The 241,157-nt window shown below is 62.9% G+C and overlaps 16 protein-coding genes across 36 annotated transcripts; 8 read left to right on the forward strand and 8 right to left on the reverse strand.

Moving 5' to 3' along the window:
- Nucleotides 1–581: 581 nt before the first annotated feature.
- LOC125325359 (dromaiocalcin-1-like) lies at nucleotides 582–3,058 on the forward strand. Its single transcript, XM_048302310.1, has 5 exons — nucleotides 582–696; nucleotides 1,592–1,686; nucleotides 1,771–1,947; nucleotides 2,517–2,622; nucleotides 2,910–3,058. Exons 1-5 carry the CDS (start codon nucleotides 630–632, stop codon nucleotides 2,975–2,977), a joined length of 513 nt encoding a protein of 170 aa, XP_048158267.1. The 5' UTR covers nucleotides 582–629; the 3' UTR covers nucleotides 2,978–3,058.
- Nucleotides 3,059–5,027: 1,969 nt separating this feature from the next.
- Nucleotides 5,028–7,329, forward strand: ODF3B (outer dense fiber of sperm tails 3B). The gene is made up of 7 exons (XM_048301902.1): nucleotides 5,028–5,371; nucleotides 5,444–5,541; nucleotides 5,582–5,648; nucleotides 6,043–6,144; nucleotides 6,524–6,639; nucleotides 6,990–7,127; nucleotides 7,204–7,329. The coding sequence occupies exons 1-7, from the start codon at nucleotides 5,071–5,073 to the stop codon at nucleotides 7,276–7,278; spliced, it is 897 nt and encodes a 298-aa protein (XP_048157859.1). The 5' UTR covers nucleotides 5,028–5,070; the 3' UTR covers nucleotides 7,279–7,329.
- A 604-nt stretch (nucleotides 7,330–7,933) lies between these two features.
- Nucleotides 7,934–12,059, forward strand: LOC125325092 (thymidine phosphorylase). Of its 2 annotated transcripts, XM_048301809.1 has the most exons (9): nucleotides 7,934–8,190; nucleotides 8,600–8,802; nucleotides 8,878–8,976; nucleotides 9,489–9,618; nucleotides 9,698–9,816; nucleotides 10,059–10,221; nucleotides 10,729–10,959; nucleotides 11,600–11,740; nucleotides 11,822–12,059. In XM_048301809.1, the coding sequence occupies exons 1-9, from the start codon at nucleotides 8,064–8,066 to the stop codon at nucleotides 11,995–11,997; spliced, it is 1,389 nt and encodes a 462-aa protein (XP_048157766.1). In that variant the 5' UTR covers nucleotides 7,934–8,063; the 3' UTR covers nucleotides 11,998–12,059. The 2 variants fall into 2 exon arrangements, with proteins under 2 accessions (XP_048157766.1, XP_048157765.1); XM_048301808.1 differs by having other exon boundaries at nucleotides 8,600–8,976.
- A 139-nt stretch (nucleotides 12,060–12,198) lies between these two features.
- LOC125324866 (protein SCO2 homolog, mitochondrial) lies at nucleotides 12,199–13,674 on the forward strand. The gene is given in 3 exon segments (XM_048301325.1): nucleotides 12,199–12,262; nucleotides 12,893–13,038; nucleotides 13,040–13,674. Coding segments are annotated over 2 exon segments (744 nt in total). The 5' UTR covers nucleotides 12,199–12,262; nucleotides 12,893–12,900; the 3' UTR covers nucleotides 13,646–13,674.
- An 838-nt stretch (nucleotides 13,675–14,512) lies between these two features.
- On the reverse strand, nucleotides 14,513–24,668 carry NCAPH2 (non-SMC condensin II complex subunit H2). 2 transcript variants are annotated; one of them, XM_048302107.1, is made up of 21 exons: nucleotides 24,585–24,668; nucleotides 23,386–23,654; nucleotides 23,199–23,300; nucleotides 22,574–22,629; nucleotides 22,062–22,137; nucleotides 21,899–21,970; nucleotides 20,765–20,874; nucleotides 19,727–19,869; nucleotides 19,569–19,652; nucleotides 18,993–19,087; nucleotides 18,362–18,433; nucleotides 18,198–18,264; nucleotides 17,255–17,362; nucleotides 16,989–17,039; nucleotides 16,334–16,404; nucleotides 16,162–16,225; nucleotides 15,946–16,014; nucleotides 15,780–15,823; nucleotides 15,285–15,386; nucleotides 14,757–14,906; nucleotides 14,513–14,680 (listed from the first exon to the last, which is right to left on the reverse strand). In XM_048302107.1, the coding sequence occupies exons 2-21, from the start codon at nucleotides 23,491–23,493 to the stop codon at nucleotides 14,531–14,533; spliced, it is 1,794 nt and encodes a 597-aa protein (XP_048158064.1). In that variant the 5' UTR covers nucleotides 23,494–23,654; nucleotides 24,585–24,668; the 3' UTR covers nucleotides 14,513–14,530. The 2 variants fall into 2 exon arrangements, with proteins under 2 accessions (XP_048158064.1, XP_048158063.1); XM_048302106.1 differs by having other exon boundaries at nucleotides 19,569–19,655.
- An 18-nt stretch (nucleotides 24,669–24,686) lies between these two features.
- On the forward strand, nucleotides 24,687–35,637 carry LMF2 (lipase maturation factor 2). Its single transcript, XM_048301903.1, has 14 exons — nucleotides 24,687–24,817; nucleotides 25,622–25,875; nucleotides 26,714–26,742; nucleotides 27,246–27,442; nucleotides 28,614–28,792; nucleotides 29,920–30,058; nucleotides 31,113–31,247; nucleotides 31,334–31,439; nucleotides 31,660–31,756; nucleotides 31,839–32,021; nucleotides 33,217–33,385; nucleotides 34,241–34,352; nucleotides 34,433–34,544; nucleotides 35,152–35,637. Exons 1-14 carry the CDS (start codon nucleotides 24,715–24,717, stop codon nucleotides 35,635–35,637), a joined length of 2,301 nt encoding a protein of 766 aa, XP_048157860.1. The 5' UTR covers nucleotides 24,687–24,714.
- A 652-nt stretch (nucleotides 35,638–36,289) lies between these two features.
- On the reverse strand, nucleotides 36,290–38,972 carry MIOX (myo-inositol oxygenase). Its single transcript, XM_048302139.1, has 10 exons — nucleotides 38,955–38,972; nucleotides 38,190–38,252; nucleotides 37,865–37,945; nucleotides 37,491–37,653; nucleotides 37,340–37,407; nucleotides 37,141–37,250; nucleotides 36,993–37,060; nucleotides 36,721–36,770; nucleotides 36,515–36,627; nucleotides 36,290–36,418 (listed from the first exon to the last, which is right to left on the reverse strand). The coding sequence occupies exons 1-10, from the start codon at nucleotides 38,970–38,972 to the stop codon at nucleotides 36,310–36,312; spliced, it is 843 nt and encodes a 280-aa protein (XP_048158096.1). The 3' UTR covers nucleotides 36,290–36,309.
- A 915-nt stretch (nucleotides 38,973–39,887) lies between these two features.
- ADM2 (adrenomedullin 2) lies at nucleotides 39,888–43,773 on the reverse strand. Its single transcript, XM_048302541.1, has 2 exons — nucleotides 43,399–43,773; nucleotides 39,888–41,956 (listed from the first exon to the last, which is right to left on the reverse strand). Exons 1-2 carry the CDS (start codon nucleotides 43,488–43,490, stop codon nucleotides 41,578–41,580), a joined length of 471 nt encoding a protein of 156 aa, XP_048158498.1. The 5' UTR covers nucleotides 43,491–43,773; the 3' UTR covers nucleotides 39,888–41,577.
- A 5,778-nt stretch (nucleotides 43,774–49,551) lies between these two features.
- On the forward strand, nucleotides 49,552–113,923 carry SBF1 (SET binding factor 1). 6 transcript variants are annotated; one of them, XM_048300798.1, is made up of 43 exons: nucleotides 49,552–49,675; nucleotides 75,980–76,065; nucleotides 81,199–81,336; nucleotides 81,724–81,852; nucleotides 83,818–83,928; nucleotides 86,390–86,413; nucleotides 87,464–87,569; nucleotides 87,938–88,070; nucleotides 89,519–89,627; nucleotides 91,006–91,119; nucleotides 92,051–92,128; nucleotides 92,621–92,734; nucleotides 93,734–93,862; nucleotides 94,050–94,148; nucleotides 94,799–95,003; nucleotides 95,423–95,535; nucleotides 96,264–96,413; nucleotides 96,514–96,582; nucleotides 97,025–97,183; nucleotides 97,487–97,746; nucleotides 98,460–98,632; nucleotides 98,848–98,921; nucleotides 99,009–99,204; nucleotides 100,112–100,239; nucleotides 100,575–100,750; nucleotides 101,960–102,099; nucleotides 102,407–102,614; nucleotides 103,894–104,090; nucleotides 104,447–104,584; nucleotides 105,596–105,691; nucleotides 106,542–106,619; nucleotides 107,103–107,287; nucleotides 107,801–107,977; nucleotides 109,098–109,199; nucleotides 109,273–109,458; nucleotides 109,920–110,046; nucleotides 110,124–110,254; nucleotides 110,790–111,023; nucleotides 111,131–111,241; nucleotides 111,522–111,733; nucleotides 111,863–111,950; nucleotides 112,053–112,184; nucleotides 112,290–113,923. In XM_048300798.1, the coding sequence occupies exons 1-43, from the start codon at nucleotides 49,621–49,623 to the stop codon at nucleotides 112,386–112,388; spliced, it is 5,769 nt and encodes a 1,922-aa protein (XP_048156755.1). In that variant the 5' UTR covers nucleotides 49,552–49,620; the 3' UTR covers nucleotides 112,389–113,923. The 6 variants fall into 6 exon arrangements, with proteins under 6 accessions (XP_048156755.1, XP_048156757.1, XP_048156756.1 ...); XM_048300800.1 differs by lacking the exon at nucleotides 106,542–106,619; XM_048300799.1 differs by lacking the exon at nucleotides 86,390–86,413.
- Nucleotides 113,924–119,460: 5,537 nt separating this feature from the next.
- On the reverse strand, nucleotides 119,461–127,021 carry LOC125324411 (proprotein convertase subtilisin/kexin type 5-like). Of its 8 annotated transcripts, none has more exons than XM_048300208.1 (5): nucleotides 122,642–127,021; nucleotides 122,445–122,454; nucleotides 122,008–122,379; nucleotides 121,767–121,919; nucleotides 119,461–121,517 (listed from the first exon to the last, which is right to left on the reverse strand). In XM_048300208.1, the coding sequence occupies exons 1-5, from the start codon at nucleotides 122,763–122,765 to the stop codon at nucleotides 121,235–121,237; spliced, it is 942 nt and encodes a 313-aa protein (XP_048156165.1). In that variant the 5' UTR covers nucleotides 122,766–127,021; the 3' UTR covers nucleotides 119,461–121,234. The 8 variants fall into 8 exon arrangements, with proteins under 8 accessions (XP_048156165.1, XP_048156167.1, XP_048156164.1 ...); XM_048300210.1 differs by having other exon boundaries at nucleotides 119,461–121,441; nucleotides 121,700–121,919; XM_048300207.1 differs by having other exon boundaries at nucleotides 119,461–121,919.
- Nucleotides 127,022–127,499: 478 nt separating this feature from the next.
- PPP6R2 (protein phosphatase 6 regulatory subunit 2) lies at nucleotides 127,500–184,190 on the reverse strand. 2 transcript variants are annotated; one of them, XM_048300202.1, is made up of 24 exons: nucleotides 184,122–184,190; nucleotides 163,736–163,868; nucleotides 156,958–157,262; nucleotides 153,960–154,146; nucleotides 153,172–153,309; nucleotides 152,078–152,143; nucleotides 151,089–151,201; nucleotides 148,237–148,350; nucleotides 147,220–147,346; nucleotides 146,362–146,514; nucleotides 145,403–145,615; nucleotides 144,521–144,585; nucleotides 141,459–141,574; nucleotides 140,563–140,648; nucleotides 140,191–140,271; nucleotides 139,760–139,857; nucleotides 137,718–137,775; nucleotides 136,723–136,850; nucleotides 135,723–135,883; nucleotides 133,903–134,056; nucleotides 133,410–133,498; nucleotides 132,791–132,980; nucleotides 128,749–128,904; nucleotides 127,500–128,056 (listed from the first exon to the last, which is right to left on the reverse strand). In XM_048300202.1, exons 3-24 carry the CDS (start codon nucleotides 157,236–157,238, stop codon nucleotides 128,005–128,007), a joined length of 2,826 nt encoding a protein of 941 aa, XP_048156159.1. In that variant the 5' UTR covers nucleotides 157,239–157,262; nucleotides 163,736–163,868; nucleotides 184,122–184,190; the 3' UTR covers nucleotides 127,500–128,004. The 2 variants fall into 2 exon arrangements, with proteins under 2 accessions (XP_048156159.1, XP_048156160.1); XM_048300203.1 differs by lacking the exon at nucleotides 184,122–184,190 and having other exon boundaries at nucleotides 156,958–157,203.
- A 6,522-nt stretch (nucleotides 184,191–190,712) lies between these two features.
- Nucleotides 190,713–210,779, forward strand: DENND6B (DENN domain containing 6B). 3 transcript variants are annotated; one of them, XR_007203223.1, is made up of 21 exons: nucleotides 190,713–190,850; nucleotides 195,463–195,501; nucleotides 195,581–195,623; nucleotides 196,355–196,467; nucleotides 197,366–197,446; nucleotides 198,475–198,580; nucleotides 199,002–199,081; nucleotides 199,255–199,317; nucleotides 199,921–199,976; nucleotides 200,867–200,989; nucleotides 202,121–202,216; nucleotides 202,296–202,390; nucleotides 203,055–203,120; nucleotides 203,702–203,766; nucleotides 206,740–206,829; nucleotides 207,127–207,180; nucleotides 207,507–207,616; nucleotides 208,317–208,419; nucleotides 209,000–209,074; nucleotides 209,419–209,908; nucleotides 209,994–210,779. XR_007203223.1 is itself a non-coding variant. In XM_048301962.1 (20 exons), exons 1-20 carry the CDS (start codon nucleotides 190,713–190,715, stop codon nucleotides 209,539–209,541), a joined length of 1,719 nt encoding a protein of 572 aa, XP_048157919.1. In that variant the 3' UTR covers nucleotides 209,542–210,779. The 3 variants fall into 3 exon arrangements, 2 of the variants coding, with proteins under 2 accessions (XP_048157919.1, XP_048157920.1); XM_048301962.1 differs by having other exon boundaries at nucleotides 209,419–210,779; XM_048301963.1 differs by lacking the exon at nucleotides 190,713–190,850 and adding an exon at nucleotides 194,273–194,440 and having other exon boundaries at nucleotides 209,419–210,779.
- A 537-nt stretch (nucleotides 210,780–211,316) lies between these two features.
- On the reverse strand, nucleotides 211,317–215,685 carry LOC125325179 (translation initiation factor IF-2-like). Of its 4 annotated transcripts, none has more exons than XM_048301965.1 (12): nucleotides 215,542–215,685; nucleotides 214,894–215,112; nucleotides 214,737–214,800; nucleotides 214,268–214,408; nucleotides 213,942–214,040; nucleotides 213,732–213,787; nucleotides 213,519–213,644; nucleotides 213,378–213,420; nucleotides 213,176–213,256; nucleotides 212,950–213,106; nucleotides 212,252–212,322; nucleotides 211,317–211,996 (listed from the first exon to the last, which is right to left on the reverse strand). In XM_048301965.1, the coding sequence occupies exons 1-12, from the start codon at nucleotides 215,584–215,586 to the stop codon at nucleotides 211,368–211,370; spliced, it is 1,731 nt and encodes a 576-aa protein (XP_048157922.1). In that variant the 5' UTR covers nucleotides 215,587–215,685; the 3' UTR covers nucleotides 211,317–211,367. The 4 variants fall into 4 exon arrangements, with proteins under 4 accessions (XP_048157922.1, XP_048157924.1, XP_048157923.1 ...); XM_048301967.1 differs by having other exon boundaries at nucleotides 211,744–211,996; nucleotides 214,705–214,800; XM_048301966.1 differs by having other exon boundaries at nucleotides 211,744–212,322; nucleotides 214,894–214,937.
- Nucleotides 215,686–216,556: 871 nt separating this feature from the next.
- On the reverse strand, nucleotides 216,557–221,889 carry GCC1 (GRIP and coiled-coil domain containing 1). Its single transcript, XM_048302270.1, has 3 exons — nucleotides 221,847–221,889; nucleotides 220,427–221,448; nucleotides 216,557–219,859 (listed from the first exon to the last, which is right to left on the reverse strand). Exons 2-3 carry the CDS (start codon nucleotides 221,435–221,437, stop codon nucleotides 218,573–218,575), a joined length of 2,298 nt encoding a protein of 765 aa, XP_048158227.1. The 5' UTR covers nucleotides 221,438–221,448; nucleotides 221,847–221,889; the 3' UTR covers nucleotides 216,557–218,572.
- A 2,103-nt stretch (nucleotides 221,890–223,992) lies between these two features.
- LOC125325156 (acrosin-like) lies at nucleotides 223,993–226,744 on the forward strand. Its single transcript, XM_048301904.1, has 5 exons — nucleotides 223,993–224,187; nucleotides 224,316–224,528; nucleotides 224,724–224,983; nucleotides 225,414–225,559; nucleotides 226,004–226,744. Exons 1-5 carry the CDS (start codon nucleotides 224,117–224,119, stop codon nucleotides 226,742–226,744), a joined length of 1,431 nt encoding a protein of 476 aa, XP_048157861.1. The 5' UTR covers nucleotides 223,993–224,116.
- A 950-nt stretch (nucleotides 226,745–227,694) lies between these two features.
- On the reverse strand, nucleotides 227,695–234,200 carry PAX4 (paired box 4). Its single transcript, XM_048301905.1, has 10 exons — nucleotides 234,039–234,200; nucleotides 231,861–232,184; nucleotides 231,573–231,788; nucleotides 230,667–230,748; nucleotides 230,376–230,552; nucleotides 229,956–230,038; nucleotides 228,523–228,647; nucleotides 228,276–228,334; nucleotides 227,952–228,125; nucleotides 227,695–227,789 (listed from the first exon to the last, which is right to left on the reverse strand). Exons 1-10 carry the CDS (start codon nucleotides 234,198–234,200, stop codon nucleotides 227,695–227,697), a joined length of 1,497 nt encoding a protein of 498 aa, XP_048157862.1.
- Nucleotides 234,201–241,157: the final 6,957 nt, after the last annotated feature.

Consider the following 241,157-nt stretch of genomic DNA (forward strand, 5'->3'; position numbering starts at 1 on the left):
GGAGGGGGGGGGGTCTCACACGGAGCAGTGGCCGTGACCCCCCCGTCGCCGGTGGGTGACCCCCATCCCCCCGTGGGGTGACCCCAGAACCCGCCGGGACCCCCGGGTGCTGTCAGGGTGACCCCGGGGACCCCAACCCCGCTCCCCCCGGGGGTCCCTGCCCTGGCACCCCCGGAGCGGGGGCAGCACCGGGGGGCTCGGGGGGGCCGGGATGGGTGTCCCGGGCGGTGCCCAGGACGGTGCCAGCGTCACTGTCCCTTTGATGTGGCGCCCGCGGCTCCACGAGTGGGTGCCCCCGGCCCCCCCCGCACCCCTCGGCGCCTATAAAGGTGTCGGGGTGTCCCTGTCCCGCTCAGCCGCTGCGGGAGCTGCCGAGGTGCCGGGGTGCTGGGGGGTGCTGGGGGGGTGCTGGGGGGCTGAAGGTGCTGCTGTGGGGGGCGCGGGGGGAGGCAATGGGGTCCTGGGGGGGCTGGAGGAGGTGGTGGGGGGTGCTGGGTGAGCGGCGCTGGGGACGTCCTGGGGTGGGGGGCTCTCGGGGGGTGCTGGAGGAGGCGGTGGGTGCTGGGTGGGGGGTGCCGGGGCAGGGGTGGGTGCCCCCTGCAGCCCCCCCCCTTGCAGGAAGGGTGAAGATGGGTCCCGCCGCCTTCCTGGGGCTCTGCCTGCTGGGGTGCCTCGTGCTGCCCCCCTCCCTGCCGGGTGAGACCCCCCCCCGCACCCTGAGACCCCCAAACTGCGCCCCAACCTCCCCCAATACACCCTGATCCCCTAAACTGCACCCTGAGACCCCCCCCCGAGCGCTGAGACCCCCAAAATGCACCCCAACCTCCCCCTCTGCATCCTGAGAACCCCAAACTGCACCCTGAGAACCTCATCGAACGCTGAGACCCCCAGACTGCACCCTGAGACCCCCAAATTTCTCCCTGAGACCCCCAAACCGCACCCCAACCTCCCCCTCTGCATCCTGAGAACCCCAAACTGCGCCCTGAGACCCCCAAACTGCACCCCAACCTCCCCCAATACACCCTGATCCCCTAAACTGCACCCTGAGACACCCCCCGAACGCTGAAACCCCCAAAATGCACCCCAACCTCCCCCTCTGCATCCTGAGAACCCCAAACCGCATCCTGAGAACCCCAAACTGCACCCTGAGAACCTCATCGAACGCTGAGACCCCCAAACTGCACCCTGAGACCCCCAAATTGCTCCCTGAGACCCCCAAACCGCACCCCAACCTCCCCCAATACACCCTGATCCCCTAAACTGCACCCCGAGGCCCCCAAATTGCTCCCTGAGACCCCCAAAATGCACCCCAACCTCCCTCGCTGCACTCTGATCCCTCAAACTGCCTCCTGAGACCCCCCTGTACCCTGAGACCCCCCCCCCAACTGCACGCTGAGACCCCCAAATTTCACACAGACCCCCCGCCCACACCCTCCTGATCCCCCAAACCGCCCCCAGCCCCCCCTCTGCCTCCCACCCCCATCCCTTTCCCCCACCCTCAGCCCCCCAAACAGGCCCCCCACCCCAGAGCCGCCCCCGCGGGGCCCCAGCCGGGTTTGGGGGGCTCGCAGTGACACCCCCACCCCCCCAGGGGCCCAGGCCACCAGGTGTCCCCGGGGGTGGCTGTCCTTCGGGGGACACTGCTACGGCTACTTCGGGCAGGAGCTGAGCTGGAGGAAGGCTGAGGTGGGTGCTGCTGGGGGGCGGGGGGTGTGAGGGGGGTGCTGGGGGTCCCCCAGGACCCCCGTCCGGACGTGGCCGTGTCCCCAGGCGTGGTGCCAGGCCACCGGCGGGGGCCACCTGGCATCGCTGCACAGCCCCGAGGAGCACCGGGCGCTCGCCGCCTTCATCGCCCGGCGGCCGCGGCGGGGAGAGGACGACGAGGAGCGGGACAAGGACCGGGACCGGGACCGGGAGGACGGCGTCTGGATCGGGCTGCGCCGGCGGGTGCGTGGCCTGGCGGGGCCCGGACCTGGGTGCCACACCTTGATGTGCCATCCTGGTGGCCCTGCCCGTCCCCTGTGTGACCCCTGCCCGTCCCCTGTGTGACCCCTGCCTGCGCTGCTACACGTGCCCTTGTCCCCCTGTCCCCCCGTGTCCTCCTGTCCCCCTGTCCCCCTGTCCCCCCGTGTCCTCCTGTCCCCCCGTGTCCTCCTGTGTGACCCCTGTCCCTCCTGTCCCCCCCGTGTCCCCCTGTCCCCCCGTGTCCCCCTGTCCCCCCCGTCCCTCCTGTTCCCCCCCGTCCCTCCTGTTCCCCCCCGTGTCCTCCTGTCCCCCCGTGTCCTCCTGTCCTCCCTGTCCCCTTTTCACCTGTCCCATCCACCCCACGTGTCCCATGTGTCCCCCCATCCCCCCGGCCCACCTGTCCCGTGCGTGCCATGTGTCCCCCACGTCCCCTGTGTGCCCCCTGTCCCGCCTGCCTCACCTGTCCCAGGTGTCCCCCCGTCCCTCCTGTCCTCCCCACGTGTCCCCCCGTGTCCCCCTGTCCCCGTGTGAGCCGTCTGTCCCCGTCACAGCGCCAGGCCTGGCTCTGGGCTGACGGGTCCCCGTGGCGCTACTGGGCCTGGGACGGGGACGATGGCCCCAAGGGCCAGCCCTGCATCGCCCTGGAGGACTCGGCAGGTGAGGGGGGTCCAGGGAGGGTCGGGGGGCGGGGGGGGGGGTCCCTGGGATGGGGACAATGGTCCCATGGGACAGCCCTGCACACAGCTGGTGAGGGGCACCCGAGGGTTGGGGGGCTCAGGGAGGGTCAGGGGGGCACAGGGGGGCTCAAGTGGTGTCCGGAGGGCTCAGGGGGTGTCCGGGGGGCTCAGGGGGTGTCTGGGGGTGTCCAGGGGGCCCAGGGGGTGTCCGGGGGGCTCAGGGCTCTCAGGTGTGCCCGGTGCCAGCCCTGGCTCGTGTCCCCGCAGGGTTCATGGCCTGGGAGGGCGAGGCCTGTGGCGAGCGCAAACCCTTCGTCTGCAAATACCCGGCCTAAGGGGGCGAGGGGCGGCCCCCCGCGGCCCCCCAAATCTGCAGGCTGCCCCCCCCTCTGTGCAGCCCCCCGACCCTGCGCCTGACCCCCACCCCATGTCCTGCCCCACAAACCCCAAATCCCCATCCCGGATCCCAAACCCTGCTCCCAGTCCTGCCCTGCTGTGCCCCAAACTCCACCTCCTGCCCCCCCAAATCCCACCTTCTGTCCCCCAAATCCCACCCCCCTGCCCCACTTCCTTCCCCCCAAACCTGTCCTCAACCCACCCCCCTACTATATGGGCCCCACAACCCCATGTCCCGCCCCCCAAATCCCGTCTCCTGACCCCCAAACCCCACATTTTCTGTCCCCCAACCTGCGTCCTGACCCCCCAAACCGCAGCCCCCTGACCACCCCCCAAACCCCAGCCCCCCAATCCCACCTCCAGCCCCACAACCTCTGGATCCCTTCCCCACACCTGACCCCTGCCCCCCCCGACAGCGGAACCCCCCAATAAAGCGGCCGAAGCACCGGGACCCCCCCGTGTCCCTTCTCTGCGTCTGTGCCCCACGGGTGACACCGACAGCGGACGGGTACCCCCCGTCCCACGTGGCCCCGGAGCCCCTGGGGGCACAACCGGAGGTGTCCCCAAGGGCAGGGGGTGTCCCCAAGGGCAGGGCGTGTCCCCAAGGCAGCCCCTGGGGGTCTCAGCCAGTTTCTGTGTTCCCGTGTCCCCCGTGTCCCCCCCGTGTCCCCCCGTGTCCCTCCGCCCTCTTGTGTCCCCACACCCCCCGTTCCCATGTTCCCACATCCCCACGACCCCCTCTATGTCCCCCATGTCCCCATATCCAAGTCACCCCCGTCACCCCCATCACCCTCTCCCTGTGTTCCCATTTCCCCTCATGTGTCCCCATGTCCCCGTGTCCCCCACATGTCACTCATATCCCCCACGCCTCCCTGTTCCCCTGTCCCCCACTGTCCCTGTGTCCCCATATCCCCCTCTGTGTCCCTGTGTCCCCATGTCCCCTCCTGTCGCCCCTGTCCCCGTATCCCCCTCTGTGTCCCTGTGTCGCCCCATGTCCCCTCCAGTCCTTCCATCCCTGTGTTCCTGTGTCTCCATGTCCCTCCTGTCCCCCCCTGCTGTCCCCGTGTCCCCCCCAGCAGGGACGGGGCAGGAGTGGCCGGAGCTGGCCCGAGGATGGGGGTGGGGATGAGGGGGTGCAGCCCCCCGGGACTGCCCCGGGGCCAGGGACTCCTGGGGGGGCTGGGGGGTGCTGGGGGGGTCATGTATAGGGTGCTGGGAGGGATCCATGGGGTCCTGGGAGGTTCCTGGGGGGGAGGTCATGTATGGGGTTTGGGGGGTTCGCATGTGGGGTACGAGGGGTTTATCCATGGGGTGCTGGGATGTATCCATGGGGTGAATCCATGGGGTGCCGGGATGTATCCATAGGGTCCTGGGGGGGTCATGTATGGGGATTAGGGGGTTCATATGCGGGGCATGGGGGGGTGCATCCATGGGGTGCCAGGATGTATCCATGGGGTGCATTTTGGGGATGTATCCATGGGGTGCCGAGGCTGTATCCATGGGGTGCATTTTTGGGATGCATCCATGGGGTCCTGGGGGGTGTCGCATATGGGGTTCCGGGGGGTTCATATATCGGCTATGGAGGGTGAATGCATGGGAGGCTGGCATGTATCCGTGGGGTGCATTTTCAGGATGTATCCGTGGGGTGCCGGGATGTACCCATGGGGTGTATTTTCGGGATGTACCCATGGGGTGCTTTTTCGGGACGTATCCATTGGGATGTACTCACGGGGTGCATTTTCAGGATGTACCCATGGGGTGTATTTTTGGGATGTATCCATGAGGCGCTGGGATGTACCCATGGGGTGCATTTTCGGGACATAGCCATTGGGATGTACCCATGGGGTGCATTTTCAGGATGTATCCATGGGGTGTATTTTCGGGACGTATCCCTTGGGGTGTATCCATGGGGTGCCGGGCCGTATCCATGGGGCTCCCGGTGCTCGTTCCGCGGCGCTGCCGCCGTTGTCACCCCGGGGTGCTGAGCGCGGGGGGTGACACCGCCCTGGAACCCCGCGGCCTTTGTGACACCATGGCCACCACGCTGCCGCTGCCGGCGCCGGCGGCCCCGCAGTGTCACTTGTCACCACCGCCGCCACCACCGCCGCCACCGCCACCGCCGGCGCCGCTGCTGCCGCCCCGTCCAGCCCGGGCAGCCGCGCTGCGGGCACTCACGTCTCCCCCCGAGGGCCCTGGGGAGGGCGCGCCACCAGCAGAGCCCCCCATGTCCAGCGAGGGCTGGGTGGGCCCCTGGAGACCCCACCGGCCCCGGACGGCGGTCTCAGCCAGGTTCCGCACCCCCGGGCCCAAGTACGAGCTGCCCGGCAGCATCGGTGAGTGCGGGGCCGAGGGAGAGCGGGGCCGGGGGGGGCCGCGTCCCACCGAGCCCCCCTGTCCGTCCGCAGGCTGCGACCCGCATGACTCCGCCAGCCCCCCGCGCCCCCGCCTACACCTTCGGGCACCGGGCGGGGGGCTCCCAGCAGCCGCGCTCCCCCGGGCCCCAGTACCTGGTGCCCGCCGGCTTCACCGCCCGCGGCGAGCAGCGAGGGCCCGCCTTCAGCATGGGCGGCCGCCCCGCCGCCCGGCCGGCCAGCAGCACACCTGGGCCAGGTGAGGGAGGGAGGGAGGGAATGAGTGAGGGAGTGAGGGAGGGAGTGAGGGAATGAATAAGTGAGGGAGGGAGTGAGGGAGGGAGGGAATGAGTGAGGGAGTGAGGGAGTGAGTGAGGGAATGAGTAAGTGAGGGAGGGAGTGAGGGAGGGAGGGAATGAGGGAGTGAGGGAGTGAGGGAGTGAGTGAGGAAGTGAGGGAGTGAGGGAGGGAATGAGTAAGTGAGGGAGGGAGGGAATGAGGGAGTGAGGGAATGAGTGAGGGAGTGAGGGAGTGACTGAGGGAATGAGTGAGGGAGTGAGGGAATGAGTAAGTGAGGGAGGGAGTGAGGGAGGGCCGGCAGCCCCGGGCCGGGACCCCCGCGCAGCGCCCGCCGCTGACCCCCGCCCCCGCAGCGTACTATCGCCCGGAGCGGGCGGACAGGGTGACCCTGCCCTCGGCTCCCGCCTGCTCCATGAGCTTCCGCGGCCGCCCGGACACACCCCAGGAGACGCCAGGTGGGACAGGGGGTGGCCATGGGACCCCGTCATCTCCCTGGGGTTGGGCTGGGACCCCCACTATCCCTATCCCTATCCCTATCCCTATCCCTATCCCTAACCCTACCTGGGCTGGGAACCCCTCGTTCCTTCTGTGTCGGACCGGGCTGGGGACCCCCATGATCCCACCTGGACTGGGACCCCCTAAACTCCTCCTGGGCTGGGCTGGAATCCCCATCTCACCCCTGGGCTGGGCCGGGCCCCCATCTCCTCCTTGGGCTGGGCCCCCCAACATCCCCTGGCTGGGCTGAGCCCCCCCAGCACCCCGGGGCTGAGCCTTCCCTCCCCACCCCTGGGAGGGGGAACCCCCCGTGTCCCCCTGAGCCGTGTCCCCCCCCAGGCCCTGCCAGCTACCAGCTGCCGCCCGTGATGGGCTCCGGCCTGGTGAACAAGAGATCGGCCCCCCAGTACAGCCTGACGGGGCGCGGCCCCAGCATCTTCGACTACAAGATTAGGGTGGGGGGCCGGGGGGGCTGGGGGGCACCGGGATGGGGGGCTGGAGGGACAGGGGGATGGGGAGCTGGGGCATCAGGGTCCCAAGGGGCTGGGATACCAGGGGTCGGGGGGGTTGGGGTACCAGGGGTCGGGGGGTTGGGTACCAAGGGTGTGGGGGGCCAGGGTCTGAGGGCTGGGGTGCCAAGGGTGTGGGGTGCTGGGTGTCCGGGGGTTTGGGGTGCCAAGGGTGTGGGGTGCTGGGTGTCCGGGGGTTTGGGGTGCCAAGGGTGTGGGGTGCTGGGGGTCCGAGGTACCGAGGGTGTGGGGTACCGGGGTCCAGGGGGCCGCATCACCCCCCAGTCTCCCCGCAGACCCCAGGACCCCTGAACTACAACACCGTGGACACCGACGTGTACATGGCCCGGGCCCCCCGCTGCACCATGGCAGGGCGGCCCCGGCCCCGGCAGGCCTCCATCACCCCCGGGCCCGGCGACTACAGCCCGCAGCAGGTGAGCGGGGACGGGCACGGCCGGGGGACAGGGACGCAGAGCCCCCCAGCTTCACACGGCCTCTGTCCCCCCGCAGGGCCAGAGACAAGGACAGAGCTTCGGCGTGCGCCACTCGGAAATGGTGATCCCCGTGATGGACCCGCGCCTGTAGGGGAGCGGGGACGCGGGTGACACTGCTCGCCTGTGACAAACACGAGCTGCAGCAACACTCGCTCGCTCTGCTGGTGTCCCGCTGCGTCGCACGGGAAAGGGGCGGAGGAGCGGGGGGCGCCGGCCCCCTCTAAAGCCGCCCTTCCCCCATCCCGAGGAAGGCCCTGGCGAGGCCACGGAGTGGGGGATCCCATGGTGGGGTGGGACGTGCCAGGGGTGAGGGATGTGCTGCCGACCCTCTCCCTGCTCCAGTCCCATCCCCATCCCCATCCCCATCTCATCCCATCCCACCCAGGACCCGGGGCATGGCGGGCTCTGGGGACACCGAACAGGGAGGGGACACGCGTCAGCACCGCGCCTTGGGGACATCCCGCGTTCTGTGGGATCTGCGGGATGGGAGGGGGGATCCCTGGCAGGGCAGAGCCCCCGGGCATCACCTGTGAGCGTCCACGGCGAATGAGGGACCCGGGGGCCACCCCTCGTGTCACCCCCTCGTGTCACCCTCCCCCCCGCCGCGGCGTCTCCCGTGCCCAGTTCGTTGCCCCGGGATCAGAGTCCACGGCCGGAGCCGCCTCGCCGCCCGCGGGCAGCGGGCACGGGGCACGCACGGGCAGGTCCCGGCAGCGCCGGGGAAGGCGCGGCCGTGCGGGCTCGGGGTGGCGGCTCCGAGCAACCGGGGCGCGGCCGTGCGGGCTGGGGTGCCATCGGTGCCACTTCGGGGTGTCCCTGCTGCCACACCGCGGTGCCGGCTGTCCCGAACCGGGGTGCCAGCCGTCCGGGACCGGGATGGACCCCCCGACCCCCCTCCCCAGCCTGATCCGCAAGAAGCGGGACGGGGAGCGCCTGGAGGACGCCGAGATCCGGAGCTTCGTGCGCGGCGTCACCGAGGGCACCGCGCAGCAGGGACAGATCGGTGCGGGGGGGAGGGACGGGGCACAGCCCGGGGGCCGTGGAGCGGGGACGCGGCCGGGGAGGCGGCAATGGGACACGGACGGGGCGGGGAGCGCGGGCAGAGCCGGGGGGACATGGCCGGGGCAGTGACACGGGCACAGGGGGACACCGGGACAGGGGGGTGCCAGCAGTGCGGGGACTGCAAGGGAAACCCCGGGAGGTGACGGGCGGTCCTGGGCAGGGGACACGGCTGGGGCCCACCCTGAGAGGACAAGAGAGGGACCCCAGGGCGTGGCAGAGGGCCACGGCCAGGGGGGTCCTGGGGAGGGCACTGAGGTGACCCCGGAGTGTCCCCGGGTGCCACGGGGCAGGTCAGGGCTCCACAGGAGGGCACCAGGGAGGTGACATGTGGCCGGACGCTGTCACCTCAGGTGCCATGCTGATGGCCATCCGGCTGCGGGGCATGGACGCGGGTGAGACACTGGCCCTGACCCAGGCCATGGCCAGCTCGGGCCGGACGCTGGCCTGGCCGCCCGCCTGGCACGGGCTGGTGGTGGACAAGCACTCGACCGGTGGCGTTGGGGACAAGGTCAGCCTGGCCCTGGCCCCCGCGCTGGCCGCCTGTGGCTGCAAGGTGAGGGGGAGCCGGGGTGGCGCGGGGACAGGGGGGTGTCCCCGAGTTCCCTGTGCCCACCTGTGCCCCCCCCAGGTACCCATGATCAGCGGGCGCGGGCTGGGCCACACCGGGGGTACCCTGGACAAGCTGGAGTCCATTCCCGGCTTCCGCGTCTCCCAGAGCCCCGAGGAGGTGACGGAGGGGGGGTGAGGGGTGAGGGGTGAGGGGTGAGGGACGGGAACACCCTGCAGGCACCCGGCTTGGGGGCACCGGGGCTCCAGAGGGGTGTGGGGTGCCAGTGGGGCGCCCATGGGGTGGCAATGGGGGTACCGGCGAGGTGGCAGTGGGATGTGGGGTGCCCATGGGGTGCTGATGGTGTCTGAAGGGGAGGGGTGGGTGCTGATGGGACGTCCGTGGGTTTTGGGTGCCGATGGGGTACTGACGGGGTGCAGGTGCCAATGGAGTGCCAATGGGATGGCGTCGGGGTGCCAATGGGATGTGGGTACCACTGGGGTGTCAATAGGGTGGCAGTGGGACGTGGGTGCCCATGGGGTGTCAGTGGACTGGCAGTGGGGTGTGGGTGCCAACGGGGTGTCAGTGGGCTGGCAGTGGGGTGTCAGTGGGGTGTGGATACCAACGGGGTGCCTCTGGGCTGGCAATGGGGTGCCAATGGCGCGTCCCCGGGATGCCGCCGGGGCCCGCAGATGCGGCACATCCTGGCGCGGGTGGGCTGCTGCATCGTGGGGCAGAGCGCGGAGCTGGCGCCCGCCGACCGGGTGCTCTACGGGCTGCGCGACGTCACGGCCACCGTGGACAGCCCGGCCCTCATCACCGGTACGGGCGGGCGGGGACGGGGCAGGCGCAGGGCGCGGGGAGGGGGCGCAGGCGGTGACCCCCGCCCCGCCCGGCCCAGCCTCCATCCTCAGCAAGAAGGCGGCGGAGCGGCTCTCGGCGCTGGTGCTCGATGTGAAGTTCGGGGGGGCCGCGCTGTACCCCACCCAGGAGAGCGCGCGGGAGCTGGCGCGGAGCCTGGTGAGACCCCCCGGGATCCCCCGGGACCCTCGCCCGACCTGCCCGACCTGCCCGACCTGCCCCTGCTCGCTGTCCCCTCACTGTCCCTGCCCCTGACCTCTCTCCTGACCGCTCTCCCTGTCCCTGCTTGTCCCGTATCCCTGCCCCGTCCCCATCCCTGCCCGCTGTCCCTGTCCCTGCCCGCTCTCCTGCCCACTCCCCCTGCTCGCTGTCCCCGCCACCCCACGCGTGTCCCCGCGCAGGTGGAGGTGGGCACACAGCTGGGCATCCGCACGGCGGCCCTGCTGACCCGCATGGAGCAGCCGCTGGGCCGCGCCGTGGGCAACGCGCTGGAGGTGCTGGAGGCGCTGGAGTGCCTGGGGGGGCGCGGCCCCCCCGACCTGCGACACCTGGTCACGGCCCTGGGTCAGCGGGGGACACGGGGGGACACGGGGGACAGGGAATGGGGACACCCCGACCTGCGACACCTGGTCACGGCCCTGGGTCAGCGGGGGACACGGGGGGACACGGGGGGACAGGGAATGGGGACACCCCGACCTGCGACACCTGGTCACGGCCCTGGGTCAGCGGGGGACACGGGGGGACACGGGGGACAGGGAATGGGGACACCCCGACCTGTGGCACCTGGTCACGGCCCTGGGACACGGGGGGGACACGGGTCCACAGATAGGGGTCTTGTGTCCGGTCCTGACACCCAACCCCGGGTCCCCCTGCACCCCCTAACCCCGGGGTCCCCCTCACAGTCTCTGTCCCCTCCTAAGCCCCTCCTGGGGTCCCTGTCCCCCTTCCCCCTCCCCCCCTCCCTGTCCCGCAGGGCCGAGCGGGGGGTGCGGGGGTGCCCAGGGGGGCTGCGGGGCGGTGTTTGGGGGGTCCCTGGGTGGGTCCCAGCCCGTGCCCGGATTTGGGGTGCAGGCGGGGTGCTGCTGTGGCAGTGCGGGATGGCCGCGGGGGCCGAGCAGGGCCGTGAGCGCCTGGCCCGGGCTCTGGACGATGGGTCGGCCCTGAGCACGTTCGAGGCCATGCTGGGGGCGCAGGGGGTGCCCCCCGACACCGCCCGGGGTCTCTGCGCCGGGACCCCCGCCCAGCGCCGCCAGCTCCTGGGAGAGGCCAAGGTCTGCGAGGAGCTGCCCGCGCTGCAGGAAGGTGAGGGGGACCCCCACCCCAAATCCTCCACCCCAAATCCCCCATCCTCCCTCCACCCCCTCCGGGGGGCTGAGGGTTCCCCCCATTCCCAGTGGCCCCATCCGCCCCGTCCTGCCCCTTCCCACCCCCCGCCCCTCCCCGGGATGCTCAGGACCCCCCTGGGGGTCTTCACCCCCACACCTCTGCCCCCCATCCTCGGGGGTCCCCAAACCCCCCTGCCCCACACCCTGTGCCTCGGGGGTGCCTGGTTCCCAATCCCCTGTTCTGGGGCTCCTCACCTGTGCCCCCTGCCCCACATCCCGGAGCTGTCCCCGCCATGTCCCTCTATGTCCCTGACCCCCGTGTCCCTGTCCCCCTGACCCCTTTTCCCCCAGGCTGGGGGTCTCCCATGTCCCTGACCCCCCATGTCCCTGACCCCGTGTCCCTGTCCCCCTTTCCCCCTTTCCCCCAGGCTGGGGGTCTCCCATGTTCCTTACCCCAGTGTCCCTGTCCCTCTGTCCCCCTGTCCCCCCAGCCTGGGGGTCTCCCATGTCCCTGACCCCCATGTCCCTGTCCCTCTGTCCCCCTGTCCCCCCAGCCTGGGGGTCTCCCATGTCCCTGACCCCCGTGTCCCTGTCCCTCTGTCCCGCTGTCCCCCCAGGCTGGGTGCAGCAGGTGCGGGCGCTGCCCCTGGCGCGGGTCCTGCACGGCCTGGGCGCGGGCCGGGCGCGGGCCGGGGACGCCGTGAACCCCCGCGTGGGCGCCGAGCTGCTGGTGGGCACCGGGCAGCACCTGCGGGCAGGTAAGGGGGGGCTCAGGGACCCCCGAAGCCCCCGATCGCCCCGCTGTCCCTCACGGTCGCCCCCGTGTCCCGCTCCCTCAGGCGAGCCCTGGCTGCGGGTGCACCACGAGGGGACCCTCGGCGCCGAGGGGCTGCGGGAGCTGCAGGACGCGCTGTGCCTCGGCCCGGAGCCCCCCCGAGACCCGCCGCCGCTGGTGGCCGAGACCATCCTGCCCTCGGAACCGGGCCGTGCCGGGACTCCCAATAAACCGCGATGATCCCGATATTGCGGCCATGTCGCGACTCCCTCCCGCGGGCTCCCCTCACGAGCGGTCGCGGGGCCGTGGCGCCACCTAGCGGTGGAAGCGGGGAACGCGCGGGGCTATGGCCACGCCCCCAATTGACCACGCCCCCAATTGACCACGCCCCTCCAGGCTCGGCCCCGCCCCTTCCCGCCCCCCTACCGGCATTTCCGGTTCCGGCGGCAGCGGCGCGGCCGCTCCGGGCGGGACGGGGCGCGGGGTCACAGGGCGAGGGTCAAAGGTCAGCGGGGATGGACACTGGGGGGGATGGGGAGGGGTCCGAGGGCCGCAGGAGGGGGGAGATGAGGGCTTGGGGGGGGGCATTTGGGGGAGCGGGGCGGGGCGGTGAGAGGGCGGCAGGAGGGGGCAGTGGGGGCCCAGGGATGGCAGGTACAGGGTGGGGGTCAGCGGGCACGCGGGGGTCAGGGCTGGGGGTCCGCAGCGCAGCAGGAGGGGGGGCAGGGGGCATTTGGGGGGAAGGTCTAGGGGTCCAGAGCAGCAGGGCACAGGGTGGGGGTCAGGGGGCATTTAGGGGGCTCAGGGGACATTTGGGGAGCACAGTGGGGCTCCAGGGGCATCAGGAGGGAGCAGGGAGGGCTCAGGGGACATTTGGGGAGCACAGTGGGGGCTCCAGGGGCATCAGGAGGGAGCAGGGAGGGCTCAAGGGACATTTGGGGAGCACAGTGGGAGCATCAGGAGGGAGCAGGGAGGGCTCAGGGGACATTTGGGGAGCACAGTGGGGGCACCAGGAGGGGTGGCATGAGGGTTCAGAGCGCACTTGGGGGACAGGACCGGGCTCAAAGCCCCCCCCGGGCAGGGTGGCAGGGGCCGCCGCCGCCGCCCCCCTGACCGCAGTGCGCGCTCTCCCCAGCCCCGGCGATGCTGCTGCGCTCCCTGCGCCCCGTCCAGCCCCTGCTCCCGGCGCTGTGCCCGCCCTGCCGCCGCCTCTCCGTGCCCCCCGGCGCGGCCCGGCTCCCGCTGCGGCAGCGGCTGGCGGTGGCGGGGGGCGGCGGCGGCGGCGGCGGCGGGGGGCTGGCTGTACCTGCGGCACCAGAAGGAGCAGCAGCGGCGCTCCCGCCGCCTCCGAGAGCTCCGTGCGCTGGCGCTGGGCCAGGGCGACTTCGAGCTGCGCGACACGGCGGGCGCGGCGCGGAGCAAGGCGGATTTCCTGGGCCGCTGGGTGCTGCTGTACTTCGGCTTCACGCACTGCCCGGACGTGTGTCCCGAGGAGCTGGAGAAGCTCAGCCGCGCCGTGCGGCTGCTGGAGCAGGACCCGGCGCTGCCGCCCGTGCAGCCGCTCTTCGTCACCGTGGACCCCGAGCGCGACGACGCGGCGGCGCTGGCGCGGTACCTGCGCGACTTCCACCCGCGCCTCGTGGGGCTCACCGGCACCCCCGAGCAGGTGCGGGCGGCGGCCGGAGCCTTCCGCGTCTACGTGAGCGCCGGGCCCCGCGACGCCGACGGGGATTACGTGGTGGATCACTCGGTGCTCACGTTCCTGGTGGATCCCGACGGGCTCTGCCGGGACTGCTACGGCCGCTCCCGCACGGCCGAGGAGCTGGCGCGCAGCGTCAGGGGACACATGGACACCTACGAGCCGCTGCCGCCCGCGGGAGACGAATAAACGCGGCGGGGACGGCCCGACGGAACGCGGCCCGGCGTGGTGTGGGGTGCGGGCCGGGGGGACGGGGATAGAGCCGGGAGTGGGGCCGGGGAACCGGGATAGAGCTGGGAGTGGGGCTGGGGGAACGGGGATAGAGCCGGGAGTGGGACTGGGGAACGGGGATAGAGCCGGGAGTGGGGCCGGGGAACCGGGATAGAGCCGGGAGTGGGGCTGGGGGAACAGGGATAGAGCCGGGAGTGGGGCTGGGGGAAATGGGAGAGAGCCGAGGGAACCGGGATGGGAGGGGTGGCATCGAGGGGAGGGGATGTCTGACAGTCCCCAGTGCCCCCCGGGTTTGTCCAGTGGGGAGGGACAGAACTCTGGTGGGGGCTACAGCCTCCAGGGGTGTCACACGGTGGGAAGGGGACACCTGACAGCCCCCAGTGCCCCCCGCGTGTGTCCAGTGGGGAGGGACAGAGCTCTGGTGGGGGCTACAGCCTCCAGGGGTGTCACACGGTGGGGAGGGGACACCTGAGTGACCCCAGTGCCCCCCAGGAATGGTCAGGAGGAGAGGTTTTTGGGTGGGCGGGTGGAGGGACCCCCATGGACCCCCGGGTATGTCCCATGAGGGGGAGAACGTGGGTGGAGGGACCCCCACCAGACCCCAGCAGTGTCACATGGCAGGGAGGGACCCCTGCAGCCCCCCAGAAGTGTCCCATGGGGCGGGGGGCTCTGTGTAGGTGACTGGAGTGACCCCCCCCACCAACCCCAACCCCGCAGCCCCCCCAGGCCCCTCCCCGTGGGTTGGGGTCCCTGTGCAGGTGACCAAAGTGACCCCCAACCCCTCCCCACTGCCCCCATCCCATCCCCTTCGGAAGAGGCTTTCCCTTAGCGAAGCGGGGGGCTTTATTTGGGGCGGGGGTCCCTCTGGGAGGGCAGCTGGAAGCTCTGGAACCTCTCGTGGGCCGGGCGGGCCGAGAGCGGCCGCAGTCGCACCGTGTCCAGCGCCGCCTCCAGCCCCGCGTCCTGCGCCAGCTCCACCACGCCGTCGTTGGCCTGCGGAGGGGACAGCGGGGTGGCCACGCGTCCTGGCACGCCCAGAGACCCCCCCGGGGACCCCCCGAAGCCTTACCAGCTGCAGCGAGGCCAGCAGGTAGCGGCACACCTCGAACGGGGGCTGCCCGGCCACCAGGCTGGCCAGGGAGTGCCACCGGCCCGGCCCCGCGCAGCCCTCGGTCAGCGCCAGCCCGTAGGCACGGACATCGAACGGGGCACGGGTCTCCTGGGGGACAGGAGGGGTCAGGGAGTGCCACCGGTCAGTGCCAGCCCGTAGGCACGGACATGGAACGGGGTCTCCTGCAGGTATGGGGAGACTTGGGGGGACAGGGGCTGTGGGGTGGGCAGGGGCTCAGGGGTGGGCACAGGGTGCTCAGGGTGGGCAGGGGGCCCGCTCAGGTGTGAGCAGAGAGGCGCAGAGGGGGCTCAGGGGTGACCAGGGCTCTGCCAGCCCCCTGCCCACCCCAGGCGGTCTCTGCCCACCCTAGTCCCTTCCCACCCCAGCCCCTTCTCCGTGTCCCCCAGCCCATCCCTGGGGATCCCAGCCCATCCCTGGGGGTCCCAGCCCATCCCGGGGGTCCCAGCCCATCCCGGGGGTCCGTGCCTGCTCCCGCAGCAGCGGCTCCATGCGCTCCTCCCAGAGCCGGACGTGCCGGGACAGCTCCGTCTCCTGCATGAACTTCCGGGAGCTGGCCACGAACAGCTCCTGAGGACACGGGGACAGGGATGGGAACACCCCGGCACTCCTGGGACACCTCCAACCCTCTGGGGACACCCCGGTGCTCCTGGGGACACCCCCAACCCTCTGGGGACACCCCCAACCCTCTGGGGATACCCTGTCACTCCTGGGACAGCCCCAACCCTCTGCGGACACCCCGGCGCTCCTGGGGACACCTTGACCTTCGTTGGGACACCCCAACCCTCCCGAGGGCATCCCCAACCTTTGGGGGCAGCCTGATCCTCTGGGAAGACCCCCAACCTCTTTGGGGGGACCCCTAGCCCTCTGGGGTGACCCCAACCCTCCTGTGGGCACCCCCAACCCTCCTGGGGACCCCGTGACCCTCTGGGGTCACCGCCCCGTCCCCACACCAGCACCTACCACGTGTCCGCGCACCAGCTCCTCGTATGAGGGTTCAGGGGGGTCTGTGGGGAAAGGGGGTCACCAGAGGGGGGGGCAGCACCCAGCCACACCCGTGGCGGGGACAGGGGACCCCCAGGGACAGACAGGGTGGGGAATTTTGGGGGGAAAAGGGTGGGCAGCTCACCCAGGGATCCTTCCCCCAGCTCCTCCGACGCCTCGGGCTCCGCGTCCTCGTGCTCCACAAAATCATCGTCTGCCGGGACAGGGACACCCCTCAGTGCCCCCCTCAGTGCCCCCAGGACCACCCCCAACCCTCTGGGACCCCGCCCTTCCCCAGCCCTCCGGGAGGGGTGACCAGGCCCCCCAGGCAGGAGGGATTTGGGATTCGGGGTTCCAGCACCTGCCCCTTCCTCGCAGTCGGCCCCGCGCTCCTGCTGCTCCAGCTCTGGCTCCCACGGCGGCTCCTGGGGGGGGGAGGAACAGCCCTGAGCCCCCCCCCGAGGACCCCCAGAGCGTGGGAAGGGGGGTGCTGGACCCCCCCTGCCCCCCAGCGTAGCCCCCACCCCACTCACCCCCCGGCTCTGGAGCTTCCTGTGCGCCGCCAGCCGCTCCTTGAAGTGCCGCCAGTAGAGCAGCTCCAGGTCTGTGGGGATCGGGAACGGCCATTTGGGGCGGCCCCTCTGCGCCCCCCAAAGCACAAACCCCCCCCCAGGCCCCTCCCAGGCCTTTGGGGTGCCCTTCCCCTTTATCCTCTTCCCACGGCAGGAGCTGGTGTCCACCCCCCCCCCAGTTTTGGGGTGTCCGTTCCATCCTTCTCCCATTCCAGGAGCAGGGCCCTTGTGTGCCCTCCCCCCACTTTTGGGGTGCCCTTCCCCTCTATCCCCTCCCCTCTGCAGGAGCCAGTCCCTTGTGTCCCCCTCATAGAGTTTTGGGGTGTCCTTCCCCTCCATCCTATCCCTGCTGCAGGACAGGGTCAGTTTTGGGGTGTCCTTCCCCTCCATCCTGTCCCTGCCGCAGGACAGGGTCAGTTTTGGGGTGTCCTTCCCCTCCATCCTATCCCTGCTGCAGGACAGGGTCAGTTTTGGGGTGCCCTTCCCCTCCATCCTGTCCCTGCTGTAGTACAGGGTCAGTTTTGGGGTGTCCTTCCCCTCCGTGCCCTCCCCAGTGCAGGATCCAGTCCCTGGTGTCCCCCAGGACTGGGAATGTCCCTGCCCGTGTCCCCCTCACCTGCAAACGTGGGGCCCTTCCTCCTTTTCCGGCCCTCTGTGACGGTGTTATCTGGGGGTGGGGGAGCAGACCAGGGGTCATTGGATGGGAATTCCATGGATTTATCCAAGTTGGAAAAGCCCCCTGAGCCCACCGAGACCCCCCCAGCACTGCCAAGGCCACCCCTGCCCGCGTCCCCAAGTGCCACAGCCACGGGGCTGTTAAATCCCTCTAAAATCGGAGATTTTGAAATCCTTTTGGATCCCGATCCCGCGGGAATCACTCACAGGCTGTGGAGAACCAGCCCATGAAATCCTGGAGCTTCCTCGGGCCCTTCCTCTTCCTCTTGCCTCCAGCCACGTACTCCAGGCCCTGCGGCACCAGGAAGGGCGTCCCTGCAGGTGACACAGGTGACACTGGGTGTGCGGCCACCCCGAGGGGCTGGGATGGGCAGGGGGCCCTGCTGGGTGTTGTGGGGCTGGGAGTGACCCGAGGTGGGGCTGGGAGTGACCCAAGGTGGGGCTGGGAGTGACCCAAGGTGGGGCTGGGAGTGACCTGAGGTGGGGCTGGGAGTGACCCCGAGGTGGGGACGGGAGTGACCTGAGGTGGGGACGGGAGTGACCCAAGGAGGGGCTGGGAGTGACCCAAAGTAGGGCTGGGAGTGACCCAAAGTAGGGCTGGGAGTGACCCGAGGTGGGGACAGGAGTGACCCGAGGTGGGGACGGGAGTGACCCGAGGGGAGGCTGGGAGTGACCCGAGGTGGGGACAGGAGTGACCCGAGGTGGGGACGCGAGTGACCCGAGGGGAGGCTGGGAGTGACCCGAGGTGGGGACAGGAGTGACCCCTGTGGGGCCAGGACTGACTCTCCCATGGGACTGGGAATGACCATCTGTGGGGCTGGGAATGACCATCTGTGGGGCTGGGAATGTTGTGGGATATGGGGCTGGGAATGACCCTCCATGGACTGGGAATGACCATCTGTGGGGCTGGGGACCCTGAGGGACACGTGGCCAGGAATGACCCTCCGTGGGCCGGGAATGACCCTCCGTGGGCTGGGAATGACCCCTGTGGGAGCAGGAATGACCAGCTGTGGGGCTGGGGACCCTGAGGGACACATGGCCAGGAATGACCCTCCGTGGGCTGGGAATGACCCTCTGTGGGCTGGGAATGACCCCTGTGGGCCGTGCTGCCCCTGCACCCCCAGAACGCCCCAACTTGCCCCGAAAATACCTTTCCTAAAGGGCTTCTCCTCGGAGTCTGCGAAGGGGTCGAGGCTCTGCCACGGATCCGGCTCCTCCTGGCACAGGGGGGACGATGGGCAGGGGCACCGGGGTACCCCAGGGGGTCCCATCCCACCCGGATTTGGGATCTGCCCGGCTCCGGGCCCCCCTTACCTTGCTGTGGGCTTTGGGGTCCTGGCTGGGGGGTCTCTCCCGCAGGACGTACCCCCGGGACCGGGGCGTGGCCTGGGGGACACGGAGAGGGACAGTGAGGGACGGGGGGGATCCAGGGAAGGGCTGGGGGGCTCCAGGGAAGGAGTGGGGAGCTATGGGGCTCCAGGGAAGGAACAAGAGGCTCCAGGGATCCAGGGAAGGAGTGAGAAGCTCCAGGGAAGGAGTGGGGAGCTGTGGGGCTCCAGGGAAGGAACGAGGGGCTCCAGGGCTCCAGGGAAGGAGTGGAGAGTTGTGGGGGTCCAGGGAAGGAATGAGGGGCTCCAGGGAAGGAGTGAGGAACTCCAGGGAAGGACTGGGGAGCTGTGGGGCTCCAGGGAAGGAACGAGGGGCTCTGAGGAAAGGGGCAAAGGGATCCAGGGAAGGAACATGAGTTTAGGGGCTCCAGGACTCCAAGGAGGGAGTGAGGGGTTCCTGGGAAGGGGTGAGGGACAACAAGGCTCTCTCTGGGAAGGAACACGAGGCTCCAGGGATCTGGGAAAGGAACACGAGGCTCTGGGGCTCCAGGGAAGGAGCTCCAGGGATCCAAGGAAGGAGCACAGGCAGCCCCCCACAAGGCCCTGCCCCCACAGACCCTCTGAGCCTCAATGTGTTCGTTAGGGACCAGAGTCACTTCCATGTCATCCCCCAGGGCCTCGGCAGTGTCGTCATCGTCAGGTCCTGCAGCACCTGGAGGACAGGTGGGAATGGGCAGAGGCTGGAGAAGCTTCCAGGACCTCCCATTCCTACACTGGAGCTTCTCCTGCCGGGGCCAAGGGGCAGCAGAGGGCAGGAGCAGGGAATCGTGGAGTTGGCTGGGTTGTAGAAATCCCTCAGAGCCCGAATCCAACCGTTCCCAGCACTGCCAGGGCCACCACTGCCCATGTCCCCAAATGCCACACCCACACGGACGTGAAACCCCTCCAGGGATGGGAGCAGCCCTTTCCAGGAGGGAATTCCCCAGCACCCACCCTGCCCCTCCCCCGGCCCAGCCTGAGGCCGTTCCCTCTCTCCTGTCCCTGTTCCCTGGCAGCAGAGCCCGATTTCCCCCTCGGCTGCCCCCTCCTGTCAGGGACTTGTGGAGGGATGAATTCACCCCTCAGCCTCCTCTCCAGCATCCTGGAGGGACACAGGGACACCTGGATGTCCCTGAGCAGGTGCCAGCCCTCACCTGCCTCCTCGGGGACGCTCAGTGCCGGCAGCGGGGCCGTGCCGCAGCCAGCGCTCGGAGGCTCCGTGGGGCCGGATCCTGGAGCTGCTGCCAGGGGACGGTGACAGTGAGCTGCTGGCAGTGACGGTGACAGTGACACCCCAGAGCCCCCCCGGTACCTGTGGCTGCAGCCAGGGGCTGCTCCAGCTGCAGGTCGGCGGGGCAGAACTTGGCTGTCTCCAGCAGGAAGGCGCCGGAGGCGTGGGAGGTGCAGGTGTTCATCTGGAAATCCCAGCGGCTCCCCAGGACCTCCCCGCTCCCGCTGCGGGAAATCCCGTCAGGGATCCCTCCACACACAGCCCTGGGGGGTCCCCAACATCCCCCGGGCCAGCCCAGGGTCACCCCAGCCCTCGCAGCAGCACGGGACTGGCCGGATGTCCCTGCACATCCCGGGGTGTTCCTGCTCCTCGCCAGAGCCCCGAAGGAATTGTGCTTTTAGCCTGAGGGAGCCTGGCTGGAGCAGGGGAGGGGACAGGGACAGTCCCAGCCAGGGATCCCAACTGGAGCAGGGGAGGGGACAGGGACAGTCCCATCCAAGGATCCCAACTGGAGCAGGGGAGGGGACACGGACAGTCCCAGGAGGGATTGGAGCAGGGAAAGGGACAGGGACAGTCCCAGCCAGGGATCCCAACTGGAGCAGGGAAAGGGACAGGGACAGTCCCATCCAAGGATCCCAACTGGAGCAGGGAAAGGGACAGGGACAGTCCCATCCAAGGATCCCAACTGGAGCAGGGAAAGGAACAGGGACAATCCCATCCAAGGATCCCAACTGGAGCAGGGGAAGGGACAGGGGACAGTCCCAGTCAGGGACTGGAGCAGGGAAAGGGACAGGGACAATCCCACCCAGGGATCCCAACTGGAGCAGGGGAGGGGACAGGGACAGTCCCAACCAAGGATCCCAACTGGAGCAGGGAAAGGAACAGGGACAATCCCATCCAAGGATCCCAACTGGAAAGGGACAGGGACAATCCTATCCAGGGATCCCAGCTGGAGCAGGGAAAGGGACAGGGGACAATCCCAGCCAGGGATCCCAGCTGGAGCAGGGAAAGGGACAGGGGACAATCCCAGCCAGGAATTGGAGCAGGGGAGGGGACAGGGACAATCCCAGCCAGGGATTGGAGCAGGGGAGGGGACAAGGACACTGCCAGGAGTGGCACCTCAAGAGGGGATCTTTCTTCTTCTCCGCCTCGTCCAGGGGCACCACGGCCATCGGGGTCAGGCGAACGATGTTCACAGCCCGGCAGGGCATGGGAAGTGCAGAGAGAGCCTGGAAAGGGGGCATTGTCCCCAAAGCCACCATCCCTGCTGGATGGCCCCGGGGCTCACCCGGGAAAATGCTGCCGTGGGGGGGGAAAGGAGGGGGAAAGGAAGGGAAAAGGAGGGGAAAAGGAGGGGGAAAGGAGGGGGAAAAGGAGGGGAAAAGGAGGGGGAAAGGAGGGGGAAAGAGGGATAAGAGGAGGAAGAAAAGGAGGAAAAAAAAGAGGAAGAAAGGGAAGGAAAAAAAAGGAGGAAAAGGAGAGGGGAAAGGAGGGATAAAAAGAAGGATAAGAGGAAGAAAAGGAGGAAGAAAAAGAAAGAAAAAAAGGAGGAAAAGGAGGAATAAAAAAAGGATAAAAAGAGGGATAAGAGGAAGAAGAGGAGGAAGAAGGAGGAGGAAAAAAAGAGGAAAAGGAGGGGGGAAAGGAGGGATAAAAAGAAGGATAAAAAGAGGGATAAGAGGAAGAAAAGGAAGAAGAAAAAGAGAAAGAAGGAGAAGGAAAAAAAGGAGGAAAAGGAGGGATAAAAAGAGGGATAAGAGGAAGAAAATGAGGAAGAAAAAGGAAGAAAAAGAGAAAGGAGGAGAAGAAAAAAGAGAGGGAAAAGGAGAAGAAAGGTGAAAAAGAGAAGGGATGAACAGAGGAATAAAAGGAGGGAAAAAAGGAGGAAAATGAGTGGTAAACAAAAGAAAAAGAAAGAGTAAAAGGACAAAAAGGAGGGATAAAAGGGAAGATAAAAGGAAAAAAGGAAGGATAAAAAGAGGAAGAAAAGGAGAGATGAAAGGAGAAAAAGGAAGGATAAAAAGAGGAAGAAAAGGAAAGGTAAAAGGAGAAAAAGGAAGGATAAAAAGAGGAACGAAAGGAGAGATAAAGAAGAAAAAGGAAGGATAAAAAGAGGAAGAAAAGGAGAGATGAAAGGAGAAAAAGGAAGGATAAAAAGAAGAGCAAAAGGGAAGATAAAATGAGAAAAAAGAAGGATAAAAGGAGAAAAAGGAAGGATAGAAAGAGGGGTAAAAGGCACCTGGTTCCTCTTACCGCACGCTGCCGGTTCCTCCTCATGCTCCCGCTGGCCTGGCTGGTTTCCAGGATGTCATCCAGGGACAGGAACTGCCAGGAAAACCCCACCAGTGTCACCGCAGCTCCGAGGGACACCGAGGGAGCCCCTGGAGCAGGACACGGAGCACAGGCCCACCCTCACCTCCTTGGCCCTGCCCGAGAGGGCGGCGCGGGCATCCCGGCTGTCGAGGCACAGGGAGGCGGGAAGCTTCTCCTTCCTAGGGAAAGAGGGGCTCAGGATCCGTGGGAGGGCTGGGAAAGGCTCCCTGCAGCCCCGCTGAGGCCCCTCCAGGTGGGAAAATCCCATGGCAGGATGGGGTTTGCCCTCCTGTTCGTGTCGGTGTGGGAGTCCGAAGGAGCCGGCAGCACGTTCCAAAGGGATTTTCCTTTTGGAAAAGGCTCCCTCGGGCTCCTCTGGACCCCTAAACCACCATGAACCAGGAGAAAAATCGTCCCAGATTTCGTTTGTGCATCCTTTGATGTCCTTCCTAAGCCTGGGATGCACCTGCCAGGGCAGGAACGGGAGTGGGAATGGCCTGGCATCAGGGCAGCTTCTGCAGGGCAAACCTCCCTCTGGGAAGGGAAAATCCCCCTGGGAAGGGAAAATCCCCCTGGGAAGGGAAAATCCCCCTGGGAAGGGAAAATCCCACTCACTTTTTCTTGAAGATGCTGTCCAGCGCCTGGTGGACCAGCAGGTACAGGTGTTCCACCTGGAAAACAGCGCCTGGAGCTGGGAAAGGGGGGAGCAGCTCCTGGGAAAGCCCCTCCACCTGAGGGACTCCCCCCCCCCCCCCCCCCGCCCCCCCGGGGCAGCTGGAGTTCAATCCACAGGGTCTTGTTGTGCTCTTCTCCTTTTTTCAGCCATTCTGAGGCCAGATTTGGGGAAATCCCTGGAATTTGGAGCAGCCTGGGGCAGTGGGAGGTGTCCCTGCCCACGGTGGCACTGGATGGGCTTTGAGGTCCCTTCCCACCCAACCATTCCAGGATTTTGTGGTCAAAAACATTCAACATCCCAGGATTTTGTGGCGAAGCAGGATTTTATAACCCACCCTCTGGAGGAAATCTGGAGAGCAGCCAAACTCCTGCTCCTCCCCAGGGCTGCCAACGCCTACAAAGGGACCAAATTTCGGGGCGATGAACTGAAATCCTTTCGTTCCCATCAAGGACTCAAAGCCAAAGCGGGATTCCAGGGCGACCCCATGGACTTGTGGCAGCTCAGGGATCACGGAATGGGCCCGGCACAGGATCGGGATGAGGCAGGGGTCACCTGCATCCTCACCTTCTTGCTGTAGATGCAGGCGGAGCCCTGGATCAGCATCGCTGCCTCCAGGAAATTCATGGTGGTTTTCCCGTTGTCGAAGGAAATGCTGATCTGATCCAGCTGGGAAAGGCAGGGAGGGAGCGGCTGAGTGCCGGCCGGATTCGGGGTGGCACAGGGCAGGGCTGAGGCGGGGGGACGCCGTTACCTCCCCCAGGTACTCGGCGAGCTGGGCGGCCACGTCCACCTCCCAGTTCTTGGTGAGGTCCCGGATGGGCTGCAGCAGGTGCAGGAAGCGGGAATCCGCCTCGTCCATGCTGGAATTCCGGCTGGAGAGACCCCCCCGCGCCCCAAAGGCAGCCTCAAACCCCGCAGCTCCGGAGAAAGGATCCCACAGGGAATGCTCTGCGTGCGGCTCACCGGGAGCGCGGGGCAGGGCACATCCCGGCAGGAATCTCTGCGGGAATCCCGGCGAGGCTGCATTGAAACGGGAGGACACTCCAGGCAACGGGGAATTGCTGGGGTTGGAAAATCCCCACCCCGACACCCAGATCCCAACGCTGGTCCCGATTCTGGCCCCGATCGTGACCCCAGCCCCAGTTCCCGTCCCAGCCCCGATCCCAGTGCTGCCCCCGGCTCTGACTCCGGCCCTGATCGCGATCCTGACCTCGATGCGAATCCGACCCTGGTTCTGACCCCGACCCCAATTCCCAGCCCTAACTCTATCCCGGTCCCGATCCCAGCCTCAGTCCCGGCCCCGATCCCGAACCCATTCCGGAGCCCGATCCCAACGCCGAGATCCCGGTCCCGACCCTTACTCTTATCCCGATCCCACCCCTATCCCGACCCCTCACCTGACCCCGACCCCAATTCCCATCCCTAGCTCTACCCCGCTCCCAACCCCAATCCCGACCCTGATCCCGATTCCAAGCCCAAATTCAATTCCGATCTTAATGCCGACCCCAATCCCCATCCCAATCCCTACCCCAACCGCGATCTCAACCTCAGTCCCGGTCCCGCTCCCGATCCCGGTCCCGCTCCCGATCCCGGTCCCGCTCCCGATACCGGTCCCGATCCCGGTCCCGATCCCGGTCCCGAGCCCGAGCCCTATCCCGAGCCCTATCCCGATCCCGGTCTCGGTCCTGATCCCGATCCCGCTCCCGCTCCCCGCTCCCGATCCCGATCCCGATCCCTGTCCCGATCCCTGTCCCGACCCCGATCCCGGTCCCGGTCCCTGTCCCGACCCCGATGCCGGTCCCGATCCCGGTCCTTGTCCCGATCCCGGTCCTTGTCCCGATCCCGATCCCGGTCCCAGTCCCGATCCCGGTCCTTGTCCCGATCCCGATCCCGGTCCCGGTCCCGACCCCGATCCCGACCCCAATCCCGACCCCGCTCCCCGCCCCTCACCGGCCCCTCCTCATCCCGCGATCGCCGCCGCCATTTTCGTCCTTCCCGCGCTCCGTGACGCACCCCGCGCGCCGCTGACGTCACTGCGCCGCTGACGTCACCGCCGCGCGCCGCCGGGCCCGGGGCCGCCATGGCCGCCATGGGGGAGCCGGCGCGGCCGCGGACGCTGTTCCTGGCCGGGCTGGCCGCGGTCTACATCGCCGCCTTCGGCTCCCTCTACGTGCAGATCCCCGGTACCGCCCCGGGGGCAGCCGCGGAGGGGCCGGGGGATCCGGGACAGGGCCGGGAGTGGGGCCGGGGGAACGGGGATAGAGGCGGGAGTGGGGCTGGGGAACCGGGATAGAGGCGGGAGTGGGGCTGGGGAACTGGGCTAGGGCCGGAGGACATGGGATAGAGCCGAGGGAACGGGGATAGAGCCGGGAGTGGAGCTGGGGGAACCGGGCTAGGGCTGGAGTAAATGGGAGAGAGCTGGGGGAGCCGGGATAGAGCTGGGGGAGCCGGGATAGAGGCGGGAGTGGGGTCGGGGGAAGTGGGAGGGAGCCAGGAGTGGGACTGGGGAACCGGGACAGAGGCGGGAGTGGGGCTGGGGAATGGGATAGAGCCAGGGGAACCGGGATAGAGGCGGGAGTGGGACCGGGAAACCGGGACAGATCCGGGGACGTGGCCAGTGGAATCGAGATTGGGATCGGTGTCGGGAAAAGGACCGACGGAGCCGGGAAAGGGACAGTCGCCATCCCCGTCCCGCTGCCCGTATCCCCGTTATCACCTCCCGCTGCCCCCACGTCCCCCCGGCTCCCCCTGAGCCGCTCCCCATCCCTTTCCCCGTGGCTCTGGCTCTTCCCACCGCTTCCCAGTCCCAGCTGGGAAAACTGGGATGAAGGGAGGGACAAAACCGGCATCATCTCCTCTCCTCGGGCGGCGCCTCGGGTTTGTCCCTGCAGCAGCCGCGGCAGTGGCTGCTGCAGGGACAAACCCGAGGCGCCGCCCGAGAATATCCCGGTTTTCCCAGGAATCCTTCATTCCCATTCCCATTCCAGGCCTGTACGGGAGAGAGGGCATCCTGCCGGCCCGCAGGGTGCTGCGGCTCAGCGGGAAGGGGCTGTGGGAGCAGCTGCGAGATTTGCCCACCTTGCTGTGGCTCGGTCCCCGCCTGGGGCTGGACACGGAGCAGGGCATGGAGCTGCTGTGCGTGCTGGGAGTGCTGGCCGCCTTCGGAGCGCTGCTCTGCGATTCCCTGCGGGATTGCCTGGTCTTTGCCCTGCTCAGGGTGTTGTACTTGTCGTTGTACCAGGTATGGGGGCAGCAGGGGTTTCGGGGTGAGGGTGGGAGGTGTTGGTGTTGCGCCACGAGCTCGCTGGGTTTCCCTCGTGCTCGGATTTCGGTGCTGGGAGGCACGGCTGTGGGGTCGGGGAATGGTTGGGGTGGGATGGGAGCTGAAATCCCATTCCAGTCCCCGTGGGCAGGGACACCTCCCGCTGTCCCAGGGTGCTCCAAGCCCCAATGTCCAGCCTGGCCTGGAGCTGCGGAGGGACTGGGGCCAAGGCATGGAGGGCCAGGAGCCAGGGAATGGCTTCCCAGTGCCAGAGGGCAGGGCTGGATGGGAGATTGGGAATTGGGAATTGCTGGCTGGGAGGGTGGGCAGGGGCTGGCCCAGGGTGCCCAGAGCAGCTGTGGCTGCCCCTGGATCCCTGGCAGTGGCCAAGGCCAGGCTGGACATTGGGGCTGGAGCAGCCTGGCACAGTGGGAGGTGTCCCTGCCATGGCAGGGCTGGCACTGGAGGGGCTCTGAGCTCCCTTCCCACCCAGCCATTCCAGGATTCCCTGAATCCTCCCTGGTGCTGGGGCTGGAGCTTCAGTGGGTCCGAGCTGAGTGTGGGGTGAGGAGGAGGAGGAGGATTTCTCTTCCCTCTGAAATGAGGGAATTGGAGAGGAATAAATGATCGGTGCGGGGCCACCCCTCCCGGGGCTGGGGCTGTCACCTCCCACTGCCCCTTGGGTTTGGCCAGAGCCGTGTGCCAGGGGGCGACCCAGGGCTCTGTGCCCACCTCTCTCCCTGTGGGGAAGGGTCTGGAGGTGTCAGACCACCCCCCATCCCCCTGGCTGAGCCCCCACCCCGTTCCCTCTCTGCAGGTGGGACAGGTCTTCCTCTACTTCCAGTGGTGAGTCCGACCCCCGCCATGGGGAACCTTCCAGGGCAGGGGGTTCAGCGGGATGGGGGGCTCTGGGGACCGGGATGGGGGGCACAGGGGGCTCTGAGGACCGGGATGGGGGGCTGTGGCTTCCAGACACGGGGATCTGGGGGTCTCTGGGGTCTGGGAGAAAGGGCACAGCAGGACAGGGGCTCCCCAGGATCGGGGTTGGGGGGCACAGGGGGGCTCTGGGGACTGGGACTGGGGTTGTGGGGGCTCTGGGGACAAGGGTGGGAGGCACAGGGGGCTCTGGGGACTGGGACCCGCGGTTGTGGGGTCTCTGGGGACAAGGGTGGGAGGCACAGGGGGCTCTGGGGCACATGGGGGTGGGGGTCTCTGGGGACGGCAGGACAGCAGGGGCTCAGCAGGACGGGGTCCCCAGCCCCACGTGCGGGGCGTGGCCGTGTCCCCAACCCCCTGTGGGGTGCAAGGCGGGGGGGTCTCAGCTCTGTGCCCCCCATACCCTCCCCCAGGGACAGCCTGCTGCTGGAGGCCGGGTTCCTGGCCGTGCTGGTGGCCCCCCTGCGCCTGCTGAGGTGGGGGTCCCCGGCCTGGAGACCCCACGACGCCGTCACCTTCTGGGGCGTGCGCTGGCTCCTCTTCCGCCTCATGTTCGCCTCGGGCGTGGTGAAGCTCACGAGCCGCTGCCCCACCTGGTGGGGGCTCACAGGTGAGGGGGGGCTTCGGGGGGCTCAGGTCTTGGGGGGTTCCCCCAGTTTGAGGGGCTATGATGCCCACGAGCCGCTGCCCCACATGGTGGGGGTGCAATTTGGGGGCACTCAGGTCTTGGGGGGCTCAGGTGTTCACCTGGAATTGCAGTGATTTATTGGGAAGTAGATTGGTCTTCACACCCCCGTGAAGACCCCCGTGTTCTCCCCCCCCCCCCCCCATTCTGAGGCACCACTTAATTGGGAAATCCCTCCTGTTTTGCCAGGAAGGTTTCCCTGTTCTGTTTGGGCTGTACTCCACGGTGGGAAAAACTGGTGTTAACCCAGAATTAGGGTGAATTTTTGGGAAACAGATTAGGGAAAGCCCCCCCTGAAGCCCCCTGTGTCCTGTGGCCCCGAGTTACCATCTAATTTGGAAGGGGAAGCTTTTCCCTGTTTAGTGTTGGTTCTATTCCATAGTGGGGGGGGAGAAAATCCAAATAAGCCTGGAATTCCAGTGAATTTTTGGGAAATAGATTAGGGAAAGCCCCCTGTGTCCTGTGCCCCCGAGGTACCATCTAATCTGGAAAGGGAAGCTTTTCCCTGTTTAGTGTTGGTTCTATTCCATAGTGGGGGGGGAGAAAATCCAAATAAGCCTGGAATTCTAGTGAATTTTTGGGAAATAGATTAGGGAAAGCCCCCTGTGTCCTGTGGCCCCGAGTTACCATCTAATTTGGAAAGGGAAGCTTTTCCCTGTTTAGTGCTGGTTCTATTCCATGGTGGGGGAAATCCAAATAAGCCTGGAATTCCAGTGAATTTTTGGGAAGTAGATTATGGAAATACCACCTGGAGCCCCTCAGGGCCCCCCTGAAGCCCCTTGTGTCCCCCAGCCCCGAGATACCATTTAATTTAGAAACAGCAGCTTTTCCCTGTTTAGTGTTGGTTCTATTCCATGGTGGGGGGTGGGAAAATCCAAATAAGCCTGGAATTCCCGTGAATTTTCGGGAAATAAATTAGGGAGAGCCCCCTGTGTCCCCCAGCCCCAAGATACCATCTAATTTCGAAACAGCAGCTTTTCCCTGTTTAGTATTGCTTTTATTCCCTGGGGCCGGGGGGGAAATCCAAATAAACCTGGAATTCCCGTGAATTTTCGGGAATCCTGGCAACCCCTCCCCGCCCTCGCCGTGCCCGCAGCGCTGACCTACCACTACGAGAGCCAGTGCATCCCCACGCCGGGCGCGTGGCTCGCCCACCAGCTGCCCGTGTGGTTGCAGAAGCTCAGCGTGGTGGCCACCTACGTCATCGAGGTGGCCGTGCCCCCGCTCTTCTTCGCGCCCCTGCGCCGCCTGCGCCTCTTCGCCTTCTACTGCCAGGTGGGGAGGGGGCTCCTGGGGCCGGGGTGGGCACGCAGGGGGGCTGCACAGGGGCCAGGGGTGGGCTGCTCGCTCCGTGGGTGCTGCAGGTGGGGTGGGCACAGTGCTGGAGGTGTTGGGGTGATGCCATGAAGATTTTTTCCCAGTCAGGGAACCAAGCAACTGATGCCTTTTCCTGGTCTTAAAATCAAGAGGGCATACACGGTTAGAAGGGGAAAAGGGATTTTTAGCTTGGGATTTATTTTAAGGATCCTTAGGTGTACACGTCCAGGTCATATGCATCGAGATGTACCCCACCGAGTCTATCTCTGTGTCTGTCCCTGCCCCAACATTGGGTATAACATTATCGGTTTTACTAATTAGCAGATCTATCAAAGATTCCCCAATGAGAGGCTCGAGTGAGCCCCCCTCCCCAAGGAACCTTCCCCTGGATGGTTCTATCTTAGTTTACAGAATGTGTTCTGGAGAGGACCTTGGGCTCTGGGCCACACTGATCCCTGGCTACGAAGCTTCTAAAATGTTCAGTCTCTCAGCTTGACAAACAAGTCCAAGAATGGAGGCAAAAAGCACTGGGAATACAGAAGTTGTAAAAAGGTGTAACAGGGGTATAAAAGAAAAGGCAAAAAATCTTCATGGCATCAAGGGTGCCCCGTGTCCGGTGTGCTCTGCCCCCCAGCCCTGTGAAGCCCCCTTTGTGGCCCCGGTTGTGCCAGGGGGGTTTCACAGGGCTGGGCTGGGCTCCTCGCTCCGTGGGCACTGCTGGTGGCGTGCCCAGTGTCCTCTGCCCCCCCGTCCAGTGACCCTCCCAGTCCTGCGACCCCCATGGTGGCCCCTGGCACGGCCGGGGGAGCCCAGGGGGCTTCTTGGGGGCTGTGGGCACCGGGAGCTGGGGTGGTCGCAGTGCTGCTGGTGGTGTGCCCAGTGTCCCCTGCCCCACTGTCCAGTGACCCCCTCCCAGCCCTGTGAGACCCCCACCGTGCCAGGGGGATCCTGTGGGAGTCTCCCAGGACTGGGGTTGGCTCTCGCTGTGGGCACTGCGAGATGAGGTGACCACACTGCTGGTGGTGCTGGTTGGGGTGTGCCCAGTGTCCTCTGTGACCCCCCAACCCCACCCTGTCCCCGCCCAGGTCCTGCTGCAGGTCCTCATCATCCTCACGGGCAACTACAACTTCTTCAACGCGCTGACCATCGTGCTGGCCTTCTCCCTGCTGGACGAGGAGCACGTGGGGCGCTGGCTGGGCCAGCCCCGCAAGAGGCACGGCAGTGGTGAGAGCCCGGGAGCCCCGTTTGGGGTGGGGGACACCTTCCCAGAGCGGGCAGGGCACACAAGACGTCGTGGCCACGCTCTGGGAGCTGCTGCTGGCGGGGTCCCTCACCCACCCCGGGGCAGGGGCTGTGCCCATGGGGACCCCAGGGCTGTGGGGCACAGCTGTGGGATCAGGGAATGGTTGGGGTGGGATGGGAGCTGAAATTCCATTCCAGTCCCCGTGGGCAGGGACACCTCCCATTGTCCCAGGGTGCTCCAAGCCCCAATGTCCAGCCTGGCCTGGAGCTGCAGAGGGACTGGGGCCAAGGTATGGAGGGCCAGGAGCCAGGGAATGGCTTCCCAGTGCCAGAGGGCAGGGCTGGATGGGAGACTGGGAATTGGGAATTGCTGGCTGGGAGGGTGGGCAGGGGCTGGCCCAGGGTGCCCAGAGCAGCTGTGGCTGCCCCTGGATCCCTGGCAGTGGCCAAGGCCAGGCTGGACATTGGGGCTGGAGCAGCCTGGCACAGTGGGAGGTGTCCCTGCCATGGCAGGGCTGGCACTGGAGGGGCTCTGAGCTCCCTTCCCACCCAGCCCATTCCAGGATTCCCTGAATCCTCCCTGGTGTTGGGGCTGGAGCTCCAGTGGGTCCGAGCCGGGTGTGGGGTGAGGAGGAGGAGGAGGATTTCTCTTCCTTCCCAAATGAGGGAATTAAGGAACAATAAATGACCTGTGTGAGGCCGTCCCTCCTGGGCTGGGGCTGTCACCTCCTGGGGGGATGCTGTCACCCCACAAGGGGCTCCCACCCCTTGGAATTCTGCATCCCAGCGTGGCTCTGCTGCTCCTGGGCCTTTCCCTCCTCGTTCCTTTTCCATGCAATGCTGGGAGCACTGGGACCCCTGGTTTGGGGGGGAGGGGAGGGGTCCTTTCCAGGCTGGGCAGGGGACAAGGGGACACAGTCGGAGCTGCTGCCACGTGGCCCCTCACCCACCCTGGGGCAGGCTGCTGTGCCCGTGGGTGACCCCAGGGCTGCGAGGGGGGGTCCCGGGCGGGCTCTGAGCCCCCTCCCTGCCCCAGCGTGGCCCCCCAGCCTGGGCTCGGTGCTGGCCACGCTCCTGGAGCTCAGCACCTACGGCCTCCTGCTCTACTGGACCGTCCACTACTTCGGCCTGGAGGTCAACTGGGATAAGAAACTGCTGGACTCCAAAGTGGGTACGTCCGGGGGGCTGCGAGGACCCCGCGTGCCCCCTCGCTGCGGAGCCGGAGGGGCCGGCCCTGACCCCGGGGCTGTCCCGCAGCCTTCACCTACCACGAGTTCACGACGTGGCTGCGCACGGTGACGCTGCCGCTGGTGGGGGTGGCCTTCCTGTCCCTGTCCTGGGAGATCCTCGTGGCCATGTACCGGTGCGTGGGGGCCCCTGGGGTGTCCTGGGCCGTGGGGACACCGGGGTGACACGCTGGGAAAGGGGCGGCCCTGCTCCGGGATTTGGGAGCGGTCAGGGGTGGGGGGGGGGGGGGGGGTGTGTGTTTAACCCCTCACCCACAGCTGGAGCCCCCCAAATTGGGGGGGGGGGGGGGCTGAGCCTCTCGGCCCCCTTACCACCCCGTTTGTGCCCGCCCCCAGCTGTGCCTGCGTCCGTGGATGCTTCTGGAAGCTCTGGGCCACCCTGCAGTGGGCCATCATGGCCACGGCCACCGTCAGCCTGTTCGCCGTCAGCCTGGTGAGGGCCGGGGGCCACGGGGGGCTCCTGGGGACCCCAAACCCCCCCCCAGGCCGTGACAGAGCCCCCCCTGCCACCCCAGGTGCCCTTCACCTACATCGACCACGAGTCCAACGGGAAGCTGTGGCCCGGGATCCACCAGATGTTCGGGGCCGTGGAGCGCTTCCAGGTGGTCAATTCCTACGGGCTCTTCCGCAGGATGACCGGGGTTGGCGGGCGGCCGGAGGTCATCCTGGAGGGCAGCTACGATGGGCACAGCTGGACGGTGAGTCAGGGGTGGGCACAGCTGGACGGTGAGTCAGGGGTGGGCACAGCTGGGCACTGAGTCAGGGGTGGGCACAGCTGGACGGTGAGTCAGGGGTGGGCACAGCTGGACACTAAAGGACGGGGCAGACCTCCCAGACCAGTCCCACCCCGTGCCATGTCACACCTGGAGTTTCCCAGGATTTGTCCCCCCCATACAGCCCCCAGGGACAGCACCGGGGCGTGTCGGGATCTCCATCCCAATCCCATGGAGAGCACCGGGGCGTGTCGGGATCTCCATCCCAATCCCATGGACAGCACCGGGGCGTGTCGGGATCTCCATCCCAATCCCATGGAGAGCACCGGGGCGTGTCGGGGTCTCCATCCCAATCCCCTGGACAGCACCGGGGCGTGTCGGGATCTCCATCCCAATCCCAGGGACAGCACCGGGGCGTGTCGGGATCTCCATCCCAATCCCATGGACAGCACCGGGGCGTGTCGGGATCTCCATCCCAATCCCATGGAGAGCACCGGGGCGTGTCGGGATCTCCATCCCAATCCCCTGGACAGCACCGGGGCGTGTCGGGATCTCCATCCCAATCCCATGGAGAGCACCGGGGCGTGTCGGGATCTCCATCCCAATCCCATGGACAGCACCGGGGCGTGTCGGGGTCTCCTTCCCCAATCCCATGGACAGCACCGGGGCGTGTCGGGGTCTCCTTCCCCAATCCCATGGACAGCACCGGGGCGTGTCGGGATCTCCATCCCAATCCCATGGAGAGCACCGGGGCGTGTCGGGGTCTCCTTCCCCAATCCCATGGAGAGCACCGGGGCGTGTCGGGATCTCCATCCCAATCCCATGGACAGCACTGGGGCGTGTCGGGGTCTCCATCCCAATCCCCTGGACAGCACTGGGGCGTGTCGGGATCTCCATCCCAATCCCATGGACAGCACCGGGGCGTGTCGGGGTCTCCGTCCCCAATCCCATGGACAGCACCGGGGCGTGTCGGGGTCTCCATCCCAATCCCATGGACAGCACCGGGGCGTGTCGGGGTCTCCTTCCCCAATCCCATGGACAGCACCGGGGCGTGTCGGGGTCTCCATCCCAATCCCATGGACAGCACCGGGGCGTGTCGGGGTCTCCATCCCAATCCCATGGACAGCACTGGGGCGTGTCGGGATCTCCATCCCCATCCCGGCCGTTCCCGATCCCACAGGAGATCGAGTTCATGTACAAGCCCGGGAACGTGAGCGCGGCCCCGGCCGTGGTGGCCCCGCACCAGCCCCGCCTGGACTGGCAGCTCTGGTTCGCCGCCCTGGGGCCCCACCAGAGCAGCCCCTGGTTCAGCGCCCTGGTGCTGCGCCTGCTGCAGGGCCAGCCCGACGGTCAGCCATGGGCACAGGGCACGGCCCGGGGGGCTCGGGGGGCTCTGAGGGCCAGCCTGGGGACACGGGGGGCTCTGGGGACCCAGGGTGTGGCAAGGTCTCCCCAGCCTTCACAGGTTTGGGGTGTCCCTGTTTGGGTCCAGGGTGTCCCCCACAACATTCTGGGGTGTCTGTGTTCGTGTTGGGGTGTTCCCGCAGCCCTGGGCATGTCCCTGTTGGGGTTTGGGGTGTCCCTGGGTGTGTTGGGGTGTCTCTGTTGGGGTTTGGGGTGTCCCTGGGTGTGTTTGGTGTGTCCCTGTTGGGGTTTGAGGTGTCTCTGATGGGGTTTGGGGTGTCCCTGGGTATGTTGGGGTGTCTCTGTTGGGGTTTGGGGTGTCCCTGGGTGTGTTGGGGTGTCTCTGTTGGGGTTTGGGGTGTCCCTGGGTATGTTGGGGTGTCTCTGCTGGCCTCTGGGCTGTCCCTGGGTGGTTGTCCCTGGGTGTGGTTGGTGTGTCCCTGTTGGGGTTTGGGGTGTCCCTGGGTGTGGTTGGGGTGTCCCTGGGTGTGTTGGGCTGTCCCTGCTGGGCTCTGGGCTGTCCCTGGGTGTGGTTGGGGTGTCCCTGGGTGTGTTGAGCTGTCCCTGCTGGCCTCTGGGCTGTCCCTGGGTGTGTCGGGCTGTCCCTGGGTGTGGTTGGGCTGTCCCTGGGTGTGGTTGGGGTGTCCCTGTTGGGGTTTGGGGTGTCCCTGGGTGTGGTTGGGGTGTCCCTGGGTGTGTCGAGCTGTCCCTGCTGGCCTCTGGGCTGTCCCTGGGTGTGTCGGGCTGTCCCTGCTGGCCTCTGGGCTGTCCCTGCTGGCCTCTCACGCCGTGTCCCGCAGTGATCCGGCTGGTGCAGACGGACGAGTCGCGGTACCCGTTCCACGGCCGCCCCCCGGCCTTCCTGCGGGCCCAGCTCTACAAGTACTGGTTCACAGCCCCCAGCGAGGGCAGGTGAGCGGGGAGGGGTCCCCCTGCCCCCCACAGCCCCTCTCTGGCGGGGTTTGGGGCCGCCTGACCCCCTGTCCCCGCAGCAGCCCGGGCCCGGCGCCGTGGTGGCGGCGGCAGCGCGTGCAGGAGTTCTTCCCCCGCGTGTCCCTGGGAGACCCCACGCTGGAGTCCCTGCTCAGCCAGCACGGCCTCAAGGTGGGCCCTGAGACCCCTCCCTGGGCCCTGAGCCCCTTCCTCTGACACCCCTGAGCCCCCTTCCCTCGCCCCAGCTCCCCCCCTGACCCCCTTCCATTGCTCTTGACTCTCTCTTCTTCACCTTGATCCCCTTCGCTCACCCCCACCCCCCTGAGCCCCCTTCCCTCTCCCCCAAGCACCCTCCCTCTCCCTCCCTGACCCCCTTTCCTGGCCCCAAACTCCCCTTTCCTTCACCATTGACCCCTTTCCCTCACCCTGACCCCATTTTTTGGCCCCTGTCCCCCCCTTCACCTGCTCCTGACCCCCCTTCCCTCCCTCATCCTGGACCCCGACCCCCTTCCCTTGCCCTTGACCCCCTGACCCCCCTCTCCCTGGCCCCAACTCCCCCTCCCTGACCCTCTTTCTTGGCCCCCTGACCCTCTTCCCTCCCCATGATCCCTTTTCAGCCCCCTGATCCCCCCTTCCCTCATCCCTGACCCTCTTCCCTCTCCTTCCCTGGTCCCCAACCCCCTTCTTCCCAAACCCTGATCCCCTTTTCCAGCCCCCGACCCTTTTCCTTTGCCCCCAGTCCCCTTTACACCCCTCGCTGACCCCGCTGTCCCCCCAGGACAAGCCCCCGCTGCGGCGCCGAGGCGACGCCGTCCTGCCGCGCCTGCTGGGCTCGCTGCGCCGCCTGTGCCAGCCCTTCTCGGGCCCGGCCGTGCTCTGGTCCCTCTACCTGGTGGCCGCCACCGCGGGGCTGCTGCGGGCGCTGGCCCGGGGCTCCCGGGGGGGGCCGCCCCCCGCCCGCCACAAAGGGCCCCGCGAGCGGGGCGAGCGCAACGGGGTGCGGGGCTCGGACGGGGCACGGGGCGAGCGCAACGGGGTGCGGGGCTCGGAGGGGGCACGGGGCGAGCGCAACGGGGTGCGGGGCTCGGAGGGGACACGGGGCGAGCGCAACGGGACGCGGGGCTCGGACGGGGCACGGGGCTCGGAGGGGACGCGGGGCTCGGACGGGGCACGGGGCTCGGAGGGGACGCGGGGCTCGGACGGGGCACGGGGCACGGACGGGGCACGGCCCGAGGGCCGGCACGGCAACAAGAGGAAGAAGTAGCCCCCGCGGCCCCCCCAAAAACGGGGGTCGTGGGGGGGCAGCGCTCGGTGGACCCCGCCCCGGGGAGGGCGCCCCGTGTGCCAGTGCCTTCGGCACGGCGTGGCCATGCGGGAGCGGGGAGACACGGCCCGGGGCTCGGGGACCCCTCCCCAGTGCCCAGGGACCCCTCAGGGCCCCCCCAGTGTTTGCGGGGGCTCAGCACAGGTCAGGGGCTCAGAGCGGCTGGGGGCTCTGTGCCCGCGGGCTGGAGCAGTTTGGGCAGTGCCAGCCCTCCGGTTACCCTGCCCAGCCCCTCAGGTCACTTCGGGGTGTCCCCCCCCGGCACTTTGGGGTGCTCCCGCCGCGCCCCCTTCCCCTCCCCCCCGCGGGCTCTGCCCGTCCTGCGCTTCCTCCCCCCGCCCCTGCCCCGAGCCCAGAGGTTTCCTATAATTTTCTAATTAAAGCCTTTGACATTCCAGCCCTGCAGCTCTCCTGGGATTCGGGGGGGGGGGGGGGGGGGGTCCTGGGCTCTGTCCTGCCCAGGGGGGCAGCGCGGGGTGGGGTGACCCCCGTGGGGGGGGCGCTGGCACCGAGCGGGGGTGCGGCAGAAGCAGATTTATTGCGGAGCCCCGGGGGTGCTGGCGGGGGTGGGGGCCCGGCAGGGTTTCGGGGGGTCTCGCGGGGCGGGGGGGGTCACCAGCAGAGCTGCCCCGGGCAGTATTTGTCGATGAGGCCCTGGTAGTAAGCGCGGAGCTGCTGCATGTCGGGCAGCTCCTCCTGCTTGGTGTACAGGTCGAACTTGCTGCGGGGGCAAACGGGGGGTCAGGGCCGGGAGCTGATGCCCCCCCAAACCCGCGGGGGGACCCGGCCGAGCCCCCGGCCCCCCCCGGGCACGCACTTGAGCTCCCGGACCCAGGGCAGCATGCGCCGGTCCTCCTCGGAGCACAGGTGGCCGTAGTCGCCGTGGGCGTGCCAGGGGTAGAAGGAGTGGAAGCGAACCATGTAGAAAGCCTGGGGTGGGGGGCAGAAATAGGTTTAGGGTGCCCCCTCCCCCGCAGCCCCAAACCTCCCGGGGGTCCCTGAGCCCCCCCAGTCCGAGCTCACCTCCTTGGGCAGGGCGAAGTTGTTGAACTTCATCACTTGGTACATGTACTCTGAAAAGAGGGGGGGCGTGGGGCGGGGCCGGACCCCACCGGGGGGGACCCCGAGAGGTGCAGACCCCTCCCCGGAGAGCTACAGCTCCCCCAAAAGTCACAGGGCCCCCCCGGGAGCTGCGGCCCCCCCAGAAGAGCAGCCCCTGCCCCACGCCAAGGGCTGCAGTCCCCCAGCAAAGGGGGCACTGGGGACCCCCCCCCCCCCCAGCCCCCCAAACTCACCATCGTGGCCCCAGGACATGAGGACGTTCTCCAGGCCGCAGCCGGGCTGGTACATCCCGTACTCGGTGCTGGGGGTGGGATGAGGGCTGAGGGGCTGGACCCCCCCCCCCGCAGCCCCCGCCCCAACCCCCCCGGGGGTCCGGCTCACCTGTACCGGGGGTCTTTGGTGTCGGGGTTGTCGTGGAAGGTGGAGTCCCCATAGACCACCGACTTCTGCACCTTGCAGCCCACCGGGAAGGTGTCCCCGACCACGGCCCACTGCGGGCACAGGGGGGTCACAGCAGCCCCCGAGGGTCCCCCGGCCTCGGGGGGGGGGGCCCGGACCCCCTCCCCACCATGCCGCTCACCTGGGGCTCCCCGAACAGCACCAGCACCTTGCCCAGATCGTGCAGGAGCCCCACGAGGTGGAACCAGTCTGGGGGCGAGCGGGGCCGTGTCACCCGCGGGGCTGGGGACCCCGGCGGGGACAGGGCGGGCAGGCGCGGGGTCCGGCCCTACCTTTGTCGGGGTGCGCCCGGCGGATCCCCTCGGCCGTCTGGAAGGCGTGGAAGGAGTTGGGGAAATCCACGTCGGGGTCCGACTCGTCCACGAGCTGATCCAGCAGCTCCAGCGCCTCCATGGCGCTCATCCTCCGCAGCGAGCACGAGCCGTACTGCGCGCTCTGGGGACACCGCGACGCGTGGGGACACCGCGACCGCCACCCGCGACCCTCCCTGGGGCTGGGGGCGGCGGATGGCGCCCTTCGGTGCCCCCCAAACCCGGCTGGGATGGGGCGGCGGGGCTGGGTTTGGGGTGCGGGGTGGGAGGGCTGGGACACCCCCCCGGTGTGGGGACACGGGGGGGACACCGGGGGGACACGGGGGAGTTCCCACCTTCCTGCGGACGAACTCCACGGTCTGGTGGGTGTGCATGAGCAGGTAGGTGTTGTACACGCGGTCGATCAGCATCCCCTCCTGCAGGGCAGCACCGGGGGCTGGGGGGGTCCGGGGGGATCCCCAGTGACCCTCGCCCAGCCTGGGGTGGCAGAGCCCCCCCCGGGGCTCCTCCGGCTGCTCCCGGCAGCGGGGCGGGACCCCCGGGAGGGGCAGCCGGACCCCAGGGACCCCCAGCACCGTGCAGCCGAACCCCCCGAACCCCACCCCATTTTGGGGCCCCCCGCCCACCCCGGGGTCCCCGGGACCCGCCCCCCCCACTCACGGTGTAGTTGCGGAACTCGGTCTTGGCCTTGCCGGGTTTGGGCTCCTCGGAGGAGTCGGGGCCCTGCGGGGGGATGGGGGCTCAGGGAGACCCCGGGTGGGCACCGCGGGACGGGGATGGCTCAGGGGTCCCATCCCGCCCCCAGCCCGGGCACCGCGGGACAGGGGCTTGGGGACAGAGGGACACTGGCAGCAAGGGGAGACCTGGCCGCGTGGGGTCCCCCCACCGCAGGGGCTCACAGTGTCACACTTTGTCACACGGTGTCACACTTTGTCACACTTTGTCACACTTTGTCACACGGTGCCACACGTTATCTATCACCCGGTGTCACACGGTGTCACAGATCGTCACACGGTGTCACAGATCACCACACCCCGTCCCCCCCGGGGCACAGAGGGACCTGCGGGTGCTGCCCCCGATCCCTGGCGGGGTCCAGCCCAGGTTGTCCCTGGGTGGGGGCAGCAGCTCCGGGGGTCCCTTTTGGGGACCGTGTAGGGTCCCTGCTCAGGCCCTGCAGCCCCCCGGGCTGGCCCTGACCCCCTCAACCCTGCCCAGGGTAGGGAGCAGCTCCCCATGGCCTCGGGACCTCCCTCCTGCCGCGGGGGCCTCCTGGGGCTGGCACCCTTCGGGGTGGGGTCCCCCATGGGGTGACACCCCCCAGCAGGGAGGACATCTCCGGGGGTCTCCTCTGCCCCCCAGGTTTGGGGTGGCCCGGGTGTGTCCGCCCCCCCAGTGAGTGCCCCGAGCCCCCCTGCCCACACTCACCGCCTGGAGGCTGCTCATGGTGGGTCTGGGGGCTGTGGGGTGGCCGCGGCACTCCCGCTTTTATGGCGGGGGGCGGCGCGGGGGGCCCCGCCCGGCCCCGCGGGGACAATCGGTGACCATTTAACCCGCCCCGGTTAATGGTTGACCCCGCGCCCGCCTGGGGGGCTGCGGCTCCCGGAGGGGGCTGGGGGACCCCTGGCCCGGCCCCGAGCTGGGGACCCCCGGCCTGGGCACCCCCGGCCGCGCTGTCCCCCGTGTCCCCCCGCGGGGCCACGGGAAGTGGAGCCGGCCCTGGGGACAAGGGGCACGGGGGGCACCGGGCTGGCCTGGCACTGCCCCGGGACCCCAGGCGGGGGTGGGGGGATGGACATCGGCTTGGCCGGAGCGTCGAGAGCGGAACCCGGCGGGGACATCGGGACGGGCACGGGTGTGACAGGGCACGGACACGTGTGAGTATGGCCGGGCCGGGGCACGGACACGGCTGGACGTGGGCACGTGTGGGCACAGGCACGGCTGGGCACGGGCAGGACAGGGCACGGACACAGCTGGGCACGGGCACGTCCTCTCCGGGAATGTGGGCAGGGGTGACACACACGCGTGCGTGTGTCCCCACTGTCCCCACGTCTGTCCCCGCATCCCTGCGGGCACAGCCCCCGCCCATCACCTCCCGGCCCCGGGGGAGCCGGTGCCCGTCCCCGGACACGGCCGCCCCTCGCCCCATCCCCCTGCCCCATCCCCCTGCCCCATCCCCACGGGGTCACCGTGCCCCATCCGTGCCCCATCCCTGCCCCATCCCCACGGAGTCACCGTGCCCCATCCCTGCCCCATCCCATTTTTCCCATCCCATTTTCCCCTCCCCACGCGACCAGCACGCCCCATCCGTGCCCCATCCCGGTTTCCCATCCCCACGGGATCACCACGCTCCATCCCGGCTCCTCTTCACGCTTTGTTTATTCCACACAAACCAGGATTCCCGGCGGGAAGCAGCGACGCTCCGCGACGTGGGGCAGGACTGGTCGGGCACCCACCAGGCTCAGCGGGGGCACCCAGAGGAGGGGACAAAGGCCTGGGGACCCCCCGCGCCCCTCGGCAGCTCCACGGGGGGCTGGGAAGTCCTGGGACACCCGCGGGATGGACGCAGCTCCGGGTGGCACCCGTGGGATCCTATCCCGGAACCTCCCGGGACACCCAGGGGACACCGTGAGACATTCCTGGGACATCCCGTCCCGGAACCTCCCGAGACCCCCAGGTGCTCTGGGGAATGGGGGCTGGGGTGCTCCTGGGGGGATCGGGGTGCTCCAGGGGATGGGGTGCTCCTGAGGATGAGGCGTTCTCAGGAATGGGAGCGTTCCTGATGATGGCGATGTTCCTGGGAATGGGGGTTTCTGTGGGAATGGAGTGCTCTGGGAATGGGAATGGTCTGGGAATGGGGGATGCTCCTGGGAGGACAGGGGTGATCAGCAGGGAACGGGAGGATGCTGCTCTTGGGGGGCTGCTCAAGCTGCTCCCAGGAGGGGGGTGGGACAGTGACCGGGTCACACATCCCCGTCCCACCGGGCCAGGGGGTGACAGGGATACTCGGGGTCCCCTCGTGTCCCCGGGCCGCCACCCCGTGTGGGCGCCCACTGAGCCTGTGGGGACACGGCGTGTCACCAGCGGAGCAGGGGGTGTCCCCGAGGGTGCAGCAGGCGACAGGGCTGGGCAGGTCTGGGATAGGGCAGGAGTGGGGCACAGGACCCCAGCTTTCCACTGCCCCCCACATTTGGGGACATCTCACTGTCGCCGGCTCCCGCAGGGCTGTGGGTGACACAGGCTGGGGACACGGGACAAGGTGCCCGGGGAGGGGACAACGTCCACGCTGAGGAGGGCAGGACCCCCCACAGCAGCCGGGAAGGTGCCGACCCCAACTGGGACCCCCAAGTGGGGAAGGTGCTGGGGGCCGCCCCATCCCCCACCCCGGAGCGGGGACCCCGTGCCCTGTCCTTGCACCCTGGCACCCCCCCCAGCCCCAGTGTCACCCTGGCGAGGACAAGGGGTGCTGGGGGTGCCCTGGGGGGGCTCCGGGGGTGCCACAGCAGGCACTGGAATGCTGAGTTAGCAGGAGCGTGGCCGGGGGGTCTTGCACAAGGTGCCGGTGCTGCTGCGGTCAGCGGGATTCCCGGTGGCCCTTGGACCCGCCCCGGACAGACTGGCCGCTGCCAGACACCACGGGTCCCCCCGGGTCACCACGGGCCACCACCAGCCACCAGGGGCCACTCTGAGCCACCAAGAGTCACTATGGGCCGCCACCGGTCACCGTGAGTCACTCTGGGCCACTGCTGCCAGTCACTACGGGCCACCGCTGCCCACCAGGGATCACTTTGGGTCATCATGGGCCACCACCAGTGCCCACGGTGCCCCTGTCAGCTCCTGGCCAGCCCGGGCCGCCGCTGGCCACCGTCTCCCAGCCCCGGGTCCTCTGCGCTCCATCAGGAGGTTCTGGTGGCAGGAGCCCCCCGGGGACACCCCCAGCCCGCGGCGTGGCCACGGCCGGGGCCGGGCAGTGCGGAGGAGCCCGGCCGCGAGTGGCCGTGGAAATGCTTCAGCGGGGTCCCGCGGGGCGGGGCGGGGGCGCGCCCCCCCCTCAGCCGTAGCTGTGGGGGCTGTTGGGGTTCATGGGGGACGAGTCGCGGCGCCCCGACTGTCCCCGCAGCTGCCACAGGCGGTGGCTCAGGTTCAGCACCTGGCAGGTGCCCAGCACGCAGCCCACCCGCACCAGGTGTCCCCCGGCGTGGCGGCGGCCCCGGGCGGGGCGGGGGTCCCGCCGTCGGTCGTGCCGCAGGACGAGGTGCCGGACGTGCCACGGGGGAGGCCGGGGGGCGAGCAGGCCGCGCCGGGGGGCGACCCAGGGGCCGTGCCGGGGCACCAGGACTCGGTGTCGCAGGGTCCCGATGGGCCGCGGGGCCGGGGGGTCTCCGGGGAGGGAAGGGATCCGCTCCGGGGGGCTCCGCGCCGGGGGGTCCCTGCAGGACAGAAGGGACGGGGTCAGGGGGGCACAGCTGCGGCACCCGGGCAGGGGGGTGGCACTGCCACAGCAGCGGGGGGGCCACGGGGGCACCGCATGAGCCCCGAGCCAGCGCCGTGCCCGGGGCTTCCGCAGGAGCGGGAGGAGGAGGAGGAGGAAGAGGAGGAGGAAGCAGCCAGGGCAGGCTTCCTGCAGCCCCGCACGTACTCCGAGAACACGGGCACGCGTGTCCCGCACACGCGACACCACCGGGCACCCGCCGAGCCCCAAAACTGCCCCTGGTCCCGCCCCGCGCCACCCCCGGCTCCCCCCGCTCCGCCCGCCCCGTTCCCACGGCCTCTGCCCCGGCACCCACGCGTCCCGGCTGTGGCACCCACGCCCCTGCCCCGGGCACCCGCGGGGGGGTCCGGCCTCAGGGCACCCCCACAGTGCCACAGAGCTCTCCCGCCCCAGTCCCCTGTGCCTCAGTGCCCCCTGCCCTGGGGACACCCTTTCCTCAGGGGACCCCTGCTGAGTTCCAAGGAACTTGAAGTTTTGCTCCAATTCTTAATCCCGTCCTTCTCTTTTTCCTTTTTTTTTTTTTTTTTTAATATTTCCTCCCCATTTTAACCCTCGTCCTGTGCCCCAGAGAACCCCAGCCCAGCCCAGCCCACCCCTCAGCCGTGGCAGGAGCTGCCCGGCCCCCGTGGGTGTCGGGGTGCCCCAGCCCCCCCATCCATGGCCGTGCCAGGGCCGCCCCTCCCGCCCCCCCGGATCCCCCGGGAGCCAGACGGGGATCCCCGGGTGCCGGGGCCGGCCCAGACGCGCTCTCCGAGCAGGGACACGCACACGCACGTGCGGTGTGTGCACACTCGCACAGCCGGGGGGGTCTGTCCCTTCAGCACCCCATGACGCCCCCCGGGCACCCGCACCGGCCCCGGGCACCCCCGAGCTCTTGCACTCACAGAATCCTCATCCCGGCGGGGCCCAACCCTCGGCCCTTCCCGCACCCCTCGCACCCCCGGGCGCCCCGTGACCCCGGTGCCCCCAGCCCCTATCGCGGGGGGCCGGGGCCCCGCACCCCCCGCTCGCCACCGCGTCCCCCGGGTCCCCGCGGGGACACGCAGCGAGGGCGGGGGGGGGACCCGGTAGGAGACAGTGCCCGGGGACCCCCAGGTCCCCATTCCGGGCAGCTGAGGGGGCGTGGGGGGCACGGGGAGGCCGCGGGGCCGCGTCCCGGGCAGGGGGTGCAGAGCCGCGCCGGGCGGGGGTGCGGGCAAAGGGGGTGCGGGCAAAGGGGGGTGCGGGCGAGGGGGGCGTCCCGGGCAGGGGATGCGGGCAGGGGGTCGAGCAGGGGTCCGGGCAAGGATCAGGGCGGGGGTCCGGGCAGGGAGTGCGGTCAGGGGTCCGGGCAGGGATCGAGGCAGGAATCAGGGCAGGGGTGCGGGCAAGGTCCCTCACCTGCGGGGCGGCAGGGCCCGGCCGTGGGGCAGCTCCAGCAGGCACAGCGCGAAGCTGACGCAACCCAGCGCCAGCGGGGCCGGGGCTCGCATGGCCGGACGGGACGGGACGGGACGGGACGGGACGGGACGGGACGGGACGGGACGGGACGATCGGCGGCGGCTGCGGGAGAGAGCGGGCGGGTGGCTCGGGGGGGCTCGGCGGGGGGGTCGCGCTGGGGTCCGGCTCCAGATCCCAGCCCCCTTCTCGTCCTGCCCCCGCTCCGCTCCCTCCCTTGTGCCGCAGCGCGGGGGCGGCGCGGGGTCCCGGCGGTACCTGGCCGGGATCGGGGCGCGGTGGGGTCGGGGTCGGGTCTGTCCCCGCTCGCTGCTGCCGCTCTCCGCCCCGGCCAAGGTTAAATATCGCCGGGGCCGGCGGGCGGGAGGAGCTCAACGGGACGGGAGGAGCCACGGGCGGGAGCAGCCCCGCACCGCCCTCGGTTCCGCACCGGCCCCGGCCCCCGGCCGCGCACCGGCCCCGCACCTTCGCCGGCACCGCACCGGTCCCGCAACCCCCAAGTCCCGCAGCGCCCCGGCCCCGCGCTGCCCCTCCCAGACCCCTCGCTGGCCCCGGCCCCCTCGGCCCCGCACGGCTTCGCACCTTCCCCGGCCCCTCCTCAGTTCCGCACCCCCCGGCCCCGCGCCGGTCCCGGTTCCGCAGCGGCCCCGGCCCCGCACCTTCCCTGGCACCGCACCGGTCCCGCACCGCCCCGGCTCCACGCTGGCCCCGAAGCTCCTCCCGGTACCGCACGTCCCCCGGTCCCCTCGGCCCCGCTCCGGCCCCGCTCCGGCCCCGCTCCGGCCCCGCTCCGACCCCGCTGACCCCGGGCCCTTCCCGGCGCGGGGCTGGGGCTGGGGGAGCGGCCCTGGGGCTGGGCTGGGCTCGGGGACCCGTTCGGGGGGCACTGGAAGGAGGCCGCGCTGGGGCTGTTGGGGGGTCTGGGCGGCCCCCGCAGCCCCCGGTGGCGGCGGCACCGGGCCCGTGGTGCCCGTGCCACGTCGCGCTGTGCCCTGCCAAGCCCGGCCCGTGTGCCTCCCGCCTGGCACCGCCGCGCAGGGGGGCCCCCCCGGGCACCCCGACATCCCCTCTGCCCTGGCGGGGAGCCTGGGGGGGACAGAGCTGCCCACCCAGTACAGCCCAGTGCCCCCAGTTTGGGCCGCCCCATCTGCGCCCCCGGCCCCCTCGGGGCACCCCCCCCGCTTCTGGCAGGGCTGGTTCCATGTTTGTAAGCATCACATGGGGCCTCGTGAAACAATTAAGGAATGTAAATCCGCAGGGATCAGACCCGTCCCGCTCCTGCCGGGCAGCAGCTCCCCCAAACTGGGGCTGGTGGGGTGCCCGGGGGGCGGGCGCTGGGGGCTCCTGGGGGGCTGCTCCTGAGCTGGGCAGCCAGAGCTCGGCAGGGGAGGGGTCCCCACAGCCTCCATCTCCGGGACCCCCAACTCCTGCTCCGGGACGGGGTCTGGGCGCTCCCGGTGCGGTTGGGACGGGGACCCCCAGCACCCCCGGGTGTCCAAGCCGGACCCGGACCCCAGGGTCGGGGGTACCCTCTCCCCCCGACGCGGCTTCCCCAGGCCGAGGGGCCGGGGGCCTCCGCGTGCCCGGAATCGCTGGGATTCTTCCGTATTATCGGGACACAAAGGCTCCACACACCCGCGCCGTGCGGGGGGATTTGGGGCAGCACCTGATCCCGGGGCGGTGGGGACCGGGCAGGGGCAGCGGGACAGGGCCTGAGCGGGGCTGTGGGCACGGCCGGCCCCAGCGCCGCGATCCCCGGCTCCGCACGGCTCCCGGGGGATTTCTGCGGCGTCCCGGGCTCTTCCGCTGGGCTGCTGCTGGATTGTCCCAGCGAGAGAGAAAAACCCGGCTCAAAACAACGCCGAGAGCCGCGGGTGGGGGTACGCGGGACACCCGCTGCTCTGGACCCCCCGACCCCTGCCCTGAGCCCACCGCCACCACCGCGGTCTCCCCGTGTGTGACATCCCGTGGGATCTGGGGCACGGACCTCAGAGCGTGACATCTGCCACCCAGCACGGCCCCGGCACAGCGCCAGCACCCCAGCAGCGACCCCAGGGCCATTCCGGGGGTCCTGGCTGGGGCTCCCCTCCCAGGACCCTGTGCGGGTCCCCGGGTGGGGCAGCGCCCGCCGCTGTCACCCCCAGGGACAAAGCCATGTCACCGGCATCAGTGTCACCAGAATAATCCTGGGCACGAGGAGGGGGCTCTGGGGATAGGGCAGGGGTCCAGCTGAGCCTGCCGGTCCCTCAGCAGAGGCAGAACGCCTTTCCCTTGCCCTCCTCCTCCTCCTCCTGCTCGGGGATCCCCATTCCCGGGGCACAGGGAAGGATCCCGGGTGCCGCTCCCCTGCCCGGCCGTGCTGGATCCGGCCGCCGGCTCACGGCCGCCGCGGCACCGGGTGACCTGCTGCAGCCACCCCGGGAGCTGCTGTCGCCCAGCTGTGCCGCCGCCGGACCCACACCGGGAGCTGCCGTCCCCGGGTCACCTCATCCGTCGCCGGGGCCCGGCAGCACTTTCCCTCTCCGCTGGCTCCCAGCCCTGGGAACCCAGGAGAAGTTTTAATTAGCTTAATTGCCTGCTGGCTGAGGCCCCGGGGCAGGGCGGGGGCTGGGAGCAGCACCCGCAGCCCCGCTCCGGTCACCCGCTTCCCAAAAAGCGCCGGGACCCTCCCCGGGCCGTGCCAGGGCTGCCCCCCCGTCCCAGCAGCAGCACCCGCTGTGTCCCGGCAGGGCCGCGGGGCACAACCCGGACCCCCGAACCGAGGGGCCGCTACCCCATCCCTGAACCCACCGGGACCCTCTGGCCGCGACCCCGGCACCCCTAAAGTGCCCGCACACAGCCCCGGAGCCGTGTCCCGCCGGGGAGCGGGGACAGAGCTGCCCCGGGACATTGGGCTCCGTGTCAGGGCCGCGGGAACGGCCGGGAACTGCCGGGAGAGGGAAGAAACCAATTCCTGCAGCCTCTGCAGACACGTGAGTGCCCCCAGGGTCCGCAGTGTCACCAGCATCCCCGGTGTCCCCAGTGTCACCAACATCCTCAGCATCACCAGTGTTCCCAGTGTCCCCAGCATCCTCAGGAATGCCAGCATCCCCAGTGTCCCCAGTGTCCCCAGTGTCCCCAGTGTCCCCAGTACCAGGATCCCGGGCACACGGCACGACCGAGCTCTGCACGTGCCCTGTGTCCCCGTGCCCGTGGCCCCGTTCCTGTCCCCAGCCCCGTGCCCCGTGCCTCGGGGCTCCCTGTGCCCGCTGCTGCCACTGCGGGTCCCGCACAGCCCCCGCTCCGTGTCACCCGCTGCCACCACGGCCCGTGGGTGGGCAGGACCACGGCACTGGCAGCCGGCACCGATCCCCGCGGTGCCAGCGCCGACCCCTGCCAGCTCCAGTTCCCGCCGGTGTCCCCGGGCACAGGCCAGGTCACAGCCCCGGGAGCTTCCAGGGTAGATCAGCCCGGTTTCCCTGTTCCCACCCTCCGGCACCGCTCCGGTGCCACGTCCCGGCTGTCACCCTTCGCCGGGTACCCGTCCCTTGGGCTGTCCCCGGCCGGTGGTCCGACCAGCGCACCCCTGGCCCCGTGTCGCTGTCCCATGGGACCTCAGCGGCTCTGTCCTGATCCGTGTGTCCGCACAGACGCCACTCTGCCGCCCGCAAACCGGGATCCAGGTGTGGCTCCTGTGCATGGGGACATGGGGACATGGGGACGGCCACCCCGGTGCCAGACCCCCACCCAGCCCCACGGAGCGGGCCCCGGCTGACGGCCGAGCCGTGCTGGAACCGGCACACGGCACATGGCACTGGGTCACCCGCGGCTCGATGCCACCGGTCACCACTGCCCCAGCACCGTGTGACCTCCCGGTGTCCCCAGGAGCCCCCCCGTGCTGTGGGACCCCCCCTCCCCCTTTCCCAGGTGGGGTCTGCCCTCGAGTGGGGACCAGCCCGGTGTGAGGGACTGGGGGTCTCTGTGGGGACCCCGCAGCGGTGCCCGGGGTGTGGCAGCGGGGCCGGTGCCGGTGGCAAGGAGCCAGCCGTGTCCCGACGCCGCACATGTCCCGACACGCGGCGGCCTGAGGGACCGGGCAGGAGGTGCAAGGGCCGGGCAGGGTTGCATCACCCCCGGCCGGGGCGTGGGGTGCGGGGGGACCCCGCTCTGGGGGGCTGCTGGGGCCGGCTGCACATCCCGGGGACCCGTCCGAGCCGGGGAGGGGATGAGCCCCAAGGCCGGGGCATGGGGATGCCCGGGACTGTCCATGCCCCGCACCCCGGGCACCCCTCCCAGCCCGGGGGCACCCCAGGGACACCGCGGGGTGAACCCCAAGGCTGCAGGAGTGGGGAGCACCCGGTGCCGCTGCTGCCCGTGGCTCTGGCACGGCCGGAGCGCTCTGCCCGGACCCCCAGTGCCCTTCGGGGGGCCGAGGCCGGGCGGTGCCGGGCTGCCCCCCCATCCCGCACGCACCCCACGTCCCGCTCCCGCGTGGGGGTGGGAATGGGGATTTTCCCGATGAATCATTCCCGGCTCAGCAGCGGCTGTGCCCCGGTGCGTGCCCGCGACCCCCGCGACCCGGGACGGCCCCGGCCGGCGGCATCCGAGGGGCGAGTCCTGCCCGAGCCCCCCGGGCGTGTCCTGGTCCTGGCACGGGAGAGCTCCGGGGTGGGGCGGGACGGGATGGAACGGAACTTAACGGGATGGCCACACTGGCACTGCCAGCGCTGCTCCGTGCCAGGGGCACCACGGGCTGCGCCAGGGCGCGCTGCCACCTCAGCACCCCGGGGACACCCAGCCCTGTCCCCAGGCGGGCTGGCACAAGGACCTGTGTCCGGGTGGGAGCCGCTGGCGACGGGGGATGGCGAGGACGGATCCCAGCTCCCGGGAGGGACTGGCACCGTGCTGCCCACGCTGCCGTGGGGCCACTGCCGCCCTGTCCGGGGGTGGGGGGCTGCCCTGCGCCCCCGAGTGTGTGCCGGCACCCAGGGGTGGGGGCACCGCGCCTCAGGGTCGTGTCTTGGGGGGGGTCACACCTGTGTGGGGTCACACCTGTGTGGGGGATGCACACCTGTGTGGGGTCACACCTGTGGGGGATGCACACCTGTGGGGGGGATGCACACCTGTGGGGGGGATGCACACCTGTGTGGGGTCACACCTGTGAGGGTCACACCTGTGGAGGATGCACAGCTGTGTGAGGGTCACACCTGTGTGGGTCACACCTGTGTGGGGGATGCACAGCTGTGTGGGGTCACACCTGTGAGGGTCACACCTGTGGGGGATGCACAGCTGTGTGGGGGATGCACAGCTGCGGGGGTCCTTTCCGGGGGGCTGTGTGGAATGGGGGGGTCGTGCACAACTGAGAGGGGTGGGCACCCTGAGGGCCGTGCACACCTGCGGAGGGTCTGTGCTCACCTGGGGGGGTCCCCCCCCATCCGGAAGTTCCCCACACGCGTGCCCGTGCACACCCAAGGGGTCTGTACACTCCTGGGGGGGGCCATGCACACGCGTGTCCGTGCACACGCAGGGGAGTGCCCATGCACATCGGAGGGGTCCGTGCGCACCCGGTGTTCGTGTACACCGGGCTGTCCCCGCACACGCGTGTCCGTGCGCACCCGGTGTTCGTGCACACCTGGGCGATCCCCGCACACGCGTGTCCGTGCACACACGGTGTTCGTGTACACCTGGGTGATCCCCGCACACGCGTGTCCGTGTCCCCCCCGGGGGTCCCCGCACACCGGGCTGTCCGTGTCCCCCCTCGGGGGTCCCCGCACACCGGGCTGTCCCCGCACACCGGGCTGTTCCCCTGTCCCCCCCGGGCTGTCCCCGCACACCGGGCTGTTCCCGTGCCCCCCCCGGACCCCCGTCCCCCTCCCCTCCCCCTCGGGGAAGCCCCGCGCCCCGGCCCCGCCCCCTCCGAGCCCCGCCCCGCCCCGCCCGCTCGCAGCCAATGGGAGGCGGGGCCCCGCCCGCCCGCAGCCAATGGGAGGCGGGGCCCCGCCCGCCCGCAGCCAATGGGAGGCGCGGCCCCGGCCCCGCGGCGCCCGGCGCTGGCGCAGGCGCGGTGCGCGCGGGGCCAAGATGGCGGTGGCGGCGGGCGGTGGGCGCGGGCGGGCGGCGGCGCCCTGAGGAGCCGAGTGCGGCCTCGCGGGGCTCCCGGGGCCGGCCCGGGCCGCCCCCGCCGCCATGGCCCGCCTGGCAGACTACTTCGTGCTCGTGGGATACGACCCCGGCAAGCGCGGTGAGCGGCAGAGGGACGCGGGGGGGGCCGGGCCCGCGCGGGGCCGCCCTGGCCGGGGATGCGGGGCCGGGCGTGTGGGGTGGGTGCGGGGCCGGGGGTGCGGGGTAAGCCCGGGCCGGGGGTGCGGTGTGAGCTCGGGCCGGGGCTGCGGGGCCGGGGGTATAGGGTGGTCCTGGACCAGGGTGCGGGCTTGGGACGAGGTTGCGGGGCCGTCGCGGGTGTGCGGGGTGAGCCCGGGCCGGGCGTGCGGAGCCGTCCCGGGGCTGCGGGCCCATCCCGGGGCTGCGGAGCCGTGGCCGGTCCCGGGCCGGGCAGCTCTTAGCCCCCCGTGAGGCCCCTCTGAGCAGCCCCCGGGGAAGCTCCCGCCGCCCCGGCAGCCGGAGCCGCCCCTGCGCGGTTCCGCGGATTCACGGTTTGGGTGTTTTCAGTCTGTCCCCCTCCCCCGCCATGCGCGAGCTGTCACCGCTCCGGAAACATCGGCTGGGCTCGGAGGGGGGGCACTGCTGTCCTCCGGGCATGTCCCCAGGCCTGGTGCCCTGCGCATCCACAGCCCCAGGGATGGGACATGGTGCTCCCAATCCTGCTTCCAGTGGGCACCCACAGCCCCTGGGATGGGGTGTTGTGCCCCCAGCCCCATTCCCCAGGCACCCACAGCCCCTGGGATGGGGTGTTGTGCCCCCAGCCCCATTCCCCAGGCACCCACAGCCCCTGGGATGGGGTGTTGTGCCCCCAGCCCCATTCCCCAGGCACCCACAGCCGCTGGGATGGGGTGTTGTAACCCCTGCTCCCAGCCCTGCTCCCCCAGGCATCCACAGCCCCCTCAGGCAGGTCCTTGTGCCCTCCTTGCTCTCTCGGATGCTCCTGACCCCCAGATCTGTGGGACACCTCATTCCTTCGTCCTCTCCTGCATCCCTGCTTGCCGTCAGGTGCTAGTGATGGTTGTTTTGGTTGTGGGGTGTCCCTTATTTGGGATTTAGGGTCTCTTTCCATTGTATTTCCTTCTGCTTCCTGCCCCCAACAGCTTCTGGGGAAAATGAGCCTTGGCAGCATCACAAAGGAGGTGAAGTGCCCTAAAATCAGGGCTTTGTTGCAGAACTCCCCCCGAGCATCCCTTCCCACCTGGCACGTTCCCAGGCTGCTGGCTCAGGTGATTCCGAGCCTGTGCTGGGAGCTGCGGAAGGGGAATCCTTGTTCTGCCGTGGGTTTGGTTGTTGTGGGGTGCTGCTGGGGCCAGGAGCTCGGTTCAGATCCACGGTGCCAGGGTTTGCAGTGCTCCCTGAGGATCCCAGCCCCATCCGCCGTCTCTCCAAGCCCGGAGCAGCCGGGGGTCCCTTGTGGAGGGCAGGAGGAACGAGGTGTGTGTGGGGAATGCTGGAGAGCAGAGCAGGCTGCATCCGACTTGGTGTTTCCTGAGGGCTTTCTGATCGTGTGCTGTTGGTTTGGGTTTTGGTTATTGTTGTTACTGTTGTTATTGCAGGCATTTTCCCCCAGTGGAATTTCCCGTTGTCCTGTGGCACTGGGATGAGCAGGAGCTGCTCTCCCGTGGGTCAGACCATGCCAGGGGTGGGAGGGCTGCAGGAGCTGGCGGGGGGGATTCCAGGATTCCGTCTGGGAGCAGATTCCACGTTGTCTCAGGAGCAAGGGGAGGGCTGGAGCGATGCTGCGTGGTTGTACCCCCTTTGTCCCGCTTCCAAGTGCTTCCTCCTGCATCTTCTTCCTCATCTCCTCCCTGAGGATGCTGCAGCTGCTACCTGCACCTTCAAACTGGTGCTTCAAACTGGTATGGGACTGGTGGGGCTGAGGGACCCAGCATTACTTGGACCCGGCGTTCCTTTGGCCTGGCATTGCTTCCAGGAATTCTCCAGGAATTCCTTCCTGGTGTTCCTCGGGTTCCTTCAGCCTGGATTTCCTTGCTGTGACTCCCAGAGCCTGAGTTTCCAAGGGAACAGAAACATCCCACGTGTGTCTGGGGTCATTTGGGATTTGTTATGGGGAGAGGGACGGTGCTGCGAGGTGGTGTGGTTGGCTGTAGTGGGACAGGCAAAAGTAAGAACAGGCTCAGGTGGGATCTTGGGAATTGGGAATTGCTGGCTGGGAGGGTGGGCAGGCCCTGGAATAGAATTCCCAGAGCAGCTGTGGCTGCCCCTGGATCCCTGGCAGTGGCCAAGGCCAGGCTGGACATTGGGGCTGGAGCAGCCTGGCACAGTGGGAGGTGTCCCTGCCATGGCAGGGGGTGGATTGAGATGAACTTTCTGGTCCCTTCCCACCCAAATCACTCCATGATTCTGTGACCCTGGAAAGGGAAGAGCTCACCCTTAACGAATCGTGTTCCTCTGATGTAAATATTCATTTTGTTTTGGCTTAACTCCTCTCTGTGGGGAGGGGATGGATCCAGGATGCCATGGGAAGGGACAGGTCTGGGATGTTGTGGGGAGATGGATCCAGGATGCCATGGGAAGGGACAGGTCCGGGATGCCATGGGGAGGGGATGGATCCAGGATGCCATGGGAAGGGGATGGATCCAGGATGCCATGGGAAGGGACAGGTCCCGGACACAGCCCAAGCCTCCTGGCTGCTGGGATGGCACAGTCAGGCGTGACCTCTCCAGGATGAGGCACCCAGGACTTGTGGCATCTCTGTGACAGCCAAAGCAAACCCTGTCCCATCCCAGTCTGGAGGCATCCTAGTGTTCTCCTGGCCGTGCCCCCAGGATGTGCCAGCCTGTCCCCAGGGATGCAGAGATGGACCGACACCGGCTCTGTGATTTTTGGGATCAGGCTGGCAGCATTCCCGGCTCGCTGCCCTGTTTTCCCACCCCCCTCCCTGCTTAGATAACGTGGGAGGAAGGGCAGCGGCGCTCATCTGCCGGTGACTAATTGCTGTACAGGTTGGGTTGGTCTGGCAGAGCCGTGGGCCGTGCCAGGCTGGGCTGTGCCATGCTGGGCCATGCCAGGCTGGCACCTCCCCTGTAAAAACCCCACCTGTAAACAAAGCTGGGCTGAGCTGCACCAGGGCTGGACGGGCCCCTCGGCACCACCGGAGCCCCGGCGCGTTCCCGGGTGCTGCTGAGTGCCACGGGTTCCGTGCCTGTGGGATTTGTGGTCAGGCAGGGACGGGTTTGCAGTTGGGGATGTGAAAGGGAAAGGTCTGGTGGGGTGATGGGAGCTGAGGTGGCTCTGCAGCATCTCCAGAGATACAATCTCAGGCTGGAGTGGGTGGGAAGGGAGCTCAGAGCCCCTCCAGTGCCAGCCCTGCCATGGCAGGGACACCTCCCACTGTGCCAGGCTGCTCCAGCCCCAATGTCCAGCCTGGCCTTGGCCACTGCCAGGGATCCAGGGGCAGCCCCAGCTGCTCTGGGCACCCTGGGCCAGGGCCTGCCCACCCTCCCAGCCAGCAATTCCCAATTGCCAATCTCCCATCCAGCCCTGCCCTCTGGCACTGGGAAGCCATTCCCTGGCTCCTGGCCCTCCATGCCTTGGCCCCAGTCCCTCTGCAGCTCTCCTGGAGCCCCTTTAGGCCCTGCAAGGGGCTCTCAGCTCTCCCTGGAGCCTTCCCTTCCCTCGCAGCCTGGCTCCATGAGATGTTGCCGTGGCTCAGTGCAGTTTGTGGGAACAAAACCGAAGGCAGATCCAGGCTGGAGCGAGGCCATGCCGGGGTCACTGGGGTCACTGAGTGCTGCTGCTGGAGCTGCCATGACCATGGGGTTTCCTGGAACAGCCCCATGCCCTGGGGCTGTGGTGCAGGGCCTGGGACCACGTCCTGCTCCTCTGCAAGGGGCAGAAAAGGGCTCTGAACTCTCTCAGGGGCTGTGGGTTTGGCTGTGGGACCGGGGCCGTGAGCTGCTCCGGCTGCACGGGGTGTCTGTGATCCAGGCGGGCGTCCGGATGCTTTTCCTGGTTTGTGGAGCCGCAGGGGCTGTGTCCGGGAATGCAGAGCAGAGACACCCCACCTGCCTGGCACGGCGTCCCCGTGTCCCCCAGCTGTGCCCGACACCCGGCCCGCTCCGTGGGGCTGTGTGGGACAGGGGCTCCAGGGAAAAGCGTGGAGCTCAATGCTCCTGGCAGTGGGAATCGGATCCTTCCATGCCAGTGTCTGTTTTACTGTGTGCTGATTGCTCATGTTATTCCCTGGAAATGGATGTTTTTAATTCTCCTGGCTCTTCCCAGCGCCGCAGACAGATGACAGCTTCCCAGAGCTGGGATTGTGCCTGGTTCTACCTTGGGATCTGAGGGGTTTTCTCTGTGCATCCCCTGTGCTCTGAGAGTCCAGGACAGTTCAATTCCAAACTGTGTGGCTGAAGGAGTCTGGAAATTTTGGATAGGGAGCACTGGATGGGCACAGCCTGGATGATGGGAGCCAAGACCCGGCTTGGGATCAATTTGGGATTTCCCAGAGGCTTTACGCTGCCGGATGGCAGGGCTGGATGGGAGATTGGGAATTGGGAATTGCTGGCTGGGAGGGTGGGGAGGGGCTGGCCCAGGGTGCCCAGAGCAGCTGGGGCTGCCCCTGGATCCCTGGCAGTGGCCAAGGCCAGGCTGGACATTGGGGCTGGAGCAGCCTGGCACAGTGGGAGGTGTCCCTGCCATGGCAGGGCTGGCACTGGAGGGGCTCTGAGCTCCCTTCCCACCCAGCCATTCCAGGACTGATCCCTGCTGCAGTCCCGGAGAGCCGGGAGGTGCTGCTGTCCCGTGGGTGTCAGGTTGGGTGTAGATGATGCCGAGGCTGCTCAGAGGCCTCGGGAAATCGCGGTGGTTTCTCTATTTCTGTGCTCATCACCCCACGTTTGTGCCCTCCCTGCACAGAAAGCTCCTCACTCAGCCCAGCCTGGGGCTCGGTGGCTCCGTAGGAGGAGGAGGGTGGCACAGGAGGCAGCCGCTCCGTGCTCGGAGCTGCCTCTTTCTGTGAGGTGTTTGGGGCAGGTTTTGGGGTGGTTTTTGTGTGGGTTGTGTGAGGAGTGAGGGCACAGACAGGACTCAGGACACTCCTGCCCTTCCTGGGGTGCTGGCAGCTCCTGGGGCTGGAGTTAGTTCCTGCTGGGAGAAGCTGAGGTGGATCCACAGGCCAGGGCAGGGCTCTCAGGGCTCATCCCGCTGCTGTCCCTCCCGTGGTTGGGTTGGGTTGGGTTCCAGCTCTCCTGGTGGGACCCATCCGTGTCACTCTGTCGTGCGTGGCCGTGGCTGAGTGACTCAGGTTTGACTCAGCCGGTTCTGGGAACGTCCAGCAAAATCCTGGCCGTGGAAAAGCCCCCGGGGTTGGCAGCAGTGGTGGAGCTGTTTGCTGGGTCAATATTTGCTCAGGGAAAGAGAGGTGGGGAATGGCCCTGCCACGTGCAGAGATGCTCCCAGCCACGTGCCCTGCTGCGGGAAAGGTGGGGATGTGCACAGGGGGTAAATCCAGAGAGGCCCTGGAGCTGCTCCAGGCATGGAGCCCCTCTGGAGCCAGGCTGGGAGAGCTGGGAATGTTCCCCTGGAGAGGAGAAGCTCCAGGGAGAGCTGAGAGCCCCTTGCAGGGCCTGAAGGGGCTCCAGGAGAGCTGCAGAGGGACTGGGGCCAAGGCATGGAGGGACAGGAGCCAGGGAATGGCTTCCCAGTGCCAGAGGGCAGGGCTGGATGGGAGACTGGGAATTGGGAATTGCTGGCTGGGAGGGTGGGCAGGCCCTGGCCCAGGGTGCCCAGAGCAGCTGGGGCTGCCCCTGGATCCCTGGCAGTGGCCAAGGCCAGGCTGGACATTGGGGCTGGAGCAGCCTGGGACAGTGGGAGGTGTCCCTGCCATGGCAGGGCTGGCACTGGGTGATGTTTAAGGTCCTTCCCACCCAGAGCAGTCTGGGGTTCCCTGATTCCATGTGCAGCCACTGGGTGCCTGTGGAAGGGGTCACCCCTCCCACCAGCCCGCACAGCTTCCAGCTGCATCCAGCGGCCTGGGAACTGTGGCTCCTCCGATCCCAGCTGCTCCATTAATCCTCGTCTCCTTCCCTTTGAAGTCCTGCCCAGGAGGAGCAGCTCCGTGGGCTGCGGGTCCCACCCCGTGGTCAGAGGCCGGACAGTGACAGTGACAGGGCTCAGAGCTGTCCTCGGGCAGTGCCAGGGCTGAGGGCCGGGGTTGGGCCTGAGCTGGGCCTGAGCCCCTCCAGCTCCAGCGAGGTGTGTTTGTGGATGGGGAGAGATTCATTATGGAATCTCGGGGTTGTTTAGGTTGGAAAACCCCTCGGAGCCCACCCAGTCCAACCGTTCCCAGTGCTGCCAAGGCCACCACTGCCCATGTTCCCAAGTGCCACATCCACATGGATTTTAAATCCCTGCAGGGATGGGCACTCCAAAGCTCCCTGGGCAGCCCCTGCCAAGGCCTGAGCACCCTTTCCATGGGGAAATTCCTGCTGGTGCCCACCCTGCCCCTCCCCTGGCCCAGCCTGAGGCCGTTCCCTCTCCTCCTGTCCCTGTTCCCTGCCAGCAGAGCCCGACCCCCCCGGCTGCCCCCTCCTGTCAGGGACTTGTGCAGAGCCACAAGGTCCCCCCTGAGCCTCCTTTGCTCCAGGCTGAGCCCCTTTCCAGCTCCCTCAGCCGCTCCTGGGGCTCCAGACCCTTCCCAGCTCCCTGCCCTGGACACCATCCTGGCTGCCCCTCCTTTTCCATGTCGGAATGAACGTTGTTGTTATCGGTGTGGGATGGGTCAGGCTGGACGTGGAGCAGGGAAATCAGAGATGGAGCTCTGGGCTGGTCGTTTCTCCCCCTTTGGAGGGGACATTCCCGTGTCCAGCTGGATTTCCTTGCCAGAATTCCCTGCTGCTGTGGCCAGGGAGGTTGTCCGGTGTTCCTTGGAGTGTACCCGTTCCTGCTTTGGGGAGGTGGCTGAAGGTGAGCTGGACACGGACCTAACCCAGCTGTTGTACCAGATCCTTGCCCCGTTTGTGATATTTTATTTGCTGCAAGGAGGATTTAGCACTTTTCTCTCTGGTCTCTCCGGCCCCAGCTCGTGTTTCTCCCTGAATCCGAAGCCTTTCCTTGCAGCCGGTTCCCTTTTCCCGTTCCCAGCACTGGGCTGGCGCAGCAGCTGCGGTTTCATGGGTGCTAAAAACACAAACAAACCCCAAACTGGAGCTGCCCTGGAGCTGCCCGGGCTGCAGGGGGAGGAGTTAACCCCGAAAACCCCTTTGGTTTGGTTCCCTGGGACACCTGGGGGGATCAGGGATGATCCGCAGGGATTGGACAGGATCTGGAGGAGCTTTTCTCCCACCTCTCTCCGGGATCGTGGCGCTGATGCCTCCAGGGCCACTCTGTTCCTGCCGTGGCTCCGGAGCTCCTGACCACTAAATGCTGCTGTTGTGGCAAACCCGAGCTCGGAGAGCCTGCAGGCCTTGGGGCAGGGAATTCCTGCTCCTGGGAATGATCCTTCACATATCCAGAGCGTGTTCATCCCTTCCGCCGTGGCAGCTGGTCCCAGGGGAGGCCCAGAGGATTTGGGGACTGGTGGGACCCTGTGGGAGGATTTGGGGACCCTGTGGGAGGATTTGGGGACTGGTTTCAGGGGCAGGCAGTGGATGGGGGTCGGGGCATGTGGGGAGCAGCAGTGAGGGCCCTCCCTCTCCCTGCCTCCCGCACCAGTTCCAGAGGTTTTTGTTCATGGAGTGGCTCCGAGTGCCACGTGTCCCCTGGCAGGGAGCAGCCGCACGTTTGGCAGCTCCCGCGGCCTCGTCGCTGGGATCCGGAGAGCCTTGCACGTTATTTTTGTGTCTGTGAGCTCTTTGATCGAGACGAGGCAGCGGGAGGGAGTTTTTGGGGAGGAAGAGCTGAGTGTGGTGTGCGAGCAGCCGAGATGTTTCTGTGGGGAGCTGCAGGAAGTGCAGCAAAGCAGCTTCTCCGTGAGCTCTGCAGCATCTTCCTGCCCCGGCCGGGGCTCTGCTGATGGCCCAGATAAGGCCACTTGTGTCTCACTGTCACTGTCACACCCTTCCCAGAGCAGGGCTGGGGCCGTGCCCGTCTGATCCCAGTGATCCCAGCTGGGATGCTCCGAGGGGCTCGGCCCTGCATCCAGGGGGAGCAGTGACAGCGGCCTCCTGCACACTGTCCTTCTGAAACCTCCCAGTGCTCCTGTCCAGGGCAGGGAGCTGGGAAGGGGCTGGAGCCCCAGGAGCGGCTGAGGGAGCTGGAAAGGGGCTCAGGCTGGAGCAAAGGAGGCTCGGGGGGACCTTGTGGCTCTGCACAAGTCCCTGACAGGAGGGGGCAGCCGGGGGGGTCGGGCTCTGCTGGCAGGGAACAGGGACAGGAGAGAGGGGAGGCTCAGGTTGGATGTTGGGGAATTCCCTCCTGGAAAGGGCTGTGCAGCCCTGGTCCAGCTGCCCAGGGCAGGGGTGGAGTCACTTGGGTCAGTGGTGGCCTTGGCAGTGCTGGGAATGGTCGGACCTGATACTTTTCCAACCCAAACAATTCCCTGATTCCAAGTCAGCTCTGCTCCAAAGCTGCCATAACGTTGCAGTTTTATGTGGGAAAAGTCTCTGCCCTGGTTTTAGGACCTTGCCCTGGTATTTGGTGTTTGTGAGGTACCTGCAGTCCCAGCCGTGCTTCTGTTCATGAGACCTGGGCAGCCCCGCAGCAAATTCCCGTCAGGATGCCCATGCTCATCCTCACCTTCACGTGCCAGCTTTGATGCCCTTCGGCGGGGACAGCTGGCAGTGAGCTCTCCAGGGGCAGGCAAGGAGCTGGAACCGCGGGCAGGTGACGCTGCTCGGGCCTCGCTGTCCCTCGGCAGGGCTCGGGGACACTGCCCAGCTGTCCCTCACCCAGCGCCTCTGTCAGGGCCCAGCCGAGCACAATCGTTGGCTTCAGCCTCGCCCGGCTCCGGCGGGGCCGTGCCGCGGGCTGGCTTTAGGGATGAGCACAACTCTGGTGGCTTCACGCGGGATGAGCCCAGGGAGCGGCAGCTGGGCTCCCTCTGGACAGGCAGGTGATTGGGAAGGACAGGGATAAGCTCCGGGATGGGATCAAGGTGAGCTCAGCAGCCCCGGGCAGGAAGGAGGTCAGACAGTGCCAGGGATGGACGGTGCCGCCCTGATTCCGCACGGGAGCAGCGAGAGCCCCTGGCTGATTCCCGCAGGAATTGTCTGCAGGAGAGGGCTGTCAGCTCCGCCTGGGGGTGTGTCCGGTATTCCCAGGGCTGGGAATTCCTGCAGAGATGTTTGGAAAGCTGAGGAAGGTGGTTTCCTACAACTCCCTGTCAGGAGGGCCAGGCGGGATCGGGCTCTGCTCGCAGGGAACAGGGACAGGAGGAGAGGGAACGGCCTCAGGCTGGGCCAGGGGAGGGGCAGGGTGGGCAGCTGCAGGAATTTCAGTGTGGCAGTGCCTCAGCACCCTCACAGCCAAGAATTTCTTCCCGATATCCCATCTAATCGCACCTGGCAGTTGCCCCTGTCCCAAGCCCCTCTCCAGGTGAGTGCAGCGCTGTCCCGGTGGCGTGCCAGCAGAGCAGGGGGCACAGTGGCACTGCAGACAGTCCTGGGTGTCCCAGAGCCATTCCCGGCCTCTCCTGGCCCGGCTCCTCCAGCAGAGTGGGGCTCTCCTGGGGGGATTTCTGCCTCCCTTGAACTTCTCCTTCCTCCCTCTCCGAGTTCCTCTCGGCTCTCCTGACTCAGGTCTGTGTTTTCACTTCGCGTTTTCTTTCCCTCCGTTTGGGTGGGTTTGGGCCACGTTTGGAGGCTGCTTTGCTGCTGTCCCACACAATCTGCATCCACACTGTTCCCACCTGTCTGTGGCATCCCTGTTTTCCTTTTCCTCCCAAGTCCTGGCAGTGGAGTCACCTCACCATCATTAATGCAGGGGGTGGGAATGTGGATTTTCTTCTGGATTCTCCCACTGACCCAAGGTTTTCCTGGCAACTCTGCTTTTATACGAGGACTTTTTACAAGTGTTGGATCTCTTGGGAATTCTATCGAGGATGTTGGGATTTTGTACTTCTGTTTAGTGCTGGTGCAGAACTCGAGGTTTGCCATGCTTGGCATCCAGGTCTGGTTTCAAGGAGCAGCTCCATGAGCTGCTGGAGCTCCTTCCTTCATCCCCTGGATCCCTGGCAGTGGCCAAGGCCAGGCTGGACATTGGGGCTGGAGCAGCCTGGCACAGTGGGAGGTGTCCCTGCCATGGCAGGGCTGGCACTGGAGGGGCTCTGAGCTCCCTTCCCACCCAACCATTCCAGGATTCCATGACTGCGACCTTGGCCTTTTCAGTGAAGTTTTTTCTCAAGAGAAAGCAGCTCCTTTTTCCTGAAGGCCCTTCCTGAGCATCCATGAGTGTGTGTCCGCCGTTTCTCCTGGCTGTGAGGGATGCAGGTGGCAGCAGGCCAGGCAGAAGGAATGTGATCCGTCATCCCAGCCGGGCGGCACGCGGGGATGAATCGGCAGCACCGCGCTGCCGCTGCTCCAGAAATCCAGCCTGGAGCCTGCCCGGTGGAGTCATGAGACAGGCACAGGGCTTCGATCCTCTGAGTCATCCTGGGAGAAATCTGTTCCCGGCTCAAGGGCCGTAGGAAGCGCGGTGGGAAGCGGAGGGAGCAGCTGGGAGCTGTGGAACCCATCCCGGGAAGGGCGGCGGGGAGTGGGGGGAGGAGCGGGGCTGGGGGCAGCTCCCCCAGCCGGGATCTGCTGCCTTTCCCCATAAAAGGGGAGATTTCCCTTCGCACCTCGTGCAAAGCGTTCGAGAGCGCGCAGGGAGTGGGAGGAGGGAACATCCGAGGAGGGAGAGGCTGGAGAGGCTGTGGGGGCGAGGGAAAGGCTGGGGAGGTGTCGTCTCCGTGGGGAGACAGGGTGGGGCCCGCAGGGATGTGGGGTTGGAGATGGGATGGGGCCCGCAGGGATGTGGGGCTGGAGATGGGATGGGATATGGGATGTGGGGCTGGAGATGGGATGAGGCCCTCAGGGATGTGGGGCTGGAGATGGGATGGGATATGGGATGTGGGGCTGGAGATGGGGTGGGGCCTGCAGGGATGTGGGGCTGGAGATGGGGTGGGGCCTGCAGGGATGTGGGGCTGGAGATGGGGTGGGGCCTGCAGGGATGTGGGGCTGGAGATGGGATGGGATATGGGATGTGGGGCTGGAGATGGGATGGGGCCTGCAGGGATGTGGGGTTGGAGATGGGATGGGGCCTGCAGGGATGTGGGGCTGGAGATGGGATGGGGCCCTCAGGGATGTGGGGCTGGAGATGGGATGGGATATGGGATGTGGGGCTGGAGATGGGATGAGGCCCTCAGGGATGTGGGGCTGGAGATGGGATGGGATATGGGATGTGGGGCTGGAGATGGGATGGGATATGGGATGTGGGGCTGGAGATGGGATGAGGCCCGCAGGGATGTGGGGCTGGAGATGGGATGGGGCCTGCAGGGATGTGGGGCTGGAGATGGGATGGGATATGGGATGTGGGGCTGGAGATGGGATGGGATATGGGATGTGAGGCTGGAGATGGGATGGGATATGGGATGTGGGGCTGGAGATGGGATGGGGCCCGCAGGGATGTGGGGCTGGAGATGGGATGGGGCCCGCAGGGATGTGGGGCTGGAGATGGGATGGGGCCCGCAGGGATGTGGGGCTGGAGATGGGATGGGGCCCGCAGGGATGTGGGGCTGGAGATGGGATGAGGCCCGCAGGGATGTGGGGCTGGAGATGGGATGGGGCCTGCAGGGATGTGGGGCTGGAGATGGGATGGGGCCTGCAGGGATGTGGGGCTGGATGTCCTGAGCAAGGAGGCAGTTTCAGTTTGAGAGGTGAAGTTCCCGTCTGTGCCCAGTGGGAGCACTGGATGCAGCTCCAGGAGGGTCGATATCCCTGTGAAGTTATAAAAACGAACAAAAAACCCCAAACCAGGCGGCCCCACCTGCCCCAAAGCAGTCCCAGCTTCTCCTGGTGTTGTCGGCCTGTGGAATCGGACACGTCCTTGTTAAGGATTGTACCCCAAATTATCTGGGATTCCTGGGAGCGCTGCAGGGCAGAGCAGCTGGCAGCTCAGCTGGCACCGTGGGGAGCCCCAGACTGGTGGGGAAGGATGGATGGGGACAGGACAGAATTCCTGGCAAGGGAAGGGAGCAGAGCGTGTCCTGCCCCGGAACCGGAGGGGTGCGGAGGGACCTGTGGCTCCCCGAGGCAGCACCTGGAGACTTGCTGAGGTGTCCTGGCTGCAGTGCCAGCCTGGGGCACCCGTCCCACCCCGGGCAAGGCTGCTGTGGGATTTGCAGCTCTTCTGCCAGATGGAGGCTGCCGGGCTCCAAGTAAATCCCGGGATTTACTGGGGTTTCCTGGCGTTCGGCTGAGACAGGGCTGGAGGTGGTGCTGGGTTGGGGGGCGTGGGGGAGGGAGCGTGGATGGGTCAGCCCCAGAGAGGGACCCCAAGGAGTCACAGAACAGGGTCAGGGAATCCTGGAATGGTTGGGTGGGAAGGGAGCTCAGAGCCCCTCCAGTGCCAGCCCTGCCATGGCAGGGACACCTCCCACTGTGCCAGGCTGCTCCAGCCCTAATGTCCAGCCTGGCCTTGGCCACTGCCAGGGATCCAGGGGCAGCCCCAGCTGCTCTGGGAATTCCATTCCAGGGCCTGCCCACCCTCCCAGGTTGCTGGAACTCCAAATAAACCCCAGTAATGGGTGAAGGGGGGGAAGGGACCTCGGGGTGTGCTGGATGACATTGTGCAGGCACCGGGGGAGCTCACCTGGGGGTGTTTGTGCCTGGTGAGAGCTCACCTGGCTCCAGCTGCTCCAGCTGCCCCCCACGTGCAGCTCTTGTATTTCTGTGTTCTGTTGGTTGTTTTTCGTTGAATCACGGAGTTGTTTGGGGTGGAAAACCCCTCGGAGCCCATAAGTCCAACTGTTCCCAGCACTGCCAAGGCCACCACTGCCCCTGTCCCCAAGTGCCACATCCATATGGATTTTAAATCCCTGCAGGGATGGGCACTCCAAAGCTCCCTGGGCAGCCCCTGCCAAGGCCTGAGCTCCCTTTCCATGGGGAAATTCCTGCTGATGCCCACCCTGCCCCTCCCCTGGCCCAGCCTGAGGCCGTTCCCTCTCCTCCTGTCCCTGTTCCCTGCCAGCAGAGCCCGACCCCCCCGGCTGCCCCCTCCTGTCAGGGACTTGTGCAGAGCCACAAGGGCCCCCCTGAGCCTCCTTTGCTCCAGGCTGAGCCCCTTTCCAGCTCCCTCAGCCTCTCCTGGGGCTCCAGACCCTTCCCAGCTCCCTCAGCCTCTCCTGGGGCTCCAGACCCTTCCCAGAGCTCCCTGGCAGTGTCCAGGGGGTTCTGCTGCCTCTCTCTTGCCTCAGACTCAGGAAGGATCCAGGCCCTTGAAGGTGCCCACTTCCATTTAGGGTATATCCCTGCAGCACCAGGTCCCGGTGCTGGGAGCAGCGCTGAGGCTTTGACACACAGGGATTCCCGGGATCACCTGGGTTAAGTCCTCCTGAGCCATTTAAAGTTCATCTGAGGGACAGTGGCAGTGTCACCAGCCAGGCTGGGAGAGCTGGGGGTGCTCCTGGAGAGGAGAAGCTCCAGGGAGAACTGAGAGCCCCTTGCAGGGCCTAAAGGGGCTCCAGGAGAGCTGCAGAGGGACTGGGGACAAGGAGCCAGGGAATGGCTTCCCTCTTGCAGCCGTCTGGTTCTCTGTCCCTGAAGTCATTTCAATGGGATTATTTCACATTATTTTCCTTGGCTCCGCTGCCTCATCGCAGCCCATGAGGCCTTTGGGGTTCATGGAATTTTCCAAGCACTGGGGTGGCTGGAAGGGAGTGACAGAAAAAGGGGGACGAGGTGGGAATGTCACCGTGCACCACCGCAAAAGCAAAGTCCCATCTCGTGGCCCTGGCTTTGGGCAGAAGGAGGATGAGGAAGGGGCTCTGGAGGAGCGGGGAGAGTTGGAGGCTGCTCCCAGATCTTGGATCTCTTCCCAGAAATGTTTGCTGGAAAATGTGGACTCTCCTCCCTCGGTCTGGAGCGAGGGACAGGGACGGGGTGGGCTCATCCCAGCTCTGGCTCCGGTCTGGGATGGGTGGGAAGGAGGGGATGGGAAGGTGGTGGGTTTGTCCTGGCTCCGGCTGCAGTGTGGGATGGATGGGCTGTGGGGAATGGGAAGGTGCTGGGCTCATCCAGTGCAGTCCTGGTGCTCCGTGTCTCGGTCCAGAGAGATTCGGGTCCCATTTGGGCCATTTTTCCCACTTTCTGGTCAATGCAGATATTCCCACCAGGAGCCTGTGTGTCCTCCCTCCCTCTGTGTCCACCCAGAGCTCCTGGACATGGGGCTGTGCCTGTGTCCCGAGCCGCATCCCCCCGGAGTGCTCTTGGGACCGGGCTGTTTTCCCGGAGCCTTTTGGGGTGAGCGCTGGGTTCCCGTTCCCGGCGCGCTCCCACCGCCGTCGCTCCGCGTTTCCAGCGGCGCCGGGAAGGCCGGGCCCGAGCGGGCCTGGGATTTGTCTGTGGGATTTATCCCAGCCCCGGGTGCCCACGCAGGGATTATCCCGAGGGCCTGCCTGGCTCCCTGAGCTCCGCCGGCTCTGGGAATGTCGCTCCTGCTCTGGGATGGGGCTCAGGGGGATCCCTCCCGTCCTTCCTCCCTCGAGCTCCATGCATCCAGAACAGCCTTGCCTTAATCCATGTCCAAGTTTGGGATGCTTACGGCGTGTTTTCCCTATTTTCTGGCCATTAGCCTGTGGTTTTGGGGGTTTTGGGTGGTTTTTCCTGGGACTGGTGTGTCTGGAACCAGCTGTCCAGGCTGTGCTGCTGAAAACCCCGGGGGGACGGGGTCAGTACGGACATCACTCAGTATTCCTGAAAATCCAAGTGGGACAGGAAGCTGACGTTGGAGAAGACATTTGAATTTTCAGTGGTTCTGTCGAATTTCTTGTTAATTCCCTTTTTTTTGTATTTTTCAATAGTTTGTTGCTCATTTTCCCCTGACCTTTGCTCCGTGTCTGACTTGGTTTTAGCCTCGTGTGTCGTCTTGGTGCTTTGGGGTTGTTTATTCCGTTGTTGAACTCTTTAAGGGTTGTATTTTTGTCCAGCTTGGTAAATCCCAAGATGTTTTTCCTGCCTTTGGCTGAACTGGGGGTCAGTCACTTTGTTGAGGGTTTGGAAAAACCTAAACCTACGCCAGAGATGGTATTTATTTGGGTCAAATTCCAAGTTTTGTTTCTTTTCTGGGAAAACAGGGTTTTGCTGTGGGGGAAGTGAAGCTGTTTGGGGCAGAGGGGTGGCCATGGCCGTGCTCAGGGTGGGCCCTGCACTGGTGGCTCTCCCATTCCATTGGGGACAGGAACTGGGATCGTCCAGGCGTGTCCTGGATGCTGCTCCCACATTCCAGGGTGCTCCCTGCAAACATCAGAAGATCACTGGGAGCACAGGGGAGGGGGGATTCTGCCCCTGTGCCCCCTCAGGTGAGAGCCCACCTGCAGAGCTGCCCCAGCCCTGGGGACACAGCAGCACGACCTGGAGCTGCTGGAGAGAGCCCAGAGAGCTGGGCTGGAGCCCCTCTGCTCTGGAGCCAGGCTGGGAGAGCTGGGGGTGCTCCCCTGGAGAGGAGAAGCTCCAGGGAGAGCTGAGAGCCCCTTGCAGGGCCTAAAGGGGCTCCAGGAGAGCTGCAGAGGGACTGGGGCCAAGGCCTGGAGGGCCAGGAGCCAGGGAATGGCTTCCCAGTGCCAGAGGGCAGGGCTGGATGGGAGACTGGGAATTGGGAATTGCTGGCTGGGAGGGTGGTGAGGCCCTGGCCCAGGGTGCCCAGAGCAGCTGGGGCTGCCCCTGGATCCCTGGCAGTGGCCAAGGCCAGGCTGGACATTGGGGCTGGAGCAGCCTGGCACAGTGGGAGGTGTCCCTGCCATGGCAGGGCTGGCACTGGAGGGGCTCTGAGCTCCCTTCCCACCCAAACCATTTCCTGACTCCACGGTTCCCGGTTTTCCTGGCACAGCAGCAGCAGAGATGAATGTTTGCTCTCTCAAGTCTGAGCTGTCATTCCAAGGCTGGAAGCTCCATGTGTGGAGTGTGCCAGGCACATCGGTGAGGAGCACTCCTGCTCCTGCCGGAGTCTCCTCTGCTCCATGGGTCTTTCTTCCTCCAGTGAGTCTTCCCCGTCTTCCTCAAAGTCAAAATGGTCCAAGGATTTCAGTTGAGTTCTTTCAGGAAATGGAAGATTTCAGGCTGGTGGAGGTGCAGGGGCTCCTCAAGTCACATGGAACCCTTCAACCTTGTCCTCTGCTCCCCAGGATCCCCTTCCAGGGCGGCTCCAGGTGTGGAGCCGGAGCGAGGGCCCGGCCCCTGCCCCGGCTCTGTTGGCTTTGGGTGGAGGAGCAGAGTTGTGTTTCCTTCTGGGAAGGATCTGAAGGAGCAGCATTTCCCAGCCCTTCCCATCAAACAGAGCCTCTGCCACTGACCAGGGTGTGGCTGTGCCTTGGCTTCAGGGAATCCTGGAATGGTTGGGTGGGAAGGGAGCTCAGAGCCCCTCCAGTGCCAGCCCTGCCATGGCAGGGACACCTCCCACTGTGCCAGGCTGCTCCAGCCCCAATGTCCAGCCTGGCCTTGGCCACTGCCAGGGATCCAGGGGCAGCCCCAGCTGCTCTGGGAATTCCATTCCAGCCCCTCCCCACCCTCCCAGCCAGCAATTCCTTCCCAAGATCCCATCTAAAGCTCCACTCTTTCGGCTTAAGCCGTTCCCTGTGTCCTGTCCCTCCAGCCCTTGTCCCCAGTCCCCTCTCCACTTGGCAAACTGGACTCTCCAGGAACTTCCACTGAATTGGGGAATTTCAAGTCGTGCTTTGTGTTGATGTCTTCCCAATATCCCATCTAAATCTCCCCTCTTTAGCTGAAACCCCTGGGATGAGCTGGGAAGAGCCCCGTGTCCTGCTGAGCTCCAGGAGCCGGCCCGGAATCGCTGGTCCTGGTCCCGGCACAGCTGGAGCCGAGCGCTGTCGGCAGCGGGATCGGGCTGGGAGCAGCTCCGGGGACAGGTCTGCACGTGGCACCTGGGATCATGGAATCCTGGAACATCCTGAGCCTGGGACCCACAGGGATCACGGATCAAACCCCTGGCCCTGCACAGACCCCCCAACAATCCCCCCTGGGCATCCCTGGCAGTGCTGTCCCAACGCCCCTGGAGCTCCGGCAGCCTCGGGGCCGTGCCCATTCCCTGGGGAGCCTGGGCAGTGCCCAGCACCCTCTGGGGGAAGAACCACTCAGCTCCATGACCTCAGGACTCATCCCGGCCTGTCCCAGGCTTCCCAGATAATCCGTGGGGGGGATGAGGTGGGTTTGGGGGACCTGGGTGTTGGTGGGATCTGTTGGGAGCAGTAGCAGGAGCTGCTGGGAGTGCACTAAGCCCCGGCCGGGCTCAGAGCTGGCAGCACTCTGTGGTGCTTCCATTCCCACCTCCCTGCTCATTCCCAAGGGTTAGAGGTGAGGAGCTGCTCCAGGTCACTGGGGCAGGACTGGGACCACGGCTGGACCCTCTGGGGTCATGTGCGCCTTGGGGTTTGGGGGAACAGGGATTGGTGTTCCCAAGCCTGGGCAGAGCAGGGCTTCTCTCAGGGCTGTGGGGTCAGGCTGAGGGACAGCTCCAGGCTCCGGGGCTGCTGGTGCTCCGTGGGAGCTGTACCTGCTTCAGAAAATTCCCTGGTTCTCGGGGAAATGCCCATGAGGAAGCTGAGGGCTCCAGGGCAGGGTCACTTCCCCATCCTGGAGCAGTCTGTGGTCAGTGGGGTTTCAGTTCCCCTTGGCGTCGGCCTCTTCCTCCTCACTAGCGAGGGCCCTCCCTCCGGGAGGGGATTCCCTTCTGCAGCACAGATCCTGTGAGGAGCGGCTGATGGAGCTGGGAAGGGGCTGGAGCCCCAGGAGCAGCTGAGGGAGCTGGAAAGGGGCTCAGGCTGGAGCAAAGGAGGCTCAGGGGGGACCTTGTGGCTCTGCACAAGTCCCTGACAGGAGGGGGCAGCCGGGGGGGTCGGGCTCTGCTCCCAGGGAACAGGGACAGGAGAGAGGGAACGGCCTCAGGCTGGGCCAGGGGAGGGGCAGGGTGGATGGTGGGGAATGTCCAGCCCTGGCACAGCTGCCCAGGGAGCTTTGGAGTGCCCATCCCTGCAGGGATTTCAAATCCATATGGATGTGGCACTCGGGGACCCCTCAGTGGCATTCTCAAGGAATTCTCAAAGTTCCTGTACTGATGGGACATTTCCTCCCGTTGCAGTTCTGGTGGCTCTGGCGCTGCCGAGCCCGCCTGAGGCCCCTGTGGAATCTGACCTGATTCCCACTTCTCCGTTCCTACCTGGCCGTTCCTGTCGTTGTCCCTCCCTGCAGTTTCCCCCCTGGATGCGCCACGCTCCGGCGGCAGCTCCGGCCCTGCGGCTGCCGCCTGTGTGGGACCAGGGAACAAAAGCTCCTTCTGCCCTTGTGGGAGATGTTGATGCTGGCAGAGCATGGGGGGAAATGATCCCTGTAGGGTCGAGACTAACTGAGCCAGGGCTTGGATCATTCCCTGTTCCCTGGCAGGACGGAGCAGGGAGGGACTTGGGCACCCGCGTGTGATCCGTGAGGCACGGCCCTGGCTGGGGTTTGGGTTTGGGGTTTCCCTCTGTCCTTGGCTGCTCTGCAGGGAATTGCCCGGCTCGGATGGGAGAGCGGCTGGCACTGAGGCCTTTTGTCCTGGAGCTCAGAGCTGCTCTGTGGCTGGATCCTGTCCCATTGTCCCTGTGCATCCCTTTGCTGGCTGGGAACAGCTCTGGAGCCAGGCTGGGAGAGCTGGGGGTGCTCCCCTGGAGAGGAGAAGCTCCAGGGAGAGCTGAGAGCCCCTTGCAGGGCCTGAAGGGGCTCCAGGAGAGCTACAGAGGGACTGGGGCCAAGGCATGGAGGGCCAGGAGCCAGGGAATGGCTTCCCAGTGCCAGAGGGCAGGGCTGGATGGGAGATTGGGAATTGGGAATTGCTGGCTGGGAGGGTGGGCAGGCCCTGGCCCAGGGTGCCCAGAGCAGCTGTGGCTGCCCCTGGATCCCTGGCAGTGGCCAAGGCCAGGCTGGACATTGGGGCTGGAGCAGCCTGGCACAGTGGGAGGTGTCCCTGCCATGGCAGGGCTGGCACTGGAGGGGCTCTGAGCTCCCTTCCACCCCAACCCATTCCATAATTCCCACATATTTTTCCTGCAGGGCAAGAGGGGCCATGGGAGCAGCCGGGGCTGTTTTTAGGCCGTGGGTAAATGCTGGCAGCCCCATAATTATCACCTGGGGTGCCAGGGGAGCTGGGAATGGCTCCCCTGGGAGGCAGCTGGAATTTGGCATCAGGTAAAAATAGCAGAAGTTTCTCCCCAAAATGCTTTTAGCAGCTCTGGCCACGGAGCCGCGGCCGGACAGCGGCGCTCCCGATGGACACTGGGATCCTCCTCCCCAGGGAACTGAGCCACAGTGCCCAGCCAGCTCCAGGTCATGGCATCATGGAGTCATGGAATGTTTGGGTGGGAAGGGAGCTCAGAGCCCCTCCAGTGCCAGCCCTGCCATGGCAGGGACACCTCCCACTGTGCCAGGCTGCTCCAGCCCCAATGTCCAGCCTGGCCTTGGCCACTGCCAGGGATCCAGGGGCAGCCCCAGCTGCTCTGGGCACCCTGGGCCAGGGCCTGCCCACCCTCCCAGCCAGTAATTCCCAATTCCCAATCTCCCATCCAGCCCTGCCCTCTGGCACTGGGAAGCCATTCCCTGGCTCCTGGCCCTCCATGCCTTGGCCCCAGTCCCTCTGCAGCTCTCCTGGAGCCCCTCCTGGGCGTTCTCCACCCAGCTGGGTGTCACTGTCACCTGGCTGCTCTTGGTAGAATCCCAGAGAATTTGGGGTCCAACGGGACCTTCTGAGATCACCTGGGATCCCTTAAAGCAGCTCCTGGGCCCTCACAGCTTCCAGTGCTCCTGGAGGGCTCCTCCAAAGGGATCTCCGGCTCCTGCCGCGTGCGTGAGGCGGTTGGAGGTGCTTTGGGGAGGTTGGAGGCGGTTTGAGGCGGTTTGAGGCACTGTGGGGCCGTGTTCCCCAGGGATTTATGGAGAAGCTTCCTGCTCCAGCCGTGGCTCCGGGTGAGCAGCGGCAGCTGCGGGGCCGTGTCCGTGTCTCGCTGCCAGGAACGCTCCGGGCCCGCAGCGCTTTCCTGGGCCGAGCTCTCGGAAGCAGGCGGGGTTTTTTAAATTTAATTACTTCCTCTCCTGCCTTAATGTTTCCAAAGATAAACACGGCTCTCCCTTGGCATGGCATCAGGGAGCAGCCGGGCTCTAGCCGGGCTGTGCCGAGCAATCCCAGCCCAGGTTTGTGTGGGGATGGTGGGAATCTCTCAGGATCTGTCCCCTACCAGGACAGCGGTGATTCCATACCCGGCTGCTCCATCTTCACCCGCCATTCCCAGATCCCGGGATCTTCCCTGACCCTTTGGGACGTGTCCTGAGTGCCATCCCCAAAGTGCCGTGTGTGGGATAAGCAGTGGATTCCTCTGCGTGGGGGGATCTGAGTGGATCTTCCTGCAGGATTCGGGCTGGTGGGAGAACAGAGAACCCCACATTCCCCAGGCTCCTGGGATTTTCCAGCCGCACTCTGTGCCAAGGATTTGCCAGCGTCCCTGATCCCTGGGAGTCTGCACCCCCAGGTCCTGGCAGGGCACCTGGCGCTGCCCCCAGGCTGCATCCAGCGGGAGATGGCTCTTTCCAACACTTCTCCTGAGGCTGAGAGGGATTAGGGAGAGGTTTGAGGAATGATGACCTCCCAGGACAGGACTGAGCCAGGGTGAGGGGCCGCAGCGCTGGCCCCTCCTTCACCTCCCTTATTTCAGCTCCCTACAAATAGCCTGTTTGGCTCATCCAGAGCCTCCCAAAGCCATGATTCCCTGAAATCCATTGGGAATGGGAGCCGTGCTCCGTGGAAGTGCAGTGCTGGGAATGCCCCCAGTCCCAGCACCCTGCTCCGGCCGGGCAGTGATGTCCCCCTGATGCCGCTCCCGGATGTTGTAACTGGGAGCGAGTGGCCCTGGGGTGCAGGGGTTTGCATTCCATGGCTGGATGGGGCTTTTCCAGCCTGGAATTGCATGCAGACAGTTTGCTTTGTCGCCCAGCTCCGTGTCCCAAGCTGTGGGTGATCCTTATCGTCCCTGGGTGATCCTTATCTTCCCTGTGTCCAGCGGGTCAAGCACATCCTCAGACATCACCGAGGTGACCATAAACACGGAATGAGGTGCTTTTTCCGAAGTTTTTCCCTTTTTTTAGCTGCACTCGGGACAGGAATTGCTGTTCCGGGTGTGACTTTGTGGAGACTTTTGCCCCAAATCCCGCTGGCAGAGCCAGAGGTGTCCCTGTCACCCTGCTCCTGCAGGTTCCTGCTGTCTGGGAAGGGCTTTGTCCTTCCCGAGCTCCCTGTCCTGTGGAGTTTCACTGTAACGTGGAGAGAGAACCACGAGTGGGATATTATTCCTTGGGTCTTTTCATTCTCTTGTCCCGTTCAGGGGGCACAGTGGCCGTGCCACAGGAGGGGTGTGGCCTTGGGGACAGGTGGAGGGGACACTGGGGGTCCAGTAGGTGCCACTTCAGGGAGAATTTCTCCATGGAAAGGATTGTCCAGCACTGGAACAGGGATTGCATTGCCCAGGGGCGTTTGGAGTGCCCATCCCTGCAGGTGTCCAAGGAATTCCTGGAGGTGGCACTGAGGGCTCTGGGCTGGGGCCAAGGTGGGGATGGGGCAGAGCTGGGACTGGATGGGCTGGGAGGGCTTTTCCAGCCGCAGGGATCCCGGGAGCTGCCGTGGCTGGCACAGGGAGCTGCCAGCACCCACCGTTGGTGCTGGTGGGGACAGGGCTGTCCCATCCCATGCTGGTGGCTGCCGGTGGCCAGGAGTGGGGACAGGGACCGTGTGCTCGCCCTGGGCCGGGTGGGCTTTCCTGGCGGTGGCCGGAGCAGCGGGGCCACCCCCAGCCCCACACACGGCCCCTTTGTTCCCTCCATAGAAAAGCCATTCTCCGTCCCCCCGGCGGGAACACGTCACAGGGAACAGAGGCCCCTTTGTCCCCGGAGCAGACACTCGGGTGTTGTTCTGGGTGGGCTTGGGGGCGGGGGGCTGCAGGGCCGGGATGGGATGGGATGGGATGGGATGGGATGGGATGGCTCAATCCCTGTCCGTGCCCTGCTCCCGCTCTCTGGGAGGGAGGAGCTGATGGCCAGGGCTGGAATATCCCAGCTCCCCACTCAGGTGATGATTCCCGGTGAACAGAGGGGTGAGGGATGGGCTGGCTGTGCTCAGGTTGGTGAGGCACACCTGGGAATCCTGGAATGGCTGGGTGGGAAGGAACCTCAGAGCCCCTCCAGTGCCAGCCCTGCCATGGCAGGGACACCTCCCACTGTGCCAGGCTGCTCCAGCCCCAATGTCCAGCCTGGCCTGGAGTGTTTCCAGGGGTGGGGCAGGGATCGCTGGCACCGCTCCCGCCACCTTGGTTGGCGTTGGTTGGCGTTGGTTGATGCAATCGCTCCCAGGCCTTGCAGGCCATTTCCCAATCCCTGTTTGATGCTGCCACAGGGATACGTGGATCCTGCCTCGTTCCAGGAGCCCCGTTGGTGCCCTGCTCCGTGCCGGGGCTGGGCCTGACTCGCTCCGTGCTGGAGCAGCTCCGGGCTGGGCTGGGATCAGCGCTCGGCTCCGAGGGCCCTTGGCAGCAGCTCCAGGTCCTGGCAGGTTGTGTGGCCTCGTGCCTGGTCTGTCCCTGCCTGTGCAGGAGCCACCTCGGGGACTCCAGGCAGGGCTTTGGAGCACCAAGGGTTTTCTGGTGCTTGAAAGCAGCTGAGTTTATAAATAATTCCTGCAGCAAGGAGCTCTCGGAAGCCTCAGCTGACACTTGCAGGCAGGGATGAAGCTGCCCCCGAAGCTGGGGGGAGCTGGAGAATCATGGATGGTGTGAAATGAACATTTCTGGAATAATTTGAGATACCTGAAGTAACTGAATGTTTTTAAAGTGGTTCCACACTCTCTCCTGGCTGGACATGATGTCCAGGTTGGAGCCGGGGGGGGAAGGAGGGCTGGAGCAGCTCTGGTTCCTGTGGGGAGGACGTGGAATTGTGGAATGGTTTGGGTGGGAAGGACCTTAAGGCTCATCCAGTTCCATGGACCCCTCCCACTGTCCCAGGCTGCTCCAAGCCCCAATGTCCAGCCTGGCCTTGGGCACTGCCAGGGATCCAGGGCAGCCACAGCCGCTCTGGGTGACCTGTGCCAGCTCCAGCGCTGTGTTGTCTGAGCTTTGTGTTCCCCTGGATGATTTCATCCCGAATTTCTGAGGTTCGGGGGTGTGGGAGTCGTGTCCAGGCCTGCAGAGGATCCTTTCCTTGGGACTGGCTGGACTGACCCTTTCCAGTGGTCCCGTGCTGGTGGTGAAACACCTCCCTGTGCTCTTGGTCACCCTCAGCAGAGGGTGTTGGGTGTGAGGGGTGGCACAGGGCTTGTTCCAAATAAGCTCCTTTGCCTAAAATCCCTGTGAAAATTCCCTTCTCCCCTCTCTCCACTGCACCCAGCTCCTCAGGGAAGGGCTGCAGGAGCCGCTGCAAGGCCGGTTCCCTGTCCTGACCCCGTGGCTTCCCTGGCTGTGGGGCTGGGATGGACTGGGGCTGCCGTGCCCCTGCTGTGAACCCACCAGGGATTTTCCAGGGATGCTGGGCACCTCCTGCAGGGTCTGGGAACACTCCAGGCCGGGGAGGCGGACGCCTGGCTGGGTCTCTGCGCAGTGCTCAGGCCCAGCTCCTCTTGTCCCATCATTTCGGGGACGCTGGGAGCGAGGGACGGCGCTCGTGTGTCCATGACCCCTGTCCGGAGCAGCGGCCGTTCCCGGCAGTGTCCCGGCGTGCCGGCGCTCCCAGCCGGGGTCATCCTGTGCCGTGGCTCAGCTCAGTGTTTAACCCTGGGCTTATTTAGAATTTCCTGTGTCACAACAACATCCCGTGCCCTTGCCAGCGCAGCCGGGGAGGGGCCGGGCTCCCCCAGGTGTCTCCCAGCCCCGCAGGAGCAGCAGGAAGGAAGGAGCAGCACAGCAGCTGCGGGGAGGCCGAGGTTCACAGGCACACGTGTTTTCCCAGGAATCTCCTGCTTTCCCAGGAATCTCAGCTGGGATGGCAGGAGAATGGATGGGGCAGGTCCAGCTCTCCCGGGCAGGAAGGGACGCGCCGATCCCACGGCCCGATACGGAGCTGAATGGTGGGAAGTGGGAAAGCTGGGCCCGGGCTGCCCGAGGAGCAGCTGAGGGAAGTGCCGGGGGTGTCCAGGGTTCCCGAGTCAGGCTGGTGGGGACAGTCCCTAAATCAGGATGTACCTGCCCGCAGCTGGCTGCAGAGTGGCAGCTCCTGGCTCTGGGAAAACCCTGGGAGTCAAGATTCCCATTGTTCTCAACAGCCCTTGGAATGATTTTTGTTTGTGTTGAGGATGATGAGCCTGAGACCCCCCCAGCGCTGGGCTGATCCCAGTGGGCAACAGGGGAGGGGGGATTCTGCCCCTGTGCCCCCTCAGGTGAGACCCCACCTGCAGAGCTGCCCCAGCCCTGGGGACACAGCAGCAGGACCTGGAGCTGCTGGAGAGAGCCCAGAGAGGCCCCGGAGCTGCTGCAGGGCTGGAGCCCCTCTGCTCTGGAGCCCGGCTGGGAGAGCTGGGGGTGCTCCCCTGGAGAGGAGAAGCTCCAGGGAGAGCTGCGAGCCCCTTGCAGGGCCTAAAGGGGCTCCAGGAGAGCTGCAGAGGGACTGGGGCCAAGGCATGGAGGGCCAGGAGCCAGGGAATGGCTTCCCAGTGCCAGAGGGCAGGGCTGGATGGGAGATTGGGAATTGGGAATTGCTGGCTGGGAGGGTGGGCAGGCCCTGGCCCAGGGTGCCCAGAGCAGCTGGGGCTGCCCCTGGATCCCTGGCAGTGGCCAAGGCCAGGCTGGACACTGGGGCTGGAGCAGCCTGGCACAGTGGGAGGTGTCCCTGCCATGGCAGGGCTGGCACTGGAGGGGCTCTGAGGTCCCTTCCCACCCAACCATTCCAGGATTCCCTGATCTTGTATTGGTTTCTCTTTAACTGAGGATGTTCCAGTGGAGCCGTGGCAGGGCTGGATGGGGAGGGCACAGCTTGGAGCCATTGGAGCCGTAATCCTGACGTGTGGATCTCAAGGGATTTTCCTGTCTGGAGCTTGAGCCAGGCCCTGGGCACTGGGAGCAGGCAGCCTTTGCCAGGGCTGGGAGCTCTCGGAGCCAAGGGTGCCTCCAGAGGGATGTGGTGATGGAGCAGGGCTGTGGGAGCAGGGCTGTGGTGTGGGAGCACGTGGCCAGGCAGGATCTGGTTGACACAATCCCTGTTAACCCAGTCCCTGTGGGTATTCTGTGCCCAGTTTGGCTCCGACCTTTCCATTTTGGGCCTGGGGCTATAAATGGCCCCTTTCCCTTTCCCTCTCCTGGTCCTGCTAAATCCAGCTGTGGCTACCGGGCGGTCAGCAGGGCCCTGGGGACATGGCTGGCCTCCCAAAATAGCCCTTCCCTGGTGCTCCTCCTGCTTTCCCAGCCCCATTCCATGGCCAGGACCCGGCTCCCAAAGCCAGCCGGGATGGGAGATGCCCCGGGTGGTCCCCTGGAGATGCAATAATCCCTCAGCAGCTCCGGAGGGGCTGGAATATCCCCCCTCTCCCTGTCCCGGGGCTGCCTGCCCTCGTGGCTGGGCCAGAATCCTCGGGATTTGTGATTCCCAGCTGGCTCCGTGAGCGGCTGTGTCTCTGGAAGGACGTGGGCAGCCTGGCAGGGGCTGTGACAGGAGCAATTGGTTCCACCAGCACCTCAGGCTGGCCCAGAGCCGGCTGCTCCCGGAATGCCCCCCCTGCCCTGCCAGCTCCATCGGGAAACTCAAGGATTTAGGGTCTGGAGTGGTGTGGGCTGGGGGGCAGGTGAGGGTTTGGAGTGCTGCCAGTGCTCCATAAAGCCCCAGGGAAGCAGGAGCTGTTGGGAACCCGAAAGCAAATCCCGGGCCAGGATTGTGTGGGGAAAGGGCAGCAGGGAGATGAGGAGCAGGGAATGGCAGCTTGGATCGGGGGTGCTGTCCGTGTTGGCATCACAAGGAAGGAGGTTCTGGCTGGACTGGGACCGGAGCTGCTGCTCCAGGGCCGTTCCCACCTCCCGTTAAGGCTCTGGGAGCTTGGAATCCCCGCTGTTCCCTGCCGGAGCGGGCAGTGCTGCTGAGCCTGTGCAAGGGCCGGGCTCTCTCCTGCGCTGCCCTGTCCCTGGAGAGCTGGAGCATCCCGGTGTTGTTCCAGCCTGGCATTCCCGAGGTGGGGTGGGGGGTACCTGCTGCCCTCTAATCCTGTCTTGTCTCCGCAGGGAGCGGGGATGGGCAGGGACAGATCCTGCAGCGCTTCCCGGAGAAGGACTGGGAGGACAACCCCTTCCCACAGGGCATCGAGCTGGTGAGTGGCTGCCCCGGGGACACCAGGGGGACACCGGGACATGTCCCACAGGGTGTGACTGGGGGGCCGTGAGGGAGCGGTTCCCACCTGCCCTGGATGCAGCTCCAGCTCCAGAACTCTCCAGAAACGGTGGGATCCGCCGTGCTGGCTCCTGTCCCGGCCTCTGCTACCCCTCCTTTTCCGGAATCAGCCGCTGGGATGCTGGAATGGCTCCTGGAGGAGCTGTGGATGCAGCCTTGGTGTCCACAGCCCCTCAGGAGCGTGGCCAGGCCTTTCCCGGTGCCCTGCCCTGGCTGGATCCTCCCAGCCCTCTGGACACGGTCGCTGGCTCTCGGGAGAGCTCTGGGGCCAGCTCGGAGTGGGTCGTTCTGGGATGTGCTGCTGTGGGGATCCTCCAGACCGGCTCCAGCTAATCCAGGACCGTGGCATTGTTCCCCTCATTGCGGAACTGGAGTGGGAGCTCTTCCCAGTCCCTGCCCTGGAGCTCTGAGGGCCCTGAGGGAGGGGCTGGAGCTCCATTCCCAGGGACAAGGGTGGGCTGGGACAGACCGCCAGACCCCTTCTGGAAGCTGCTCCCTTGCCCCTGGAGTTCGTGGAATCACGGATTTATTTGGGTTGGAAAATCCCTCTGAGTGCACTCAGTGGTGCCAAGGCCACTGCTGCCCATGTCCCCAAGTGCCACATCCACAGGGCTTTGAAATCCCTGCAGGGATGGGGACTCCACCCCTGCCCTGGGCAGCTGTGCCAGGGCTGGAAAAACTTTAGATGGGATATGGGGCAGGAATTCCTGGCTGGGACTGTGGGGAGGGGCTGGGATAGAATTCCCAGAGCAGCTGTGGCTGCCCCTGGATCCCTGGCAGTGGCCAAGGCCAGGCTGGACATTGGGGCTGGAGCAGCCTGGCACAGTGGGAGGTGTCCCTGCCCATCATCACTGGGGTCACTGGGGCCCCTGGCTCCTCTTCCCATTGTCAGTGGGACTGGCAGTGTCCAGCTCCTCTTCCCGTCGCATGTTCCCTGAAATTCCAGCACAATTTGGGACCTTTCCGGGCTGTTTCATCCGAGGCAAAAACACAACGTTATTTTTATTTTTCTGCTCCGAGTTTCCTGGTGTCTGCAGGGACTTGGGAACTGTCCCAAGCAGGAGCAAAGCTGCTTTTTTTCCCAAGGGTCAAACTGTCCAGCCAAAAAATCCCTGGAATTTAAACAGTTGGAGCCCTGTCCTGTTGGGGGCCAGGGGTGGCTCCAGGGCTTCCCACAAGCTGTGAGGGTGTCCCGGGGGAGCAGCGCGCGGGGCTGATCCCAAGGCAGCCCCGAAAATCCGCGGGAGCCCATCCCGGGGCTGGGGGGCATGTGACACTGCGGTCAGGGCTGATCCTCCTGACAGCTTTTGGGGGAAAAAAGGGTTCCTGGGGTGTGCAGGGAGATGGGGTTTGGAGCTCCTGGCCGTGCGCAGTGTCTGGCAGCAATTCCCAACGGGAATGTCTCGTTGTAATGGATGGAGCTCCTGTGGGGACAGGCACGGGATGCGGATAAATTGCTGTGGGAGCCTCTCCCTGCCTGCCAGAGCTGTGCCCTGCCTGGGGAGGGCAGTCCCAGGGAGCAGCTGGGTCACTGCTGGAACACAGGGATCCCGGTGGGATCGGCTGCACAAGGAGGGATGGGAGTGGAGATTCCTGGAAATCCGGGGGCTCTCTGTGCTCCAGTGAGGCTCAGGGCCATTCCCGCTCTCCCTTTTGGATCCTTCCTTGGCACTGAGGCCTTGTGTCCTTCCATGCCATGATCGCACAGGTCTCGGTCTGGGATTTTCCGTGTCCTGGGGCAGCTCTGGGATGGTTTTGGCACCTGCTGGATGTGTCCAGACCTGCTCCACCTCTGCCAGCATTCCTGGACATCCAGCAGCTTGTAGGGCCTAAAGGGGCTCCAGGAGAGCTGCAGAAGGACTGGGGCCAAGGCATGGAGGGCCAGGAGCCAGGGAATGGCTTCCCAGTGCCAGAGGGCAGGGCTGGATGGGAGATTGGCAATTGGGAATTGCTGGCTGGGAGGGTGGGCAGGCCCTGGCCCAGGGTGCCCAGAGCAGCTGGGGCTGCCCCTGGATCCCTGGCAGTGGCCAAGGCCAGGCTGGACATTGGGGCTGGAGCAGCCTGGCACAGTGGGAGGTGTCCCTGCCATGGCAGGGCTGGCACTGGAGGGGCTCTGAGCTCCCTCCCACCCAACCATTCCAGGATTCCTTGATGAGGTGAGCACAGCTGTGTCCAAGGTTTGCTCCGGGGGCCAGGTCAGAGGTGTCTGTAGGAAATCGCTGTGTCCAGCCCCGACTGAAGGGGATTGTTGGGACAGGAGGGGTTGGGACAGGCTGGGGGTCTCCACTGCCAGAGGATGGGAACACTGCTGGTTGTGTTTGAGCACTGGTGGCTGAGCCTCACCTGGCGTGCCCATGGAATTCCAGACTGGTTTGGGTGGGAAGGGACCTCAGAGCCCCTCCAGTGCCAGCCCTGCCATGGCAGGGACACCTCCCACTGTCCCAAGCTGCTCCCAGCCCGTGTCCAGCCTGGCCATGCCAATGCCCAGACCTCTCCCGGCAGGGCGGATCCGGGGGCGGCAGCCGTAGCCGAGCCCTCGGAGCTGGCGGCTGTTTTGGGAACACTCCAGAGGGAGGAGAGGCACCCCCACGCTGCCCCCTGGGTGGGACCAGCAGGAAAAATAAATGCCCAGGAACATGGCTTGGGACATCGCGGGCGGGATCCTCACCAAGTGAATCCTTGGGAAAGGCTGTGGAGTAACTGGGGAGGAACTGGTGAGGGAGGAGGGGGCAGCCGGGGGGGTCGGGCTCTGCTCCCAGGGAACAGGGACAGGAGAGAGGGAACGGCCTGAGGGAAGCTCGGGGTGGAGATGGGGGAAATTCCTCCTGGAAAGGGCTGTGCAGCCCTGGCCCAGCTGCCCAGGGAGGTCTGGAGTGCCCATCCCTGCAGGGACTTCAAAGCCCTGTGGATGTGGCACTTGGGGACATGGGCAGTGGTGGCCTTGGCAGAGCTGGGAACGGTTGGACTGGATGGGCTCCGAGGGGTTTTTCCAACCCAAGCAATTTCATGATCCTGCTCTATCCGTGGGGATCTGTGGCTTTGCCTCCCTTCACCTGTGGCACCTCAGGGTGGCCGAGCGCCGGGTGCCACCATCGGTCAGGTCGGGCTGACCCCGGGGACACCTGTCCTGCCCCTGCCAGCTGTGCCCATTCCCATGGTTTTCCTTCCTGGAGGATCTGGGTGAGGTGGGGCAGGGGGGGTGATGTCACGGGGCTCCTGCTGGATGAGTTATCCGGGTGGGATTGAGTGAGCTCAGGCTGGGCTGGGAGCGACTCCGGCATTTCCGTGTGCTCCCACGGCGTCACCTGATCCAGGTGTCACCTGCTGGTTTGAGGTGACCCATCCTCTCAGCAGGTGCCATTTTTAGGAAGCTGACTCCGTATCCCACAGCTTGGGGAGAATTCCCAGCTGGCTTGGTGGGTGTCCAAGGCCTCCCACCGCTCCTGTCCCCACAGGGAAGGGTGACACCACGGTCCTGGAGCGCATCCCTGTCTGGGATGTGACACTCGGGAATGCTGGCTGGGAGCCGGGACAAGGGGGATGGTTTTAAACTAAAAGAGGGGAGATTTAGATGGGATCTTGGGAAGGAATTGCTGGCTGGGAGGGTGGGGAGGGGCTGGAATGGAATTCCCAGAGCAGCTGGGGCTGCCCCTGGATCCCTGGCAGTGGCCAAGGCCAGGCTGGACATTGGGGCTGGAGCAGCCTGGCACAGTGGGAGGTGTCCCTGCCATGGCAGGGCTGGCACTGGAGGGGCTCTGAGCTCCCTTCCCACCCAAACATTCCAGGATTCCCTGATCTGTTCCCCGGCAGCTCCGCGTGCTCTGGGCTCCTCATTCCCGCAGTGCCAGGAGATCTCTCTGGAGAGCTCTGTGTGGGGCTGGGAGCAGTGAGGGGAACTCCCACACAGGGACAGTGGCACCGGGACAGTGACACCGTGTGCTCATCCCGATGTTCTGCTGGGCCAAACCTTCCCCTGAGCTCCAGCCGGGACCCGGGCAGGAGGCACCGGGATGGAGAGGCCCCGGATGCTGCTTTTCAGGGACACAGAATCTGGGATGCAGCTCCTGGGGTGCTTTTTCCTCCCCTCCCTCCTGCTGCCATCCCGAGGATCTGGACAAGGCTGAGCTCCTGTCCCGTGGGCTCCTCCCGGGCAGGAGAGGGGGATCCGTGGGCACTGTGAGCACGGGGAGTGGTGGACAGCTGGGAAACCACCTTGGATTCCTGAGGGAGCTGGAGCAGGATTCCTGTGCGTGCCCGGTCCCGGTACCTCGTTCTCGTCCCGGGATGTGCTGAATTCCCCATGTCCTCAGCGAGCCCGGCGAGGAGCCAGGCTGCCCCGCGCCTCGGGAATTTTCCACAGCTCCCCAGCAGCCAAATGCAGCCCTGAGGAAATAAAGAAAAGCCCCCTGAGACCCGGCAAGCCGGAGGAGTCCTGGGGCCACCGGCTGGAATTACCCCGGCCCTGGGCGGGGCTTTGGGCAGTGCCAGCAGCTGGTGCGGTGACGATGGCACAGCCGGGCCGGTGTTTGTCCCGGGGGAGTGGTGCCACCTCCTGGAGCCACTCCAGAGCCCTGTCCCACGTGTCCCCTTTCCTTCTGGGCTCTGGGTGGTGCTGGCGTGGGATGTCTGGCACACGGCAGGCTGGGGGTGTGCAGGGTTTGGGGGCTGTGTAGAGCCTGCGGGTCTTGGTGCAGAGTTTGGGGTCTCAGTGCCGTGGGGGGCTGTGCAGACCCCATTGATCCTGGGGGTGTCGGTGCCAGGAGCCTCAGCCCAGCCCAGCCGGGCTTTCCCCTCACAATTCCTCCCAGTTTGGGGTTCTCCAGGCAGCTCCTGTTGTCCCTGCGGACAGGAGGGGGTTTGGGAATTCCCAGAGCCGGTCCAGCGGGGTTGGGAGGTTCCAGGAGCCCGGGGGGCTCTGCCCCGTGCTCTCCCTGCTCCCGGACCGTGGAGCTGCCCTTCCCCACGGGCCACGTGGGACTGGGGGTCGGGTTGGGATTGCCCAGTGTGGGGTGAGGGCTGGCAGCCCCCCGAGCCCGCTGCCGTCCCTCCGCAGTTCTGCCAGCCCAGCGGGTGGCAGCTCTTCCCCGAGAGGAACCCCCCAACCTTCTTCGTGGCCGTGCTGACCGACATCAACTCGGAGCGGCACTACTGCGCCTGCTTCACCTTCTGGGAGGCCGTGGAGAGCCCGCAGGTACCGGGGACACGGGGACCTGGGGACACGGGGACAGGGGCTGGCGGGGAAGGATCCGGCTGGGTTCAGCTCTGGCCAGGGGTTCTGCCTTCCCTGTGCCACAGGAATCCATGGATGGGTGGGAAGGGTGGTCAGCAGTGCCGATAGGGAAGCACCCAGCTGGATTTAGCTCTGGCCAGGGGTTCTGCCTTCCCTGTGCCACAGGAATCCATGGATGGGTGGGAAGGGTGGTCAGCAGTGCTGATAGGGAAGCACCCAGCTGGATTTAGCTCTGGCCAGGGGTTCTGCCTTCCCTGGGCCTGGGGAATCCGGACGCTGGCACCGGGAGCTCGGGAGAGGGAAGGGCACCCTGTAACCCCCAGCCCACGCTGGTTTGTGTCTCCCCAGCCCCAGAGCCACGCCAGGAGTGGTGAGGAGGAGGAGGAGGAGGCCTCAGCCCCCGTGCAGCCTGCCCAGCTCTTTGCCCCCAAGAGCCTGGTGCTGGTGTCGCGGCTGGACCACGCCGAGGTGTTCCGGGTGAGTCGGGGATGGGGACAGCCTTCGTGCTCGGGCGAGAGGGGAGCTGTGCTGGGAGAGCCTTCCTGGCTGTGGCAGTGGGAACACGCTGGCACAGCCCCCGTGGGAGCCTGGCCCCATCCTGCCCTTGGCACCCCGGAGCTGCGGGGTCGGCAGCTGCCGCTGATCCCCAACGGCTGCAGGACACGGAGCAGCTGCCAGCCCCACTCAGGGAAAACTGCAAGGAACAGCCCGTTCCTGGGAGCATTGTCTGTGCCAGCTGTGCTGGCTCCAAAGGTGCTGCTTTGTGTGCCTGGGAAGGACTTGAGAGGGCTGGGGCTGAGAGCTGGACAGATTGTGTCCATGGGGATGGGGCTGGGAGTGTCCAGCCTGGAGAAGTGAGGGCTCCAGGGAGAGCTGAGAGCCCCTTGCAGGGCCTGAAGGGGCTCCAGGAGAGCTGCAGAGGGACTGGGGCCAAGGCATGGAGGGCCAGGAGCCAGGGAATGGCTTCCCAGTGCCAGAGGGCAGGGCTGGATGGGAGACTGGGAATTGGGAATTGCTGGCTGGGAGGGTGGGCAGGCCCTGGCCCAGGGTGCCCAGAGCAGCTGGGGCTGCCCCTGGATCCCTGGCAGTGGCCAAGGCCAGGCTGGACATTGGGGCTGGAGCAGCCTGGCACAGTGGGAGGCATCCCTGGCCTTCTGTGGAGTGGGAATTCTCTGAAATACAGGATCTGTTTGTTTTCCTGAGCCTGGGAGAGCAGAGCGGGGTCCTGGCAGGCAAAAGCTGGGGCGACTCCAAGGGACAGGGGTCACCTCACTTGTTTCAGAGACAGACATGTCCTGCCAGCTGCTCCCCTGGGACTGCACAGAAACGGTTCCCAGCTCCTTAGTCCAGTCCTTAGTGGTTTGAGTTTAGTCCAAGAGTCTGAGTTTCATCTTCCCTCGTTATTCCAGCAGGCAGGGGTTTATCCTGCTCTTCCCTCGTTATTCCATTGGGCAGGGGTTTATCCTGCTCTTCCCTGTTACTCCAGTGGGCAGGGGTTTATCCTGCTCTTCCCTCATTATTCCATTGGGCAGGGGTTTATCCTGCTCTTCCCTCGTTATTCCATTGGGCAGGGGTTTATCCTGCTCTTCCCTCGTTATTCCATTGGGCAGGGGTTTATCCTGCTCTTCCCTCGTTATTCCATTGGGCAGGGGTTTATCCTGCTCTTCCCTCATTATTCCATTGGGCAGGGGTTTATCCTGCTCTTCCCTCGTTATTCCATTGGGCAGGGGTTTATCCTGCTCTTCCCTCGTTATTCCAGTGGGCAGGGGTTTATCCTGCTCTTCCCTCATTATTCCAGCGTTCCAGAGCCTCCCTGGCTCCGCTCTCCAAATCCCAGTATTTGTGTTTTCCCTTTTCCTCGCTGCCATGGGCAGATGGTTTGAAAACAACACCCTGAGGGTGCCTGGAGGACAAATTCCTCCAATTCCTCATTCCCAGCCCTGTGCTGGTGCCCCCAGACTCCCTCTGAGCCGGGGCTGCTGTTGGTTCCCAGTTGGAACAGGCTGGCTGTGTGGGAAGGGGCCCACAGGGACCACCCAGGGCTGACCAGAGTCCAGGTGTGCTGGCAAGGCCGTCGCCCACATTTTGGGCATCTCAGCCAGCCCTCGCTGGGGAAGGATCTGCTGCCATCCCTTCCCTGGGGGTTGTGTGGGACTGGGAGTGCTGGGAGCTGGAGCAGCCCGGCTGCCCTGGTCACCTCTGCTCGTGGAGCTTTGGGAAGGCCCTCGGTGCTGTTCCCTGGATCCCTGGCCTTGGGGACACGTCCTCTGCTCCGTGGGGTCAGTGCAGGGACGGGGATGTGCTCCTGGCTGGAATATCCCACTCCTGTGGATGGGGAAGGCCTGGAGCGGCGTTCCCAGGGTGCGTTTGTGGCCAGGGATGAGCCCTGGGAGTGTCCCCAGCTCCTGGCCCTGCTCATCCCTGCTCTGCTCCCCTCTCCAGAACAGCCTGGGGCTGATCTACACCATCTACGTGGACGGGCTGAGCGTGTCCCTGGAGAACGTCATTGGGAACCTGCTGACCTGCACCATCCCCATCACGGGGGGAGCGCAGGTGGGTGTCCCGCCGTCCCTGGCCCCTCAGAGCTCAGCCGAGTCCTGCTCCCTGTGCTGGCAGAGCCGAGGGGGACCCGTGGGCAGCGCCTGGCTCCGTGCCCCGCTGCCTTCCCGAGTGCTTCCAGGCACAAATCCCACTCGGATCCTCAATGAGCCAAGGAGCTCCTGCTGCGGCTTCCATGTCCTGGCTCCTGCTGCCTTGGGAGGGAGACCAGCAGCTCACATGGGTGCTGCTCGATCCATGCAAACATTCCCTGCTCCCTGGCACTCCCGGACTCCGGCTCTGCGCTCAGCCCTGTGGGATCGCCCTGTGGAGAGCTGCTCCAGAGCCCAGTGCTCACGGGCCATCTGTGAGAGTGGGGCTGGGACAGCTGCAGGGACACGGGCCAGCGGGGCCAGGACAGCAGCCTGGAGCTGTCCTCAGGGCACTGGCCTGGTGCTGTGTCCGTCTCTGTGCTGGGTCCTGTGCCCGTGTCTGTGCTGGGTCCTGTGCCCGTGCCTGGGGGCCTCAGGAGCTGCAGCTTCTCCTGGAGCTGAGGCCACCAACCCCCCCGCTGTCCCCTCAGAGCCCCCTCCAGCCTGCCCTGCTCGGGGCCAGCTGGGCTCAGCACATGGAGCTGGGAGGCTCCTTGCGGATGGCAGAGAGGGAAAGCCCAGCTGGATGCCCCGGCAGGAGGCTGGGGACAGCAGCGCTGTGCCCTGGAGCTCTCGTGCCCTGCTGGCCCCTGCAGTGTCACTGTGGGTGTGTGCTTGTGTCCCCATGTGCCATCCCCTCAGCTGAGCTCCTCTTCCCCCAGCACAGAGTGCCAAGAATGATCCCACAGCCGGGCTGATCCGATGGGGGAGCCTTGGCCAGGCTGGGATAGCACCACAGGGCACTGGGACAGCTCCATGGGGCACTGGGACAGCAGCGCGGGGCACTGGGACAGCAGCGCAGGGCACTGGGGCAGCTCCATGGGGCACTGGGACAGCAGCGCCAGGGCACTGGGACAGCAGCGCGGGGCACTGGGACAGCTCCATGGGGCACTGGGACAGCAGCACGGGGCACTGGGAGAGCTCCATGGGGCACTGGGACAGCTCCATGGGGCACTGGGACAGCACTGTGGGGCACTGGGACAGCTCCATGGGGCACTGGGACAGCAGCGCAGGGCACTGAGGCAGCTCCATGGGGCACTGGGACAGCAGCGCAGGGCACTGGGGCAGCTCCATGGGGCACTGGGACAGCAGCGCCAGGGCACTGGGACAGCAGCGCGGGGCACTGGGACAGCTCCATGGGGCACTGGTGTCCCCAGACCGGGGTTTCCTCCCCGCTGTGCCCCGGCCCCGAGGGGGCTCCCTGACCCCGTGTCACAGCGGGATTTGGGGCAGGTGCTGCTGGAGCTGCCGCAGGCTTGGGGCTCCCTCCGGCGCCCAGCGCGATGCCAATCCCAGGAGAGCCCGCAGTGTTCCGGGTGTTTGCAGGACAGGGATGGAGCCAGGCCTGAGCAAGTGTCCCAGGGAGCGGAGTGAGGTGCTGCCCATCCCAGGGCTGTGCCCGTCCCACGGCCGTGCCAGGCACCCACCCGGGTTTGCAGTCCCTTCCCGTGGGATCTGCCCGGATCCGGCTGCTCCCGGCGGGACCAGGAGCGGCTGCTGGAGCAGGACGGCTCCTCCTGCCACCATGGCTCGCTGAGCTTGGCACAGATCCGTGCCCCCAGGTGGGGCAGGGTGGCTCTGTGCCGTGGGAACGGGCGCTGGGTGACAGGGGGGACAGTTTGGTGGCACTTCCCTTTCCGTGCTTTTCCTGCTCTCCTGCCGTGTCCAGTGGTCCTCCTGGTGCCGTAGGCGTTGCTTTCACTCCGTGTCTGTCTGGGCTCCTGTCCCGCTGTCCCTTTTGCTGTCCGTGTCTGTCTGTGAGCTGCTCTCCTGTCCCGCTGTCCCTTTTGCTGTCCGTGTCTGTGAGCTGCTCTCCTGTCCCGCTGTCCCTTTTGCTGTCCGTGTCTGTCTGTGAGCTGCTCTCCTGTCCCGCTGTCCCTTTTGCTGTCCGTGTCTGTCTGTGAGCTGCTCTCCTGTCCCGCTGTCCGTGCTGGTGTCCGTGTCTGTCTGTGAGCTCCTCTCCTGTCCTGCTGTCCGTGCTGGTGTCCGTGTCTGTCTGTGAGCTGCTCTCCTGTCCCGCTGTCCGTGCTGCTGTCCGTGTCTGTCTGTGAGCTGCTCTCCTGTCCCGCTGTCCGTGCTGCTGTCCGTGTCTGTCTGTGAGCTGCTCTCCTGTCCCGCTGTCCGTGCTGCTGTCCGTGTCTGTCTGTGAGCTGCTCTCCTGTCCCGCTGTCCGTGCTGCTGTCCGTGTCTGTCTGTGAGCTGCTCTCCTGTCCCGCTGTCCGTGCTGCTGTCCGTGTCTGTCTGTGAGCTGCTCTCCTGTCCCGCTGTCCGTGCTGCTGTCCGTGTGTCCTAACTGACTGTGCTCTCTGTCTGTCCCACCTCAGCCTGACGTGGAGGATGAAGCCGTGGTACGAACTCCTTTTCTTTCCCACCTTCTTTTTCCCACCTTTTCTCTCCCCGATCTGGGTCTGTCCCCTCATTAGCAGCCTCTGTTAATTGCTGTGACCCAGCCCCTGTCCCGGTGCTCTCAGGGCGCCCTGGGGCACCTTGTGTCCCACCCCAGGGCAGCCAGAACGTGTCCCTGGGCTCTGGGAAGGGGCTGAATTCCAGGCACACCTCTCCGGGTGTCCTGCTGGGGTTGTGACAACCCAGCTCAGGGGTCAGGCTCTGCTCAGCCGTGGATTTTGGGGCTGTTCCTGGCGGGAGCTGGGAGCTCCTGCTGGGAGGTGGCTGCACTGGGAATGCTGCTACTGCAGGAGCTTTCCCTGGAGAGGTGTGGAAAGAGGAGCAGAGGGGCCTGGAGGCAGCCTGGGGATGTGTGAGTGCCCCTGGGGTGAGCTCAGGCCTGGGGATATTAGGTGGTATCAGCGAAGAAGCACTGATCCTGTGCCCGGGGTGCTGGGGCTGGGCGAGGGGAGCTGCTCTCTCAGCTCCAAGGGCCTCAGAGGGGCTCAAATTCCCCTCACATTCTGGGGAGCTCTTGAGTCCTGGGGAGCCTTTGAATCCTGGGGAGCCCTCATGACCTGAAGGCCCCAACGAGTTCTGGGGACCCCTCATGACCTGGGGAGCTTTCGGGTCCTGGAGAGTCCCCAAATCCTGGGGAACCCTTGAGTCCGGGGGAGCCCTCGTGTCCCGGAGAGCCGTCGTGTCCCACATCTCCGTGCGGATCCTGGGGCCATTGGGACGTCACTGGCTCTGTCTGGGGGCGTTGCAGGAGGTCCCCTCCCTCCCCTCAGCCCAGGGACCCAGTCAAGCACCCAGTGGGTGCTGGGGCAGCATCTTCTTCTCTCTTTCCCTTCCCCTCTTCCCTATCTCTCCCCTCCCTGTTCCCGCAGCAGGCGGGGGTTGTGCCGGGGCACGGTGGTCCCGGCCCCGTGCCCGGGGGGGTCTGGCTGCCGCTGCCCTGTCCCGGTCCCTGTGTGGGTGGCCCTGGTGACCGGCTGTGTGTTCCCTTGCAGAGGACGATCTCGCTGGGCGCGGGGGACAGGCAGGTGATCCAGACCCCCATCAATGACTCGCTGCCCGTCAGCAGCTGCAGCGTGGCCCTGCTCTTCCGCCAGCTCGGTGAGACGCGTCCCCACCCTGCCACCGCGTCCCCACCCTGCCACCGTGGCACCCGGGGGCCCTGCCTGTCACCTCCTGCCCGCAGCTCCGAGCTCTGTCCCGGCTGAGCTTCCCCGGCCCCGCTGCGCCGTCCCTTTTCCGGGAGGGTGGGATTGGGGCTGGGGTCTGCAGGAGCAGCCCGGGGGCTGCCGCTGCCTTGTGCCACCCAGGAGAGGCCAGCCAGGAGTGGCTCTCTGGGGGATGCCGAGCTCCTCTGCTGGCAGGATGCAGGGATGGGGAGGGGGCTGCAGCCCAGGTGGGGTCGGGGGTCCCTGAGGGCTGTCAGAGGGACCCGCCCCGTTCCTGAGCCGCTGCTGTGCCCTGCCCAGGCATCACCAACGTGCTGTTCCTGTTCTGCGCGGCGCTGACTGAGCACAAGATCCTCTTCCTGTCCAGCAGCTACCAGAGGCTCACAGACGCCTGCCGGGCCCTCCTGGCTCTCATGTTCCCCCTCAAGTACAGGTGAGGGTCCCTGAGCCTCCAGCTGTGCCAGCTGTGCCCCTGTCCCACCCTTGCTGCCTCCCAGGCTCTGGTGAGTAACTGGGAATCTTCCACCCCTGCTTCCCTGCTCTTCCAAGCAAAACAGGCTCTGGCACTGGAGGCAGTGCTGGAAAACATTCCCTGCTCCCTGTGACAAGAGCTGTGCCAGGCAGGGTCAGGCTGGAGATCAGGAAAGGTTCTTCCCTCAGGGGGTGCTGGGCACTGCCCAGGCTCCCCAGGGAATGGGCACAGCCCGAGGCTGCCGGAGCTCTGCTCCCAGGGATGCCCAGGGTGGGGCTGTTGGGTGCCTGGGCAGGGCCAGCAGCTGGATCCACCATCCCTGTGGGTCCCTTCCAGCTCAGGATGTTCCAGGATCCCATCAGCAGGAGCGAGGTGTTCCAGCAGTGCCTGTGCTGGTGCTGGCCAAGCCACTCCCGTGGGATGGCTGTCACCCCGCTGGCTCCAGGGAGCTGGGAATGTCCCACAAGGAGTGGGAACACAGCCCCGGCAGCACTGGGGCTCTGGGCAGCTCTGCCAGGGCCGGGGCTGGGACAGATGGGCCGGGGCTTCTGCCAGCTCCTGTGTCCGGGCTGGCCTGGCCTCCCCAGGCTGCACGGAGGCTGCTGGTGTTCCAGAGGATCCTTCCTTTTCACAGAATCCTGGGATCCCTGAGGCTGGAAAAGCCCTCCCAGCCCATCCAGTCCCAGCTCTGCCCCATCTCCACCTTGGCCCCAGCCCAGAGCCCTCAGTGCCACCTCCAGGAATTCCTCAGACACCTGCAGGGATGGGCACTCCAAAGCTGCCTGGGCAGCCCCTGCCAAGGCCTGAGCACCCTTTCCATGGGGAAATTATTCCTGAAATTCTTCCTTTTGGAGTTAATGGCTCTGCTGGCACCTTCCCTTGGTCAGACTTTGGTTATAACCCCAAGGCCAGACAGGGATTACATCATGGAATCAGGGAACCTCAGAATAATTTGGGTGGGAAGGGAGCTCAGAGCCCCTCCAGTGCCAGCCCTGCCATGGCAGGGACACCTCCCACTGTGCCAGGCTGCTCCAGCCCCAATGTCCAGCCTGGCCTTGGCCACTGCCAGGGATCCAGGGGCAGCCCCAGCTGCTCTGGGCACCCTGGGCCAGGGCCTGCCCACCCTCCCAGCCAGCGATTCCCAATTGCCAATCTCCCATCCAGCCCTGCCCTCTGGCACTGGGAAGCCATTCCCTGGCTCCTGGCCCTCCATGCCTTGGCCCCAGTCCCTCTCAGGGCAGTGTGGCCGTGGTGCCTGAGGGGCTGGGAGTGCCCGGAGCACCCTGGACACCCCTCCGGAGCTGGGATGGTGTCTGGCCATGCCAGGATGGGGTTGGGGCTGGGGCAGGGCTGCGATGGCTGCAGTGGGGCTGCTTTGGGGCTATGTTTGAGGCTGTCTCTGGTTGCAGTTTCACCTACGTGCCCATCCTGCCCGCCCAGCTCCTGGAGGTGCTGAGCACCCCCACCCCCTTCATCATCGGCGTCCACTCCATCTTCCAGTCGGAGACCCAGGAGCTGGTGAGGGGCCACATTCCCTGTCCCCAGGCCAGGGGGGCCGGAGGGGAGCAGGGTGGGTGTCAGAGGCTCGGGTGACAGCTGGATTCATCCCAAGGGTGCCCAGGGGCACGGGCTCCATGTGCTCAGCCCGGGATGTATCCAGGTGTCCCACACGAGCCAGTGGGAATGGCCAAGTCCAGGGGGAATGGCCGGGTCCCTCTCTTACTGGGTGTCCCCCTGTCCCCCCACTGAGGGATCCCAGTGTGTCCTTGGATTTGGGAACAGGATGGGAGACAGGGCTGGAGTGCTCAGGGAAGGTGGAGAGGAGCCAGAGGCTGCTCCCTGGATAGCTCCCCATCTCCTGTGGGATGCGGGATGCAGGATATTGGATATGGGATGCAGGGTACGGGATATGGGATGTGGGATATGGGATGCAGGGTACGGGATATGGGATGCAGGGTATGGGATATGGGATGTGGGATGCAGGGTACGGGATATGGGATGTGGGATGCAGGGTATGGGATATGGGATGCAGGGTACGGGATATGGGATGTGGGATGCAGGGTATGGGATATGGGATGCGGGATGCAGGGTATGGGATATGGGATGCAGGGTACGGGATATGGGATGCAGGGTATGGGATATGGGATGCAGGGTATGGGATGTGGGATGCAGGGTATGGGATGTGGGATGCAGGGTATGGGATATGGGATGCAGGGTACGGGATATGGGATGCGGGATGTGGGATATGGGATGCAGGGTGTGGGATATGGGATGCAGGGTATGGCATATGGGATGCAGGGTACGGGATATGGGATGCAGGGTATGGGATATGGGATGCAGGGTATGGGATATGGGATGCAGGGTATGGGATGTGGGATGCAGGGTATGGGATATGGGATGCAGGGTACGGGATATGGGATATGGGATGCAGGGTACGGGATATGGGATGCAGGGTATGGGATATGGGATGCAGGGTATGGGATATGGGATGCAGGGTATGGGATGTGGGATGCAGGGTATGGGATATGGGATGCAGGGTACGGGATATGGGATATGGGATGCAGGGTACGGGATATGGGATGCAGGGTATGGGATATGGGATGCAGGGTATGGGATATGGGATGCAGGGTGTGGGATATGGGATGCGGGATATGGGATATGGGATGCAGGGTGTGGGATGTGGGATGCAGGGTATGGGATATGGGATGTGGGATGCAGGGTGTGGGATATGGGATGCAGGGTACGGGATATGGGATGCGGGATATGGGATATGGGATGCAGGGTGTGGGATGTGGGATGCAGGGTATGGGATATGGGATGCAGGGTACGGGATATGGGATGCGGGATGCAGGATTGGGAAGCGGGGCCGTGTCCCACTGCTGTCCCGCCCTTCCAGCTGGACGTGGTGATCGCAGACCTGGACGGCGGCACCGTGAATGTCCCCGAGTGCGTGCACATCTCCCTGCTCCCCGAGCCCCTGCTCCAGCAGACTCGGGAAGCCCTGTCCATGGTGAGAGCCACGGCATTCCCTGCATCCCTGGGGCACCAACACCATTCCCTGGGAATGACACAAGTGTCCAGGGAGCCGGGAATGGAGTCGGGAATGGAGCCGGGGCTGCTCTGCAAGCCGGAGTCGTACCTCGGGATCCTGTCCATTCTGTGGGATCCTGTCCATTCTGTGGGATCCTGTCCATGCCTCGGGATCCTGTCCATTCTGTGGGATCCTGTCCATTCTGTGGGATCCTGTCCATGCCTCGGGATCCTGTCCATGCCTCGGGATCCTGTGCATTCTGTGGGATCCTGTCCTTGCCTCGGGATCCTGTCCATGCCTCGGGATCCTGTGCGTTCTGTGGGATCCTGTCCTTGCCTTGGGATCCTGTCCGTGCCTCAGGATCCTGTCTCAGGCACCGTTCCTGCTCCAGTGGCCTCTGGCCAACACCCTGGGAATGGCACACGTTCCACGGGAGTGGAGCAGCAGGGACTCCTCCCCGAGCAGGGATCCATCCGTGCCCTGGGCTGCTGCTGCCCCTCTCACAGGGGCCATTCCCAGTGCAATCCCTCTGATGTCCAGCAGTGCCGGAGGGGGGATTCCTTTGCTGAAGGTTTCTGGGAATGGGGTGCTGGCTCCCGGCCCGGGGGCAGGAAGCGGCCGTGGCCTGGCTGCTCCCGTGTTCCCGAGGCCCTTCCGGAGCAAACGCCACAGCTCCTGCTGCTCCACGTTCCGGGGGCAGTGGGGGGGCAGAAGAGGCTGCCCCTTCCCTGGATCCCAGTGCCAGCCGGGCTCCCAAGGAAGGGTCAGGCCTGACGGAGCATTCCCGATGCCCCATGCTTTGTCTCCAAGCCCCTCAGACCTTTTCCTTAGGGGCTGTGGGGTCTCTGGGGAAATCTCCTTGGCTTTTCCAGCCGGGATGGGGCCTGAGCTGAGTGTCCTTCCTGGGCAGGTCCTGGACCCGGAGCTGGAGGTGGCCGACCTCGCCTTCCCCCCTTCCACCATTTCCGCCTCCTCCCTCAAGATGCAGGTGAGTGGTGGGAGGGACAGGGGCCCTGGGTGGGGCTGCTCCCCAGGGACACCCCGGATCTTGGACAGGGGCCCTGGGTGGGGGCTGCTCCCCAGGGACACCCCGGATCTCGGACAGGGGCCCTGCTCCCCAGGGACACCCCGGTTCTTGGGGCACCATTCCAGCCCTGTGTCCATCCGAGGCTGCTGCTCCGAGCTGTGCCTGGATCCCGCAGTGCCGTGGGCTCCGGATTCACGGCCGGGCTGCAGCAGACAGGGAATGTTTGGGCTTCCAGCATTCACTGGAGCTGTAGAGCTCCCTCTCCTCCCTGTGCAGCTCCGGGAGGGGCAGAGCAGTGAGTCCAGGCTGCCGTGTCCCTTTTCCCTGGAATCTCAGCCGTGTTCCCTGCCCTCACCCCGGGGTTGATCCCGTGCTGGGGGAAATTCCTGCCCTGGGAGCTGCCCTGTCCACACCCCGTGCCCCACAAGCCCAGGCTGTGCTTCCCTGTTCCAGGACAAGGAGATCCGGGCCGTGTTCCTGCGCCTGTTTGCTCAGCTGCTGCAGGGCTACCGCTGGTGCCTGCACATCATCCGCATCCACCCCGAGCCCGTCATCCGCTTCCACAAGGTGAGGGCCTTGTCCGGGCCGGGATGAGCCGGGCTGAATCCTGGAAACAATCCCGGCTTTCCAGGCAGTGACCTCCCCGACATCCCCGCCGGGCCCACCTGCATCCCGTGTTTGTCCTTGAGCGTCCCGAGGTCTCGCGGAGCAGGCAGCGCTTCCCTGCTCGTGCCCTGGTGTGTTTGGATGCTCCCGGCCTGGAGCTGGGGGTTTTGGGAGGTCTTGGCACTGCTGAGGGAGCAGCTGAAATCCTCTGGCTCTGTGTGCCTGAGTCCCTGTATCCCTGTGTCCCTGTATCCCTGTGTCTCTGTGTCCCTGTGCCCCTGAGTCCCTCTGGCCCTGTGTCCCTGTGTCCCTGTATCCTCATGTCCCTGTATCTCTGTGCCCCTGAGTCCCTCTGGCCTTGTATCCCCGTGTCCCTGAGTCCCTCTGTCCCTGTGTCCCCGTGTCCCTGTGCCCCTGAGTCCCTCTAGCCTTGTATCCCTGTGTCCCTGTATCCCCATAGTCCCTCTGGCCCTGTATCCCCATGTCCCTGTATCCCTGTGTCTTTGTGTCCCTGAGTCCCTCTGTCCCTATATCCCCGTGTCCCTGTGCCCCTGAGTCCCTCTGGTCTTGTATCCCTGTGTCCCTATATCCCCATGTCCCTGTATCCCCATGTCCCTGTGCCCCCGAGTCCCTCTGGCCCTGTATCCCTCTGTGTCCCCGTGTCCCTGTGCCCCCGAGTCCCTCTGGCCCTGTATTCCTCTGTCCCTGTGCCCTCATATCCCGGAGTTCCTCTGTCCCCACATCCCTGTGTTCTGCCTCTGCACACCGAGGTGACACCAGAGCCCTTCCCTTGCCCCTTGTCCTGCTGCCGTGGGCCAGAGGCTCAGCTTCCCGTGCCAGCGCTGTCGCTGCTGTGCCCGGCTGGCACAGGGAAGGAGGTGACACCGTCCCAGTGCCACCCAGGCGCCTGTCCTTTGCCCGGTGTCACCCGCGCCGCTGACGGCGCCGCTCCCTTTGCAGGCGGCGTTCCTGGGCCAGCGGGGGCTCACGGAGGACGATTTCCTCACCAAGGTGCTCGAGGGCATGGCCTTCGCCGGCTTCGTCACCGAGCGCGGGGCCCCCTATCGCCCCATCGACCTCTTCGACGAGGTGAGGCCCTGGGGCAGCTCCGCTCCCCGCATCCCCGGCTCTCCTGGGGCCCGAGTGGGGTCTGCCGGGGCCCGAGTGGGATCTGCTGGGGCCCAAGTGGGGTCTGCCGGGGCCCGAGTGGGGTCTGCCGGGGCCCCGGCTCTGGGAGAGGCGCTGGAGCTGCTCCTGTCACCCCTGTGCTCCCCAGCTCGTGGCCTATGAGGTGAAGCGCATGAAGGCGGAGGAGGGGAACAAGCAGAAAATCCTGAGGCACATCAAGGAGCTGGCGGAGAAACTCTACAAGAACGTGAGTCCTGGAGCCCCTGGGCAGGAGCGGGAATGTGCCGGGGGATACGGGGCAGGGAGAGTCGGGGCTGGAGTCCTGGTCACTCTGGTCACTCTGTCCCCCCTCCATAAGCTTGTGGTGATGGATCCTGTCCCTCCTTGCACTGTCACTGTGGTCAGGCACATCCTCCTGTGCCCAGAGGTCCTGGGAGTGGGATTCCCTGGTTTTATAGAATCACAGAATCCCAGAATCATCCCTGAGGCTGGAAAAGCCCTCCCAGCCCATCCAGTCCCAGCTCTGCCCCATCCCCACCTTGGCCCCAGCCCAGAGCCCTCAGTGCCACCTCCAGGAATTCCTCGGACACCTGCAGGGATGGGCACTCCAAAGCTCCCTGGGCAGCCCCTGCCAAGGCCTGAGCACCCTTTCCATGGGGAAATTCCTGCTGGTGCCCACCCTCCCCCTCCCCTGGCCCTGCCCGAGGTTTCCAGTGGCACCTGAAGGCAGCAGTGCCCCTGGGAGCCTCGGCTGGCGAGGACGGAGCTCCTGGTGGCCCTTGGCTCGTGGCAGCAGATCCCGGGGCTTGCAGACCGCGGCTGGGAGCAGAGCGGGGGGCTGAGGGCTCCTGTCCCGGGAGGGGACGCGCAGTGACCTCGGGGGCCGTCCCTGCGCAGGAGAACCCGTACCCCGCGGTGACCATGCACAAGGTGCAGAAGCCCACCGAGGGCTGCCACCTGCGCCTGCACCAGAAGCCCTTCCCGCGCCTGGACGAGGGCACCGTGCAGTGGATCATCGACCAGGCCACGGCCAAGCTGCAGACGGCCCCGCCGGCCGTCAAGGCCGAGAAGAAGTGCATGGTGCCCTCGGGACCCCCCATCGGTACGTGGGGCACGGGGGACCCTGTCCTGGGGGCTGCTGGAGGCCATGGGGCACCAGGGGACCCTGCTCGGGGGCTGCTGGAGGCCATGGTGCCCTCGGGACCCCCATGGGTGTGTGGGACACGGGGGGACCCTGTCCTGGGGGCTGCTGGAGGCCATGGTGCCCTCAGGACCCCCATGGGTGTGTGGGGCACAGGGGGACCCTGCTCAGGGGGGCTGCTGGCTCCGGGTCACACCACGGGAGCAAAACATGGAGAAGCAGCAGCTCCATCCCTGGTAACTTCTGCCCCGTGGGGTCCTCAGCTCCCTAGGGGCCCTCAACACCCCCGAAGGCCCCGCGGCCTCAGGGAGAGGGGGACACCGTGTCCCCCCAGGGGTGCAGGTCCCACCCTGCCTGCACTGACCGGAATCTGTTCCCAGCTGCCATCCTGGAGCGCAACGGGAACGCCCTGGCCAACAGCGCCCGGCGCCTGGAGGTGGTCAGGAACTGCATCTCCTATGTCTTCGAGAACAAGATGCTGGAGGCCAAAAAGGTGAGGAGGGGGCTGAGCTGGGGGGGTCGCTGTCCTCTGGGGCTGGAGGGGATGTTCCTGTCCGTGTGCACGTCGTGCTGGTTGGCTGAGGGTCAAAAGGCCGTGGAATCACAGAGTCGCTGAGGGTGGAAAAGCCTCGGAGCCCATCCAGTCCAACCATCCCCAGCACTGCCGAGGCCACTGCTGCCCCTGTCCCCAAAGTGCCACATCCACACAGCTTTGAAATCCCTGCAGGGATGGGCACTCCATCCCCGTGCCAGGGCTGGAAAATCCTTTCCGGGATGGAAAATGTCCCTGATGCCCACCCTGCCCCTCCCCTGGCCCAGCCTAAGGCCGTTCCCTCTCCTCCTGTCCCTGTTCCCTGGGAGCAGAGCCCCACTCCCACCTCAGTAGCAGAACCGTGGAGCCACTTGGATTGGGAATCCCTCTGGGACCACCAAGTCCCCCATTCCCCAGCACTGCCATGGCCACCACTGACCTGGGTCGTGTCCCCCTCCTCGTGTTCCTGGGATTTTGGCTGGGGGCTCCACACCAGCTCAGCACTATTCCTCCATCTCCCAGTGCCCCCGGGCTCCTCCCCCTCCTCCTCGGCTGTGTCCAGCCAGCCACACCTGGAATTTTTCCCTGGTTCATCTCCATGTCCGAGCGCATCCCGTGACAGCTGGCGTGCGCCCGCGCTGTCCCACTGTCCCGGGCCCCATCCCAGCCCCTAAACCCCGTTCCCACAGCTGTTCCCGGCGGTGCTGCGTGCCATGAAGGGCCGGGCCGCCCGGCACTGCCTGACGCAGGAGCTGCACCTGCACGTGCAGCAGAACCGCGCCGTGCTGGACCACCAGCAGTTTGACTTCGTCATCCGCATGATGAACTGCTGCCTCCAGGTAGGGCGGGGCCAGGGGCTCTTCTTCCCGTGGGACACCACGGCAGGGATGGCCCGGGAACGGGGGCCGAGTCCCCTCGTCACCCCCGCTCCTCCCGCAGGACTGCACGGCCATGGACGAGCACGGCATCGCCGCCGCCCTGCTGCCGCTGGTCACCGCCTTCTGCAGGGTGAGTGACCTCGAGTGACCACGGTGTCCCCACCCCGGAGCCCTCAGGATGCCTGGAGGTGGCAGAGGCTGCAGGGGGGTGTCCCTATGGGACTTCTCAACCTCTACAGAACTTTCCCCCCCACCCCAGACTGGCTCGAGGCTCCCGGGGAGGCTGCAACACCTGCGGGAAGGGGTAGCTCTGGAATGCCAGCTTGATCCCGTGCTCAGGCTGGGCTGGGATGAGCTTCTACCTCCCCTAAAACAGTGTCACAGGGCCCTGCAGGCTCTGGGTGGGCGCTGGGCAAGAGAATTTTGAGGGAAGGCTGGAGGAGCTGTGGTGCAGACATCCCTCCTGCCTGCCCGGGGCTTTCCCAGCGGCTGGGCCGGGAGCAGGGGTACCTGAGCAGAGAGCTGGGCACAAAGGCTGTGTTTGTATGGACCTTTTCCACCTCCCTGCACAGAAACTGAGCCCTGGCATCACCCAGTTCGCCTACAGCTGCGTGCAGGAGCACGTGGTGTGGACCAACATCCAGTTCTGGGAGGCCATGTTCTACTGCGACGTCCAGAACCACATCCGGGCCCTGTACCTGGACAGCGCCGAGGAGAACCACGCGGAGCAGGTCAGGGGGGGCCCAGGAGAGCTCTTCCCTAAGGGCTGGGTGGGAAGGGAGCTCAGAGCCCCTCCAGTGCCAGCCCTGCCATGGCAGGGACACCTCCCACTGTGCCAGGCTGCTCCAGCCCCAATGTCCAGCCTGGCCTTGGCCACTGCCAGGGATCCAGTTACAGCTGCTCTGGGAATCCCGTTCCAGCTGCCTGCTCTGGGCCGCCTGCTCAGATGAGGATGAGGGGCTGCACCCCAGTTCTGGGAGATCCCTGCGGGTCTGTCCGTGCAGACAACCCCCATCCCCTTCCCAATGCTCCAGGAGAGCGCGGAGGAGCCGCAGGAGGCCAAGTCCGCGCTGGAGATCGCATCGGAGCAGCTGCGGCTGTGGCCCACCATGAGCCGGGAGAAGCAGCAGGAGCTGATCCAGAAGGAGGAGAGCACGGTGTTCAGCCAGGCCATCCACTACGCCAACAGGATGAGCTACCTGCTCCTGCCCCTGGACACCAGCAAGAACCGCCTGCTCCGCAGCTCCGGGCTGGGAGACGTGGAGAGCGTCAGCAACAGCTTCGTCACCAACAGGTGCCCGGGCTGGGGACACCGGGGGCACCGCAGTGACCCGAGCTGGGACAGAGCTCCCGGGGTGTGCCGGGCGTTCGGCTGCTGTCAGGGAAGGATGTTCCTGCTCTCTGAGCAGGGCTGGACCAGATGGGCTGTAAGGGTTCCTTGCAATCCTAACCATGCCGGGATTCCAGGGTTATGTCGGGATTGAGGCGGATTGTGGTGCCCAGGGTGGGGTTTCTGGGAGCAGGAGCTCTCCTGGCTCCATGCTGGGAGTGGGAACAATCCTGGACTCCTGTCAGGAGTGGGAGCTCTCCTGGGTCTCTGTCAGGAGTGGGAGCTCTCCTGGTATCCTACCAGGAGTAGGGACTCTCCTGTGTTCCTATGAGGAGCAGGAGCTCTCCTGGGTTTTCCAGGAGTGAGAGCTTTCCTGGGTTTCTGTCACAAGTGGGAGCTCTGCTGGGTCTGTATCAGCACTGGGAGCTCTCCTGGGGTTTCATCACGAGTGGGAGCTCTCCTGGATCCATATCAGCACTGGGAGCTCTCCTGGGATATGAAGAGTGGGGGCTCTGCTGTGTCCATATCAGGAGTGGGAGCTCTGCTGGGGTTCTGTCAGGAGTGGGAGCTCTCCCGGCTCCATGCTGGGAGTGGCCCCTGGCCGGGGCTGTTCCTGGCCGTGGCCGCAGCTGGACTGGGCTGTCCTGGGCTGACCCTTCCCTGTTTCCCTGGGGAAGCATCGCGGGCAGCGTGGCCGAGAGCTACGACACCGAGAGCGGCTTCGAGGACGCCGAGAGCTCGGACGTGGCCAACTCCGTGGTGAGGTTCATCAACCGCTTCGTGGACAAGGTGTGCACCGAGAGCGGCGTCACCAACGAGCACCTCAAGGGGCTGCACGTCATGATCCCGGGTGAGGACACAGGGATGGGCACGGGGGTCCTGCAGGAGCAGCGGGAGATGGCAGGGTGGGGTTTGGGTGGGACGGGGTGGGATTTGGGAAAGGCAGGGTGGATTTGGGAAAGGCGGGGCAGGATTTGGGCAGGGTGGGATTCAGGCAGGGCAGGATGGGATTTGGGCAGGGGCAGGTGGGATTTGGGCAGGGCAGGACTCACCCCCATCCCACAGACATCGTGCAGATGCACATCGAGACCCTGGATGCTGTGCACAGGGAGAGCAAGAGGCTCCCTCCCATCCAGAAGGTAGGGAGCGCGCTGCTGGGCTGGGATGGGAGCCCTGGGGGCTGGGAGACCCTTCCCACGGGCCTGAGCCCCCCGTTGTCTCCCCAGCCAAAGCTGCTGCGGCCCAACCTGCTGCTGGGGGAGGAGTGTGTGATGGAGGGGCTCCGCGTGTACCTGATGCCGGACGGGCGCGAGGAGGCGGCCGGGGGCAGCGTCGGGGGGCCCCCCCTGCTCCCCGCAGAGGGGGCCGTGTTCCTCACCACCTACAGGATCATCTTCAAGGGAACCCCCACCGACCCCCTGGGTGAGGGGCTGCGGCCTCAGAAAGGGGGGGGAGCAGGGGAGGATTGGGGATCCCTGGGGAGCAGGGGGCTGGTCAGTGATCCCTGGGGAGGAGGGGGCTGGTCAGTGATCCCTGGGGTGGAGGGAGCTGGTCAGTGATCCCTGGGGTGGAGGGTCAGTGATCCCTTTGGAGGAGGGTCAGTGATCCCTGGGGATCAGGGAGCTGGTCAGTGATCCCTGGGGATCAGGGAGCTGGTCAGTGATTTCAGGGGAGCAGGGTCAGTGATCCCTTTGGAGGAGGGTCAGTGATCCCTGGGGATCAGGGAGTTGGTCAGTGATCCCTGGGGAGCAGGGTCAATGATCCCTTTGGAGGAGGGTCAGTGATCCCTGGGGAGCAGGGTCAGTGATCCCTGGGGATCAGGGGGCTTGTCAGTGATCCCTTTGGAGGAGGGTCAGTGATCCCTGGGGAGCAGGGTCAGTGATCCCTGGGGAGCAGGGTCAGTGATCCCTTTGGAGGAGGGTCAGTGATCCCTGGGGAACAGGGTCAGTGATCCCTGGGGATCAGGGGGCTTGTCAGTGATCCCTGGGGAGGAGGGTCAGTGATCCCTGGGGAGCAGGGTCAGTGATCCCTGGGGATCAGCGGGCTGGTCAGTGATCCCTGGGGAGCAGGGTCAGTGATCCCTGGGGAGCAGGGGGCTGGTCAGTGATCCCTGGGGAGGAGGGAGCTGGTCAGTGATCCCTGGGGAGCAGGGGGCTGGTCAGTGATCCCTTTGGAGGAGAGTCAGTGATCCCTGGGGAGCAGGGGTTGGTTGTTCCTGGCCGCTGTGTTCCATGGACTCTTCCATGGTGGGACAAGACACCGGGGGTGGCCTGGCCCTGCCTGGGGCCGAGGCGGGCATGGAACTGACCCGTTGCTGTCCCGTGTCCAGTGGGGGAGCAGGTGGTGATCCGGTCCTTCCCCATCGCCTCGCTGACCAAAGAGAAGAAGATCAGCATCCAGGCCCAGGCGGATCAGTTCATCCAGGAGGGATTGCAGCTGCGCTCCTGCACATTCCAGGTGGGACCCCGTGCTGGGAGAGAGCTCCCAAGCCTGCTGAGCATGGGGACACCCAGGAGTAGGAGTGGAGACTCCAGGGGGAAAGGGAATGGGACACGGGAAAGGGGACAGGGGAAAGGGAATGGGGATGCAGGGAGAGGCAGGGCAGCCTCCCAGGCCAGACTCTGGTCATGGGGCTCCTGGCCAGATCCAAGCTCTGCCCTGATCCATGGGAAGGGCCGTCCCCTGCCCTGTGCCCATGGTGCTCCGGGATGGATCCAAGCTCTGCCCTGATCCATGGGAAGGGCCGTCCCCTGCCCTGACCCCGCTGTGACCCCTTGGCCGTGCCCCACCAGCTGCTGAAGATCGCCTTTGATGAGGAGGTGGCCTCGGACAGCGCCGAGATCTTCCGGAAGCACCTGCACAAGCTGCGCTACCCCCAGCACGTGCGCGGCACCTTCGCCTTCACCGTGGGCCAGTCCCCCAAGCAGGCCATGCAGCCCAAGGCCAAGGAGAAGAACCCCTCGCTCAGGTACCTGCGCCACGAGAGGGATCACACCTGGATGCACCTCATCCTCTGGGACACCCTCCTGTCCCTGCTCCGGCAGAGCCACCAGGACACAGGGACTGAGCCCTCCTGGCCCAGACCCGTCCTGTGCAGGGTTTCCGTCGCTGGAGGTCAGAGAATCCTTTGGGCTGGAAAAGCCCCGTGAGACAACGAGTCCCAGCCTTCCCAGCACTGCCCCTGTCCCCAAGTGCCACATCCACAGGGTGTTAAATCCTTGCAGGGATGGGGACTCCCCCCTGTGCCAGGGATGGGCAGCCCTTTCCAGGAGGGAATTCCCCCAACACCCACCCTGCCCCTCCCCTGGCCCAGCCTGAGGCCGTTCCCTCTCTCCTGTCCCTGCTCCCTGCGAGCAGAGCCCGACCCCCCCGGCTGCCCCCTCCTGTCAGGGACTTGTGCAGACCAAAGAGCTGCAGGTGTCCCTTGTCCTGCAGTGTCCCCAGCCCCACACGGTCACACTGGGAAGGACGGGTCACACTGGGAAGTGGGAGTGTGCTGCACTGGCATCCCCTGGCCAAGGAGGTGTCCCACAGGAGAGGTTCCAGTGGCCTGGGTGGCTCAGGGACACGGTGCTGCAGTGCTGGGTGACCTGGGGACATGGTGCTCCTGCTCTGGGTGACTTGAGGACAGCACAGGGTGTCTCAGTGCTGCAGCACTGGGTGATGTGGGGACATTGTCCTGCAGTGCTGGGTGACCTGGGGACATGGCCCTGCAGTGCTGGGTGACTCAGGGACATGGTCCTGCAGTGCTGGGTGACTTAGGGATGCAGTGCTGGGTGACTCGGGGACATGGTCCTGCAGCACCAGCTGCAGCCCTGAGCCCTGCCTGGGCTGGCACCGGCCCTGCCATGGATCCCCTGGTCCCTGCCATGGGTCCCTGTCCCCTGCTGTGGTTTGGAGCCCTCCTCCCCTGCGATGGGCGGGATCTCTGCCTGTAGCAGCTCCGATGCGGAGGAGGCCGGGTCCCCTTGGATCTGGAGGCTGCTCCCCCTGGCTGCCTCATCCCTCCTCTCCTGACACCCCAAATCCCTTGGGAATGGCGGGTGCTGGGGCTCCCGCAGGGCCAAGGCGCTGGCAGGCGACACATCCGTCCCCTCCCGTGTGCCAGTGACCTCCTGGGGCGGGTGTGCCCCTGGCTCTGGCTCCGTGGCTGACAGCGTTGTCCCCGTGCCCCCAGGACGCTGTCCAAGAACCTGGTGAAGAACGCCAAGAGGACGATCGGCCGGCAGTACGTGACCCGCAAGAAGTACACGCCCCCCGCCTGGGAGCAGCGGGGCAGCCAGCACTTCCCCGAGGACAACGAGGACGAGATCTCAGGTTGGGAGCGCCCCGGGAAGGCCAGGGAGCAGCGGCCACCCGGGAGCCGTCCCGGTGTCCCTGCAGTGGGAGCAGGGCGGGAGCATCTCCCGGTTCCCGGCGGTGCGCAGCCCTGGGCTGCTGGTGGTGGCCGGGCAGAGACCCCAGCACGGAGGGAGGTCTTGGGCCAGCTGCGAAATCCCCCAGGGCTCCCTGATGGGTGGCAGTAGCGGGTTCGGGGCCCTTCCTCCATCCCATCCGTCTCCTCGGCTGCTCCGGGACACCGTGCGCGCGCCCAGGTGTCCCCAGCCCCGCGTTGTCCCCGCAGTGTCCGAGGAGCTGGACAGGAGCACGCTGACGCCCAGCAGCACCATGAGGCCGTCAGAGAAGATGACGATGACGCACGTGGTGGAGCGCGCCTGCTGCCGGGACTACCAGCGCCTGGGGCTGGGGACGCTGAGCAGCAGCCTGACCCGCTCCAAGAACGAGCCCTTCCGCATCTCCACCGTCAACCGCATGTACGCCATCTGCCGCAGGTGAGCCGCCCCGGGGCATGGACCCCGATGGATCCCAGCGGATCCCAGCGCCGCTGGGACACCCTGGAACCACCAGGATCAATAAAAGCCTCCAGCGGTGTCGGCGAGTCCGGCATCGCTTTGTCCTTGGCCGGCAGAATTCCGGCCTCCAGCGCTCCACAGCTTTCACTTACTGATGCATTTTTGGCCAATGTTCACTGGTTCTAAGCTGCCCAGTCCTCTCCATTAATCACTATTCTGCCCCCTCTATTGATTATTGATTGCTCGCTTCTCATGATGAGCCTGAATTTTCCAGTGTTTTTATCATGTTTTTCCCACATGGGGAGTTCCCAGTGCTGAGGCTGAAATGTCCTTGTGTTTCCTTTACCCTCATTTACCCCACTGTCTCCTTGGAGGGCCATGAGCCCTGGTCACTCCGTGTCCTTGGAGGGCCATGAGCCCTGGTCACTCTGTGTCCTTGGAGGGCCATGAGTCTTGGTCACTCCGTGTCCTTGGAGGGCCATGAGTCTTGGTCACTCCGTGTCCTTGGAGGGCCATGAGCCCTGGTCACTCTGTGTCCTTGGAGGGCCATGAGTCCTGGTCACTCCGTGTCCTTGGAGGGCCATGAGCCCTGGTCACTCCGTGTCCTTGGAGGGCCATGAGCCCTGGTAACTCCCTGTCCTTGGAGGGCCATGAGCCCTGGTAACTCCCTGTCCTTGGAGGGCCATGAGCCCTGGTCACTCTGTGTCCTTGGAGGGCCATGAGTCCTGGTCACTCCGTGTCCTTGGAGGACCTTGAGTCCTGGTCACTCTGTGTCCTTGGAGGGCCATGAGTCCTGGTCACTCTGTGTCCTTGGAGGGCCATGAGCCCTGGTCACTCTGTGTCCTTGGAGGGCCATGAGCCCTGGTCACTCCGTGTCCTTGGAGGGCCATGAGCCCTGGTCACTCTGTGTCCTTGGAGGGCCATGAGTCCTGGTCACTCCGTGTCCTTGGAGGACCTTGAGTCCTGGTCACTCCGTGTCCTTGGAGGGCCATGAGCCCTGGTCACTCCCTGTCCTTGGAGAGCCATGAATTCCAACTCCCAGGTGTCGAGCCTTTCACTCCCTCGGGCTTTGTCCAGCGCAGCTCGTCAGGGTTGGTTTTACCCAACTCAAGAGTTTTGATTTAACGATCCGAGGAACGATCAGGCGTGTGGAGAGGCTTAATTAGCGCTGCCTCCAAGTGAGCGCTGCTGAATTAATGAAAGAGCTGCCAAAGGCTGGCTCAGGGCCAGCGTCACTCGCGGGGGTTTGTGCCCGCAGCTACCCCGGGCTGCTGATCGTGCCGCAGAGCATCCAGGACAACACCATCCAGCGCATCTCGCGCTGCTACCGGCAGAGCCGCTTCCCGGTGGTGTGCTGGCGGAACTCCCGCACCAAGGCCGTGCTGCTGCGCTCCGGGGGCCTCCACGGCAAGGGCGTCGTCGGCCTCTTCAAGTCCCAGAATGCCCCAACCCCAGGTGACCATCCGGCCCCGTCCAGGACACGGAGCTGGGGCCAGGAATCGCCCCTGGCTCCGGGCAGGGACACTTGGGGGGTCTCCTAGCTCAGGGTGGTGACTCTTGGGGGTCTCCGTGGCTTGGGGTGGCGATACTTTGGGGTCTCTGGCTCTGGGTGGTGACACTGAGGTGTCCCCTGGCTCAGGGTGGTGGCACTCGGGGGTCCCTCAGTTGCGGGTGGTGACGCTCAGGGTTCTCCCTGGCTTGGGGCAGTGATACTTGGGGGTCTCCAGGATCCAGACGGTGACACTTTGGTGTCTCCAGCTCCGGGTGGTGACACCTGGGGGTATCCAGGTGACACTGGGGTGTCCCCGCAGGCCCGTCGCAGGCGGACTCCACGAGTCTGGAGCAGGAGAAGTACCTGCAGGCCATCATCAATTCCATGCCCCACTACTCGGACGCCGGCGGGCGCAACACCCTCAGCGGCTTCACCTCGGCTCACATGAGCAGTGCAGGTGAGGGGGCACAGGGGAGGGGGCACAGGGGGGCTCCTGCCAGCCCCGGGTCCTGCTGTGCGTGCCGGGGGAGCTGCTCCCCAGGCTCCTACATCCCAGGAGGCAGCGCAGCCTCTCCAGAGCTCCCAGCTCCTGCTGGCTGCGGGTGGGGATGGGTTTTGGGAGATCTGGTGTCCCCGGAGCACAGGGAGCCCCGGGGGTTTTGGGAAGCGCAGTGTCCCTGGAGCTGGGAGCACTGGGACCCCCAGCCTGTGCTGGGATCCAGGCGCTCTCCTGGGGCTGGTGGGGACAGACCCTTCCCACCAGGATCTCGGCACCGCGTGTTCCCCATGCACGGTGCCAGGGTCAGTCTGGAGACCCCCGGTAAGTCTGTGCCCAGCTGGCCCTTTCCCAACTGGCCCTTCCCAGCTGGCCCTTCCCTGCAGGGCAGAGCTCCATCACCCCCCGCCACACTCCAGTGCCATCCGTCCTGTCCCGGTGCCATCCATCCTGTCCCAGTGCCATCCGTCCTGTCCCGGTGCCATCCGTCCTGTCCCGGTGCCATCCGTCCTGTCCCAGTGCCATCCGTCCTGTCCCGGTGCCATCCGTCCTGTCCCAGTGCCATCCATCCTGTCCCGGTGCCATCCATCCTGTCCCCTCATCCCACCCATCATCACTGTGGACACATCCGGGGCTGGGGGCTCTGGGGAGCCCAGGAGGGGCTCCCTGATCCTGAAGGGGGAGAATTTCCGACAGCCGCTCCGAGGCCTCTCCCCAGTTTGGGGGGACATGGCTGGAGCGTGGCTGGAGCAGGGGGCTCAGCCTGGCTCTGGGGCTGGCACAGGGTGACCCCACCGTGGGCTGGGGGCCGAGCCCCCTCCCCCAGGCCTGCCCCAGGTTTTCCGTGGCTCCAGCTGGACGGTGCTTCCCGCGCTGGCTCCGCATCCCGGGGTCCCGCTTGCTGCCGCTTCCTCCCGGCCCCTGCCCCGGCTCTGGGGGGCCTCGGGAGCTGACGTTCTCTTGGTGCTGCAGATTTCTCCGACAAGAGGCAGCAGCCTAAGCTGGGATCGCTCATGAAGCAGGTGATGGGAGGGAAGGACGAAGGGCCTGGGACTTTGAGCCGCGGAGGTGAGGACGGGGCGGGGGCACTGCCTGGGGGCCTCGCTGAGACCCCCGGCCCTGGGCAGCTCTCGTAGAGTAGATGCTTCCCTGGGGGGAGCAGGTGATGATCCCTGGGGGGAGCAGGTGATGATCCCTGGGAAGAGCAGCTGATTCCCAGGAAGAGCAGGTGATGGTCCTTGGGAAGAGCAGGTGACGATCCTTGGGAAGAGCAGGTGACGATCCCTGGGAAGAGCAGCTGATGATCCCTAGGAAGAGCAGGTGATGATCCCTGGGAAGGGCAGGTGATCCCTGGGAAGAGCAGGTGATGATCCCTAGGAAGAGCAGGTGATGATCCCTGGGAAGAGCAGGTGATCCCTGGGAAGAGCAGGTGACAATCCCTGGGAAGAGCAGGTGATCCCTGGGAAGAGCAGGTGACGATCCCTGAGAAGAGCAGCTGATTCCCAGGAAGAGCAGGTGATGGTCCTTGGGAAGAGCAGGTGACGATCCCTGGGAAGAGCAGCTGATCCCTGGGAAGAGCAGCTGATGATCCCTGGGAAGAGCAGGTGACGATCCCTGGGAAGAGCAGCTGATGATCCCTGGGAAGAGCAGGTGATGATCCCTGGGAAGAGCAGCTGATTCCCTGGGAAGAGCAGGTGATGATCCCTGGGAAGAGCAGCTGATTCCCTGAGAAGAGCAGGTGATCCCTGGGAAGAGCAGGTGATGATCCCTGGGAAGAGCAGGTGCTCCTTGGAGCCGCGGCCACAGGGAGGGAGGGAGGGCCCTGCCGCAGCCTCCGGCGCCATCGCCTCCATCCCATTCCCTGTCCATGGCTCCGTCCCTGTCCCTTGCTGAGGTCACTTTCGTCCTGTGCCCCCAGGGCTGGGTCACAGAGCCAGGGTCATCACCCTGTCCTCCCCCAAGTGCGCGTCGCCGAAGGGCCGCGAGACGCCCCGAGGTACGGACGCGCCCGAGCCGGCCGGGTGTGACTGACCACTGACCCCCCACTCACTGCCCCCACACCACTAATCCCAGTAACCCCAGTACCCCCCCCGAGCCCCAATGCTGCTCCAGGTGTGCCACGGGCACGGTGAGTACCGGGCAGCCTCCGCCAGGTTTGCTTTGGGCTCCTGGGGCTCTGCGGGTGCCGGGCGGGGGTGCAGTGGTGGCGGGGCTGTGGCACGGCGGGCAGGGCCACGGTGCGGGTGGCAGCGCCTGGTGACGCCGGTTGCGGTGTGACAGTGACGGACACGGAGCCACCGGGGCCGGAATCCAGCGGGCAGGAATTCCTGCAGCACCCAGAGGGAGAAGGAGCCAAAGCAAACCTGGTGCCCAGCACCTCCCTGGCATGTGCCCCCTGACGTGTCCCCCCGGCTGGGGACGTGGGGCCAGCGCAGCCCCCGAGCCCCGGCCCCGTCCTGAGCCCGCCCCGATCCCGCAGGGAAGTGGGGCAGCATCCGGGCCAGCGGCCGCATGAGCAGCTACGCCCTGAACGTGGAGATCGGGTCCCGGCTGGCAGGGAAGGACCTGCTGGGGACACAGCACAACGGGACCCCCGCCGAGCCCTCCTTCCTGCGGCAGCACCGCGCCTCGCTCTACATCATCGGGGACAAGTCCCAGCTGAAGGTGACACGCCCGGCACAGCCACCACGGGCAGGGACGGAGCTGGGAAGGGGCTGGAGCCCCAGGAGCGGCTGAGGGAGCTGGGAAAGGGGCTCAGGCTGGAGCAAAGGAGGCTCAGGGGGGACCTTGTGGCTCTGCACAAGTCCCTGACAGGAGGGGGCAGCCGGGGGGGTCGGGCTCTGCTGGCAGGGAACAGGGACAGGAGAGAGGGAACGGCCTCAGGCTGGGCCAGGGGAGGGGCAGGGTGGGCATCAGCAGGAATTTCCCCATGGAAAGGGTGCTCAGGCCTTGGCAGGGGCTGCCCAGGGAGCTTTGGAGTGCCCATCCCTGCAGGGATTTAAAACCCCTGTGGATGTGGCACTTGGGGACAGGGGCAGTGGTGGCCTTGGCAGTGCTGGGAACGGTTGTGCTCCATGGTCTCCGAGGGCTTTTCCAATCCAAAGAATTCCCTGATCCCGAGGGTGGCAGTGGCTCAGCGCACCCCAGGCCAGCCCAGGCCGTGCTGTCCCTCCGCAGGGTGTGAAGCCGGACCCGCTGCAGCACTGGGAGGTGGTGCCCATTGAGGTGTTCGACGTGCGCCAGGTCAAGGCCAGCTTCAAGAAGCTGATGAAGGCCTGCGTGCCCGGCTGCCCCTCCAGCGACCCCAGCGTGGCCTACCTGCGCTCCCTGGAGGAGTCGGAGTGGCTGTCCCAGGTCAGTCCTCCCCGCAGCCGGACCCGGCCCTGCCCTGTCCTGGGGTGACAGAGTGCGGGCGTTGGGGCGACAGGGAGTTCGCTGCTGTTTTCCCCAAAAGCGTCTCAGGCAAGAGACCCCTCGGGTGCGGCCCTATGGCCACTAGCTCGCTTCTCCTTTCTGCTGGTTGAGCACCGGTGACACACACACACTCTCAGGCCAGACAGCTCCATGTCACCGAGATAAGGAGCCGAGGAGGGCCCTCGGCATGGCAAATCCCAGGGTGGAGGTTTATTTCCTCCTGCGCAGGGGGACCAGGGGCGAAGAGGAGGCAGCACACCCGAAATGTGCTTTGCGTAGGGTCACAGAGCCAGCGCTGTGAGGGCACGGGGCCGAACAAAGGCGGGAGCAGGGAAGGGAACCAGTGCGCGCAGGGAAGGGCGGAGCGGGGAGCGGCTCAGGTGCGCAGCTGCTGGGAGAGGGAGTTTCCTTCCAACAGCGTCGGGGGCTGAGGGCACAATTCGCGAGGAGCTGTGGGAGAGGCTTTTCCTTTACAGCAGTAAGAAAGGTATCTCAAATAGCCGAGTTTTTCCACCAGGGGAGTGACCGGGTGATGGTCTTGGGGATCGTCACCTGCTCTTTGCCACCTCGGGGCTCTCCGGCCCATCAGCCATCGCTGCTGCTGACTCAGTGACCCCAGCCCGGGGGGGGCCCTGAGCTCCCGGCCGGGCTCCAGTGCCCTGTGCAGAGCAGCGCTGGGACACCCTGGGGACACTCGGGTGGGTGTGGGGGACGAGGGTGGGACAGTGCAGGGCTCAGCTCCGTGGTGCTGGACGGAGCTGCTGGCCGGGGATGCCGGGCAGGACCCGCGGGATGCTCCGGAGGGGCTGGGACAGGGCAGAGCCAGCGTGGCCAGGAGGAGCTGGGGCAGCAGCCCGGGGCGACTGGTCCCAGTGTGGAGCCGTGGGAGGGGTCCCACTCTGGAGGGGGTGAGGGCCCCCTGTCCCTGCTGCCGTGTCCCAGCGCAGGGTGGTGGCCCCTGTGACCCTGAGCGTGGCCTCACTCCAGAGAAGGGGACACGGCCCCAGCACCCGCCCCGCAGTTCCTGCGCCCTCCTCACTCCTGGTGCTGCTCTTGGCAGATCCACAAGATCCTGCAGATCTCGGTGCTGGTGGTGGAGCTGCTGGACACGGGCTCGTCCGTGCTGGTCAGTCTGGAGGACGGCTGGGACATCACCACCCAGGTGAGAGCCCGGCGGCGGCCGGGGTGGCCCCGTGGCCATTCCCCGCAGCCCCTCAAGCCCCCTGTCCCCGCAGGTGGTGTCGCTGGTGCAGCTCCTGTCTGACCCCTACTACCGGACGCTGGAGGGCTTCCGGCTGCTGGTGGAGAAGGAGTGGCTGTCCTTCGGCCACCGCTTCAGCCACCGCGGCGCCCAGACCCTGGCGGGGCAGAGCAGCGGCTTCGCCCCCATCTTCCTCCAGTTCCTGGACTGTGTGCACCAGGTGAGCCCTGGCACCTGGGACAGGGGACCCCCGAGTGCCCACCGAGTCCCTGAGTGCCCAGCAGGACCCCAGAGTGCCCAGTGGGACCCCCAAGCACCCACCAGGACACCCTGGTCGCCCCCAGGACCCCAAAACCCCGGGACCGCTCCTGGGGCAGCTGGGGCGTCTGGATCCCAGCCCAGCCCATGGCCATGGATCCCGGGGTGATCCGGGGCTCTCTGTGGCCATGGATCCCGGGGTGATCCGGGGCTCTCCGTGGCCATGGATCCCGGGGTGATCCGAGGCTCTCTGTGGCCATGGATCCCGGGGTGATCCGGGGCTCTCCGTGGCCATGGATCCCGGGGCTCTCCGTGGCCGTGGATCCCGGGGTGATCTGGGGCTCTCCGTGGCCATGGATCCCGGGGCTCTTCGTGGCCATGGATCCCGGGGTGATCCGGGGCTCTCCGTGGCTGTCCCCACAGATCCACCTGCAGTTCCCCATGGAATTCGAGTTCAGCCAGTACTACCTGAAGTTCCTCAGCTACCACTACATTTCCAACCGCTTCCGGACATTCCTGCTGGACTCCGACTACGAGCGCATCGAGCTGGGTGAGGGCGGCGTGCGGGGCGGGGGTGGCACCGGCCCTGTGCCCCCGGTCACACCCGGTGTCCCCTCTGTCCCCCAGGGCTCCTGTACGAGGAGAAGGGCGAGCGGAAGGGCCAGCAGGTCTCCAAATCCATCTGGGACTACATCGACCGCCTCAACAAGAAAGCTCCCATCTTCTTCAACTACCTGTACGCCCCTGAGGATGGCGAGGTGAGAGCTGGGGGCACCTGGAGGGGCTGGGAGCACCCCGGAATCCTCCCTGCAGGAGCGGCTGGAGCTGGGATTTGCCACCAGGAAGGGACCTCAGAGCCCCTCCAGTGCCAGCCCTGCCATGGCAGGGACACCTCCCACTGTGCCAGGCTGCTCCAGCCCCAATGTCCAGCCTGGCCTTGGCCACTGCCAGGGATCCAGGGGCAGCCCCAGCTGCTCTGGGCACCCTGGGCCAGGGCCTGCCCACCCTCCCAGCCAGCGATTCCCAATTGCCAATCTCCCATCCAGCCCTGCCCTCTGGCACTGGGAAGCCATTCCCTGGCTCCTGGCCCTCCATGCCTTGGCCCCAGTCCCTCTGCAGCTCTCCTGGAGCCCCTTTAGGCCCTGCAGGGGACTCCAAGCTCTCCCTGGAGCTTCTCCTCTCCAGGCTGGACACTCCCAACACTCTGTGTGGACACGTTGTCCCTTTGGCCTGGCTGGGAATGTCCAGCCTGGCCCCGCCACCCTTTCTGAGCTGCCCCCGCCCCTCCCACAGGTGCTGAGGCCGTACAGCAACATCTCCAACCTGAAGGTGTGGGACTATTACACGGAGGAGACGCTGTCTGAGGGGCCCTCGTACGACTGGGAGCTGGTGCAGGGGCAGCCGGAGCCGGTGGAGGAGCCGGATCGCCAGGACACCGCGGCCCCGCAGAGCAAGCGCCGCATCATCTGGCCCTGTTACGACAACCGCAGCCGCGTGGAGCCCGACGCCATCTCCAAACTGCTCGAGGTGGGGATTGGTGTCCCCGGGGATGGCACCTGGCAGGGCCCCAGGACAGGGACAGCGGCCCCAGGGGTTCTGTCCCCTCTGGGCTGATGCCGGAATCCCTCCCGCAGGAGCTGCACAACCTGGAGATGGAGCTGGGGCAGGTCCCGGAGCGCTGGAAGGACACGTGGGACAAGGTGAAAGCGTCCCAGCGCACGGAGGGGCGGCAGGAGGGCAGCAGGGTAGGTGACAGGAGGTGACAGGCGCTGTCACAGGGTGTGACCGTGTGTGCCAGGGGCTGTGCCAGGGTGTGGACAGGCTGTGATGGGGCTGATGTGTGACAGGGTGTGGACAGGCTGTGATGGGGCTGATGTGTGACAGGGTGTGGCAGGCTGGTGCTGGTTTTGGTGCTGCTTCTGGGGGTTGGTTCGCTGCTGGTTTTTGTGCTGGTGCTGGTTCTGCTCAGCCCCAGATGGGGGTCCCCAGGACCTCGGTCCCGCCTCACCCTGTCCCTGTCCCCAGACCCCCAGCTCCCTGCTGATGTCATCGGGGCTGTCGCACCACCGGCGCTCGCTGGGCGTGTACCTGCAGGAGAGCGGGGTGGGCTCCACGCTCAACCTCAGCCTGGACAGCGACACCAGCAGCACCTCCACCCCGTCCAGCGGGAAGCCGGGCGCCCGCCGCAGCACCTCCACCCTCTACAGCCAGTTCCAGATGTCCGAGAGCGAGAACAGGCAGGCGGGGCTGGGAATGGGCTGGGAATGCCGGCGGCGGGAGGGGGATCCTTCCCCGAGGGGCAGGACGTGGATCCCGGTGGGTTCCCATCCCTGACCCCGCTGTTCCGGCCCCTTCCTGCCCCGCAGGTCCTACGAGGGGTCTCTGTACAAGAAAGGCGCCTTCATGAAACCCTGGAAGCCTCGGTGGTTTGTGCTGGATAAAACCAAACATCAGGTACCGGCTGGGCCCCGGGCTCTGTGCTGGCCCTCCATGCCCTCCGTCCATGCCCTCCGTCCCTCCCGTGCCCTGTCCTGAGCGCAGCCCTCTCTCCCGCAGCTGCGGTACTACGACAGCCGGATGGACACGGAATGCAAGGGGGTCATCGACCTGGCCGACGTGGAGTCCATCACCCCGGGCACCCCCACCATGGGGGCCCCCAAGACGGTGGACGAGAAAGCTTTCTTCGATGTGAGTGTCCCCAAGGGGCTGGCGCTGGGCAGCTCCCGGTCACTCCGGGCTCCGGCCGCTCCGGCTCCGGCCGCAGCTCTCAGCCCCTCCTGTCTCTGCCCACAGCTGAAGACGACAAAACGAGTTTACAATTTCTGCGCCCAGGACGTGCAGCTGGCCCAGCAATGGATCGACCGCATCCAGAGCTGCCTGTCGGACGCGTGAGCCCAGCTCAGCAGAGCCGCGATTCCAGGCACTGCTGCCGAGCCCGAGCGGGAGCAGAGGCAGCGCCGGGCTCGAGGCCGAGCCGGGACTGAGGGAGAGGAGGAAAGGCCCTTCCTCCTGCCCGCCCGCCCGGGCGGGACGGGGCCGTGTCCCGAGGCAGGGTGGCACAGGGAGGGATTCCTCCCGTTGAAGCGGGCGGGGGCCCCGGCCCGCCCCCGGCCCCGTCAGAGCCGTGTCGTGACCCCGTGTCCTCCGTGTGCCGCAGCCCCGCCCCACCTCCCTGGGCGGGGGGTCCTGTGCCCCACACCCCACCCCACACTGCCCGGGGAGGCAGAGCTGCCCCTCGTCCTGCTCCTCGTCCTGCCCCCCTTGCATGTCTGCCAGAGCCCCCGGAACCTGCCCCGCCCCTCCCGCTCCGGGAGCGAGTCCTGGGCTCCGGGACCCGCAGCTCCGGGGATGGCAGGGCTGACAGCGGAGCACCGGGACCATCCCGCGTCCCAGCCTGGAGCCGCTCCCGGCTGTGCACAGGAACGGGAATGCTGGGAATACTGGGAATGCTGGGATGCTGCGGGCGCTAGCTCCGTGTGCCCAGAGGGGATGTGGCCGTGGCCACTCTGCTCCCAGCGGGCAGGAGGCTCCTCGGGCTGTGGCCGGGGGTCCCTGTCCTGCTGGGGTCCCTGTCCTGGCTGGGACAGTCTCTACCTCCAGGCTGGCTGTCGCGGGGGGCACATTCCCTGCGGGAGGTGCCAAACGCTGCAGCCTCCTGGGTGCCCCTCTGTCCCCTCCCGGGGGTGGGGACCAGACCAGCCCCGGGATGAGGGTCCCCTCCGGCCACAGCCACACGGGGCTGGGACAGGGCTGGGACAGCGGCCCTGCAGGTGCCACCTGGTCTCTGCACGGTCTCTTTGCACAGGTCACACTCCCCCCCCCCCCGCCCCGCTGCCCTTCCCCTCCTCAGGGCTCTCCTCCCTCCCCAATCCCCCCCCCCGTGCCCCTTTGTGCTCTGCCCGTGCCCGGCCCAGGGGATCCAGGGGAGCAGCTCCTGTCCCTGTCCCTGTCCCAGCCCCGCTGTCCCCCCCCGCTGCTGCTGCCCCTCAGTGCCAGGGGGGCTCTCGGTACAGAATCGGCTCCTGCAGCCCCCCCGCCCCCCCGCCCTGGTGTGAACTGGGGGGTTCGGCGTGGGGGGACCCCAGACAGGCACCGTGGGGTCACTGCGGCCCCGCTGCTGCCCGGGACCCCCCAGCACCCCCAGGACTGACCCCCCCCAGCTCCGCCAGTCCCCCCACCCGTCTTGTTTTTAAAGTCCAGCATTTTATTTCCGTGCAGAGCTCTTTGTACAGTCCCCGTTCTCTGTACCAGACTGGCTGTGCAGGTGTAACACGGAGGTTTTGTAACTTACCCGAGCAGTTGTAGATTATTGAAGTTTCTGTACATTGTGTCAAACATGCAGAGTCCTTGTATTGTATTTGTGCCTAGAGGAAAAGGTTATTCTATAAAGAGAAAACTAACGGAATTTAATAAAAAAATTAATATGAGAGACGCTCCTTTTGCCTCGCTGAGCACCGGGAAAACGCAGCAGACTCGGGACACACCACGGGACAGGCCCAACTCCTGTCCTCGGGGACTCGGTGTCCCTGTGTCACAGGGCAGAGCTCCTGGGGGCATCCTGGCACAGGGACCTTTGTCCTGCACTGGATCCGCTCTGTCCCACCCGCTCCTGCTCCGGCTGTCACTGTTTCAGCCTGACAGGGGGGAGAGCCAGCGAGGGAACAGGGACAGGAGAGAGGGAACGGCCTCAGGCTGGGCCAGGGGAGGGGCAGGGTGGGCACCAGCAGGAATTTCCCCATGGAAAGGGTGCTCAGGCCTTGGCAGGGGCTGCCCAGGGAGCTTTGGAGTGCCCATGCCTGGAGGTGTCCAAGGAATTCCTGGAGGTGGCACTGAGGGCTCTGGGCTGGGACAAGGTGGGGCAGCGGGCACCGAGTTTGGACTGGGAGGGCGTTTCCAGCCTCAGGGATTCCATGATCCATCAGGGGCTTTGGCTCCCGGGTGTTGGGTTGTGGCAGCTGCGTTGTGAGGAAATCCCAACCCTGGCGGATTGTGCCAAATTTTGCGCCAACATCCTCTGGTCTCCATCCTCAGGGACGCTGCTGCTGCTGGGCAAGGAGGGAAGGAGGGGCAGCCGCGGCCCCGGGGGGCAGGGCTGGGCTGCCCGGGCCGAGGAGGCTCCCCTGGGCCGCTCCCCGGTGGCCTCCCCGGGCTCTGCGGTGGCCCCGAGCAGCGGAGCCGCCTCCCGGGGCTGCGCTTTTCCGGGGGATCCCGGTGCTGGCGGCTGCGCCGGGAGCAGCCCTGGCGGAGCCGTGCGGTCACCGCCCTGCGCTCGCTCGCCGGGGCTGCGGGCAGGGGCAGCTTTGGGCCCGGGCCCTCCCTCCTGCCCCGGCCCCGCCGTGCGCTCGGCGCTCCCAGCACCGGGCAGGCACCGGGAACCCTGGAATGGTTCGGGCGGAAGGGACGGGGACCCCAAACGTTCCCGTCCCGATGCCAGCGGGGAAGGCCCCGCCCGGGGGTCACGGGGACCCTGCGGCAGCTCCGGGGCTGAGCCCGGGCCGGCTCCGCCCGCGGGCACCGGGGGCTCCCGGCTCAGCCCCGCTCCCGGCCCCGGACCCGCCCGTCCCGAAGCCCCCTCGGGACCCTCGGCGTGTCCTGCAGGACGGAGGAACCCAGCACCGGCACGTGAATTTTGAGCTTTTATTGATAGTTGGAATTTACAGCCTAAAACTGACAACATAGAGAGATGCAGACTTTTTTTCCTTTTTCTTCTTTTCTTTTTTTTTTTTTTTTTTACTTTTTTGGTCGCTTTTTTACAAAAAAAAAAAAAACCAAAAAACAAAAACCAAAATAACCAAAAAAGCCACCAGCATCAGATTTACAATATAAAAGTTTTGACAGTAGAGAGACTAAAGTACATCTGGAATTACTCAGAAAAATAAACAGGGAAAAGGCAGTAATTTCAAATTTGTCCCTCATATTTACACATAATACACAGACATTGCTTACAAAGACCCGGATCCCACGTTTAAGGGCAGTTGGCATCGTGAGAAGGCTCCCCCGGCACCGCCCTCTGCCCGCCCCGCGCCGGGCCGGGAGCGGATCCCGGCATCTCCCCGCGGCCCCTCCGTGGTTTTATTGCTTTGCGGGGCCGGTGGTTGTGGATGAAGGCATCGAGTCCCCCCCGCTCGCTGCTCCTGCCGGGGCACCCCCATCCCTCGGGAACTGCCGGGATGCCCCCCGTGCCAGCGCAGATGTTCAGGGAGACCCAGCTCGGGACACCGCGGCGGGATTTTGGAAGAGCGGGAACAGGAGGAGCGGAGCGACGCTGAAAATCCGGGCTCGGGCTGGCGACCCCCACTGCAACATTCCCGAATCCATGAACCCCCATCCCCCCCTCGAGCTGTTGGATTTACGGGATCTCCGGTGCTCAGGGAAGGCTCCGCTCCCATCCCACAGCCTGGAATCAGCTCTGCCTCAGCTGGGACGTGGGGACGGCAGAGGTGCCATTCCCAAGGCCTTTTCCCAAAATGAGCCAAGGCCAGGAGCCAGGCACGGCCTGGGATGGGCACGGAGCCCCTGGGATGGACACATATCCCACCGGGATGGCCACATATCCCGGACGGAATCCGCTCCCTCAGGACACGCCGGGATGGCCCTGCTGGCTCCGGGCACCGCTGTGGTCCCAGAGGCTCCGGCTCTCCCGGAGATCCGGAATTATTCCCGACAAACAGCCTGGCCTGGGTCATTTTAGATCAAACCGGAATTCGGGGTCCTTTGGCCGGAGGCGGCGCCGGGGTTTCCAGGGGGTGAATCCATGGATTGTGCTAACAGTCAGAGCCGAATGTTCCCAACCAGCCCCTGGAAGGGACGGAAAAGCCCTGGAAAAGCGACTCCAGAGGCTCCAACTCAACAGCAAACATGGAATATTCCGAGGGCAGATGGACGGGAGAGGCTGGGCGGGAAGCGGAGCTACGGAGGGAGGGATTTGCCGGAGCAAATTGACCGTGCAGGACCCGTGCAGGAAAACCACCGGGAAGCGCCGGGGATCGGGATGTGCCGGCAGGGATCGCCCCCGCGGATCCCGAGGCTCGGGGCAGGGTAAAGGAAAGGTTTGGAAAACGTCACATCAAGGAAAATGTCTGGAAAACTCAACATTTCCACCCAAATTCCTCTCAACTGCCACCGCATCCGGGTCGGACATGGAAGGCAAAGACAGGAACAAGGAAAGGGAAAGTCCAGAACCTCTTCCGAGAGCGCCAGGGACAGCCCAGGCCGGCTCCAGCCTGGAACGGCCTCTCCCGCCCGGAGAAATGGAACCGGCATAAAATAAAGGCAAGGAGTTGCTCTGTTCCCAGCCCTGGGACTCCCGGAATTCCCAGCCCTGCCCAGTACCTGGGATTGGGATTGGATTGATTTGTACCGACGCCAGAGCCCACTGGGAAGGTGCAAATCTCCTGCTCCAGGAGTTCCCAGCAAAGCCAAAAGCTCTGGGAAAAACGGGATTCGGGCGAGTTTAGAAATCTCTGCAATAAATTTATATAAATATTCCCTATTTACAGCAAACATCGGGAATGGGAGCGCAGGGAGGGAAGGAGGAGCCAGGGACACGCTCGGAGCAGCTCCTGCTGCTGCCCCCGGGATGCCCCCGCCTGTCCCAGTGTCCCCGCAGCCCTCATTCCATGGATCCATCACCTCTGGAATGCTCCTGCCTGTCCCCAAGGCTGGGGCGGAAACCAACCACCTCCTTCCCTGAAATCCCAAGGATTTTAATCCCAAGGTCTCTCCTTGTCACGGTCCAACCCTCGAGTCCCGGCCTCAGCCAAACGGGGAACCCACGGGAAAAGTTCCGGCTCCCCTGGGAACTGGGAATGGCTACGGGGGGTGGGGGTCAGGTCCTGTTCCTGAATTGGCCATAAATCCATGCGGGAAGTCCGGCTGCTCCGGCAGCGCCCGCCCGGCTCCGGCCCCGCGGTGCCTCCTGGGATCCCAGCCAGGGATGGGATGGTTCGGAACAGGGAAAGGGTGAATCCAAACCAGGGAAATCCCAACCCACCGAAGGGAATTCCTGACTCCCGCCACTCCCTCTGGGCCAAGGTCCGGTTGAAGTTTGGATCCCAGCAGTGGGAGCTTGGAACATTCCCGGTTTTCTGCCATGGCTGCCAGCGAAGGGAGGGACAATTTTAAGAGGGAAAAGCTCATCAGGGATTTCTCTGGGACTGCTTGGCAGGAAAATCCCTTTCCATTCCCAAAGCCCCCAGATCCAGCGGGGGAATGTTCATCTTCCACAAGGGGGAAATATTTACAGGCCCAGGAAGTTTTCAGTTAAATTCCATTAAATAATAAAATATTTGGAATTAAACATTAATTCCATTCCATCAGAAAATCGGGAATAATCCTTATTTCTGGCAGTTTTAAGCCCAGTTTCTGTCCCACTCGGGGACAGCTCCGGTGCTCAGGCCGGAGTCTGGGATCAGTCTGGAGCAGACAGGAAATGGACGCAGAATTCCCGCTCCTGCCCCACGTTATCCCTTGGGAAAGGATCCACAACTGGGATACAGCCCCGCACGGCCCCAGAGGGAACCCCGGGAGCTGAGGATTCCCAAAGGACGTTCTCCTTCTGTTCTGTGGAATTCTAACAGGGCCCCGTTCCCAACCATCATCCTCACATCCCGAATGCAGGGAAGTCCAGGGAAGGGGCCCTGGGGGTCCCTGGGGAAGCTCCCAGGGAGCAAATCCCGCTGGAGTGGGAACTGCAGCTGAGGGACACCGGGGATGGGATAACTGGGGTACAGGGATGGATAAACTGGGATACTGGGATGGGCTAACTGGGATACTGGGATGGGCTAACTGGGGTACAGGGATGGATGAACTGGGATACTGGGATGGGCTAACTGGGATACTGGGATGGATGAACTGGGATAGGCTAACTGGGATACTGGGATGGGCTAACTGGGATACTGGGATGGGCTAACTGGGATAAGGAGCTGGGAGGTGTAGGGGGAAGAGCACAGGGAACAGAAATCCCTTGTTGGGATTGGGATGGATTTAAGGCACTCGGAACAGCGGGATTGGGAATGATTGTTATCCATGGGCTCGGGCACAGGACATTCTCCTTCCCTGTTTTCTGCGATCTGGGATGGACGAGGATCCAAGCTGGAATGGGAAGAGAGGGCTCCTTCCAGACTAAATCCAAGGCACTGGGATTGCTCTGGAGCTGCCACTGTGCTCAGCGCCCTGGAACAGCTCCTGGATCCAAGGGAGAAAAACCTTTTTTGGGAAAGCTGCAGCAGGTCCGGAGCCAGGGGAGGGAGGGATGGGGATTGCAGGGATGTGATGCAATCCATGGAATGAACTGCAAATTAATGGGATGAAGGGGAAGGGAAGGGAAGGGAAGGGAAGGGAAGGGAAGGGAAGGGAAGGGAAGGGAAGGGAAGGGAAGGGAAGGGAAGGGAAGGGAAGGGAAGGGAAGGGAAGGGAAGGGAAGGGAAGGGAAGGGAAGGGAAGGGAAGGGAAGGGAAGGGAAGGGAAGGGAAGGGAAGGGAAGGGAAGGGAAGGGAAGGGAAGGGAAGGGAAGGGAAGGGAAGGGAAGGGAAGGGAAGGGAAGGGAAGGGAAGGGAAGGGAAGGGAAGGGAAGGGAAGGGAAGGGAAGGGAAGGGAAGGGAAGGGAAGGGAAGGGAAGGGAAGGGAAGGGAAGGGAAGGGAAGGGAAGGGAAGGGAAGGGAAGGGAAGGGAAGGGAAGGGAAGGGAAGGGAAGGGAAGGGAAGGGAAGGGAAGGGAAGGGAAGGGAAGGGAAGGGAAGGGAAGGGAAGGGAAGGGAAGGGAAGGGAAGGGAAGGGAAGGGAAGGGAAGGGAAGGAAGGGAAGGGAAGGGAAGGGAAGGGAAGGGAAGGGAAGGGAAGGGAAGGGAAGGGAAGGGAAGGGAAGGGAAGGGAAGGGAAGGGAAGGGAAGGGAAGGGAAGGGAAGGGAAGGGAAGGGAAGGGAAGGGAAGGGAAGGGAAGGGAAGGGAAGGGAAGGGAAGGGAAGGGAAGGGAAGGGAAGGGAAGGGAAGGGAAGGGAAGGGAAGGGAAGGGAAGGGAAGGGGATTTTCCACACAAAGCAACTTTTCCAGATTCTGCCGTGGCCAGTCAGCCGCAGATTGGAGTTTGAACATTCCTGGGATGAGAGAGAGGAGCAGAGCAAGAGCTCAAGTGTCCGTGCAGTCACTGCCAGATGTGGGAAGCAGGGAGGTGAGGAGCAGGGAACGGCTGCAGGGAGCAGGGAAAGCACAGCAGGGCCAGGGAACAGCTGCAAGGACAAACTGCAAGGACCATGGAACAGACGTGAGGATCAGGGAACTGCAAGGGATGACTCCAAGGAGCCAGGAATTCACAGGAGGACACGGAAGGCACGCGAGGACCGTGGAAGAGCGGAACTCCAGGCCCAGCTCCGGGCTCTGGGGCGGAGCAGCCGAACTTCCCCGCCCCAATCCCAGCACTCCAAGGTTCTCCAGCAGCACTCTGGGAAAGCGGAGAGTGGGAGAAGCATTTCCACGGAGAGAAGGTCTCCGAGGACATTTGCTGTGGCTGTGGGCAATTCCATTCCACGTCTGGATCCATGAGATCCGGCCACGGGGAGCCTCCGGCAGCGCCCTCGCTGCCACAGACACCAAACCCAGCAGGGGAATCCCTACGGCATTCCCAGAATTCCTACAAAGTTCTGCAAAACTACCTCTGAGCATCAAAATTACAGGAGAAAAGATTTTCTCCTCGTTTCCATCTGTCCAAGGAATTTGAGAGAATCAAAAATAGAAGGGAAGGCTCTGCCCTCTAGAAAAGCCCCGAATTCCGGGAGAGAGGAAAATCCCTCTCTTCCCGTCAGCACCAAATACAAAAATACACTTCCCATGGGAATATCCCACTCTCTGCTGGGTGAGGACCACCAGGGAATACCGGGAATTCTGTACAAATCCAGGCGGGAGCCCTTGCTGGATGAGGTAAGAGAGGTTCAGAGGAGCGATGCCACCGGGAAGGAGCCAAATTGTTCCTTTTCCGTTTGTTTGTCCCAAAGTTGAGCCCTAAATATGCCTGGAAAACTCCTTGGGTTTGCCAGAACGTTCCACCACGGAGGGAAAAAACCAGGATCAAACACCACAATCCCAGCCCAAACCCAACAGCATTCCTGATAAAGTCGGAAACGTTATCCAGGACGAAACCAACGGGAACTGATCCAACCCATTTTCCAAAGGATCTCAGATTTTCACTGACATTGCTGGAGCTGATCCAACACTCCAAGGGCATCATGCCACTCCTGCCACTGCCACATGTCATTAATTAACACAGATGATTAATTAACGCTGCCAAATTCCAGAGCCGATTCTGGACTGGGAAGGCCACAGTCCCAAATCCAATCTCGGCAGAGCAAAGGGGAAAATCCTGACACCGAATCCAAGGGAGAACAGTCACAGCCGAACGCCGGCACCCCGGTTTTCCATGGGGACACCTGGCTGCACCCGCACCAGCACACACAATTCCAAGGGCTCAGCTTCAGGAGCTCCCAGGGAGCCTCCAGCCCTGCCCTGCCCCGGTGGCTCCGTCCTGGACACAGCCGGGATTCCAGGGGGGCACATTCCTGCCTCCCCGGCAGCAGGAGAAGGAGCAGGGCGGGATGGGGAGGAGAGCACCGGACGGAGCCAGGAGAGTGGGAACGGGAAATGGCAGGAAGAGCTCCCAATGCCGACGTGTGCGGAGGCAGGCGGGGATGAGGAGACGGGGAATTCTCTGGGGACAGCACGGAGCCCAGTGAGGCCCAGTTAAACCAGTTCACAGCCAGTTCTCGAGGGACAGGACACTGGGAAGACGGGCACAGCCTGTACAGCCTGGAAACAGCCCGGACACGCCCCTGACACACCCCCAACACGCCCCGGACACACCCCCGACACACCCCGGACACACCTCGGCCATCCTGGATATACCTCGGACACATCCTGGACACACCTCTGACACACCCCCGACACACCCCAGACACACCTCAGACATCCTGGATATACCTCGGACACATCCCGGACACACCTCGGACACACCTCTGACACACCCCCGACACACCCTGGACACACCTCCAACACATCCTGGATATACCTGGACACATCCCAGACACACCCCGGACACACCCCCGACACATCCTGGACACACCTCCAACACATCCCGGATACACGTCGGACACACCCCGGACACACCCCTGACACACCCCCAACACATGGATATACCTCGGACACATCCTGGACACACCCCAGACACACCCTGGACACACCTCTGACACACCCTGGACACATCCTGGATACACTTTGGACACAGCCCAGACACACCCCGGACACACCTCGGACACACCCCGGACACACCTCGTACACACTTCGGACACACTCTGGACACATCCCGGACACACCTCGGACACACCCCGGATACACCTCGTACACACTTCGGACACACCCTGGACACATCCCGGACACACCTCGGACACACCCCGGATACACCTCGTACACACTTCGGACACACCCTGGACACATCCCGGACACACCTCGGACACACCCCGGATACACCTCGTACACACCTCAGACACATCCCTTACACACCCTGGACACACCTCGGACACACCTTGGACGCACTCGGACACACCTCCAACACATCCCGGATATACCTGGGACACATCCCGGACACACCCTGGACACACCTCGGACACATCCGGACACACCCTGCACACATCCCTTACACACCCCGGATACACCTCGCACACACCCCGGATACACCCCAGACACGCCTCGGACACACCTCGGACACACCCGGGACACACCTCGGACACAGCCCAAACACACCTCGGACACACCTTGGACACAGCCCGGACACAGCCCGGACACACCTTGGACACAGCCCGGACACAGCCCGGACACACCCTGGATACACCTTGGACACACCTTGGACACACCCGGACACATTTCCGACACATCCCGGATATACCTGGGACACATCCCGGACACACCTCGGACACACTCCGGACACACCTCGGACACATCTGGACACACCTCACACACATCCCTTACACACCCCGGATACACCTCGGACACACCTCGGAGACACCCCGGACACACCTCAGATACACCTCTGATACACCCTGGACACATCCCGGATACACCCCTGACACGCCCTGGACACACGTCGGACACATCCTGGACACACCCCGGACACACCTCGGACACAGCCCAAACAGACACACCTCGGACACAGCCCGGACACTGCCCGGACACACCCTGGATACACCTTGGACACACCCTGGACACACCCCGGACTCACCCGGACACATCCCGGACACACCTCGGACACGCCCCGGACACTGCCCGGACACACCCTGGATACACCTTGGACACACCCTGGACACATCCCGGACTCACCTGGACACATCCCGGACACACCTCGGACACGCCCCGGACACGCCCCGGACACAGCCCGAGCCCTTCACTAAGCACCACACTCCGGTTTCCCCGATCAATCCATTCCCAGCCCGGCCGCTGCGAGCAGCAGGGTCCCCTCAGGATGGGGGTCCCCAAGGGGTTGGGCGTTCAAGGCCTGTGGTGGTCCCAGCAGAGGAGAACTCTCCAGTCTGACTGGTTTGTACTGGTCTGGGATGGCCACAGCTGAGACCTCTCCATGCCCACAGCCACATTCCCACACCGTGGAGCTCCCTCACCCTCCCGCTGCCTTCCCCTTCCCAGAGCTCTCCCAGGGCCGGGAGGAGATGCTGGAATTGGGGTTCCCTGCAGGGAGAAGCGGCTGCGATGCTGGATTTAAAGGCAGGCTGGGCAAAGAGCGAGGAAGGGGCTGAGGCTGCCCTGGGAGCACCCAGGGCAGTGGGAGCCTCTCCCACCCCTTTGGGATGGCCGGGCAGGAACGGGGCTCTGCCTCCCAGCAGAGTCACCTGGGCCACTGGGACATGGGGTCAGCTCAGGGGAAGGGGAAGGCTCAGACCCCAAGCGATGAATAAATGGTGGCAAAATTCCTCCAGGAGATGGTTCGGTGCCGAGAGGCGCCACCTGACAGTCCTGGGAAAGGCTCCTGGCCCGGGAAAGGCTCCATCCCAGAAAAAAGGCCCCAGCAGGGCAGGGCAGGGCAGGAGGGACAGGAAGGCGCTTGGTGGCTGCAGGGACCGAGCCCAGGCTGGAGCACGATGGAGCCTCAGCGCGGAGCAAACCCCGAGTGCCTGGCACAGGGATGTGCCCCCCCGGCACAGGGATGGGCTCCAAGGTTTGCCATTGACGAATCAGGATTTTAATTACAGCTCCCTGGGGAAAATGAGCCTGGGGTGCCAGTGCAGAAGAAGAAGGTAATTTAAATGATACTTCCTTGAGATATGTTCTTTGGGAATGTGCCCTGCACCTTTGCTCCAAACCTTTTGCTGGGGAATGTGGAAACGGGGATGCCCGAGCCCTCTGGAGCAGACACTGAGGGCAGCACTTGGCTCTTTGCCATTGTTTTGGTAATTTTTTTCCTTTTTTCCCAATCTGCGCCCCCCGGGTTTCCATTCCCTGCCCGCCTGCAGCTCTCCAAAGAGATGTTCTTGATGAACCCTTGGGATAAAACCTTGGGATTCCATCCCAAGGGCAGCAAAGCCTTGGGATGCTCAGAGAGCTTCCCTCAGGCTTCGCTGAGGGCGCAGGATCCCAAAAAGCAGCCGGGATTTTGCCTGCCTGACTGCTATGCCCCAAGGGAAGCAGGAATTCTGCTTCAGGGAAGTTTTTGACTGGAATTGCTGCGGGAATGTTCCTTGCTGGCTGCCCTTCGGGGTGGCGGGTGCAGCTTGAAGGGGATCTCAGCCATGGCACATGCAGGGATTGCAGGACACACCTCTGGATCCCCCTGCATTGAGGGGGCCCAGACCCCCCTCCCAGCCTCTCCTGAGCCCCAGGAATGTTCAATCCCAGCCACTCCGGCTCTAGCCGCCATCGGATCACAGCTCCACACACTGGGATTTGGGATTCTGAGCCCTCCAGCTGTGCTCCCCTCCCTCCACTCTGCACGCAGGTGTCACCACAGGACTTGGGGCACCGGGAAGGGTCACCCGATGTGACAATGGATGGGGACAATGGACGGGGACAATGGACGGGGACGCTCCCAACACCGCGTGATGTTTCCATCCCCCATCGATCCCACCCAGAGACAGACGTGCCACGATCCACGAATTACCCGGGACTGGCCACACGGATGAGGTTTAACTGTGCACAAGAGCCCCTCCCCTCCCTCCCTCCCATCCCAGTGTGGGGCAGTCAGCACAGCGGGATCCCCGGATCCAGTGGGATCACCGGATCCCTGGATCGATGCCCAGGCAGGCAGAGCCCTGAATGGAACATTCCAGAATCATTCCCCAGTAACTTGGCCTTGCTGGTTTTGGTCTCTATCCTGGAGCTGTGCAGAGAGAAAACTGCAGCCCCTTGTGCTCCCAGAGTCTCCTTCCTGGCTTTGTCACAAGATCCAAGTGTGTGCGGATAAATATCCATGGAATTACACAAGCCTGCGTCCATCCGCACACTCAGCAGCCCCAGGGGCAATCCCAGCACCACGGACACCCTGTGGATATGGAAGGTTCCAAGCACTGCACACAAGGCAGGAGGGAGCATGGAGCAGGATGTGGGGAGAGCCTTCGGACACGGAGCTGGGCAAGGCCGGGGGATGAAGGGATGGGGGACAAGGAATTCCATCCTCAGAAGCCAAAGATCCTGCTCCAGCCCCGGGAAGCTCTTCCTGGGAGAGGGAAAACCCCACGTGGGACACTCCAACCCCCACCCACCCACTGTGCCTCCGGAGGGATGGGAAACTCTGCCTTAGAAGGGTTTTCTGTTCCTGGTTTCCCCACAAAACCACTGGAGCCAGGTAAGGAACTGGCTCTGATCTGTTGGGAGCTGCAAACCCCGGCAGCCCAAGCAGCAGGAATTGGTTCTGGATCAGCCCCTGGCTGTGGGAAGAGCAATCCCAGGGGAGTGGAGAGGTGGAATGAACTGAGAGCCTCAATCCTGACTGTGGAGGGATCATCCACGGGCACAAAGCCACGGAATTTGTGCATCTCCACAGGTGTGACCAAGCCCCAGTGATGTGTCTGAGCACAAAGCAATAAATGAACCCGTAACGAGTCCCAGTAACGGGCTGTGTTCGGATTGGATATGCCCAAGGATATTATTATTCTAATCATTATTATTAATACAATTATTATTATTAAAGCTCTCGCTGACACTCAGAGACTCGAAGCCTAAGCTGAGGAACGCCAGGCTGGAATTGCAGCGGAAGGCACGGATCCTCTGGGAGACACCCCGGGGTTATTGCTGCCCCATCCCTGTCCAGGTGGAACCACTGCTCCCAGAGCTCGGCATTCCGGGGGTGGTGGCCCTGTCCTGTCCCTCGGGCCACGGGAGGGGACCCCGCTGTGGCCCCACCCCACCCAGAGCACTGCTCTGATGGGAAGGGATCCCAGCTGTGCCTGCTGAGGACATTCCCCTCCTCTCCCGATCCCAAACGGATCTGGGCACAGCTGCTCCCAGGGCAAGCAGAGGGAACAGCTGGAAGAGCACCCAGCATCCCCCGGATCCAACCTGGCTGCACCAGCACAGGGATCCTTCAGCTTCCATGGAATCGCGTCTGAGGTCCCAAGAATGCCCGAGGGGAAGCCGATGTCCAGCAGAACTCTAGCACCAATCCTTGGAAAATTAAGACTTGAATGTGTCTCCAGTCAGGACCTCAAAGCCACTGATCCCGTCTGAGAGTCCTGCCTGGGAGTGGCATTGATCCCTGAACACCAAGCGGGGAAAGCAAAGCACAAAGTGAGATTTTTTTCCCTCCCAGTGCAATTAACTTTAAATTATTAATTTTAAATTACACGGAGTGAGTGAAAACTTCCAGAACGAGAGCCCTGTGCCATCTGATTCCGGAGCAACTGGGGCTGGGGGACAGCCCAGCCCTGCTGGCAGCACACGAGTGGCCCACAGCCCCAGTAACCGGCAGCATCCCAGTAACCTGCAGCATCCCAGTTCCTGGGATCCAGCCCCTTTTCCCTCCGAGCAGAGCTGACCTGGGCACACAGGGCTGAGCCGAGGCTGCGGGATTGGCGCCGTCGGACATGGACCCAGCGGAGCAGCCCCAGCCCCACAGCGGGAACACCGCGTTCCCCTCCCAGCCCAGGTAAGGACACTCCATGGGCACTGACCCCACAGCACAAGGAAAGGATTTCCGGGCGGCCAGGGCCTGGCCAGGCCGCCTCTGCTGGGAATGTGAGCTACTTCCCACCCTCGGGAATGCATCCCAAAGCAGCTGCTTGGCTCCCTGTGTGCCAAGCTCCAGCTTTTGCTCCAAAGGGAAGGATTTCCCCGGATTCCACCTGCCAGGGGGTTCCAGCTGAGCTGCCCCAGGTGGCCCACAACCCCTCCAGTGCCCCCGTGTGCCTCCCAGGCCGGGCTGGCAGCAAGCTCAGAGCCTGGCACCAGCACGGCATTCCCGGGAGCAGGGCTCCAGCCTGGGCACATCCCAGCTCCAGGTGTTCCCTTCACCTGGCCCTGCTCTCGCCCCGCCCCGAGGGACCCGGGTGTCCCCCAGGGCTCTCCGTGTCTCCCCCGGGCGGGCACGGCCGCAGCCGTGTCCCTTCCAACGCTGTCATCACCAGGTACAAAGTGCAAAAGTGTTGCTGTTCCTGCATCCATTAAAAACTTTAAAAACAGAACAAAACAAACAGAAAAAGGATTTCCATCATCATTTGCAAATACATTAATTCATTCTTCAAAGAGCCAGCGAACCCCTGGTCACCTCCTCGTGGGCAGGATCCCCCTGCGGCCAACACGGACATTGGCAGGAGAGGCCACCTCTGACCCAGTGCAGATCCTGCCCTGACCCCCGCCGTGTCCATGGAGAGCCCGGAGCAGTCCCTGGAATGCAGGGACACCCCGTTCCCCTGGACACTCCCTGGCTCTGGCTGGGGACATGCCCCAGCCTCGGCCCTGCCACTCCAATCCAAGCCCTCCCTGCTCCCTCCCGCAAAGTGTTGGCATTCCTCCTCCTCCTGTGAAATGTTTCTGGTAAGGCTTTATTGCTCTACAAAGCGGTGCAAAGGCTGCCCGAGGACAGCTCCATCAGGAACTTTGGTCACACGGCTGCGGGATTTGTGCACGGCCCCGGCCCGCCGCTGGACCTGCTACCTTCCCAAGAGAAGCTGAATACTGTGTGCAATAACACTGGGAAAACAGGACTGAACCCCAAATCCGAAACAAAAACCAGGGGGACGGGGAAGGGGACAACTCAAATCAGGCAGAAGGCTTGGGAAGAGCCCGTCATTCCCGTGAGGACTGAACTCAATGCTACATTTCGACAATGCCGAGTGTCTTTCCGAACGGATCGGTGGTGTTGGATCTGCGTGTCTGGTCCTGAACGCCAGCTCGCTCTCATCAATGCAGCATTTATTAAAAAATAAAATTAAAATGAAAAAAAAAAAAAAAAAAGAATTGACAAATTGCATCACCAGGGAGCAGCCTGGCCTGGCTCACACACGTCCCGGGGCGGCAGCGGTGGCATCAAGCGGGGCCGTTCAACGTGGCTTCGGCGCAGGGCAAGGCCTCGTCATTCCTGCAGGGACACCCGGGGAGCAGCCTTAGGGACAAGGCACACGCTGGGAAAGCCCCCCAAGCCTCCTCCATCCCTCCTGGCAATGTGTCTTCCTGGTGGAACCTGAGCCCCTCCCTCTGGTTGTGTTTTGCCTGCTGGGTGAAGTTCTCAGCTCCCTACGGAGAAATTCCTCCCAGTCCCTCACTGAGTATTACATGGAAAAGCAGCATGGAGTCAGGGAATGGCTTAGGTGGGAAGGGACCCTAAAGCCTGTCTGGTTCCAAGTCCTTCCAAGGTGATCAGAGGGATGGGGCATCTCTGCTATGGGGACAGGCTGAGAGCTGGGAATGTTCAGCCAGGGAGAGCTCGGAGCCCCTTGCAGGGCCTAAAGGGGCTCCAGGAGAGCTGCGGAGGGACTGGGGCCAAGGCATGGAGGGCCAGGAGCCAGGGAATGGCTTCCCAGTGCCAGAGGGCAGGGCTGGATGGGAGATTGGGAATTGGGAATTGCTGGCTGGGAGGGTGGGCAGGCCCTGGCCCAGGGTGCCCAGAGCAGCTGGGGCTGCCCCTGGATCCCTGGCAGTGGCCAAGGCCAGGCTGGACATTGGGGCTGGAGCAGCCTGGCACAGTGGGAGGTGTCCCTGCCATGGCAGGGCTGGCACTGGAGGGGCTCTGAGGTCCCTTCCCACCCAAACATTCCAGGACTGTGCCCTCACCTGTCTCTCGTGGCTGTTTCTGTGGCAGTTGTGACAGCAGTGGCCACTCTCTGGTGTCCATCCGTGTGCGTGGCCGCGCTGTTCCGGGCTTGGGGGGCACTGGACGTCCCGGATTCGGCCACGGGAAGCGTCTCCACGGCCGTTCCGTCGGAGCCGCTGCGGGAGAGGGCAGGGCCACGTTAATGGAACTCAGCCCACGGGAGAACTGGGCTCGTACTGGAATGATGCTCAAATTCCAACAGGGAAAACAAAATTCCCCCTGCTCTTGTCACACAGGCCTAAAGATCCCAGTGGGAATGAGAACTGGCAATGAAGTGGGGTTAAAAAGAGCGGGCACGTCCTGCAGGCTCTGGGTCCCACACCCAACAGGATACCCCAGAGCAGCTCCTCGAGGAAAGCATTCCCAACTCCTGCTGCAAAATCCAGTCTGAGAGTTCCCAACCCTCCATTCCCATTGCCATTTGCTGGGATGGCACAGCCTGCTCTGGCTGGACACGGACACAGACACTGCTCTGCTCTGCCAAAGCAGCCCCTGAAGCTTCTGGGGCACCCAGAAAATCCTGGATTTAGGGGCAGATCCTGAAATCCCATGAAGGAAAAACAGGGATCGGACATTCAGAATCCAAACACGCTAAAGGCGCTCCAGGGACCACGGAGGTGCCACCTGAGGGACAATGTCCCCACGGAGGTGCCAACAACCAAAGCTCAAACCCTGGGAAAGGACAAACTGCAGGAACAAACCCTCCCAATCTCCTGTTTGGAATAAACCCACCCAGATTTCCAACTGGAGAAGGGATTTCTGTGCACATCCCCATTTTTTGGCTTCCAAGGCAGAGGACGAGCTGCCCCAGGAATGATTTTCCTCCCAGTCTCCATCCAGAACAATTCCTTCTCCCTGTCTCCCAGAGCAAGCCTCCACAAAAGGGAGGAAAGCTGGAGATGGCTGGGCTGGAATTCTGTCACCGGCTCCGGGGGAGTTTTCATGGAATAAAATAATCCCAGCTGGGTAATTGGACATGTGATGGAGATTGGAGACTGAGGTTCTATTTCTGGAGCTACTTCTCTTGAAAAAACCACAAAAATGAGGAATAACGAGATCCAAACATTCCCCTTCCTCCAGGGCTCACAGGCTCCTCAAAAGTACAAGAATCCACCTTGGAGAGATGCAGCGATGGAGCTGCATTCCCAGGAATGTCGCTGGAAAACCACTTCCCACACAAAAATCTGGAGCTCGACATTTCCATGGCTCAGAGAGAAACTTCTGAAACCCAATGCCCAAAGCCTCCAGGGCAGGAGGATTCCGGAGCTACCTGAGCACCGAGGAGGGCTCGGGAAGTTCTCTGCCTTCCCCATGCTCCTGGAAAATCCCAGCTGGACACACAGGGCCGGAGCAAGGGGTGACACAACCCAAACAAGGAGTTTGTGTGGGATGTCCAGTTGTTCCTTGGACACTCCAGGGATGGGACCCCAAACCCCCCCGGGGAGTTGGATCCAAACTGGGAAGCTGAGAGCAATTCCTGATCCGCATCTCCTGGCCTAAGGGTCCCCTGGGCAGCTGGGATGGGCTCAGGGAGGGTGGAACATCTGGAGGATTTGCTGGGCTGCAACATCTGGTTCTCCACGACCCCAATGATCCTGGAATCCGCAGAGGCCTCCAAGGAGAAAAGACCTCCATGTGGATTCCAGGGACAGGGGGAAGGAAAACTCCGAGTCCTTGAGCAGCTCCAAGGAGAATCAGAGATCTCAGTGTGGATTCCAGCATTCCAGGGGCACAAGGGGAAGGAAAACCTGTTCCTACAGCAACAGGAATGGGGTTTGGCGCAGATTTTGGGGAAACGCTTGGAGAGAGTTGTCACAACCCCCAGAGTGACTCCAAAATGTTCTTGATTGCCCTGGAATCATTAAGGAACGTGGTAAGCAATGGGTATTCCCACTCAGTGATTTGGAAGACTGGGAATGCTCTGGATGGTGATTCCCACCAGGAGCCCGGGCCTGGAGCAGCTCCAGTCCCAGCTGTGGCAGCGGCTCCTGTCCTCCCACAGCTTCCCTTGGATCCCGGGCTACGGACACAGCTGTGGACAGCCACAGACCCCTGCCAGGGGGAGGCCGTGGGTGCTCCAGGATCTCCTCTCTTTGCCACAATGGGAACGGCTCTGGAGAAGGGCAGGCAGGTTCGGGAAGCTTTATCCTTGTGGAATGTGGTACAGACACTTGTCTGGAGAGGAAAACGTCCCAAATGTGCCAAACCAGGAATAAACACTTCCCTCCTGCGAGGAAAGCACGGGAAGAGGTGAGAACATCCCAAATAGGATGGACATGGAATGGGAACAGCTGGAGCTGGGCTGGGGAGGGTTAGGTGGGATATCAGGGAAGGTTCTTCCCCCACAGGGTGTCGGGCACTGGACAGCTCCCCAGGGAACGGGCATGGCTCCAGAGCTCCAGGAATGTCTGGACAACGTTGGGAGTCTTGGGGTGTCCCGGGCAGCTGGACCAAGGATCCTGTGGGTCTGGCTCAGGCCATTCCCTGATCCCGCTGGGAACCCAGCTCTGCCCATACCACAGTGCAGAGAGGAAAAGCACCTGGAGTACAGCTCGGATCAGATCCAGTGGATCCAATTCCACACAATCCAAGTGCACTGAGAGCTGGGGAAGGAGAGGCTGCTTCCAGCACAGCTGAACTGCTGTGCCTCTCCTCACCTTCTGCTTCCCACCAAGCCACAGCCCGGCCATTCCCAGCACGCGGAGCGCATTTATCACAGGTAATGCATTTATCAAATGGAAATTATTGATCAAAATTAAGGCATTTATCAAAATCAATGCAATTATCAAAATCAACTCTATTTATCGGAATTAAGGCAACTATCACAACTAATGCATTTGTCAGAATGAGCTGCCTCCAACCAAACAGACCTTGGGAAAACTCCTGCCCTCATTCCAGGGAATTCTGCAATCTCAGTGGTTTCCCAGCCCCCCGGGCCCCCAGGAGCTGCTGCTGGCCGAGCACACTCAGGGATGACCCCAAACTGTCACCAACCATCGCTAAAGGGAAGCTCCTGATCCTGAGTCAGGCGCACAAATCCAGGGACTCTGGTAAAAAGCAGGAGGAAATACATGGAAGAGGACGAGGAAAAACCTCAGAATCTTAAAACTGGGAAAAATCTTTGTGGATGCAGCAGCTGCTGACTGGGCTGGGCAGCAGCTCCCCCTCCGTGATTGGAGCAGGCTGGATTGAGGATCCAATTCCTACAAACCGCTGCCCATCCCAGGATCTGCTCCAGCCTTTGCTGGTGGTTTTATCACTGATTGCCTTTGACACCAAGGGGAAAATGAGAACCTGAGTGGGTTAAACCTTCCCCCCATGGCTGCAGGAGGATCCCATGGGAGCCTCTGCTCCGCTTTTCCAAGCGATCCCACCCGGATCCCTGCCCTGGGCCTGGATCCCAGATCCACACGGACAGAGCTGCTCCTGCTCCTGTGACACCAGAGTGCCCAAAGGACAGGGACAGAGCTGCTCCTGTGACACCGGAGTGCCCAAAGGACAAGGACAGAGCTGCTCCTGTGACTCCGGAGTGCCCAAAGGACAGGGACAGAGCTGCTCCTGCTCCTGTGACACCGGAGTGCCCAAAGGACAGGGACAGAGCTGCTCCTGTGACTCCAGAGTGCCCAAAGGACAGGGACAGAGCTGCTCCTGCTCCTGTGACACCGGAGTGCCCAAAGGACAGGGACAGAGCTGCTCCTGTGACTCCGGAGTGCCCAAAGGAGCCCCAGCCCTTCCTTGGAATAACCCTGTGCTCAATGTGTCCCTCAGCCGTCCATGTGCCAGGCCAGGGGCAGCACCTGCTCCCAGGGGACACCGGGACACGGAGCCCATGAGAGAGGGGATACCAGCACCACGCAGGGCCACCCCAGGGGCCATCCCAGCCCGGGGCCACCCCAGGGGCCATCCCAGCCCGGGGCCACCCCAGGGGCCATCCCAGCCCGGGGCCACCCCAGGGGCCATCCCAGCTGGGGACCACCCCAGCCCACGGAGATCTCTTCCCACCTGGTGGGAGCTGCCCTGTCCTTCCCGGCCTCCTGTGGCGTGGCCGTGCCCGTGGATTCCGTGCCAGCCTTGGCCTTGCAGTCGTCGTCATCGTCGCTCTCGGAGCTGTCTGAGGAGCTGCTGTCCGAGTCCACCAGCGGCGCCTTCCGTGTCCCACACGCGTTCCACACACAGGGAGAGGCAGCGCTGGCTGGGGGAGGAACAGCCCATGCTGGAACCTCGGGAAAACTCCCCAGGAGCGGCCCAAGGGCTCAAATGGGGCCTGCAGCTGCTGCAGAGGGTCAGGGAATCGTGGAATGCTTGGGTGGGAAGGGAGCTCAGAGCCCCTCCAGTGCCACCATGGGCAGGGACACCTCCCACTGTGCCAGGCTGCTCCAAGCCCTGTCCAGCCTGGCCTTGGACACTTCCGGGGATAAATGAGATGTCCCTGTGATATCAGCCCCAACTCACTGCAACTCCATCCCTTCCCTGCTGGCATTGTCCCAACAAACCCTCGGGATTTCTGCCCTTGCCTCCATTCACTGATCCCGCAGGGAACCCTCAGGGCAGGGACCCTGCAGGGATGTTCTCCCTTCCCCAGGTGCTCTGTGCACCCCGGGGGTGGCCCCGTGTCACTCACAGCTCTTGTCCTGGCCCTGCGCCGGGGTCCTGTCGGTGCCGCCGCTCTCGGTGTCCATGGGGGAGCTGCAGCGAGGGCCGGACTCGGAGCTGGGGAGGGAACAGCCCTGAGCACGGACACCGGGATCATCCCAGAGATTCCCACCGGGATCATCCCACAGCTTCCCAACAGCCCTGCAGGAGCAGTCCCCAGGCCCTGCTCTTCCTTCCCACCAATGTTCTGAATTTCTATAAACCTTATTTGCTGATTCTGTACCCCATGAGGACACAGGAAGCGGGGCTGTGTCCCAGCCCCAGGCAGGAGCACTGGGAAGCACTGGGAAGCATGAAGGAGCCCCGATCCAGGATCACCAGACAATATTAAAACGTAAAAGGGAAGCAACGGGAAGGGAAGGGGAAGAAGAAAGGATTACAGCCATGCGCTCCATCAACACGTATCCCAAATATTCCCCCACTGCAAGGCTCCAGGGGAGCTGGAATTGCGTAGCTCTTACCAGCAGAAAGGCTGGAAGTCCGTGAACTTGGCCCAGCCCTTCTCCTCCGGGGCGCTGCTCTGCGGGGCGGCCGAGTCCCACACGCTGGATCCCACATCCATGGCCACGGGCGGCGTGGGGCTCACGGGCTCGAACACGGCCGTCCAGCCGGCCCCTGCGGGCACAACAGCCTGGGCTGCCAGCACAGCCTCTGGCCGGCCAGGAACAGCCCAGGGATCCCAGGGACAGGGCAACCCATCCCAGGGCACATCCGTCCCTTCCAAAGTCCCACGGAAATCCCTGTGGATGTTTATCCCCAGGAGAGGCATCCATGGAGACAAATGACACCCTGGGTGGCTCCATTCCCTGAGCCAGAGATTCCCAGCTCCAAGTCCCTCAATTCACTGCCAAAAGCTCCCATCTCCATCTCCAGTGGGTGCATTTTGGCAGTTTCAGGTAAGGAACTGACCAATGGATTGCAATATTTAAGACCCCAGAAATCACCGGTTAATGGCTTTTTTTATAGTCCTGGACGAATCCTCCTCCAGAACCTACCTCCATCGTCCTACTCCCAGTCCTACAAATCCCACCTTTGGAATAGCATTTTTCCTGAGCTTTTTCCAGGGGAGAGGGAGGATTACAGAGCTCTGCAGGAACAGAACCGAGCGGGAGGGACCCGCTGAGGCTGCACCCCCAAAACTGATCCCAAATTCCAGCTGAGTCTCCAGAGGGTGACTGGGCTGTCACACACAACCCACTGGGACCATGAGGTTTATACTGGTTCTTCCCAACGAACTGGAATTATCTGACACTTCCAAAGGGGTGCAGAGAGCAGGATCCTGGGATAACCCTGCCTGGTGCTCACAGTGACAACACAAGGGCAGCACCCGCAGAAAGAAATGCTTTAGAACTGAAAAAGCTTGGAGAAATGGATGGTTGGGAAAATGTTTTTGTCCCTTGGAACTGTTCTGCTGACAGCACCATGGGTGTCCAGCATTCCCACAGTGTCATTTACATGGAGAGTTGGGAAAATCCCTGAAGGAGCAGACAAGATGGGAAGAGACAGGGGCCTGGAGGGACAGGACACAGGGAATGGCTTCCAGCTCCAGGTTTAGTTGGGATCTTGGGAAGGAATTGCTGGCTGGGAGGGTGGGCAGGCCCTGGCCCAGGGTGCCCAGAGCAGCTGGGGCTGCCCCTGGATCCCTGGCAGTGGCCAAGGCCAGGCTGGACATTGGGGCTGGAGCAGCCTGGCACAGTGGGAGGTGTCCCTGCCATGGCAGGGCTGGCACTGGAGGGGCTCTGAGCTCCCTTCCCACCCAACCATTCCAGGATTCAAGGAAAACCCTGTCCCTCTGCACTCCTCCTCCGGGCACTGTAGGGATGGGTTTGCAACAGGCAAACACAGCTGGGAAAGCAGAACGGGCAGGGCTGGGGGGTGTGGAGACACCTGGCAAAGGTGGGCACAAAACTGTCCCGGGATGGGAGGAGTTCAGGTCCCATCCCTGCACTGCTGCTTTGACTGGGATTTGCACTAAAGGAGCTGGGATCCCGGGAATCACAGAACCATGGAATGGTTTGGGTGCGAGGGGACCTTAGAGCCCATCTCATCCTGAACGCTGCCACGCGCAGGGACCTTTCCCTGGGATTCTCCCTGTGGGGCTGCCTGACACGAGGGCTGTTCTGGGGCTCGTGAGGCTCCCTGAGGCTCCAGAGGCACAAAGTGAGCCCTGACATCCCCATTTCCCCCGGCCAGGAGGACCTGGGGACTCTCCATGGGCAGCTGGCAGCATGTGAGCACTGCTGTGCACAGATCCCAGGATGTGCTCCCGCAAATCCGGTACCTTGGGAGGACTCCGAGTCCTTCTGCTCCGCGGTGCTGCCCTTGTTTGGTGAGGGGGGGGGTGGCTGCTGCTCCTCCTCCTCCTCTGAGTCCACGCTGCCGTCGTGGTCCCCGTTCTCCAGGTCACTCTTGGAGCTCTCCGACGTCTGCGATGCTCCAAACCTGAGCGGGAACTGGGAATGAGCCACTCCCGGAGCAGCTGCTGCACCCATCCCTCAGCTTCTCCTCCCTGGCCCTGGGGAAACAGCCCAGAGCTGCCCAGAGCCTTTTCCACGGTTGTTTCCCCCAAAATATCTCCCCAGATTGCTCAGGGCAGTCGTGGGCACTCGGAGGGATCCCAGATTCCCGAGGGCTTTGGTGTCAGAACTCCCCGCAGGTGCAGGACAGACCCAGGGCTGGGGGCACCACAAACCAGTGCCCAGCGAGGGGATGGGCACGGGCGTGGAGCCCACCCTGTGCCTGGCAGGACCTGAGGCTGCTGATGCTTGGCAAGGACATGCAGAGCTCTGGGATGTATTCCCTGTTTCCTGTGATCACATTTCAGATTGGGAATTACAGAAATAACTTTATCTAATAAGTGGCTCTGCCAAAAGGATGAAAAATTATTTCAAAGCCTGAGATGCCCCAGGAAGCCTCTTGCTCTCACTTTTCTGATTTGAACATTCTGAGAAAGAATGTTCTGCCCACTCCCCTCAGTCTCATCCCCTCCTCCTCCTCTCCAAGGATGAGGGAAGGAGCAGATTCCAAGTGTCTCACACTGAGGGTGGGGGTTTTTCATGCGTTTGATGGAAGAGTCATTAATTAGGTGTTCCCACTGTTACTGAATTCCCTCAAACTGGGTCTGTCTCCAGCTCAGGAGAACCCCAGCACAAGTGGCAGGGAGAGTGCTCGGGGTTGCGTCAGATAAAACCTCGCAGCCCCCAAATGACACAAACCCCAAGGAATTGAAACGTGCAGATTCCCAGCATGAGGGGGAAATCAGGGCTGTGTTTTCACCTTACCGTGTCCTGGACTTGACCTGGGTTGCGTAGGAGATCTCCTTCTCCTCCCAGATATCCTCCTCCTCCTCGTTGTCGTCGAACTGCTGGATGCGCTCGTTGCAGCAGGCCTCGAACAGGGAGGCGTTGGGCTGCAGGGATCAAAGGGAAATCACATTCCAGAGGTTCTCTGGAGACACTGCTTTAAGGCCAAGTCTCAGGGCTGAGCAGCCCCAGCTTTGCTCAGGAGCTGGGATCACCTGGATCACCACAGCCCAGCTGCTGCTTTCCTTTGGGGCAATAAACCAGGAAAGGCCAGGAACAGCCCGGCAGTGTTTACATCCATGAGAAACCCATCTCTGCCTGTGCTTCCCTAATCTGTGTCTGGAAAGATGACCAAAGCTGGGAGAGCTGGGGGTGCTCATCCGGAGAAGAGAGGAATCCAGGGAGAGCTGAGAGTCCCTTGCAGGGCCTGAAGGGGCTCCAGGAGAGCTGCAGAGGGACTGGGGCCAAGGCATGGAGGGCCAGGAGCCAGGGAATGGCTTCCCAGTGCCAGAGGGCAGGGCTGGATGGGAGATTGGGAATTGGGAATTGCTGGCTGGGAGGGTGGGCAGGCCCTGGCCCAGGGTGCCCAGAGCAGCTGGGGCTGCCCCTGGATCCCTGGCAGTGGCCAAGGCCAGGCTGGACATTGGGGCTGGAGCAGCCTGGCACAGTGGGAGGTGTCCCTGCCATGGCAGGGCTGGCACTGGAGGGGCTCTGAGGTCCCTTCCCACCCAAACATTCCAGGATTCCCTGATTCTAAGAACAACAGACTGGCACTGCAGGAAGTTTCCCTCAGTGCCGGGGGTGCTGCTTCAGAGGAAACATTTCCTGGGAGGAGCCCCTGAGGGGCCGGGCAGTGCCCATGAGGCCCCTCTGCATTGCCCAAAGACCCCCCCCAAACCTTTGTTCTCTCAGAATCCAAGCAGGACCTTTCCAGAACCACATTTATTCCAGCACTATCCCAGATTCCCACTCACGCTGTCGTCGTCGGCGTCGATGTTGAAGTTGATCTCGGCGATGCGGTCGAAGGGAGCGCTGGGAGGGAGGAGGGAGGGGAGAGCCTCAGGGATGGCTGCGAGGAGCCACAGCCAGAGCCACCCCTGGGCTGTGACCCCCGAGCAGCCACCCCTGTGCCCAGGCCGTGGTGTCCCCTCGCTGCAGGAAGGGTTATTCCAGCCTGGAACATTCCCTGCCCATGGCAGGGGTGGCACTGGAGGGGATTCCTGGGGTGCAGCCGGGGGGGTCGGGCTCTGCTGCCAGGGAACAGGGACAGGAGAGAGGGAACGGCCTCAGGCTGGGCCAGGGGAGGGGCAGGGTGGGCACCAGCAGGAATTTCCCCATGGAAAGGGTGCTCAGGCCTTGGCAGGGGCTGCCCAGGGAGCTTTGGAGTGCCCATCCCTGCAGGTGTCCAAGGAATTCCTGGAGGTGGCACTCAGGGCTCTGGGCTGGGGCCAAGGTGGGGATGGGGCAGAGCTGGGAGGGCTGGGAGGGCTTTTCCAGCCTCGGGGATCCCAGGATTCTGTGAATCTCAGTGCAGCAGGGGCCCAAAGCCCGAGGTGTGGCTGTGCTGTGAACATCCCGAAATGACCCAATTCCCAGCCCGAGCCAGATGAGCCCCTGGTGGGAACAGCAGAGGGTGCTGCAGGCCCAGAAATTCCCAATTCCCAGAGAATCTGGATCCAGGGGTTCACTCCCCCTACTTATGGATCTGTAGCTTTTCCAGTGATATTTTCCTTGAAGAACTCCTCAGTTCAGTACTCCTGCAGTCCCAGGGACACTGACACATGGCTGACACTCCTTACATATTCCCATTCACTTCCATCCCAGTGTCCAGCAGCTGGAAACAGCGGCAAGGGAGCACCACTCCCAGAATATTCCAGGTGTTGCAGGATATTCTCCCTTTCCAACCACAAACAGAGCCATAACATCCCAGGCACGGACTTTCTCCAGCTTCCTGTTCATTTTACACTGGGCACGAGGCTCCTGGGGCAGCTCCTCAGGGATTTAACTCCTCCCTGCCCCTCACTCACATCGGGCCATATTTGCCAGCAGTCAAAAGTTTATTTTATTTTATTTTATTTTATTTTATTTTTATTTGGTTGTGGTTTTTTATTGGTTTGTTTTCAGTTTTGTGGTTTTTTGGGTTTTTTGGTTCTTTTTGTTTTGTTTTGTTTGGGGTTTTTTTTATGTGTAGAACAGAATAATTTCTGTTCAATTCAACTCTGATTCTAATCTGGAACTTTTTGGCCTTATCAAGGTTCTGACATCTCCAAGGCTCAGGAAAAACCCTGGATGGGAAGGGCCTTGGATCCCAAGGAGTTTCTGGGATGGAGACAAACGCAGGAGCTGAGGAGCAGGAGCGCTGGGATCCCCTGGAGCACCGCTCTGTCCGTAACTGAACGGTCCCAGTTTCAGGACTGTTATGGCCACTGGGATAATCCCAGTGCCAGGTACATTTCTAAGGAGAGAGGATGAGCTGCAGCTTTAACGGGATTAAAGGAATTCTGTAAAAGCAGCAAAGTCTGAGCTCTGGATCCAGCCAGTTGTGTAACACTAAATCCCCTTCCCTGTCTCCCTGAACTGCCTCTGCTCCTGATTATCCCTGTTCCCTTCCTCTGGAGGGGGAAAATGGCTGCATTTCCCTTGGATTCCATCAGAGCACTGTCCCCTCACTCCTCATTCCAATAAGGATTTAATTCCTTGGGAAAGATCTGTTAAGATGCCCAGGCTTTGCTCTCATGCTTTGCTTTTAAACTCATCCCAGACCAGGGCTGGACAACAGTTGCCTGCTTTATTTCCATTATCCCTCCTTCAAAAGAAGGAATACTTTTCCTTGCTTCTCCACCTGGCTCTGGAGATCGGGCTGTGCTCCTGGAAAACAAGGAGCTGTTTCCAACCTGAGGAGGGATAACGAGGCTCATTTGTAAACCTGAACCAGAGGGAGGACGGGATGCAGAGGCTCTAACGCCAAACTCCCCCAGGCTCACTTGCTGCTGTCACCAAACACCCCCAGACTCACTTGATGTTGTCATCCTGGTCTGCAAACTCCTCGTCGTTGAAGCCGAACTGATCCACGAAGTTGGCCGTCATCTGCTGGATCTGGTACTCGGAGAAGGCCTGGGAAGGGATCCCAACAAATCCATCGTTAGGGTGTCCAGAGACACTCCAGAAACAGTCAGTGGAGATGCATGGGAACAGCTGCTCCAGGAAGGCATGAACATCACAGAAGTGTGGGAAATCCTCAATTCCAACCCCTTCCCAGAGCAGGGTCACACAGAGCTCTGGGATTCCTGCTCCCAGGTGGATCCCAGCCCATGGCACTGCTCTGGGAAAGCCCAGAGGAGCTGAATGCACGGACTGGGAGTTCAGGGAGCTGCTCCACACTGGGACGGACCAAAGGCAGTCGGAGCAGGAAGTTTCCCAGGAATAGTGAAGATGTTCCCAACTCACCTGTTGCAGAGTGAGTTCGTTGGGAAAAGCACTTTCAATGTCCTCATCCTCGCTGGAGGAGTGCAGGTGGTGGGTGCTCACCTGGGAAAGCACAAACCAGTCAGGGACCAGGGAAAGCTGGGAAAGCTCCAGTGTCTCAGTTCCACCAAAGCCCAAACTCCTGCCGAGGCAGGAGCTGCCCCGAGGAATGCCAGGGACCAGCCCAGCACCATGGATCAGCTCTGCTGAAGGACTGTTAGGGAATGCTTCTGGAAGTGCTTTCTACTCTGCCTTGGAAGCGTTCTTAGGCAAAACAAGGGCAATGAGAAAAACCAGGAATATCCCTTTTTTCTGTCAGGGGAAGCCCAGGAGCCACTGGAGTGACCAACTCACCAAATCCACCGTGTTCCTCCGGTTCGTCTCCGTCAGCGTCTCCTCCACGAAACTCTCCCACCTGCCCCTGCAGTCCTCGGGCAGCTCTGGAACGAGAAGGTCACACAGCCCATGGGATTTGGGTGCTCTGAGCCATCTGAACTCCTCAGGGACTCACCTGGGCTAAGGACACACAGCTTCTCTCGCCTTGCTGGGAACAACCCCAAGCGGGGCTCCAGCTGTGCTTGGCTCTTCCCTTTCCTCCTGGGGACTGGGGGAGCCCTTCCCTCTCATCCCTCCCATCCCAGCACAGTGGGACAACTGGGAGCCCAAAGGTGAGCAGGACTCGAGGGTTGAGGAAAGGAAAGTTTAATAACTGGAGAAAAGGGCAAAAGATTGTGCCCCCAGATTGTCACTGCCTGGCTGTGGGGATGGAAAATGGAGAATCTTCCTTGCTCCCACCCAAACCCATGGCACAGAACCAGTTCTCCAGGTGGGTCCAGTGAGGGCAGGGTGGACACAGCCTGGCAGAGGGAGTATCTCTGACGAGCACATCTGGGGCCTCTGGGGACATTTAACCTCGTGTGTCTTTCCTCAGAAACGTGTCTCGGATTCATGGAATGGTTGGGTGGGAAGGACCTCAGAGCCCCTCCAGTGCCAGCCCTGCCCTGGCAGGGACACCTCCCACTGTCCAACCTTAACTTCACTGAGTGGAAACCAAGAGCAGCCAAATGCGGTCTCAGCACACTTTAAATGATGGGATACTGTGGGATTTCACTGGGAATCCTTTCATTGGGAAAGGACCTTGAGGAAACACCTGCAGTGAGTTCTTCCAGGAGCTCCCAAGGGTTATTTTTCCCTGGAGAGCAGTGAGGGGGAGCTGCAGGAGGAGGAAGAGGAGGAGGAGCAGGCGGTACCTTTGATGAAGTCACTGATCTGGGCCTGCATGGGCCCCTTCTCCATGTTGTGCACCACGGCGTTGGCGATGCGGGTCAGGTGCCCCATGTTCCCTCTCCTCCTGCCGCCCTCTGCCCTGGAACAGAGAGCAGCCGCTACCCACGGAGCCGGGATACCCTCGGAGCCGGGATACCCGTGGAACCAGGATAGCCGTGGAACCGGGATAGCCACAGAGCCGGGATACCCGTGGAACCGGGATACCCATGGAACCGGGATAGCCACAGAGCCAGGATACCCTCAGAGCCAGGATACCCATGGAACCGGGATACCCATGGAACCGGGATAGCCACGGAGACGGGATACCCGTGGAACCGGGATACCCGTGGAACCGGGATAGCCACAGAGCCGGGATACCCGTGGAACCGGGATACCCGTGGAACCGGGATAGCCACAGAGCCAGGATACCCTCGGAGCCGGGATACCCGTGGAACCAGGATAGCCACAGAGCCAGGATACCCTCAGAGCCAGGATACCCATGGAACCGGGATAGCCACGGAGCCAGGATACCCTCGGAGCCAGGATACCCATGGAACCGGGATAGCCACAGAGCCAGGATACCCTCGGAGCCGGGATACCCGTGGAACCAGGATAGCCATGGAGCCAGGATACCCTCGGAGCCGGGATACCCGTGGAACCAGGATACCCGTGGAACCGGGATAGCCATGGAGCCAGGATACCCTCGGAGCCGGGATACCCGTGGAACCAGGATACCCGTGGAACCGGGATAGCCATGGAGCCAGGATACCCTCGGAGCCGGGATACCCGTGGAACCAGGATAGCCATGGAGCCAGGATACCCTCGGAGCCGGGATACCCGTGGAACCAGGATACCCGTGGAACCGGGATAGCCATGGAGCCAGGATACCCTCGGAGCCGGGATACCCGTGGAACCGGGATAGCCATGGAGCCAGGATACCCTCGGAGCTGGGATACCCGTGGAACCAGGATACCCGTGGAACCGGGATAGCCACAGAGCCAGGATACCCTCGGAGCTGGGATACCCGTGGAACCGGGATAGCCATGGAGCCAGGATACCCTCGGAGCCGGGATACCCGTGGAACCAGGATACCCTCGGAGCCAGGATACCCTCGGAGCCAGGATACCCATGGAACCAGGATAGCCATGGAGCCAGGATACCCTCGGAGCTGGGATACCCGTGGAACCGGGATAGCCACAGAGCCAGGATACCCTCGGAGCCAGGATACCCATGGAACCAGGATAGCCATGGAGCCAGGATACCCTCGGAGCCAGGATACCCGTGGAACCGGGATAGCCACAGAGCCAGGATACCCTCGGAGCCAGGATACCCATGGAACCGGGATAGCCATGGAGCCAGGATACCCTCGGAGCTGGGATACCCGTGGAACCAGGATACCCGTGGAACCGGGATAGCCACAGAGCCAGGATACCCTCGGAGCTGGGATACCCGTGGAACCGGGATAGCCACGGAGCCAGGATACCCTCGGAGCCCCTGGAATGGCCCCGGCATTCCTGCCCCACTGGCCACAGATTTCCAGCCCCACACATCCCAGAGTTCCCTGCAGAACCCAGCAGGGATCAGCCCTGCTCAGGCAGGATGGGATGAACTCGCCCCCAGCACAGGGACCTTCCCTCATTTTGCCATGTTTTGGGATCCCTGATCCCGCTCAGGTAACGTGGGAGGAGCTCCAAACAAGGAGCTAAACATGGAAAATATGCAGGAATAAATCTGACTGTAACTCCCAGAGCTAAGGATTTACAGCACAGCTACTGACAGAGCTCCAGCGTGGGACTGGGGCTGCAGCAGTGCATCCCAAACACACGACGTTCCCATCCAACCATGGGATTCCCCCTTGGGATAAAACCAGATCCCAACACAGAGCCCGAGAAGCCCCTGAGTCCCTTCCCTGGCTGCTCACTCTTTCCTTCCTGAAGCGTGAAGCCGTGCTAAAAACCAGATCAGGGAATCCTGGAATGGCTGGGTGGGAAGGGACCTCAGAGCCCCTCCAGTGCCAGCCCTGCCATGGCAGGGACACCTCCCACTGTGCCAGGCTGCTCCAGCCCCAATGTCCAGCCTGGCCTTGGCCACTGCCAGGGATCCAGGGGCAGCCCCAGCTGCCCCCGCTGGTCTCCATGTGCCCACTGAGAGCAGGCAAGGACCTTCCTGGAATCTCCACCTTCCCAAAGCCCCAGCTGAGATTCCTCTGCTTCAATCCCTCTTTTTTCCTTGCCATCCAGATCCTTTCCAGTGTGCTGCTGACTGGAGTGCTTTGGCAGGAAACAGGGATGAGCTCTGGCTCCTTTCTGGTTTAATCAGGAAAGCTCCCAAGCAGCACCCAGGGGTATTTTTGGTCCTGCAGAACTGGGCAAGGAAATGCCCAGCAGAACTCCTTATGCAGACAAGGGGCTGTAAAAAGGACCAAAACCCCAAAAACCCAAACCAAACCAACAAAAAAAAATGTAATCCAAACCCCAACCCACCAATTATGGCCTAAACAATTCCAGTGGGATTCCAAAGCCTTTGGAAGCCTCCAAGAGCTCAAAATAGAGAGGGAGGACCAAACACTGAGCTGGACACGGAAACGGAGGCCTCCAGAATATTTTCACTTTCATGTTTTGGTTCTTTTAAAATATTTAGTTCTTATCAGCCCAATCAGCACAAAATCCAAGGGGTTTATGAAGCTAAAATATGAAATCCAGAGCACAAATGCTTGGCCACCCCAACTTCCAAGAGTTTTCCACTCCAGGGAGAATAAAATCGTGCATTTAAAACAAAAAAAGAATGAAAGGAGTGAACGTTCCCTGGGATTCCCTGAGAAAGCAGGAAAGCAGCAGACTGAGTGTCTGGGATGAGGTGCTGGAAACATCCATAAACCCCATCACGCTTTCAAATCCTGCCTATTTGGGAATTTGGCTTTTCAGCATGCAGAGCATCCCAATTCCAAATCCCAACCACAATCCAAGCCTGTTTGGGCACCATTAAATGGGACATGCTCCAAGAATATTCCAAAGTCAAGCGCAGCCCTGGGCCAGCAGCTCCTTACTGGATTTTGTCATTGGCTTCCCAGGCATCCAATATCCTCTGCACCAGGCAGCACTTCTGGAACAGCTGGGGGGAAAGGGAGAACATTCAGAACTGTGGATCCTCCTCTTGCTTCCCTCTCTCCTCCCCAGGAACTCAAACCTCAGCCCTTCCCCTGCCCAAGAGCCCCAGTTCTTCCCTGATTATTTCCCAGAGGATCCGGGGAGAGCAGCAACACCTGGAACATCCCCAGGCTGCTTTGGGCTTCCCAGCAGCAGGAATGAAAACGCTGCTGGCATTTTCCAACCCCCACACCGGGCTCTGACCGGAATGTTCAGGTTCTTGTCCCAAATGTATAGTTATTTTTACTAAAAAAATGAAATTTTATGAATAAGTAGGGCTAATTTTACTAGTAAATAGGGATAGCTTTACTAATAAATAGGGATACTTGAATACTAAGTAGGGATAATTTTAGTAAATAGCAAGGGATTCACAGGGCCATTAAATGAGGGGAGTTTTGGAACGGGATGCTACAAATAAAGGTACAAACCACAGTTCCACGAGAACCACTACAAATGGCAATAAATAATAATAAAACCCACTGAAATTGGTAATAAATAATAATAAATCCCACTAAAAATTGATCATAAATAATAATAAAAATCACTAAAATAGATAATAAAAAATAACAAAACCCACTAGAAAATGATAATAAATAACAATAAACCCCACTAAAAATAGATAATAAATAACAATAAAACCCACTAAAATTGATAATAAATGATAACAAAACCCACTAAAAATGACAATAAATGATGACCAATGCACACCGAGCCCAGCGGCCGCTCTGGGCCAGCCCATCCCAGAGAGGCCCCGCTGACCCCAGCCCAGGCCCAGCTCTCACGTGGGTGACCATGATGTTCTCGGTGGCTCCGGCCGCAGGCTCCGCGGGCTCCGCGCTCTCCGGGGCCGCGCTCCCGCTCGGAGCCTCCTCTTTGCTGCCCAGCTCCCCCGGGCTGGGCTTCCCCTCGTGCATGGAGTGGGACAGGATGGCTGCTATGGACAGCTCCACTTGGAAATGCAAAAAGTTATTCCACGTGTATTTAAAAAATAAGTCCTGGAGGAGAAATGAGAGATGGGAGAATTTACTGGGGATAAATTTTCCTGCTTTTAATGATCAGTGATATCAGGGATCTTTAAGGATCTTCCCAACCCATCCCATCCCAAGATTCTGGGGCTTTGTGATATGAAGTTGTTGCCCAAGTTGTTGTTTGATCAGCAGTTCCACTCAGTTTTCCTGCTACAGCCCAGCACCCACTGCTGGCTGGGCTCGGCATTCCCAGGGTGCTCGGTCTGTCGGGAAACCAGTGAGTATTCCCAATAAACTGAGCACTTGGGAATTCTCTCACACACAGACAGCACTCACAGCACAGACACACTGAAAACTCCAAGTGAACTGTGCTGGGGCTGAGTGAATCCTCAGAGAAACAGGAACTAAACAATTGCTAAGGACGGGATCAACTCTCTTAAGGCTGCCCAGGCGCTGGGAGGCCTTTTCCAGCCTCAGGGATCCTGGGATTGCGGGAGGAAGTTCATCTCTCAGCATTCCAGGAGCTCACACACAGCACAGACTGTTTCACACCCTCTCCACGGAACTAACAAGGAGCTGGAAGTGTGAGGCTCAGTCCAAATCCCCAAACAGTGGGATTTGGATCTCAAAAGCTCTTCCAGGGATCTGCTCCTCCTCGGAGCAGATCAGAGCAATAACGGGACTTTGTCCCCCTGGCACAAGCCCTGCACAGAGCGGATCCCAGGGAAGGCAAAGCTGCTCCCAGCTGGAATTCCCCCGCCCTCAGTACTCACAAGTAACAAGTCCATGGTGCTGAGCCGGCAGAGCTCCTGGTTGATGCTGGGAGTGTTGGTGTGCAGCAGCGCCGCGATCAGCCGCGAGCCGTGCAGCCGCGCGTTCCCCAGCGGCTCCTCCAGCACCCCCAGCGTGGTCAGGATCGCCGGTTTCTGCGGAGCAGGGACGGCAGTCAGGGAAGGACAACACTCCTGCCGTGCACCTGCACCAGGGGCTTCCCTTCCATGGTGCCCAGTGACAGGACACGGAGCCATGGCCGGAAATTCAACCGTGGGAATTCCACCTCAACAGAAGGAAAAACTTCTTTCCGTGGAGGGGGCAGAGCCCTGGAACAGCTGCCCAGGGAGGGCCTGAGCCCCCCACTCTGGAGACATCCCAAACCCCCCTGGACGTGTCCCTGTGTCACCTGCTCCAGGTGACCCTGCCCTGCAGGGGCTTGGACTGGATGATCCCTCCCAGCCCCAGCTATTCTGGGATCCTGGGATTCAACAGAACCTGCTCATTTCTGGAATGTTCTCAGCAGGGCAACCTAAACCACCTTCCCAAGAGGATGGTTCTGGGACCACTGGGAGATGTGACCTCCAAATCAGAAGATTAACATCCAACTAAAAGTTCCTTCCTCTCCATCCTTTCCCATCTCCACTCAACCCCCAGTCCCAAACTGTCTCCGCTTCCTGGATTTCCCTGAACACAACAACCCTCAGGTGCTGGCTGCAGATTCCTGCAGCAGATTCCTGCAGCAGATTCCTGCTGCCTCATCCCTGCACGCCCCAGTTAGGAAATTTCACTGTGGGTTTCCCTTCCCCGGCCGCGTGTCCGTGCTGGAGCTGTGTGATTCCCGGAACGCCGGGCGGTACCTTGGGCGGGCACAGCAGCAGCTGGTGGAAGTCCTTGAGCCGGGGCTCGATGCCGTGTAAGATGCTGCTGTTGACAGTGTAAGACCTCTCGAATCCCTGAGTGTACGAGTCCATCAGGCCTTCCACTCTGAGGGAACACCGGGATTCACTCACAGATCCCTCTTCCAGTGATGATACCAGATGGTCCTCAAGGTCCCTCCCACCCCAGCCCATCCAGGAATTCTGGGACTTTATGACATTAAACCATTGCCCAGCTCGGTGTTTAATCAGCAATTCCACTAAAACCATTTTCCTTCTACACTTCCCACTTTCCATCTTCCTTCTCCTGGGGCCCAGAGCTGCCCCCAGTACCCAGAGGTAGAGATTTCATTAAAGAGCCTCCAGTCACACTGGCCATAGTGGTTTTCTCTTCAAAAATAAGGATGAAAAATAATAATTTTCAGCTCCTGAACATATTCGCATACCTGCATTATATTAGTTACATTAATTAATTATAATATTTCTTATATTGAATTAATTAATATTAGTATCATTGCCAAGGTGCTGCTCACACAACAGAACCTGTGCCGAGCTCAGGGGGAGCTGACCATGAATAACCTCCCTGCAGAGCTGGCAAACCACATCCCCAAAGGGCTCCCTGGGGTTCCAAACTCCCAAACACTTCCAAAGGAAATGGCTCAGCCACAATTACCTACAAATGTTCGTTCCTCCCACTGTGCCAGGCTGCTCCAGCCCCAATGTCCAGCCTGGCCTTGGCCACTGCCAGGGATCCAGGGGCAGCCCCAGCTGCTCTGGGCACCCTGGGCCAGGGCCTGCCCACCCTCCCAGCCAGCAATTCCCAATTCCCAATCTCCCATCTCAAACTCCCCTCTTCCAGCCTGAAGCCATTCCCTGTGTCCTGGCAGTGCCTGTGCTGGCAGAGAGTCGCCAGCAGGCCCGGCCTGTCCCTCCCTGCCCTCAGCCCAGGCCGGAGCGCCGGGCGGCTCCCGAGGCGCGGTCCCGGCGGTCCCGGCTCACCCGGAGCGCCGCGTTTCCAGCAGCGTCAGGAGCACCTGGGTTCCGTTCACGATGCAGCTCTCGGTCTGCTCCCCGTCGAACATGTTCCTGAGGAGCTGCTCCACGCACTCCTGCCTGGGGACACAGCGCGGGGTCACGGGGCTGGGCTGCTCCCAGCGGCAGCACCGCTCCCGCTCCGGACACGGGCTGCTGCGCCCACTGACGGATCGATCGATCGATCGGGGAACCGGGGAAGACTCAGGGAAGAGCCCACTCCTCCCGCTGCTCTTTGCCAGGGCCAAGGAATAACGGGTGGGAGGAACAGGAGGCTGAGGCCAGCCCTGCTCCCAGCTCCAGCTCCTGCAGCTCCTGTTCCCCACCACATCCCAGCTCCTTCCCTCAGGGACAGCTCCCCAGAATCCAGCACTCAGGAAGTCCCTTCCCTGCCTTCCCCAGCCCCGTGTCCAGCCAAACCCAGCATCCCTGGAGTTCACAGCCCAATCATGACTATTTTCTAACATTCCCAAAAATCTCTTTCCGTGGGTATAAATAAAATATGAGACAAAAATGTAAAAACAGATGAATAATTCATGAGGCAGGATTATTTGAATAAGGAGTATCTAAATACCCTCTGGCAGCAGAGCAGGGGAGGCAGAGGCAGGAAGAGGAGTCAATTTTCTGGAATGAACCAAATTCCCTTTATTGCACTCAGCCAGCAGCTCCTGCAGCCTGGATTTGGGGCTCATCCCCTAACCCTGCTCCCATCTCCTTCATGCTGATCCTTCATTCCTGACTCAGGGATGATAAAAGTTATCCAAACTCCGAAAAGTCACTGTAAGGCTGGGGAAAATTGGCCAGGAAGGGTAATGAGCTCTGTGACCTTCAGCAGAAAGGGAAGAGGAGTGAAAGAATCCCCTTGCCCAAAATGTTCTTTATTCTGAGCAGGAATTCTGGAGATGGTGCCTGGAAGTGCAGGGTCCCACAGCCCTCTCCAAAACTACCAAGAAGGTCTAAAATTACCAAAAAAGTCTGGAAGTGCCACATCTTCCATGGCCATCATCCCTCCCACTGCAGGGAATCACAGCCCTCATTAAAGGTCCTGGGATTCCTGGGGGAATGACCGAGCTGGAATCTCATCTCCAAAATTTTGAGGGCTCAGAACTGACACAGAGTGAGGACAGGCCACAGGCTCTGGTGAGGGATGTGCCTCCAGCTGCAGAGCCCAACAGCAGCAGGACCTGGAGCTGCTGGAGAGAGCCCAGAGAGCTGGGCTGGAGCCCCTCTGCTCTGGAGCCAGGCTGGGAGAGCTGGGGGTGCTCCCCTGGAGAGGAGAAGCTCCAGGGAGAGCTGCGAGCCCCTTGCAGGGCCTAAAGGGGCTCCAGGAGAGCTGCAGAGGGACTGGGGCCAAGGCATGGAGGGCCAGGAGCCAGGGAATGGCTTCCCAGTGCCAGAGGGCAGGGCTGGATGGGAGATTGGGAATTGGCAATTGCTGGCTGGGAGGGTGGGCAGGCCCTGGCCCAGGGTGCCCAGAGCAGCTGGGGCTGCCCCTGGATCCCTGGCAGTGGCCAAGGCCAGGCTGGACATTGGGGCTGGAGCAGCCTGGCACAGTGGGAGGTGTCCCTGCCATGGCAGGGCTGGCACTGGAGAGGCTCTGAGGTTCATTCCCACCCAACCCATTCCAGGATTCCAGGATTCCAGGAAAAGCCAACACTTCCCTGGCACAGGATCCAGTCAGGCCATGGCACAAAGGCTGGATCTGCCTCATTCCTGCAGGAGCAGTGAGGGAAATGAAACATTTATGGAAGAGCAGCAGGTCCTGGCAGGGGCAGAGCTCCATGGCAAGCCCAGGATGGTCCCAGTGGCTCCCCAGTGCTGGGATGATCCACATCCCATTCCCACCTGCACACACCAGCTCCTGTCCACGGTCATGGAGGGACTGACAGCCCTGGATCAGGAGAAAAGATCCCAAATGCCCCAAAAATTCAGAGAGCTCTGGGTGGACAGAAACGTCCCATGGGATTTGGGAGCCCCAGTTCCTTCCATGGCTCCTTCCAGCCCTTTCCTGACAAAATGTCACCTCCAGGCCTACAGGAGCCTTTTTTGGTTTCAGTCTCCTGGAGAATCTCCTGGAGTTTTTAGGTTTGAAGTGAACATAAGAAGCAGAACAGGACATAAATAATTGAATGCTCCTTGCAAAGAGCAAAGGAACAACAGCAAGAATCGAGCAAAACTGGGAAAACCAACATTTCTGGTACACACTGAACGTTATCTGGGAAATCAGGGAATCCTGGAATGGGTTGGGAGAGAAGGGACCTCAGAGTCCCTCCAGTGCCAGCCCTGCCATGGCAGGGACACCTCCCACTGTGCCAGGCTGCTCCAGCCCCAATGTCCAGCCTGGCCTTGGCCACTGCCAGGGATCCAGGGGCAGCCCCAGCTGCTCTGGGCACCCTGGGCCAGGGCCTCACCACCCTCCCAGCCAGCAATTCCCAATTCCCAATCTCCCATCTAACTCTACTCTCTGTCTGTTTCCTGTCATTCCCCTTGTCCTGACACTCCAGTTCTGGATGAACAATCCCCTGCTGGCTTCCTCTGAAGTCCCTTCAGACCCTGAAGATGCTGTGAGGTCTCTACAGAACCCTCCCTTCTCCAGGCTGAACATTCCCAACTCTCTCAGCCTCAAATTCCCTGGGTCAGGCCGGGAGCTTTGGGCTCCCTGATCCCCTCTCCTGCCTCCAGACAGAGCCCCAAACCCCAAATCCCTGGAGAGGCCATTCAGTGCTCCAAAGGAACATCCCTGCTCCGCGTGCTCCCTGTGGAATGATCCAGGAGCCACCCCCGGTGTCCCCAGCACCCCCAGTGCCGCCAGTACTCACGATTCCAGTGCTGTGAGAAGTGGGTCTGGCTCCGGGACATCCTGGAGCTGAGCGCTCTGGTCTCTGCTCAGCCTGATGATGTCACACAGGGTCTGGGAAGCGTTGGATTGCCTCTGGAAACAGGAACAGGAGCAGCGTCAGCGCCGGCGCCGAGCTGGGAATGCACCAGCTGGGATCAATCCCATTCCTGCTCCACCCCGGAGTTACTCGGTGCTGGATACACCTGGAGTAGCAGCATCACCAGACTGTGCAGTCAAAGGCAATTGGCCCAAACGTGACCATTACCAGCAGTTCAGGAGCTCAGGGATGAGGATTCCTTTTCCTCTCCTCCTCAATCCCGCTAACCTGCACATTCCCAACACAAACATTCCATCCTTCCTCCCACTGCTCAGCCTTCCTGCTAGAGAAAACCCTTCACCATTTAATTCCCAGGGACTGAAAGGCTTTCCAGGGCTGTTTGAGGACTTTATCCTCTGGTTCTGGCCCCCAGTCAAAGCCTCTCTGGAGCTGCTGCAGCTCAGCGTTGCCCCAGCAGCTCTGCTCCAGCACAAATCCATGGGGATGTTCCCAGTTTTCCTCTCAGAGGGGGAGGTTTGCCTGGGATGAGCTGAGGGAATTGGGCTCAGAGCTGCATTTCCTGGACTTTACAACTGAATTCCTACTTGGGGCTAAAAAGATTTGAAAATGGCACAAAGTGGTTGATTTTAAGGGATTTTCCAGGACCAGCAGGTTCCTCCCTAATCCCAAGGGAAGTCCCCGTTCTGAGATGAGCTGAGGCAGCAGAACCAAGAAACTGGGAGTAAAGTAAGTGGAAAGCAGATGAAACCACTCCAAAATCCCCCATTTGGTGCTGAGCAGAGGATGGGACATCCCAAGGCCATCCCTGGTGGCTCCTCCGCAGGTCACCAGCACAGTGCCCAAGGACAACGGGAATCTCCGGGACCCTGCAGGACCCAGCACCCCAAATCCCCAGCCCTGGTCCCACTCACATCCTCGTCCTGGCTCGAATGGATCAGCTCCACGAGTCTCTGGATAATCCTGGCTTCATTCAGCCACTGCAGGGAAAGGAGAGGGAGAGAAAATCCTCGTTGGATGTCCGGGAACTCGGAACAAGAGGAGCTCTGGGAAGCCCTTCAGGAAGGGGAAGCCCTTCCTTCCCTCTCCTGATCCCATTCCTGAGGCAGGGACAGGGATGGATGTGGATTTGCATCAGCATGGATGGGGATGGATTTGGATTTGCATCCTGCCATGGAACTAACACCCAAACCCCTCTGGAAAACACGGAATGCTCCAGGGACAAACAGCCTCATCCGAGCAGCAGTGGCAGAACCAGCACCACGTTCTCCCACAGCTCCTGCTCTTCCTGCTGCTCTCACTCAGCAATTCCTCCTCCTCCCAGATGCTGGAACAGCTGTCACTGCACCTTGACCTTGCTCCACAACTTCCTGTTCTCCATGCAAACCATTCCTTATCTCCCTTCCCAGCCCAGGCAAACCAGGGACAGGCTTCCCAGTGCCAGAGGACAGGGCTGGATGGGAGATTGGGAATTGGGAATTGCTGGCTGGGAGGGTGGGCAGGCCCTGGCCCCGGGTGCCCAGAGCAGCTGGGGCTGCCCCTGGATCCCCGGCAGTGTCCCAGGCCAGGCTGGACATTGGGGCTGGAGCAGCCTGGCACAGTGGGAGGTGTCCCTGCCATGGCAGGGCTGGCACTGGAGGGGTTCTCCAACCCAAAGCATTCCATGATGCCCTGACTCTGATTCCTTGAACATGGTGAGGAGTTACACTGATTCCTGTCCCAATCAATGTCTGAATTTCTGAACACTGGGAAAGAACAGATTCCCTTTCTCCAAGCTCTCTAGCTGGACTACAGAGTGGTTGGGTTGCTCCATGGAAAAATGATTGGGAACCCCTTTGCTGCCAGGAGTGACCCAGGCTGCTGCCCCGGAGCCACAGTCGGGCTGAGGGACCCCACAGAAGCGACTCCAGCGCTGGGAACAGGATCTGCTCCTGGGATAGAACACCCCAGGATCCCGTTTGTCCCGACCCAGGCAGGGGCAGGGGCTGGGGGCGGGGAAGGCCCTCACGTTGAGCACGTCCTGGCGCAGCGCCGCGGGCTCCACGCAGCTGATGAGGCGCAGCAGCAGGTCCATCATGGCTGAGGTGTCGATGTGCTTTAGCACCAGGCTCAGGAACTTGTCCTTTTTCCTCAAAAACGAGATCACCTGCGGAGACAGGAGCTCCCATCAGCTGCCAGCAGGACACACAGCTCCCTCACAGCTCCTGGAGCTTCTCCTTTGTGTCTCAGCCACTGGCCTTGGGTTGGGAGCTCTCCAGGGAACAAGGGAATAATTCTTATTCCAAGGCAGTACCAAATCACATCTTTTCAGCCAACTTTTCTCCCCTCTGAGCCACAGAGAAACCCAAGGCCATGGAAATAAGCAGAGCTGGAGAATCTTCCTTTCCTCCCAAGCTCCCTGCCAGGCAGCATTTAAAAGCCCAGTACTGAGCAGGATGTGAGCATTCCTGAATCCCTGTTCAGCACACGGCTCAGCGCCCCTTCCGTAAGGATGAGCCTGAGGCCTTGTTTATGGACTGGGATGACTCTGGTGATCCTCCAAACGCCTTGGCATGGAAAGCGCAGCTTTAGCTGTGCCATGGGGATATCCCGGCTGTGGCCGATCCCAAGCCAAAACTCTGGGAAAAGTCTGTCCACACCAGCACCTCCCTGCACTGAGGAACTCCGAGAACTTTCCAGAGACTCCATTTAACCTCCGACCTTAAACCCAACTCCAGGAGTATCACGAGCTCACAGCAAGGACACGACACCAGCACTGACAGGGAATTCCCTGGATCGGGACAGATCCATCCCCACCTGTTCTGTTTTCCGTGCAATGAGGTTCCCGATGGTCTTGCTGAAGAAGCTGGCGAGCAGGGGGTTCAGGGGGGGCTCGTGGTCCAGGAAGTTGTAGAGGATGTTGAGCAGGGTCTCGTCCCCGCCCAGTTTGTCGTTGATCTGCGGCACGTCCGAGGTCAGCAGCTCGCAGGCCGTGTTGGGGTACCTGCAGTGACACACCCGGAGGTGAGATGGGAACTCCCTGGAGATCTCCCTCTGCAAAGGTCTCATAAAGTGAAGCAGTTCCTGGCTGGGAGGGTGGGCAGGCCCTGGCCCAGGGTGCCCAGAGCAGCTGGGGCTGCCCCTGGATCCCTGGCAGTGGCCAAGGCCAGGCTGGACATTGGGGCTGGAGCAGCCTGGCACAGTGGGAGGTGTCCCTGCCATGGCAGGGCTGGCACTGGAGGGGCTCTGAGCTCCCTTCCCACCCAGCCATTCCATGACTGATCCCCTCTGGTGAGGGCACTTTTCCCACAATGGGTTATTATTGATTTGTGACCAAACCAGGTTTGTACACCAGGATCTTTCCCAGTCTCTGCAATCCAAGCTTTGCACTCCCCACGAGCTCCTAAAACACTCCCAGCCCAGCTGGGAGCCCTGAGCCTTTCCCTGCACCATTCCCTTCCCCAGCAGCCTCCTCCTGTTCCTGCAGCTCCAGCCCCAAAGGTTCCCTAAGCCCCCCAGGCCCCACTGCTGCTGTTCCTGGGCTTGGTGCTGGCCAAGGAGCTGAGGCTGAGGATGTCCCTGTCACCACCTCAGAGGGACTTTCCAGCCCTTCCATTCCTTACAGCCCCGAGGGGACATGAGGACTCATTTCTCCTTTTCCTGGCTCATTCCATGCAAAAAGCATCCACAATTCCTAAAGATCCGTGTGTGGAGCCTCCCTTGGATACACATCCCACAGACAGGGAGAAATGGGAGCTCTCCTTGTCCCAGCGGGTTCTGCTCCCACAGCTCTCACAGCCCCAGGTCTGATCCAACCCCTCACCACTCCTGTTCTGGCACCACAGCCCAGCCCTGGAGGTTTCCCGGCTGCAGGGAACTCACCTCGCCCCAACTCCCCCCTGGAAGCTGAGCTTCCCTCACCCTGGGCTCAGCAGCTCCTCGGCACATCCAGGAGTTCACACTCTCCTTTCTTACTCCAGCCTCCCTCCAGGTGCTCAATTCCACAAGTTCTGCTTGGATGGGGATTTACTGGGGACTTCTCCTCTTTGCATTTTCCCCTCTGAACTTTATGAGCTTCCATCCCACCTTTCAGGGATAAAGCCCTCGGATGACTTCCTTTCACACATCCTGAGCCCCAGATCCTTCCCAAGCCATCAAGTTTCTCCCTGTTCTATTTCACAAACTTTCACAACCTCTCCTGAAGAGCCAAAAGTGGGATTCCATCTGGATTTACACAGTCCACTCCTCCTGCTCAGCCTGTATTTATTCCAAAAGCTTCCCTGGTTTCTAATGAGCTCAAACCTCCTTCCCCCCTCCAGGCTTTGGAGACGCTCCTGGGAGTCCCAAGGGCTGCCAAGAAAATGCTCCCTGAACATCAGCCCTCCCTGTCCACCCCTTCCCTCATTCTTCATCTCTTTGGTTACAATCAGGGAATCCTGGAATGGCTGGGTGGGAAGGGACCTCAGAGCCCTTCCAGTGCCAGCCCTGCCATGGCAGGGACACCTCCCACTGTGCCAGGCTGCTCCAGCCCCAATGTCCAGCCTGGCCTTGGCCACTGCCAGGGATCCAGGGGCAGCCCCAGCTGCTCTGGGCACCCTGGGCCAGGGCCTGCCCACCCTCCCAGCCAGCAATTCCCAATTCCCAATCTCCCATCCAGCCCTGCCCTCTGGCACTGGGAAGCCATTCCCTGGCTCCTGTCCCTCCAGGCCTTGGCCCCAGTCCCCCTGCAGCTCTCCTGGAGCCCCTTTAGGCCCTGCAAGGGGCTCGCAGCTCTCCCTGGAGCTTCTCCTCTCCAGGGGAGCACCCCCAGCTCTCCCAGCCGGGCTCCAGAGCAGAGGGGCTCCAGCCCTGCAGCAGCTCCGGGGCCTCTCTGGGCTCTCTCCAGCAGCTCCAGGTCCTGCTGCTGTGTCCCCAGGGCTGGGGCAGCTCTGCAGGTGGGTCCCAAACTCACCTTTCAGAGCAGCCCCAGGATACTCCAAGTTATTACCCAGCGTATTCCCAGGCATTCACTCACCTGGGAACAGCCACCTCACCACCGTTATCAACGCTCTTATCTAAAGCCAGATCTGAATGTGGCATTTCTGTGGGTTTCCATCAACACCAACCCCAGCCCTGATCCATTCCCACCAGGAAAAACCTGCCCAGTTTTATTTATTTACAGTCAGAGCAGCCTTTTATTTTTATATAAACTTCACAAAGGCAAACAAACTTCCCAAACCCAAATGTCAATATTTTTGAGTATACATTGAGTCAAAAATGCATAAACACAACTTTGGTGAGAACCAAACCCCTGTGAGGAGCTCGGCATGGTCTGAGCAGAGGCAGGGCCTGCCCAGAGCTGTGATCCCTGGAATCAGCAGGATCTGGACGTGCAGCACACTGAAAACATCCCAGATTTTATTCATTTTCCAGCTCACTTTGTTCTGTGGGATTGGAAATCCATCGAGTTCAGAGATTTCTACCTCTTGTGCTTCCCTTTCCTGTAATATAAACCCGTTCAGGGGGCTTTGGATTTTGAGGGAACAGCAGGATAAGATATTTTTGAGACACTGAGATAGGATTTTTTGGAGACATTATTTGAGGTAGGATTTTTTTTGGAGACCAACTCAGTGTTACACCACCATCAAAACCAAAGCAACAAATCCTGACAATTCCCTCCAAGCCCCAACTGCTGAGGCATCCCCAGGGCTCAAAGCCTCCCCCAGTGAGGAGCTGCCAGCCCCGGCAGCACGGACAGAACCCAGCTGGAATCTCTGTTTTCAGCCCCGGGACCCCTGGCTGGGATGTCCCGGGGGAGCAGGAATCCAATACCTACTTGAATCGGACCTTCTCGTCCATGTCCACGGGGGGCTCGTGGGTGATGAGGGTGACCAGCTGCTCCATGCACTGCTGCTGGCACAGGAAGTCCAGCAGCCGCCGGTTCTGGGCCTTGCATTCCTGCAGGACGTCATCCTCGTCCATCAGCTCCTCCAGGGTCACATCCTCCTTGTCCAGCAGCTTGTCCACGTGTGACGTTGTGTTCAGATCAAACTTCCAGAACATGGTGATGGGACACGACTGGCTGGGGGCAGGAAAGCACCGGTTACTGCTCCACATCCCGCCCGGATCATCACGGAATCGCTGAGGTCGGAGAAGACCTTTAAGATCATTGAGTCCAACCATCAACCCCATCAACCACCAAATCAGGTGCTCAAGTGCCACGTCCACACATTTTTTAAACACTTCCAGGGATGGGGACTCCGCCACTGCCCTGAGCAGCCCCTGCCAGTGCTTTCCAACCCTGCTGGGGAAGGAATTTCCCCACCACCCACCCTGCCCCTCCCCTGGCCCAGCCTGAGGCCGTTCCCTCTCTCCTGTCCCTGTTCCCTGCCAGCAGAGCCCGACCCCCCCGGCTGCCCCCTCCTGTCAGGGACTTGTGCAGAGCCACAAGGTCCCCCCTGAGCCTCCTTTGCTCCAGCCTGAGCCCCTTTCCAGCTCCCTCAGCCGCTCCTGGGGCTCCAGACCCTTCTCTGCCCTGGACATGCTCCAGCCCCTCCAAGGCTCTCCTGAGGCACTGCACTCTGTACCTCCCATTTCCATCCTCTCCTCCCCCAACCCTTGTTTGCCCTTTGGTTATCCCAATTTTTCCCAGTGTCAGTTCTATTAACAATGCTTTTCCACTTTGCTTTCCCAGTGCCTGGAATTTTAGAACAGCTGTGGGTTACACCAAACCAAGGCACTGTTCAGACCATCCTTAAGAGACTCTTCCAGGGCTCTTCCACTTGCTTAACATTTTATCTTCCAATTCTGCCCTTCACCATCACAGCTCAGCTCCTCGACAACCCTTCACAATCCGGCTTGGGCCACAGGACCAGGTACAGAATTCAGGGAATCCTGGAATGGCTGGGTGGGAAGGGAGCTCAGAGCCCCTCCAGTGCCAGCCCTGCCATGGCAGGGACACCTCCCACTGTGCCAGGCTGCTCCAGCCCCAATGTCCAGCCTGGCCTTGGCCACTGCCAGGGATCCAGGGGCAGCCCCAGCTGCTCTGGGCACCCTGGGCCAGGGCCTGCCCACCCTCCCAGCCAGCAATTCCCAATTCCCAATCTCCCATCCAGCCCTGCCCTCTGGCACTGGGAAGCCATTCCCTGGCTCCTGGCCCTCCAGCCCCTGGCCCCAGTCGCCCTCCAGCCGAACACCAGGCAGTGGCTGTCGCTCCGCAGGGATGTGGATGATGGCACAGCTCCCTCCAGACCCATCCCGGGCAGTGCCAGCGCTGGTCACACACACCCTGCACACGGAGTCCCTGGGCTGAGCCGTGTCCCTGTGCCACTTTCCCAGATGATCCGACAGCACCAAATGATTCCACAGCCAGGAATCACAGGGCTGTTTGTAACCTAACCCACATCCCCGTTTCCACATGCTGAACTCTATCCATCCATTCCTTTGGCTTTTTCCAGCATCCAAAAATGTCCCCATGCCTGATCCTCCACCAGTCCCACTCTGCATATCCTCAGCTACAGCACAGCTGGGACACTGTGCTCTTAAAAACCCCTTTTCCCTCCAGGAATGACACTGAGGGGCCTCTGCTTTCCAGCCACCAGAACAGGGCCTTGCAAAAGGCTGAAGACCCCAATTTTTCCATTAGATCTTAAATCACTGGGTCCTTCATGGTGTAACTTCCACACTGACACTCTGAGTGAAGCACTTACAGCAATCAGGACATGGAACAGGGGAAAAACTTTGAGTTTCTTTTACACTTCGGGTTTTTCCCACCCAGAATCCTGGGGGCAGCTCTGGAGAGCCCTGGAGGGGCTGGGGCGTGTCCAGGGAACGGAGCTGGGAAGGGGCTGGAGCCCCAGGAGCGGCTGAGGGAGCTGGAAAGGGGCTCAGGCTGGAGCAAAGGAGGCTCAGGGGGGACCTTGTGGCTCTGCACAAGTCCCTGACAGGAGGGGGCAGCCGGGGGGGTCGGGCTCTGCTGCCAGGGAACAGGGACAGGAGAGAGGGAACGGCCTCAGGCTGGGCCAGGGGAGGGGCAGGGTGGGCACCAGCAGGAATTTCCCCATGGAAAGGGCGCTCAGGCCTTGGCAGGGGCTGCCCAGGGAGCTTTGGAGTGCCCATGCCTGCAGGTGTCTGAGGAATTCCTGGAGGTGGCACTGAGGGCTCTGGGCTGGGGCCAAGGTGGGGATGGGGCACAGCTGGGACTGGATGGGCTGGGAGGGCTTTTCCAACCTCAGGATCCTGGGATTCTGGGATTTCAGCACTGAATTTGGGAGTTGGGAGCAGCCATCTGAATGTTCAACCTACGTGACACCGCAGTGACAGCGCTGCTGGGCTCGGTGTGTTCCTCACAAACTGTTCTTTGGGTATTTTTAACCATCTCAGCTTGGTTATAAATTCACCGAGGGAAAATCTGGCACCAAAGGCTTTCACTGAAGGAGGTTTGGGGGCTCAGTCAACCCAAATGCAGAAATATTCCCTCCACAGGTGTGGAATCCACATGGAAATCTCACCTTCCAAACTGACACCCATTGTAAACCTGGCAATTCCACAGCTTTCCTGAACTTTTTATGCATCTCTAGGAAAAGCTGCCTGACCTTCCCTGGTCGATGGTGAGGGGCTCAGGCTGGAATTCCCAGAGCAGCTGGGGCTGCCCCTGGATCCCTGGCAGTGGCCAAGGCCAGGCTGGACATTGGGGCTGGAGCAGCCTGGCACAGTGGGAGGTGTCCCTGCCATGGCAGGGCTGGCACTGGAGGGGCTCTGAGCTCCCTTCCCACCCAAACATTCCAGGAGTCTCTGATTCCATGGGATCTGCCACATCTCCCATCTCAGTACTTTAATTTAGGTCACTCTTGTCACCAGTAAAGCAGAAATATTTTCCCTTTTTCAGGTGGACACTCAAAGCCCTTCCCAGCTGCTCATTTTATTTCTGGAATATCCAACAAGAGCAAAACCCGCGAGAGCTCCAGGAGAGCAGCTCCGTGTCAGAACCTGCTGCTGCCTCTGGAGCTGAGCTGCCTTCCAGGGAGCATCTCCACACCTGACCCAGGGAAATTCCAGTGCCACCCCAACCCCTGTGTGTGCCACCAAGGCTCTGCAGGGAGCTGCAGCGCTGGGAAGGAGGAGAGAGGCTGCAGCCAAGGAGAGCCCCCGTCAACCCCTGCTGGCACCAGGCTCTGGGACAGCTCCTTAACAGCAGCAATTAAAGATCCTCTGTGTGAGCACCAAAGGCTCAGGGAATGCTGGAATGGTTGGGTGGGAAGGGAGCTCAGAGCCCCTCCAGTGCCAGCCCTGCCATGGCAGGGACACCTCCCACTGTGCCAGGCTGCTCCAGCCCCAATGTCCAGCCTGGCCTTGGCCACTGCCAGGGATCCAGGGGCAGCCACATCTGCTCTGGGAATTCCAGCCCAGCCCCTCACCATGCTCCCAGCCAGGAATTCCTGCCCAAGATCCCATCCATCCCTGCCCTCCTTCAGTCTGAGGCCATCAGGGAAGGGGATTGCTGTAGGTGTGTCTGGGCCTCACCGGGATTAAAGCCCCACTGTTGCAGCACAGCAGCACCGGTTTCCAAGCCACAAATTAATTCTTGTTCATGACCAAAAGCAGTGTTGGGGTGTTGAACTTGTTTGGGACAACGCAGGAGATGTTTCATCTCCCTCTTCCGACACAGAATTCCAAAACTAACAAACCCTGCCTCCTCAGGGCTGGGAATATTCAATTCCCTGCCAACAAAATTCCAGCTGGGTTTAGAAAAAGTTCCAACAGTTAATGCACTTGCTGTTAAAAACCCCAAACAAGGGACCCCTTTTGCCACCACTGCTCTGTTCCATTCTTCTTCTCCTTCTCCATCTGCTCAGGAGCTGGTGGGGGGCATTTTATTTTGTTTTGTTTTATTGCATTTCATTTTATTGTATTTTATTTTATTGTATTGTATTTTATGTTATTGTATTGCATTGCATTGTATTTTATGCTATCTTATTGTACTGTATCTTATTTTATGTTATTTTACTGTATTGTATTTTATTTTCCCCCCTCCCCAGAGCCGTGTGGGTGCCTCCTCCCTGTCCTGGACAGCTCCTGCCCCAGGCTGCTCATCTGCATGAAGGACAAAATCAACGTTTTACACAGAGCGCTCTGAGCCGGGGGAGCTGCTGGCTGGCAATTCCAACGGGGAATTTGTCCTTTTATTCTTTCTTTCCCGTGGATGTCTCCCAGCTTCCTGCCGCCGGCAGCCCCCAGGGAACGGCTCGTCCAGCACATCCCAAAGGCTCCCTTCGGCAGCTCCGGTGGGAACAGCAGGAGAGGGCCCTTGGTGCTGGTGACAGAGGCTCCGTCCCAGGTGACTCCGTGGCCTTGGAGCCTTTCCAGCCCCCCTGATCCCAGGGCTCCGTGAGTACCCCGGCCCTGGACTGGTGTGATTTCTCCCAGGGTTATTCCCAGTCAGTTCTGTGTCACCAAGGGCTCCCTGAGCCTCAGCAAACACAGGCACAGACCAAACACCCACAGCACTTCCCAACCTTTCCGAAATGCTCCCGGGACTCCAACACCAGGAAAAGTGAACATGGAGGGGCAGGAACCGCCCAGGCAACTCCTCCTGGAAAGCAGGACAAAATTCCCAAGATTTACTGATTTTTTTAGGCCCATTTAAGACCATTCCTGCTAAAATAAAACACTGAATGTTTTCCATGAAGTGGGAACACGTGGAGGTGCTGAGGGAAGGACGTTCCCAAAAAGAGTTTCAGGATCCTTCTGCCATCCCAGGAACATCCAGTACAAAATCCGAAAGCCAAACCCAACTCCAGCAGCTCTGGCCCCGCTGAACAGGTCCCAGTTCCACCCAGGGTGGATTTTAGCCTGCACAGACACAGCTTCCTGATGGGAACATTAAGCTTACTTCTTTTCCTTGCCAAGTTTTAATACAAAATCTCCCTTATTTCTTCCAGAAGAATAAATAATTTTAAGCTTTGCTACACAAAGCAACACAAAATACCCCAAAACGTAGAGAATTCCCTCCAATTTCAGTATGGGAAGAAGTGTGGAGCACACCAGGACCACACATCCATCCAAGAGCTCTCCGCCTTTAATCCCAGTTACCCAGTAACACTTATCCAGCTCCAGGGAATAAAATCTCACTTTACTGAACCTGCTGAACCTGAAGCCCCAAACCAGCTTTTTCAGCAAACTGTTCCACCACTGGAAAATCCACCTGGAAAACACAGATGGACAAGGCCAGGCTGATCCATGGCTCAGGTGAATTCCCACTGAAGGGTTTGGCATGGAATTCCCAGATAGCTTTAGAGCAAAACTCCCTCACTTTGGTGACTCAGCAGCTGGATAAAGATAAGAAATGAATCAACAGCAAATTAGGAATAGGAAAAGGCACAGGCAGGTCCCAAACCAGGGCCAGTGGATTTGGGAGTGATCCCAGAAGAAAGAGGAATAGCAGGGAATCAACACCTGCTTGGGACACAAAAATTAATTAGGCTGAGCCTACCAAAGCTGTCACAAGCACCAGGCTGCTCCCAGCCCCAATGTCCAGCCTGGCCTTGGCCACTTCCAGGGATCCAGGGGCAGCCCCAGCTGCTCTGGGAATTCCATCCCGGCCCCTCACCACCCTCCCAGCAGGAATCCCTTCCCAAGATCCCACCGAACCATTCCCATCTGTGCATCTTTAACTCATCCCCTATTCCCATGGGAGAACTTGTTTTACATCAAATCTCTCCCTTTGGAACATTAGGGAAACTTTTCCCAACGAAATTCCCAACAGGAAGATGCCTGAGTCAGCTGACCCACTGCTGGCACTGGGAAGGATCCCACTGCTCCCACACCTCCAGGGCATCCCAGGGCAGCGAACCCCCAATGGAATTCCTGCTGCAGGAAAGGGCAGCTGCTCCTGTGTGCCTTGAGCTGCTTTGCTGCACGGTTCCCATTCCTCCCCTCGGGAGCTCGGGTGAGAGATCCCGGCCTGTTCCCTCTCCCTGCCCGTGACGAGTGCACAGTGTGGCACAGGGAACTTCCCGGAGCAGCCACAGCAGTGCCCAGGAGAACAGGGACACAGCAGTTCATCCTCTTCCCAGCAATCACAAACCTGAGCTCAGATTCTGAGAGGCACTTCCCAGCTGAACTTGGGTTTAGGGAGGATCCTGCCCAGCACACCGTGAATCCCAGGATCCCTGAGGTTGGAAAAGCCCTCCCAGCCCATCCAGTTCAAGCTGAAGAAGACTCCAGGAAGAAAAGGGAAATGCTCCAGGGAGAGCTGAGAGCCCCTTGCAGGGCCTGAAGGGGCTCCAGGAGAGCTGCAGAGGGACTGGGGCCAAGGCATGGAGGGCCAGGAGCCAGGGAATGGCTTCCCAGTGCCAGAGGGCAGGGCTGGATGGGAGATTGGCAATTGGGAATTGCTGGCTGGGAGGGTGGGCAGGCCCTGGCCCAGGGTGCCCAGAGCAGCTGGGGCTGCCCCTGGATCCCTGGCAGTGGCCAAGGCCAGGCTGGACATTGGGGCTGGAGCAGCCTGGCACAGTGGGAGGTGTCCCTGCCATGGCAGGGCTGGCACTGGAGGGGCTCTGAGCTCCCTTCCCACCCAACCATTCCAAGATAAAAAGACAGGAAGATGTTCCTACCTTCAGTAGAAGTTACTTCAAACGTGAAATCTCCTCCACGGACAGAGAAACATTTGGGTTACAGTTCCTGGAATAGACCCAGCTTCAGGAAATGGTTTTCATCCAGTGTGAATTCCTTCGCAAGCTTCCAATCCTGGAAAAGATTTTTAAAGTTACCAATAACCAAAGGTACCTGAGGGCCAAAGGTTTTTATTTTCTTCCCTAAATGAACTTCCACAGAACCTCTCTGCACAAAGGAAAATCGTAGGGACTGACAGCCCCTGCCAAGCCATCACCATGGGGTCACACAGGATCCTCCCAGGTATCCCAGTTCCCCCCTCCTGCAGCACTGGGCAAAGGTGAACTTCTTTGGAGTGTTCAGGGCAAGGCTGGATGAGGCTTGGAACAACCTGGGATGGTGGAAGGGGATCACAGAGGAAGCAGTGACAGAGCCAAGCCTGGCTCAGCCCCTGAGCTGCCCCACAGCTCCAGAGCTGGGCTTTAACCAATCTCCTCAACTCCAGGAACTCTTGGTGTGCTGTGGGGATACACTCAAACCAAAACCAACCAGCAGAAGGTCCCTGCATCAAATGGAAGTTAAATTTAATGTGAAAATAAATGGATTTCCTCATCTTCCAATCTGTGATTATTTAACTGGAGGTACAACATCAAGCAAAACCAAGGGCACTGATCTGAACAAAAACTGTTCAGGATTTTATTTCTAAGCTTTGATGCCTTTTTCCCTGGAATTTGTGCCCAAAAGTCTTTCACAGAGTCCAGGATTCAGGGAGGCTGGAAAAGCCCTCTCAGCCCATCCAGTCCCAGCTCTGCCCCATCCCCACCTTGGCCCCAGCCCAGAGCCCTCAGTGCCACCTCCAGGAATTCCTTGGACACCTGCAGGGATGGGCACTCCAAAGCTCCCTGGGCAGCCCCTGCCAAGGCCTGAGCACCCTTTCCATGGGGAAATTCCTGCTGCTGCCCACCCTGCCCCTCCCCTGGCCCAGGCTGAGCCGTTCCCTCTCTCCTGTCCCTGTTCCCTGCCAGCAGAGCCCGACCCCTGCCATGAGCAGGGACACCTCCAGCAAGAACCTCAACAATTCTCTGCTGAGCCACAAATGCTGAGAATTCTGTAAAATTCTGCACATCTCTGGTTTAAATGGACACTGAAGCTTTGGAGAGCTCGAGGCTGGAAGAGCCACGGAGGAACATACGGAATTCTCACAACACACAGAAGCTGCTCCAGGGACAGGGAGCAATGGGGGGTGGAAGGGAGAACTTGTCTTGTTCTCAGTTGGCTTTGCATTCCACAATCAGGGAACCCTGGAATGGCTGGGTGGGAAGGGAGCTCAGAGCCCCTCCAGTGCCAGCCCTGCCATGGCAGGGACACCTCCCACTGTGCCAGGCTGCTCCAGCCCCAATGTCCAGCCTGGCCTTGGCCACTGCCAGGGATCCAGGGGCAGCCCCAGCTGCTCTGGGCACCCTGGGCCAGGGCCTGCCCATCCTCCCAGGGGGGATTTTTTCTGAATATCCAGCCCGAACCTCTCTCTGTCAGTTCTCACACGTGCTGCAGGTCCCCACAGGCTGGGACATGGAGCGATCTGGCCTGGCCGACCCCAGCAAGCCCCGAGCTCCAGCACATCCTCACAGGAACTGCTCTGGAGAGCCTCTGGGGACAGCCCGGACACAGCAGCACTCCCTGTGTGTGCCACCACCCCGTGTCACTGCTGTGTCACCAGGACACATCTGCTGGCCAAGGGACATGCCTGGTGACACCAGCAGCTGCTGGTGCTGTTCCTCAGGAGCGAGGGGCTGACGCAGCTCCTGGTGATCAGAATTCCTTCACATCCAGCATCGTTCCCACGTCAGCAAAACCTCCCCAAGGTGTCAGGACCAACAGGGCAGAAGGAATGGAGCCGTTTCTCCTTCTGGAAGGAGCAGTGGCCAAACGCCCAAAGAACTCACCCAAAGTTTAGTGGGAGCAAAATCCAAAGGAGTTCAAGAGGCTTCTGAGCTGCAGCTCCTTCCATGGGACAGCAGCTGCTCCCAAATATCCCAAATATACACAAAGAGCTGTGGCTGTCATTGCAAAGGCACAGTCCCAAAAACATGAACAAATTAAAAATATCAGTCAAGAGTGAAAGTCTATTTTGTATAAATCACAGAACCCTGGAATGGTTGGGTGGGAAGGGAGCTCAGAGCCCCTCCAGTGCCAGCCCTGCCATGGCAGGGACACCTCCCACTGTGCCAGGCTGCTCCAGCCCCAATGTCCAGCCTGGCCTTGGCCACTGCCAGGGATCCAGGGGCCAGAGCTTTCAGGGCTATGGTTCAGTTCCAAGCCACAATGAAATCCAAGTGTGCTGCAGCTTTTCCACACATCTGTGTGCCAATTCCTGGTGAACAGAGCCCACCTTCCCCACCCTGGCTGCACCTTCCAGGCCTTAGGACAGATTGTGCCGAGATATTCCACAGCCTTTCCATGGAATCCACTCAGGCAAGTAAGGAAGGCTCAGTTAGTGAGCAGACTAAAATCCACTAAAAACCTCTCCAGTGCCTTTGGAAAAGCATTTACACATTAGCAAGTCATGAACAACTGCTCAGCATGTCCCAGCTCCTCTCCCAAGCTCCCCTCAGGGAATTTCTACCTGGACCAGCCCTGCTGGAGGATCTGCAGAGCCCAGGAGGAGCAGATCCGCTGCTCCTGTGGATACTCCTGTGGATAACTCCTGTGTGCCCAGTGCTGTGTGTGTAACACATCCCTGCTGGACACAGGGCATCAGAGCCCACCCTGGAGCCTGCACAAGGATCCCTGGGTCCAACCAGCAGCAGGGATGGGCACCAGCAGAGCCTGGAGCCTTCCCTGTGCTCCTCTGCTTAAGGGAGCTGGGAATTAAACATCAAGCACATGGATGGCAGCAGGGAACTGTCCTTGGACTCATCGAGTCATGGAATACCCTGAGCAGGAAGGGATCCACAGGGATCACCTGCACAGACCCCCCAACAACCCCACCCTGTGCATCCCTGGGAGTGCTGCCCAAACACTCCCGGAGCCCTCGGGGCCAGGACCATTCCCTGTTCAGTGCCCAGCACCCTCTGGGGGAAGAACCTTTCCTGAGATCCCACCCAACCCTCCCTGCCATGGGCTCCTCCCGCTTTTGTGCCTGCTGCTCCAGGGAAGCCGGGAGAAGGGATCCAGGGAGGCTGGAATGCCCCCTCCCCGTGGTGAATCCATACCCACCACTGCTCCCAGCCAACTACAAGGAAAGGGTTCTTTAGCTGCAAAAGGCATTGGGAGAGGATGAGAAGAATCAGGAATTCCTCATTAAAAACAACCAAAAGGTCCATTTAACCCTTAAAAATGAGCCTCATGAGAGGAACAGAATTCCTGCCTGTCCCATACATCCCGTGGCACATCCCAGGAGGCAGCAGTGGGATGGGAGCATTTGGAAAAGGACAGGCATGTACAAAACCCAGCTATTTTTAACAAAATTTGAAATCTTCCCACTGCCTCAGTTACTTTATCATGGTTGATCAGAAATATCAACCCAGATGAGCTAAATTCAACCTTTTATATAAGTCAGAACTTCCCTCAAGACTTCACTGATAAAGGAAGAGTCAGAGCTGTTGGGATTAAGGAAAAGCAGCATTTCCCAGGGTATCTGCACCGCTGACAGGAAAATGGAACAAACACAAACTATTCCCTAATCAATGTCCACTCACATAAATTTTGGGATTTATTTAGCCTCTTCCCACCTGCTTTAAGAGTCCCAACAAAATCCCAGAATCCCTGAGGCTGGAAAAGCCCTCCCAGCCCATCCAGTCCCAGCTGTGCCCCATCCCCACCTTGTCCCCAGCTCAGAGCCCTCAGTGCCACATCCAGGAATTCCCTGGACACCTCCCTGGATGGGCACTCCAACCTCCCCGGGCAGCCCTTTCCATGGCTAAATATAGCCAAAGGAAAAAAAGTAATCCCAGCCTAAAACACTTGGACTCTCCAACTTCTTCACTCCAGCAGAAGTGAGTGATGCAGACTGGAAAAAGCAGTCCAGAGCTTTTCCCATTTTGGGGGTTTTATACCATCAATCCTTGCACTTTCTGAAGTTGGGATTTCATGACATCTTCAGCTCTTTCCTAACCCTCCTTCTCTCTGCCAGGAATTCAGGGATTAAAGGGTGGAAGAGCTGTAAAACCATCCAGGCACCGCCCCAATGCTTGGCCAGAACAGCCAAGTGACCACAAACATCAACTGACCAAGATGGTCACTCCAGATAGTCCTGCTTAATTCTAACCCACAAACTCCTGCAGCCCATTCCTGACTCCACACAGCCCCAGGGTCACTGGGATGGGCTTTGGTCTCTGCTGCTTCCTCGTTTCCAGTAAATAAATAAATAAATACATAAATACATAAAGATCCTTCCACCAACTCTTCTGAACCTCAACCATAATACAGGAATTGAAATATTCCCAGAGCCACTGGTTCTAACAGTAAATAAACAACAGCTGAGATAAACTGCTGGAGAGAGAGTCCAGGGATCACGGAGCTGCTCCAGGGCTGGAGCCAGGCTGGGAGAGCTGGGGGTGCTCCCCTGGAGAGGAGAAGCTCCAGGGAGAGCTGAGAGCCCCTTGCAGGGCCTGAAGGGGCTCCAGGAGAGCTGCAGAGGGACTGGGGCCAAGGCATGGAGGGACAGGACAAGGGGGAGCCCATGGGCAGGGACACCTCCCACTGTGCCAGGCTGCTCCAGCCCCAATGTCCAGCCTGGCCTTGGCCACTGCCAGGGATCCAGGGGCAGCCACAGCTGCTCTGGGAACTCCAGCCCAGCCCCTCTCCACCCTCCCAGCCAGGAATTCCTTCCCAAGATTCCATCCATCCCTGCCCTCTGGCAGTTTTCTGGAGCTCCTGTTCCATCCCCATGGAGGAGCAGCCAGCCCACCCCTCTGCCCGAACGCTGCCGGCTGTTCCCAGCCCCGGCTCATCCCTAAATCCACACACTCCTCATGGCAAACATCATTTCAACACTTCCTTCATCAACTCAGGTTCACAGCAACAGCAAATTTCTTTTCCTCTGTATGTGGACATTTGGAAAATGATATGCAAATCATGAGATCCTTGGAATGATCCTGGTAACTGGAGAAGCCACCAAGAGCAGTTACTATTTTAAACTCTTGGCTAAGCTCTGGGAATCTTCCACAGGAGCTGATCCAGCACAGAACCAGCACCTTGTGGTGCCAGAGCCTGCTCCAAATCTTTTCAGATCTCCATGGAGCTGTGCCAGGCAGGGTCAGGTTGGAGATCAGGAAAGGTTCTTCCCTCAGGGGGTGCTCGGCACTGCCCAGGCTCCCCAGGGAATGGGCACAGCCCGAGGCTGCCGGAGCTCTGCTCCCAGGGATGCCCAGGGTGGGGCTGTTGGGTGCCTGGGCAGGGCCAGCAGCTGGATCCACCATCCCTGTGGGTCCCTTCCAGCTCAGGATGTTCCATTACTCCGTGATTCCAGGTGCACCACAGGATGGACGTGCAGCTGTTGTGGTTTTTCAGTCAGACACTCAAACCACAGCAGGTCCCCCACCAAGGTCAGGCAGCCCTGATGAGGAAACGCAGCCCAGGACTCCCCAGTGCAGTCACAGATGGCACTGAAATGCCCACACCCACAAGCAGAGGGAGTTGTTACTGTGTTATTGTTGTTGTTGTTATTAGGGTTATCCCAGCCCAATGCTGCCTGGGAAGAAGCTGGAGCCTGCAGTGCATCACCTGCAGGGACGTGGAGGGTGCCCAGGTGTCCCGCTGCTGCCTCGTGACTCCCAGGGCAGCAACAGGGTCATCCCAAGCCTTTTCCCACCTCCTGCCCGCACAGCCAAGCACTCTCCCTCCCTGCCCAGCTGGAAGTCAGCCCTGATCCATTCCCAGACCTGTCAACCACTCCAAGGAAAGCAGGCGAGGAGCGGTGCCAGGCTCATACATAACACCCCACTGCCACCTCACAACAATTTACATTGGCAGTATTTTTATCCCCAAGCTCTTCCCAATTGGAGCATTTGGGTTATCAACATTTTTCAACTGCACAATTTCACTTCCCTAAAAAGGACCCAGCTTTCCTTGAGAGAAGCAAACACCCTCCAGAATTCAGAGCACCCTGCAAATGTCCTGACAAGGGTCAGCCCTGACAAGGGCTGCATCTCAGAGTCCTCCTCCTGTGACTGCTGGAGAAGGGAGACAGAAAGTCACCATCCTGCAGGAATTCAGCAGGAATTTCCCCATGGAAAGGGTGCTCAGGCCTTGGCAGGGGCTGCCCAGGGAGCTTTGGAGTGCCCATGCCTGCAGGTGTCCAAGGAATTCCTGAAGGTGGCACTGAGGGCTCTGGGCTGGGGCCAAGGTGGGCATCGGGCACAGCTGGGACTCAGTAATCCCAGAGGGCTTTTCCAGCCTCAGTGATTCTGGGATTCTGGGATTCAGTCTGCCAGGGGAAGAGAATCATGAGCTACTCAGTTGTTTCAGAGCTCTCTCAACCTCCTTAGGCTCCCACCTCAGACTCCTGTGGAACACACTCTGTCTTTGCTTCCAAGATGGAATAATTCCCATGTCCATCTTTAAATCAGCAAAGATTGAATCCAAGGCCAGGCTGGACATTGGGGCTGGAGCAGCCTGGCACAGTGGGAGGTGTCCCTGCCATGGCAGGGCTGGCACTGGAGGGGCTCTGAGCTCCCTTCCCACCCAAAGCAGTCTGGGACTCCATGATTCCATGAACCCAGCCATGGGTTCTCAAACCACCCCCATGCCAGGAGCCCATCCCATGCCAGCAGCCAAGAGGAACAGCCAAGGGATAGGACCTGCAGAAGGTTCTCCACCAAGGGGCAGCTCTGCAGCTCCAGGACACCCTCCCAAGGGGCAGCACACGAACAAAACAACTCCTTTAACATCAGGATTTTACACAACTCCATTCTCATCCAGCACCATTCTCTTTGTTTCCTCCTTCCCTCTTTTGCTCGGTTCTTTTTGGAATCCCTGACTAAAGGCAAGGCAGGACACACCACGGGCCTCGGAGGCAGTGATCCCAACTCACTGGGGGTTCATCGTTGTCACACGCCCCCAAAGAGGCGTTTCAGCTTCCTGAGACATCCCCTGGCCCAAGCTGCTGATTGAAAACCACTTGGATACACCTAAAATTCACAGATACTATTTATTCTCAACCAAAATATTTCAGCAGTTTCCCAAGAATCTCCTTTTGTTTTCCCTTTCTGAGCTACAAACATGAATTTCTTCATTATTCCTTAACATCTGACAAATTAACGAAATCTCTGCATTTGTGTTATAAAATCCTGGCATCCTTTAGGTTGGAAAAGCCCTCCCAGCCCATCCAGTCCCAGCTCTGCCCCATCCCCACCTTGGCCCCAGCCCAGAGCCCTCAGTGCCACCTCCAGGAATTCCTCAGACACCTGCAGGCATGGGCACTCCAAAGCTCCCTGGGCAGCCCCTGCCAAGGCCTGAGCACCCTTTCCATGGGGAAATTCCTGCTGGTGCCCACCCTGCCCCTCCCCTGGCCCAGCCTGAGGCCGTTCCCTCTCCTCCTGTCCCTGTTCCCTGCGAGCAGAGCCCGACCCCCCCGGCTGCCCCCTCCTGTCAGGGACTTGTGCAGAGCCACAAGGTCCCCCCGGAGCCTCCTTTGCTCCAGCCTGAGCCCCTTTCCAGCTCCCTCAGCCGCTCCTGGGGCTCCAGACCCTTCCCAGCTCCCTGCCCAGAGGGGCCCGGAGCTGCCCCAGGATCCCAGGGGGTCCCTCAGCAGGGCCAGCACAGGGGACAGTCCCTGCCCTGGGGCTCTGCCCACGCTGGGGCTGCCACAGCCCAGGGGCCATCGGCCTCCTCCTGCCCCCTGGGCACCCCTGGGCTCCTGTCCAGCCGCTGGCACAGCACCCCCAGGGCCCTTCCCAGCTTTCCAGCCCCTCTGCCCCAGCCTGGAGCGCTGCAGGGCCTTGGGGTGACCCAAGGGCAGGACCTGGCACTTGGCCTGGTTGTCCCTCACTTCTCTGGCCTCATCCCATGGATCCAGCCTGTGCCCATCCCTCGGCAGAGCTCCCACATCCCACCCAACTCAGTGCCACCAGACATGCCCTGGCCACCAGTAGTTAAGTCCCCAGCACTGTGGGATGCTGCTCTACAGGGAAAGGGGCTGCGTTGGGTTTTTCCTTTAATAAAAAACTGCCCCTGGCAATAAACCCTTGAAGGCCTCTGTGTTGGACAAATGTGCACCCAAAATGAAGAGCTCCTTCTAATCCTGCCCGGCCTCTGAAGCTCCCAAAGAAAGAGATGCTATCAGGAGTACTTTGTTTTGATCACCAACCTTATCCTCACCCAGTATCTCGTTAAGCAGCCTCCTAATTGCTGCCCTACCCCATGCTAAGGACAGAATTTGCACAGCTTCTTGATTTAAATGTTACTTTTTAAATTAACTGCTCCACACCCAGACACAAAGAAACCGCAGCGCCTCAAAAGCTGCAGGAAAAAGGATCCCAAACGCCCTGGGAACGGAACAGCACATAAAAAGCCTTTTCTGACAGCTCAGCGCACATGGAGCTCAACACATCCCTAAAATTCACCTCCATGGGCTGCTGCGCTCACGTCAGCTCGGAGGGCAGAGGAGTCTCCCAGTCTGTGACCTGTATTCAGCAATAATTCAGCAGGATTGGTATTTCCAGCTGCTCCTCTGTGCTGACGGCCCCACGGAAGCAACAGCAGCCCCGAGGAACCCCGGGGGGATTCTGGGCTTCCCATTAGACATTAACCTTTGAGTGGGAGATTTGCACCTGCATTTGAATATTAAACCAGCAAAACAAAGTCCTGGGGTGCTTGAAGTGCTGATTTCCATCCCTTGCAGGACTCCAGGCTCCTCCTCCCTCTCCTGCCTGCCCGGATCACTTTGATGCCTCTCAGGGCTGGTTACTCTGTCTGCTCTAAGCAACAAGTGACATTTTTTCCTGGGTCACCACAGCTGAATCCCCCAGAAATCATTGCTAATGACCACACTGGGATCTCAGTGCAGGGTGATGGTTTTTACTGGGATGCACGAGCAGTGTTTCACAGCAATCCCACTTTGTCCAAGTCCTTCCACGGACCTTGGATGTTTTCATCTTTGCTGCCCACACAGAATAAGGCAATGTTACAAAAGACACCTCTTTGTGCTCAGACTGAGGGCCAGCATTTGCAAACTGAGATTTCCTGCTGCACGCCACAGGGAGATCAAGAGCTGCCCGTTCCATAGACACCTATTTGATCAGCACACGGCCTCGAGTGAGCCAGAAAAACAACTGCTGTGCTCCTTTCCTGCTCCTTCATCCCAGTTCAAAGCTTCCAAGGTGAGTCTGTGTCTGTACCTGCACTAGAACAGCCCAGCCTGTCACACGCTGCAGCTTCTACCAGAATATTTCAGCGTTCCTCCACCCAACAGACCTGGAACCGAGGCCCCAGCAAAGCAGAGCCCTCAAACAGGACATTCAATAAATGCATTTTCATTTCCTCAAGCTCTCAGGGCATTACAGACACAGTCCATGCAAAGTTTAAGTAGTTTTGCAGTTAAAAGAAATAAAGACACTTCAGAAGGAGCTCAGAATGGCTGGGGTTGGAAAAATCCATCAAGTCCCAGCTGTGCCCCATCCCCACCTTGGCCCCAGCCCAGAGCCCTGAGTGCCATCTCCAGGAATTCCTTGGACACCTGCAGGGATGGGCACTCCAAACGCCCCTGGGCAGCCCCTGCCAGGGCCTGAGCACCCTTTCCAGGAGGAAATTCCTCCTTCTTTACCCAATTCCCCAGAACCGGGTAAAACATCTTTCCCAGGACAAGGCACCACCAGCCTGTTCTCCCTGCGTGGCACCACTCAACCTCTATTTATGGGCCAGGCTTCATCCATCATAAAATATCCTGAAAGGAAAACAGTCGCTGGGAACTCTCAGACCCACCCTTAGGAGTTCCATGGGTTTTACCTGGACAAAGAAACATCAAAGCTCAGCCTGCTCTGGCAATCCCAAGCCAGCAGGACACGGTGCTGGCCTGAGGCCACAGCTTGCTGGGTTATTTAAACCTGCACTGCTGAGAATAAATGGGTTTCCTTTGCCATGCAGTATCAGCAAGAAAAAAATAATCAGCCGGGTCATTGCCCCAAACTGCCTTCCAACACTGCTGCAGGAATGTGTGAGCAGGGAAGGAGGGCAGGGAAGTGAGGAAGGATGGAGCAGTAGGAAGGGGACAGCATTCCAGCTGAAATGCCCATCCAACTCCCCCTTGGAGCACTAATTCCAAGGAGTCACTCACACTGTGACTGAATTCCCTTAATCATAACCAACATCACTCATAAAACCCATGGAATCTGTAAGATGAACATTTCAAAAGACTGAAAAGGATGACATTTATTTTTCCAAGCTTAATAAAGAATCCTAGGGATTGTATCAACATTGGGAAAATAACTGAACATCCCCCTTGCACAAAAGATCATCAATAGTTCTCTTGGTCACGGAAGCATGGAACGGTCTGGTGGGGCTCGGAGTCACCTGGGGTAGTGAAAGTGTCCCTGCCCTTGGCAGGGGTTGGAATGAGATGGGCTTTAAGGCCCCAAACCATCCTGGCATTCCATGACTCCCCCCAGGAGTCTGAATGGGCCAACCCACAGGAATTGCAGTGATTTCCTCAGCAGGAATTGCCTCTCAGCCATTAAAACCTAAACCCAGCAGGGCACTGCTCCTTTTAGCCAGGGCCCTGAGATCCTCCCAGTTCTCCCAGCACCAGCTCTGCTGGTTGGCTGCTGGTGATCCCACCTGCTTTTCCCAAAATGACACATTCCTGACCAGGGCACAGTCCACAGCTCCAAACAAACTGGGATTACACAACAGGATTTTCCCCACATGGCCAAAGTCTCCCAAGCCCATCAGGTGATCCCGTCTCACTTCACTGCGCCTCGGAACTCCAGCATGGATCCAAACCCCAAGGATACACTCAGTGCTTTTCCTTGCTGTTCTCTTCTAAAACTGAAAATAACTCAAGAGTTTTGTTCTTGGGAACTGCATCGCTTCATTCCAGCATTTGCTTCCAGGTATCTGAGAAAACAGCACAGAGAAGCTCAAAGAATCCTGGGATCCCTGAGGCTGGAAAAGCCCTCCCAGCCCATCCAGTCCCAGCTCTGCCCCATCCCCACCTTGGCCCCAGCCCAGAGCCCTCAGTGCCACCTCCAGGAATTCCTCGGACACCTGCAGGGATGGGCACTCCAAAGCTCCCTGGGCAGCCCCTGCCAAGGCCTGAGCACCCTTTCCATGGGGAAATTCCTGCTGATGCCCAAAAGTCACCTGTGAAAAACGAAGCTGAAGTGGCCATTTTTTTCCTGCAAGACACAACATTCCTCAGCAAAGCTGCTGTTGGAGGGAAAAGCAGGAGCAGGGAGGCCATGGACACACTGGAAGCCCTCGCCACATTAACACCAATGCCCTGTACCAATTATTTCACGTGTCACAACAAAGGTGACAGAAGGGAAGGAAAAACAGAAGACCTGAAATTGCCTGTTTTGCAAGAGGAAGTTACAGTGTAACAGCCATGAAATCGGGTGTGCAGCTACTGCTGGCACCACATCCCAAAACCCCACACCAACATCTCGCATCCTAAAGCCCCTTCCTAGCTTTTGGAAACTCCTCTGCTGCGTCATCCTTGAGTCTTCAGAGCCCTCAGTCACACGCAGCAGTCTGGGACCAGCCATAATTAAATGAACTCTCTCCAAAGCAGAAGGAAAAAACTCAGTAAAATATTGATAAACTTCTGAGCCTCAGGTCCTCCCCGTGCCAAGCACTGAAGGAGGTGGGGAAACTCTGTCCTCTGCCTTAAGGGCCTCAGAGCCCCTCCAGTGCCAGCCCTGCCATGGCAGGGACACCTCCCACTGTGCCAGGCTGCTCCAGCCCCAATGTCCAGCCTGGCCTTGGCCACTGCCAGGGATCCAGGGGCAGCCCCAGCTGCTCTGGGCACCCTGGGCCAGGGCCTGCCCACCCTCCCAGCCAGCAATTCCCAATTCCCAATCTCCCACCCAGCCCTGCCCTCTGACACTGGGAAGCCATTCCCTGGCTCCCGGCATTCCAGTCCCTGATTCAGGGTCCCTCTCTGGCTCTCCCAGATGCCTTCAGATCCTGGAAGGTTCTGTGAGGTCTCCACACGACCTTCCCTTCCCCAGGCTGAACATTCCCCACTCTCCCAGCCTGTCTCTGCAGGTGCTCCAGTCTCTGTATGAACGTGCTGGGCTCCTCTGGACTTGCTCCAGCAGCTCCGCGTCCTCCTGATGCCAGGAGCAGCAGAGCTGTGCCCTGCGCTCCTTTCAGAACTGAAATCCAACTGTGCTGGGCACGTGCACAACAATAACTTTAATTTGGTTCAGTGCTTTGGCCTTAGAGAGATCTCCATGGTTCTGAATCCCTTCCTGCTTCCAGCATCAAACTCATCCATCTGCTGTGGAACAGGGAGAAGTTTCCCCAAACAGAACTCAGGGTTCAGACATGGCAAAACATCCAGCGTCTCACAACCACGGAATTGCTTAGGTTGGGAACGCCCTCAGGGAGCACTCAGTCCAATCTCTTGTCTCGAGCAGCTCCCAGGCCTGACCCGGGTGAGGAGGTCCCTGTTCCAGCCCTGCAGGTGTCCCCTGCCCCAGGCTGGGTCTCACCCCACGTGCAGATATTTATACTGGGGATGACTAATGCCAGTCAGTCACCCAGACTCCCTGAGCACTTCCCCAGCACAACTCGGCTTTATTTCAGACCCCTGCATGGACAGGGAATGAGCATCTGGCTCCTCCACTGACTAAAAAAGGAACCCTGAATGGTTACCTCAGGAGGAGGGATTTACATCACACAGGTGTGAACTTTGGGAGAGGTTCCAGCCTCTGGAAAGCCAAGGCAGAGTCTGAAACACATTGCTGGGGGGAGGGGAAATACTTAGAAAGTCATGGAAGAAAACTGAGGATATACCATGGACAGTGCAATGTAAAGAGTGATACAGTAATTTAGGGAATCATGGAATGGTTTGGGTGGGAAGGGACTTTAAAGACCGTCTCATTCCACCCATGGCAGGGAACAAGAACTAGGAGAATGCAGAAGCAGTAAATAACAACTGAGAACAAAGAAAAGCAATCTTCCAACAGAAAAATAAAAAGGAAACAAGCCACAGAGCGAAGCTGAAAAAACATCCTTTAGTGTTTTCTAATTTGCTAAATGGTGCAGACTGGTGCAGGTGCTCAGCAGGAATGGGGTATCCTGGCTCAGGGGCTGGGGGCTCCCAGGATGACCCGGATATTCCATTCCCTGGGCTGAGCTTGATTTAACCTAACAAGGAGCCATGGCTGTTGTCAGCACCACTGCAGCCCCACTGCTGCAACCCCGTCACATTCCAACCCCATATTCCAACTGCCTGGCAGAACTTCCAGCAGTGGCACTCATGTTCAGTGAATCTGAAGGGCAGAGAATGGTTGGGTGGGAAGGGAGCTCAGAGCCCCTCCAGTGCCAGCCCTGCCATGGCAGGGACACCTCCCACTGTGCCAGGCTGCTCCAGCCCCAATGTCCAGCCTGGCCTTGGCCACTGCCAGGGATCCAGGGGCAGCCCCAGCTGCTCTGGGCACCCTGGGCCAGGGCCTGCCCACCCTCCCAGCCAGCGATTCCCAATTCCCAATCTCCCATCCAGCCCTGCCCTCTGGCACTGGGAAGCCATTCCCTGGCTCCTGGCCCTCCATGCCTTGGCCCCAGTCCCTCTGCAGCTCTCCTGGAGCCCCTTCAGGCCCTGCAAGGGGCTCTCAGCTCTCCCTGGATCCTTCCCTTCTCCAGGGGAACATTCCCAGCTCTCCCAGCCTGGCTCCAGAGCAGGGGGGCTCCAGCATCTACACGGCCTCTCTGGACTCTCTCCAGCAGCTCTAGGTCCCTCTGTTGTTGGGAGCTGCAGGCTTAGCTGAAGCAGCAGAAGTTCCCAGGAAGGGGAGGTGCTGAGCCCTGCTCCCTGTGAGCCTGGCACCAGCACAGCCACACCAGTAACACGCTGCACCACAATGCTGCCAGTGCCATCCAACCACGCCCTGGTTAAATCCCCAGGACAGCCCCGGCCGGCCCTGTCACTCTGCTCCTTCCTGGGTCCCACGTCCCCGTGTCCTCCCTGGTGCCAGCGCTGCCACTCCCGCGGGTGCTGGAGGAGCTGCTCCAGCTGCGGAGCTCCCGGCGCTGGCCCCGTGCCCGCGGCTCTGCCGCTGCCATCCCGCACGGACACGGTGCCAGCACAGGGCAGCCTGGCCTTCTGCCTGCTCCTGGCGCTGTGCAACTGTGCCCTTCGTCCTCTGCCTCGGGGACACGGGGACAGTTTTCAACCTGTGAGCTCACAGGCTCAATTATCCTTCTCAAAGAAAAGAAATCCATCTTAACATAAAAGAATTCAATTAAACGGCGTCCCGGGGGATCTGCCGAGGGAAGAAAACACAAATAAACAGCTAAGGAAACACAACCTTCTCATCCCACCCCACTGCACGGCCAAGCAAGGAGCTGGAACGAGCTGCAGGCTGTGCAAGGCTGCGAGGAATGGAAGGAAAGGAAGAAACTGCCACATGGAAGAGAACCCCAAATGTCACAGCAGAGCCACCGGTGCCTTCCCTGAGGTGTGACAGAACTCAGTCCTCGCAAGGAATCAAATGCAAAACTGAAACTGAAGCAGCTTCTTGTGCTCTATTTCCGTCTTCCTTCCTGTGGCTGCAGCAGCCAGACCATCCCCGCTCCGGCAGGTTTGCGTCTCTCCCAGTGCCAGGCTCTGCTCTGCTGCCCCTGCTCCGAAAGCTGCCCAAGGAAATCAGAATCAAAGCAACTCCAGAGTCATCAGTGCCACTCCAGGCCACAGAGCTCTGAGCAGCAGCAAACTGCAGGACTGAAATCGCATTTCAACCCCAGGTTCCCAGCACAGGAAGTGCAGCAGGGGGGCTGCCAGCCCCACACAAACCCTGGACTGAGCAATCCAGGTGTTTGGGAAGTTTTCCCTGCAAAGCCGAAGTTCCACAGGGCTCCAGCTCAGGCCCAGTTCTCTTCAGCACCTTCACAATGACCTGGATGTGGCTCAAAGGGACTCCAGGGAAGTCTCCAGATGGTACAAAACTGGGAGGAGCTGCTGACTCCCCAAAGGCAGAGAGACCCTGCAGAGAGACCTGGACAAATCCGAGGGCTGGGAATCACCAGCTGTGTGAGGTTTAACACAGGCAGGTGCTGGATTCTGCATCTGGGCCGGGGCAGCCCTGGATGCACCCACAGGCTGGGATGGACGGGCTGGAGAGCAGCTCTGGGAGGGGACCTGGGATTCTGGTGGATGGCAAGAGGGATCTGAGTCAGCTGTGCCCTGGAGCCAGGAGGGACATCCCTGTCCTGGGGGACATCAGGGACAGCACTGAGGGAGGGAATTGTCCTGCTCTGCTCTGGGGAGGCCTCACCTCCAGTCCTGGGATTGGGCACCTCAATATTAAAAAAACCTGAAAGCTGTTGGAGAGCATCTGGAGGAGGGACATGGGGATGGGGAAGGGTCTGGAGGGGCCACAAAAGGAGTGGCTGAGGGCACTTGGAATGTTCAGCTGGAGGAGACTGAGCTCAGATGTCCCCAGGGGCTGCAGCTCCATCCTGAGGGGCAGCTCCAATCTCTGCTCCCTGTGACAGGGACAGGACCCAGGGAATGGCTGGAGCTGTGCCAGGCAGGGTCAGGCTGGAGATCAGGAAAGGTTCTTCCCTCAGGGGGTGCTGGGCACTGCCCAGGCTCCCCAGGGAATGGGCACAGCCCGAGGCTGCCGGAGCTCTGCTCCCAGGGATGCCCAGGGTGGGGCTGTTGGGTGCCTGGGCAGGGCCAGCAGCTGGATCCACCATCCCTGTGGGTCCCTTCCAGCTCAGGATGTTCTGTGGAAAGCTGTGCCAGAGAAGTTTTTCACTCTGCCCCGGCCAGGGAAGAGCTCTGAGCTCTGTCTCCCCCAGTGACTCCCTGCCCTTTGCCATTTCACCAGAAGGTTTTTTTCTCACGCCTCCTGCCCAGATCGGCCCCGTGTCCTCAGGCACCCCAGGTTGACTCCAGGGGAAGGAATGGGGTGTGTGTGGGTGCTGTGGCACCGGGGATGGCCACCCCAGAGCACTCCCAGCTCTCAGGTAACAGGCAGACACAGGAAAGAGAGGCTGAGAGGGACAATGAGGAGCACTCCCAGCCCAGCAGCTGCAGAGCTGCCAGCTCAGGCTGAGGAGCTGCACTTCCTCCTGACATCACCTCACCCTCGCTGTGGTGACAGCCCCCGGTCACGGCTCTGTGCCACGTGGGGTACGGTTTAAAGGGGCCCCTGACAAAAATGACAATTTTGGTCAGGCTTCAGGCCTTGCAGACGTTTATTATTGTCACTCTCGAGGTGCCTCTGCTTCATCTGGGACTAAGAGGCACTAAGAAACACAAAAATGGAACTTCCCACTTCCACACCTTGTCCAACACCAATATGTGTGGCACTCAAATTCCACCTAAATCCAAGTTTTTTTCACCTGAGATTTTCAAGCTTGGCTGCAAAAGCTTCATTTCCTGAGATAACTGATATTTATTTACCCAAGTTCCCCTCCAAACCAGAGTTAAGGTGCAGGTAAAAATAGTACAGGTGGTCATAATAATGTCAATATTGGTTATTGCAGTGCTGGCGGCTGGGGAGGATCAAAACAAGGAGCAGGGAAGCCCATCAGGAGCGAGGGGAGGATGGGAGGAGGAATAGGGACCAGAGAGGGAAAGAGAAAAGCTCAAGTAGAGAAACACAGCAGCGGCCAGGAAAGACAACACACTCCTGCTTCCAATAATATTGAATCAAAGGAGACACTTAAGAGCCTTTGTTGCTACTCCTGGTCACACAGAGGCCACATTCCTTCCCTGAGCCTTCCATAAACCCCCGACATCTGCGGATTTTCCGCGAAAAGAAGGTAAAACCGCTGCAGCCCATAAATGTAATCAGGAGCAGGGCTGTGTTCCCTGTAAATAGGGCCAGGAGTGAGGGACTGCTGCTCCCGGCCGAAGCTCCGTGTCCGACAGCCCGGCCCGAGCGCTGCCGTCACTCATTAACTCACTCTATTAAATCCTCAATTAGTTCTTCAGGAATTCTGCATCCAGCAAAACAAGACCTCCCACAAACCTTCCTCCCTGTAAAGTTCTCTGAAGTTCTGTCAACCTGGCACAGGCTCCCCACGGAATGGTTCCAGCCCCGAGGCTGCCAGAGCTCCGGGAGCATTTGGACAACGCTCCCAGGGATGCACAGGGTGGGATTTGGGGGGTCCTGGGCAGGGCCAGGAGCTGGACTTGATGATCCCTGTGGGTCCCTTCCAACTCAGGATATTCCTTGATCCTATGATTGAAGCACCCAGCTCCTCCTTTGCTCTCAGCTCACCGACCTCACCCGTTTCTCCTGCACCATTTGCACCCAAATTTCCCAGTTATTCTTGTTCTACTCCTGTTCCAAAACCAAGATTTACTCCAACAAGAGACTCTCCTATTTCCTGGCATTCCAGTTTGCTCATTTTTACGGCTGAGCTGCAGCTCCTGCCCTTCAGGCGCTCTGACTCGCAGCCCCTGTTAAACCATCCTGCTGGATGGTATCCACAGAGTCATGATCCCGAGCACAGAACCCACGGCTTTTCCACCTGCACCTGCACCCCTGGCTGTCAGCAGGGAGAGAGGAAAGCTCATCCCTCTGTTCCCAGCCCTGAGCTCTCCCCAGACTCTGGTGACCAGGGGCAGGACCCGAGGGAGCTGGGCCAGGGGAGGGTCAGGCTGGATATCACCCTAGAGGCTGGTCGGGCACTGCCCAGGCTCTCCAGGGAATGGGCACGGCTCCAGGGCTCCGGGAGTGTTTGGACACCGCTCTCGGGGATGCACAGGCTGGGGTTGTTGGGGTGTCTGTGCAGGGCCAGGAGCTGGATCGATGATCCCTGTGGGTCCCTTCCCACTCAGGAGATTCCACAGTTCTGTGATGCTGGAATTCCTCTACACCACTGCTGGGCTCAGGGAAGAAAACTCTTGGGTCCCCTTTGCCACCAGAAAACTCAGGGCAGACCTCGAACAAAGCATTCCTTGCACAGAGCACAGAAAACCACCACAGGAAAACATTGGGATATCTCCCTACCAAAGAGAAGAGGAAGCATTAACGAACCAACCCCCCCTTCTCGCTCAGGATCTCACTGTGTGGGGACAGCAGGGATGGGATTCCCTCCAGCTGCCTCCCAATCCAACCAGGAAACTGTGATCAGGACCGGGGTATCCCACTCTGGAACACTGCTGGGCCCCCCAGCCCCCTGTTCCCCAAGGCAGCTCTGCCAACAGCGGCCTGGAGCTTCCCAAAAATCCTGTAAGCCCACAGAGCGCTTTTCTCCTGGTAACAAACCCCCGAGCAGCAGCTCTCACACAGTGCTGCCTCTTCGTTATTATTTTTGACAGTTTCCAATTTGTGAAGTCAGAAATCCACCCTGTCCCTCCCACAGCACATGCAGAGCTCCTGGAACACCAGGGCTGAGCAGGAGATGCTCCACAGCTCCTGCATCCCACAACAAACCTTCCCCCCAGAGCGAGGTTCTGCAGGAGCCTTTCCTGCACCACCTGCCCAACAGGCACCTGCCGCAGCACCCCCAATCTGCCACCACTGCCAGCCAGGACGCTGTCCCACATCCCTGCATTTCAGCGTTAATCCAAAGAGAGTACAAAAATCACCAGGAATAGCTGGGTACACGCAGAGAACAAGCCTTAGCCTCAGAGTGGTTTGTTCCTGCCCAGCCCTCATCACCTTCTCCCGAGCAAATGTCACCCAGGCCAGCCCAGGCCATGATGTGCTCCCACTGACAGCCCAAAATCTAACTTTGCTTCCCATGAGATCACCATTGGTTGCCATGGAAATCCCTATACTACCATCCACCAAGGGTTTTTTTTACCTCTGAAGTATTTTGGCAGCATGCTCGCTTTTAAGTGTCAGAGTAATAAGAGAAAACATAAATGTTTCTTCTCTCATCAGGCTTTAAACAGAGCTTTATAACCCAAATCTGCTCCTAAGAGCTTGGTTCAAACCTGTGGGGCCGGGCAGGGCTGGAATCAACACCTTCTCCTTTCGGAGACACAAAATAAATGATGAAAACAACCTTCAAGTTCTTAAAACATGAATTTCCAAGTGGGGGATCAAACGAGGAAAAACCTCTCAGGCCCCTCCAAGTTCTCTCAGTTTCTCTTTTTCACTTCCTAGTTTGGTTTTTTTTTTTTTAGCTGGTGCAAAACAAGGCCCTCAAATTGAGCAGGGCCCTCCCAGCCTCTGCCAGGAGCCGCTTTCCTGTCAGATCAATCTTGTGGTGATTCCAGCCGGGGCCTCCACTCCTACCCCGGTTTCTGGTCATTAATAAAACCAGCACGGTGATATTTATGGCCAAATTCTGCACCCTGAGGTGGGCAGGTCCCCAAGAGGGTGACACTCGTGGGAGGCTGATCCCCCCTCCTGTGACCCCCGGGAGGGACCTGATCCCGGGAAGGGATCAGACCCTCGGGAGAGGGACCCTGACCACTGATCCCCCTCCTCTCACCCCCGGGAGGGACCTGACCCCCGGGAACAGAACCAGAACCCCGGAGGACAGGCCAGACCCTCGGGAAGGTGACCAGACCCCCGGGAAGGAGATCTAACCCTTGGGAAAGGGACCAGACCCCTCTGGAAGGGGACCCAACAGCCGAGAGGGACTTGGCCCATAGAAGGGGAACAAGACCCCCAGGAAGGGGGACCCTCGGAAAGGTGATCTGACCCCCAGGACGGGGACCTGACGCCCGGAAGGGACCTGACCTCCGGGACTGACCTGACCCCATAGAACCTCGAGGGGGGGGCCTGACCCTCGGGAAAGGGACCAGACCCCCAGGGGGGTGATGCGAGCCCCGGGCAGGGGACCCCCGGAACGTGACAAGACCCTGGGGAGTGCGCTCTGAGCCCTGAGAGGGGGATCTGAGCCCCAGGAAGGGTGACCTGACCCCTGACCTTGCCACCGCCACCACTCCCGACAGCTCCGGCCACTCCCGGCCGACCAGGTGCGATCCAGGACCACCTAGAGCCCGCAGCCCCAGCCCCGCCAGCCCGCCCCGCACGCACCAAAACACGGCAAAAGGAAACTGTCACGCGCAGAGCAGCCGGATTTAACCCAGATCCGCACGGAACGAGGCGGCGGGACCACGGCCCAGCCCCGGACAGAGGCTCAGCGGGGGTGGTTTGTAACCCCCCAAACGGTGCCGAACCCCCGGAGCACGGGGGGCGCCTCCGGGAGGCCGGAACGGAGCTGGGGGGGCGGCGGGGCCCAGCCCGCGGCGCCGGGCCCAGCCCCGACCCCGGCCCCGCGAGGGCGGCGGTGACAGCCGGGTCTCACCTGCGGGTGCCGGGCTGCCCTCGGGCGCTGCCGGGCCGGGCTGCGGGCCGGGCCCGCGGGCTGGGCCGGCCGGGGCTGCGCGGGCAGCGGCGGCGGAGCGGCGGCTGTGGCGGCTCCAAAATGGCGGCGGCGCCGCGGCTCCCTCAGGGCGGGGGGAGAGGGGCGGGGCCGAGGGCCGGGGGCGGGGCCGGGGGCGGGGCGATGTGGCGCGGGGGCGGGGCGGGGCGGGGGCGGGGCCACCGGCTGTGGGCGGGGCCACCGCAGGGGCGGGGCCGCGGGGCCACCGGGATGGGGACACGGGGACGGGAATGGGACATGGAGATGGGGACACGGGGACGGGAATGGAACATGCAGATGGGGACACGGGGATGGGGACACGGGGACGGGAATGGGACATGGAGATGGGGACACGGGGACGGGGACACGGGGACGGGAATGGGACATGGAGATGGGGACACGGGGACGGGAATGGGACATGGAGATGGGGACACGGGGATGGGGACACGGGGACGGGAATGGAACGTGGAGATGGGGACACGGGGACGGGAATGGGACATGGAGATGGGGACACGGGGACGGGAATGGAACATGCAGATGGGGACACGGGGATGGGGACACGGGGACGGGAATGGAACATGGAGATGGGGACACGGGGACGGAAATGGAACGTGGAGATGGGGACACGGGGACGGGAATGGGAACGTGGAGATGGGGACACGGGGACGGGAATGGGACATGGAGATGGGGACACGGGGACGGGGACACGGGGACGGGAATGGAACGTGGAGATGGGGACACAGGGACGGGAATGGAACATGGAGATGGGGACACGGGGACGGGGACACGGGGACGGGAATGGAACGTGGAGATGGGGACACAGGGACGGGAATGGAACATGGAGATGGGGACACGGGGACGGGGACACGGACATGAGGACATGGGGACGGGGCAGGAATGGGCACGAGGATGGGGGCACGGACATGGGGACACGGACACCGCGGGACAGGGAGGAGGACGGTGGGACAGGGATCGCGACACGGGGCGGGAACGGAGGGACAGGACGGGGGGACAGGGACGGGAATGGGAATGGTGGGGCGGGGATGGAGACGAGGACAGGGGGACGAGGATGGGGACATGAGGATGGGGGAATAGGGACGGGGATGGGAATTGGGATAGGATGGGATGGGATGGGATGGGATGGGATGGGATGGGATGGGATGGGATGGGATGGGGTCGAACATGGGGACGGGAATGGGGGGACAGGAACGGGGACATGGGGAGACAGGGACGGGAACGGGGACAAGGGGACGGAGACACGGGGGCGGAGATGGAGACACCGGGGCGGGGACTGGGGACAGGGAGATGGTGAGACGGGGACAGAGACACCGGGACACTGGGAAGGGGACGGGGCGATGGGGACACGGGGACAGGGGGTGAGGGATGGTGCAGGGCGGGGCAGGGGAACAGTGGGGCGACCCCAGGCGCGGGGACAGGGGTGAGGGGACAGCGACAGCCCTCGGGCCCACGGGGTGGCGAGTTGCGGCCCCTGGGGGTGGTCACGGCCTCGGGGGGAGCAGGAGGAGCACGAGGACAGGACCTCGGGGCTGGGGGGACACGGGGACACCGGGAGCCCTTCGTGGCCACGGCCTTCAGGTGACTCCGGTGCCACTGCACAGGGGGGACCCCAGAGATGGGGCCTGTCAGGGGACGAGTGGGGGACAGGGTCCACTGTGTCCAGGGAAGTGGGGATGAGCATGGAGAGGGGAGGGAAAAAGAGGAGAAGGAGGGACCAGGGAGCCAGGGCTGGGAACAGGGATCTCTGAGTCATGCTGGCAGCCTGGGCTCCTGGATCCGCTGTCTCCGTGCCCAGATTTGTCTTTGTCTCGTGGATAAACTGCTTTCCAAGTGCCAGCATCCTCCAGGAACCCAGCAGGAAGCGATCCAATCCTTCATTCCAAAGTGAATTCCTGCCATGAGATTTACCACTAAGCTGCTCCGCGCTGCTCTCGCTGAGGCCTTGACCCTGCAAATATTCCTGCACGTGGTTAAACTTTACCGGGAAAACGTGGCCTTTGCCATGGGAGAAGATGGACAGTTTTATCCTGCCCTGCTTGCAGGGGGCATGGAATCACGGGATTGTGGGACGGTCTGGGTTGGAAGGGAGCTTGAGGCTCATCCATGTCACTCCCCTGCCACAGGCCGGGCTTTGGCCATGGGGGTTTTGCCACAGAAATGCCACTAAAAGTGTCTCCCATGACTAAGTGGGTAAAATTCCTCATTTATGGACACTTTTCCATGTGAGGGCTGCAAGGGAAGGACTCCAAGAATTTATACAGCACCCAGTATGGTAATTAGCACATTGGTGGCCATTAATGAGGGAAAAAATAGCACAACCTCAGGAGTTTCACTTCCCTGTTTCATCTGTTGGAGGGAAATGGGCTTATAAAGCATTTTTTGTGGCTTATTGTGGCTTCTGGGGACAGGACGGAACCCTCCAAGCAAATTCCCAAATCTTGCAGCCACCCCCAGAGCCTATTCCCGTCCCCGGCAGGGCCGGGGTTGTACAGCCTGACTCCTCCAGCTGATTTCTAGAGTTCCAGCCTTGGAACAGCTTCCTTCTTCTCTGCTCTAGCCCTCTGGAACACGCTAAAATACAGCTGAGCTCTGGGCTTGGCAGCGGCAGGGCCAGGAGCTGCCAGCTCCCCTCTCCCAGCAGGGACAGGGACAGGGACAGGGACAGACACGCCAGCCCATGGTTCCAAGCCCTGGTTGGGGCACAGGGCAGCTGGATCCCACTGGGAACAACTGCTGGAATCTCCTCCAGCACCGACACGAGGGGCTGAGCCCAGGTGCGGCAGGGCCGGGCTGGAAGGGGCTGGGAGCAGCCTGGAATCATGGAAGGCGTCCCTGCCCGTGGCAGGGGTGGCACTGGGCGGGCATTAGGGACCCCTTCGGTCCAAACCATTCCAGGATTTCCTGGCTCTCTCGGTGTGCGCAGCCCCTCAGCACAAGGAGCGCTTTGGCTGCAGAGCCTGAGCTCCCGGCTCTGGAGCAGGGAGTGAGCCCGAGCCTGAGCAGGATTCCCAGCGGGAGCGGGACCAGGCACACGTCGGGTGGGAGGCTGCAGGCCCAGAAATAGGCTGTGGATGATGAAGAATTCTGGGATCTATTCTTGGCTCAGGATTGAGGCGTGATCTGGTGCCTCCACCAGGCATCAGAACAGGATCTCCCAGTGCCAGTGTGACATTAATCTGAGCAGCCCCGCGGGGAGGAGGGGACGAGCTTTCCTCCCTTCTCCCGCAGCCACAGCCTCTCCCGAGCACGCGGCGCTGCTCTGGGAGCTTTTCCAAACCCCAGCATTTCTGTTTGGCTGCCTTCTGGGCCGAGTGACCAGGCCTGGTTCAAATCACACAGCTCTGAGTGCCCGCAGCACAAACACCCCGAGGAGCAAGCCCGGCTCACATTCCTTGGCCTGCGGCACCCTGCACGCTCCTGGGGCTGCAGGGAATGTTCCTCCTCTGCTCTGGGGAATATTATCCCGCCTGGCAGTGCGGGAGCACGGGCAGCCGGGGCAGAGGCTCCTGCGGGAGCGGCGGGCTGGGGCGCAGAGTTAATTATAGCCGCCAGGGTTGGGCAATGTTGTGTTTGTGGGGTTGCTGCGGAGATGAGCGGCAGCCCCAGCGCAGCCCCGGAGCTCCGAGCGCGGCACCAGGGCTGCGCTTGCAGAGCTGCACAGCCAGCCTTGCCCAAATATGGTCCAGACCCAGCCGGGAGCTTCCAAGGCTCAACCCGGCTCTGCGATCAGCCGGTTCCTGGGACCGGACCCTCAGCGGCTCCTCCTGAGTGCACTGAACGCTGCTCTCCGGGGAAATCCCACTCTGCAGCTTCCCCAGGCCGGCACCAGCAGCCCCTGGGCTGGGCAGAGCCGACCCCAGCAGGGCTCCAGCAGGGATCGTCCCGGGATGAGCTGAGGAAAGGAGTCCTGGGATCTCTGGGGTTTGCACAACAGGAAACCAAAAATGCTTTGGGAAGGTCCTCAGTTCATGGAAACCGCCTGTGGAGCCAGGCTGGGAGAGCTGGGAATGCCCAGCCTGGAGAGGGAAATGCTCCAGGGAGAGCTGAGAGCCCCTTGCAGGGCCTAAAGGGGCTCCAGGAGAGCTGCAGAGGGACTGGGGCCAAGGCATGGAGGGCCAGGAGCCAGGGAATGGCTTCCCAGTGCCAGAGGGCAGGGCTGGATGGGAGATTGGGAATTGGGAATTGCTGGCTGGGAGGGTGGGCAGGCCCTGGCCCAGGGTGCCCAGAGCAGCTGGGGCTGCCCCTGGATCCCTGGCAGTGGCCAAGGCCAGGCTGGACATTGGGGCTGGAGCAGCCTGGCACAGTGGGAGGTGTCCCTGCCATGGCAGGGCTGGCACTGGAGGGGCTCTGAGCTCCCTTCCCACCCAGCCATTCCAGGATTCCCTGGCTCTGTGATTCCAACACTTGCCTGTCCTGCCTTGTGACTCTGGGAAATTGTCTGTAAAGGAATGGGGATCCTGGATGTGACCTCCTGCCCACGGCAGTTCCCTGGTCAGGTGCAGGGCTGTATTTCCATTCTAATTTAAACCCTTCAGCCCTCACTTTTATACTTCTCAGATGTTCTAAGCACTTTTATTGCCCTTTTTATTCACCGTGAGTTTTCTCCTGCTTGGCCAGGCGGGAATGTTTGTGTGGCTGCAGCGCAGTCAGCCATGGGAGACCCCTGGGACAAGGTTAAAACTGATTTTTGTTGCGGGACAAAGAGCTACTGAACAAAAAATGTCCAGTATTTTTTATTCAGGTTATTTTTCTTATATTTTCCTCCTGTCCCTCGTCTGGCAAGAATCAGCTCCAATGTGGCAAGTGCAAATAAAGTGTTACAGGCTTTATTACAAGCCTGCAATAAATCATAATCAGCATTAATTAGCAGTGCATGGGACAGGGCAGTGTTTATGTAAGTGCAGCTCCTCTGCTCCCAGATCAGGGGAGTTCATCAGGGGCAGGACAGGCTGGGCAAGGACCTTAAAGGGCTGAAACTGCACAAACAGCATGGGGGGACCAAAGAAGTGCCAAAAATAAATGACCACAGCCCCGGGGGTGATGCTGCTGGTGGGAGCTCAGCAGCCTGGCCATGGGATTCCTGTGGAAAACTGCTCCTGCCCCATGGAGCTGTCGCACACTCGGGGTGCCTGGGGGGACACTCGGGGTCACTTGGACACCTCTGGGCACTCTGGAATCACGGAATGGTTTAGCTGGAAGGGGCCTCAATGTCCATCTCATGCCACACCTTCCACTATCCCAGGGTGCTCCAAGCCCCGTCCAACCTGGCCTTGGGCACTTCCAGGGTGGAATTCTTCCTTCTCACACCTTCTCTTTACAGTGGTCCCACTCCTCCTCTGCTCTGGGACTGACCCTGGCAATAAATAACCTCCAAAAGCGCCTGGCTTTTCCCCAGCCCCTCAGGAAATCTGCCACAAAACTGTGATTTATCCCCGATATTTCCCATTTCCCAGACGTCCATGAGCAGGAAGCAGCTCGTGCATTGTATTCACGTGTCTGAAATCTCACAAAAATCACCGCGTCAAACAATCCCGGGGCACCCTTCGCCCTTTGCCTTGGAAACACCCCCGGGGCTGCTCCCAGGCCTGGCACCGCCCCCGGACCTCCCAGGTGAATCCTCATTCCCGGAGAAAACTTCTCCAAAACGAACCGGTGTCATTTTCTCACCTTTTGTGACCGTAACTGTGGCATCAGGTGGCTTCTACAACAGAATTCGCTTAATGTAAGAACTCCCTTTCAAGCGCTGCCTCAGGTCAGGTCACACAATTAAGCGTGCATTAGGCCCAGCGGGGCGGGTTCGTGTAAATTCAAAAGATGTAATTTTTTACCCCTTCCTGAGCTTGATTTGTGGAAATCTCCTCCTCGCGCCTGGCAGGGAATAAACGGCGTCTCTTTTCTAAACGGTGTTTGGAGCGCTCCTAAAATCGGCCCCGCGGGACGGGCCCGGGGGGCTGCGCACGGTGGTCGGGGAGGCTCAGACCGGGCAGAACCGAAGGTCGGGGAGGCTCAGACCGGGCACAACCGAGGGTCGGGGGGGCTCAGACCGGGCACAACCGAAGGTCGGGGAGGCTCAGACCGGGCACAACCGAGGGTCGGGGGGGCTCAGACCGGGCAGAGCCGGGGGCCGGGAAGGGCCGGGGCTCGGGGAGGCCCAGACCAGGCACAACCGAGGGTCCCGCAGGCCCCGGCCAGGCACAGCCAGAGGTCGGGGAGGCTCAGACCGGGCACACACGGGGGTCGAACAGGCCCCGCCCGTCACACACAGGAGCCGGGCGCCGAGCGGTGAAGCCGCCGCGGGTTCAGCAGTCCCGGAGCCGCCACGCCGCCGCCATGACACCTCCACGGCCCCGCCCGCGCCGCTCTGCGCGCCCGCTCCCGTCTCGATGGTGCGGGCGGCGCGCTCGGGACCTCCTGGCCGCTAGGGGGCGCGCTGGCGCGGGGCGGCAGCGCTGGGCGGGGTCCTCCCCTCCGGCAGGGGGCGCGGCGCGGGGCGGGCCGCGGGCGGGCGGCGCCGTCATGGACGCGCTGAGCCGGGCCGGGCCCCGGCCCCGCCGCGCCGCCGCCGCCTCCCCCCTGCCCTGGGGCCGCTTCGCCGCCTGGATCGACTGCGTGTGTGTGGTGACCTTCGACCTGGAGCTGGGCCAGGCCATGGAGGTGCGAGACAGCGGCTCGGGCCCGGGGACACGGCGGCAGGGAGCGGGGGTGAAACGGCGGTCAGGGACTGGGGGTGTGGAGGGATCAGGGATGGGGAGAGAGGGAATGGGGGATGGCGGAGTGAAAAGGGGATCAAGGGTAGGGATAGAAGGGGATAGAATGGCGTGTGTGAAAAGGGGGTCGGGGATGGCGGAGTGAAAAGGGGATCAAGGGTAGGGATAGAAGGGGATAGAATGGCGTGTGTGAAAAGGGGGTCAGGGATGGGGGTGTGGAAAGGGGATCAGGGATGGGGTGGGGGCAGCGAACAGGGAGGGGAGGGGGTTTCCAGCAGAGATTTGGGGTGAGGGGGATGGGGGATGTCTGTGGGGTGGGGGGTGCACAGGGCAGGGAGGGGCCAGGGCAGCATCCAAGAGACCTTTATGGATCCCTTCCATGGAATAAGACCTCCCCAGGGTGACACATCCCATGGAGCCAGGCTGGGAGAGCTGGGGGTGCTCCCCTGGAGAGGAGAAGCTCCAGGGAGAGCTGCGAGCCCCTTGCAGGGCCTAAAGGGGCTCCAGGAGAGCTGCAGAGGGACTGGGGCCAAGGCATGGAGGGCCAGGAGCCAGGGAATGGCTTCCCAGTGCCAGAGGGCAGGGCTGGATGGGAGATTGGGAATTGGGAATTGCTGGCTGGGAGGGTGGGCAGGCCCTGGCCCAGGGTGCCCAGAGCAGCTGGGGCTGCCCCTGGATCCCTGGCAGTGGCCAAGGCCAGGCTGGACATTGGGGCTGGAGCAGCCTGGCACAGTGGGAGGTGTCCCTGCCATGGCAGGGCTGGCACTGGAGGGGCTCTGAGCTCCCTTCCCACCCAAACCATTCCAGGATTCCAAACACACAAATTCCCAGCAGGCAGGGCAGGGAGGTGTCCGTGCAGGATTCCCGGGAAAGGGAAGGTCCCTCGCCGGGCTGGAGCAGAGCTGAGCCCCTTGGGGGAGCAGAGGCGGTGAACTGGGACGGGAAGGGCTGGACAGTCGTTCCCAGTTCCCTGGAATATGCCAGTGCCGCTCCTGAAGGAGGATTTGGGGGAAGTTCCTGGGTTCCTCAGGGGCTGCTCGGTGCTCTGAGGACAGGCAGCAGGGAAGTGTGGATTTCTCTGGGCCTGAGGATCACCTCCAGCTCCTTCTTATTTCTCCCGTGACTGTGGGATTCGCTCCTCCATTTGCCCTTTTCTAAGGATGTTACTCTGGTTTTTGGAGGTTTGAGCCTTCCCAATTTTAAATGCTGGAGCTTCCAAAGGGAATGGGAAGCAGGAGGGACCAAGTCCACCTGTTGCTGCTCCCTTGCCTTGAATACTTGACTGTTTCTTCCCGTGGAGCCTGAAAATGAATAAAAAAATCTCCTCCAGACCTGAGTTTCACCTGTTTGATCCTTTTCCCTGCAAAAGCAGGCCTGAAATACCCCAGGAAAGAGAGGAATACTGGGATAATAACTAGCACGGAGGATTTAATGCTTTGTAGCTGTGTTTTAATGTGTTGAGCTAGGTTCTCACCTGTCTGGGTTTCTCGGGAGGGGCCTTTGCGGATGGGGGATGCAGGAATGTGGTTTGTTCATCCCTGGAAAGGAATTTTCCTTCTTTTTCCTCCTTTTCTCCCTTTGTTTCAATGGGAAAATGTTCCTCGTGTGGCAGAAATGACTCAGGAAAACTGGGAACGTCTCAGTGGGGAGGACACAGCCCCAATGTCCCCATTCCTTTGGAAAAGCAGTGTGGATTTCTGTTCCAGAGGGAAGGGGAAGGAGCAGGGATGAGACACTGGAAGGGAAGCCAGGAAGAGGAGAAGCTGTGGGGGCTTGGGGCGCTCTGGGGGCACCAATTTAGGGGATCCGGGGGTGCAAACTTGGGGTCTGTGGGTACAAACTCAGCATTTCTTTGGGTACAAACTCAAGGTGTTTGGGTACAAATTTGTGGGGGCTCTGCGGGTACAAACTCAGGGGGATCTCTGTGGGTACAAACCTGGAAGGTCTCTGAAATTCAGCTCTGAGAGAGTCATAAATTCAAAAAACTCTGAGAAAGATCCCAAAGATTCTGGAATTCAGCGATTCCCACTCTGCTTCCACAGACAGCGGGGAAGCTGTTGGAAAGCAGAACCCAAATGAAGGCAGAAATTCAATGGAATTCCTGTTCCTGGCCCCTCCACCCTCAGATAATCGGTGACAGATGGCGAAGGGAGCAGGGAGGGGGGAGCCACTTTCGGGGCGCTCCTGCCTGCCCTCCCCGCAGCCCTTTGCCATCCGAGGCTCCGACTGCTCTCCCCCGCTGCCACAGAACCTGGCAATTCCTGCCCCTCCTTCCAGACCTTCCCTGGGACGGGGCTGCTCCCCCAGCCCTCCCAGACAGGGCACTGGTGGGGCCGGGCTGCTCCAGAGGCAGTTCCCGGGATGTTGGCCGGGTTGCCATGACAGCAGTTCCAGGCACCTCCCGAAATCCAGGGATTTGGGCGGCAACAACTTGTGTCACTTCCATGCTCCTTAGTTCATGTGGAATCACATTAGGATGTGATTGAAGCCCTTTCGGGCTGCTCTGGGGATATCCAGGGGTTTTTGCACATCCAAACTTCCTTTTCATTTGCCTTTTTTTGCCTTTTGGAAAGTTGTACTGACTCGGGTTCCTTTTGGCTTGGATCCAAGGTTTTGAACTTTTTGGGTATTTGGTGATTTTCCCCCACCCCAAACACAGAGAAACATCAGAGTTAAAGTGAAGGGAAAGCAGAGATGTGGAATTAAGGTTGGAAAAGACCTCTGAGATCATCAATCCCAGCCCTGGAAGTTAGATCCTGATTTTCCAACCGTTTTCTTGCAGAAAGCCCCCCCCAAAATCCAGCAGGAGAAGCAGAAGCCTTGTCCAAACCCCTGCTCTGAATTAGGCAGCAAATGTCGAGGAAAGCACAATTATTCCTGGGATTCCCAGGCTCCTCGTGGATCAGGATCAGCTGTCCAGGGCTCCCCACTCCTGGTCTGGCTGTGATTCCCAGGGAATTAACAGGATAAGTGTTTGGGTGGGGATTAATTGGTCCCAGCCACAGGAATGTGTTCGAGGTCCTGGTGCAGAGCAGGGGGAGCAGGGAAGTGATTCCCTGGGACCATCCCAGTCCCTTCCCCTGCAGCATCCCGGCCTTCCCTCTCCATGCTGCCCCATCCCTGGAGCTGCTCCGGGATCATTTTGCCTCTGGATTTTCTCAGCTTTCTGCTCCCAGCGCGGGCTCATCAGCGTCGCTGTTAATTGGGAATTTGGCTGGCTCGGCTGGAGCACCGCCCTTGCCAAGGGATCTGCGGGAATTGTCGGAGCTGGATGAACTTCCAGCCTCTGGCACGGGGCCACCTGAGCTATTTATAGCCTGGAGAGGAGAGTCAGGCACTGATTTGAGCTCCTGATTGGAGCAGCGGCTGCCTCTGGAGCAGAACTCCTGAGGCTGAGGACGGAGCTCCATGGCCCAGCCGAGCCCGTGCCGGCTCCTTTCGGCTCCGCTGCAATTCCTGCACTTCCCAGTCAGCAGAGGCTCTGTGGGATCCTTCTCCTCAGGAACCTGCCCAGGAACCTGCCCCTGTGCCCCTCAGGTGAGACCCCATCTGCAGAGCTGCCCCAGCCCTGGGGACACAGCAGCAGGACCTGGAGCTGCTGGAGAGAGCCCAGAGAGGCCTCGGAGCTGCTGCAGGGCTGGAGCCCCTCTGCTCTGGAGCCAGGCTGGGAGAGCTGGGGGTGCTCCCCTGGAGAGGAGAAGCTCCAGGGAGAGCTGAGAGCCCCTTGCAGGGCCTAAAGGGGCTCCAGGAGAGCTGCAGAGGGACTGGGGCCAAGGCATGGAGGGCCAGGAGCCAGGGAATGGCTTCCCAGTGCCAGAGGGCAGGGCTGGATGGGAGACTGGGAATTGGGAATTGCTGGCTGGGAGGGTGGGCAGGCCCTGGCCCAGGGTGCCCAGAGCAGCTGGGGCTGCCCCTGGATCCCTGGCAGTGGCCAAGGCCAGGCTGGACATTGGGGCTGGAGCAGCCTGGCACAGTGGGAGGTGTCCCTGCCATGGCAGGGCTGGCACTGGAGGGGCTCTGAGCTCCCTTCCCACCCAGCCATTCCAGGATTCCCTGGCTCTGTGACTGCCGTGGTCTCCATGGATTATGAGAACCACAGACTCAGGTTGGAGAAGCCGTCCAAGGTCATCAGGTCCAGCACTGATGGAATTCCTCCCTCCCAGGGGTGTTTCCCCAGCCATGGCTCATAACCCTCTCTGTGCCACCCTGCAGTGCTGTCCCCACCCCTCATCCCACCCACACCCACCTGCTTTTTTCCAGCTGCATTTCCAGCCTGTCCCTCCTGTGTGTCCTGTCCTGCTCCTGACGGAACAGATGTTTGCACATCTGGAATGCTCCCCGAGGATCTGGGGGTGCTCATACACTTGGCCATCAGCTCCCAAGATTAAATCTAAAGCAGGAGCCTCTGGGTCTGTCCCCAGATCCAAATAAAACCAGGCTCTGTGACAGGTTCAGAGTTGAAATCATCCCGGGTGCTTTCCTGTAGGATCTTTGGGACCAGGGGGTTGTTGTGGGGAGCTGTGGGGCACAGGGGCTGACAGGCTCTGCTCTCTCTGCAGCTGGTGTATCCCCACGACTTCCGGCTCACCGAGAAGGAGGTAACCACCCTTTCTCCCCGTTTCTCCCTCCTTTGGGGGCAGCTCTGGGGGGTCTCACTGGCTGTTGGTTTTTTTGCAGAAAACGAGCATTTGCTACCTGTCCTTCCCAGACTCCTACTCAGGTAGGTGACTCTGGGGGTGACAGGAGTGTCCCTGGTGGAAGGACAATCCCTGGGCTGCAGCGGGGGTGAGGGGCCAGCAGGGAGCACCTGGGGCTGAGCCAGGGGCTCCTCGTGCTCTGCTGGGTGAGGCCCCCAGGAGCCTGTGCTCCAAGGAAATTCCCAGTGGAGCCAGGAGGGTGAGTTCTTCCTGCGTTTGGGAGCTTCCCAGCAGAAATGTCCCCAAACCTGTGTTTGTGCATCACAAAGGGACAATGAGATGTAAATCTGCTCCTCCAGCCGGGCCCTGGGGCTTTAAGAGGTGGCTTTCTGCACTTCCATGGAATCTTGGAATGGCTGGGTGGGAAGGGACCTTAAGTATCATGCAGGGACACCTCCCACTGTGCCAGGCTGCTCCCAGCCCCAATGTCCAGCCTGGCCTTGGCCACTGCCAGGGATCCAGGGGCAGCCACAGCTGCTCTGGGAATTCCATTCCAGGGCCTCCCCACCCTCACAGGGAAAAGTTTTTTCCTATAGTCCCTTTTCCTTTCCCTTCCCATTTCCCTTCCTTTTCCCTTCCTTTTTTCCTTCCTTTTCCCCTTTCCCTTTCCTCTCCCTTTGGGATTTCTTTGGTTTCTCCCCTCTGTCCCTCCCCACTCTGTGCTGGATTTCCCCGTAGCCCCATCCCCGCTGCAGCAGGGCCATTCCCAGCTCCCAGCTTGCTGTCCCTGTGTCCTGTGCTGTCCCTGTCCCAGGTGGCCTCGGGGACACCCAGTTCAGCTTCCGGCTGCGCCAGGCGGGGGGGCCCCGCAGTTCCCCGTTCCAGGATGACGGGAGGTACAACCGGGAGGCCCCGCTGATGCTGCAGGTGGGTCCTGGCCCTGCCCTCCCCTGCCGGGGGAAAAGCCGAGGATTCCGTGGGTTTGGTGTCCCTGTGGAAAATCCTCCTTTCCTTTGGCCGTGGGAGTAGTGAGAAAAGGAGGATTCAGCACAGGGGATTCCTTCCGTGCTCACAAGGAGGGGGAGCGGGACAGGGAACTGCTGGGGGAGGGAATGGGATCGGGGGGCAAAGGTGGGACTGGATCGGGGGAGAGGGAACTGAATTGAGTCAGGGGGACCTCCAGCTGTTTTGGGAGCTGGAGGGCAATTAGGGAGACCCCAGTTTCACTGGGAGAGGGAACTGAATCCAGGAGACCCCAGTTATTTTGGGAGAGGGATCCCAGCCTCAGGGGGATCCCAGCTGGGAGAGGGAACTGAAGCAGGGACACCTCCCACTGTGCCAGGCTGCTCCAGCCCCAATGTCCAGCCTGGCCTTGGCCACTGCCAGGGATCCAGGGGCAGCCCCAGCTGCTCTGGGCACCCTGGGCCAGGGCCTGCCCACCCTCCCAGCCAGCAATTCCCAATTGCCAATCTCCCATCCAGCCCTGCCCTCTGGCACTGGGAAGCCATTCCCTGGCTCCTGTCCCTCCATGCCTTGGCCCCAGTCCCTCTGCAGCTCTCCTGGAGCCCCTTTAGGCCCTGCAAGGGGCTCTCAGCTCTCCCTGGAGCTTCTCCTCTCCAGGTGAGCACCCCCAGCTCTCCCAGCCTGGCTCCAGTTGTGTCTCCTCCTGTATCCCCATGGAAAGCTCTCCCAGAGGGCTGGGATGTGCCGGAGCAGGGGGGTGGCTCAGGAGGGGTTGGTGATTGTGCAGCTGGGCTGTCCCTCACTCTCTGTCCCTCTCTGTCCCTCTCTGTCCATCTCTGTCCCTCTGTCCGTGTCCCTGCAGCGAGAGGCCGCTCACTATTTCGGGTACGTGTACTTCCGGCAGGTCAAGGACAGCTCCATGAGGAGGGGCTACTTCCAGAAGGTCAGTGCTGAGTCCAGATCCCAGAATCATCCCTGAGGCTGGAAAAGCCCTCCCAGCCCATCCAGTCCCAGCTCTGCCCCATCCCCACCTTGGCCCCAGCCCAGAGCCCTCAGTGCCACCTCCAGGAATTCCTCAGACACCTCCAGGCATGGGCACTCCAAAGCTCCCTGGGCAGCCCCTGCCAAGGCCTGAGCACCCTTTCCATGGGGAAATTCCTGCTGATGCCCACCCTGCCCCTCCCCTGGCCCAGCCTGAGCCATTCCTTCTTGTTTTGTGCCGGTCCTTGGGGACATCTCGGTCCCAGCAGTGTCCTGAGCTTTGTGCTCTCCACCTCCAGGAGCTCCTTTCAGGCTCCTGCTGATGCAGAACTGAATTTTTCCATCTCCACTAAACCAGTGAGTTTTCCACTGGAACAGTGGGATTGCTCGGGGAAGGAACTGTCACCCTTGGGTGGGGTTTGGATTCAAAGGGCCAAGTTTGGGGTGGGACAGGAGGTGTTTAAAGACCTCTCACATTCCTCATTAATGCATTCATTAATGGTTAGAGGAGTCGGTGTAACAGTGAAACCCCCACTGGGGCTGGGCTGGGGCAGTTGTAAAAACAAGGGTTTATTTCACAGGGAAGCCCCAGTGAGAACAGAAACGGCCCTGCTGGACACTATTCATTATTCCAAGTTCCTTTGTCCTTCCCCAGAATTCCTTGACTTTGTTTATCTGCCCAATTCCCATTTCTGGAGTTGCTCCTTTGTGCTTCCCCACTTGGAATGGTTTTTGGGAGCTTTGAACCCACCAGCAGTCGATTTTTATTCCCTCTCCAGCTGCTCTCTTGCCAGGCCATGCTCCCATCCCTTTGCTCTCCCAAATCCCAGCTCACGAGCTGGTGGGCAGCAGGAATTCCACCCAAGTGCTGCTTGGGAGCTGCTCCATGGATTTTGGGTTGGGTTTTTTGAGTTGATCCCTCTCTGAGCAGTACAGAGACGTGCAGTGGTGGGGTCAGGGGGGTCCTGATCCCAGATGTGCCTTTCCCAGTCCCTGGTGCTCGTGTCCCGCCTTCCCTACGTGAACCTGTTCCAGTGCCTGCTGCAGCTCATTGCTCCGGAATACTTCGACAAGCTGGAGCCCTGCCTGGAGGCAGGTGAGCTGGGGGCAGGGATTCCAGCTTGGCAGTGCAGGGGTGGATCGGGAGGTTCCTGAAAAACAGCTGGAATGCTCCAAATGGCTTCGTTCTGGAGCAAATTCCAGCAGGGAAGGACTTCCTCCTGCTTGTCCAAGTGATAAGCAGGTGTGAAGGAGGGATTGCTGGGAAGGGAGGGGATGGGGCTGTCACTGTGGATGCAGGGCATTCCCAAGGAGTGCAGGGCATTCCCAACGCCAGGAATCCGCTGCCCTTCTGCCGGGCCTTTATTGCCCAGGTCATTCTTCCTGCTTCACCTGCTCTGGGTTTGCCATGAGCCAGGGGGATGTGTGAGCTGGGAACAGGGAATAATTCCATGTCAGAACCCCAGGATGAGCTGGCTTTTCCCTCAGGTGACTCTTCCCTCCCCTGTGTCCCTCAGTGTGCAACGAGATCGACCAGTGGCCCCCGCCGGTGCCAGGCCAGACCCTGAACTTGCCCGTGATGGGAGTTGTCATCCAGGTACCTGGGCTGTGCCAGCGGGAAGGGACCTGTATCCCCCAGTCCTGGGTGTTAAATCCCTGTTCACTCCACATTCCCAACCTTTCCAGTCCAGCAGTTGGAATTGGTGACCGGGGAAGTTCCTCCCCTGCCGATCCCATCCCAGGGTGATCCCTGCTCTCTCTGCACTGCAGGTGAGGATCCCGTCCCGGGTGGACAAGCCAGGCTCCAGCCCCGTGAAGCAGTGCAACCAGGAGGTGAGGGGGTGGCACGGAGGCAGCAGGCTGGGAAGAGCTGGATCCTGAATCCTGTTGGGAACCCCTTTGGCCTGGGATCCGTGTGGTCCCCGTGGTTCCACTCCAGGCTCTCGTGTCTGGAGTCACACAGGATTCTCTGCACCCGATCCGGGTGCTTTCCTCATTGTCCCCTTGCTTTTCCTGGGAATTCAGGCCCTGCTGGGTCTCCTGCCTTCACCTTCGAGTTGTTTTGAATTTGCTTTGGATTCGTGCCCCTTTCCCTTCCCTCTGCTGTGACTAACACTGCTTTGGTGCCACATCTCTAACCCTGCCCGGCTCTGTCTGCCTCAGGCTCTCTCCCACCAGAGGAAACCCTGGAAGATAAAGGAGCAGACAAGGGCAGCCCTTCCCATCTGGGAAAGGAGGGAACCTTCCTTAGTTACAGGCACAGGAGTTAAACTGGGATTGAGTGCTGCACTCAGCCCTGCTCCTGCTCACGCCTCAGGGTGGTTCCGTGTTCCTCTGTGGCAGTTGCTCAGTGCAGGTGGAATTCCAGCCGGATGCTCCCATCTCCTCACCGTTCACTAACAGTTACTAACGGGCTTTTCTCCCTTCCTCATCCAGAATCTGTTGCCAGCCCCCCTGGTTCTCCCCAGTGTTCATGAACTGGATCTGTTCAGGTGAGAGGCTCCTCCCAACCCTCTCCCCTCCTCCTGCCACCCTCTCCCTGCTGGGAGCGTCCCACGAATCCCTGGGATGGTGCAGAATCGGACACTGCTGCATTCCAGGGACTCCTTTGGGATGCTGGGCGGGGTTGGAGCTGAGGGTTGTGCCCTGCGCAGCCCCGGGGCAGGGGAGGGGCCGTGTCCTCCCCAGCTCTGCCCAGAGCATCCGCGGGAGTGTCCCAGCCTGGAGGTGCCATTCCCGTAGCCATCCTCTGGAATCCAGGAGTGTTCTGCTCTCTCAGACACTGAGAGCAACGTTTGTCCATGGGAACCTCCTGAGGTTTAGCAAGGCCGAGTCCAAGGTGCTGCACCCGGGTCAGGGCAAGCCCTGGGATCGATCCAGGCTGGAATGAGCAGCTGGAGCAGCCCTGGGAGAAGGATTTGGGGGTGCTGGGGGTGAGAGCTGGACCTGGCCCAGCCCAGACCCCCCCAGCGCTGGGCTGATCCCAGCAGGGGAGGGGGGATCCTGTCCCTGTGCCCCTCAGGTGAGACCCCACCTGCAGAGCTGCCCCAGCCCTGGGGACACAGCAGCAGGACCTGGAGCTGCTGGAGAGAGTCCAGAGAGGCCCCAGCATGGCAGGGGTGGCACTGGAGGGGCTTTGGGGTCCCTTCCCACCCAAACCATTCCAGGATTCCCTGATCACAGATTGCCTGGCTTTGCTTACAGCGTTCCCTTTAACCTCGTGTAAAACAACTGAGTGACACCTGAATTCCCCTGTGGAATGCTAAAGGTCCATCCTAGATCTCAAATTCCCGCATGGAAGCACTCCTGGGGGGGCTTGCAGGCCACAGTCTGGTCTGTCCTGAACTGCCCCTCTGAGCTCGGCCTGTTCCCATCATCCCAGGTGCTTCCAGCCGGTGCTGATCCATATCCAGATGCTGTGGGAGCTGATGCTGCTGGGGGAGCCCATGGTGGTGATGGCACCGTCCCCAACCATGTCCTCAGAGATGGTCCTGGCCCTCACCAGGTAACACCCTCGGTCTGAGGGACTGGGAGCTGGGACAGCAAATTCTGGCAGCTTTTCCCTCTCCCATCTGCTCTGTGCTGCTCACCTGGATTTGGTTTAGTTTGATTGTGGAAACTTTGCAAGACAAACTGCAAATATTCCATGCTGATATTCCAGCAAGGATAGAGAGGAGTACAAAGGAATCTTCCCTTATGGTTCCAGCCCTGAGGAATGTTCTTGCCCAGCTCTGAGCTGTCTTAGCACAAAACCCCACAAACCTGGAGCTTCTCCAGAGAGGTTCAACCAGGCCAATTGCCAGGTCCTGCCCTTGGGTCACCCCAAGGCCCTGCAGCGCTCCAGGCTGGGGCAGAGGGGCTGGAAAGCTGGGAAGGGCCCTGGGGGTGCTGTGCCAGCGGCTGGACAGGAGCCCAGGGGTGCCCAGGGGGCAGGAGGAGGCCGATGGCCCCTGGGCTGTGGCAGCCCCAGCGTGGGCAGAGCCCCAGGGCAGGGACTGTCCCCTGTGCTGGCTCTGCTGAGGGACCCCCTGGGATCCTGGGGGCAGCTCCAGGCCCCTCTGGGCAGGGAGCTGGGAAGGGTCTGGAGCCCCAGGAGCGGCTGAGGGAGCTGGAAAGGGGCTCAGGCTGGAGCAAAGGAGGCTCCGGGGGGACCTTGTAGCTCTGCACAAGTCCCTGACAGGAGGGGGCAGCCGGGGGGGTCGGGCTCTGCTCGCAGGGAACAGGGACAGGAGAGAGAGAACGGCCTCAGGCTGGGCCAGGGGAGGGGCAGGGTGGGCATCAGCAGGAATTTCCCCATGGAAAGGGCGCTCAGGCCTTGGCAGGGGCTGCCCAGGGAGCTTTGGAGTGCCCATGCCTGCAGGTGTCTGAGGAATTCCTGGAGGTGGCACTGAGGGCTCTGGGCTGGGGCCAAGGTGGGGATGGGGCAGAGCTGGGACTGGATGGGCTGGGAGGGCTTTTCCAACCTCCCTGAATCCCTGGCAATGTCACCTGTGGCAGGACAGTGCCCTGCTCCAGGCCCCATCCCAGGTGCCCTGTGCCATACCTGGGGTCCCTGTGCCGTGCCCAGGGTGACCGTGCCATGCTCAGGGTGACCGTGCCATGCTCAGGGTGACCGTGCCTGTCCCTGTCCCTGCAGCTGCCTGGCCCCGCTGCGCTACTGCTGCGACTTCCGGCCCTACTTCACCATCCACGACAGCGAGTTCAAGGAATACACCACCCGCACCCAGGCCCCGTGAGTGCCCCCTGAGGCGCCCTGCCACCCCTGAGGGACACCCAGAGCCACCGGGGCTCAGCCTGTCCCCTCCTTCCAGGCCCAATATCGTCGTGGGCGTCACCAACCCCTTCTTCATCAAGACCCTGCAGCACTGGCCGCACATCCTGCGGGTGGGAGAGCTGCGGATGTCGGGTGAGCTCGGGGTACCAGGGGAGCTCAGGGTGCCAGGGGAGCTCAGGGTGCCTGTCAGGGGTGCTCTGGGTGCCAGGGGAGCTCAGGGTGCCAGGGGAGCTGGGCCCAGGGCTCTGTGGGGCTGGAGGAGCAGCTGGAGGCTGCAGGGAGCTGCTGGGGCAGGGATTCCCTCCCTGCATTCCTGGGAGAGCCCGGCAGCCTCAAGAGCTCTGGCCTCTGGCTCTGGCTGTGTGTGGGACGAGCACAGAGCTGGGGCAGGGAGTGGGGAGCAGGAATTGCTGTCCTGGAGCTTCCAGGAGAGGAAAAGCCCTTCCTGGGCAGGAAATGGAGAGAGGAGAGGAGAGGAGAGGAGAGGAGAGGAGAGGAGAGGAGAGGAGAGGAGAGGAGAGGAGAGGAGAGGAGAGGAGAGGAGAGGAGAGGAGAGGAGAGGAGAGGAGAGAGCAAGAGAAACCTCCTCTCCTTCATTGAGCACCTCTGTGAATGGGGAAGCCAAGGAGACCCTGGGGATGAGGAGCTGGTTTAGCACATCCTTGTTCCAGAATTCCAGCCGGGAAGGGAGCTGGGATTGCTCTGAGGGAAGAGGGACAAGGGCAGGGCTGGGTGTCCTGCTGGCAGAGTCCCACCAGGAAGGGACAGAGCCTGAGTTGTCCCCTGTGTGTCACAGGTGACCTGCCCAAGCAGGTGAAGGTGAAGAAACTGGCCAAGCTGAAAACCCTGGACACCAAACCAGGTGGGTGGAGGCCTTTCCTCCAGCATCCTTTGTCTGGTTTTCCCTTCCCTGGGGCGTTTGGCAGCAGGAACTTGTGTCCGTTCCCTGTGGATCCCAACGAACGTCCGTGGTGCTGCGTCCACCTCTCTCTCCTGACCTGCTGCCAGTGCAGGACAACTGTGTGTCTTTGGGAGGGCAAAGGCCAAAATCAGCTCATGGGACGCCCGATGTGGGGATTTCCTGGGTTTATGTCATGGATCACGCCTGCTTTTAGCTGCTGGGGGTGGCAGGAATGTGCTCACCAGACAGAGCTGAGCGTCCATCCCAGGCCGTGCCAGGAGCTGCTCCCAGGGAGTTCCCTCTCCCTGAATTCATTGTGGGAAGGTGCTGGAGGGAGCTCAGTGCCCTTTAACGCTGCTGCACTGGCAATGCCATCATTTTCTATGGTTTGTAAATGATTTTTGGGATTCCCCGCGGAGCTGCCAGGGTTTGTGCAGGGATCCTCAGCCCTGTTCTCCCTGCCCCCTGCAGCAGCACCTCAATAGGCAAAAATGTGTTTCTAACTCCTGCTTTTTTCCTGATTCCGTGTTTTTCCCGTCTAGGAATCTACACTTCCTATAAAACATTCCTTCACAAAGACAAAACCCTGATAAAAAGGCTACTAAAGGTGAGCACTCCCACTCTGTCCTGGGTGGGAAAACTGTGCCAGGAGCTTGGTTTGAGCAGACAGAGCTCTCCAGAGGAGCAGAATTTACAGTTTGAGATGATTTAGTCCATATTGGGACATGTTTGTCATGCCAGGTTTAGGATTTTTCACTTGGTGTTAAGGGTTAAATCCTGGTGCTAATGATGAACTGGGGGGAACAACTGATATCAAACAAAGAGCCTGAGAAAAACCGGGTTTTGTGTAGTGAAACTTGAAATTTTAATGGATTTGAGTAGAGGGTGGAACCTGCGCTTTGGGATCTGGATGTTGGGATCTGGCTGTTGGGATCTGGATGTTGGGCAGCACTTCAGGCTCCCTTGGCTGCAGAGCTGCAGGTTGTGTGTGACACCGAGGGACACCTGGGTGACACCGGGTGATGCAGCTGTGACAGTGGGTGACTCCGGGTGACCCGGCTGTGCTGTGGGTGGCACTGGGTAACCTGGATGTGCATGACATGAGTGGCACTGGGTGGCCCAGCTGTGCCATGGGTGACAGCGGGTGCCTGGGCTGTGTGTGACACTGAGGGACAGCTGGGTGACAGCGGGTGCTGGGGCTGTGTGTGACACTGAGGGACAGCTGGGTGACAGCGGGTACGGGGCTGTGTGTGACACTGAGGGACAGCTGGGTGACAGCGGGTACGGGGCTGTGTGTGACACTGAGGGACAGCTGGGTGACAGCGAGTACGGGGCTGTGTGTGACACTGAGGGACGGCTGGGTGACAGCGGGTACGGGGCTGTGTGACACTGAGGGACAGCTGGGTGACAGCGGGTGCTGGGCTGTGTGACACTGAGGGACAGCTGGGTGACAGCGGGTGCTGGGCTGTGTGTGACACTGAGGGACGGCTGGGTGACAGCGAGTACGGGGCTGTGTGTGACACTGAGGGACGGCTGGGTGACAGCGGGTGCGGGGCTGTGTGTGACACTGAGGGACAGCTGGGTGACAGCGAGTACGGGGCTGTGTGACACTGAGGGACAGCTGGGTGACAGCGGGTGCTGGGCTGTGTGTGACACTGAGGGACGGCTGGGTGACAGCGGGTACGGGGCTGTGTGTGACACTGAGGGACGGCTGGGTGACAGCGGGTACGGGGCTGTGTGTGACACTGAGGGACGGCTGGGTGACAGCGGGTGCTGGGGCTGTGTGTGACACTGAGGGACGGCTGGGTGACAGCGGGTGCTGGGCTGTGTGTGACACTGAGGGACAGCTGGGTGACAGCGGGTACGGGGCTGTGTGTGACACTGAGGGACGGCTGGGTGACAGCGGGTACGGGGCTGTGTGACACTGAGGGACGGCTGGGTGACAGCGGGTGCGGGGCTGTGTGTGACACTGAGGGACGGCTGGGTGACAGCGGGTGCCTGGGCTGTGTGTGACACTGAGGGACAGCTGGGTGACAGCGGGTACGGGGCTGTGTGACACTGAGGGACAGCTGGGTGACAGCGGGTGCTGGGCTGTGTGACACTGAGGGACAGCTGGGTGACAGCGGGTGCTGGGCTGTGTGTGACACTGAGGGACGGCTGGGTGACAGCGAGTACGGGGCTGTGTGTGACACTGAGGGACGGCTGGGTGACAGCGGGTGCGGGGCTGTGTGTGACACTGAGGGACGGCTGGGTGACAGCGGGTACGGGGCTGTGTGTGACACTGAGGGACAGCTGGGTGACAGCGAGTACGGGGCTGTGTGACACTGAGGGACAGCTGGGTGACAGCGGGTGCTGGGCTGTGTGTGACACTGAGGGACGGCTGGGTGACAGCGGGTACGGGGCTGTGTGTGACACTGAGGGACGGCTGGGTGACAGCGGGTGCTGGGGCTGTGTGTGACACTGAGGGACGGCTGGGTGACAGCGGGTACGGGGCTGTGTGTGACACTGAGGGACGGCTGGGTGACAGCGGGTGCTGGGCTGTGTGTGACACTGAGGGACGGCTGGGTGACAGCGGGTGCTGGGCTGTGTGTGACACTGAGGGACAGCTGGGTGACAGCGGGTACGGGGCTGTGTGTGACACTGAGGGACGGCTGGGTGACAGCGGGTGCGGGGCTGTGTGTGACACTGAGGGACGGCTGGGTGACAGCGGGTACGGGGCTGTGTGTGACACTGAGGGACGGCTGGGTGACAGCGGGTACGGGGCTGTGTGTGACACTGAGGGACAGCTGGGTGACAGCGGGTGCTGGGGCTGTGTGACACTGAGGGACAGCTGGGTGACAGCGGGTACGGGGCTGTGTGTGACACTGAGGGACGGCTGGGTGACAGCGGGTACGGGGCTGTGTGTGACACTGAGGGACGGCTGGGTGACAGCGGGTACGGGGCTGTGTGTGACACTGAGGGACGGCTGGGTGACAGCGGGTGCTGGGGCTGTGTGTGACACTGAGGGACAGCTGGGTGACAGCGGGTGCTGGGGCTGTGTGTGACACTGAGGGACGGCTGGGTGACAGCGAGTACGGGGCTGTGTGTGACACTGAGGGACGGCTGGGTGACAGCGGGTGCGGGGCTGTGTGTGACACTGAGGGACAGCTGGGTGACAGCGAGTACGGGGCTGTGTGACACTGAGGGACAGCTGGGTGACAGCGGGTGCTGGGCTGTGTGTGACACTGAGGGACGGCTGGGTGACAGCGGGTACGGGGCTGTGTGTGACACTGAGGGACGGCTGGGTGACAGCGGGTGCTGGGCTGTGTGTGACACTGAGGGACAGCTGGGTGACAGCGGGTGCTGGGCTGTGTGACACTGAGGGACAGCTGGGTGACAGCGGGTGCTGGGCTGTGTGTGACACTGAGGGACAGCTGGGTGACAGCGGGTGCTGGGCTGTGTGTGACACTGAGGGACAGCTGGGTGACAGCGGGTGCTGGGCTGTGTGACACTGAGGGACAGCTGGGTGACAGCGGGTACGGGGCTGTGTGTGACACTGAGGGACAGCTGGGTGACAGCGGGTACGGGGCTGTGCTTGCAGGGCATCCAGCGGAAGCGCCCGTCGGAGGTGCAGAGCGCTCTGCTGAGGAGGCACCTCCTGGAGCTCACCCAGAGCTTCATCATCCCCCTGGTGAGTGCCAGGGACACCTCAGGGGACAGCGGGGAGTGGGAGCAGCACCTGGGACAGATCCAGGAGAGGGAACCCTGGAATGTTTGGGTGGGAAGGGAGCTCAGAGCCCCTCCAGTGCCAGCCCTGCCATGGCAGGGACACCTCCCACTGTGCCAGGCTGCTCCAGCCCCAATGTCCAGCCTGGCCTTGGCCACTGCCAGGGATCCAGGGGCAGCCACAGCTGCTCTGGGCAACACCAGAGGTTCCTCAGCTGTAAATTATTATTTTTATTTTTATTTTTATCTTTTCTTGCTGTAGGAGCATTACATGGCCAGCCTGATGCCTCTGCAGAGGGCCATCACTCCGTGGAAGGTGGGGTGCACTTCCCAGTCCTCCTTCCCTATGGGATTGGGAATGGTCACAGGGTGCTGGGCACACACCTGGGAACCTCCCCTGTTGAAGGAAGAGGGTTTTCACTCCTTTAAACATTAATTAAAGTCTGAAACAACCCTTGGGACGGATGTTCCCAGTTTTGCCAGGAGCTGAATTACCGTGAATCTCACGTGAAGATCAGCCTGGGGGTGTTTTTATCCTCTGTCCTTCCTCTCCCACTGGAAGTGCAGCCCTCATTTCCCTGGCTGCATTTGGGCTTCTCTGATGTGGACTTCCATGGATTAATCTGGATTTTCCCTGTGCAGAACCCGCCCCAGATCCGCCCGTTCTGCCAGGAGGATTTCATGAAGAGCCTGGAGCACGCGGGCCCCCAGCTCACCTGTGTGCTCAAGGGGGACTGGCTGGGGCTCTACAGGTGAGACCTGCAGGGAATCCTGAGCCCAGCCCAGCTGGGCCAGCCCCAACGCACAGCGAACCCTGGAGCAGCACTGGGAACACACAGGGAACTCGTCCATGGGTTAACTCGGGACGGGCAGCAAGAGCAAATCCAGGGAAAATTCAGCCCTGGGCTTGGTGTGTTTTAGGTGAGTGGAGACCCTGCAGGGGAGCTTGTCCAGGGCTTTCCTAAGGTTAATTCGTCCTGGATGGGATGGAGAAGACACTTGGTGCAATAGGAGTGGGAAAAATCCAGAAGTTGGATGCTCGAGGAAGGAAAATGGGAAATGCATGGATATGGGGAAGGAAAAAATCCCAGAAAGTGATCAGGAACAATAATCACAGAGTCAGGGAATGCTGGAATGTTTGGGTGGGAAGGGAGCTCAGAGCCCCTCCAGTGCCAGCCCTGCCATGGCAGGGACACCTCCCACTGTGCCAGGCTGCTCCAGCCCCAATGTCCAGCCTGGCCTTGGCCACTGCCAGGGATCCAGGGGCAGCCCCAGCTGCTCTGGGAATCTGTGCCCATGTCCTGGTGTGTCCCACAGCCAGCTCCAGGTCCCCCTGTCCCCTTCCCAGGGCCACCTCAGGGAGCTCTGGGGCACAGGGGGGTTGTTGGATTGGGATTGTCCCTCCCAGCTCTGGGACCCCACAGTTCCACGATTCCTGACCTCTCTCCACAGGAGATTCTTCAAGTCGCCCAATTTCGACGGTTGGTTCCGGCAGCGGCACCGGGAGATGACCCAGAAGCTCGAGGCCCTGCACCTGGAGGCCATCTGTGAGGCGGTGGGTGACAGGGACAGGGCTGTGCCAGTGATCCCTGACACCTGTGTGCCATCCCTCTGGCTCTTCCCAAGCCAGGCTGGAAGCACCAAGGGCTTTTAGTTTATTTTGTCCCAAGTATTCGGAAGAAATTCTTTCCTCAGAGAAGAGAAGGCTCCAGGGAGAGCTGAGAGCCCCTTGCAGGGCCTAAAGGGGCTCCAGGAGAGCTGCAGAGGGACTGGGGCCAAGGCCTGGAGGGACAGGAGCCAGGGAATGGCTTCCCAGTGCCAGAGGGCAGGGCTGGATGGGAGATTGGCAATTGGGAATTGCTGGCTGGGAGGGTGGGCAGGCCCTGGCCCAGGGTGCCCAGAGCAGCTGGGGCTGCCCCTGGATCCCTGGCAGTGGCCAAGGCCAGGCTGGACATTGGGGCTGGAGCAGCCTGGCACAGTGGGAGGTGTCCCTGCCATGGCAGGGCTGGCACTGGGTGAGCTCTGTTCGCTGTTCCAGGAATGAGGGTGAGAAATCCCCTGCTTACCTTTACTTCAGGCTTTCCTTAGGGGAATCCCTTGGGAAGTGTCCCTGAGAGAAGCCACTCTCTCCTCAGGACATCGTGGCCTGGATGAAGGACAAGTCTGAGGTGGAGATCGTGGACCTGGTGCTGAAGCTTCGGGAGAAGCTGGTGAGTCCCTCCCTGTCCCTGCACTCCTTCCTCTCCCTGGGTGGAGAAAAATGCGGGACATGGATCACCCCTGTGCCTTGGAAAACCTTATTCTCCCTCCCTGGAGGGCTGGGAAACTCAGGGAAGTTCCGTGTTTGTGTGAAATCCTCAGAGCTGGGAGGATCCAGGGATGTTCTTCACCTCCTGAGGCTCAGGTGGTGTTTCCTGCCTGTTTTTATCCTGAACTGCAGCGGCCACGTGCCAGGGGCAGGGGGAAAGGCCTTGGAACGTGTTCATTCCCATTTCCAGCGCCCGGGGCAGGGGAAAAGGCCCTTGGAATGTGTTCATTCCCATTTCCCGTGCAGGTGAGGGCCCGGTGCCAGCACCTGCCCGTCAAGGAGGAGACCCTGCAGAGGGTGAGTCTCTACATCGACACCATCATCGGCTCCCTGCCCGAGGACCTGCAGGCCGTGCTGCACCACCCCTGAGCCTGGCAGGGCTCCTGGAGCGGGAGAACCTTCCCGGCCGCTCCCAGCCCGCCGGGGCAGCTGCGGCGGCGTTCGGAGAGGAGCTCCTGCCCCGATCCAGCCGGGATCGCACCTGGGGCCGCTTGGAGCGCGCGGGGCGGAGCCGGGCGCTGCTCCCGGAGCTGGGCCGGGGCTGGCCCCGGGAGTTGTCCCCTGGTGGCCGCCAGCAGGGCAGGAGTGACCCCAGGGCTCCGGGCGTGCGGGGCCCGCTCGGACACTTCAACCACGCTTGGATCCTCGGCATTCCCACGGCCCCATCCCGCCCGGGAGAAGCAGGAGTAACCCTGGGGGGGCTGTGCTCAGGACAGCTCCCGAGGAGGATGAGGAGGTGACAACATCGTCCCTGTCCCTGGACAGCCGGTGGGAGCGGGAGGAGGAATTGCTGGACATGGAATGCTGCTCTGTTTCTCCAGGGCAGAGCCAGAGGAGGGGCTGGAGCATCCGCAGGGATCAGAGCTCCCGGAGTGCCTGGGAACGGCTGCTGGGAGGAGCTGGCCCCCAATCCCATTTATCCTGCTTGGAAACCCAGCCCGAGCTCCAGGGGCACAGCGGGGCCGGGGCTGTGCCCGAGGCACTGCGAGAGCTCCTGGCAGCCCCTTCCCAATAAAACCCGGAGAAGCTGATCCCCGCAGCCTGTGCCGAGCAGGAACGGGCCCTGCTGCTCTGCCCCTGCTCCAGAGGCGGCTCCTGTGCCTGGGACCCCCTTCCTGCCTCGGGAATGGATCCGCTGGGACCAGGGCATTGCTGCTCGCAGACTGCACTGCACCACCCGGGGGTCCACCCAGGGACGGAATTTTAGCCTAAAAAAAGGGTTTGGGAGGGATGCAGGAGCCTGGAGGGGTCGAACCCAGCACCTCTGCACGGGGCAGGATTGTGGGATTGCTCCTGCCCTGAGCTGGAGCAGCTCCCAGTGCTCCCAGTGGAAGCTGCGCCGTTTCCATCACTCCCTGCCCATTCTCGGGGCTGGGAAGGGGATGGGGGGCTCAGAGGGGGCTGAACTCTTCCCAAATTTCCCCTCTGGAGCCAGGCAGGAACAGCAGGAGGCCGCTGGGTCTCCCAGCCTCGCTGGAGTAAGGAATTCTGTGCAATATCCTTAGGGATGGTGTAAATCCTGTACGTGTTCCGTGTGTGTCCGTGCAGGCCCCAAACCCTCCTGCACAGTAGGAAATCTTAGCTTAAAAAAAACCCCTGGAGCCAAACTGGGTCCTGGTTTGGAGTCTGGGGGGGTTTATTGGGTTGGGAATGGTTGTCCCTGCTCTCGGTCACTCATGGCCATCCCGTTTTTCCAGAGGGTTCACAGCGCCTGGCCCAGCACCTATGGGAGGCTGTGTGTCCCTGTGCCCTTCCCACGGCATGGAATCATGGAATCATGGAATTTGGGTTGGAAAAGCCCTGGAGCCCCTTGAGTCCAACCATTCCCAGCTCTGCCACTGCCACCACTGCCCGTGTCCCCACGTGCCACATCCACAGGGCTTTGAAATCCCTCCAGGAGTGGGGACTCCACCGTGGTCTTGTAGCTGTTCCTCAACAGCCCAAACTTCCTCCTTCAGGAATTCTCCCTCAGGGATGTATTTTTAGCTTTGCATTCCTTGCGAGGAGGCCAGACCCCATCTGCAACCCCAATATCCTGGAATGGTTGGGTGGGAAGGGAGCTCAGAGCCCCTCCAGTGCCAGCCCTGCCATGGCAGGGACACCTCCCACTGTGCCAGGCTGCTCCAGCCCCAATGTCCAGCCTGGCCTTGGCCACTGCCAGGGATCCAGGGGCAGCCACAGCTTCTTTTCCAGCCTCAGTGACTCCGGGATCCCGTGCTCCGTCCCTGTGGATCTGCTCTCTGCACGGAGCAGGAGTTGGAAGTTGGGAGTCTCCAGCAGGGAGGGGCTGCGGGTGCCTCCAGCGCTGTGGGACCTGCCCAGCCCCACCTGTGCCCTCCCCAAACCGCTCCAGGCACGAGGGGCCGCATCCAGGGGGATCCTGCCGGGACACCGGGAGCCGTGGGAGGTGTCCCTGCCATGGCAGGGCTGGCACTGGAGGGGCTCTGAGGTCCCTTCCACCCAACCATTCCAGGATTCTCTGAGCTGCTGGGAATGTGCAAATCCCGCGGGGGCTTTGGGCAGCCCCCAGGGAACGGGATGAGGTGGGAGCTCAGGGAGCAGCCTCCAGGGAACGGGATGAGGTGGGAGCTCAGGGAGCAGCCCCCAGGGAACGGGATGAGGTGGGAGCTCAGGGAGCAGCCTCCAGGGAACGGGATGAGGTGGGAGCTCAGGGAGCAGCCTCCAGGGAGTCGTGGTAGAAAGCCTGGATCCCCCCGGGGCTCTGCAGGGGGGGGCTCCGGGCCAGCACCTCCCGCCGGAAGTTCTCCCTCATCCAGGCATAGACCAGGCAGTGCAGGAACCCCTGCAGGGACACGCTCAGGGCCTGGGGACACGGGGACACGGGGTCAGGGCTCCTTGTCCCTGCAGGGACAGCCCGGGCAGGGTGGCACAGGACACGGGAGACTTTCCTCTTGGTGTGGCCGATAAAGCACGTCCCGGGAAGAGCCAAGGAATGAAATTCCAACCCAAAAACCGTGGGAAGAGCCTGCCCGGGGTGTCCCCAAGGGCTGTCACAGCTCCCACGTGGGATGGGGGCAAATGTCCAGCCTGGGAGCCCTGGCAAAGGGGCTTTACTCACTGTGGACACGTAGAGGACAAAGAGCGAGGCAGGACTGATGCTGGTGAAGGAGAGGATGGTGAGGAGGAAGGCTGTGGGTGGGACACAGAGGGACATTCCTTGGTGGGGCACCCCCACAGTGACCCTGCAGGGCTGGGGGGGCTTTGGGACACCCTCTCTGTGACCCTGCAGGGCTGGGGGGGCTTTGGGACACCCTCTCTGTGACCCTGCAGGGCTGGGGGGGCTTTGGGACACCCTCTCTGTGACCCTGCAGGGCTGGGGGGGCTTTGGGACACCCTCGGTGTGACCCTGCAGGGCTCGGGGGGGCTTTGGGACACCCTGTGACCCTGCAGGGCTCGGGGGGGCTTTGGGACACCCTCGGTGTGACCCTGCAGGGCTTGGGGGGGCTTTGGGACACCCTCGGTGTGACCCTGCAGGGCTCGGGGGGGCTTTGGGACACCCTGTGACCCTGCAGGGCTCGGGGGGGCTTTGGGACACCCTCGGTGTGACCCTACAGGGTTGGGGGGGCTTTGGGACACCCTCGGTGTGACCCTGCAGGACTCGAGGGGGCTTTGGGACACCCTCGGTGTGACCTTGCAGGGCTGGGGGGTGCTGGGGACACCCTCTCTGTGACCCTGCAGGGCTCGGGGGGGCTTTGGGACACCCTCTCTGTGACCCTGCAGGGCTCGAGGGGGCTTTGGGACACCCGCCAGCCTTGCCTGGCGTCCAGCAGAGCAGGAAAACCAGCTGGAAGTACAGGGAGGCTTTGCTGACGCTGCGGCCGCTCCGGCCCCCGAAGCCGCCGTCCCTGTCCAGGCTCAGCAGCGGCAGCGCCGCGTTCCCCCGGCACCGGAGCCGCACCCGCCGGTACAGGAGCTGCGGGGGGGGTCCGGGGGTCAGCGGGGCGCTGGGGACCCCCCAGAACCCCCAGAGCCGGGACCTCACCGAGCAGCAGCCGAGCACCAGCAGCAGGTACAGCAGGAAGATGATTTTCTCCTCCAGCCCCGCGTTCTTCCCCCCGCCGGACTGGGAGGCAACGGGAAATGAGCGGGGCCGGGGCCAGCGACCTTCGGAGCCCCCGCGGCTCCCGGAGCCCCCCGGGCCCGCAGGGAGGGCGGGCGGGCAGCGAGGGAGGGGCAGCGCCCACCTGGGAGCAGATGTCCTGGTTCGGGTGGATCAGGAGGAGGCAGCTGGAAGGACAGAGCGGTGCTGCTGGTCCCAAACCCCCGGCGGTGTCCCGGGGGCCGCAGCGATGCCCCGGGCAGGGGCGGGGGCGGAGGAACCGTACCTGGAGCAGTAAAGGCTGAAGGTGTCGTTGGAGCCACGGCCGTCCCAGGGCACCACGGGCGCGATGTCGGCGACGGAGGTGCCGCGGGCGATCAGCTGCGCCAGGAGCGTCAGCGCCGGCACCAGCCTTGGGAAGGGATGGATATGACAGTCCCGGGACCCCCTGGCACGGCCGGGGCGCTCCGAGCGGGGCGGGCCGGCGGCGGGCACCTACCAGGCCAGGATGTAGGGAATCGCCTGCCAGGCGCGCTCCAGGCAGCGGCTCCGCTCCTGCGGGACAAGCACCGTGAGCCGGGGCCGGAGGGGCGGCCGTAGCCGGGGGGACGAGGGGAAACCCGAATTCCCGGGAAAAGGGGCTGCCCTGGATCGCTCCGCTGCTCCCTTGTCCTGACAGGGCTGTGTGTGGCCAGGGCGGGGCACGGACCTGCAGCGCTGCCGGGGGCCGGGCTCGCCCCCCGAGGACGGTGCGGTGCGACTCGAACGCGTAAACAACGACCATGAGGAACGAGACGGCGTAGGAGGTCTGGGAGAGGAGAGGGGATCCTGCTGTGTCCAGCGCCGCCAGGGCACCTTCTACCTTCCCTCTGCACCCCGACATCCTCCTGCCCCCTGTCCCCTCCCCTCATCGTGCTCCGCACCCTGACACCCACCGGCCCCCGCACACCTGTCCCGGTGCCCACCCCACGGAGGGGACCCCAGGACACTCCAGCCGCAGACAGGTCCCAGCTGTCCCCAGCAGTGTCCCCTTACCGTGGTCAGCATCCGCCCGTAGGGACAGGCGGCGTAGGCGGGCACGGAGAGCGGGGCCGGCAGCAGCGGGATGGTTCCCGTGCCCAGCAGCGCGGTGGCGGCCAGGAAATCTGCCAGGGCCAGGAGGAACAGGGGCCGCAGCTGGGGACAGGGCACCGCGTTAGCTCTGCTGGCAGCAGCCCCGGGAGCTCCCACGGCCCTTCCCAGGCTGGGCCCGGAGCTAATGCCGGGTGGTGGGCATCCTGCACCTCCTGCCCCTTCCCGGGGCTTTAAACCCGGCGCTGGCCCGGCTTTGCCTCGGGCTTAGCTGGGGCCAGACGCAGCTCTGTGTCCCTGGGAGCCGGTGACCCTCACCTGGACATGGCAGCACTGCCAGGAACCAGTGACACTCACCTGGTGTGGCGTCATTGCTTCTGCCAGGAGCCGGTGGCACTCACCTGGATGTGGCAGCACCGCCGGTGGCACTCACCTGGATGTGGCAGCAGCGCCCCTGCCAGGAGGTGACAGCGAGGACGGATCCGCTGCCCAGGAGGCTGGAAGGGACGGGGAGGGTGGTGAATGTCCCGGCAGAGCCGCTGCCACCCCCAGGGGCCAGCGCAGGGCGAGGGACAGGGGACAGGACCCACCTGAGCAGCGCTGCCGGGAGGGTGACGCCCGTCAGCGCCAGGACCTGCGGGAGGCACGGAGGGAGCGGGGCTCGGCCGGCCCGGAGCGGGGCCACCCCGAGCCCCGGCCCCCCCCCGGCAGCGGGGACGTGGGACCCTCGGCACGGCCGGACTCTCTCCCTCGGCCATCCCTCCCGAAGCCGTGCCCAGGAACCCCAGCAAAGGCGTTTCCCGTCGCTGCTGCGGGGAAAGGAGGGGCCAGGGCCGGTTCCTCAGCAGCCCCTCGGCGGCGGCTGCACTGTGGGGGGATTTCCCTGCTTCTTCTTCCCGAGTTTCCTGCTGGGATCTCCTCCTCAGCTTCCGTCGCCCGGGGCTGGAGCCGCGGCCGAGGAACCGGAGCGGCCGCCGGAGCCGGGTGGATCCCGGACTCGGGAGTGAGCCGGGAACAGCGGGGCAGGAGCCTGGGAAGAGCCGCACCGGGCCCAGCGAAAGCTCTCCCGGCTGTCGTCCCTTCTCTGCTGGTGGCCGCGGCCACCTTGGGCCGGCCCCCAAAGCGCTGCCCCAAATCCCGCGTGGGGGGAGCCCCCTCGGGCAGGATTTGTTGGAATGGGAATGCAGCGCTCAGCCGAGCCTCTCCCGGCTCTCCGGAGGGTTCCCGCACGCCTTTACCTGGATATCCGACAGAGCCGGGGGCCGTTCCTGTGCTTTGGCCATGGCCGGCGGTGGGAGCCCGGAGCCTTCCCGGCTCTTCCCGGGATGGATGGAAGCAGCTCCCGCTGCCGCTGCTGCCCGGGCTCGCCCCACGCCCGTCTGTGGGACACGGCCACGGCGCAGCCGGAGGAACCTGCCCGGCCGGGGCAGCAGGAGCTTCCCAAAGGAGCAGCCAGCTCGGTGCCAGCCCCGGGAGCGGGGCGGGATCAGCCCCCGGCGCGGGAGAGCCCAAATGAGCGCTCGGATGCCCCTGGGCACACTGGGAATGAGGGAACAGCACCGGGAGAGCAGCCGAGAGCTCCCCGTCCTGCTGGAGAGAGTCCAGAGAGGCCCCGGAGCTGCTCCAGGGCTGGAGCCCCTCTGCTCTGGAGCCAGGCTGGGAGAGCTGGGGGTGCTCCCCTGGAGAGGAGAAGCTCCAGGGAGAGCTGAGAGCCCCTTGCAGGGCCTAAAGGGGCTCCAGGAGAGCTGCAGAGGGACTGGGGCCAAGGCATGGAGGGCCAGGAGCCAGGGAATGGCTTCCCAGTGCCAGAGGGCAGGGCTGGATGGGAGATTGGCAATTGGGAATTGCTGGCTGGGAGGGTGGGCAGGCCCTGGCCCAGGGTGCCCAGAGCAGCTGGGGCTGCCCCTGGATCCCTGGCAGTGGCCAAGGCCAGGCTGGACATTGGGGCTGGAGCAGCCTGGCACAGTGGGAGGTGTCCCTGCCATGGCAGGGCTGGCACTGGAGGGGCTCTGAGGTCCCTTCCCACCCAGCCATCCCGGGATTCTCAGGGCCAGACTCCTCTGCATCCACTCAGGTGCCAAACCAGGACTGAAGGTGCAGGAATGAACCATTCCCATTCTCACACTCCCAGCAACCTCAGGAAATGATGGGATTTCGTAATTTTGTGATAATTTTAAACCCAAGGATGTTCCACTACCCAGCAAAAGTCCCCAAGCAATGCCCGGCCCCACCCCAAGAGCCACCAGAGTCCCCTCAAACAGGAATTTTACCTTTATTTCAGGGATATTGGCTGAAGGGAGAGAGGGAAGAGGGAGGGAGGAATGTGGGGGAGGGTCTGAGGGGAGGAGGGAGAGCAGAGGAAGGAAGGGCACCGGGAGCTGCAGGAGGGTGGCAGTGACAGGGAGCTGGGCACTCCTGGGGATGCTCCCCCGCAGCTGCTTCCTCATCTTCCTCTGCCAGGGACAGACGGAGGGCACAGGGATGGATCCGCGTCCTCCCGGCTGGATCCTCTCCCAGGATCCCACACTGATTCCCTGCTCCCAGCTGGCCTCACGCGGGTCCCCAGCACCCCTGGGATCCATTCCCAGCCACTCCATCCTGCAGGAGCAGAGGGAGAACAGGGATCCATCCCCCCAGCCTGAGCAGCGAGGCCGCAGCAGGAGGAGGCTCCACCTCCCTCTGGAGTTGTGAGAATGGCTCCAGGGAAAGAGTTGGAGCCATCCCTGTCATTCCCAAGGCACCACTTGATTCAGCCTTTCCAAACTGGGCGCAGGCACTGGGCTGAGCCAGCACTTTTATCCTTAAGGAGCGCTTCAAACATTCCTGGGACAAACTCTCCCATTCCCACCCAGCTCCCTCCATCAGGGCAGCACCTGGATCCTGCTGCTCCCAGTGGGAACATCCCTGGATTGAGCCCCAGGAAGGGCTTGGCTGTGTCCCCCTCCCAGCAGGGACAGGCTCTGCCCGGGACATGTTTTCCCTGAGGACTTTTTTGAGGAGAAATTGGCCCCAAGGGCTGCAATGGCCAGAGGGGAATCCAGGGAATTTGGCTGCTCACAGGACCAGGACAGCCAAGGAGGAAAGGAGGGAAGTTGCAGGTCCCTGTCCTTGTCCCTGTCCCGGGATCCTTCCCAAGGCTCCCTGGGCAGTGCAGCACCGGGAGCTGCTCCCAAACCTGCTCTTAACTGGGCTCCAGGAGCTCCTGGGGTGTTAATCCAGACCTATCCCTGTCTCTGGGCTGGGGAAGCCGAGCTTTAGCAGCCGGGATTTAATTCCAAACACGGGATTGTGCCTGTGCAGGTGAGGAGGCTCTGGGGGACCCAGGGGAGCAGAGCTGGGAAGAGCCAAATCCAGGGCTGCCAGTGAAACATCCCAGGGCATTCCAGGGTGTCCCGGCTTCCTTCTGTCACCAATTCCCAAGAAATCAGGGAAGCACCTCAAGGTTCCTGAGCCCTGGCCAGGCTGTCACTGTCACCAGGGTCCCTGCCCAGAGCTGTCACCTCCTGTCCCTCGCTGCTGCTCCCACCCCAGCAAGAGCAGCCCCTTCCTTCCCAAATCAGCACCACAGAGCAGCCAAACTTCCTTGGAGCCCCCAAAAACCAGAGGCTGGGCACCCATTCCAGCCTTTCCTCTGCCCCCTGCTCCCAGCCAGGGTCAGGCAGCTCAGATTCCCGCTCGGCAGCGCCTCGGGGTGGGAATCACCCACAGGGAGATCCTTTCTCCTTCCTGGAATCCCTGATAACCCCAGAGAGGATCCCTGGGAAGGAAGGAGAGCCTGAGCCCCTGCATGAGCCTGGAGCTGCATCCACTGGTTCAATCCGGCTCTGGAAAAGACCCTAGGAAAATGCCCAAGAATTCCTGCACTGAGCCCCATCTCCCTGAGCCTTCCATGGCCTGGTGCTATTTTAGCTCCACCTAAAGTGCTTCCCACCTTTGCTTTCATCTCCTGAGTCACCAGCCTGGCTGGAGCTTAAAGATCCAAGTGAAATCCCCTCAATCCCACGCCTGACAGGCAGGGATTGTTTTTAAATCACCTTTAAAAAAGCTCAGCATCTTCAATTCCATGGTTTTCAGATCAAGTCCCAACTCGGAGCAAATTCCCACCGCAGAGGCTTTGGGGCTGGAAAAGTTGGCACAATCCCACTGCAAATTAGTGCTAAAAACACCAACTGGAGCCCAGATCCTGGAGAGCTCCGGGCGTGGCCGGGACGAGGTTTTGGTCAGTCCTCGTGAACAAGTTCTTACGGAAAAGGGAATCAAATCCAGCCCTCATCTCTTCCCGTGGAGCCACCAGGAGCCGTGGGCCGAGCTTTTGGCGATGCTCAGCTTCTCCTCGGGGCTGAAGTGCAGGATGGCCAGGATGGCCGTGAGCGTCTGCTGCCGGCCCCGCGCGTCCGGCAGCGTCAGGAACCGGTACACCACGTTCTTCAGGTACTCCAGGTTGGCTCCTTCCCTGCTCTTGTCCCGGCAGTTCTTCTGGATCTCGGCCCGCAGCGCCGCCACCTCCTCGCGGTGCTTGTCCTCCTCGGCCAGGGCCCTGCCCTGGAGCTGGTGCAGCTGCATCTCCAGCTGGTGCTTGTGCTTCCGCAGCGCCGCGATCTCCACCTCCTTGCGCGCCAGCTGCTCCGCGTACAGGAAGAAGGTGGGCTCGGAGCCGGAGCACAGCTGGAGCGCCTGCGGGAGGATCTCCGAGGAGTCCTGGCTGGGAACGTCCCCGGGGGCGGCGTCCCGGGAGCCCTTGGGGCCGTGGGGCAGCGTGAGGGCGCGGAGCTGCTCCAGCTCCCGGTCCTTCTCGGCCAGCACGGCCAGCGCCCGGTCCCGCTGCTTGTGCATCTCCTCCTCCAGGCGCAGCGCCCGCTCCCGGAACTCCAGCTGGCACCGCTCCAGCTCCTGCCGGTGGAGCTGCTGCAGCTGGGACAGCTCCTGCTTCTTGGCCTCCAGCTCCTGCCGGTGCTGCTTCTCCATGTCGTCCGCGGCCAGCTGCAGCAGCACGTGCTTGTCCCGGAGCTCCGCCAGCTGCTCCCGCGCCTCCTCCAGCTCCTTGGCCAGGCCGACGTCCTTGCCGGCCTTGCTCTTGAGCACCTGCTGCGCCCTCACCTTGTAGCGCTCAAACTCTTCCTTGAGCTGCCTCAGCTCCTGCTGGCAGTGCCCGCCCGGGGCCTTGTCCCCGTTCCCATCCCCGGTGCCCGGGGGCAGCTCCGGCTCCCGCGGCTCCTCCGCGTCCGGCCCCACCGGGCCCTTGGCGGCCGCCGCCGCCTGCAGGAGCTTCCGCAGCTTCTCCATCTTCTCCTTGAGCACGGTCACGTCCAGCGTGGCCTCCTCCACGGCGACCTCGCCCAGCGAGCGGCTGGAGGCGGCGATGGCCAAGGTCTTGTTCTCCAGGTCCAGCTGCACGATGCGGTCCTTGAGCCTCTGGATGGTGCCCTGGTCCCTCTGCTTGGCCTTCTCGTAGGTGCCCAGCAGCTCGGACACCTGGGACACCTGGGCCTCCAGCTCGGCCACGCGCTGCTCCTCGCGCTGCGAGCGCTGCCGCAGCTGCTCCTCGGCCTGGGCCGTCTGCAGGGACACGGCGGGGTTAGGGCAGCACGGGGACACGGCGGGACACAGCTGGGGTCACACAGGGTCCCTGCTCTGCTCCAAACCAACAAGGGGCCTTCCCCACCCTGGGAATCCCGCCTGAGACACCTCCCTGTCCTGGCTTTTTGGGGATTTGTGTGTTTGGAATCACAGAATGGGTTGGGTGGGAAGGGAGCTCAGAGCCCCCCCCAGTGCCAGCCCTGCCATGGCAGGGACACCTCCCACTGTGCCAGGCTGCTCCAGCCCCAATGTCCAGCCTGGCCTTGGCCACTGCCAGGGATCCAGGGGCAGCCCCAGCTGCTCTGGGCACCCTGTGCTATTTATTTCAACCCCCCTGGAATCTGGGGGACTGGGAAGGGGGATTTGTCCTACTCCAGCCCCACTCCCTGGCTGCATCCCACAGAGAGCTGTTCCCCAGGATTGTCATCCCATCAATCCAAGCCAGGACGCTCTGGACTCTGAGAGACCGGGAGAGGGAATCTGGCTCCTCCAGCCCCAAACCCTGTCCCAATCCCTGGATTCGCCCCATTCCCAGCCAGGAATCACCTTCTTCATCTCCTGCACCAGCTGCAGCTGGAAGTGGTTCTTGAGGCCGGCCATCTCCTCCTGCAGCTCCTGGATCCGGGGGTCCGGCTTCCCATTCTCCTCCCGCACCCCCTGCAGCTCCCGCCTGAGCTCCTCCAGCTCCTGGCTCAGCTGCCGGATGTGCTGCTCGTAGCCCTGGGCGCGCTCGGCCACGCCGGCGCTGCCGGCCAGCGCTTCCCGGGACTCCTGCAGCTCCCGCTCGGCGTCGCGGCGCGATTCCCGCTCGGAGCGCAGCAGCTCCTGCAGCTCGCGCAGCATCAGCCCGTGGTCGCCCTGCTCGCGCTCCCGCTCGTGCTGCTGCGTGATCAGCCGGGCCCGGGTCTCGGCCAGCTGCTCCTGCAGCCGCCGCAGCTCCGCGTCCTGCCTGTCCGCCTCCTCCCGCGCCCGCCCGGCCGCCTCCTCCAGCTCCTGCTTCATCTGCCGCCGCTCCGCCTGGTACGACGCTTCCATGCGGGATTTCTCCTGTGTGACGGTGGCCAGGGCGCTGGTCAGTGTGGCCAGCTGGGCCTTCAGCTGCAGCAGCCGCCGCTCGGACTCGCCGCCGGCACAGAGGTCCCCGCTCTCGGAGCCGCCCGGATCCTCTGGTTTCTGGCAAGGGGGAGCCGCGGGTTTGTCCTCCTCAGGCGCCACATCCCCCTTGGTGCTGGTCACGCTGGCCGTGCTGGTCAGGCTGGCTGCAGTGTCCGTGCTGGCGGCCGTCCCCACGCTGTCCTCGCTGTGCTCCGAGCTCCGGTCATCCGGGGAGTCCCCAGCTCCAGCTGGTGGCACCGCGAGGTCCCCCTCGTGGGACACGGAGAGCACCTTCAGGCTGGCTTCCAGCGCTTCCTTCTCCTTCAGGAGGCTCTTGTAGGCGCGGACGACGTCCTTGAGCCGCGCCTGGAAGCGCAGGAGCTGCTGCTTCTGCGTCTCGATGGTCTCCAGCAGCTCCTTCCGGCTGGGGCCGCCCCCGAAGTTCATCCCGAACTTCTCCATGGTGGGGGGATCTGCGGGGAAAGCAGGACAAGGAGAAAAGGCGCCTTTGGGGTGGGCAGGAGCATCGTCCTGGGCCCATCCGGATACCGAATGGGCAGCAAACACCACCCTGACCACCCCCTGCCCAGGACCCCCATACTGACCCCCTCGAGACCCCCATCCTGACCCCGCCAGGAACCCCAGCCTGACCCCGCCGGGACCCCCCACCCTGACCCCCCAGGACACCACTCTGAACACCCCTCCAGGACCCCCATCCTGACCGCCCCAGACACCTCCCGGACGCCCCTGAGCTCTCCATCGTCACCTCCTCAGGACCACCCTGACCCCCACCCTGACCCCCACCCTGACCCTCACCCCGACCCCTGCGAACCCCCCGGGCCCCAAATCCCGACCCCCGGTGCCCCCTCACCCCCGGCCGGTTCCGCCGCGCCGCCAATTCCGCCGGAAGCCGCGGGCGGGGGCGGGGCAAAGGGCGCGTCACCGTGCGGGGGCGGGGCACGCACCATATAATGCGATGGGTGGGCGTGGCTACAGAGCGGGGCGTGGCTTTGCTCTTTGGGGGCGTGACCTCTGCGCGCGATGTGGGCGTGGTCGCGTGTGTGGGCGTGGTCTGACGTGTGGGGGCGTGGCCTGGACACGAAGGGGCGGCTGCGTCCCCGAGGGGGCGTGGTCACCCGTGAGGGGCGTGGCCACCTATGCGGGGGCGTGGCCACCCGTGCGGGGGCGTGGCCAAGGGACGGGGCGCGGCCTTCGGCTCGGCTCGGCGGGGCGGTGGCGGCCCGGTGGCGGTCCCCTGTCCCTCCCTGTGTCCCCTCGAGTGCCCCGTGTCCCCTCGTGTCCCCTCGTGTCCCCTTGTTTTCTCCCCGTGTCCTGCCACGTTCTCCCCGTGTCCCGTCCCGCGTCTCATGTGTCCTCGTGTCCCCCCATGTCCTCTCCGTGCTCCTCCACCTTCCCCGTGTCCCCCCGTGTCCCCCCGTGTCCCCTCCGTGTCCCCTCCGTGTCTCTCCGTGTCCCTCCGCATTCCCCCCGCGTTGCCCCCGTCTCCCCGTGTCTCCCCCGTCTCCCCGTGTCCCCCCGTGTCCCCCCGTGTCCCCCCGTGTCCCTCCGTGTCCCTCCGCGTTCCCTCCGCATTCCCCCCGCGTTGCCCTCGTCTCCCCGTGTCCCTCCATGTCCCTCCGCGTTCCCCCCGCGTTGCCCCCCTCGTCTCCCCGTGTCTCCCCCACCTCCCCGTGTGCCCTCCGTGTCCCTCCGCGTCTCCCCGCGTCCCCCCGTGCCCCCTCCGTGTCCCTCCGTGTCTCTCCGTGTCCCTCCGCGTTGCTCCCATCTCCCCGTGTCTCCCCCGTCTCCCCGTCTCCCCGTGTCCCCCCGTGTCCCCCCGTGTCCCTCCCCCTCCGTGTCCCTCCGCGTTGCTCCCGTCTCCCTGTGTCTCCCCCGTCTCCCCCGTCTCTCCGTGTCCCTCCGTGTCCCCCATGTCCCCCCGCGCCGTCCGTGTCCCTCCGTGCCTCCCCGTCTCTCCTCCATCCCCTCGTGTCCCCGCCCCCGTGCCCTCTCCGTGTCCCCTCGAGGGGGTCTCAGTGCCCGCCTGCAGCGGGGGTCGTTTGCTCCTCGGGGCGGGTGGGGCAGAGCCCCGGGCAGGGAGGTGACACCGAGCAGTGTCACAGCCCGGGGACAGGGGAGAGGGACGAACAGTGTCGTGGCCCCTCCCGTGCTGTCTCCTCCCGGCCCCTGCAGCCCCTCTCCGAGGGTGTCCCCTCCGGGAAGGGCCTAGAGGAGCATCCCAGTGCTCCAAACCCTCCGGATGACGATGGGGCAGAGCTGGAGAGCCCTCAGGTCTGCCCGAGACACCCCTGGCACGGCCACCTCAGCCGGGCCTTGTCCCAGCTGTCCCCTGCGGGAGCGACCCGGGGCTGCTCCTGGTGTAACCGGAATCCTCCAGAACCGCGGGGATCCATAAAACCCCCCAACGGCGCCGTTTTGGTGTCAGCGAGTCCGGCACCACTTTGTCCTTGGCCTGGGGCTGTGGCCAGCAAAATTCCAGCCACCACAGAGACCCCAGGAAAAAACTTCACCACCTGTTTGTGCATTCTGAGCCAACAAAGGAATGAACGTTCATTGGTTCTAAATTACATAAATCTCTTTCATTAATTAGCTTTCTGGCCTCCACTGGTTATCGAATTCTTCCACACCTCCCACTGTGCCAGGCTGCTCCAGCCCCAATGTCCAGCCTGGCCTTGGCCACTGCCAGGGATCCAGGGGCAGCCCCAGCTGCTCTGGGCACCCTGGGCCAGGGCCTGCCCACCCTCCCAGCCAGCAATTCCCAATTCCCAATCTCCCATCCAGCCCTGCCCTCTGGCACTGCTGCCCACTGGGATCAGCCCAGCGCTGGGGGGTTCTGGGCTGGGCCGGGTCCAGCTCTCAACCCCCAGCACCCCAAATCCTTCTCCCAGGGCTGCTCCAGCTGCTCATCCCCAGCCCGGTGCCAGGAGATTCTCACCCCTGTGTTGGCGCTGCCCCCCAGACCATTCCACGTCTCTCTGACTCCGAGCTGCCCCTCCCCGCCGTGCCCCACACACAGAACTGGCCCCTCTGTGACATCAGCCCGGCCCGGGGGCACCGCGGGGCCCTGGGGCTGCAGGTGCCACCTCTGCTCCGGCTCTGCCGCCTGCTGCGCTGGCACCGATGGCTCTGCTGGGGCTGCTCGTCCTGCTGGGCCTGGCCGGGCCCGCGGGGGGCACCTGGGACACCTGCAGGTGAGCGGCCCCAGGGGCTGCCAGGGGGCTCGGGGACACCCGGGGCTTCCCTGGCACAGCCTGGTGACAGACGAGCCCCTCGGGGCTCCCTGGCCCTGCTGTGCCCAGGGATGGCTTTGTGCTTCCAGAGGCACCTGCGGGCTCCGGCCCACGGCGTCTGACCACAGCTCTGCTGCCGGCACGTCCCGTGCTGAGGGTGGCACCAGTGTCCAGCCAGGGGCCTGGCCTGGCATCGTCAGCATCCAGGCCACCTGGGAGAACGGCACGTGGCACATGTGTTCAGGTGTCCTCCTCAGCTCCCAGTGGGTCCTCACAGTTGCACACTGCTTCGCCAGGGGCGGGTAAGGAGGAGCAGGGACAGAGATGTCCCCCGAGCACGGGCAGGTGGCCAGGTCACAGCACCACATGCCACTTCCATCCTGGCTCTTTCCTCTCTGCTTCTCTCTCTGCCTTGGGAAGCAGAAGGCCGAGAAATGCTGGGCTGCTGCAGCCTGTGGCTCTGCTCCCTGTCACCCCTCTCTCCATCTGCTCTCCAGAGGCGTCTCCACGTGGGAGGTGGTGATTGGGACCACAGACCTGACTCAGCCGGGCCCCGAGTCCAAGGTGCGCCACATCCAGAGGCTCCTGGTGCACCAGCACTACGTGGCTGCCACGGCGAGGAACGACATCGCCCTGGTGGAGCTGGACCAGCCCGTGGAGTGCAGCGACTACATCCAGCTGGGCTGTGTGCCCGACGCCTCGCTCAGGGTCTCCGAGCTGAAATCCTGCTACATCGCCGGCTGGGATTTTGCCAAAGGTGGGTTCCCAAACAAGATGTGTGCGCCGAGGGTGAGCTGGGCACCCTGGGAACATGGACTGGGCACCCCAGGGACATGGGCTGGCCACAGACAGGGTCCGGCTGCAGGACGTCAGCGGGGCCGGGGCTCGGAGCAGCCCGGGCTGGGGGAAAGAGTCCTCGCCCAAGGCGGGGCGTGGAACAGGATGAGCTGTAAGGTTCCTTCCCACCCGAACAATTCCGTGACTCTGTGAAGCCTCTGGAGAGATGGGTCTGGCCCCTCCCCCAGAGCCAACAGCAGGGACACAGCTGGACACCGTCGCTCCACGGAGAAGGGGCAAAGCCAGTCCCAGAGAAGGGGCAGAGCCAGGCCCGGGGTAGGGATTCACCCCAGGCAGGGGAGAGGATGGGTACCGAGCTGCTGGGGGCTCATTCCCCTCTGTGCCCACAGCTCAGGGATCGGGCATGGTGCTGCGGGAGTCCAAGGTCCACCTCGTGGACACGGAGCTCTGCAACAGCAGCCGCTGGTACGCGGGGGCCGTTCATCTTGACAACCTGTGTGCAGGGTACCCCCAGGGCAGCATCGACACCTGCCAGGTAGGAACACAGCCCAAACACAGCCCAGCCTGTCCTGTGTCCACCCCACCCTTCCCCGCCCACGGGTCCGTGTCCCGGGGCTGTCCTTTCCCATCCTCCCGTCCCTGTCCAGTGTCCCGGGGCTGCCCTTCCCCACCTGCAGGTCTCTGTCCTATGTCCCCTTGTCCCCAAGGCCTGGTCCTGCCCACAAAGTCTATCCAGTGCCCCCAGCAGACCCAAAGCGAGGATGTGACCCTGGAACGTTTGTCCTCCGCACATCTGGGACCAATGTGCAGAGATGGGAGAGCCCCCAAGCTGCTCCCAGCCGAGGGCCTGGAGGCTCCGGCCCCTGAGCAGAGCCTTCCCGTGCCGGGAGTGCGGACCTGACAGGGGCTGGGAGAGAGGAGCCAGCCCTGGTGCTGGCAGCAGCCCCCCACAGCCCCTGAGCCCCCTCTCCTGCCGCAGGGGGACAGCGGGGGTCCCCTCGTCTGCAAGGACAACGAAGCCGACTACTTCTGGCTCGTGGGAATGAGCAGCTGGGGCAGAGGCTGTGAGAGAGCCCGGCACCCCGGGATCTACACCTCCACTCAGCACTTCTACAACTGGATCCTGCTCCAGACGGGCCTGAGCCCAGCAGAAAGAGCCAGTCCAGCACCAAAGCCGAGCTGCACCCCGACTCCTGAGCCAGAGGTCACCTTGACTTCTGTGGAGACGCCAATGCCAGAGCCGGTGCTGGAGCCAGTGCCAGAGCCGGTGCCAGAGCCAGTGCCAGAGCCGGTGCCGGAGCTGGTGCCGGAGCCAGTGCCAGAGCCTGTGCCGGTAACAGAGCCGATGCCGGAGCTGACGCCAGAACCGGAGCTGGTGCCAGAGCCAACGCCAGAGCTGGAGCCGGTAACAGAGCCGATGCCAGAGCTGGTGCCAGAGACGACACCTGAGCTGGTGCCAGAGCCGGAGCCGGAGCCGGTGCCGGTGCCAGAGCCAGAGTCGGTGCCCGAGCCGGAGCCAGAGTCGGTGCCCGAGCCGGAGCCAGAGGTGGTGCCCGAGCCGGCACCGAAGCCAGACATTCCCCCGGTGCCCGGGCAGGAGCCGACGCCAACACCAGAACCGGACAGGCTTCTGCTCATCCCGGTCCCGTACCGGAGCCTGGTGAAATTCTGTGACCTGCTCAGGGACTTCCTGCAGTTTCTCAAGGACCGGCTGGGCTGACCAGGAGGACGAGCAGCTCCAGCTCCGGCCGCCGTGGCCCCGGGCCGTTCCCTGCCGGCATCGCGGGGCCAAAGGCAGCCCCAGCGCCCGGGGCCGCGCTGTCCTTCCCCGCCCTCCCCTGCGCCCAGCCCGGTGCCGGAGCTCCGTTTGTGTTGAAATAACGCTGCTCGCGTTCCCGTGAACCGCGGCCTCAGCGCAGTGCAGCCCCCGGGGCAAAGCGAGCCGGGAGCCGGGAGCCGGGAGCCGGGAGCCGGGAGCCGGGAGCCGGGAGCCGGGAGCCGGGAGCCGGGAGCCGGGAGCCGGGAGGGAAAACGAGCGGGGTCGGCCCCGGTTCGGGAGGAGACGAGGGCGGAGCCGGGGAGGAGCGGGAGAAGCGATTTAATAACGGAGCGGAACGGGAACGGGAGCAGCTCGAGCTGGGAGTCCCCGAGTGCCGAGGGACGCGGAGGTGCCGGAGGTGCCCACCCGGAGCTGCTGCCGCCGCCCAGGGGTGTCCCCTCTGTCACCAGGCCCTGCCCCGGAGCTGCCGGGACCCCCATCCCCCTCCCCCGCTGTGCCCTCGGCCCCGGCAGCGCTGGAGCTGCAGCCCCGGCTCTGCTCCCACCCTGGGCCCAGCCGGGATCGCTGGGGCCGGGACGTTCCCTCTGCTCCAAAGAGCTCTTCTGGCTCTGGAGAAGGTGGTGGAGCGTGGTCCCTGCCGGAGCGAGTCAGGCATCCCGGATTCCATGATCCACCAGTGTCTGGGGGTGGTTTGGGCACCTGCCGAGGGCTGGCCCAGCCATGCTGGCCCGGCTGCCGCCGAAGCCCCCCCTTCACGGATATCCTGAATTCCCTCTCGGGGCGCTGTCGGAGCCCCACCCCCCCCACCCAACCTGCCGGGGCCCCTCAGGGCCAGGGACGCCCCGGGCCGTGGAGGCGGGCGGGGGCTCTGCAGGGCCGGCGCCGCGGGATCAGCGGGACTCCGGGCCCCAGGCTGGCAGCGGGGTGAGCCCGGGGGTCAGCAGGGCGAAGTGTGGGCTCTCCAGGGGCTGCCAGAGCGCTGGACCTGCGGGATGGACACGGGGCTCAGGCATCGCCCCGGGCCCTGCGCGGGGGACACCCAGGGGACCCCCACCCCCAGCAGCCCCATGGTCAAAGGAAGGGTCTCGATCCCGCAGCCGCCGGGAGCAGCTCCCACCCTGCCCGTGCCGGGGCCCGGCCCTCGTACCGCAGCAAACGTCGTCCCAGGCGCAGGGGCCGGAGGCGCAGAGGTGCAGCGGGGCCGGGGGGCGCGGGTGGGCGGCCAGGCCGTGGCCGTGACCGTGGAGGGGCTGCGCCGAGCCCGCGGGGGTGTCCCGGAGGGGCTGGGGGGGACCCGAGAGTGCGGTGTCACCGGGCATCCCTGGGGGTGTTCCGCGACCAGGTCACCCCAAAGGGAACCGGCAGAGGGCCGGGACGCTCCAGACAGGGCTCCGCGACGGGAGCGCGGGCTCCAGAGGGTGCCGGAGCTTGCTGGGGTGTCCCCGGCACTCCGGGCCGGGCCATGTCCTACCTGTGCGGCGGCTGCGGCGGTGGCACCGAATGCGGGCGGGATCCAGTCGCACCAGGAGCCTGCGTGGGCACAGGCGGGGACAATGTCCTGGCCCGGGCACCGCGCGGCCCCAGCCCTGATTCCCCGGGGGGGCGCATGGAGCGGCCGTGTCCCTTCCCCAGCTCCCAGCAGGGCTCTGGGAAGCAACCCCAGCTATCCCAGCGCCAAATTTCAGCCGCACTCCCTCCCAGGCACCCCTGGGCCCCACCCCCGCCCCGGGCGGCAGGTCCCACGTCCCGTCCCCTCGGTCCCCGGGCTGTCACCTGCCCCGCCAGCCTCCAGCTGCTGCTTGTTCTCCCGTCGCCACTTGGCTCGGCGGTTCGAGAACCACACCTGGGGAGGGTGCGGGAGATGAGGCTGCTGCCCCCCGCCCATCCCACGGCACCCGGGTCCGGGAGCGCCCCGGCCCCCTGGCACGGCTGTGAGCCCTGGGACACGGGCTCGTCACACTCCGGGAGTGAATGGGGACACGGGTGCGACACGGGCAGAGAAAGGGGCTTGATCCCAGACACGGACATGGGCACGGACACGGGCATGGGCAGAGGAAAGGGCTTGAACCCAAAAATGGACACGGACAGGGGCAAAGGAAGGGGTTCCATCCCGGGAATGGGCACAGACATGGGTACAGGAGGGGGTTGATCCTGGGCAGGGGCATGGGCAGAGGAAGGGGCTTGATCCTGCATCTTCCCCACCTCACTGGGCCGGGAACACTTGCCAGGCTCCAGGGATGTCCCCGGCACAGGGCACGGGACCCTCGTGGCCGCTCTCGTGCGTGCTTTGCCGTGCTGCGGGGCGCCCGTGGGCGGGCAGCGCTGCCCTGGCACGGGGGATTCGCTGCTGGCACTGCCTGGCCACCCAGAGGCCGGCAGTGGTCTGGGGTTGGAGGGGCAGGGGCACAGGGATGTGGGTCTGGAGCTGCTGGGAGGAAGGTGTGAGGCGTCTGTGCCATGGAATGTGCCACGGAGTGTGCCATGGAGTGTGCCAGGGCCCGTGCCAGGTGTGCCAAGGCCTGTGTCTCGGCTCTGCAGCACTAAGCCCCGTGGCAGCACCCAGCAATGTCCCCGAGGGCCCTGAGCTGGCCCCGTGGCGGGGCCGAGCCGGGGGGAGCCGGGACCGGGAGCTGTGGCCGTGCTGGGGCGGGGAGAGCGGAGGCCGGGGCGGGATCGGAGCTGTGGCCGTGCGGGGACAGACACAGCTCTGCAGCCCCGGGCTGTGCGGCCCGTGACAGAGGTGACAGAGGTGACAGAGGTGACACAGCCTCGCCAGGGCTCTGCAGCCCCGGGCTGTGCGGCCCGTGACAGAGGTGACGGCGCAGGGACGCTGCCACGGGCAGCCTGAGGGTGCCACTGCCCCAACCGCGACGGGAGACCTGCCCCGCTCCTGCCATTCCCGGCATCAGCGAGAAGAGACCCCCGAGCCGGGGACAAACCCAGCCCTGGGGAGTCACTCCCACCATCCGGAGCCCGTCCCCACCCCTGCGACCGCCAGCAGTGGTGACACGGTTTGGAGATGTCCCCGAAGGCCGGAGGAGTCCCTGTGCCCCCGGAGCTGGCGGCCGCGATCCCAGCGGCCTGTCCGGGCTGCTCCGGTCCCCAGGATGTGCCCGCGCTCCCCATCGGAGCGTGGCGGGTCCCCTCTTACCCTGATGGTGGTGTCCGGGAGCTGGGTGGCTACGGCCAGTCTCTCCCGGGTGGCCGTGTCCGGGTACTGTCCCCTCTGGAACTCTGCAGGGCGGATCGGGGTGAGATGAGTCGGGTCGGGGCAGCCAGCCCCGGCAGCCGGGCAGGAGGTGCCAGGACGTGTGTCTGCAGCCAGACCCCGGTGCCAGCGAAATGGGGTGCTCTGGGGTGGTCTGGGGTGCTCTGGGGTGGTCCGGGGTGGCCTGGGGTGCTCTGGGATGGTCTGGGGTGGTTTGGGGTGCTCTGGGGTGCTCTGGGGTGCTCTGGGGTGGTTTGGGGCACCGCGGCGATGGCCGGGCCACGCCCAGGGGCATGAGCCCGTCCCGAAAGCGGCAATTCCCTCCCTTGGGAACAGCCCCGCTCCATCCCGCGGGAAGCGCACCTTTCTCCAGAGCCTCCGCCTGCGGCCTGGAGAACACGGTCCTGTTCCTGTTCCTGTTCTCACTCCTGGGCCGGGGGCTCGGCGGGAGCTGCCGGCCGGGAGCGGAGCCCTGCGGAGGCTGCGGGGTGCCCGGGGCCACGGGGGGCTGCGGCACGGGGGGCGCGGCCGGAGGCGACACTGCGGGGACAGAAGGGCTGAAGGGGGAGGCGGACCCGGTGCTGGGGGCTCCCCGAAGGGGCCGGGAAGGGTCAGGAGGGGTCCGGGCTTTGGGGGCAGCCCGGCAAGGCTCACCTCGTGGCCGCGGGTCCCGGGGCTCGGCCGCCAGCCGGAGGTCGCTGGGCAGGGTCCTGAGCACGCGGTTGATGGAGGAGACCTGGGCAGGGGAGAGGGGATGTGCCCGGGAGGGGGACGGGACCCCCGGGCTGGGAGCGCCGGGGCTGCGGGGGGACAGGAATGGAGACGGATGTCCCGGAGCTGTCTCTGGCACGCTCTCCGGAGCCGGGGATTCTCCGCCCCGGGGCCGTGCCCGTCCGCTCCCTGTTTGTGATCCAGGACCCCGGAATTCCGGGGACTGACAGAATTTAGCGGACGGCGATTGGCACGGAGGGGGACTGGCAGGGTGGGTCTGTCCTTGGGAAGCACAGCTCTCCCTGCCGAGCAGGGACACTTGTCACGGAGCCACCGCGGTGTCCCGAGGTGGCGGCCGGGCTCGGGGGTGGCCTTCGGGGCTCTGCTTTCGCTGGGAAGGAGCGATTCGCCTTCCCCTTCCCTCCCGCTCCAGCTCCGCGTCTCACCAAGCACCGAGCCCTTCCCGGTGGATTCTTCCCATTCCCGAGTCCTTCCCACGGACCCGAACCCTTCATGGCACTGAGCCCTTCCCTGTGCGTCCTTCCCATCGCCCCGAGTACTTCCCTGCACTTCCTTCCCACGGCCCCAAACTCCCCCCTGTGCATCCTTCCCGTCACCCCGAGCCTCTGCCGGGGCATCCTTCCCGTTCCCAACCGCTTCCAAATGCCCAGAGCCCTTCCCTGCGCATCCTTCCCACTGTCCCGAGCCCCTCCCATCACCCCGAGCCCTTCCCTGCGCACCCTTCCCACCTCCCCCCACCCTCCAGCCCCCCGGCCGTGGGGTCGGACCCCCCTGCCCTGCCTGGCCCTGGGAATTCCCGCAGCCCCGGGATCCTCCGGCAGGACTCACGCTGGGGATGCCGCTGCCAGCACAGATTCCCTCGGCGTGCAGCTGCCGGCGGATCTCCCAGGCGAAGAGCCCGGGCTGCTCCAGCTTCAGCCGCGCGATCCTGGCCACCACGGCGGGGGTGGCCATGCGGGGCTTGCTGCCCCCCACAGCCTTGGGCCCCACGGCCCCCGTCCGGTAGTAGCGGCCCAGGATTTTGCTGACGCAGCCGTTGGACACCTGCGGACAAAACCTCAGCGGGGAGAGGATTTGGGAAGGGAAGGAGACCCCCCAGCCCCCGCCCGGGCGCACCTTGAGGCTGCGGGAGATGTCGGAGCTGCGGGCGCCGCTCGCCGCCAGCGCGATGATTCTCTGCCTCTTGCACGTGGGGAGGGGGCGGCCGTTCAGGAAGAGCCCCCCGAGCTGGTTCACCCCGCTGGGCCCTGGGGAGGGGGACAGGGCTGGGGGGGAGCGGGGCTGCCCGTCCGGCCATCCCCGGCTTCCCTGGAGATCACCGGGGATGAGGCCAGGAGCGGTGGTGCTGGAGGGGTTGGAGGGGCTGGGGGGGCTTGGAGGGACGTGGGGCTCGGTGCTGGGGGGGTGCAGGCAGCGAATGGGGGCACCGGCCCCAGGAAGCTGGAAAAACAGCGCGTGGAAGAGCACGGGGAGAATTTGGGGAGGGCAGCTGAGCAGGGGGGTGCCAGGCTGGGGGGTGCCAGGCTGGATGTCACCGGGGGCCGGGAGGACCCTGCGGAGCCGCGGGTGCATCAGCGGCTGGGTGCGTGCGCTTGTGCCGGAGCAGGGAAGGGTGACACGGCACATCCCCGATTCCCGCCAGGAACACCGGGACCCTGCGTCCCTCACCTCGGTGTTGCATCGTGGAGAGGCTTCACGGGGTGCGGGTGCTTGGGAATTCCCAGTGGGACACGGTGGATGCTGCGGGGCCGGATGAATCAGCGCTGGGGTCCAGGGCTCAGCCACGACCCTGCTGCGAGGAGAAGGGACAAGGACAGGAATCTTGGAGCAGAGGATGGAGACACTTGAGGGCAACTTGGGAAGTCCTTGTGCTCCAGGCATAGCGGATAAAGACCCGGAAAAGAGCTCACAGGGCTCTGGAGAGGCTCGGGAGACACCGGGAATGTTTCCTGGAGCCGGCCTGGCTGAGCCGTGTCTGAGCCGCGTCCCAGCGCCTGCAGAGCTCCCCTGGACACCCTTCGGGGGACGGAGGGGTCCCCACGCCCACCCCACCCCAGCTGAGTGCCGGGATCCACAGGGAATGGAGGGTTCCCCCATGCCCACCACCCTTCCAGCCAGCAATTCCCAATCTCCCATCCAGCCCTGCCCTCTGGCACTGGGAAGCCATTCCCTGGCTCCTGTCCCTCCAGCCCTTGTCCCCAGTCCCTCTGCAGCTCTCCTGGAGCCCCTTTAGGCCCTGCAAGGGACTCCGAGCTCTCCCCAGAGCCTTTTCGTCTCCAGGCTGGACACCCCCAGCTCTCCCAGCCTGGCTCCAGAGGATTTCCCGGCAGGATTCCCACAAGGACAGTGGTGCCAGCGCCTCTCCTGCTCCGGCAGGAGCACCTCGGCCATTGCTGAGCAGCAGCGGAGCCACAGAGGTGCCACCGAGCCTGGCGGCTGCTGCTCACCCACGGCCTCGCCAGAGCCCCCAGTTCACCCGGGATTTCACCTGGAACATCCCAATCCCCCCCGACACGCCCAGTGCGGGGCTTTCCCTGCCACAGCCCCCAAATCCCGCTACACCTCTTCCCTGCACAGCCTGAGGGAGTTGTTTGGAGACACCGACCCTCGGCGAAATTCAGGGAAAGCGAAATAAATCCAACAAGAGGGACGAGTCCGCAGGGTTCCCGCAGGTGAGCAGCAAAGCTGAGGGGCGTCCCATTCCCTCTGCTCAGGGAAGGCACGGAGCGCCCTGGAGCGATGCGCGGGAGGCTGCTCCGGGAGGGAGGCAAGGAGGGAACAGGACTCGAGTCCCCTCGGGGGCCCGCGCAGATCCCCAGCACTCCCTGGCCGGCCCCGTGCTGTGCCCGGAGGTGGCACAGGGATTTCGTTCCCCACAGGGAAATGGGAGCACTGGGAATGCCGAGCTGTGAACCGCCGGTGCCTCCTGGACGGTGCCCAGGAACCCTGGCACCGGGATGAGCTTGGTCCCTGTGCGGCACAGGGACAAGGAGCCAGCGGGAGTCAGCGGGGCCGGGCCAGAGCCGGGAACTCCCCGAGGGACCCCAAAGCTTCTCCAGGTTAGAGCAGCTTCACCACCAATTCCCACAGCGGATTCCTGCAGCTTTTACACGCGGGAATAAACGCCCGGGAGAGCGGGAATGCCCGAGCGGCGCAAGGAGGTACCTGCGGAGCCTCGACGGAGCCGGACCGGATGGTCCCGGGAGCCGGGCGGGAGCTCAGTGCGGGAGCGGGGCCGTGATGTCACGGCAGGAGGGAGAGGAGGATGGGGAGGAAGGGGCGGCCCGATGTGACCGCGCCCAGCACACGCCCGGCCCGGGGGGCTCCCTCGGGGCTCGGGGGCGGCTCGGGGCCCCCCGGGCCGGGCACGGAGTCGGTGCCGGGCGAGCGCCGGTGTTTCAGCACCAGCGGCCGGCGGACAGCACGGCCCCGCCGCGTCCCCGCGCCCCGGAGCATCCCCGGGGCTCCCCCGCCGGCGCCCCCCGAGGGGCTTCGCTCCCGCGTCTCTCCCGCAAAGCAAACAGGGACATATGGGATTCAATCATAAATCCAGCTTCGCTTTTATTACATCGATTTAATTTATTTTGGGTGCTGAACAAATAGAAGGCGGCCCCTGGGCTGGCGGCTGAGCCCCGGCGGGGACTCCCCGATGTGTTCCAGCCGAGGCACCGGCACAGATGGCCCCTTCTTGGAAGATTAAAAAAAACCCAACGTTGTAAACCTTTCAAGTAAAATATTTGAAGAGCAAATATTAGCCAGCGAGGAGCCCATCACCGTGGCCCTCCGCGCCCGGCCCCGCGAGTCATCCGGCGTTATTTGCACCCCGGCCCCGGCCCCCGGGCTCCGCACAACTGCCCGCCTTTGGAAAATACCATATGCTCCGAATTACACATTAACCACAGCCCTGCGGGGCCCGGGCCCGGCCCCGGCCCCCGGGGAGCCGCCGCGCCGCCCCCCCGCCGCCCGCGGGGCGCCCCGGCTGTCCCGCACCCCGGAGCCGCGCTCGGGCTCCCGGCGGCGCGGGGAGCGCTGGCACCCAGGGCCGGGTCCCCCCGCTCCGCCCCGGCCGCCTGGGACCCCCCCGCTCCGCTCCGGCCGTGGGGCAGCCCCGGCGGAGCCCCCCGGGCCGGGCGAGCCCCGTGCGCAACGCGGCCGCGGGGAGCGGGGAGCGGGGCTCGGCCCCGGGGCGGGGGGGCCGGTCCCGCCCCTGTCCCCCTGTCCCCGGGCCCGGGCGGGGGGCGGCGCGGGGGGCTCCGGGCCGGCCCCGGAGCGGCGGGGCTCCCCCCGGGGCTGTGCGCGCTGGGACCGGGCGCGCCGGGCTCTGGTGCGCACAGCCCCGGCCGGCGCCTCGCCGCTCCCGGGCCGGCCCCGCGGTGCCCCGGCGGCGGGAGGAGCCCCCGGAGCCGCCCGGAGCTCGGGGAGCCCGGGGGAGCCCCGCGGGCCCGGGGGGAGGAGGCAGCGGCGGCACCGGGCGGTGCGTCCGCGGCGCGGCTCGGGCGCGGCGGCTGCTGCGGCCTCGGGCACCGGGAAACCGGGATGGGGAAAGGCGGGAGGAGAGCGGAGGAGACGGGGAGAGGGGCAGGGACCGGAAGGGGGAGATGTGGAAGGGGGGAGATGTGGGGAGGCCGATGGAGGGACGGAGAGATGGAGAGGTGGAAAGAGAGATGGACACGTGGAGAGCAGAGACGGAGATGGAGAGATGTGAAATGGAGAGGTGGAGACGTGGAGAGATGGAGTCGGGAAGAGACAGGGAGGTGGAGAAGTGAGGACAGGAGATGTGGAGAGGTGGAGTTGTGGGGGTATGGAGAGGTGGGGAGATGGAGAGGTGGAAAGACACGGAGAGGTGGTGAAATGGAGAGATGGAGAGGAGGAGACGTGCAGAGATGGAGAGGTGGGGGGGGGGGACAGATGTGGAGACGGGGAGAGGTGAAGATGTGGAGAGGATGAGAGATGGAGACAGATAAAGACACGGGGAGGTGAAAAGACAGGTGGAGAAACGCTGAAATGGAAAGATGGAGAGGTGGAGCGATGGAGATAGAATTACGGAGACACGGAAAGGCGGAGAGGTAAAGGTGTGAAGAGGTGGAATGATGGAGAGGGGGAAAAAGGAGAGCTGGAGAGGTGTGGAGGTGTAATCAGGGAGATTGGAGAGGTGGAAAGGCAGAGATGGAGCGGTGGAGACAGATTGGGAGATATGGAGAGATGGAGAGGTGGGGTCAGAGCTCTGGAGAGGTGGAAGCGAGATCCAGGAGCCACCTTGCAGCTGCATTTTGTGCTTCTAGGACCTTCCCCTGCTCCTCAGGGAAGAGCTTTTGCAGGAATTCTGTTGGTGGTGGCTCAGTATCCCAGGGACAGGATGGGGATGCTGAAGATCCCAGGGGAAGGACAAGGATACTCAGGATGCCAGGGACAGGATGGGAACGCCGTGCTTCCCAGGGAAGGACGAGGATGCTGAGCCTCTCAGGGATAGAGTGGGAGCGCTGTGTTTCCTGGGGGTGGGATGGGGATGCTGAGCATTCCAGGGATAGCGTGGGAATGCTTTCCTTGGAAAGGCCAGGGGTGCTGGGCTGCCCGGGCTTTCAGCAGCTGGCACACGGTGGCTCTGCTCCGGTGGGCCAGGAATGCCGGCTCCGTGTGCCATCATCACACACCGGGGGTGGTGGGGACCCGAGTGTCCCCTCCCACCGGCACCTGGTCACTCCAGCTGGAGCCGGAAGGAAGGAAGGAAGGAAGGAAGGAGCACCCAGTGCCCACCATCCCCAGGCAGGATCGGGGCGTTGGGGTCACCGGGGGCTGTGGAGGGGAGCGCAAAGCTCGGGTGTCCCAAAGGGGGGCGTGTCCCAGGAAAGGCGCCCAGGGGCCGGTTCGGCAGCAGCTCAGCAGGGAGGGGGTGTCCCTCACCGCTCTGTCGGGGACTTTGCAGGGGACAGGGATCCAACCAAGCAGATCCAACATCTTCACTTTTGCCTTTACCTCCACCTCCATCTCTGTCTCCATTTTCATCTGCATCTTCATTTCTCTTTCCATCTTTATTTTTCCCTCCATATTAATGTCTGCCTTAGTCTCCATCTCCATCTTTGTCTCCCTCTTTGTATCCTTTTTTTCCCTCTGCTTTCATCCCTGCCTTCGTCTCCATCCCATCTCCACCTTCATCTCCATCCCATCTCCTCCTCCACCCCCAGACCATCTCCATCTCCATTCCCAACCCCATTCCCCATCTTCATCCCCGTTTCCATCCAATCTCCATCCCATCCCATCTCATCTCCATTCCATCTCCAACCCCATCTCCATCCCCACATCCATCCCCTCTCCATTCACATCCCATCTCCCTGTTTGTGTCTCCGGGCTGTTCCGCAGGGAGGAACGGGGAGAGCCCCGTGCCAGGCCTGGCTGTGGCTCAGGGCAGAACTGCTCCACTCGGGGCTTAGGGACCCCTTCCCTCTCCATTGTCCCATCCCTGATCCCACTGGCGATGTCCAGAAGGTTTTTCCCCTCTGGAGACAGGGAGGGGGTGCTGAGCCCCTGCCCTGCCTGGGAGAACAGCTGGAGCTGGGGGCAATGGATCCTTGTCCCATTCCATGCTGGCATCAGGAACGGGAATGTGCTGGGAATTGAGGTCTTGGAGCTGGGAAGGGACCCAGGGAAGTAGATGGGACCCTGCAGGGATAGTGGGTGAGGAGCTGGGAGGAGGGAGGGGACCTGCTCTGCCAGAGGAGTGACAGCGGGGCTGCTCGGGAATGGGACACGGAGGGACACTGGAACAGGGACATGGAGAGGGTGGAACAGGGACATGGAGGGAGCAGAACAGGGACACAGAGTGGCACAGGAACAGGGACACGGAGGGACATGGGAACAGGGACATGAAGAGGGTGGAACAGGGACATGGAGGGAGCAGAACAAGGACATGGAGTGGCACAGGAACAGGGACATGGAGAGGGACATGGGAACAGGGTCAGGGAGGGAATGGAACGGGGACATGGCGTGGCACAGGAGCAGGGACATGGACGGAATGGAACAGGGACAGGGAGGGAAACCGGAATGGGAACAGGGACACACGGAGTGGCGCAGGAACAGGGACACGGGGAGTGGAATAGACAGAGGGAGCAGAACAGGGAATGCCATTATCCCGGGAGATTTCAAGGCATTCACTTGCTGCCAAAGCGCCACTGCTCATTCCTGGGATTTTGTGTGGAATTCAGCGTCTGCATTCCCTGGGTGGCACTGGCGGAGGCGGCACAGCCCCCATCCCACAGGGAACATGTGCCAGCGGCTCAAAGGAACCAGGTCCCAGGGCACCCTCAGTCCCAGGGCACCCCCAGCGCTGTCACGAGCCGCGCGCAGGGACGGGCGTTGGGATAACCGGATTTGGGAATTACCATCCCTCCCCAGAGGAGACCACGGAGGCTCCACACCCAGTTCCCGATGTTCCTTCTCCTCATCCCGGCTCAGAGCCAGCTCCGTGCTGATCCCGGGGGAGCGGCCGGAGGGCAGAGGGATGAGGCGCAGCTCCCAGGGGATCCACTCGGCACTTCCAGGAGGACATTCCCATCCTTTGAAGTGTCCCAGACCAGGCTGGACATTGGGGCTGGAGCAGCCTGGGACAGTGGGAGGTGTCCCTGCCATGGCAGGGCTGACACTGGAGGGGCTCTGAGGTCCCTTCCAACCCAAATTCCACAATTCCTTGATTTCCCTCCCTTTGTTGCTCCTTCCTACGCGTCCAGGGCTGTTTTGCACCGTTCTGAGCTTTCTCCCTGCAGAAGGTCGCCCTGTTCCCCACCCAGCACCGGAATACCTGGAAAATCCCATTCTTTTCTCCTGCAGAATGCACAGGTGGAAGTTAAAAGCCCAGATGACTCAGCCGATCAAGGAACCCGAGTTTATCCCCACGTTCCCACCTACAATTCCACTTTCTTTTCCATCAAAATGATGATTATTAAAGGATTCAGGCTAAAAGAGGCAATTTGGGGGCTTGAAGGTGTCCTCCCCATCGTGGCTGGTGGGATGTAGGTGCAAGATGGGACAGTGACACGGTGAGGAGCGGGCCCAGAAATTCCATAAATCAGGATAACGGAGCTGCTTTTCCAGGTTTTGGAGGGGAGAAGGTTTCCTGCCCCGAAAGAGGGGCTAAGTATTAAAAGAGGGGATAACCCAAGGAATTAACAAATCCTCATCAAAAGGCCAGAGCAGGGAAATCAGAAGTGGTGGAAAGTGGTGGTGGGTTGGGAGAGAGCCGGAAGAGGATTCCTCATGGATTGGGAGACTTCGGCGTGGCCAGCGCAGTAAAATCCCAGAGTGGGACCCCCGGGACCCTCTGGAAAAGGGGCCGAGGGCTGCACCGGGATCTGCATGTGGGAGACAAACCCCGGAGTGAGCCCACAGGGAAAACATCGTAAACGTGGGGAAAAAAAATCCCAAACATGGAAAAAAGCATCGTAAACATGGAAAAAACCATGGTAAATATGGAAAAAAATCATAAACATGGAAAAACATTGTAAACATGGAAAAAAAGCATCGTAAACATGGAAAAAAAACTAAACATGGAAAAACATCGTAAACATGGAAAAAAGCATCGTAAACATGGAAAAAACATCATAAACATGGAAAAAAAATCCTAAACATGGAAAAAAATCCTAAACATGGAAGAAAAAATCCTAAACATGGAAAAACATCGTAAACATGGAAAAAAGCATCATAAACATGGGAAAAAACATGGTAAATATGGGGAAAAAAATCATAAACATGGAAAAACATTGTAAACATGGAAAAAAAAAAAAAAAAAAAGGGTGGCAAAACGTGCCGTGACCGGGGAGAGACGCCGGCGGGGCGGATTCCCGTGGGATGTTCCCGGCGTGCAGCAGCCGCCTCCCTGCAGAGCCCCGATGCGCTCGGTGCCCCCGCTTCCCGGCGGGAATCGGGATATGGGGGGGGACAATGCCAGGATGGACGGACCCTCCTGGCTCCCCCTCCGTGGCAGCCGTGCCCGGACAGGGCACCCCGGCAGCGGGTGCCGAGCATCCCTGCTCCCGAGGCGAGGGCGGGCAAGGAGAGGGTGGGATCCCCCCAGGTGTGCTCCGATCCCTCCCAGATCCGCTCCGATCCCCCCAGATCCGCTCCGATCCCCCAGGTGCGCTCCGATGCCTCCCAGGTGCGCTCCGATCCCTCCCAGTTGTGCTCCGATCCCCCCAGATCCGCTCCGATCCCTCCCAGGTGCGCTCCGATCCCTCCCAGGTGCGCTCCGATCCCCCCCAGATCCGCTCCGATCCCCCAGGTGCGCTCCGATCCCCCCAGATCTGCTCCGATCCCCCAGGTGTGCTCCGATCCCCCCAGGATCGCTCCGATCCCTCCCAGGTGCGCTCCGATCCTCCCCAGGTGCGCTCCGATCCCCCCAGGTGCGCTCCGATCCCCCCAGATCTGCTCCGATCCCCCAGGTGCGCTCCGATCCCTCCCAGGTGCGCTCCGATCCCCCCAGATCCGCTCCGATCCCTCCCAGATCCGCTCCGATCCCCCAGGTGCGCTCCGATCCCTCCCAGCTCGGGGGGCTTCACCGTGCGGGACACGGGAGCCCCTCCCAGCCCGGGCTGCGGTGCCGGAGCCGCTCCGTTCCCGTTCCCCGCGTTCCCCCCGTGGCCGCTCCAGTCGCCTCCTGTCCCCCACGAGTGACCTGGCTCCGCTCGGGGCTGGCACAGGTCACACCGGGAGCGGCGCGGCCACGGCCGCGTCTCCAGTTCGGGAAACACCGGGAGCATCCCGAACGCCTCCCAAGGGGCGGGGGCTGCTCCGGGGGAGCGCCAGCCGGTGACACGGGAGTGATCTCCGCTCCCGGCCCCCCGGGACCCCCCGGGACCCCCCGCTCCGGGCTGGGGGGTTGGTGTCACCCAGGGACGGGTGCCAGTGTCCCCTGAGGGAGGACATCCCGGGGCTGTGTCCGGACGGCGAGTGTCCCCTGCCAGGACGCGGTGACAATGAGCCACCTCAGGTGCTCGAGGCCACCTCGCCTGGCAGCGCCGCTGTCCCCGGTCCCCTCGCAGGACGCGGGTGGCCGTGGCAGGGTGCGGTGTCCGAGGGCAGGGGAGGTTTTTGGGGTGCGGGTGTAGGATCGGCGCGACCCCCGGGCAGCGGGATCGTCCCGAAAGCGGCCAAAGGTGGGTGCCCCACTCTCCCCCTTCTCCCCCCAAACCCGCACGGTGCGGGCTGCAAGCGGCCCGGGAGCCTCTGGTGGCCCCGGGGCTCTGCCTGGGCACAGGGGGTGTCACGGGGGTGTCGCGGAGAGGCCGCACAGAGCGCCGGGGGACCCTCACTCCTGCCCCCGGGGCTGCCCTGGGGGATCCCCCGGCCCCGGCCCGCTTTGGGAATGTGCCGGGAGCGCAGCTGAGCCGGCACCGGGCTGGGTCAGGGCGGGGGTCCCGCGGGCCG

Source organism: Corvus hawaiiensis, chromosome 4, assembly GCF_020740725.1.
Source record: "Corvus hawaiiensis isolate bCorHaw1 chromosome 4, bCorHaw1.pri.cur, whole genome shotgun sequence".
Classification (NCBI taxonomy): domain Eukaryota; kingdom Metazoa; phylum Chordata; class Aves; order Passeriformes; family Corvidae; genus Corvus; species Corvus hawaiiensis.

What these genes read in the sequence shown, in the direction of transcription:
- SBF1 (XM_048300798.1), top strand. Translation starts at nt 49,621, where the DNA reads ATGGCCCGCCTGGCAGACTACTTCGTGCTCGTGGGATACGACCCCGGC. An exon ending in AGATGCTGGAGGCCAAAAAG is followed by an intron (nt 95,536 to 96,263) that starts GTGAGGAGGGGG and finishes CCGTTCCCACAG; the next exon opens with CTGTTCCCGGCGGTGCTGCG. An exon ending in AGTCGGAGTGGCTGTCCCAG is followed by an intron (nt 107,978 to 109,097) that starts GTCAGTCCTCCC and finishes TGCTCTTGGCAG; the next exon opens with ATCCACAAGATCCTGCAGAT.
- NCAPH2 (XM_048302106.1), bottom strand. Translation starts at nt 23,493, where the DNA reads ATGGACGAGGCGGATTCCCGCTTCCTGCACCTGCTGCAGCCCATCCGG. An exon ending in GGAGAAGCCCTTTAGGAAAG is followed by an intron (nt 17,363 to 18,197) that starts GTATTTTCGGGG and finishes TGTCACCTGCAG; the next exon opens with GGACGCCCTTCCTGGTGCCG. An exon ending in AGCCGCTGCTGCGGGAGCAG is followed by an intron (nt 14,907 to 15,284) that starts GCACGGACCCCC and finishes CCTGTCCCCCAG; the next exon opens with GAGACCCGTGCCCCGTTCGA.
- MIOX (XM_048302139.1), bottom strand. An exon ending in CCGAGTTCCGCAACTACACC is followed by an intron (nt 37,946 to 38,189) that starts GTGAGTGGGGGG and finishes GCTGCCCTGCAG; the next exon opens with GAGGGGATGCTGATCGACCG. An exon ending in CATGTCCTGGGGCCACGATG is followed by an intron (nt 36,771 to 36,992) that starts GTGAGTTTGGGG and finishes CCCTCTTTTCAG; the next exon opens with AGTACATGTACCAAGTGATG.
- ADM2 (XM_048302541.1), bottom strand. Translation starts at nt 43,490, where the DNA reads ATGCGAGCCCCGGCCCCGCTGGCGCTGGGTTGCGTCAGCTTCGCGCTG. An exon ending in CGGGCCCTGCCGCCCCGCAG is followed by an intron (nt 41,957 to 43,398) that starts GTGAGGGACCTT and finishes TCTGTCCTGCAG; the next exon opens with GGACCCCCCGGCGCGGAGCC.
- DENND6B (XM_048301962.1), top strand. Translation starts at nt 190,713, where the DNA reads ATGGACGCGCTGAGCCGGGCCGGGCCCCGGCCCCGCCGCGCCGCCGCC. An exon ending in AGCTGGGCCAGGCCATGGAG is followed by an intron (nt 190,851 to 195,462) that starts GTGCGAGACAGC and finishes CTCTCTCTGCAG; the next exon opens with CTGGTGTATCCCCACGACTT. An exon ending in AGAGCTTCATCATCCCCCTG is followed by an intron (nt 206,830 to 207,126) that starts GTGAGTGCCAGG and finishes TTCTTGCTGTAG; the next exon opens with GAGCATTACATGGCCAGCCT.
- GCC1 (XM_048302270.1), bottom strand. Translation starts at nt 221,437, where the DNA reads ATGGAGAAGTTCGGGATGAACTTCGGGGGCGGCCCCAGCCGGAAGGAG. An exon ending in TGGTGCAGGAGATGAAGAAG is followed by an intron (nt 219,860 to 220,426) that starts GTGATTCCTGGC and finishes GTGTCCCTGCAG; the next exon opens with ACGGCCCAGGCCGAGGAGCA.
- LOC125325359 (XM_048302310.1), top strand. Translation starts at nt 630, where the DNA reads ATGGGTCCCGCCGCCTTCCTGGGGCTCTGCCTGCTGGGGTGCCTCGTG. An exon ending in GCTGCCCCCCTCCCTGCCGG is followed by an intron (nt 697 to 1,591) that starts GTGAGACCCCCC and finishes CCACCCCCCCAG; the next exon opens with GGGCCCAGGCCACCAGGTGT. An exon ending in TGAGCTGGAGGAAGGCTGAG is followed by an intron (nt 1,687 to 1,770) that starts GTGGGTGCTGCT and finishes CCGTGTCCCCAG; the next exon opens with GCGTGGTGCCAGGCCACCGG.
- LOC125325092 (XM_048301808.1), top strand. Translation starts at nt 8,064, where the DNA reads ATGGACCCCCCGACCCCCCTCCCCAGCCTGATCCGCAAGAAGCGGGAC. An exon ending in CGCGCAGCAGGGACAGATCG is followed by an intron (nt 8,191 to 8,599) that starts GTGCGGGGGGGA and finishes CTGTCACCTCAG; the next exon opens with GTGCCATGCTGATGGCCATC. An exon ending in ACACCTGGTCACGGCCCTGG is followed by an intron (nt 10,222 to 10,728) that starts GTCAGCGGGGGA and finishes TTTGGGGTGCAG; the next exon opens with GCGGGGTGCTGCTGTGGCAG.
- LOC125324411 (XM_048300204.1), bottom strand. Translation starts at nt 122,765, where the DNA reads ATGTGTCCGGGTGAGTCCGGGGTGTGTCCAGGGTGTGTCCAAGGTGTA. An exon ending in GTGTCCAGGGTGTGTCTGGG is followed by an intron (nt 121,442 to 121,699) that starts GTGTGTCCAGGA and finishes AGGATGTCTGAG; the next exon opens with GTGTGTCTGGGGTGTGTCGG.
- PAX4 (XM_048301905.1), bottom strand. Translation starts at nt 234,200, where the DNA reads ATGCTCCGGGGCGCGGGGACGCGGCGGGGCCGTGCTGTCCGCCGGCCG. An exon ending in TCCCGGACACCACCATCAGG is followed by an intron (nt 228,648 to 229,955) that starts GTAAGAGGGGAC and finishes CACCCTCCCCAG; the next exon opens with GTGTGGTTCTCGAACCGCCG. An exon ending in CCGCCGCAGCCGCCGCACAG is followed by an intron (nt 228,126 to 228,275) that starts GTAGGACATGGC and finishes GAACACCCCCAG; the next exon opens with GGATGCCCGGTGACACCGCA.
- ODF3B (XM_048301902.1), top strand. Translation starts at nt 5,071, where the DNA reads ATGGCCACCACGCTGCCGCTGCCGGCGCCGGCGGCCCCGCAGTGTCAC. An exon ending in CGAGCTGCCCGGCAGCATCG is followed by an intron (nt 5,372 to 5,443) that starts GTGAGTGCGGGG and finishes GTCCGTCCGCAG; the next exon opens with GCTGCGACCCGCATGACTCC. An exon ending in CACACCCCAGGAGACGCCAG is followed by an intron (nt 6,145 to 6,523) that starts GTGGGACAGGGG and finishes GTCCCCCCCCAG; the next exon opens with GCCCTGCCAGCTACCAGCTG.
- LMF2 (XM_048301903.1), top strand. Translation starts at nt 24,715, where the DNA reads ATGGCCGCCATGGGGGAGCCGGCGCGGCCGCGGACGCTGTTCCTGGCC. An exon ending in GTCTTCCTCTACTTCCAGTG is followed by an intron (nt 26,743 to 27,245) that starts GTGAGTCCGACC and finishes ACCCTCCCCCAG; the next exon opens with GGACAGCCTGCTGCTGGAGG. An exon ending in TCTTCGCCTTCTACTGCCAG is followed by an intron (nt 28,793 to 29,919) that starts GTGGGGAGGGGG and finishes GTCCCCGCCCAG; the next exon opens with GTCCTGCTGCAGGTCCTCAT.
- LOC125325156 (XM_048301904.1), top strand. Translation starts at nt 224,117, where the DNA reads ATGGCTCTGCTGGGGCTGCTCGTCCTGCTGGGCCTGGCCGGGCCCGCG. An exon ending in CGGCTGGGATTTTGCCAAAG is followed by an intron (nt 224,984 to 225,413) that starts GTGGGTTCCCAA and finishes CTGTGCCCACAG; the next exon opens with CTCAGGGATCGGGCATGGTG. An exon ending in GCAGCATCGACACCTGCCAG is followed by an intron (nt 225,560 to 226,003) that starts GTAGGAACACAG and finishes CTCCTGCCGCAG; the next exon opens with GGGGACAGCGGGGGTCCCCT.
- PPP6R2 (XM_048300202.1), bottom strand. Translation starts at nt 157,238, where the DNA reads ATGTGGAGCAGTAACCGGTGCTTTCCTGCCCCCAGCCAGTCGTGTCCC. An exon ending in CTGGAAACGCGGCGCTCCGG is followed by an intron (nt 147,347 to 148,236) that starts GTGAGCCGGGAC and finishes GTGTTCCCTCAG; the next exon opens with AGTGGAAGGCCTGATGGACT. An exon ending in GACTTCCAGCCTTTCTGCTG is followed by an intron (nt 133,499 to 133,902) that starts GTAAGAGCTACG and finishes TTCCCTCCCCAG; the next exon opens with CTCCGAGTCCGGCCCTCGCT.
- LOC125325179 (XM_048301965.1), bottom strand. Translation starts at nt 215,586, where the DNA reads ATGGCCAAAGCACAGGAACGGCCCCCGGCTCTGTCGGATATCCAG. An exon ending in CGGCTCTGTCGGATATCCAG is followed by an intron (nt 215,113 to 215,541) that starts GTAAAGGCGTGC and finishes CTTTCCCCGCAG; the next exon opens with CAGCGACGGGAAACGCCTTT. An exon ending in ACCAGGACATCTGCTCCCAG is followed by an intron (nt 213,257 to 213,377) that starts GTGGGCGCTGCC and finishes GTTGCCTCCCAG; the next exon opens with TCCGGCGGGGGGAAGAACGC.